The sequence below is a fragment of the Dipodomys merriami genome, unplaced genomic scaffold (assembly GCF_024711535.1).
Source record: "Dipodomys merriami isolate MVZ:Mamm:240054 unplaced genomic scaffold, mDipMer1.0.p SCAF_4, whole genome shotgun sequence".
Lineage (NCBI taxonomy): Eukaryota > Metazoa > Chordata > Mammalia > Rodentia > Heteromyidae > Dipodomys > Dipodomys merriami.
In genome coordinates this window covers 66187397-66424631 of record NW_027205603.1, presented here as the reverse complement: position 1 = coordinate 66424631, position 237235 = coordinate 66187397, and the positions used below count along the sequence as shown (strand labels likewise).

At 40.6% G+C, this 237235-nt stretch overlaps 2 protein-coding genes and 1 long non-coding RNA gene across 9 annotated transcripts; 2 read left to right on the top strand and 1 right to left on the bottom strand.

Moving 5' to 3' along the window:
• The first annotated feature begins 68879 nt into the window (after positions 1 to 68879).
• Positions 68880 to 193816, top strand: Ubr5 (ubiquitin protein ligase E3 component n-recognin 5). 4 transcript variants are annotated; one of them, XM_069991173.1, is made up of 59 exons: positions 68880 to 69028; positions 100676 to 100720; positions 101418 to 101499; positions 101918 to 101994; positions 103779 to 103898; positions 113384 to 113573; positions 114347 to 114506; positions 115155 to 115304; positions 118796 to 119007; positions 125716 to 125832; positions 125923 to 126033; positions 127587 to 127741; positions 128341 to 128458; positions 132191 to 132375; positions 135613 to 135722; positions 138723 to 138835; positions 140244 to 140387; positions 140480 to 140591; positions 140818 to 140972; positions 141472 to 141669; positions 144548 to 144758; positions 145741 to 145867; positions 149617 to 149768; positions 150183 to 150278; positions 152054 to 152177; positions 152458 to 152555; positions 154881 to 155029; positions 155522 to 155613; positions 156282 to 156428; positions 156520 to 156638; positions 156724 to 156850; positions 157182 to 157311; positions 158544 to 158704; positions 158820 to 159059; positions 163492 to 163615; positions 164899 to 165010; positions 166358 to 166489; positions 166978 to 167235; positions 167638 to 167906; positions 168062 to 168273; positions 170265 to 170495; positions 171184 to 171257; positions 172501 to 172673; positions 172762 to 172875; positions 173735 to 173955; positions 175534 to 175654; positions 175741 to 175845; positions 177510 to 177753; positions 179534 to 179645; positions 180201 to 180345; positions 181369 to 181499; positions 183123 to 183177; positions 184541 to 184716; positions 185422 to 185506; positions 186562 to 186717; positions 187415 to 187528; positions 188975 to 189119; positions 191719 to 191804; positions 193200 to 193816. In XM_069991173.1, exons 1-59 carry the CDS (start codon positions 68967 to 68969, stop codon positions 193410 to 193412), a joined length of 8397 nt encoding a protein of 2798 aa, XP_069847274.1. In that variant the 5' UTR covers positions 68880 to 68966; the 3' UTR covers positions 193413 to 193816. The 4 variants fall into 4 exon arrangements, with proteins under 4 accessions (XP_069847274.1, XP_069847275.1, XP_069847276.1 ...); XM_069991174.1 differs by having other exon boundaries at positions 68881 to 69028; positions 118814 to 119007; positions 183123 to 183183; XM_069991175.1 differs by having other exon boundaries at positions 68882 to 69028; positions 118814 to 119007; positions 175741 to 175839; positions 183123 to 183183.
• Positions 193817 to 199004: 5188 nt separating this feature from the next.
• Positions 199005 to 201321, bottom strand: LOC138805912 (uncharacterized). The gene is made up of 2 exons (XR_011365672.1): positions 201215 to 201321; positions 199005 to 200840 (listed from the first exon to the last, which is right to left on the bottom strand). It is a non-coding gene; the product is annotated as an uncharacterized lncRNA (long non-coding RNA).
• A 281-nt stretch (positions 201322 to 201602) lies between these two features.
• On the top strand, positions 201603 to 230651 carry Rrm2b (ribonucleotide reductase regulatory TP53 inducible subunit M2B). 4 transcript variants are annotated; one of them, XM_069991171.1, is made up of 9 exons: positions 201603 to 201657; positions 210190 to 210345; positions 217762 to 217878; positions 219066 to 219199; positions 219622 to 219716; positions 222003 to 222136; positions 225649 to 225753; positions 227485 to 227598; positions 230454 to 230651. In XM_069991171.1, exons 2-9 carry the CDS (start codon positions 210304 to 210306, stop codon positions 230604 to 230606), a joined length of 894 nt encoding a protein of 297 aa, XP_069847272.1. In that variant the 5' UTR covers positions 201603 to 201657; positions 210190 to 210303; the 3' UTR covers positions 230607 to 230651. The 4 variants fall into 4 exon arrangements, with proteins under 4 accessions (XP_069847272.1, XP_069847269.1, XP_069847271.1 ...); XM_069991168.1 differs by lacking the exon at positions 201603 to 201657 and adding an exon at positions 201834 to 202054; XM_069991170.1 differs by lacking the exons at positions 201603 to 201657; positions 210190 to 210345 and adding an exon at positions 201834 to 202054.
• Positions 230652 to 237235: the final 6584 nt, after the last annotated feature.

Below are 237235 nucleotides of genomic sequence, written 5' to 3'. Positions count from 1 at the left end.
CCGGGATCCTTAGATCTCAGCCTCCTGAGTAGCTAGGATTACAGGTGTTGGCAGCAGCCTACAAGTTTTAAAGGCCTCAGTTCCTTCAGTGGCAGCTTTTCAGTTGGGAGAACTAGAAAAAGAGAGAAACATTTCCTGTTCTCCACACAGGAAATGGGAATTAGATTCAAAATGGTGGCTCTGAAACCTGGATTTTTAGACCGCAGGTGCAAGTTCTAGGAGTCCCAAGTTAGGTCTGGCTGTTCACCCCCACATACCAAGTAGAGATGGGTGGAAGGGCTTCATTCAGCTCAAGGCGAGCGCTCTACCATTTGAGCCACAGCTCCACCTCCGGTTTTCTGGTGGTTAATTGGAGATAAGAGTCTCCTGGACTTTCTTGCCCAGGCTGGCTTTGAACCATGATCCTCAGATCTCAGCCTCCTGAGTAGCTAAGATTATAGGCTTGAGTCACTGGGCTGGGCTGGGTTGTTTTCTTTCTTTTTTTTTTTTTAATAATATTTTTGGGCTGTTTTCTTTAAGAAGATAAAGCATAGCCCATTGGAAAGGCAGTGAGTCTTTTCCTCTAGATGCTTATCACTGAATCTTCTCAATCCTGGATCTCAAGGTGATTGCAAAGGAACTTCAGCAGAGAAAAGCTCAGATCAAAGGCACCAATATGAAGTTGGGGAAATTTAATCTGCAGGGCCCAGCAAAGCATGTTTTAAAAGTTGCCTCTTACATCTCCAACCTGTATCTGTACTTTCTGAAGGCTGTTCATCAAGTTGTCTGTACTTTCTGAGGTCTGTTCATCAAGTTGTCTGACAACTCCTAATCCTTAGACGATGGTTTGGGGTGGGTGAGACAGGGAAGCCCCCTACCCCAACATACCAGTAACCTTCCTTCTTGCCAAACCCACTTTTTATTCTTTGTCACTTCCCATCTGCAGAGTTTGCAGCTTTTTACCCCAGAGACTTTCCCCCCCTCTGCAAAAAAAAAAAAAAAAAAAAAAAAAAAAAAAAAAAAAGGTTATGGTGGGAGGGGACTTTAAATGGTTTTTTTGATTTACTTTTTGGTTTGAACTCTGAGTCTGGCCCTTTGGGTATGTGTTTAATTTCCTGTCCCCTTATCTCCCTATCTACCTGCCTCACTTAAGTTTTGGGCACTTCCTGTTCTGCTCTTCTGCTTTGGTGAAACAGTTCCCTGTAGGGCTCTTATGGCTATTTTGCAAAACCCAAGTGCAAGACAGAGCCATTTCCTTGTTTTCTATAAATTCACACTGACACCTCTTTATGCGAACAGCAGATTTTATTTTTCACTAAGATTTCAGGAAGATAGAGGAATTTACACAACAGAAAATGAAGCAACTTAACAGCAATCATTAGTTGGGTGCTGGTAGCTCATACCTGTAACCTTGCTACTCAGGAGGCAGAGATCTGAGGATCACTGTTCAAAGCCAGCCCCAGTAAGGAAAGTCTGTGAGACTCTTATCTCGAATTAACCACCAGAAAACTGGAAGTAGTGCTGTGGCTTAAGTAGTAGAGTGCTCAGCCTTGAGCTGAACTGAGGGACAGTACCCAGGCCCAGAGTTCAAGCCCCATGACAAACAAAAGAAGAAGAGGAGGAGGAGGAGAAGGGGGGAGGGGAAGGGAAGGGGAAGAGGAAGGAGAAGGAGAAGGAGAAGAAGGAGAAGAGGAGAAGGAGAGGAAGAAGAGGAAATCAGTAGCTGTCCTGCTTGGGTCCTTTCCTGAAAAACATCCTGTAGCCATTTCTTCTGTCTTCTACAGCCTGTAGAATCTTCTCTAACCTTACTGCTTTTTTACTTCTTGGTCTTGAGACTTGAACTCAGGGCCTTATATTCTCACTTGGCTCCCCTGTCCCTTAAGGCTGTCCTCTTTATCACTTGAGCCACACCTCCACTTCTGGCTTTTGCTGGTTAATTGGAGTGATAAGCGTTTCATGGACTTTCTGCCTGGGCTGGCTTTGAACTGGGATTCTCAGATCTCAGCCTCTGAGTAGCCACTTGCACCAGCCACTTTTCTCTTTTTACTTCTTCCTTTTTCTCAGGAGGAAACAAAGTAATCACACACACACACACACACACACACACACACACACACACACACACACACTTATAATTCACTTGCAAATACAATTTCTTCCCATTTTTTTCCAAGGCCATTTTTTTTCAAGACCCATGCTAATTTTTTTTAAGTAAGTTTTTTATTGTGAAAATGCTGTACAGAGGAGGGGTTACAGTTACATGAGCCAGGTAATGAGTACATTTCTTATCAAGCATTGTTGTCTCTCCTTTGTTTTTCCCCTACTAACCCTTCCTTCCCATCTCTACAACTACACTCCCTCCCCCCCCCCCGCCCCCCGCGCCTAAATTTAAAGTTTGTTTTTCGATGTAGTGTCTCGTACATCTCATTATCTCATTGTTGCAATGCTCCACTTGTATCCCTGTTTAAACAATTTGTTTTTCCCCTTCCCTTCTCCAAATTATACCAACATCAAATACAGTGAAAACAGGGGTTATACCATGCGGGAGGGACATACAAAGCAACAACAACAACAACAACAACAAAAATCACATGGTACCTTATAAATACATTAGAAGTAATAGCAAGAAAGAAAAAAACCACTTGTGTCTTTATCTTGGAGTTCATTTCGCTTAACATCATCTTGTCTGAACTTTTCTGCTTGTTTCAGACTATATTACAAATAAGGGAAATTGTGGGACCTATGTTTCTTTGGGCCTGGCTTACTTCACTTAATATAACTTTTTCCAAGTCTTTCCATTTCCTAATAAATGGGGCAATGTTATTCTTTCTAATGGAGGCATAGAATTCCAATGTATATATATATATATATATATATACATATATATGTATATATATATACATTGTATATATATATTGTGTATATATATACATATATATGTATATATATACATACCACATTTTCTTGATCCATTCATCTACTGAGGGGCATCTGGGTTGGTTTCATATCTTAACTGTGGTAAATAATGCTGCAATAAACAATAGTTGCTGGTAGCTTTAGTTTGGTCTTGTTTGTGATCATTCGGGTAAATGCCTAAAAGTGGGATTGCTGGGTCATAGAGGAGCTTTATGGGGAGTCTTTTGAGGAACTTCCATACTACTTTCCAAAGTGGTTGGACAAGTTTACACTCCCACCAACAATGCAGTAGAGTTCCCTTCTGTCCACATCCCCTCCAGCATCTGTTGTTATTAGAGTTCTTGATTATAGCCATTCTAACTGGGATGAGGTGGTATCTCAATGTTGTTTTGATTTGCATTTCTTTTATTGCTAGAGAGGTTGAGCATTTCTTCATGTGTCTATTGGCCATCCTTCTTTCCTCTTCAGAGAATCTTCTCTTTAAATCTTTAGCACACTTATTTATTGGGCAGTTGTTTCTTTGAGGATTTGTTGTTGGGGGATTTAATTTTTTGAGTTCCAGGTATATTTTAGATGTGAGACCCTTGCCACACTAAATTTTTTTAAAGGACTATTCCTAAGAAATTCTCTTCTCCCTCCCTGGTCCTGGGGCTCAAACTTTGGGCTTAGACGCTGTCCCTGAGCTCCTTTTTGCTCAATGCTAGTGCTCTATCACTTGGGCCACGGCACCACTTCTGGCTGTTTCTGTGATTGACTGGAGATACGAGTCTCATGGACTTTCCTGCCCAGGCTGCCTTCCAATGGCGATCCTCAGATCTCAGCCTCCTGAGTAGCCTAGTATCCCCCTGAGCCACTGGAGCCCTTCCTAAGGGTTTCTAAGACAAACTAATCTCCATCCCTCCTCTTTGCCTACATGTTCATAGGGTCATTGGTAATGGCTTCGTTTTCTGGTTCCTAGCTTTCCTACCTGTAAAATATGAATAGCTGGGGGTGCCAGTGGCTCATGCCTGTAATCCTAGCTACTCAGGAGTTCTAAGGATTGTGGTTCAAAGCCAGCCCAGGCAGGAAGTCCACACGACTCTTACCTTCAATTAACCACCAGAAAACCAGAAGTGGCGCTGTGGTTCAAGTGGTAGAATGCTTGCCTTGAGCACCCAGGCCCAGAGTTCAAGCTCATGACTGACAAAAAAAATAAACAAAATAAAATGTGAATGTTCTTATCAACCAAGTTGATAAGAGAATAAATAAGTTGACACATGAAATCCTTAACACAGGGTTTGCACACACAGCACAGACTGAGGGTACCTGTTCTTGCTTGTTCACGCTTCTTGTCATTGTGTCCTGTTCAGACAATTCGGCACTGTCAAGTGCCACTGCCCACACGCAGCCCTGTGAGCTCTCCCAGCCAGAACTAATCACTCCCTCCAGAAATCCTTCTGGCCACAGTCACACTTCCCTTTTGGCAAAGAGGAATGTAAAGGTAAATAAGACAAACCCCTGAGCCAGTTAATAATCTGGGAGGACGGAGAGAGGTTGAAGGGAATAGACAAGAAGCCAAAGAGGCCCAAGGAAAGCAGAGCGAGGGGTCAGTGGCCGGCTTCATGGTCTTAAAGTTCAAAATTTGCCATGTAAATGTGGTCATCCCTCAATACCCTGAGGCTGCTCTTCAGTCATTTTCCATTAATTAAACATTTACCACCTTCAGATTTAGGGCTTCTCACCTTTGACGTCATGTGGATTATTCCGAAGTTCACTCACAGAGGCAGAAACACTGAGTTAAGGTCAAGGAATTTATTGTAGAAAATGGACCTTACACAATTTCGGGAGAAATAGAAGAAGTAAATGTCTGGGAACAAGAGTTAGAGTCTGGAAAAAAGTCATTCACTAGCCCCAGCTCGCAGGGAAATCTGGAACCCAGGCTTTCCAGGTCTCTGGTCTGAGAGTCCCTGGCTCTGCCTGACTTCGCCTCTGTGACTTGGTAGCCCAGCAACCAGGCAGTCCTGGGGCTGCTGTTACTGGCAGGGTAGAGCTGGCAGCCAGGAAGGGCAGCCAGACTACAAGGGGGAGGATGTGGGCCCATTGTAATAGCCTGGCATGTTCCTTCAGGACTGTCTTAACTCTCACCAACATCCTTGAGAGCACAGGCGCCTGCCTGCTTCATCTCTGCTCCTAAATCCTTCCCAACTCCACCCTGATCACACAGGAAAGGAAGTGCAGGAAATACAGGTCTCAGAGAACAATCTAGCACCATATTCCCTATGAATCTCAGTGTTACTGGCCAGCTGGGAACATGACTGAGCTTTGGTATACTGTGTGTGTGTGTGTGTGTGTGTGTGTGTGTGTGTGTGTGTGTGTGTGTGTGTGTGTGTGTGTGTGTGTGTGTGTGTGTGTGTGTGTTTGTGTGTGTGTGTGTGTTTTGTATCTTGGGGCTAGAACTCAGGTCCTAGGTCTAGGTGCTATCCCTGAGCTTTTTTTGTTCAAGGCTAGGATTTAACCATTTGAACCACATCCAACAACCACAACCAACACATTTGAACCGCTTTTCTGGTGGCTGATTGGAGATAAGAGCCTCGTGGATTTTCCTGCCTTAGCTGGCGTGGAGCTGTAATCCTTAGATCTCAGCCTTCTGAGTAGTTAGGATTATAAGTATGAACTGCTGGCACCTTGCTGATATCACCTTCATAGAACAAAGAATAAACAATATTAAGAGGCTAAGCTAGGACCTACATAAATAACAGCATTAGAATTTCAGAATCTAGCCAGGCGCCAGTGGCTCACACCTGTAATCCTAGCTACTCTGGAGGCTAAGATCTGAGGATCAAGGTTCAAAGTCAGCCCAGGAAAGAAAATCCCTGAGACTCTTATCTCCAGTTAACCACCAGAAAACCAGAAGTGGTGCTGTGGTTCAAGTGGTAGAGCACTTGCCTTGAGCTGAAGAGCTGAGGGACAACGCACGCAGGCCCAGAGTTTAAGACCCACGACCGACCAAAAAAAAGAAAAAAGAATTTCAGAATCGTGTTTATATGCTCACATGTGAACAGGTGTACTGTACTTAGGTGTTTGGCACAGCAGTGGGAAAGAGCAATATTTTCAAATAAATGAGGCTGAATCAACTGGATATCCAGGTAGAATAAACATTAGTCTTGACCTCTACCTCACAATGTATATGACATGGCCCTGAGGCATATTATAGATCTAAATGTGAAAGACTAAATGTGAGACCACCCTCATAACTTTGAGCCTGGGCACTGTCCTGTAGCTTTTTCACTCAAAAATGGCATTCAACCACTTGAGCTACAACTCCACTTTTGGTGCATGTACCTGGTGTGTGTGTGTGTGTGTGTGTGTGTGTGTGTGTGTGTGTGTGTGTGTGTGTGTGTGTGTGTGTGTGTGTGTGTGTGTGTGTGTGTGTGTGTGTGTGTGTGTGTGTGTGTGTGTGTGTGTGTGTGTGTGTGTTCAATCAGAAATGAGAGTCCCATAGAGTTTCCTGCCCTGGCTGGCTTCAAACCTCCTCCTCAAATCTCAGCCTCCTGAGTAGGAAGGATTACAGACATGAGAATAGAACACAACAAGCACTTGGGGGAAGATGTAGGGCAAGTTTAAAATACAATTATGGAGCCGGGCGCTGGTGGCTCACGCCTGTAATCCTAGCTACTCAGGAGGCTGAGATCTGAGGATCGAGGTTTAAAGCCAGCCCGGGGAGGAAAGACCGTGAGACTCCTATCTCCAATAAACTACCAGAAAACAGGAAGTGGAGCTGTAGTTCAAGTGGTAGAATGCTCGCCTTGAGCTGAAGAGCTGAGGGACAGCGCCCAGGCCCAGAGTTCAAGTCCCACGACCGACAAAAAAAAAAAAAAAAAAAGTTTGTGGCAGGAGCTGGGAAGGTAGAGCGCTTGCCTTGCATGCATGAGGCCCTGGGTTCAATTCCTCAGCACCACATAAGCAAAAAGAAAAAAGCTGGAAGTGGTGCTGTGGCTCAAGTGGTAGAGCTCTAGCCTTGAGCTGAAGAGCTGAGGGACAGTGCCCAGACCCAGAGTTCAGGCCCCACGACCGGACCCAAAACCAAAACAAAACAAAAAAAAAAATGTTTGTGGCAGCTGGGCGCCAGTGGCTCACACCTGTAATCCTAGCTACTCAGGAGGTTGAGATCTGAGCATCCCAGTTCAAAGCCAGCCCAGGCAGGAAAGTCCATGAGTCTCTTATCTCCAATAACCATCAAAAAACAGAAGTGGCACTGTGGCTCAAATGGTAGAGCACTCACCTTGAGCTGAAGAGCTCAAGAACAGTGCCCAGGACCAGAGTTCAAGCCCCATGACCAACGAAAAAAAGTTCATGGCAGGCTAGGTGCCTGTAATGCCTGTAATCTTACTCAGGAGGCTGAGATCTGAGGGTCATGATTCAAAGTCAGTTTGGGCAGGAAAGTCCATAGAACTATAATGGACTATTAGCCACCAAGAAGCCAGAAGCTGAGCTGTGACTCAAGTGGAAGAGTGCTAGACCCAGGGTCAGCACCCAGTCCCTGAGTTCAAGACCCAGGACCAGCACATACACAAGGAAAAAAATTTCATAGCATCTTTAAATATAGTCAAAACAATGAACAAATGTGGTATATTCGTACTATGGAATCCATACAGTGATAAAATGAATTACCACTTGCTATTTGCAGCATTAATTTCACATACATAATCTTGTAGAATGTTGTTATCATTAAGTAGTTGTCTGAGAGGTTTGATTCAACATGTCAGTTTATGAGAACAGCACATTTTGATCAGCGTCACCCCTTCTACCATTCTCCCCTCATCTATCCCAGCCGCACCCATCCCCTCAAGTTACTAGGTTTCCTTTTCACATTGAACATTGAGTAATATGACTATACACACCTATCCTTCCTCTCTCCATTTGTCAGTTACCCTCCCCAAGTCCCACAAGCCTAGTCTTGAGCCAAAGAAGCTACACACTAAGCAACACACTGCATGATTCCATAGAAAGTTCAAAATGGGTGACAACAAGCAATGATACCAGAAGTCAGTGGCTTTCTTGGGTAGCAGAGGCTTCAAATGTTATTTTCTCTGGCAGGTGATTGTGATATTTCATTAAGCTACACATGAATAATACACACTTCCAGAAATACATTTATGTTCATATTTTCAGTGGTACTGGGGTTTGAACTTGGGAACTTGCCCTTGCTAAGCAGGTGATCCATCATTTGAGATAAGCTCCTAGACCTCTATCTCCATGTTTAAAGTGTGTTCTAGAAAAGCATCAAAATGCTAAAGACTGTTTTCCTTCTATAATTCCTCTTGCAACTTAGACCCTTAACTTTATTACTCAACAGATGTTTCTTAAGTAGTTATTATATGCCAAGCACTGGGTCTATAATGGGATGGCAAATGAGCTGTCCCAGGACCTGTCCCCTGTGGAACTTTTATCTCCAAAGCAAAGAGGGTTCTAGATGTTCTTGAGTCATGGCTGACTCCCATTTCCTACAGTTGAAGTGGGCCTGGGCGCTGTCCCTCAGCTCTTCAGCTCAAGGCTAGCGCTCTACCACTTGAGCCACAGTGCCACGTCTGGCTTTTTTCTTTTTGCTTATGTGGTGCTGAGGAATTGAACCCAGGGCCTCAGGCTTGCAAGGCAAGCGCTCTACCGCTGAGCCACCTTCCCAGCCCTACCACCAACTTCTCAAAATGAACTATTGGTGCCTCTTTTTTTTTTTTTTTTTTGCCAGTCCTGGGGCTTGAACTCAGGGCCTGGGCACTGTCCCTGAGCTTCTTTTACTCAAGGCACTGAACCACTCTACCACTTGAGCCACAGCACCATGTCTGGTTTTTTCTGTTATGTGGTACTGAGGAATTGAACCCAGGGCTTCATGGATGCTAGGCAAGCACTCTACCACTAAGCCACATCCCCAGCCCTATTGGTGCCTCTTAAGGGGTCCATCGCTCCCCACATCCTCCTAGGTAAACCTGTAGCAGCATCTCGGACAACCTCTCCACCCCTCACTCAAAGGTCCACCCTCAAACTTCTACCATCAAATGTGCTCTCCCCTCCCCCCGCCCTGCCCCATACTCCCTATTGCCCCCAGTAGAGCACCAGCTTCTGTCCCTGTAGCTCCTCATCTTGAACTCATGTGCAGACAAGGCTGGTCATCCTCAGGAACTGTTGAAAAATCTGGTAAACATATTGGAAGTAAAGTTTCCAGAAGCAACGCCCAATTCCTGAAATCCTGTAATCCCAATTCTGCCGGATGCCCTTCTTTGCTGCTGCTGGCCCTGGTCACATTGCTCCCCACCGCCAACAACATCTGATGATTTGGCCTCACTGCTGAGCTGGCGTAGATTCCCAATACTTGTGAGTCCAGATCCTCTGTAATCAGACCCCAACTTCTCTCTCTTTTTTTCCTTTTTTAATTGTTAATATAAAGGTGATGTACAGAGGGGTTACAGTTACATAAGTCAGGTAAAGAGTACATTTCTTCAACAAATGCAGCAGTGAACTCACTAGACACTATGTTGAAAATGAACTATACAACTTGTGGGTGGGATGGGAGGGAAAAACTGCGAGAAAGGGATGGAAGGGGTGACATTACCTGACTCTTGTAACTGTAATCTCTCCGTACATTAGCTTTACAATAACACTTACAAAATGAAAAACCTTAAAAAAGTACATTTCTTTCTGGACAAGTTACCCCTTCCCTCACTCTCTCCCAGTTCCCAGTTTCTTTTCCTGGTGTATGTCTTGCCTATGATTTCTTCTACCATTCATCTTTCCCTAAGCTCAAGCAGTAGAGCCCTAGCCTTGAGCTGAAGAGCTGATGGACAGCGTACAGGCCCAGAGTTCAGGCTCCACACACACACATACACACACACACACACAAATAATCTGGAGATGGTTTGTTCAGGAAGATAAGCAAATACTGCCATTTTATACAAGAGACTTGAGCATCTGAGGACTTTGGTCTTCAGACAGGACCAATCCCTTAAGGTTATGATAGGATAGCTATAGTTAATAAGGATGTCGTGTTGAGAGATAAAAGAGATGTGGGCTGGAATCCTAGCTATGCCTGGACAAGTGAGTTCCTCGTAAGCATCCTCCATTTCCTGTTCTGTAAAATGAAGATAATAATAGTGCCTACCCCTCAGGCAGGTTGAAGAGCTGGTTGGAATAATCTACCACACCCTTGAAGGATGGCAACCGCAAGGAGTATTGTCTTATTTACCTTTGCACCCCCTCACCCAGGTGCTCAGTAAATACCTATGACATGAATGTGCAAGCCGAATCACATTGCAATATCGACCTCAGGTAACCCAAGGTCAAACCAGGTGATATTGTTTGCTACTCAACAGGCCTCTGGTGGGGTCAGCTTAGGATACAGGTATCAGCAAATAATTTCCACCTGTTTTACTAAGCCAGAAGAAAATAAAAAGCTAAAAGGCGTAATCGAACAGTATTCTGGGACACCACCCCACAGTGCACATTGTAGCAAGTTACCAATGTCCCATGAAGCAAAAATTGCATGAGAGCCTGGGACTGGTAGCTTGCTCACACGTATAATCCTAGCTACTCAGGAGGCTGAGATGAGGGGATCTCAAAAATCCCAAATTGATAATGAATAGGTATATGCAAAGGTATAGGTTTTTTTTTTGTTTTTTTTTTTTTGTTTTTGTTTTTTTTTTGCAGTTCTGGGGATAGAACCCAGAGCTTCCATATGCTTGGCAAGGATTCTACCACTGAGGTACATTTCCATCCCATAACTAGATTGGATATATTTCAGACATACAATCTGGAATAAGAAAACAAATTGCAGAATGATAGGGTATAATATAGAATTGCAGAATGATAGGGTATAATATAGAAGCAACATCATAAAGTCTGTGTGGCTACAAATATATGTAAAACTTAGACAATATGTTGAAGGATGATGTACTAAGTTAGTTAATGTGGTTATTTTGAAAAAAGAACTTCAACTGAGAACTAAGGATTTAATTCCTCTGGGTTGGGTGTGGTTGTAAATCCTTGCACTTGGAAAGTTGAGGTAGGAAGATTGAGTTTGAGACAGACTAAGCTATGTAAAGAGGCACTGTCTCAATTTTTTTCTTTGCAATAATGTCTTTCAGTTAATCCAATGATGAAAACTGAGTATAGCTCATGGCTATTCTCTTAGCTAGTCAGGAAGCAATTTGAGGATCACAGTTCAAAGCCAGCTCAGGCAGGAAAGGCTATGAGATTCTTAGTTCCAAAAAGCTAGAAGTGGAGCCCTGGCTTAAATGGTAAGAGTGCCAGCCCTTTTTGTTATTGTTGTTGGTTGTGAGACTTGAACTCTGGGCCTGGGCACTATCCCTCAGCTCTTCAGCTCAAGGTTAGCACTCTACCACTTGAGCCACAGTGGCCACTTCCAGCTTTTTCTCTTTATCTGTTTTTTTTTTTGGGGGGGGGGGTCAGCTTGGGGCTTGAACTCTGGGCCTGGGCACTGTCCTCTCTTTTGTAGGGTCCTCAGTTCACATCCTGCACTGCAATGTAAATAAGTCAGATGGCTCTGGGAAACATAAGACAGAAAGCCCAGCTTCTGCTAGTCTAAATGCCAGCATTTCACCCTCAAAGTTAGTCTCTCAGCCAGAGCAGGAAGTGTCGGAAGCCCATCAGTCATGCAGATGGACTTGCATGTGCTCTGCAGGGACCATGTGGCAGGCAGATGGTAGCCAAAGAGTACCGCTTGCTACTGCAGGGCCAGCCTCTGTCTCCCCTTGTGCTAAGGCTTTAAGGTTTCACCTGACATAGTGTGTGTGTGTGTGTGTGTGTGTGTGTGTGTGTGTGTGTGTGTGTTGCATGTGCACATTCATGTGTGTGTGCATTCATGTCACTGTCCCTTAGCTTTGTTGTTGTTGTATAGCTTGAACTCATGGCCTGGGCGCTGTCCCTGTGCTTTTTCACTCAAGTCTAGTGCTCTACCACTTTGAGCCACAGCTCTACTTGCAGTTTTTCTGGTGGCTAGTTGGAGATAAGAAGCTTACAGACTTTTCTGCTCTGGCTGGATTTGAATCAAGATCTTTGGATCTCAGCTTCCTGAGCAGCTAAGATGAAAGGTGTGAGCCACCAGCCCCCTAGCTCCCTTAGCTTTTCTGCTCAAGGCTGGCACTCTACCATTTGAGCCACAGCTCTACTTCCAATTTAATTTAATTTATTTATTTTTGTCGGTCGTGGGGCTTGACCTCTGGGCTTGGGCACTGTCCATGTGCTCTTCAGCTCAAGGCTAGTGCTCTACCACGTGAACCACAGAGCCACTTCTGGCTTTTTCTGCTTATGTGGTGCTGAGGAATTGAACCCAGGGCCTCACGCATGCAAGGCAAGCACTCTACCACTGAGCTACCCTCCCAGCCTGTAATTCCAGTTTTTTAGTGGTTAATTGAAGATAAAAGTCTCACAAGCTGGGCATCAGTGGCTCACGTCTGTAATCCTAGCTACTCGGAAGGCTGAGATCTGAGGATTGCCAGCCCAGTCAGGAAAGTCCATGAGACTCTTATCTCCTATTAGCACCAGAAAACCGGAGCTTTTCAGCTCAAGGACAGAACCAAGGCCCAGAGTTCAAGCCCTATGACCAACAACAACAAAAAAGAGTCTCACAGACTTTCCTGCCTGAGATGGTGATTCACAGATTTCAGTTGTCCTTAAGGGGGACAGAAAATTTCCATACAGGGCCCTTTGTCTCTGGACACCAAGCTAAGAGTATGGTGGCTTTTTTGGGGGGGGGTTGATTGTGGGGCTTGAACTCTGGGCCTGGGCTCTGTCCTTGAACTCTTCAGTTCAAGGCGACCACACTTGAGCCACAGTGCCACTTCTAGTTTTCCAGTGGTTAATTGGAGATAAGAATCTCGCTGGGACTTTCCTGGTCTGGCTGGCTTTGAACCAGATCCTCAGATCTCAGCCTCCTGAGTAGCTAGGATTACAGGCATGAGCCACCAACACCGGCTTTATGATGGCTTTTTATAGCAAATTGTGATTGTTTAAACTCATTTTTGTATTTGGAATTTTTGAAATTGATGTCTAGCAAAAGAAGAAAAATAGGAGAAATTTAGTTTAAAAATTCTGAAACTGGGCACCAGTGGCTCACACCTGTAATCCTAGCACTGGAGACAGATCTAAGAATTGCAGTTCGAAGCCAGCCTGGGCAGGAATGTCTATGAGACTTTTATTTCCAATTAACCACCAGAAAACTAGAAGTGGCACTGTGGCTCAAAGTAGTAGAATGCTAGTCTTGAGCAAAAAGAGCTCAGGGTTGGTAGTAGAATGCTAGTCTTGAGCAAAAAGAGCTCAGGGTCAGAGCTCGGGCCCTGAATTCAAGCCCCATGGCCACCAAAAAGAGAGAGAGAGAGGGAAAGAAAGAAAGAAAGAAGGAAGAGAGGGAGGGAGGGAGGGAGGGAGGAAAGAAGGAAGGAAGGAAGGAAGGAAGAAATCAAAGGAATTCTGAAAATTTATAGAGTTTCTCCTTTTCTAGTCTATGCCAAACTCCTTTGGGTTGAGTTGAGGTGACAATCTACCAATATCTCAGAGTGCCGACTGGCCCAACCTTGAGAATGCATTAGACATTAGAAGAAATTTAATTCCTTCTACTGACAGAAAGTCAGACATTATCATTAAATATTTTATACAAAAACATTTACCAAAAAATTGACTTGGCCATAAATCACAGGCTAGTATTCATTAAGGTCACTGGCTGACAGAGACAGCTGACATAATGGTCTGGCCCCAAATTATTTTCAAGCCATAGAAAAGACTATGGAGATATTTGTTTGTTTAGGGGTAAGCTATTCTACAACTGCCAGGAGAAAGTCTATGGAGACTGTAACCTTTAATGACAATCTGCACAACTCAGAAATGCAGAAAAGTCAAATGGGGGGCTGGGAAAGTGGTTCAGTGGTAGAGTGCTTGTCTTGCATGTATGAGGCCCTGGGTTCGATTCCTCAGCACCACATAAGCAGAAAAAGCTGGAAGTGGTGCTGTGGCTCAAGTGGTAGAGTGCTAGCCTTGAGCTGAAGAGCTGAGGGACAGCGGCAGGCTGAGTTCAGGCCCTACAACCGATCAAAAACAAAGTCAAATGGGGCAAGAGACGTGAGCAGCCCCTGCCCGACAGACCATAATAGCCCTCCTTATAATCCCCACCTCTAAAACCAGGTGCTGGTGGCTCGCACCCATAATCCAACCTACTCAGGAGGCTGAGATCTGAGAATCTCGGTTTGAAGCCAGCCCAAGCAGGGAAAGTTCAAGACACACTCATCATCAATTAAGCAGAATTTTCATTCTGTCTGATGAACAAGGCCCAGAGTCATATCTGTGGCAGTAGGCTGAAAGATATCCTTCTGTCATGCTAGTCTGGGTGCTACTTCCAAACCCAGGGACATGGCAGGAGGAGTGGTCCTGCCAGCACACAATAGTGGGGCACTGTGATGCTCATCCCCCTGGCAACACTGCCTTGCCACTCAAAGATGGGCTTAATGCTGGTAATCGCTACTCTGAGACAATTCCCTACCACTGGTTCCCATCCGTTTGTCATATGAGAAACACACAGGCACACGTACATACATACATGTGTGTGTGTATATATATATATATATATATATATATGTATATATATATATATATTTCCATTTTTGGCCAGGCTCATGACTATATTTCTAGCTACTCAGGAGGCTGATATCTGAGGATTTTGGTTTGAAGCCAGCCTAGTCAGGAAAGTCCAGGAGACTCTTGTCTCAAAATATCTACCAAAACCCTGGAAGTGGAGTTGTGACTCAAGTGATAGAGTACCAGTTTTAAGCAAAAAGATGCTCAGGGACAGCATTCAGGCCCTGAATTCAAGTCCTAGGACTGGCATATATATATATATATCATAATATATATATCATAATATATATATCATAATATATATATATATCATATATAATATATATGATATATATATAATATATGATATATATATTTCCCCCCCTGGGGCTAGAACTATAACTCAGTGGTAAGAGTACCTGCCTAGCATAAGCAACACCCTGGGTTCCATCTCCACCCCAAACAAGCAAACAAAACGACTACTACAAAAACCCACATTCTGAAAACATATGTAGTATACAAATTATATAGAAGACAAAGATTAGTATTTTCTTAATATATTAAGAGCTCTTACAAATCGAAGACTATTAGCTTGATCTAGTGGTATACACATAGCATCCTAGCATATAGGAGGTTGCAGCAGGAGGACCATGAGTTCCAGGCCAGCCTGGGTAATATAGAGAGATCTTAAGAAAAGAAAACATAGACATTCTCCTTCTCCTTCTGTGCTTTCTGGGCATCGTGATGTGAGCTGCCCTGCTTCTCAATACCTCCCACTGTGATACACTGAAACCTCTGAGCCAGGAGCCAAAATAAACCCTTCCCCCTTTTGAGTTATCTTTGTTGAGAACCATTGTGACTACCTAACCATGTATGTCAGAGGCCTTTGGAATTGTTTTGTGAGAGGTATTTGGGGCGTTTGGAGAGGTGGGCTACAGAAGTTGTAGAATGCTTAAAAATTTACAGCTTAATAGGCAATTCTGATGGGAGCTCAGAAGACCCAAATGCAGACAGTAAGACAATGACTTTTATACATTGTTGGAGACTCAGGCTGGGAAGGTGGCTCAGTGGTAGAGTGCTTGCTTTGCATTCATGAGGCCCTGGGTTTGTTTCCTCAGCACCACATAAGCAGAAAAAGTTGGAAGTGGCACTGTGACTCAAGTGGTAGAGTGCTAGCCTTGAGCTGAGGGACAGTGCCCAGGCCCAGAGTTCAAGCCTCATGACTGACCAAAAAAAAAAAAGTACATTTCTTTTTGAACAATGTCACTCCTTCCCTCACTGTCTCTAAGTTTTTCTGTTTCCACCCACAAGTTGTATAGTTCTTTTTTTTTTTTTTTCCTGTTTTTTGTCAGTTGTGGGGCTTGAGCTCTGGGCTTGGGCGCTGTCCCTCAGCTCTTCAGCTCAAGGCTAGCACTCTACCACATGAGCCACAGCAACACTTCTGGTTTTCTGTGGGTTAATTGGAGATAAGTCTCTCACAGACTTTCCTACCTGGGCTGGCTTTGAAACACAACCCTCAGATGTCAGCCTCTGAGTAGCTAGGATTACAGGTGTGAGCCACCGGCACCCAGCTATACTTCAATCTTCAACATAGTGTCTAGTGAGTATCACTGCTGCATTTGTTTATCCTTTGTTCCTCCATTTCTGTGCCCCCCATTCTCCCAAAGACAGATAAACAAAACAAAAAAGAAAACAACAAAATACCTTCTTGTTTCCACTTCTTGAAGTCTATTTCAATAAATATTTTGTTTGATCAGAGGCAATAGGCATTGCACCTTTGTTCTAGAGATAAACCTTGATCGTCAATTTGGTTAGATTGACAAGTACCTAAAGATCAGTAAAAGACACCCCTTGGTGTGTGTGTGAGGAGGTCTCTAGGAGGGTTAACTAAGGAGGAAGCCCTGTACTGAATGTGGGCAGCACCAGCCTATAGACGCAGGATGTGGATGAACTAACAGTGGAGAAAGGAGGAAACCAAGACCAGAGACGTTCTTTCACTGCTTCCTGGCTGCCACATGTGAGCTGCTCTGTTCTATCATGCCCCCTCAATATGAAGGTCTAAAAGCCTCTGACGTCATAAGATAAAATGAATCCTATAGGTTGTTTCTCTCAAGTGTATTTGTCTCAGTGATGAAAAACTGAGGAACACATAAACCATTGGAGACTTCTAATAAAGCAGAAAGTTGTTTTTTGTTTTTTTATCGGTCATGGAGCTTGAACTCAGGACCTGGGCACCATCTCTGAGCTCTTCAGCTCAAGGTTAGTGTTCTACCACTTTGAGCCACAGCACCACTCCTGGTTTTCTGGTAGTTAATTGGAGATAAGAGTCTTACAGACTTTCTTACCCAGGCTGACTCTGAACTTTGACACTCAGATCTCAGCCTCCTGAGTAGCTAGGATTACAGGTGTGAGCCACCAGCAACCAGCTAGAAAAAATAGTCTTTAAATGTCACAAGAAAGGAAAGAAGGAGGGAAGAAAGGAAGGAAGACTGGAAAGAAGGAAGACTATTAATCAAATAAAATGGCAAACAGCATAAATAGGCAATTCATAATACTAATTTATGCAAAAATTATGAAGACTTAAAAATATATAAAAATAGAATTATTGTTGGGGTATGATGCCATGCACCTGTAGTTCTAGCTACTCTGGAATTTCAGAGCAGACTCAACAGTATAATGAAAACTCAAGGGGATGAAGCCAAAACAGTTGTTAATTCAGATGTAACATGCATCTGTAATTCCAGCCCTTAGAAGGCTGAGGTCAGAGAATCCTAAGGTTGAGGCCACTTGATCCTGTCTCAAGAGAGAAAGGGGAAAAAAATATGGAAATGGTGCTATGGCTCAAGTGGTAGAGCGCTCGCCTTGAGCTGAAGAGCGCAGGGACAGCGCCCAAGCCCAGAGTTCAAGCCCTACGACCGACAAAAAAAAAAAAAAGAGGAAAAAATATAGTATTACTCATAATTAACATCATGGATACTGTAGTATTATTGTCATTTTTACCTGTAAGATTGGAAAAAATATAAAACACTTTAGCAATATTGGTGGAAGTATACATTTATATGTAACTTTTTTGGATGGCAGTTTTCAATGTCTAATGTAACAGACATATCCCTTTGACCCTTTGGTTTTAACTTAGCACAAGTTTATAGTAGTATTACTTACAATGGCAAAACCCAGAGACAAGGTAAATATTGTCAATAGTAGTAAGGGCTTGAGAAGTAAGTCAGTGGTAGAGTTCTCAGCCTCCTGAGTAGCTAGGATTATAGGCATGAGCCCCTGGCACCCAGCTCAGATTAAAAAACAAAACAAAACAAAAAACCCAGTGATTTAAATAAATTACACTAACTGGACATGGAGGCTTATACCTATAATTCCAGCACTTGGGAAACTGAGGCCACAGGAACATGAGTTCAAAGATAGCCTAGGCTACACAGTGAGACACTATCTCAAAAATAACAACAAAAGCAAAGGGCTAAGGCTATAGCCCAGTGGTAGAGATCCTACCTGGGTTTGAACCCTAGCACTGAATAAACATTACATCATGGCTGCCCTCTGAAGTTTTCTGCCAGTGCAGAAAAGGATGAAGTTGATCAGTGATCATGTAACAATATGCAAGATGTTAAGTGGAAACAAAAAGGTGAGCTAATAGTGTTGTGTGCGTTCATCTCCATAAAAATATAGGTGATACACACATATATACTTACAGACATATTCAGAGATCTAAGCATACACTGATATGTATATATAGAAGGAATCATGAGAAACTGGCAATAGATTACCTTTGGGCAGAAATCTGATGGGCGCTCTATTTATTTATTTATTTGGTGACAGTACTGAGGCTCAAACTCAGGGTCTCCCTCTCACTTGGCCTTTTTGGCTCAAGTATGTAGTTCTAACACTTGAGCCACATCTCCATTTCTGGCTTTTTGCTGCTGGTTAATTAGAGAGAAGAGTCTCATAGATTTTTCTGTCCCAGCTGGGTTTGACTGGTATCCTCGGGTCTCAGCCTCCTGAGTAGCTAGGATTACAAGGCCCAGCTGCCTCTTAATTTTAACACACACACACACACACACACACACACACACACACACACACACACACACACACACACACAAAACCACTAGTTTTGCACTGTTAGTTTATTTTATTTGACCATGGCTAAATGTTCTTTTCCTGTGCTGAGGACTGAACCCAAGGCCTTGTTTATGCTAGGAAAAGGCTCTACCATTTAGCTACCCACTCAGTCCTCTTCCGCAAAGGAGGGGGTAACATTGCTGGATAGGAAATATACTCATTACCTTACTCATGTAACTGTAACTTCTATACAGTATCTTTATAATAATTTTTTTAATTTAAAAGAATATCTACCTATCTATCTATCTACCTACCTACCTACCTACCTATCTATCTATCTATCTATCTATCTATCTATCTATCTATCTATCTATAGCTGGGCACTGTTGGCTCACGCCTATAATCCTAGCTGCTCAGGAGGCTGATAGCTGAGAATCACGGTTTGAAGCCAAGCTACACAGAACAGTACTTGTGAGACTCTTAATTGACTACTCAAAAACCAGAAGTACTGTTGTGGCTCAAAGTAGTAGAGGGCAAGCCTTGAGCAAAAAGAGCTTAGGGAGTTGGGAATGTGGCCTAGTGGTAGAGTGTTTGTCTAGCATGCACAATGCCCCAGGTTAAATTCCTTAGCACCACATAAACAGAAAAAGCTGAAAGTGGCACTGTGGCTTTCAAGTGGTAGTATACCAACCTTGAGCAAAAGAAGCTTGGGAACAAGTGCCCAAGCCCTGAATTCAAGCCCCAGGACTGGCAAAAAAAAAAAAAAAAAAAGAGAGAGAGAGAGCTTAGGGACAGCTCTCAGGCCCTGAGTTCAAGCCCCACAACCACCAACAACAAACAAAAATATATTCCTGGGTTTTTCCTTAGACAAATTGGTTCTGAGTCTAGGCTGGTTCAGGGGTAGGACAGAGAATGTATAAGATAAGCCTGGAACAAATTGCAGTGCCCAAAGTAATGAAATCCTAAAAACCAAAGCCATGTGGTATGACACAGGTCCACAGGAGCCAATCTGAAAGAATTTCAGATGGCCAAAGCTGGAAAAAGACTTGAGCAATAAAATAAATAACATAGTATTAGATTACAACCCAGAGTACAAAACAAATATCCATTAGCCTGTGTTGACAGAAATAAATGACTGGAGAAATAGAAAGACATGTGTTCTTTACTAAACAATTCCAAACATTCCAAATAAGTTACCCAGATGCCGCCTTCTTGACTTACAGCATTGGGGGAGGAGGGGAATGAATGACTTTGGTGGGGAAACCTGGAGACTAATGTGACTGTCCACAAAGAAAAGTCATGCTGAGAATGGAGACTTGGACATGATAGGGTAAGAATACCTAACCCCTGTGGCGTCCTTCCTCTATCCATAGAAACCGGCTAGCTATGGGGGGGGGGGGGGGGGAGGAGGAGGGAGAAAACACCAGATAAACCCATTCCATAAGAACACGGACTATTTAAAGCTGTCAAGGTCATGACAAAGAAGGAAATTGTAAGAAGCCATCACCAACCAGAGGAAAACAAAGAAAACAGGATGATTAAATGTCATGCAGCATTCTAGACAGGGATTCTGAAACAGGAAAAGGTTATTAGTGGGAGAACTAGAGAAATCCAAGCAAGCACAGAGTTCAGTTAATAATTATAAGCAGAACCAAAGCTCTACAGAGTTCTCATGCAGCCAGTGGCTCCGGCTGCCTCAAATCACTTTATTTTATTATTATTATTTTTTTGGGTCCAGTTGTGGGGCCTGAACTCTGGGCCTGGGCGCTGTCCCTCAGCTCTTCAGCTCAAGGCTAGAGCTCTACCACTTGAGCCACAGCGCCACTTCCGGCTTTTTTCATTTTGCTTATGTGGTGCTGAGGAATTGAACCCAGGGCCTCATGCATGCAAGGCAAGCGCTCTACCACTGAGCCATCTTCCCAGCCCCCCTCAAATCACTTTAAAATCACTTCAACAGCGGGGAAGGTCTCAAGGTTTGGGTGTGCTAGATTCCTCGGGATTCATTAGTTTTCTAGATTTCACTGTGGGATTTCTGATTAACCCATGGGGAGACTTAGGGATATGCTTTGTCTTCTTTTTTTCTTTTCCTTTTGTTTTTGGATTAGTGTCTGACTAGGGCTTGAACTCAGGGTCTCATACTTTCCCTTGGATTTTTCTGCTCAAGACTGGTGCTCTACAACTTGAGCCACATCTCTCCTGGCTTTTTGCTGGTGATTGGAGATCAGAAATTCATAGACTGGCTTGTAACTGTGATCCTCAGAGTTGACCTTAGAGCTAAAGCCCCCAGCATCCAGCCTTCAGCAACTCTCGTACAGTAGTGTTAATGTCCCAGACACCTGCCGAAGCAATGCTTTTCCCTTTGCTGTGGCTGTACATTCCAAAGGCAGCCCAGGCTCTATCCCTTTGTGACTGGGTGGGACCTACATTTTAAATAAGCATTCCTAGGGGTTCTGAAATGTCTCATTTTGAACAATGTTCCAGAAGCCAACATCTGATATTTGACTAATAATTATACAACCCATCAGGACAATTGGCATTTCACCAGAACACAGATCTTCTGAAGATAGAAAGATCATGATCTCCCATTTATTATATAACATCTCCTGTCTATTTGGGGCATTCAATGAGTGCCCTAATAGAATTCTTACCACCATTTGACATGTGATAAGTGTGAAATGAACAAATACTGAAAATAAAGAATTAATGGGATATCTGCTAATGCATCCATCCTATCATCCTAGGACTAGAAGGGTCTATTTCCTCTGGCACTTAGTTCACATTTAGGTCATATTCTTTTCTTTTTCAGTGTAATGAATTCATTTGTAGAATGAGAGCCATTTAGGGCAGCGGCATTCTTCTGTGTTCCTGTTCTTCAGAGTCTCCCTGATCACCTCTCTCCCTTGAATTCTTTTCACAAAATTTATGACATTCCCATGCCTCCCATCCCTCACCCCATAACTTTTATTTTGGGGGGGGGCGGTCGTAGGGCCTGAACTCTGGGCCTGGGTGCTGTCCCTCAGCTCTTCAGCTCAAAGCTAGCGCTCTACCACTTGAGCCACAGCGCCACTTCCGACTTTTTTTCTTTTTGCTTATGTGGTGCTGAGGAATCGAACCCAGGGCCTCATGCATGCAAGGCAAACACTCTACCACTGAGCCACCTTCCCAACCCCAGTCCCGCACTTTTAGTTAATTCTACTGGAGGCTTAATTTGAGGATCGGCTCTCTGGGTGTGGTTGGCAAGCACACATAATTCCCGCACTCAGGAGACTGAGGCAGGAGGATCATGAATTCAAGTCCATCCTGAGCTACATGAGCAAGGACCTGTCTTCATAAAGACAAAAGGAGAAAGAGGCACTTCTGGTGTGGTCTTTAGATTTCTTATACTCTTCCTCAGACCATACTGATAAAAACAAAAGCCCACATTTCTCAAGCTCCAAGCTTGAGAATCTAAATATCAGATTAGTTAAACAGGACTATAGGCATTCACATACAGTGAGACCAAAGCAGGATATTCTTAGGGGAGAAATACAAGGAGTCAATGGCTCTATGCTTCTGATCACATAAAATAATGTTGATCAGAGCCGGGCACCGGTGGCTCATGCCTATAATCCTAGCTACTCAGGAGGCTGAGATTTGAGGATCACGGTTCAAAGCCAGCCCGGGCAGGGAAGTCCGTGAGACTCTTATCTCTAATAAACCACTAGAAAACCGGAAGTGGCGCTGTGGCTCAGGCAGTAGAGCGCTCGCCCTGAGCTGAAGAGCACAGGGACAGTGCCCAAGCCCAGAGTTCAAGCCCCAGGACTGACCCCCCCCAAAAAAAATGTTGATCAAAATGAACTCAAAAAAAATTTTTTTAGTAAAATAAAGATTCCAGATGCCTTATTTCTAGTTGAACTGTATAGTTCCTTTGAAGTAGAATTTCTTCTTAGCCAAGGAAACATATCAGGCTCGGACAGGTTACTTTACCCATGATACATAGCTACCAAATAATTAAAGTTGGGTTTTGATCCACAAAAAATATTACTTGAGTCTATGCTTTTAACTATCATAGAAAACTACCTTCCAGCATCCAATAATTCATTGCCTCATTTGAGACTTACATTTTCTATTAAGTTGTATGATAATCTTCTGTAAGATTTCACATTCCTTGGTGTCATTTACCTGTGTCAACTGCAGTCCAAAAGCATTATTTGGAAAATTCCAGAAATAAACAATTCCTAAGTTTTGAATTGCATGCTATCTGAGAAGGGTATGGTCTGAGCTGTCCAACCTGAGGCTCAAGTCATACTTTGTCCAGCACATCTATGCTCAGATCACTCACTGTTACAGTGGTATCCAATTGTTGAAATATAGTAGGGGGAGCTGGTGTTCAAGTAACCCTTATTTTATTTTATAATGGCCCCCAAACACAGAGTCTAAGAGAGGGCACACGGTGCTTCCTAAATAAAAAGATGGAAAATTCTTTTCTTAATAAGAAAAAAATATATGCTGAGATTATTACAATCTACAGTACTAGATATTTTGAGAGATATCATAGCTACAAACTTTTGTTATAGGATATTTATATAATCGTTCTCATTGTTTTTATTATTTTACTATGCCTATTGTTTTGTCTTTGTGTTTTTTTCCTTTTGGTGATGGTATTAGGGCTTGAATTCAGGACCTTGTTCTTACTCATGCTATTCTACCACTCAAGCCACACCTCCAGTCCAGCATTTTGATGATTAATCCTAGATAAAGTTTAGTGGACTTCTCAGCCCATGCTGGCTTCTATGTTCATCCAGATCTTAGCCTCCTGAGTAGTTAGTATTAGAGGTATGAGTCACTGATGGCTGAAACTATGTATAATTTTTAAAATTCTACTCGACCATAGGTCTGTATGTACAGAAAATAACATTCCATGTACAGTTTGATAGCACTGTGATTTCAGGCATCCTCTGGGGGTCTTTGGACCCTGAATTGAGATTCAGGGTAAGGGAGACTACTTGATGCTTCCTCCTGCGTTCTTTCATTGACCAAGTATTCACGGAGCAGCTACTTTGTAGAAAGCCATGTGCTGGCCACTGAATCCCTTGTACATAAAAGATGACCTTACTCTTCAGGGAGTTAACAGAATGTAAGGCAAGACACATGTCAACAAATGCTCACACAGAGAGCAGTGGCTGTGAGGGTGTATGCACAAAGTAAAACAGAAATACTTTGGTAGGAGGACAGGAAAGGTCTGGGGAAATATCATGGAGGTGACCTTAGAGGTTGAGCATAATGAAAAGATGCCTTCTCATTGCACAACAGAGAAAGATCCTGCAGACAAATGGAAGGTTGTGGACACAGGGTCAGAAGCACACAACAACATGACAAAGAACAGCTCTCATAGCCCCTGTTGCCCCAGGAAGATGTTGAAAACTTACACGATGTTTCACATAAGGGCTTGGGGCATGGCTCAGGTGCTAGAGTTCCAGATTTCCCCTAAATACTTCAAATCATCTTTAGATTAGTTATGATAACTATTACAATATAAATATTGAGTAAATAGTTGTTTAGGCTATATTGTTCATAGCACTTGAGTGAGATAAACTGAATATGAAGCCAAATACTGAGTGATGAGACACTACATACATCTTCATTACCTTGGATCCAGTGTAGTGGTTGGAGTGCAAGTAATTCTCTAGGGTCTTTTTTTTTGGGGGGGGTCCAGTTGTGGGGCCTGAACTCTGGGCCTGGGCACTGTCCCTCATCTCTTCAGCTCAAGGCTAGCGCTCTACCATTTGAGCCACAGCGCCACTTCTGGCTTTTTTCTTTTTGCTTATGTGGTGCTGAGGAATCAAACCCAGGGCTTCAGGCATGCAAGGCAAATGCTCTACTACTGAGCCACCTTCCCAGCCCTTCTCTAGGTTCTTGATGGCCTGCTTGTATACTTGAGAAAACTTTCTAGATATGTGTATATGTGTGCATGTACTGTGTGTATGTATAGGTATGTATGCGGGCTGGGAAGGTGGCTCAGTGGTAGAGTGCTTGCCCCTCATGCATGAGGCTCTAGGTTCCATTCCTAGCACTACATAAACAGAAAAAGCTGGAAGTGTTACTGTGGTTCAAGTGGTAGAGCAATAGCTTTGAGCAAAAGCAGCTCAGGGATAGTGCCCAGGCCTGAGTTCAAGCCCCAGGACTGGCACAAAGAAAAAACAGAAATAGGTATGTATGTATTAATTGGGGATTTAACTCAGGGCCTTATACATAGTAGGCAGTCATAGTACCATTAAGCCACATCTTCAGCCTTAGATTTCTTTTTATATACATATGTTTATTATATATGCATTTAATATGTGTAATGTATGTATGTTACATATGCATAATGTATATATATGTAATTATGAAACATATACATATATGCAATGCATAGAATGCATGTATATAATATACATATGATGTATGCATATATTTATAAATATATTTATTTAAAAATATAAAAATATGTGTTTATATTCAGATGGTTGAATGTATTTCATAAGCTTAAGAAGAATTGCCTGCAGTTTAGTATGGCTAAAATATTGGATCTAAGTCAGGGAACATGCGAAAACAATTACCAGCTAAAGGCCTTAAGCAAAGAACTCCAACCTTCTATTCTTTGGATTCCTTATCTTCCTGTATAGTCACATGACTTTAGTAAAACTAGACAAGTGTAAACACCAATCGTCCAGGAACATGGCTGCTCCTGAGCAAGCATTCATGTTCTTCCTCCACAGTGCCTTGGAGATCCTGCTTTACATTTCATTGATTGATTGGTTTGTACACTGGTTGGATTTCTATCTTATCAGCACTGTCAAATAAGCACAGAGCCACACAGATGAATTTGTGTTGCAAAAAATGAGAAGCATTGTCTATTTTTTTTAAACATAGAGTTGTCCAAGAAGCTAGTTTCCTGTTGAATAGAGAGACAAAAGCAGAGCTAGAATGCAGGATATTACGTATGCTGGGGATGATAGCTCTGAGACTAAACAGAGCTGGCATCTACATGACAGGCACAGACTTTTGATTCCAGGGCCATGGCATTCTGGAATCAAGCCCTTCTAATGTCATTTATTCTAGAGAAGTAAGTAAATTAGACAGTAAAACAGGAGACTCAGCCTGTCTCACTGCCATCTTAGAATTAAATTTATAAATACAAATAAGAAACAAAAACATGCTTGGTTCTTCTGAGAGATTATTGACAAACGTGGGACTCAATTGACAGCTAATTTGAAATGCAATTTTTTTCATCTATTGTTCCCTAAGATCATGTCTGAATTCACATTTTAATATCTTTGTTTGTGGAATACTTTATTTCCCTCAAGAACAAAGGGATTCTTTGAGGAGAATTATCTGTGAAAATTAGCTGAGTGGTTTGCAACCATTTCTAATGGAAATTAATATGCAGTGACAGTAGTCTAAAATGTAACCTTTACTTTATATAATTCTCATTATTTAAGAGACAAAATCTTACCAGCAAGTAAAAGTTTCTTATGAGAAACTGAACATTACAATTGAGATTTGTTATCAGAGCAGAATCATATGATTATGGACAGAGTAAGGAAAAAGATTTGAGATTTAATCTTTGTGATTCATTGCAGCTATTTTCCTGGTATGGATTACTTTCACGGATATAGGTGAGGGATCATGTTCAAAGAAGAAAATGCTGGTAAACCATGTCTTAGTTATATATATCCTCCTTGGGAATTTTTTTGCCATTCCTGGGGCTTGAACTCAGGGCCTGGGCACTGTCCCTGAGCTGCTTTTTTTGCTCAAGGCTAGCAATGTACCACTTGAGCCACATTGCCACTTCTGTTTTTTCTGTGTATGTAGTACTGAGGAATGGAAACCAGGGCTTCATCCATGGTAGGCAAGCACTTTACCACTAAACCACATTTTCCCAGCTCTCCTTGGGAAATTTTTAAGGAAGAATGAGCATGTAAGAATGAAAGGAAAATGTAAAGAGACTATGGATGTGAGGAAGTTTGGTTTGGAGAGCTGCTCTAGATATTAACAATGGGGCACAGTGACAATCTAAACTGCCCAACACGACTGTCAGAAAAGATCCACTTATCTGTCCTGTCACTTGCCATTTCCACTTTCCCAACAGAAGAGTTTTCTTGTAGGTTGTCTTTTGACTATAGAAAAAATCTTTTCTGAATTATTAAGAGGAAATTGAATGACCCAACTAAGGATTTGAATAAGCTGCTTACAGAAATAGAAACACAAATGGCTTTTTTTTTGTTTTTATTGTTGCTGGGATTAGACTCGAACTCTGGACCTGGACACTATCCCTAAGCATTTTTGCTTAAGGCTAGCATCTTGTCCTGGACCCACAGTTCCACTTCTGGCTTTTGGTGGTTAATTGGTTTGGCTTCAAACCACAGTACTCAGATCTCAGCCTATGCAGTAGCTAGTATTACTGGTGCCCAACTTCATTTTTTTCAGGTGATAAACTTTTGTTGTTGTGGGTTTGGGTTTCTATGGGTTTTTTTTTTGCCAGTCCTGGGGCTTGAACTCAGGGCCTGAGCACCGTCCCTGAGATTCTTTTTGCTCAAGGCTAGCATTCTAACACTTGAGCCACAGTACCACTTCTAGTTTTTCTGTTTATGTGGTGCCAAGGAATTGAACCCAGAGTTTTGTGCATGCTAGTCAAGTACTCTACCACTAAGCCACATTTCTAGCCCTCAAGTGATAAATTTCTTTTCTTTTTTCTTTTTTTCTTTTGTCAGTCATAGTGCTTGAACTCTGGACCTTGTCCCTGTCCTTGAGCTCTTCAGCTCAAGGCCAGCACTCTAGCACTTGAGCCACAGGACCACTTCCGGTTTTCTAATGGTTTATTGGAGAGAAATGCACTCTGATCTGCAAGGAATATTGATGTAATATGAACTCTAAACATTACTAGCTCCTTGAACAAAATTGAATGATCCAGCTTCAGACCTCTCATTTCACTTTCTCATTCCCATGGATGAAATATCAGACCATGTCCACAGCTTTTCTTTTTTTTTTTCTTTTCTTTCTTTCTTTCTTTCTTTTTTTTTTCTTTTTGTCAGTCGTGGGGTCTGAACTCTGGGCCTAGGTGCTGTCCCTTAGCTCTTCAGCTGTGGACTAGCACTCTACTACTTGAGCCTCAGCCCCACTTCCCGCTTTTTCTGCTTATGTGGTGCTGAGGAATTGAACCTAGGGCCTCATGCATGCAAGGCAAGCATTCTACCACTGAGCTACCTTCCCAGCCCTGGAGAAACTCTTATCTCCAATTAACCACCAGAAAATGGAAGTGGTGCTGTGGCTTAAGTGGTAGAGCGTTAGCCTTGAGCTGAAGAGCTCAGAGACAGCACCCAGGCGCAGAGTTCAAGCCCCACAACTAGAAGAGAAAGAAAGAAAGAAAGAGAGAAAGAAAGAGAGAAAGAAAGAGAGAGAGAAAGAGAGAAAGAAAGAGAGAAAGGAAGAAAGAAAGGAAGGAAGGAAGGAAGGAAGGAAGGAAGGAAGGAAGGAAGGAAGGAAGGAAGGAAGGAAGGAAGGAAGGAAAGAAAGAAGGAAGGAAGGAGCTGGGAAGATGGCTTAGTGGTAGAGTGCTTGCTTTGCATGCATGAGGCCCTGGGTTCGATTCCTCAGCACCACATAAGCAGAAAAAGCTGGAAGTGGCACTGTGGCTCAAGTGGTAGAGCACTAGCCTTGAGCTGAAGAGCTGAGGGACAGTGCCCAGGCCTAGAGTTCAGGCACCATGACTGGCAAAGAAAGAAAGAAAGAAGGAAAGAAAGAAAGGAAGGAAGGAAGGAAGGAAAAGAAAGAGCTCTAGACTTATTCACCGGCTGAGGGAGACCTCTTGCAGTAAGAGGATACCCAAGGCTTGCCTCACAGCTACATTGCTATAATCAGGGTGTTTTAAATGTACTTACCTAGGACAATATTCCACACCTGTCTGGCCATTGATTTGTTCCCTCAGCTCCTGGCCCCTCTTTGTTGGGGTCACTTTTAACCTTTCTAGATAGTACTTGCTGGAACTTTTCTTCTTCTTATTTTTTTTTTTTTCAGTTGTGGGGCCTGAATGCTGTCCCTCAGCTCTTCAGCTCAAGGCTAGCACTCTACCACTTGAGCCACAGCACCATTTCCCACTTTTTCTGCTTATGTGGTGCTGAGGAATTGAACCCAGGGCCTCATACATGCAAGGCAAGCACTTTACCACTGAGCCACCTTCCCAGCCCCTCTTTGGAACTTTTTTTGTGTGTGTGTCCGGTTGTGGGGCCTGAACTCTGTGCCTGGGCACTGTCCCTCAGCTCTTCAGCTCAAGGCTAGCACTCTACCACTGGAGCTATAGCACCACTTCTGGGTTTTTTTTTTCTTTTTGCTTATGTGGTGCTGAGGAATCGAACCCAGGGCCTCAGGCATCAAGGCAAGCGCTCTACCACTGAGCCACCTTCCCAGCCCCCTCTTTAGAACTTTTAAATGCAACCTGTTAGCTAATTTCTTCTGAGATCCAATCTAATCCTCACAGAACCAAGCCCTTGCCACGTAGTAATGGGTGATAGATAGTAATCTTTGATTCCTATCCAAACCAGCCTCTTGTTCTGCTATCAGGCAGACTGCTACAGCAACCTCCTGGCCTTTGGACTCCCTCCCCAACCCTACCCCCAGGTGTGATTCTTATCCAACATTCAGGATCACTTTTTGGTTTCTGAAGAGTTTCTTGAAACTTCCTCAGTGGTGTGGAACGAGGGGAAGACTATCCCATCCAGTGAAGTACACGGGGGTGGGGAGAGAGCATATCATATATCTGATACCTCTCTCCAGTTCAATCTCCACTTGTGATCCCTTCAACCCCCAGTTAATTCCTGGCCTTCTCTTGTTATGCATTGGAGATAGTAAGTAGCCGAGCCTGGAAAAGTCACTTTGGGGCCATCTTATTTTCAATTCCTGTGTAGATTGTCTAGAAATTCTATTTAGAATGTGGAGGTTCTTTATACCTATTGTTCTCAGTTTTGGAGTCTAAATTGAAACTCAAAGACAAAAAAAATCTATTTTAGTTGTCCATTACATAACTAAAAATGGTTATATAATCATATTGTGAAGTCAGTGAGAGGAAAATGTGAATGTGTGTGGGGATGGGGGTGTCATAACTAGGAAGGATGCAAAAAGGAAGTGTCTAAAATCAATAAACTATGAAGAAGCCATAGAAGTCCATTGCTTAGAAATATGGGGGAATGCTTGGCGCCAGTGGCTCCATGCCTGTAATCTCAGCTACTCAGGAGGCTGAGATCTGAGGATCACGGTTCAAAGCCAGCCCAGGCAGGAAAGTCCTTGAGACTCTTATCTCCAATAAACCATTAGAAAACCGGAAGTGCTGCTGTGGCTCAAGTACCAGAAGTGCTGCTGTGGCTCAAGTGGTAGAGCGCTAGCCTTGGGCTGAAGAGCTGAGGGACAGTGCCCAGTCCAGAGTTCAAGCCCTATGACTGACAAAAAAAAAAAAAAAGCCATCTAGATTTTCTCAAGAAACTATGACTGTCTCAGTAATATTTTACTCACAGTCTTTCCTTCCTTCCCTCCTTCCCTCACTCCCTCCTTCCTTCCCTCCTTGCCTAAGTTTTCTCCTCATTCTTATAGCCCTAGGATTGCTCTTCTCAACAAAAGTGTTTTACCTGCGGTAATCACATTATAAAGAGAAAGGGAATATTTTGGCTCATAGTTTTGGACAATTCGATCTGTGCTTGGTAAGCCCTATTGCTTCTAGGCCTGTGACGAGGTAGCATATTAGAGTGAGAAGCAGGTACTCACCTCATGGAAGCTGGGAAGGAAGGAAAAAAGGAAGGGAGGAAGGAAGGAAGGAAGGGAGGGAGGAAGGAAGGAAGGAAGGAAGGGAGGAAGGAAGGAAGGAAGGAAGGAAGGAAGGAAGGAAAGGAGGGAGGAAAGGAGGGAGGGAGGGAGGAAAGGAGGGAGGGAGGGAAGGAGGGAGGGAGGGAGGGAGGGAGAGAGGGAAAGGAAAGGAAGGGAGGGGGAGGGAAAGGAAGGGAGGGGAGGGAAAGAGAAAGAAAGAAAGAAAGAAAGAAAGAAAGAAAGAAAGAAAGAAAAGAAAGAAAGAAAGAAAGAAAAAGAAAGAAAGAAAGAAAGAAAGAAAGAAAGGAAGAAAGAAAGGAAAGAAAGAAAGAAAGAAAGGAAAGAAAGAAAAGAAATGAAGGAAGGAAGGAAAGAAAAGAAGAAAGAAAGAAAGAAAGAAAGAAAGAAAGAAAGAAAAGAAAGAAAGAAAGAAAGAAAGGAAGGAAGGAAGGAAGAGAAGGAAGGAGGGAAGGAAGGAAGGAAGGAGGGAAGGAAGGAAGGAAAGAAGGAAAGAAAGAAGGAAAGAAGGAAAGAAAGAGACTGATAGCTCCAATTCTCCTTTGAGAGCATACCTCCAATGACTTAAAGTCCTCCCACTAGGCCCCACCTCTTAAAGGTTTCTACCACCTGCTGGTAATGCCAGCTGAGGACCAACTCTGTGATACACGGGTCTTTAGAGGAACATTCTACAAAGTATAGGCTACCCTAGAAAGAACCTCTTCAGGCCAAGACCAGGCTTCAACTATGCAAAGGTAACTAACTACACAATGAAGTCAGAGTCTCAGGCTGGGATGAGGTCCTGGAGGAGATGGCAGGCAGGTTTGAGTCAGAGGACCTATAGTCACAATTAGTACAGGCAGTGAGAGGTAGATGCTCAGATGATCCTGGCCACAGCCCATCAACTGAGCATTCTCCAGAATTTGATTGGCAATGTTAATGGCCTTGGTTCAATGTAATGCTTCTGTGCCTTTCTCTTTCTATGGCTTGGCTGCCTTTGTTTCCTGGCATTGGTACACTTGGGGGATGGTTTGGCTCAGTCACTTTTATCCTGAGGAAGACTATTACTGAAAACCTGTATTTGTCCCTACCAATATGTTTATTCCTGCCAATCCCCTTGCCAACCCATCACTATGTACTTAATATGTATTTTCGGTACACCAGGCAATTGTAATTCTTTGCCATATCCCATGAGGGAAAGATTGCTAGCTTATTCCACAGACCAGCAAGCTAAGGCTCGGGAAAGGTCAATGACTTACTGCAGATCTGCCATAGTTAAGTGATCCATCTTGGGTCTGAACTACCACACTCTACCTTTCCTTCCACAGGAATATCAAGAAGAGTTCCCTAGAAAAGAAACGATATTAGAAGCCATGAATGTCTCTGCCTCATTTCCTTGGAGGCAGTATAGAAAAAGAATAAACACATGTGTTCAAGGCTCTGTGCTGGGTGATAGTTTCTTCTCTGTCAATTCCTAGCTATCACTTTTTTTTTTTTTTGGTCGGTCATGGGGCTTGAACTCTGGACTTGGGCACTGTCCCTCAGCTCTTTAGCTCAAGGCAAGCGTTCTACCGCTTGAGCCACAGTGCCACTTCTGGTTTTGTAGTGGTTTATTGGAGATAAGTCTCAGGGACTTGCCTGGGCTGGCTTTGAACCGCGATCCTCAGATCTCAGCCCTCTGAGTAGCTAGGCTTACAGGTATGAGCCACCTGCGCCCGGCCTATCACCTTTGAACCAAATTTTCTGTGCTGGTCTTTGCTCATCTCTTAACTTGTAGGATGATGCTAACAACTCTCATAGGTCATGGCAAAACTCAAAAGCTCTGATACATGTCAAACATGTAGGTAAGTATGTCAGTGCTGGGCATACTAGAAGCTCTGTTGGTTGTCATCATTATTAGTATTATTCTCCTTCAACTTTGTACGTATGTAACTTTGTCCTTCAGGCCCAGACACAGCTAATCTACGGTGTGGCTGTCACCTACAAGCTAGTCATGCTGTGCTTTGCACAACTTGAGCGTGTCATCTACACAGACTATGATGTGAACAGGCTCTTTTAGTTAGGTGAGTAGGGGCAACACTTATCATAAAACTTAACTAAGTTGGGGCTGGGAAGGTGGCTCAGTGGTAGAGCGCTTGCCTTGCATGCCGGAGGCCCTGGGTTCAATTCCTCAGCACCACATAAGCAAAAAAAAATAAAAATAAAAAATAAAAAAAATAAAAAAAAAAAAACTTAACTAAGTTGGGGCTGGGAAGGTGGCTCAGTGGTAGAGTGCTTGCCTTGCATGCCTGAGGCCCTGGGTTCGATTCCTCAGCACCACATAAGCAAAAAGAAAAAAGCCTAAAGTGGCACTGTGGCTCAAGTGGTAGAGCGCTAGCATTGAACTAAGAGCCGAGGGACAGCACCCAGGCCCAGAGTTCAGGCCCTACAACCAGACCCCCCCCCCAAAAAAAAAAAAAATATATATATATATATATATATAAAAACTTAACTAAGTTCCTTAGGTTCTTCCTTAGGTTCCTTAGCTCATCACGTTTCTCTGTACTACTGAAATAACACACCCCAGGGACAGCTTAGCTTTACCAAAAAGTACATAGGCCTGCGTTTGTTGAGGTCCCTGGTACGCTGGCATATGATCTCACGCATCACAAACCAATTGTCAGCACAAATTTTCTAGAAGCTGGGGTCAGGCCCTCAGGTGAGAGTCATGGGCTGGCTACCCTTCCTGGCTTTCATCCTAGAAGGGATTTTGATGGTATTCCTAAGGAAGGCTACATTAGAATCACTGGTATAAAACCTGGTATGAAGAGTCCTTCAGGGAAACTGGAAACATTGATCTCAAGTCCAACCTTCCAATGGAGCTGGGAGTCTCCCCTCAACCTAAGAACCAGAGAGAGATATGTAGCATTTTGTAGTGTACAAAGGCTTATTGATGCCCAGGGCAAGTAATAGAGCAGAGAAAGTAGATTACAGAAAAGTATTGTGTGCTTGATTCCATTTATGTTATGATAATCACAAATAATACATTTCTAAACACATAAAGAGATGTCTGGAGGAAGTTTACTGAAATATTAGCACTGATTATCACTGTGTGGCAGAATTTAGTGCGTTCTTAATGAGCTTTCTTTTTGTTGGTTGTGGGGCTTGAACTCTGGGCCTGGGTGCTCTTCAGCTGAGCTCTTCAGCTCAAGGCAAGCACTCTACCACTTAAGTCACAGAGTCACTTCTGGTTTTCTAGTGGTTAAGTGGAGATAATTGTCTCACAGACTTTCCTGCCCAGGCTGGCTTTGAGCCATGATCCTCAGACCTCAGCCTCCTGAGTAGCTAGGATTATAGGCCTGAGCCACTGGCACATAGCATTAATTAGCTTTTTCATTGTAATTCTCAGTATTATAGAACTTCTTTTAACACTGTAAGCATGCATTGTTATAGTCTAAAAATAGAAATAAAAACTACTTTAAAGAACAATGCAGGGCTGGGAAGGTGGCTCAGTGATAGAGCGTTTGTCTTGGATGCATAAGGCCCTGGGTTCGATTCCTCAGCACCACATAAGCAGAAAAAAAAGCCAGAAGTGGCACTGTGGCTCAAGTGGTAGAGTGCTAAGCCTTGAGCTGAAGAGCTGAGGGACAGCGCCCAGGCCCAGAGTTCAGGCCCCACGACTAGACCCCCACCCCCCCCCAAAAAAACCCAATGCATGTATTTATTTATTTATGGCAGAGTACCGCTATGTAGCCCAGGCTGGTCTCAAACACATGATCCTCTTGCCCTAGTCTCCCAAGTGCTAAGATTTCAGACAGGCACCACTACACCTGGCTACACACTTCTCTTTTGCTATGTGTACAACCTTAGCTAACCTTAAGCTAGCGAATCTCTCTGTGTCTTACTTTCCTCCATTATAATGTAGAGATAATAGTTTATACTTCATAAAATTGTGAGGATTAAATATGTCAATATATGGGGCTGGGAATGTTGCTTAGTGGTAGAGCGCTTGCCTAGCATACATAAAGTCCTGGGTTTGATTTCTCAGTACCACATAAACAGAAAAAGCCACGGGGCTGGGAAGGTGGCTCAGTGGTAGAGCGCTTGCCTTGCATGCCTGAGGCCCTGAGTTCGATTCCTCAGCACCACATAAACAAAAAAGAAAAAAGCCAGAAGTGGCTCTGTGGCGCAAGTGGTAGAGCGCTAGCCTTGAGCTGAAGAGTTGAGCGACAGCGCCCAGGCCCAGAGTTCAGGCCCCACAACCAGACCCAAAAAACAAAAAACAAAAAAAACAGAAAAAGCCAGAAGTGGCACTGTGCTAGTAGAGTGCTAGCCTTGAGCAAATGAAGCTCAAGGACAGTGCTCCAGTCCAGAGTTCAAGCCCTAGGACTGACAAAAAATATATATAATAAAAATTTATGTGTGTGTGTGTGTGTGTGTGTGTGTGTGTGTGTAAAATATTTGGAATCATATCAAAATACTACAGTGTTTGATGCTATTTGTTTTAGAGTTATCCAAAGAAACCAAGCCAAAAGTTGTGTTTGTGTGTGTATATATATGAATATATATGTACATATATATATATATATATATATATATATATATATATATATATCAAGCAAAGAAATATATAAAGGAGAGAGGAAGTGGTAAAGAGAGAGTTTTGAAATTGGATCCCGTGGTTGTAGGAGCCAAGAAGTTCCAAAATCTGTGGTCTGGTAGATTGAACAGCAATAAAGTCTACCAAAAGGACTAAGACCCTGGAGGCCATTGTGAAAAGTACACACCTGAATCCAAAGACCCAAGAGCCCAGAGCAAGGTAGTCTCAGCTCACACACTGTGCATTTGCCCTTCCTCTGCCTTTTCCATTCTACCCAGGCCTTTGCTGAATTGGATAATAGATACTCACATTGTTGAGGGACATCCTCTTTACTCAGTGTTCAGTTCAGATGCTAATCTCTTCCAGACACAGTCTGAGACATTCCTATAAATCATATTCTACCAGTTATCTGGACACCCTTTAATGCAGTCCAGCTGCTACATAAAATTAACCATTATGCCATTGCTATTACAATGTAGGGTGGTTGATATTACTTTTTATTTTTTTTAGTGCCAGTCCTGGGGTTTGAACTCAGAGGCTGGGTGCTGTCGCTGCACTTTTTTGCTCTGCCACTTAAGACTCATCTTCGCTTTCAGATGGGAGATAAGAGTCTTAGGAGCTTTCCTCGTTGGGCTGGCTTTGAATCTACATCCTTAGTTCTCCATCTCCTGAGTAACTAGGATTATAGGCATCACTCTTCCTCCTCCCCCGTCCCTCTGGGCCTGGTGTATTTCTTTTTCTTTTTTCTTTTTTTTTGGGGGGGTCTGATCGTGGGGCCTGAACTCTGGGCCTGGGCGCTGTCCCTCAGCTCTTCAGCTCAAGGCAAGTGCTCTACCACTTGAGCCACGGTGCCACTTCCGGCTTTTATCTTTTTGCTTATGTGGTGCTGAGGAATCGAACCCAGGGCCTCAGGCATGCAAGGCAAGCACTCTACCACTGAGCCACCTTCCCAGCCCTGGGCCTGGTGTATTTCTGATTTAACTCATTATATGATGCATCATTATATGATGCAGGCATTACAGGAAATACCCAGAACCAAAACACCCAAATTGCTCTTTCAAGGTCATGAGACCGAGGAGTGGTAAGGGAAAAGCTAGTATATCTGTACGACAAGCTTCCACTGAGAACCAAGTGGTCTTACGTGCAGTACATCTGATGATTAGTTGGCTACTACAACTAAAAATGCTACAGGAGATAATTTTTCAGTTAGTAGTAGTTTTTTTCTTTTTTCTTTGTCAGTCCTGGGGCTTGAACTCTGGGCCTAGACACTGTCCCTCAGCTCTTCAGCTCAAAGCTAGTGTTCTACTACTTTGAGCTACAATACCACTTCCCATTTCCTCATGGGTAACGAGTTCAGTCTCACAGACTTTCTTACTGTGACTGGCTTTGAGCGGTGATCCTCAGATCTCAGCCTTCTAAGTAACTAATATTATAAGCATGAGCCCACCGACGCCTGGCTAAATGTAGTCATTTTTAAATTGATTAATTTCAAAGGTACATAGGAAGGTCATAAGAAGACAGAAAATACTCTATGAAATACCTTCAAAGTGTAACAACAGTCAGTGTGAGTCTGGGAGGGAAGAGGGGGGTGAGAACAGTGTTGCGTATTGTAAACTTTTTTTTTGGTGGCAAGCGTTTCCCTGTACACGCATATACAGTCAGGGTTTGAAACTCTCTACATGGTTGTCCCCTGAGAGAGACCCCCATTCAGAAAATACTTCCCTGAGATGCTGGAATGCCTCTGGTTATTGCCCTCTGGTGATAAGGGATCTAGACTTGAATCTGTCTGCTTCCTTTTTTTTTGCCAGTTCTGGAGCTTGAACTCAGGGCCTGGACACTCAGGGCCTCCACTTCTTCCATCTGGTAAAGAATGTAGCAGAGAGCTGGGAAGTGGCTTAGTGGCCAAGTGCTTGCCTAACATGCAAGAAGCCCTGGTGCTGTGGTTCAAGTGGTAGAGTACTACCTTTGAGCAAAAAAACCTAGGGACAGTGCTCAGGCCCTGAGTTCAAGCTCTAGGACTGGTACACCAAAAAAAATGTGGCAGGAAGCTGCACCTTGGGGGCTCATGCTTGTAATCCTAGCTACTCAAGAGGACAAGAGTCAAGGCTCAAAGCCAAACAAATCCTAGAGACCCTTATCTCCAATTAGTTAGCAAAACACTGGAAGTGGAGGTGTGGTTCAAGTACTAGAACATCACCCTTGAGCAAAAAAGTAAAGCCTGCCAGGGACTAGTGGCTCATGCCTGTAGTCCTAGTTTTTCTTGGTTCCAAGTCTGTGAGATAAAGTACTCTGATAAAGCTGTGGCTCAAGGTGGTAGAGCACTAGCCTTGAGCTGAAGAGCTGAGGGACAGCACCCAGGCCCAGAGTTCAGGCCCCACGACCGGACCCCCCAAAAAAAATATTCTTAGCTTCCCAAATTATTTTTATGTACATATATCAGTTCTTGTAAAACAAAGACTAAATAAATTTTTTGAAGTAACGTGTAGCTTATATACTACTGAGAATATGAATAATCACTTAGAACATGAGAGAGGCGGTGCTGAGAAGGTGGCTCAGTGGTAGAGCGCTAGCCTTGCATGCATAAGGCCCTGGGTTCGATTCCTCAATACCACATAAGCAGGAAAAGCCAGAAGTGGTGCTGTGGCTCAAGTGGTAGAGCACTAACCTTCAGCTGAAGAGCTGAGGGACAGCGCCTAAGCCCAGAGTTCAGGCCTATAACCGACAAAAATAAAGAAAAGAAAAGAAAATGAGAGAGTCTAGTTAGATACTGACCATGGGGGGGAAAGCTGAAAGCCCTCACTGTGACCTTGAAGGTTTTAGAGCTGTTACACTGATGGCCACCTGGGTCAATAGAAGAACCATCTTTATTGATTTCAGCCACACAGCTTTTTGGGATGGCTTCCAAGATAAATAACTTGCAAAATATTTGCTTGTCAGTATTTACAGACTACTGAGCAGCATCCCCAGAGCTGTGACTAAGATGGCCCTATGAGTGCTAAACTTTAAAACCAAAACAGAATAGCTTGAAGTACAAATATTCAAAATCACCTTAAAAGTGGGAGGGGAATTGGGCACTGGTGGCTCACACTTGTAACCCTAGCTACTCAGGAAGCTGAGATCTGAGGATCAAAAGCCAGCCCAGGCAGGAAGGTTTATCTCCAATAAACCCCCAGAAAACTGGAAGTGGTACTGTGGCTCAAGTGGTAGAATGCTTGCCTTGAGTTGAAGAGCTGAGAGACAGCGCCCAGGCCCAGAGTTCAAGCCCCACGACCGACCAAAAAGAAAGAAAGGTGTTGCAGGTGGGGGACAGGGAGAATATGCAAGCAGATCTTGGCTACCTTAGAAATGCATCGAAGGAAATATGAGTAATACCTAGCGAAACTCTGCCTTGGGGAGCAGAAATCTTAGCCAATATCTTTTGAACTTTTGCTTTTTTTTTGGCCTGGAACAGCCATTGCTAATGTGGACATAAAAGTGGGAGATTGCTACCAAGTGACTAAGGGCGCAGAGATGAGACTTTCCCTAGTGCGAGCTGGATGCATCACATTCTATTAAACATTCCATTAATCCAGCTCCTCTTCTCTCGTTCCATGTTAATAATCAGTCTTCTCATTACTCTAGCTTCCTATGCCAGAGAAATTTTGTGTACAGGGAATATGGTTGTCATGTATTCTCATCTTCATAACAATTATCTTTGGCATTGTAAGGGAACTTAATGTTTTGTTTTGTTTTGTTTTTGCCGGTCATGGGGCCTGAACTCTGGGCCTGGGTGCTGTCCCTCAGTGTTCAGCTCAAGGCTAGTGCTCTAGCACTTGAACCACAGCGCCACTTCCGACTTTTTCTGCTTATGTGGTGCTGAGGAATCAAACCCAGGGCCTCATGCTTGCAAGGCAAGCACTCTACCACTGAGCCACTTTCCTGGCCCGGGGAACTTAATGTTAATCAATTCGAGATTCGGCTTTGCACACAACTGTAACTACAGGGAGGAAATGGACTGCTTTGTATTTCAACGTACAGCAAGCCATTATTATTATTGTTATTGTTATTATTTTGCATCATACTAAGATTGAAATAAGGTGTGTCCCTTAGCTTTTCAATAAAGACTGGCAATGTACATCTTGAGCTACAGCTCTACTTTGGCTTTTTGCTGGTTAATTGAAAATAAGAGTTGCACAGACATTTCCTGCCTAGGCTGGCTTCAAACCATGATCCTCGGATTGTTGGATTGTTAAGTTTACAGATGTGAGCCACTGGTGCCTAGCAAGAATACAAGGCACTATGTTTTGATTTTCTAGTTTAATCTAAGTAGGCCCCCTTTTTTCCAAGAATATGTTCTGCAGAAACCAAAGCTGTTTGCATAGGCATTGTCTGTGCTCATATACCTATTTTACTCCTAATATTGAAAACTGTTGCTGTTTTCCTTGGCCAGTCTGGCTAAAGGCTTGTCCATGGTATTGATCTTTTCAGAAAAACTAGTCTTTGTTTCACTGATTTTTTTTATAACCATTGTTTTTCTGTTCTCAATTTGTTTGATATGTGCTCTTTTTTTCCTTTAGCTTTTTTATAGGTTAAATAGAGGTTTTCCTCTTTTCTTTTTTCTTCCTTTCTTTTTTTTTTTGGTCAGTCCTAGGGCTTGAACTCAGGGCCTGAGCACTGTCCCTGAGCTTCTTCTGGGCTAGCAGTCTAACACTTGAGCAACAGCACCACTTGCAAATTTTTCTGTGTATGTGGTACTGAGGAATCGAACCCAGGGCTTCATTCACACTAGGCAAGCACTCTACCACTAAGCCACATTCCCAGCCTAGTTTTCCTCTGTCTAATAGCTACATTTAGTGTTCTAGATTTCCTCTCAGCCAAGTGTTACTGTGCCCGACAAACTTTGGTAGGCTGTAATTTTGTTTTCATCTAGTTCAATATGTTTTAAACTCCCCTTGAGACTTGCTCTTTGATCCATAGATTATTTAAAGGTGTTAAGTGTTTGGAATTTGAAAGTGCTACCTTTCTCTTATTTGTTTCTATTTTTTTGGGGGGGGTCCAGTCGTGGGGCCTGAACTCTGGGCCTGGGTGCTGTCCCTCAGCTCTTCAGCTCAAGGGTAGTGCTCTACCACTTGAGCCACAGCGCCACTTCCGGCTTTTTTCTTTTTGCTTATGTGGTGCTGAGGAATCGAACCCAGGGCCTCATGCATGCAAGGCAAGCACTCTACCACTGAGCCACCTTCCCAGCCCATTTGTTTCTAATTTTGTCTTGTGGGAATAGTTTTGTCTGTTTTCAACTGTAGTCATGCTGAATAAAAATGTTTTCACCTACAATGGACTATTTATAGGATAGGTGTTCCATAAGCTTGTATGACCCACAATGGAGTCATTCATAATTAACGGTTCAGATTATGTCCCATTGTAAAGGGGTGCCTGAAATGTGAGGTTTGTTTCAGGAGACAGGATTTGTTGTATCTTGGCCTGTGTGCTGTGGTACTTGAAAGAATGTGTCTTTTGATGTGGCATGCTCTTAAAGTTTAAACGGATCATATTGGTTGGTAGTATTGCTAGAGCCACCTGGGTTTCCATCTAGTTGTTCTTGAAATTCTTTTTGGTTAGTTGTGAGGCCTGAACTCTGGGCCTGGGCGCTGTCCCTCAGCTCTTCAGCTCAAGGCTAGTGTTCTACCACTCGGGCCACGGCGCCACTTCCAGCTTTTTCTACTTATGTGGTACTGAGGAATCGAACCCAGGGCCTTATGCATGCAAGGCAAGCACACTACCACTGAGCTACCTTCCCAGCCTTATTCTTGAAATTCTTGAAAAATACGTTAAAACTTCAAATTCTAACCAGTAAATTTATTTTTCCTTTCAGTTCTATTAGGTTTATCTTAATATATTTTGCCACTCAGTTGTTTGGTACATATGCATTTAGGACTTTTATGTATTTTGGGATATTTTGGGTGAGGATAGGTAGTCTTGCTAAGTTACTCAAGATGGCCTCAAACTCCTGGGTTCAAACAATGTTCCTGCATCAGCCTTCCACATAGTTGCATCTATAGCATCCATACAACACCTGCCCCCATGCCTGGATTTTTCTATTTGTTTTTTCAAACTGGGATTTAAATTCAGAGTCTTGTGTTTCCTACATAAGTACGCTGCCACTTCACCCATATCACCAATCCTTTCTCTTTTTTTTGGTCAATCATGGGGCTTGAACTCTGGGCCTGGGCGCTGTTCCTGAGCTCTTCAGCTCAAGCACTCTACCATTTGAGCCACAGCGCTACTTCCAGTTTTCTGGTGGTTAATTGGAGATAAAAGTCTCACGGACTTTCCTGACCGGACTGGCTTTGAACCGTGATCCTCAGATCTCAGCCTCCTAAGTAGCTAGGATTACAGGTCTGAGCCACTGGTGCCCAGCTACCAACCCTTTTTTTTATTTAGTTATTTTCCAAATAGAGTCTCATTTATGCTTGAGTTGTTTTGGACCATGATCCTTCTATTTACACTTCACATGTAGCTGCGATGACAGTTATATACAACCACAACCAGCCTTTCATTGTTAAGAAGGGATCTTGCTAACTGCCCAGGCTGGCTTCAAGCTGCTATCTCTGCTCCTGAGTAGATTGCAGGCATGCACCATAAAGCCTGGGTTATTGTATAATCGTGCGTGTGTGTGTGTGTGTGTGTGTGTGTGTGTGTGTGTGTGTGTGTGTGTGTGTGTGTGTGTGTGTGTCATCACTGTCCCTGAACTTCTTTGGCTCAAGGCTCTATAATGAGCCACAGCGCCACTTCCCACTTTTTCTGAGTAGTTTTATTGCAGATAAGAGTCTTATGATGACTTTTCTCCCCAGATTGTCTTCAAACTACCATGCTCAGATCTCAGCCTCCTGAGTGGCTAGGATTACAGGCATGAGACACCAGTGTCTGGCTTATTGTATATTCTTGATAGATTAAATTTTTTATTGTTATCCTTTATTAATGTCCTTGACCTCTTGGAGTGGTCTTTGCTTTATAGTCTATTTGACCTAGTATCAAAGCAATCATTCTGCTTCCCTCTAATTGATCTTTTGAATGTATCTTTTCCCCTTTTTTATTCTTTCAACTTTGCTGTTGTTGTATATAAAGAGTTTCTTGTAGATAGCACATGGTTGGGTTATGTTTTAAAATCCATTTTATCTCTGTATTGGTGTGTGAGTACAACTTATATTTATGTTAGGACTTCAATCTGCAATTTTTTTTTTTTTGTCAGCTCTTCAGCTCAAGGTGAGTGTCCTACCCCTTGAGCCACAGCACCACTTCCAGTTTTCTAGTGATTTCCTGGAGATAAGAGTCTCACGGACTTTCCTGCCTGGGCTGGCTTTGATCCATGATCCTCAGATCTCAGCCTCCTAAGTAGCTAGGATTACAGGCGTGAGCCACCTGCACCTGGCTTCAATCTGCAACTTTATTCTTATGTTTTCTGGGACTGTTTTTTTCTATATTTTCTTTTTCCTTCCTTTCTGTGGATGACTTAAATGTTTCTCAGAATTCTATTTCTATTTTTGTACATTTATTTTCTGCCAGTCCTGGGGATTAAACTCAGGGCTTGAGTGATGAACCTTTTTGTTCAGGCTGCACATTACCACTCAGCCACAACTCCATTTCTAGCATTTTCTTTCTTTCTTTTTTTTTCTTTTGGGTCCGGTAGTGGGGCCTGAACTCTGGGCCTGGGCGCTGTCCCTCAGCTCTTCAGCTCAAGGCTAGCGCTCTACCACTTGAGCCACAGTGCCACCTCCGGTCTTTTTTGCTTATGTGGTGCTGAGGAATCGAACCCAGGGCCTCAGGCATGCAAGGCAAGCACTCTACCACTGAACCACCTTCCCAGCCCCTCTTTATTTTTTTTTAATTTTTACTTTTTTTATTGTGAAAATACTGTACAGAGGGGTTACAATTACATGGGCAAGATAATGAGTACATTTCTTATCAAGCATTGTAGCCTCCTCCTTTGTTTCCCCTTCCCATCCCTTCCCATCCTCCCCCCGCCACCCCCTCCCAATCCTCCATTTCTAGCATTTTCATGGTTAACTGGAGATAAGAGTCTCATGGACTTTTCTGTTCTATCTGGCTTTGAACTGTGATCCTCAGATCTTAGCCTCATGAGTAGTTAGGATTATAGGCATGAGCCATCAGTACCTGGTGTATATGTTTATTTGTTTGTTTGTTTGTTTTGCCAGTTGTGGGGCTTGAACTCAGGACCTGGACACTGTCCCTGAGCTTCTTTTGATCAAGGCTAACATGCTACCATTTGAGCCACAGAGCTACTTCCGGCTTTTTCTGTTTATGTGGTACTGAGGAATGGAACCCAGGGCTTCATGCATGTTAGGCAAGTACTCTACCACTAAGCCACATTCCCAGCCCTGTATAGGTATTTTTTTTACCTGTATACAAACCTATATATACAGTATTTACATATGAAATAATATATTATACATGATATATGCAGATAAATAATATATGTAGTAGTTATATGTAAAATATACATTATATATAACTATAACTTATACATACATAGATATAGATTTTCTTAGTGTTTTCTTTTGTTTGTGCTGGTCTCGGCAGGGCCTAGGCACTATCTCTGTGCTTCTTATTTTGCTCAAGGCTAGCACCCAAGGGCTGGGAAGGTGGCTCAGTGGTAGAGCGCTTGCCTTGCATGCATGAGGCCCTGGGTTCGACTCCTCAGCACCACATATGCAGAAATAAAGCTGGAAGTGGCGCTGTGGCTCAAGTGGTAGAGCACTAGCTTTAAGCTGAAGAGCTGAGGGACAGCGCACAGGCCCAGAGTTTAGGCTCCACGACCGGACCCCCCCCAAAAAAAAAAAAAAAAAAGCTAGCACCCTACCACTTGATCCACAGCTCCACTTTAGTCTTTTAGTGGTTAATTAGAGATGTCTCGCCAGGTTTCCTGACTCAGCAACCTAAGATCTCAACCGCCTGAGTAGCTAGGATTACAGGTCTGAGTGACTGGTGCTTGTCCTTCTCAGTGTTTGTGTTTTTACCAGTTTGAGTGAAGTGGAAGGCTAATTACTTCTGCCATCCCTTCCATGTCCTTGTATAGCACAGGTACCGTAACTGTTTCTTATAAATATACTCAGTGCCATGTCACTGTTGTAATTTCTGCTTCAATCATCAAACACAATCTAAAACAGCAAAGTCTACTCTATTCACCCATGACTTTACTCACCGTATACTCTCTCCCCTCTCAAGGTTCCAAGATTTCTTCCTTCATCATTTGCTTTCTTTTCCAATAAATTCCTTTAGCCATTCATTTAAAATTTTTCATTGATGGTAAATTCTTTTAGTTTTCCTCGAATCTCAGAATATGTCAGTTTCCTCTTCATTTCTGAAGCACAGATTCACTGTCTGTAGAATTCTATGTTGATACTTTTTTATGGTTTGAGGTATCATATGCAATTTCTTAATTTAAGTATAAGCTTCTGAAGTATTAAGTTATGAGACTTTGGACATTTGTTTTAAAAGACCCTTTTGTTTCAGCTGCTTTTCTTTGACATTATTCTGGTGGCGGGGGTGGGGGGGGGAGGATGCTTTCTTATTACTAATAAATAGAGGTAGAAATATAGATTTTCCACTTGGCTTGTGATACCAGAGAGGGCAGCCATACTCCTCACCATGGCTGTGGGGTGAGGGTATCAGCTTTCTACCAGGCCTGCGCTGGTACCTTGGGCTGAAAGGGGTACAGGGACTTGTTACAGGACTTGTTACTGGACCCTCAGGTGGCCTCCACTGACATCACAGGATAGGAGGTAGCCCTATCCCTTCTGGGTAGCAGGGCAAGTGTCAGACATGACTTCAGTGGGATGGAAGGGTGCTTCATTACTATGTGTGGGCGGTGGGGGGGAAGACTCCAGTTTCCCTTGTGTTGTTTCCATAGAGAGGTCATTGCAAGAAGAGGTCCATTCCTTCTTCCCTACTAGAGATGAAAATGCCAGCTCCTTTCCTCCTATCTTCTCTCATAGCACCCTGGCAATAGATTTTAAATTTCACACTCACAGTTTTCATCACAGCCTGATGAGGATGCGCATCTCAGCGCTCAGGCAGCCTTTGCTCACACTGGCGAGATGGGGACTACAGGTCCTTGAGGGTGTGTGTCTGCTACAGAGCAGCTTCCAACTAAAAGTCCTCTTTTCTTGCTTGGCTACCCCTTTTCACATCCCTTGGCAGCAGAAACATGGGTTTGTTGGGGCTTTTCTTCTTTTCTTAGCTTGTTGGCATTTCTAGGTTGCTGGCTTGTTTCACTCCAAATCTGAGATATATGAGGCAGAAGGAAATCCCAGGGAACTCACCCACCATGCTGTTCTTTGGGTTACAATGCACCTCACTGATCTGCCTACCTTCTACCTCTCAGAATGTCTTATGCTTTTGGGATTTTAGCATTTTTTTATTGCTATTGCTTATTTGGTACAGTTTTCTTTTTCCATGGTAGGGATCAATCTCAGGGTCTTTCCACATGCTAGATAAGTGTTCTGTTGTCTAGTTATTCCTAACCCCATTATGTTTGTTTCTATAGAATGTTTTCAGATTTTAGTTGTATTTAGTTAAAAAAAAAACAAAAACAAAAAAAAACTAAAGGGGAAAAGTGGCTATTCCTCTTCCCAGAATCAAAGATGGGGTTGTTGGATATTTTGAAAAATGGACAAAACCGGGCTGGGAAGGTGGCTCAGTGGTAGAGCGCTTGCCTTGCATGCCTGAGGCCCTGGGTTCGATTCCTCAGCACCACATAAGCAAAAAGAAAAAAGCCAGAAGTGGCGCTGTGGCTCAAGTGGTAGAGCGCTAGCCTTGAGCTGAAGAGCTGAGGGACAGCGCCCAGGCCCAGAGTTCAGGCCCCACAACTGGACCCAAAAAAATAAAAAATAAAAAATAAAATAAAATAAAACTAGAATATTTAAAATTAAAAAAAAAAAAAAAAGAAAAAGAAAAACGGACAAAACCCACATCAACCCAGAGAGAACTGCAGCCATGAGATTCATACTGGTGACTGAATTGCTGACCTGGTTGGTGATCCTTTGAACCAACTGCTGTGGATGGCCCTTCCAATAACATTAGGAATGAGGAAAGGCAAGAATATCCTAGAATCTCCTCCTATTTACTCAGCTTGAAATTGTTGATCAGCTACTGAAAGTGATATACAACAGCCAGTTTCCTGTCAGAGAAAGATCTAAGCAGTTGACCTTGTCTTGTATAATGTGAAGCACCCATGACTCAAGCAAGAAACTTGCCTTATGAAAGTTATATGTTGTTATTCATCAAACCTCCAAATCTACACTTATCATTGTCTCTGCAGCCAGCTTTCCAGTGGAAGTAACAATTCCTACTTTTTTATGGGTGGAAAATTTACAATAGACAACAAATTTGGTGATATTTTTTGTTTGTTTGTTTGTTTTTTGTCAGTCGTGGGCCTGAACTCTGGGCCTGGGCGCTGTCCCTCAGCTCTTCAGTTCAAGGCTAGTGCTCTACCACTTGAGCCACAGTGCCACTCACAGCTTTTTCTGCTTATGTGGTGCTGAGGAATCGAACCCAGGGCCTCAGGCATGCAAGGCAAGCACTCTACCACTGAGCCACCTTCCCAGCCCAAATTTGGTAATATTTTGACCGTATGTTTGTCCTCAATCCTTGTCAAGACAAGTTTTTGGAGAATGTCTATGAGGCTTGCCAGGACATTCTGCAAGTAGAAATGAAATTTGGTTACCAACAATTCATTACTTAGTGGTGAAAGAAGAAATTTTACCCTGAAAGGTAGAGTTTGAATGGATTTCAGTCAGTAATAGACCAATAACAGTGTTGAAAGGCTTGGTCTCACCTTTCCATCCCATTAGAGAGTTCTGCCAGGCACTCCTGGCTTATGCTTGTAATCCTAGCCACTCAGGAGGCTGAGATCTAAGAAGCAAAGTTCAAAGCCAGCCTAGACAGGAAAGTCTGTGAAACTCTTATCTCTAGTAAACTACTCAAAGAAGCTGGAAATTGAACTTATGACTCAAGTGGTAAAGCACTAGCCTTGAGCAAAAAAGCTCAGGGACAGTGCCCAGGCTCTGAGTTCAAGCCCCAGAACCAGCACAAATGAAGGAAGAAAAAAAAGGAAAGGGAAAGAAAAAGAAGGAAAGGAAGGGAAGCGAAGGAAGGAAAAGAAAGGAAAGAGAGAAAGAAGGAAGGGAAGAAAGGAAGAAAGAGAAAGAAAAGAAAGGAAGGAAAGGAATAAAGAGAATTTTGACTGTTCTAAAATATTAATTCTGGACTGGGAATGTGGCTTAGTGGTAGAGTGCTTGCCTAGCATACATTAAGCCTTAGTTTTGATTCCTCAGGACCACATAAACAGAAAAGGCTGGAAGTGGTACAGTGGTTCAAGTGGTAGAGTGCTAGCCTTGAACAAAAGCAACTCAGGGACAGTGCCCAGGTCCTGAGTTCAAGCCCCAGGACTGGCAATAAATAAATAAATAAATAAAATATGAATTCTAAGATGAGGAATTTGTTTTTAGAATTAGACTCAACCACAAGTGCTCGAAGGATCATCGCGACAGCAGCTTAAACAACATAATAATTTGTTTCTTTCATGCATAAAATCTAGGAGGGAAGCACAGAATTCTGTGGCAGTTCTGACTCAGCAGAGCCCGGGCACCTTCCAACTTCTTGTTCTTCCATCTTCAACAAATGGTTTTGTTTTGTGTTGTTTTGTTTTTCCAGTCCTGGGACTTGAACTCAGGGCCTGGGCATTGTACCTAAACTTCTTTTGCTCAAGGCTGGCACTCTACCACTGAGCCACATTCCCAGTCCAACAAATTTTTTATGTTAAGTATAACATATCCTTTCTATATGGTGATTATGGTGATACTTCTGAAACATTCATAGCACATTTTGGACTAAGTCACAAGTTACAGCTTGTTGGGCTGAAAAGGTGGCTCAGTGGTAGAGTGCTTGCCTTGCATGCATAAGGCCCTGGGTTCGATTCCTCAGCACTACATAAATAGAAAAAGCTAGAAGTGATGCTGTGGCTCAAGTAGTAGAGTGCTAGCCTTGAGCTGAAGAGCTGAGGGAAAGCACCCAGGCCCAGAGTTCAAGCCTCACAATTGTCAAAAAACAAAAAACAACAACAACAAAAACTAAATTACAGCTTGTTACTAGGAAGGTTAGGAAACACAGTGCTTCTCAGTGGCTGTGTCACAGGGTAACCATTAGCTCTATTGCTCAGGAAGAAAGGAAGAATGAAAGACTTTTATCTCAATGAACAGCATATGAATGGGAGTTAGATACCTAGGTTTAATACCCAGTACTAAAAAAAAAACAAAGTGTGGAGGGGGGGCAGGGAATAGAAATATTGAGACAGATAATAATTCTGTCACAGAAACTGACAATAAAAATTTATATGACTACCTATTAGTGACTACCACAACCCCTAATGACCTGCTTATGTGTTAAGAATCTTTTTGCTAGATTACTCCACCTGACTGGAAGAGTGGGGTTCATCAGGAAGTGTGCTCTTCTTTTGTAGCTCCAAATAGGTGTGATCACAACCACCAGCAGGTTTAATGTTCAGTTCAACTTCCAAGAATGATTAACTCTACTGTGGAGTCTATGAAATAAATACCAAATAAATACCACGGCAAAGACATCACAAGTCCAAGCAAATAGCATTCCTTCAGCAGGGAAAATATAAATGTTAGTGCAAATCACATCCATTTTGCCAAGGTGCCAGATCAAATCTGTAGGAAGCTCCAGACTAACTGAAGTTAGCAGAGGTTTGAGGGACCAGTCTGCTCTTCTTTTTTTTTTTTTAATTTTTTATTGTAAAGATACTATACAGAGGGTTACAGTTACATGAGCAAGGTAATGAGTACACTTCCTATTGAGCATTGTTACCCCCTCCATTGTTTTCCCCCTTGCTCTTCTTTTAATTTCTCCTCAAAAGATGGAGTTGTGATATGAGGAATATGTTAAAGTCTGGATTCATTGTTAATTGAAAAACCAACATGAAAAAGTTTAAGATTGGGCTGGGAATATGGCTTAGTGATAGAGTGCTTGCCTAGCATGCATGAACCCCCAGGTTCAATTCCTCAGTACCACATAAACAGAAAAAGCCAGAAGTGGCTCTGTGGCTCAAATGGCAGAGTGTTAGCCTTGAGCAAAAGAAGCTCAGGGACAGTGCCCAGGCCCTGAGTTCAAGCCCCAAGGACTGGCAAAAAATAAAATAAAATAATAATGAAGATTGGGCACCAGTAGCCCATGCCAGCAATCCTAGGTATTCAGGAGTATGACATTTGAGGATTGAAATTTGAAACCAGCCCAGGCAGGAAATTCTGTGAGACTATTACCTTTAATCAACAAAAAAGCCAGAAGTAGACCTGTGGCTCAAGTGGTAGAGCACTAGCCTTGAGCAAAAAAGCTCAGGGATAGCCCCCAGCCCTGAGTTCAAGCTTCAGGAACTGTAAACATGTTCACACACACACACACAGAGTTCATAATTTTAGAGTATTTACTTGCCTTGGCCCTTGGGGACTAGTAACTATGTTTGAAATGTAGTGAACACAAAACTGCCGAGACTTTGGTGCTTTAAACAGAAGTTTACCTATTTCTAACCTCTCGATTCTCAGGAGCTCAGAAATCTGAACCTCTCAAGAACATAGTTATGAAACAAAAATTAACTACATGTCTATGAGAAAATGTTTAGCACGTTCGAGGCCCTGGTTTAATCTGCAACTTTGCAAGCAAACAAAGAACTGAACAGAAATATTCTGTTATGTGATAAAAAAAAAAAACCCTCTTGAAAAGATGGTGACTTAGGGCCCTGACTGGGAAGAAGTGAGGACGCTCATAGCAGCGGGCTGTGGGCCCCAAGGCATGCTGGCAGACATGTGGAGATGGCTTTCCTCTAAAGGCAGTGCAGCCAAGTGGTTGCCAGGCTTCACAGAGTGCCTCCTAGGCCTGAGCTGGAAGTGTCCTTTGTTCCAAGTTTGCCTGCCAAAGATTGTTCAAGTTTTGTAGAAGTTACTGGATCTATACTCCCTCCCTCCCTCCTTCCCTCCCTCCCTCCCTTCCGTGTGTGTGTGCGCGCGCGCGCGCACGTGCGCTACCAGGGCTTGAACTCAAGGCCAGGGCACTGTCTCTTAGTTTTTTTACTCTAGGCTGATGTTGTGCAACCGAAGCCACAGCTCTATTTCCAGCTCTTTGGTAATTAATTGGAGATGAGAGTCTCACAAACCTGGAAACAGTGTCTCACGCCTGTAATCCTAGCTACTCAGGAGGCTGAGATCTGAGGATCTCAGCCAGGGCAGAATAAGCCACCAGAAAACTGGAAGTGGCACTGTAGCTCAAGTGGTAGAGTGCTACCCTTGAGCTGAAGAGCTGAGATGCAGCGCCCAGGCCCAGAGTTCAAGCCACACAACCAAAAAAAAAAAAAAAAAAAAAAGAGTCTCATAAACTTTCTTGCCTGGGCTGGTTTCAAACTGTCATTCTCAAATCTCAGTCTCCTGGGTTGCTACAGGCATGAGCCACCTGTACCCAGCTCAGATGAGCCCTAGTCCGGGCCTTAAAAATTCAGGGCTGTGCTGTCCCTAAGCTTTTATATCTCAATGCTAGCACTCTGCCACTTGAGTCATAGCTCCATTTCCAGCTGTGGGCTGGTTGATTGGAGATAAAAGTCTCACAGAATTTCCTGCCCAGGCTGGCTTTGAACCATGATCCTTAGATCTCTGCTGCCTGAATAGTTAGGACTACAGGCATGAGCTACTTACTCAGATAATGTTTTTTTCTTTTATTCCCCCTTCTCTTCTCTATCTCCCCGCCTCCCTTCTTTCCCATCTTCAGTGTTGGAGATAGGACCCAGTTCCTTAAACATGCTAGGCAGTGCCTTTACCTCTAAGCTACCTTCACTCCCAGAAAACATTTTAAGGTCTTGATCAATATGCAAACAATATATAAACACACCAGAATGTCACAGAAAAACATTTGTAGTTTCTTTTCCATGTCAAAGGGAAAGAGTATCCATTCCAATTAATTGAAAATCTGCTTCAAAATACAAGTCATCAAATACATCAACATCAAGACCCATGGGTTCACCAAGGCCTTTCCAATCACATGGAAACTGTGTGGCTTACCAGTGGGGTGAAAAATATTAATAAAAGGCCAGCCAGAAGTGGTGCTGTGGCTCATGTGGTAGAGTGCTAGCCCTGAGCTGAAGAGCTGAGGGACAGGGCCCAGGACCAAAGTTCAGGCCCCATGACTGGCAAAAAAAAAAAAAAAAAAAAAAAGGCTGAGTGCCAGTGGCTCATGCCTATAATCCCAGATACTCAGGAGGCTGAGATCTGAGGATTGAGGTTCAAAGCCAGCCTGGAAACTCTGTGAGACTCTTATCTCCAATTACCCACTAGAAAACCTGAAGTGATACTGTGGCTCAAGTAGTAGAGTGCTTGCCTTGAGCAGAAGAGCTGAGGCACCCAGGCCCAGAGTTCAAGCCCCATGACCAACAAAAACAACAGAAAGGTAGATATTTGTTTTCAAGTGCTCAAGTATATTCTATTTTATTCTCATCAGTGATGAGCTATTTTAGAAGTCTTAAAATGGCAACAGTGACAAGAACACATGAAGAAAGTCCTGGCATCTCTTCATTCCACATGACTCCAGCTCTGTCAACTTGAGCATTAGGAACATGGACATAATCTTGCATGCTGTCCTATTCATTGTGGTTTTCTGCAAATAATTCTATTAACCATGGAGAGTGTCTTGGCCCTGTCTTTATCATCAATAAAACTTTGATGGGCTGGAGATGTGGCCTCGTGGTAGAGTGCATGCTAGCATGCATGTATCTCTGGATTTAACGTCTAATATCAAATAAATAGAACAAAACATGGAAGTGGCTCAAGTGGTAGAGCGCTAGCCTTGAGCTGATGAGCTGAGGGGCAGTGCCCAGGCCCTGAGTTCAAGCCCCACGACCAACCAAAAAAAAAAGTTTATGAATAAATAAAACAAAGTCAAGTGAAGTGGCATGCATCTGTAGACCCAGGTACTTGGTAGGTTGTGGTGGGAGGGATCATTTGAATCTTGGTGTTTGAGACCAGCATGAACAACATAGTAAGATCCCTTTCTTAAAAAAAAAAAAAAAAAAAAAAAAAAAAAAAAAGCCAGGCTCACGCCTGTAATCTTAGCTACTCAGGAGGCTGAGATCTGAGGTTTGGTTCAAAGCCAGCCCTGGGCAGGAATGTCCTCGAAACTGTTATCTCCAATTAACTACCAGAAAACCAGAAATGGCTCTGTAGCTCAAGTGGTAGAGTGCTCGTCTTGAACTGATGAGCTGAAGGACAGCACCCAGGGCCCAGAGTTCAAGTCCCATGACAGACAAAAAAGAAGAAGGAGGAGGAGGAAGAGGAGGAAGCGGAGGAGCTGGGAAGGTGGCTCAGTGGTAGAGCACTTGCCTTGCATGCCTGAGGCCCTGGGATCGATTCCTCAGCACCACATAAGCAGAAAAAAATGGAAGTGGAGCTGTGGCTCAAGTGGTAGAGCACTAGCCTTGAGCTGAAGAGCTGAGGGACAGCGCCCAGGCCCAGAGTTCAGGCCCACGACTGACCAAAAAAAAAAAAAAAAAAGAGGAGGAGGAGGAGGAGGAGGAACAGCAACACAAAGAAAGCTTTGCAGCCGGGCACCCGTGCCTCACGTCTGTAATCTTAGCTACTCAAGAGGCTGAGATTTTGAGGATCGCAGTTCAAAGCCAATTTGAAGCCAGCCTTGGCAGGACAGTCCATGAGACTCTTATCTCCAATAAACTACTCAGAAAAAGCTGGAAGTGGTGTTATGGTTCAAGTGGTTGAGTCAGTGCTAGCCTTGAGCACAAAGAGGCTCAGGGACAGAGCCCAAGTCCTGAATTAGAGCTCCAGGATTGGCACCAAAAAAAAAAAAATCAAGCTTTGATGTTTCCTGTGGCCATTTTACATAAATCAATACTATTTTTTTCTTTGTGCTATCAGTCTTCTTGAAAAGTACTATTGAATAAGCTGAGGAAAATTATCTTGTTTATGACAGTCTATGACTCTTATGTCTGTATTATTCCAATGACTATGAATTTGTGTATTTATAGAATAAAGAAAGCTAAAGAGAACTCTAAAAAACCACTTTCATATACAAATGAAATAAACTCTTAAATGTAGAAGTTTTCTTAAAAAAAAAAAGATCCATTCACCTAATATCTCAGGGATATTTTACACTTTTTCAGTTGTCTTGAATAAATGACTCAATTTGCATTAGAACATTAGCATGAATGTACTTTGAATATTTAAATGTTAGCAGTTTTAGAGTAAGGTTTCATTTTGTTCTACAAAGCCTGCCAAACGCTGGCTGAAACAAAGCAAATAGGCCAGCAGTATAAAATTAGACACAGTAACATGGCTTCTTTCATGAAACCTATTATAAGTAGATAACTGTGAAAGAAAATTACTGTGTTGTAATGTTACAAGAACTTAAAATGAACTGACTATAACTCATCAAAACCAAAAGCCCAGAAACAGCCTTGCTTTATGGGTCAAGCAAACAATAACCTGAAAGTTAATTCTGTGATTACATTGTATTTTGGAATGTTATTGAAGTTACTGAAGGTTAAGAAAATTCAATTTTAGCTGGTGCTGGTGGCTCCTGCCTGTAATCCTAGCTACAAAGGAGGCTGAGATCTGAGGATCCTAGTTCAAAGACAGCCAGTTAGACAAATCTGAGAGATTATTATCTCCAACTAACTAGCAAACAGCTGGAAGTAGATGTGTGTCTCCAGTGGTAGAGCACCAGCCATGAGCAAAAAAGCCAAGTGAGAGTGAGAGGTCTGAGTTAAAGTCGTGGTACACACACACACACACACACACACACACACACACACACACACACACACACACACACACACACACACACACACACACACACACACACACACACACGGAGAGGGAGAGTAACTTCAGAGAGTATTTTGTGATGTTTTGTAATTTGAAATGTGTAACTTATAATTTGAAAGAGGATGTGATTAGGAGGTAATTTTTCACATTAGAAAAAAGATGCATCAGCCAGGCGCTGGTGGCTCACGCCTGTAATCCTAGCTACTCAGGAGGCTGAGATCTGAGGATCACGGTTCAAAGCCAGCCCAGGCAGGAGAGACCGTAAGACTCCTATCTCAAATAAACCACCAGAAAACCGGAAGTGGCGCTGTAGCTCAAGTGGTAGAGCGCTCGCCTTGAGCTGAAGACCTGAGGGACAGTGCCCAGGCCCAGAGTTCAAGCCCCATGACCGACCAAAAAAAAAAAAAAAAAGAAAAAAGATGCATCTACAAAGAAAACTTAGAATAATTACAAATCAATTACAATTTGTAAATTTCTTTTTTTTTTGTTTTTCTTTTTTGTCTGTCATGGGGTTTGAACTCTGGGCTTGGGCGCTGTCCCTGTGCTCTTCAGCTCAAGGCTAGCAATCCAACACTTGAGCCACAGTGCCACTTCAGGTTTTCTAGTGGTTTATTGGAGATAAGAGTCTCATGGACTTTCCTGCCCAAGGGCTGGCTTTGCACAGAGATCCTCAGATCTCAGCCTCCTGAGTAGCTAGGATTATAGGCATGAGCCACCAGCGCCCAACTACAATTTGTAAATTTCATGGGTTAATAATATTAAGGATAGACATTTGATAGTCTAGCCTGATAATTGGATGGAAATAAAATGGTGCACAGTAGAGGTCTGCAGTGACATTTTATTTTATTTATTTATTTTTTGCCACTCCTGGGTCTTGAACTTAGGGCCTGGGCACTGTCCCTGAGCTTCATTTGCTCAAGCTTAGCGGTCTACCGCTTGAGCCACAGCACCACTTCCTGCTTTTTCTGAGGAATTGAACCCAGGGCTTCATACATGCTAGGCAAGCACTCTACCACTAAGCCACATTCCCAGCCCCAGTTTGTGACATTTTATGACCTTTAGGTACTTGTACGAAAATATTTATAGCAGGTACTTAGAAACTACTATTGCTTTAAAAAAAAAAAAAAAAAAGAAGAAGAAGAAGAAGAAGAAGAGAAGAAGGAAAAAAAACAAACACTGACTTCCCCCTTGGGCCCACTTGGAGAAGAGCTTGACATCCCTACCTCCATTTTGCATCTGTCTCCTTTTAATCTATGTCTCCTGCAATCATTTTGGATTTAGCATCTTTGTGACATGGGATTGAGGCGGCCCCCAGGGAAAGGCCTTGTATGCAGGACAGACCAGTCCCCAAATGAGATCACCTGTAATGGTAAGGCTGAACTCTGGAGCAACAGTAACCATCTGATGGGAACCAGACTGTTTCCTCTTAGTGGCTACAGCCATACCCACATCTTCAGTACCCCTCACAGGCCCAGAACAGATCATGATCAACCAGGCTACACTTTGCCCAGGACTGCTTAATTATGCGGTATGCATAAGAATAAATGTTTCCAAAATTCAGATGACCTCTACTGAGGTTAAAGATGACCCAGATGGGGAGGCACTCTTTTTTTAAATTTAAACTGGAATCAAACCCAGAATGTTGCATTTGCTAAGCAAGCACTTTGCCGCTGAGCTACAACCCAGCCCAGGAAGGCACTCTCTTTTGGGGGCATATAAAATGAATTGCAGGGCCTAGTTCACAAAGCTGCCTTTGATACAACTGCTTTGACTTACTTCATACTTCCTTGGGTGAAAGTCACTTTTTCTTTTTTTCTGGCAGTACTAGAGACTGCTTAGCAGGCACTCTACTGCTGAGCTATGCCGTTAGCCCTTTCTGTGCTGGTTATTTTTAAGACGGGTCTTGCTTTCTGCCCATGCACACAGCGAGGCTGCTATCCACCTGTTTTAGGCTTCTGGTCATGACTATGTTTGTGCCACCTTGTCCAGCTCTAATGTACCTTTATCTTTCTAAAAAAATTTTTTGGTAGGTTACTGAGGTTTGAATTCATAGACTTGAGGTTGAGCTGGGACCCAAACACCAGCTGTTTGCTGAAATGAATATTTTAGTGGAACTCGGGGCCTAGGCACTATCTTTATCTTTTTCACTTAAGGCTGGCATTCTACCACTTGAGCCATACCTCCACTTCTGGCTTTTTGCTGGTGAATTAGAGATAGGAGTTTCACAGCCTTTTCTTCCCCAGGATGGCTTTGAAAGATGATCCTGAAATCTCAGCCTTCTATAGAGGTAGAGTTACAGGTGTGAAGCACCAGTGCCCACAGAAGATGGCTTTCTGATTGGTGAATCTCCTTTCTGTTTCCTGTAAGGTCAAAATGTCTAAGATTTACTGTTGTGATTTCCTCATTCTTTTGTCCTTGTATTTCCTCATTGTTTTGTAGCCCCTAGCTTCCATTTCATTGTCTGGTAAGTTTTGGTTTATGATCTTGTCCAGCTACCTTCAAGTTAAATAGGTTTATTTCCCTGCTTGGCTCCTTTTCTCCTAACTTATAAGTTGGCCATAGTTGTGGCCTTCAACTATGCTTGTGAAATGTTGATCCAGGAGAAAAGGACTTAGGGGTGAAAATCAGAACTCTGTCTCTCCCTTTGTTATTGAGTAGAAGCCAGAGTGGCAAGGGACTCTCATTGCCCATGGATGTAGTCCAAAGAGTCACCTTCTGAGGGCAATTGCCCTGTGGAGGGGGGAGTACAGTCCATCTGAAGAGGCTGAGTACCTATCCAATACAGGTGGGGGCCTGGGTTATGTGTTTGAGGGGATGTGGATTAATGGGGTACAGGGTAAATACACAAAACATCATCACTCTTTGACCTTTCCATTTGTCCCAGTCTTGCTTCAACATAGTACCTTAATGATTGTTTGGGAGACTGTCTTCAGAGGGTCTAAATGTTCTCTCTATTTCTCATACACTCATCCTGGATAAGCTTCTTATGGAAAAGTAACAAAAATCAAACCTATCTCATGGCAAGTTGTTGAATATCATCTTAGTGATCATCAGAGTGGCATTAAATAATAGCAATGCAAAGCCTTAGATTGTCCTCAAATGGGTTAAAAATCAGGGCAAATCTAGAACTCTTGGAACTATACCAGTACCCTAGGGAGTCTAGTCTTTCCCAGACCACCCCTGCCTGCTCTTCCCTCTCCAGTTTGGTCTCTTGGGTCTCCATTTAATCATTGATCTTTCCTAGAAGAAAGGAAATATAAAGAGAAGGAATCAAGTATAAGTGTGAAACCTTTTCCTCTTCCTTCAGTCGTTGAAATAACACTGTACTACACATGGGACCTTGAGAACTTGAACCCATTCAAAGGAGGGTACTCAAGCTGACCTTTAATCATTTGTTGATTCAATAGTCATGCCCTGTAATATTATTCTCAGCATTGTGAAGATGGCATTACTCATAATTATTGGTATCTTTTTGTGTGCACAGGGCTCACAGACAAGTGGAGGCTAATGCTCCCTTTTAGACAGCACATATAAAATCTATTTTCTAGTCTGTGGAAACAGCCATTCATTAAAGCATCTGGTGCCATTTATGAACCTGCCTTTTTCATCTGATGGTAGGTAATTTTCCACCTGTAAAACTTGTCACTCCATCTCTAATCGGAAAGTACCAAGGCTAGTCTATCTTCCCTTGTCATTTTTCAGCAAATCATAAATCTAATGCATTGATTCTTGTAACGGAACTAGCAGAATCCTGAATGCAGAAATCATGCGCTCTTATCGCAGCATAGGCAAGTCTTACCAACAAAAGCTCAAAAACATCTGTTGAATAAACAAGTATGTAGTCTAGGGAGCTATATTTACTACTCCAAGGTTAATGAGTAGAGTGAGAATATTCCTGGGAATAGAAAAGCAATTTTGGGCTAATTAATAGTAATATCACCTATAAGAGCTGTGGCAGATTAAATGAACTAATATATATGTGGAAGTGCCTGGTAACACATTACAGCATTATGTCATACTAATTATTACACACAGCTAGTGCAGACATCTGATCTTTTTGGAAAGCATACAGATTTGGAGTCAGAAGATAACTCATCTGCACTGCCTTACTGGGAAAGTTGCTTAGAATTGCTGAGACTTACTTTAATTTTCTTTCCTTCCTTTCTTCCTTCCTTCCTTCCTTCCTTCCTTCCTTCCTTCCTTCCTTCCTTTCTTTCTTTCCTTCCTTCCTTTTCTTTCTTTCTTTTTACTCTCTGCCCCTGTCTCCTCTCTCTCTCTCTCTCTCTCTCTCTCTCTCTCTCTCTCTCTCTCTCTCTCTCTCTCTCTCTCTCTCTCTCTCTCTGTCTCTTTCTCTGTCTCTCTCTCTCTCTCTCTGTCTCTCTCTCTCTCTCTCTCTCTCTCTGCCAGTACTGGGGGCTTAAACTCATGGCTTTGTGCTCTTACTTAGCTTTTCTGCTCAGAGCTGGCACTCTACCATCTCACTAGTACTTCCACTTTTTGATGGTGAATTGGAGATAGGAGTCTCACAGAATTTCCTGCTCAGGCTTGCTTTGAACTATGATCCTCACATCCTCCTGAATATATAGAAAGGCAGGATTGAGCCAGTGCACTTTGCTGAGATTAACTTTTCTCATCTGTAAAATGGGAATGTTAATACTGCTATCTTCTTTCACCGATTTTATTTATTTATTTATTGTCAATTGTGGGGCCTGAACTCTGGGCCTGGGTACTGTCCCTCAGCTCTTCAGCTCAAGGCTATTGCCCTACCACTTAAGTCACAGCACCACTTTCGGCTTTTTCTGCTTATGTGGTGCTGAGGAATCAAACTCAGGGCCTCATACACGTGAGACCAGCACCCTACCACTGAGCAAACTTCCCAGCCCAATACTGCTATCTTCTTTCTGTTGTAATGAAATGCTCTGAATGTTGTAAAACAAGACACAGATGGTTTTTGCTGGCTTGTTTGAGGGATTACTGCACAATAGCCTGCCCGCCCAATGGACAGCATGTCAATAGGATACATACTTCCATCCCAGGAGTTATAGTAGGGTTTTGTTTTGTTGTTGTTGTTTTTTAATGTACTGTGTGAAGTTATTTCTTTTCGTTTTTCCCCTTTTGGTTTATCCCCTGTTGTCATTGTTTTTAATTTTGGTACCCTGTGTCTTGTATATAGGCTTATCTGATTTGAGGAAGGCAAGGGGTAATGACAAAATTGTGAGACAAAGGACAAAGGGTGAACCAACACAACAGTGACACTCACAAGACACTATGTTGGAAATGAACTTTACAACTTGGGAGGAGTCGAGTGGGTGGGGAGGAAAAATGGGAGAAAATGAGGAAGGGGTAACAATGTTCAACAAGAAACGTACTCATTACCTTACTTATGTAACTATCACCCCTCTATACCTCACCTTTACAGTAAAATTAAATTAAATTAAAAAAAGAAAATATACACTTCCCAGAAAGAGTAACCATTTTGGGCCAAGAAAAATGTGGACCACTCAAGGGGTGGATGCCATAGCCCAGTTGCCAGGCTAGAATATTCTAGCCTTTGAGGTTGACAGAATTAAATTTGTCTGTAATTCTATATTGTAAGCAACAGGAAACCATACTCCCAAATAGCTCTTCAATGAGTAGCAAAATAGGGGAATATACATTCCCCAAGGGTTTAACAATAACTACCCCGGAGCTAGCTTCAAGGCTGGATTGTTGTACTTTGTGACTGTGTCATAGCAGATAAGTCACTTATCATCCCTTAGCTAGGAAAAGACAAAAATAAAAATCTCTTTGGCAAGTCAGGCCTTTTAGGAAGCTAAAATAAATTTGTATATGTAATGTCATTTTGTAGACTGCAAGGCACTAAAACAAATGTATTTAGTATTCTTTCCAGACATGGAGGGAGATTTTACTGAGTAGTAAAATTTCCTCACATATCAGCAAGAAGAAGAGAAAGGGAGAGGGAAGGGGGGAGAGGGGAGAGGAGTCTGGGTCATCTGCAAACTGGATTAACTAGCTCCTGAATCATACAGACATAGCCAGTCTGTGTCCACATCCAGCCCTCTCGGCACTTCGGTGGCTAGAAAATGGGGCTGTAAGGAGAGCCAAAGAGATTATTTGCTCCACAGAAAATGATGGATGAGAGGGAAAGTAATGCTTTCCAAGTCCACATAGGGTGGCTGTGGGGAATTTGGCAAATAGCTGTGTACCATTTTCACAGAGAACGACCTATAGGTGGACAGAGGGAGGGGTTAGGATCATAGGTCGGGAGATTTTTTTTTTTTAGCAACTTTATTTTTAATTGCCGAAGTTTTGCCAGATATAGTACTTTATGCCTGTAATCTCAACACTAGAGATGGCTGAGGCAGGAAAATTACAAGTTGGAGGTCGGGGGATTTCTGTACTCAAGAGACGTGGAGCAGAGCTATGTGATCCAGTTGGTTATATACTCAACCAGATGGCACCTTGTAAATGTTGCTTGGGGGGCGGGGGGTTGTATATAGGAAGATTAGTAACACTGAATAAACTTAGGGTGCCCCTTTGTGGGATGGAGCAAAAGGTACCCAGGGAACAGGGACCTTCCTTTGACAGGTAGCTTACCCCAGACCTAAAGTATACCTTAATCTCTAAATTAGTTATTTAGGACAATTGATTACTAAGAACAGCCTTAGCAAGACCTTAATACAGCCTAAAAATTTGAGAAAGACATCATTCATTCATTTTTTTAAATTAATCAAGCTGGCACACAGGATGATAAAACACTGGTAGAAAAGACAGGTGAACTTCCCTACCCCCACCACACCCCCTCCACCTTACGCCTGTGATCCTAGAGGATTATGGTTCTAAACCAGAAAGATAGCCTGAGTAGAATAGTCCAAGAGATTCTTATTTCTAATTAAACAACAAAAAGCTGGGAGGTGTGGCTCAAGTAGTAAAGCATCAGCCTTGAGGAGGTTATGGGGAGGAAGCTATGCAAGAGTTCTAGGCACTGAGTTCCAGCCTCAATTTTGGTGCCAAAACAACAACAACAACAACAACAGAAAAGAAAAACCAAGGTGAATGTAATTTAATTCTTACCTTTTTTTTTGGGTGCTGATCCTGGGGCTTAAACTCAGGGTCTGGGCCCTGTTTGTGAGCTTCTTTTTTTTGGGAGGGGGGTGGTTGTGGGGCCTGAACTCTGGGCCTGGGCGCTGTCCCTCAGCTCTTCAGCTCAAGGCTAGCGCTCTACCACTTGAGCCACAGCGCCACTTGCAGCTTCTTTCTTTTTGCTTATGTGGTGCTGAGGAATCGAACCCAGGGCCTCAGGCATGCAAGGCAAGCGCTCTACCACTGAACCACCTTTCCAGCCCCTGTGAGCTTCTTTTGCTTAAGGCTAGTGCTCTACCTCTTGAACCACAGCACCGCTTCTGTATTTTTCTGAGTAGTTGATTGGAGATAATAGTCTCATGGACTGTCCTGCCTAGGCTGGCTTTGAAACCTGATCCTCAGATCTCAGCCTCCTGAGTAGCTAAGATTACAGGCATGAGCCACCAGCACCTGGCAATACTTATCTGTTTATCAGTATTTATTAATTGTACAAAGTAAGAAGTTTCATTGTGATATTCTACATATTCATTTAATGGACTTTAAACATGTTCACACCTCTATATTACTTTCTTATCCCCCTTACAGTATTGCTTATTATATAGTAATCATGAAATAAATTATTTTTAGGTGAATTATAGAGACTTTTTAAAAATTGCAATGAGGAGCTAAGAGAGCAACTTAGTGGTAGAAAATGTGCTTAGCATGTCTGGTGACTAAGGTTCACTCCAACATCAAAAGTCAGTATAAGGCTGGGAATATATCTTAGTGGTAGAGTGCTTGCCTAGCATGCATGAAGCCCGGGGTTAGTATCATCTTAATAAAAAAAGCTGGAAGTGGTGCTGTGGTTCAAGTGGTAGAGTGCTAGCCTTGAGCAAAAGAAGCTCAGGGACAGCACCCAGGCCCTGAGTTCAAGCCCCACAACTGGCACACACACACAAAAAAGTTTAAACTTCTGGTTTTCCAGTGGTTTGTTGGAGATAAGAGTCTCAGGGACTTTCCTGCATGGGCTGGCTTTGAATCGAGATCCTCAGATCTCAGCCTCTTAAATAGCTAGGATTACATGGCATGAGCCACCAGTGCCTGGCTTCACTTCCGATTGTTTTTTCCATATGTGGTACTGAGGAATCAAACCCAGGGCTTCATACATGCTAAGCAAGCACTCTACCACTAAGCCACATTCCCAGCCCCTCTCTCATTTTTAATTTATATAATTTTGTTGGTATTGTACAATTAATATAATGACTACATTTGCTCACTCTTCCAACCTTCATTCCTGTCACCTTCCCATTGCCTTACTCCCCAACATGTTTCTGCTTCCTGGTATTCATTTTCTTATACAGTTCTTTTAACTGTTCATTTTATTAACAGTTTATTAAACAGTTTAATTTATATAACTTTTTATTCATATACATTTTTTTTGTCAGTCGTCAGTCTTGAACGGAGAGCTTGGGCACCTGAACATGTTTTTTTTTTTTTTTCCCTTTTTTTTGTCAGTCCTGGGGTTTGAACTCTGGGCTTGGGCACTGTCCCTCAGCTCTTCAGCTCAAGGAAGAGCCACAGCGCCACTTCCAGTTTTCTAGTGGTATATTGGAGGTAAGAGTCTCAGGGACTTTTCTGCCTGGGCTGGCTTTGAACCGTGATCCTCAGATCTCAGCCTCCTGAGTAGCTAGGATTACAGGTGTGAGCCACGGGCACCCGGCTTGAACACATGTTTTTGATCTAGCCTACAGCTCTACCATTTTAAGCCACAGCTCTACTTCCAGTTTCCTCGTGGTTAATTGGAGATAAGAGTCTTTAGGACTTTCCTGCTGGAGTTGACACTGACCCACAATCCTCAGATCTCAGCCTCCCGAGTAGCTAGGACTGGTGTGAGCCACTGGCACCAGGACTATTTTTTGTGAAATATATTCAGACTTTGCATGCAGCTATAATGAATTCAGAGTTTTGCATGTATGGTATTACATTGAATGATATGCCATGGTAATCCCATTTTTGATGGTTGTGATAGCTAATGTTAGGTGTCAACTTAACTCATAAAAGAATATACCTAGAAACCTGGTAGAGCATTATTTTGGGTGAATCTATGAGTATTTCCAGAAGAGATTAGCATGTGTGTCTGAGTGTGTTTGGTAGGGAAGATCTTCCTTCAAGTGAGGCCCATCCAATGTGGGTAAGGACGGATGATGTGGAATAAACAATTGCGGACATGATAGTCTCCTCTCTGAGAACTGTGTTATACTTTTCTAGTATATGGACACTGAAAATACAGACTTCCCAGGCACTGTGGTAGTTCAGGCCTGTAACCTAGTCAGGAGGCTGAGATCTGAGGGTCACTGTTCAAAACCAGCCCAGGCACCCAAAAAAGCTGCATGTAGGGCTATGGCTCAAGTGGTAGAGCTAGCCTTGAGCAAAGTAAGCTCAGGGGCAGCACCCAGGCCAAGTTCAAGCCCTAGTCTCTACACACATATACTTAAAAAATCCAAACTCTTCAGGAATTACACCTGTGACTGTGAGTTACACTGGTAGCTTCCTTCATTCTAAGGCCTTTGGATTTGGACTGAGCCCTGAATCCTAGAATTTGCAGCCTACAGATGGCCTGTCATGGGATTTCTCAGCTGCCATGATTTCATGAGCCAAGTCCTAAGCTCCCTCTCATCATATATTGGTTCTGCTCATCTGGAGAACCCTGACTAATACAATGGTTATCTGAATTCTTTCCAGGTTTGGACTTTTACAAATAGTGATGCTATGAATATTTTTTCCCTTGTCTCTTAGTCACCCATATATATTTGGTAAATACCTCATAGTAGAATTTTTGGAGTGGAGTATCTTCACTTTAATAGAAAATGACCAGATGCTTTTCAAAGTGATTATTTTAATTTATGTTTCATCAGCTGTGGAAGTTCTTGTTCCATATCCTCACTAAATTTTCATTGTGGTTTTAGTTTGCTTTTCTCTGCTGGAAAGAGATTAATCACCATTTCTTTTTATTTTTTTTTATTAATCACCTTTTCTAATGTTTGCATATTAGTTTGTGTTTTGATGGAGTACTTGTTACAGACATTTATCTACTGATTTTTTTTTTTTTTGGTAGGTCGTGGGACCTGAATTCTGGGCCTGGGTGCTGTCCCTCAGCAATTGAGCTCAAGGCTAGCATCTACTGCTTGAGCCACAGAGCCATTTCCAGCTTTTTCTGCTTATGTGGTGTATGTGGTGCTGAGGAATCAAACCCAGGGCCTCATGCATGCAAGAAAAGCATTCTACCACTGAGCCACCTTTCCAGCCCTACTGAAATTCTTTTAGTTTCCTTTTTCCTTATAATTTTTAGATACTAAAAAATATATAATCTGGGGACTGGGAAGGTGGCTCAGTGGTAGAACGCTTGCCTTGCATGCCTGAGGCCCTGGGTTCGATTCCTCAGCACCGCATAAGCAAAAAGAAAGAAGCCGGAAGTGGCACAGTGGCTCAAGTGGTAGAGCACTAGCCTTGAGCTGAAGAGCTGAGGGACAGTGAGCGCCCAGGCCCAGAGTTCAGGCCCCACGACTGGACCCCCCCCCCAAAAAAAAAAAAAATATATATATATATAAAATCTGGCCAGGCACTGATGGCTCATGTCTACAATCCTTGTTACTCAGTCTCAGATCTGAGGCTCATGGTTTGAAGCCAGCCAGTTGGGGCAGGAAAATCCATGTGACACTTACTTCCAATTAATTAAAAAAAAAAAAAAGCTAGAAGTGGAGCTGTGGCTCAAGTGATAGAGTGCTAGCCTTGAGCTAGAAATTTCAGAGCAATAATACCCAGTCCCTTAGTTCAAGCCCCATCACCACCATCACTACCTCCAAAAAAGAAAGGAAAAAAAAATAAAATCAATATGAGTCATTGGACAGAATTGCAAATACCTTCTATTCTGTGTCTTTTTTTTTTTTTTTTCCGGTTGTGGGGTCTGAACTCTGGGCCTGGGTGCTGTCCCTCAGCTCTTCAACTCAAGGCTAGCGCTCTACCACTTGAGCCACAGCACCAATTGTGGCTTTTTCTGCATATGTGGTGCTGAGGAATAGAACCCAGGGCCTCATGCATGCAAGGCAAGCACTCTGAGCCACCTTCCCAGCCCTCTGTGTCATATTTTTAAAATGTCTTAATATTTTTGTTTTTGTTGACTTTGGAGTTTTAACTTTTTTTTTTTTTTGGGTCCAGTCGTGGGCCCTGAACTCTGGGTCTGGGTGCTGTCCCTCAGCTCTTCAGCTCAAGGCTAGCGCTCTACCACTTGAGCCACCTTCCCAGCCCAACTTTGGAGTTTTAATACTCATGCCTCTACCTCCACTGTGCTGGCTCTTAATGTGATTTTTTTTTTTTTTTTGTACTAGGGTTTGAGTTTGAACTTAGGGCCTCATGCTTGCTAGGCAGGCATTCTAACACTTGAGCCATTCTCCTAGCCCTTAATGATGTGTTTCTGATCATTAGAAATTATTATTCATAGAACTTTCTTCCATTTAGGACATTTTTCATATGCTAAGGACCCCGCTTCTTAGAGATTTTATTATTTACCTCTTGGATCTACAATCCACCAGGATATTTTTATATATCATAGTTAAATGTTAAGATTAATCTTTCAGGACTGGGAGTGTGGCTTAGTGGTAGAATGTTTGCCTAACATGCATGAAGCTGGGGGTTCAATTCCTCAGTACCACATAAACAAAAAGCCAGAAGTGGCACTGTGGCTCAAGTAGTAGAGTGCTAGTCTTGAGCAAAAGAAGCTCAGGGACAATGTTCAGGCTCTGAGTTCAAGCCCCAGGACTGGCAAAAAAAAAAAAAGAAAAAGAAAAAGAAAAAAGATTACTCTTTTGCCAGGCAGTGGTGGCTCATGCCTATAATCCTAGCTACTCAGGACACCGAGATCTGAGGATCGTGGTTCAAAGCCAGCCCAGGCAGGAAAGTCTGGGTGAGACTCTTATCTCCAATTAACTGCCAGAAAACTGGAAATGACACTGTGGCTCAAGTGATAGAGCACTAGCCTTCAACTGAAGAGCTGAGGGACAGTGCGTAGGCCCAGAGTCGAAGCCCCACTACCAAAAAAAAAAAAAAAAAAAAAAAAAAAAAAGATTATTCAAGGCTTGGTGTAATCCAAGCAATTTGGGAGGCTGAGATTTTAGGACTGAGGTTTGAGGCTAGTCCAGACAGATTCTTATCTTCAGTTAAATCTGCAAAAGAACCAAAGTGGAGCTATGGCTTTAGTAGTAGAGTACCTGCCTTGAGGGGAAAGTCAAGCAAGAGTACAACACCTAAGTTCAAGCCCAAGTACAAGAAAAGAAAACAAAACAAAAATCCAAATTCTATCTTCCTCTTTCCCCTGTCTGTGTCATCTGGGACCAAGCAACAACAAAACATATATCAGTGACAAAATGGTCACCAGTTTATTACTACTGAGTTTGAATGGTCTGAGATCAACTTACAACCTGGAGAGAGCCCTTAGTTACAAGAAAGTAGGAGTGGGTAAATCAGATTGGAAGCAGAATGGAAGCTTGATGAAAAGATGAAGAAGGGCAGAATTAAAAGAAAGGATTGTGCCAAGGTAATGTCAAGGTGTTGTCTGTCTGGAGCAAATCTAAAAGAAAATAACCAGATATGTTATTTGCTTAGAACATTCTTGATATCTCAGCCTAAATGACTTCTTAATTCTCTTGGCTGGAACCACTTCCTCCTTTAACTTTTATAGCACTTATTGCATTTATCATATTTTTTCTATGGGTTTTGAATAGTTTGTTCCTCCTAAATTATTAAATACTTAGATGGTAACTGTGGTATGATCAGAAGAACAATGAAATCAGAGTCAAACCATAAAGGTTTTAGTCTTAGTTTCAGGTCTTCCCTAAGGTGTTTGAACCTCAGTATCCTTATTTGTATGATAGTGACCATTCTGTTTATCCCACAGTGTGATTTGATTGAGACATAAGGTATATAAAGTACCACAGATTGAGATCATGAATTAATTTTACATATTTGAAATACATATATATATGTTTTGTTTTGCTTGATGTACCATTTTATTTACATCTCACAAAAATCTTGTGTATACTATTATTCAACAACAACAAAAGATGGATGATAGTTCAAAGCCAACCGGGGCAGGAAACTCCGTGAGACTCTTCTCTCCAATAAACCACTAGAAAACCGGAAGTGGCACTGTGGCTCAAATGGTAGAGGCTTACCTTGAGCTGAAGAACTGAGGGACAGTGCCCAAGGCCAGAGTTCAAGCCCCATGACCGACCAAAAAAAAAGAAAAAAAGAAAAAAAAAAGATGCTATGTTTGGGTAATCAAGCACAGACAGTTAAGTAGCAGTAAGAAGGCCCAAATTCAGGTCCTTCTGGCTGTGAAACTAACAGTGTCCATAAGCTCACATTAACTTGAACTCACCTTTTTGTAGAAGCTAATCTGGGCCGGTGTTGGAGATGCTGACCTACTAAAGTGCCCCATTAACTGTCTCAAGGGGTACCTAGTTTATCCTGATTTATAAATAAATTTTCATATACTTTACTTAAAAGAACTTCCTAAGCCAAAGCGTTGGATTAACAAAGGAAAAATATTCTAATACAACCTCTGATTTATGACATCCAGATTGACATTACCAGTTTTTATTCTGAAAAAAAAAACAAAACCAAAAACTTGATTTTTTTTTTTTTAACACATTGCAGAAACCTTTAAGAAGAAAGGTAGGAACCAGTTCCAAAGGGGGGTAAACCCAGAAAGATTCAGTCATCTGCCATTATGAAAACTGGAAGAACCTCTTTATAGAACAGGTATATCATCTTTTATTTGGGTGTGATAAAAGAAATCACTTAAAATCAGAGAATTAGTGGAAATTTCCACATTTTGTCTTTGTGTAGGATCACGATGGTGGGGGTGGAAAACGGAGACTAGGGTGATTTAAGAAGTTCCTGCAAAGTCAATTACAGGATCCAACAGCCACTCTTTGATGAGGCCCTTACGTAAGTACCACACACAGCTCTGCAGGTCCTTCCCATTAATTGATTCTACAGTTCCACTTTAAACACAACTGCGGGTAAAGCAGGAGAAAAACAACAACAAATGCCCCCTAAGGATGCCCAAAATAATTAGGGTTGCCCCCAGGGAAATCAGACCTAGCGCGCTCGAGCCCCCTCCTCCCCGCCCCCCGCCCCTCCCGCCCCCTCCTCCCCGCCCCCCGCCCCTCCCGCTCCCTCCTCCGGGACGCTGGAAGCACACGCACGCCCTTCCGGATTCCCTAGCCGGTCCGCCCTCCCTCCCCACCCCTCCATCCCTCAGCCTCTTCCCTCCCTCCCCAGCACGTGCTCCCGAGAACACTCACTCCCAGGCGCCCCGCCCTTCGGGGGGGGCGGGCTCGAGGACCGAACGCGCCAATCGGCACGCGCCTTACAACGTCGTGGCTCGACAACGTTAAGCCGCCCAATCGCAAGGGCCTGGCCGCCCGTTTCCCGGAGCGCCGCCCCTCGCGGCCGTGCCCCCGCCCGCCGGTCTCCTCCCTCCGCCTTTCCCGTCCGCCCCTCCCCCGCCGCTCCGGCGCGGCGCCTGAGAGACGGAGAAACTGGGGCAGAAGTGAAGATGGCGGCGGCCGCGCTGGCGGTCGCTCCTCGCCAGTGACGCGCGGTGCGGGCTTCTCTTCCTCCCCAGCCACCCCTTCCGTCCGATCCCGTCCGCCGTCGGGACCACCCCCGACCGCAGCTCCCTCCCTCGCCGCCCCCATTCCCGACGACCGGCCGCCGCTGGCCGCGGCGCGCCCCCGTCCTGGCCCCGGCCTCGCGCCCCGGCGCGCTGCGGCCGGGCGAGCGGGTGGCGCGTTGATCCGCTCTCCTGCCTGCCCCGCCGGACCGCCGGGCCGCGGACACACGCCCGGCAGGGAGGCGGCGACGGCCCCTCGGCGTTCGCGTTCCTCCGTTTGGGGACCGGGAGGCGGTGGCCGTGGGCTTCGGGGAAGGGAAGGGACTCGGGGAGGGCCGCCGAGAGCGGGCGGGGGCCGTCCTCGGAGCGAGGGCGCGGAGGAAGCATCATGACGTCCATCCATTTCGTGGTTCACCCGCTGCCGGGGACCGAGGACCAGCTCAATGACAGGTAATGGGGCTGGCGGCGGGCGTGCCGCGGTGGGGGCGCGCTCCCCCCCGCCCGGCCGGCCGCGCCGCGCCGCGCAGCACCGCGCCGGTGTTTACGCGCCGGCCGGCCGGCCGGGTCGGGCTGTGGGCAGTCCTCCTGCCCCCTGCAGGCTCGGGGCAAACTTGTGGTCCGGGGGTCTGGGGCGGGGGGAGCGCGGGGCGGGCCGGAGACCCCGCTGCAACCCCCTCCCGCTCCCGCGGGGAGCGCGGCGGCGGTGGCGGCGGCGGCGGCGGCGGGGGGGGGCGCTGTAATTACCGCCCGGCCCCTGCCGGAGGAATCCATATTAGTCAAAGTTGAATTGAGACAGACAATGCGGATGGGGGATGGTGGAGGCTTAAAAAAAAGGAGGCCCGAGGAGAAGCGGGGCCGGGGCCTCCGGTTCGTTCGGCGGGGCCAGCCTTGGCCCCGGGTCCCCGCGAGCTCTGTCGGGTGGGGTGGTCCGGGAGGTGCCAGGCCTCGGGGGGGGGGGGCGACGGCGATTCCCGGCCGGGCGCGGGGGTGGGGGAGGGAGAGAGGGTGACAGCGCCATGATGATCGTTATTATTATTAAATTTCAGCCGTGCGGTGAGGTTTGCCGGCCCCGGGAGGTGGCGGGGGGGGGGGGTGGATTGCATTCCCTTTGCTCTCGTTCCTCTGAATGGTTCTGGCAGCTCTTGCTCCGGTCCCCGCGGTGCGATCATCTTCTCCTTTCTTTTCTTCTTTTTTTTTTTTTTTTTGTTGTTTCCTTTTTTATTCTAATGATAGTGTTTTCCCGAGTTGTAATTTGACAGCTGAAAACCGTGCGTACGGTGTCAAAGGAAAAAAAAAAACTCTGCGTTTGCAGTTCGCAATGCTGCTTTTCTTCACCCGCTGTACATTTCTGGGTTGGGCTTGCTATAGGCGGGGGAGGAATTTTGATTTATTTATTTATTTCTTGTCTTTCACGAGCTGTTTTGGTTTTGGATTTCTACCCTCCATCCAAGTACTCTTGCTTGTCCGTTTAGGATGTTGAGTTGCAGGGCCTCCTGCTCTCAGGCAACTGAGATAATGTAGGAAAAGTTCCTTCCCTGTTGCAAAACAGACAGGAGGTGGAGGAAGCCTCCATGAAAGCTTGCTTTAGAATCTAGGACTCAGATCTAATGATGGGCCAGATGTTTACAGGTCAGAGAGAGGGACATTTTAAACCTCCTCCCCAGTGCTTCCTTGCCCTCTGTATTTCTTTTGAGTATAGAAGGCCATCTAGTTTACATATTTAGAAATTAGGTGTCATTTTTGCTAAGTGACTGTGTGACTTAAATTGCATGACGCTCTGTTTGTCATGCGCTTCCTGTGGAGAGGAAGAGGCCTAAGTTGCTAAGACACTGGCCTTCGTTTTAGCTTGTCTAACTCCCTCAAGTAGAGCAGACAGTTCTTAAATCGAGAGCTAGCATTGTAGCTTTTGGCATTGAGTTTGGCTTTGCCTCATCTTTGCTGTGGCCATATTGTTTAATACATGCTTGTGAAACTTGGAATAGGTTTAGAAAATAATTTTTGGGTTGTCTTATAGCTCCATTAAAATACAGAAATAACTTTACCTTTTTTTTTTTTTTTTTGGTCGGTTGTGGGGCTTGAACTCTGGCCCTGGGTGCTGTCCCTCCGCTCTTCAGCTCAAGGCAAGCACTCTACCACTTGAGCCACAGCTGCACTTCAGGTTTTGAGTGGTTTATTGGAGATAAGAGTCTCATGGACTTTCCTGCAGGAGTTGTCTTTGAACCTTCATCCTCAGATCTCAGCCTCCTGAGTAGCTAGGATTACAGGTCTGAGCCACTGACTCCCAGCCGATAACTTTATCTTTAAGTTAACATTTCTTTTATTTGCTTTATTCCTTTATTTCATTAGAGCTCTTTCTAAAGACCTTAACATGTTTCTGTAAATTTTAGAACCAGGCTAGTAAGGATACCTCTACTGTCATTCATGAATGTAATGTCTGTTCTGTAACTTGTTTTGTATCTTAGAAAACTGCATCAAAGGGAGAAATGGGGCATGTTTTTTGTAATGATCCTAACTTTATGTCCCAAGAACCCTCACTAGCCTATGCATACTGGTTATGCATACCAAAACCTATTTTGCAATTGTTGAGAACATTTGGATTAACTTTTTTTTTTTTGTCGGTCCTGGGGCCTGAACTCTGGGCCTGGGCGCTGTCCCTCAGCTCTTCAGCTCAAGGCTAGTATTCTACCACTTCAGCCATAGCACTACTTCCCAGCTCTTTTCTGCTTATGTGGTACTGAGGAATCGAATCCAGGGTCTCATGTAGGCTCGGCAAGCACTCTGCCACAGACCCACCATTCCAGCCCCTTGATTCACTTTTTAAGTTTTCCTGTTGCTTTAAGTGTTTCAGAAAGTTACAGGTAAAGTAGTTTTTCAAGTACCTTAATTTTTTTGTTGTTGTTGTTTGGGTCATGGGCCTCAACTCTGGGCCTGGGCACTGTCCCTCAGCTCTTCAGCTCAAGGCTAGCCTCTACCATGTCAGCCACAGCGCCACTTCCGGCTTTTTTTTTCCTGCTTTTTTTTTCCTGCTTATGTGGTGCTGAGGAATCGAATCCAGGGCCTCAGGCATGCAAGGCAAGCGCTTTACCACTGAGCCACCTTCCTAGCCCCTCAAGTACCTTAATTTTTCTACTATAAATAATCAGTTTGATTCTTGTATCAGTGTATAATAGTAATTAGGATTTGTGAGACTTATGTTTCATAAGGATAAAGGCAACTGGATTACTATGTTTTGCATAAAAATAGCAGGTGAGAAAATAGAATGGTGCTTTAGGTAATAGTGATCCATAGTTATATCTAGTAAATGTGCCTCATCTGATGAAGCACCATTTGAGACAAGTCAAGGCACCCAAAGTTTTGAAGTTATTTGTGACAGAGGCTGTCTTATCCACTCTTTAGGAGGAAGATCTTTATTGTATAGCTACTGGCAAAGTGATAGGATCAACCTATTGCTTGAGATTTCCAAAGAACCTCTCCCAATGATACAGGGATTTGAACTCAAGGTCTCTTGCTTACTCAGCTTGCTGCTCAACTGGTACTCTACTACTTGAGTCATGGCTCCAGTCTGTTGTTGTGTTGTTGCTTAATTGGAGATGGAGTCTTACACCTTTTTTGCCTGGGCTGGGTTTGAACTGTAATCTGCCAGATCTCAGCCTTCTATATAGCTAGGATAGATAGAAGTGAGCCATTGACACCCAGTTTTTCTGCAACTTTTTTTTTTTTTTTTTTTTTTTTTTGCCAGTTCTGGGGCTTGAACTCAGGGTGTGGGCACTGTCCCTGAGCTGCTTTTTTGTTCAAGGCTAGCACTCTACCACTGAGGCACAGTGCCACTTCCAGCCATTTCTCTTTATATGGTACTGAGGAATCAAACCTAGGGCTTCGTGCATTCTAGGCAAGCACTCTACCATTAAGCCATATTCCCAGCCCCTTCTACAACTTTTTTTTTTGGTCAGTCTTGGGGCCTGAACTCTGGGTCTGGGTGCAGTCCCTCAGCCTTTCAGCTCAAGGGTAGTGCTCTACCACTTGAGCCACAGCGCCACTTCAGGTTTTCTGGTGGTTAATTGGAGATAAGAGTCTCATGGACTTTCCTGCCCTGGCTGGCTTTGAACAGCAATCCTTAGATCTCATTCTGTTGAGTAGCTAGGATTACAGGTGTGAGCCACTGGTGCCTGGCTTCAGCAACTTTCAAACTGACTGAAAAGAAAGCCTAGATTTTTTCTATTTTCAGATAGAAACTACCAAGTTTTAGTAAGTTTTGGAATTGGAAAAGAATGGCCTACTGTAGCTTCATTTTAATAAGGATAATGACAGCCTAGGAGAATAAATGAGCACACTTTATTCCTCACACTAAAAGCTCAAAGATTGGACAGTGTGATACTTCAAATAGTTGCTTGTGTATCCTGTATGGGGCCCCTGGGTTAGACCCCAGTCCTGTCAAAGGGGGATGGGTGAAGAAAGTTTGGGGCCTGAAAACATAAATATTTTCTTACGCAAATAAATTTTCTTATGTGAGGTTCCAGCTTTTTTTTTTCTTTTTTTTTTCCAGTAAATTTCTTCAATTAGTGCTCTGTTCCTGCTTAATGCTTTCTAAGAGAAACCGCAGAACCATACCAAGAACATAAAGCTAAATGTTAAAGGGAGTGCTGGAGTTGTCTCCTAATACCTGGAAAGTGGCTGAGAAGTTATATAGATGAATCTCCCCAATGAGCTAAAGAAACAAGACGCAGAGGTTTATGGAATTTAGAGCCAGCTGAGATTCTCGTGATACTCTTGTGATACTCTTGCTTCTCTCTCCTCAAATCTCCCACTTAAAATCTTTTTAAAGTCCAGGGCTCTTTGCAATATTCCCTAGGGCTTATAATATTCCAGAATATTTCTACTGTCTTGAGTAACCTAGTCATTAAAGCTGTCACCTGTCTTTAGAGTTTTGATTGCCCCTCCTGTAAACTGTGCCAGGGCTCTAGATGTGATTTTTGTGTTTTGTGGGGGGCTCACTCTGAACCCTTGCCCAATACTGGATCAGAGAGGTTGAACTCTTGCCCAGTACTAGATTGAGGTGTTGTGGGCCTGGCATGGTTTATCCCCAAATTACTCTTTAGGATTCAGGTTAGTTCCAATACAAATCAGTTCCCATTGTTTGTATATGGAATTTTCCTGTGATCTTTTGCCACTATAATATGTTATGCAATTAGAAGCAGTCTTGATTGCCATATCAAAAGGGTTTTTATTCACTAGTTAGCTCTTTTGGGTGCTATGTTAGAAGGCTACTATATAGTACCAGCATGCTGTTGGTAGGAAGATAGCTTAAATCTCTCCCTCCCAGGTGCTCCCTCCCACCTCAGTCTCTAAATTAGGCAAAGTACCCCCTCAAGGTCTGGGAATAACACTTGAAATATTAAATGGGGGGCTGGGAAGGTGGCTCAGTGGTAGAGTGCTTGCCTTGCATGCCTGAGGCCCTGGATTCGATTCCTCAGCACCACATAAGCAAAAAGAAAAAAAGCCAGAAGTGGCGCTGTGGCTCACCTGGTAGAGTGCTAGCCTTGAGCTGAAGAGCTGAGGGACAGCACCCAGGCCCAGAGTTCAGGTGCCACGACTGGACCCCCCCCCAAAAAAAAAAAAGAAATATTAAATGGGAAAACATATAATGTGAGTTCTGTGGAAAATATTATGAAGAGATGGTTACTTGTAACTGCTTTTATGTAGTGCCTGGTTTCCAAATAGAAAAGCAATAATTCAAAGAATGTTGTATAATATTCTTGGTATCAAGTGAAGTCTCCAGCCTTTTTTGGGGGGGGGGTCCGGTCGTGGGGGCTGAACTCTGGGCCTGGGCGCTGTCCCTCAGCTCTTCAGCTCAAGGCTAGCATTCTACCACTTGAGCCACAGCGCCACTTCCAGCCTTTTTTCTTTTTGCTTATGTGGTGCTGAGGAATGCAAACCCAGGGCCTCAGGCATGCAAGGCAAGTGCTCTACCACTGAACCACCTTCCCAGCCCCAGACTCCAGTCTCTTTAACACCAATATTTCTGATTTTTAACTGATAGTAAGTTTTCTTCTCCGTGTGTGTGTGTGTGTGTGTGTGTGTGTGTGTGTGTGTGTGTGTGTGTGTGTGTGTGTGTGTGTGTGTGTGTGTGTGTGTGTGTGTGTGTGTGTGTGTGTGTGTGTGTGTGTGTGTGTGTGTGTGTGTGTGTGTGTGTGTGTGTGTGTGTGTGTGTGTGTGTCTTAAACTCCTTGAGCCACATCTCCACTTCTGGCTTTTTGATGGCTAATTGGTGATAGACTTTCCCACTTGGACTGACTTTGAACTTAATCCTCAGAAATCAACCTCCTGAATAGCTGGGATTACAGGTGTGAGTAACTGGCACCTGGGTGCAGGTGGTATTTGGCAGTGTCCAGATGGGCCTCAGGACTTTAGACGTGTGAAGTAAACATGGTTAAGCATATGCTATGCCATTTGAGCTATTCCTGCAACCTGGGTGGGCCCTTTTTTGTTGTTTTGAAACACGGTCTTGCTATGTAGCTTAGACTGGCCTTGAGTTTGAGGTGCTCCTGCCTCAGCCTCAGTGCTGGGATTAGAGGCCATGTCCCTTAGAGCACAGTTTTTTTGGCTGTCACTCTGGGACCTTGCTACTAGCCTCTTAGTGGATAGAGGCCAGAGATGGTACCAGAAGTCTTGTAATGCACACGATATCCCCTCAAAACATATAATTAACTTGGCCAAAGTGTTGTACTGAGGTGGACAGTCCCTACATGATTCTTCAGTGCGTGTAGATATAAAAAAATGGAAATAACCTATGAAGAACAATTCAAGCAACACTAAATTTTTGTTCTCAATACATGATTGTTTTTATTTATTTATTTATTTATTTTTTTTTTTTTTTTGGGTCCCGTCATGGGGCCTGAACTCTGGGCCTGGGCGCTGTCCCTCAGCTCTTCAGCTCAAGGCTAGTGCTCTACCACTTGAACCACAGCGCCACTTCTGGCTTTTTTTTCCCTGCTTATGTGGTGCTGAGGAATAGAACCCAGGGCCTCATGCATGCAAGGCAAGCGCTATACCACTGAGCCATCTTCCCAGCCTGATGATTGTTTAAAGTTAATTACAATTACAAAAATATTTAAGTCAGTCCTTTGGTAACCAGGCATGCTTCAAGTACCTTGAGGCCACTTGTAGTTAGATGTTGATTATCTTATTGGACGTTCAGAGAACAGAAGGTGCTGTTGGAGAGTGTTGATAGAAAAAATAGGGTAGTGGCACTGTGGCTCAAGTAGTAGAGGGCTCACCTAGATCAAAAGAAGCTCAGTAACAGCACCCAGACCCACAGTTCAAGTCCCAGGACTGGCCAAAAAAAAAGGTATGAGAAAGTGTGACTTGGCACAGAGCAAGACATTTTTAGTAAATGCTTATTTTTCTTATCTTTCTTAGTTTAGAGTATAAGATAGATATATCCTTGCCCTTTCAGTAGGACCCAGAAAGTATGCCAGGGAATTTACACTGAGCTGAGCAAAAATTGTGAGTAGAGGTTATAAAATGAAAACTGTTTGGAATTTTATTGTGTTGTACTAAAACCAGTAAGAACACCAAACCTCCTAAAACCAAGTAAAACACAGAAGCAAACAAATAACCCCACCATGAAGAAAACTTAAATATTAGGCTGTGTGCCATAGAGCATCACATAATCAGTGGGAAATCTCATTGTCTTGACTGAGATTATTATCTGAAAACTGTGCTGGAAAAGTAGTCATGCTTAGTAAATGAAAGTGCTTAACGTGAAATTAAAAAATAATATAAAATAGCCAAACAAAAAAATTAAAAATCAAAACAACCAGACCAATTTTATAAATCAAGAAGTTAGTGATTAAATCATAGACCTAGAAGCACACAGACGACACTAGTGAAGGAAATTACAGGGTATACAGAGTGCAGTTAGGAATAATCAGATGGAATTGGGAAAGGATTTTTTCCCCCTTAGCTCAATTATTTAGAAAATGGCTTCTGAAGGCAAATTTAATAACTGAAGATTGTCACATTCCCCTTAAGTACATTTTCATAGGGTATATTGAAGGAAAACTACACAAAGATGTACCTAATATCTATTTCATGTATATCTGATTAAGAAGATTGCAGTTATACCTATATTTCTGTTATTTTTGGTGCCTTGACAGTCTGATCAAATAGACTTTTCTCCTAGCTTGCCATGATTATGAATTATTGATTTATTTTTGTTTTTCCATGAATATTTTTAAGCTTTTTACTATGGGTAATTGCAAACATATGCAAAAGTAGAATGGTATAATGAACATCCATATACCTGTCAGCCAGTCTTAGCAGTTATGAATTCCTGGTTAGTCTTCTTTCAGTCGTCGCTACATTTAGGCCTTTGTGCCAAATTTCAATATTTCAGATTTTCCTGTTGTCTATTGCTTTTTTTTTTTTGGGTCCGGTCATGGGGCCTGAACTCTGGGCTTGGGCACTGTCCCTCAGCTCTTCAGCTCAAGGCTAGCGCTCTACCACTTGAGCCACAGCACCACTTCCGGCTTTTTGCTTATGTGGTGCTGAGGAATCGAACCCAGGGCCTCATGCATGTAAGGCAAGCGCTCTACCACTGAGCGACCTTCCCAGCCCCTTGTCTACTGCTTTTAAATGGATAATTTTGGTAATAAAGTTGAGCACTAACATGTTATAAACTTGTTTGTATTTTAATCTTAAAAGAAAGTACAGAGCTGGGTGCCGGTGGCTCATGCCTATAATCCTAGCTACTCAGGAGGCTGAGATCTGAGGATTGCAGCCCAGGCAGGCAGGAATGTCCGCTAGACTTTTTTTTTTTTTTTTTTTGGTTGGTCGTGGAGCTTGAACTCTGGGCCTGAGCACTGACCCTCAGCTCTTCAGCTCAAGGCAAGGGCTTTACCACTTGAGCTACAGCACCACTTCCGGTTTTCTGGTGGTTTATTGGAGATAGGAGTCTCACAGTCTTTCCTGCCTGGGCTGGCTTTGGATTACGATCCTCAGATCTCAGCCTCCTGAGTAGCTAGGATTATAGATGTGAGCCACTGGCACCTGGCAAGGATTTCTTTGATTGATTGATTTTGCCAGTCCTGAGGCTTGTACTCAAGGCCTGGGCACTGTCCCTGAGCTGCTTTTGCTCAAGGATAGTACTCTACTACTTGAGCTACAGCACCACTGCTGGCTTTTTCTGTTTATGTGGTACTGAGGAATCAAATCCAGGACTTCATGCATGCCAGGTAAGCACTCTACCACTAAGCCACAGTCCTAGCCCCAAGTTTCTTTGATTTAAAGCAGTGCTTTTCATAGTGTCTGAATGGCCTTTGCTTATAGGGAGACCACTGTTTGAAGAACACCATTAAAAAGGCTCTTACCAGCTGGCCTCTAGTGGTTAATATCTGTGATCCTAATTAGTCATGAGGCTGAAATCAGAGGATCCTGGTATCGAAGCCAGTCTGGGCAGGAAGTCTGTGAGACTCTTTATTTCCAATTAACTACAAAAGAAGTGGAAGTGGAAGTATGGTTTAAGTGGTCGAGGGGAAAAGCTACAGGAGAGCTCAAGCCCCAGTAGCAGTGCAAAAAATGAAAAAGAAAAAAAGACTTTGTTTACCTATCCCCCTATTAAAGGAGTTAGCTCTGGCTAGGAAGGTGGCTTAGTGGTAAAATGTTTGCCTAGCATGCACGGAGCCCTGGGTTTGATTCCTCATATCACATAAACAGAAAAGGCCTGAAGTGGTGCTGTGTGTGGCTCAAGTGGTAAAGTGCTAGTCTTAAGCAAAAGAAGCTCAGGGACAGTTCCCAGGCCCTAGGTTCAAGTCCCAGGATTAGTAAAAAAAAAAAAAAAAAAAGTTAGCTGATGGTGGTGGAGGCATTTCTCAAATGATAGAGCGTTGACTAACTTCACAAAGACAGCAGGCAGGATCAAAACTGCCAGTTCTGGGGCTGGGAAGGTGGCTCAGTGGTAGAGCGCTTACCTTGCATGCCTGAGGCCCTGGGTTCGATTCCCCAGCAACACATAAGCAAAAAGAAAAAAAAGCCGGAAGTGGCGCTGTGGCTCAAGTGGTAGAGCGCTAGCCTTGAGCTGAAGAGCTGAGGGACAGTGCCCAGGCCCAGAGTTCAGGCCCCACGACCGGACCCAAAAACAAAAACAAAACAAAAAAACCTGCCAGTTCTTTACTGCTCTTCGCTTTTTCTTTTCCTCCTTACATTAGAGCCTCTTAGCTGTTTTGAGGATGACATTTTCCTGTTGTCCTTGAGTTTGTTTAATTTGTGTGTATAGATGTGCAACTAAAACCAGAATGTGAGGAAAGTATTTGTAGTAATTCATCTTTGTCAAATTTTTGTTACTATCTTGAAATGAAGAAAAATTGATACCAGCCCCTCCCTGGAACTGTAACATGCTCAAAGGGCAGCTCTAAAAAACCTGTGTTGTGTTCTGAAGCTTTCAGTCTAGTCGCAGTAGAGAAGCTGGTCCACAGACCAGTAGCACATTATGAAAGACTGGTAAATGAGGTACTTTAGCCTGTGCAAATATTTGCTATGCTATTGCCTGAACAGACTTTGAGAACGGCATAGATTAGTTTTCCTTTTTCAGCGGATGCTGTGTACTCTCTCATGTGCAAACATGCTCTGCCACGGGGTGGTTGCTGTGTTTCATTTGTTCCTGGAACTTTGGATTGAGGAGTGTTTGAAACTTGTAAAGGAATGTTTGAGAAACTTCAGAAAAGAGTAAGACTGGTGTATTCAGTGAGTGGCTATAGGTGGTTATGTCTTGTATTGTTTTTCTTGAGTGACTTTTGAAGCAATTACAGATGGTTGAGATGTTGTAAAAATAGTTCCACTTATCTATTATTCTAATATTCTAATATTTTAGTATGCCAGATTCTTCTGACAACCTAGTCACATCACTAAATGTACATTTTCCCCAGTATTATCCTTTTCTTTTTTTTTTGAGAATTATTTCTCCTGAGATAATATAGATAAGAAGAAATATAGGGGTATTTCTAGAGAGTGATTTAAATTGATAACATGTACATTATACAGTGATTTTTGTTTTTCTGTTCTTGTACTGGGGCTTGAACTTGGATATGGGCACTGTCCCGTAGCTTTTTTACTTAAGACTGCGCTCTGCCACTGAGGCCACACCTTCACTTTTCATCTTTTTGGTGGTTAATTGGAGATAAACAGTTTCATTGATTTTAATTTTTTTTTTTTTTTGTCAGTTGTGGGGCCTGAACTCTAGGCCTGAGTGCTGCCCCTCAGCTCTTTAGCTCAAGGCTAGCGCTCTACCACTTGAGCCACTTCTGGCTTTTTCTGCTTATGTGGTGCTGAGGAATCGAACCCAGGACCTCATGCATGCAAGGCCAGCACTCTACCACTGAGCCACCTTCCCAGCCTCTAATTTTTGGTTTTGATTTTTACTTTTTGTCCATTGTAGTGCTTGAACTCAGCCTAGGTGCTGTCTTTGAGCTTTTGTTGTTGTTGTTGGTAGTGGGGCTTAAACTCTGGGCCTAGGTGCTGTCCCTCAGCTCTGAGCTTCAGCCACCACTTGAGCCTTAGCACTACTTCCAGTTTTCTGGTGCTTTCCTGGGGATAAGAGTCTCACAGACTTTCCTGCCCTGGCTGGCCTTGAACCGTGATCCTCAGATCTCAGCCTCCTGAGTAGGATTACAGGTGTGAGCTACCAGTGCCTGTCTCCTTAAGCTTTTTTAACCAAGGCTAGCACTCTGCCACTTTGAGTCACAGCTTCACTTCCAGATTTCTGGTGGTTAATAGAAATAAGCTGGGCACCGGTGGCTCAGACCTGTAATCCTAGCCACTAAGGAGGCTGAGATGATCTGAGGATCACAGTTCAAAGCCAGCCAGGGCAGGAAAGTCTGAGACTCTTATCTCCAATTAACCACCAGAAAATCAGAAGTGGCACTGGCTCAAGTGGTAGAGCACTCCCTTTGGGCTGAAGAGCTGAGGGACAACGCCCAGGCCCAGAGTTCAAACCCCATGACCAACCAAAAAAACGTGAGGGAATGTGTGTGTGTGTGAGAGAGAGAGAGACAGAGACAGAGACAGACAGAGAGAAATAAGAGTCCAAGGAACTTTCTAGCCCAGGCTGGCTTTTAACCGTGATCCTAAGATCTCAACCTCCTGAGTAGCCAGGATTATAGATGTGAACCACCAGTGCTTGGCTCTTACTGATGTTTTGCTGTAAGCCCTGCCTGAGTTGGTTTTCAACTGGGATCCTCAGATTTCAGTTTGCTGAGTAGCAAGGATTACAAGTGTGAGTTACTAGCACCTGGCTGATAATCAGTTTTAATTTCAGTCCAAAATTCGTAATTTTACACACACACACACACACACACACACACACACACACACACACACACACACACACACACACACACACACACACACACACACACACACACACACACACACACACACACACACACACACACACACACACACACACAAAAATATGATATGTACAAGACCACCCTGTGAAAACAGTTTGGTTCATTAAGTGCCTCGACTTTATGGTAGAAGAGTATACTTTGAGGGTTGGCAAGGAGGGGAGAGGGAATTATTGAGCTTCTACACCTATGTTTCTTTCTGGTCTCTTGTTTATTGTGCCCAGGACAATTGACCTGGTGGCTTTCTTAAGTGCTGCTAGAAAGTGGTGACATAGCATAGAGATAATTATTGGACTCTTTCATTGTTGATTGTTTGAAATACTTAAGTCTTACTTAGTTATTTCAAGATTATACTTGGTGGGATTTTGTTTTGCTAGTCCTGGGGCTTGAACTCAGGGCCTGGACGCACCATCCCTGAGCTTCTTTTGCTCAAGGATAGCACTCTACCATTGAGCCATAGAGCCACTTCGGCTTTTTCTGTGTATGTGGTACTGAGGAATGGAACCCAAGGCTTTATGCATGCTAGGCAAGCACTTGACCACTAAGCACATTCCTAGTCCTGTAACTTGGTTTTTGAAGACCTCAAAGTGAGATGAAATAATAAAAAATATTCATGGACTTTATCTGTCCAAGTTGGCTTTGAATTGTGATCCTCAGATCTTAGCCTTGTGAGTAGTTAGGATTACAGGTATAAGCCATTGGTGCCTAGCAAGTTTCTTTCTTTCTTTCTTTTTTTGTTGTTGGATGTGGGGCTTGAAGTCTGGGTCTGGGCTCTGTCCCTGAGCTCTTCAGCTCAAGGCTAGCGCTCTACTGCTTGAGCCACAGTGCCACTTTTGGTTTTCCGGTGGTTAATTGAAAAGTCTCAGACATTTCTGCCTGCCTGGGTTGGCTTTGAGTCGCTATCCTCTGATCCCAGCCTCCTGAGTAGATAGGATCACAGGTGAGAACCACTGGTGCCCAGCTGATTCTTATTTTTAAAAAGTTTATCCAGGAAGGTATAGTAGTGCCTGTAATCCCAGCACTTGGGAGGCTGAACCAGGAAGATTTTGAGTTTGAGGCAAGCCTGTGCTACATAGTAAAACCCTGTGGCCACTCACTCTCCACACCCCAAAAGCTTTTCAACAATATTCTGCTGTAAACATTTTGAAAGAAGCAATAAAACTGAAAAATGAACAGGGAATTCTCTGGTTGTCTTCTTTCTGGATTAATAAATAGCATTTGCTATGTTTTCCAAGCATGCATGTATATATAACTTGGTTGAGTTATTTGAAATCTTCAGCCATTGGGAAACTTAACCTTTATGAATACATATCTTTTTTTTATGAATACATATCTTGATCAGTATGTGTCTCAAATATTGTTCTTTTCTGTACAACTGATGTACCATTGTTATAACTTAAATTCCCTGTATCATTCATTAACCAGTATATGTTCACTTTTCTCCACCTTTTCAAAAAACTATGTAATAGTGGCTTTTCCAAGCAGAATTTGGTTTCATTGAATTTTATCATGGTATCTTTTTCTGTGTGTGCTGTTCCTGGGGCTTGAACTCAGGACCTGGGTGCTGTCCCTGAGCTTTTTTGCTGAAGGCTTACAGGCTACCACTTAAGCCACAGCTCCACTTCTGTCTTCTTTTGGTAGTTAATTGGAAGTAAGAGTCTCACAGACTTCTCTGCCTTCATTGGCTTTAAATTGAGATCCTTAGATGTCAGGTTCTTGACTGGCTAGTATTACAAGCATGAACCACTGGTGCTTGGTGATGGTATCGTGTTACTAAAACATTTGCAGCTTTTCCTTGTGCCACATATAATTTGATATATAAATCATTCTTGGACTCTTGAGTTCATGTTTTTCTGCCCCTCAACCTCCCTAGTGCTTGCATAGCATGACAGTTGCTTCATTAACTTAACCTATATAGAATATTGTTTTATTGTCAGTGATGTGTGTATTTTGATGAATTTCCAATATTTCTGTGGACCTCATATAACCTTATACTCTTTGCATGATTTAAGTTCATTTTGTAAATGCTTTGTTTTGAACAACATTATATTGTCAGATAACATCCTATAATAAGTGATCAGTATGATAGGGCAGGTTATGCACTTGTTAGTCTTACAGGAATGTTTGGAGACTTTTTTTTTGCCAGTCCTGACGAGGCTTGAACTCAGCACTGTTCCTGAGCTTCTTTTGCTCAAGTTTAGCACTCTACCACTTGAGCCACAGTGCCACTTCTGGATTTTTCTGTGTATGTGGTACTGAGGAATTGAGCCCAGTGCTTTATGCATTCTAGGCAAGCACTTGACGGACCACTAAGCCACATTCCCAGCCCTAGAGACCATTTTTCCAAGAGATTATTGGTTGGTGAGGCTTTGGCCTTGTCAGCTTTTTTTTCCCTTATGCAGTCTCTTTGTTGTGAGAATGAAGAAATGAGAACATTGTTAGTACATGTTAACGCTGTGTGATGTTGAGTTTGCCTATCAGTTTTGTGTTTTACTTAGAGTATATAAAAGTGTGGCTTTTTTGTTTATAGATAAGGATTGAATTTTATTTTATTTTTTAATTAAAAAGAATTTTTGTTGGTTGTGGGGCTTGAACTCTGGGCTTGGGTGCTCTTCAACTCACTTGAGCCACAGTACCACTTCCGGTTTTCTAGTGCTTTATTGGAGATAAGAGTCTCTCAGACTTTCCTGCCTGGGCTGTCTTTGAACTGAGATACTCAGATCTCAGCCTCCTGAGTAGCTAGGATTACAGGCGTGAGCCACTGGTGCCTAGCTTGGATTTTATTTTAAGCAGCATTTTACTATTCAGAAGTGCAGCTTGTAAATAAGTTATTTGAAATAGATGTAAAGTTTAAAGGTGTAGATAATAGAGTTTGCTTTTTTGTGGTGCTGAGGGTTTAACCCAGGCCTTCTGCATGCTAAGCAAGTCCTCTACCACTGACTGAGTTGCACTTCAGTTGTGTAGCATAACTAAAGGATGTTAGTAAGGAAGATATCAAAGGAACAAAATTACTGAGTCTTTGATCAACATGAAAGGAAATGCTGTGATACTCTATAATCATCCTGATTTTTTTTTTATTGTTGGGTAATAAACCACACATCAACAATAGGTAAAACAATTTATATTTATATTCTGGGGATTTATAGTGCTCATTTAGATTATATTTTGAAATTGCAACTATAGTATAGTTGGAGTGAAGTAGAAAACTGATGTCTGGAATTGCTGAGGTTCCTCAGGCACTTATGTTTGTCTCTGGTCTCTTGAGAATGGAGACATCAAGGTATCTAGGCTTGTCATGTGACAGCTTAGAGTTTCAAAGGTCCAAGAAAGAGGATGGCTGGTTTGCTTTGGAGTGACGTGACATCATTCTTGCTTCTGGCTCCTTTTGAGAAGCAGGTCCTAAGTCTAGTGTAAATTTCAGTGGAGAGCAATTACAGTCTACCTCTTGATGAGAGAGAATACTTTTGCAGTTTATTTATTGAAATTGTAGTAACCATTGTGTGACTGAAAAGACCTTACAGTCGCATGTACATTGACCTTTGTTGTATTGGTATACCATCCCCTCTACTCTTCTCCCTTTCCCCTCCCTCTCACCCTCCTCCTACCTTTCCCCCCCTTTCTTTCCATGATACCAGGATTTGAACTAAGGTCCTTGGCACTCACTTGGCTTGCTTGCTTAGCTGACATTGTATCACTTGAGCCATGCCTCCAACCTGGCCTTTTGTATCTCATGGACTTTTTGGCCCAGACTGACTTTGAACCTGATCCTCTGGATCTCAGCCTGTTCAGTAGGTAGGCTTATAGGTGTGAACCACTGGTATTTGGCTGTTTGTTACTCGAGACCATTCTTAAAGTAGTCTTACTGTTGGCATTTGTAAGATCAGAATGCAGGACTACATAGTTTTCCTGGAGCCTAACATAGTTTTCCTGGAGCCTAACTAGGTACAACTTTCAAAGGAGAAAGAATAGTCAGAAGTCCTAGATAAGAGACAAGAAATGTACTCATTACCTTACTTATGTAACTGTAACCCCTCTGTACTTTACAATTAAAAAAAAAAAAGAAACTTTCAGCAAAATGCCAAATTCTTCAGAATCAGTTTTTAGACTTTTTAGAAGCCAAAATAAACATGGACTAAAAAATTACAATGCTAATTATGTAAATGAGAGCCTTTTAATCCTGGGCTGAACAGATTTTTAGTTAATATTATTTACATTAGAGATAATAAACTCATTGGACCATATCTTTTTTTTTTGTTGTTGGTTGTAAGACCTGAACTCTGGGCCTGGACACTGTCCCTCAGCTCTTCGGCTCAAGGCTAGCACTCCACCACTTGCCACAGCGCCACTTCTGGCTCTTTTTGCTTTTGTGGTACTGAGTAATCGAACCCAAGGCCTCATGCATGCAAGGCAAGCACTCTACCACTGAGCCACCTTCCCAGCCCCTGGACCATAACTTTTATAATTGATATAATTTTCCTTATGTGACTTTATTTAACACTGGTCAAAACTAAATTATTATGTCACTCTTTTATGGAAGTCACTCTGGGGAATGAAGATTATTTTCTAGGCTAGAATTAGTGTTTAGAGGTTGATCAGTCAAGTTTTCAGGTTTGCTCATAGGTAAGCATTATATTTAGTATTGTTATTCTTGTTATGTATGAAGCACTGTATTTTCCAAATAGCATCTCATGTAAGCCCCGAAGCACTGTTGGGGAGCAAATTTGAATGAGGCCAAAGAAGTGTGGTTCCATTTCTTTCTTACTGTGTAACTGGAATTATAAAGCTTAAAATAAAGGTGGCTAGTCATTAAGTTACAGGCCCTGCTGCTGAAATGTATGGTCTTTTTTTTTTTTTGGAACTTGAACTCAGGGCCTAGGTACTATCCCTGAGCTTATTTGTTAAAGGCTAGCACTCTCCCATTTGAGCTACAGTTCTACTTCAGACTTTTGTGGTGGTTAATTGGAGAGGGAGTCTTGCAGACTTTACTGCCTGGGCTGTCTTTGAACTGTGATCCTTAGATCTCAGCCTCCTGAATAGTTAGGGTTACAGGCATGAGCCACTGGGATCCGCCCGGCTCAGGGTCAATTTTTTGTGACTAAAGTTCGAGAAACACTTGGAAACAAAAAAGCAAAATAGTCTGGTGAAAGAGTCTGTTCTATCCTTTAACTGTTGCCATGTATCAACATGAATACATCTTTAAAATTGCTTTAAAACTTAGATCTGTTTTCAGAGGACAGGATCCTGAGCATGTATCATGAAGCTTGATAGAGAAGGGGGGGGGGGGCTATGTGTAGAGTGACAGTCTTCTACTCAGTTTATTGAAACTCCTAATCTGCTCAGTTGGTAATTGAAACTAGTATGAAACCGAATTGCAAAGCTCTTCTTTACATATTATTTGTTAAGTTGTAGATTCTGGACAGAGTGGAATCATTATAGTGACATTGAATTATTTCTATTTTTATGTATTTAGAGAGAATTTTTATGTATTTATGTATTTTATGTGTTTATGAGAAAGATAGCGAACAGTTCCTCTCTGGTTTTATGTAAAATATAGCATCATTAGTCATTCTGTTAGGGCTTACTATGCAGAATACCCATCAGTCAAAAGTTTTGTGATAGGCCTTATTTTATAATTGAACTTACTGTACACTTTGGAAAATAAGACTGAAATGTAAAAGATAGAATTGGAATAGCAGACATAACATTTCATTTATATTTTTGTGTATATGCCCGTCCTGGGGCTTGAACTCAGAGGCTGGGCACTCACCCTGAGCTTGTATACTTCAGGCTGGTGCTCTACCACCTTACCTAGCCCCACTTGCTACCCCACTTCTGGCTTTTAGGTAGTTAATTGGAGGTAAGAGTCTCATGGATTTTCCTTTCTGGGCTGGCTTTGAACCATAATCCTTGGATTTCAGTCTCCTGAGTAGCTAGGATTACAGGTGTGAGCCACTGCACCTGGTCAGAAAATGATCAATCACAGAATTGAATAGAATTGTTGAGACATGGAGCAGGTCAGAAGAGAAATTTGTCACTGAACTGTAATAATATGTCCTACTGAAATTAAAATACTGGGCTGAGAAGGTGGCTCAGTGGTAGAGCGCTTGCCTTGCATGCATGAGGCCCTGGGTTCGATTCCTCAACACCACATAAGCAGAAAAAAAAAGCTGGAAGTGGCACTGTGGCTCAAGTGGTAGAGAGCTAGCCTTGAGCGGAAGGGCTGAGGGACAGCACCCAGGCCCAGAGCTCAGGCCCCATAATCGGACCAAAAAAAAAAAAAAAGAAATTAAAATACTTTTTGTAGCTACAGTATTTGGTAGTAACTTGGGTAGGTTTAATTCCTGTAATTCACAGAAGTTGAAATTGGTAGGATTTTGATAGGTGCTATGGAGTTAAATAATAATGATAATAATTATTATTTCCAGTTCTGGGGCTTGAACTCAGGACCTGGGCAGTGACCCTGAGCTTCTTTTGCTCAAGGCTAACACTCTAACACTTGAGCCACAGGGCCACTTCTGGCTTTTTCTGTATATGCAGTACTGAGTTCATATTATGCATGAACCTTAAGCCACATCCCCAGCACTTACTGTTTTTAAAGCGATTGTGAACTAAAGTATTTATTCATGAACTTAAGTTATGGCTTACTTGTAGTATATGTTGATTTGAGATAGATGTCAGAAGTCTCATTGCTTATTTTGAATGGTCTATAGTGATAGGTATTGGCTTCATGCTTTGCTATCTTCGTCCATAGTGCTACTGCCTATCAATGATAGCAGTTCTGTGTCCCCACTTTCCTTTATTTTCCAGCCAGCTCCCATTTCCTTTTCTTTCATTCATTCAGAAGTGGTACCATAGAAATAGCAAGAGCAGCTAACATTGTGTACCCAACACTGTACTAAACATATTTTATATTATAATATCCTATTAGTTGAAATGTCTGGTAAAATTTGCTATAATAGAAATGAACTTAAGTCCTAAATTACTTCTCAGTATGTGTTAAGGGACTCAATTACTCCATCTCTGATATTTTAAATCAAAACTTGATATTTAATTTGAAGGTTAGGCTTCTAAGTCCTAATCCTTAAAGTTAGGCTGTTGTTGTTGTTGATGTTTTTGTTGGTTGTGGGGCTTGAACTCTGGGCCTGGGCTCTGTCACTCAGCTCTTCAGCTCAAGGCTAGTGCTCTACCACTTGAGCCACAGTGCCACTTCCGGTTTTCTGGTAACTTATTGGAGATAAGAGTCTCACAGACCTTCCTGTCCCGGCTGGCTTTGAACTGAGATTCTCCAGATCTCAGCCTCCTGAGATCTAGGGTTATAGGCTTGAGCCATGGGTGCCTGGCTAGGTTTTTGGCTTTTCAGCTTTATATAGACTAGCCAAACCAATCATTTGAGTAATAGAGTTTATAAGGTCAAGGCCTTTTAATTAATTTACTTTTTTATTTATTTTTGCCAGTCCTGGGCTGTAGCTCCTTTGCAAGCTCAAGAGAACTTTTCCTTTAGGTTTTTTTTTTTTTTTTTTTTTTTTTTTGGGTCCAGTCGTGGGGCCTGAACTCTGGGCCTGGGCGCTGTCCCTCAGCTCTTCAGCTCAAGGCTAGCACTCTACCACTTGAGCCACAGCGCCACTTCCGGCATTTTTTCTGCTTATGTGGTGCGGAGGAATCGAACCCAGGGCCTCAGGCGTACAAGGCAGGCACTCTACCACTGAGCCACCTTCCCAGCCCTTCCTTTAGGTTTTAAGAGAGGCTGTTGGATAAGGGAGAAAAGGGTGAGAAAGGGAGAGAAATAATTGATATGTGTGTGTATATGTATATATATCCTGGGATTGAACTCAGGACCTGGGCACTGTCCCTGAGCTGCTTTTGCTCAAGGCTAGCATTCCACCACTTGGGCTACAGCATCACTTATGGCTTTTTTTGTGTATGTGGTACTACGAAATTGAATCCAGGGCTTCATGCATGCTCGGTCGGCAAGCACTCTTCCACTAAGCCACATTCCCAGGTCCCTTGTTGCTTAATTTAGATGAAGTCAAATTTATTTTTTGTGCAGTACTTCCTGGCTAGATATGTAATTTCTAGTTGGAAATAAGTTTTTCCTCAAAATTAAGACATTATGTGAGATTATCTCATAGCTTTTTAGTATTTCTTTTGAGGAGTTCTGTGCCATTTTGACTCCCGATCCTTTTTTCTGGACACTGGCCTGAAGTTTTGGGTCCTTCTTTTGATGCTTGGTTCTGAGAAATTCCACACTTACCTACCTTGATAGACTGTATTGACACTTTTTTGTAATGTGACCCCAACATTCTTGGAAGCTCATGTCACTTAGTTTTAGGAAATTTTCTCTTTATTTCTTCAGTGTTTTTTATACTACATTTTTTGTTGGATGTACCTATATAGTAGGGTAGTATAAACCAGCCTTAGTCCCTATAAGTCAACCCCACAAACCAATATACTCCCTTTTCTCCAAAGAAAATGTTATATAGCAAGGACTCATAATTAGTTTAAGGAGAGGTAGTTTTGTTTTCCTGAGTTCACACGAGAGTTAACTAATTCTCTCTTGGTACCAGTTTCTAAGAATGTTTCAGATTCTTTTTGATGGATCCTTGAAGCCCAAAATGAGGGTGCCAAGACCTAATTGTGGTAGCTGTTTTACCACATGGAAAAATACTTCTCTGCGTTTGTAATCCATAGTAATGAAACAAAGGGATCTAATAGAGGTCTTACATTTGAGTATGGTGGCTTTATAATCTTGTGATACTTGGCTCTTGTGGTGTAGATATATGAATTCTTAAAAGAAGATTATTTGCATTAGGATGAATTAAGAATCCTGGTAAATGAAGATTTTGAGCCATTAGACACAGTTTTCAGACCCATTTTGAGTATATAGATCTGCTTGTGTTTAGTAAGAAAGGGTTATCATGTAGTTTTGAGTGTATAGCTTTCTTGATTAGTCTGGCCTAGTAGGAATAAAGATGTGCAACTAGTTTTGCTTATACTAGAGGAGGAGAACCATGCTGAAATCAATTCCTCTCTTTAACGTAAGTGATTTTTATTTATACATTTATTGTTTTTGTTGGTTGTGAGGTTTGAACTCAGTCAGGGCCTGGGCACTGTCCCTCAGTTCTTCAGCTCAAGGCTAGCACTCTACCGCTTGAGCCACAGCGCCACATCTGGCTGTTTATGTGGTGCTAAGGAATCGTACCCAGGGCCTCATGCATGGTAGGCAAGCACTCTACCACTGAGCCACCTTCCCAGCCCGTGATTTTGACTTATAAAGATCTTTTAACACTTAAAAAGAGGGTTGGCTTGTAATAAACACTAGGTATACAGGAAGTAGAGATTGATGTTAATGAGATCTTCATCCCAACAACAACAACAAAGTGTGGTGGTATGATGCCTGTCAACCTAGCTGTGTAGGAAGTATTAGTAGGAGAATTATAACTCACATTAGCCCAAGGCAAAACACACTAGACTTTTCTAGAAAACAACTAACTTAAAGCAAAAAAGGGCTGGGGATGTGGCTTGAGTGGTGGAGCATCTATCTAGCAAGTGTGAGGCCTGGAGTTCAAACTCTAGCACCACCAAAAAAGAGAAAAAAATAAAATGCTTATTACCATATTATTTGAGTTTAAAAATGATTTTCTATAGATAGTTTGAAGATGGGCCTTTTAAATAGGATTATTTTACACCATTTACTTAAAAAATTTTTTTTAGTTAAAAAAAATAAGATGGGTATTCTAGTTAAGGAGGACATAGAAGAAAGGCAGTTTGTTAGTGTTGGTTCTCTTTTGGAGGGGGTTTCTATTATCTAGCTCTATTACAGATTGAGAGATAAACAAGACTTGGTCTCTATCTCAGGGAGACCTCAAAGCAGTATTTCATGGCTCCCTAAGATCTTACTGGAAAAATATTTTGTAATGTTTTTGTTATTTCTCTCTTATCATTCTCTTTTCTCTCTTCTCTTTCTCTTTTTCTCTTTCTCTCTCTTTCTGTTAGTGTTTCTTTTCCTCTTGTACTGGGGCTTGAACTCAGAGTTTCATGCTCTGGCTTAGCTTTTTCTATACAAGACTGGTGCTCTACCGCTTGAGCCATAACTCCACTTCTGGCTTTTTAGTAGTTAATTGGAGTTCAGAGTCTCATACGTGGGCAGTTTTGCCTACTGACCTAGCCTCATGTGGTCATAGATCTCAATCTCCTGAGTAGCTAGAATTATAAATGTGAGCCTCTGGTGCTCAGCAAAGAATGTAAGGCTTCAGTTTGGAAAACAGGAACTTGAGCAGACTTACTACTTATTAAAAGTTTGTGAATTTCTGAGAGGTACAAACTTGAAATTATATGCTTGTATAATACCACTCTTCAGTGGACTATTGAATATTATAAATATTTCAGATGATCCTACTGTAATGATGGTATTTTATAGTAGTTGGTCCCAGACTGTAGTAGTAGCTTCTAGCCCTTACTAGTGGATCATCAGAATAACTTAGAATGCTTAGGACAAAAATTTTTTTGAGGGAGGGGGGTCGGTCATGGGGCTTGAATTCAGGGTCTGGGCACTGTCCTTCAGCTCTTCAGCTCAAGGCGCTCTACTACTTGAGCCACAGCACCACTTCTGGCTTTTCTGCTTATGTGGTGCTGAGGAACCGAACCCAGGGCCTCATGCATGCAAGGCAAGCGCTCCACCACTGAGCTACCTTCCCAGCCCAGAAAAAAAATTTTAAAAATTAACTTTAGTATTGTACTACATTCTTGTGGTTTGAAATTTATAATATAAATTGCTGTAAAGTCTTTCTTTCTGCTCTATTCTTTGCTTTCAACATCCTTCCTCATAACTAAATAAGATGATTCTTTCTGGAGATATTTCATTATGTAGTAATATTTATTCAGCCAAGACACAAATTATTGATACCCCAGCACTTAACATTTCTCATTTAGTAGGTTTGTATGGGGCCTCTGAATATGTCTTTTAAACATGTTCAAAACTTTTATGATCGAGTAGAACAGTGGAATTTTTACATTATGTTTACAACATTTACAACATTTCTTAAAAGTTTCATTAAACATGATAATCATTTGGGGGTACAGATGGAAACTTCCTGGGCTGCTTTTAGATATCTAGGTAGAGGCAAGGTGGCAGTAGTTTTTCCTTTGAGTTATAATGCTGATGATGATTGGGCAAAACAAACCAACAGAATTTGTATGTATATTTTATATTATACTTAGTTTGGTTTAGCATTAGCTGTTAAATTTTTTTTGGTCTGGTCGTGGGGCCTGGGTGCTGTCCCTCAGCTCTTCAGCTCAAGGCTAGCTCTCTACCACTTGAGCCACAGCACCACTTCTGGCTTTTTTCTTTTTGCTTATGTGGTGCTGAGGAATGGAACCCAGGGCCTCATGCATGCAAGGCAAGCGCTCTACCACTGAGCCACCTTCCCCGCCCCTGTTAAAATATTTTATTGCATTATTTGCCAATAAAAATTGTCTAACAAGTGGACTTTGTATAGTTTGTGGGTCAGTTGGACTCCCAATGTAAGGCATGTATATAGGCTGGTTGCACATAAATAAGCTTGCTTTTTTTTTTTGTACAGTCTTGAGGGTTGAACACAGAGCGGGGGCACTGTCCCTGAGCTGCTTTTTTTGCTGCCTTTTTTTTTTTTTTAAGCACTTGAGCCACAATGCTACTTCTAGCTTTTTCTGTGTATGTGGTACTGAGAAATCAAACCCAGGGCTTCATGCATGCAAAACAAGCACTCTATCACTAAGCCACACTCCTAGCCCATAAATAAGCTTTAATCTATATATTTCCTTTTCCCTTTGCTTCTGCCTTCTTGGTCCTTTATCACATTTCTCTCAACATTAACCCAGATTAAACCACAGGACAGAAAGAGCAGACTGGGAGAATATCTCACAACTATAAAGTGTTGAGTGATTTTCCTATCTGTTTGGTCAATTCTTTCTGGTGTTATCAGAAAGCTTCAAAAATTCCTCAAAAGAGCTGGTCACAGTGGCTCACTCCTGTAACCTAAACTATTTGGGAGTATTACCATTTGAAGCCAGCCTAGGCAAAAAGTTGGTAAGACGTCATCTCATCCAATAAAAGAAAGCTAGGTGTGATTGTGTGCACCTGTCATCTCACAAATGAGAGATGTAAAAAGGATCACGGCCCAGGTCCACTCACGCAAAAAGTGGGGCCTTATTTCTAAAATAACTAGAGCAGAAAGGGCTGGAGCTGTGGCTCCAGCGGTGCGTGCCTAGCAAGTAGCAAGTACTGTGCCCTGCCCTCTTCTCCCCTCCCAATTCTTCATAGGATTGCAGCACCAGTTGAATTTGGATAGAGCTTCTAGGGGAATCTTCTTACAATAGTGGTCACATAGCGGAACATTTAAAATTCTTCTTTAAATGAGTATCAAAAGACAAAACTGACCAGTATTTTGAGGCCAGTGTAGGGTTTTAGGGCTAAGACATGAATATCCAACACTAGTTTATAGTTATGATGCATTTGCTATGTGATAAGATTTATTATTTTAATTTTTTATTGTTAGAAAGGTGACGTACAGAGAGTTTACAGTTATGAGTACATTTCTTTTTGGACAGTGTGCATGCAGCAGGATTTAGAAGTTAACAAAACAGGCTGGGAAGTTGGCTCAGTGGTAGAGTGCTTGCCTTGCATGACTGAGGCCCTGGGTTCGAATCCTCAGCACCACATAAGCAAAAAGAAAAAAGCCGGAAGTGTGCTGTGGCTCAAGTGGTAGAGTGCTAGCCTTGAGCTGAAGAGCTGAGGGACAGCACCCAGGCCCAGGCCCCACAACCGGACCTAAAAAAAAAAAGTTAACAAAACATGGTTCTTGCCTTCACAGAGTTTGTTGGGCATTGAAGGAGACAAATATTTAATTGGACAAATAATAGCAGTTTAAGAAATGCTGTGGAGGAAGGTAGGTCCTAGGTATAATAGAATTCAGAAGACTGCTTAATTTAGTCTGGAATGAGTTAAGGTTTCCTAGTAGCTGGATATGTGGAAAGCTGTGGCAGTGTAGTTATGATAGCCTGGGGAATAGGTATGTGGAAAAAAAAATATGGGAGAGTAGTTTGCTAGGACAACTTAGTTAAGGAATTGTGATAGGATAGAGATCTTTGGAGTATAGGTTGTTTATTGAAGAAAGATGAGATTAAAGATACATTATAAGGACAAGAAGAGAAAAATCTCTTTGTGAGACATAAACTAATACACAAGAACAAAGAGTTACAGTACATTTACAGATTTCTATTTCTAAAGAATTCCCAAGCCGGGCGCTGGTGGCTCACGCCTGTAATTCTAGCTACTCAGGAGGCTGAGATCTGAGGATCGCGGTTCAAAGCCAGCCCGGGCAGGAGAGACCGTGAGACTCCTATCTCCAATAAACCACCAGAAAACCGGAAGTGGCGCTGTAGCTCAAGTGGTAGAGCGCTCGCCTTGAGCTGAAGAGCGGAGGGACAGCGCCCAGGCCCAGAGTTTAGGCCCCACGACCGACAAAAAAAAAAAAAAAAGAATTCCCAGACTTAGCAGTCATTCCTTGGATCCTCAGATTCTTGCCATCACAGGATTCAAATTGGGCTTTATTTAGTTGGGCTGTCAGACTTGGCAGATCTGAAGGTTGAAGTATATCATGCTATAAAAAATAAGAGTTTAGGAATATTGATAATAGCTGTAATTTAGCCTGTATTTAAGTGATTGGTTCTTTCTAAGGCACATGACAAAGTTACCTTTTTGGGGGAGGAGGTGCTGGTCCTGGGGCTTGCACTCAGGGCCTAGGTCCTGTCCCTTAGCTTCTTTTGCTCAAAGCTAGTGAGTGCTCTACCACTTGAGCTACAGTTCCACCTCTTGCTTTTTTGGTGGTCAATTGGAGATAAAGAGTCTCATGGACATTTCCTCCCCAAGCTGACTTGAATCCTGATTCTCAGATCTCCTAAGAGCCACCTACACCTGGCCTACAAACTTACCTTAATCCTTGTTTATGCAACAGAACCTTGAGAAGCACAGATTGGTAGTTCTGTTTCCATTTAACAGTTTGAGAAACTTAAGTCCAACCAAAGTTGGCAGAACCAGATAACAGTAGGGAGGGGCCTTTTGCTTGTTTTGTTTGACACTATTGTGCACTCTCAGTTCACTGTAATACCCCTTACAAGAGTGTAGGTATAGCGGCTCTGGATCTATGTAGCAAACATCTGCCATTTTCATCCTTGTTAATAAAAGGTCAACAAAAAGCTGTCTTAATAGGTCTTATTCAAAGAAATTCTTCAGAACCTAGCGACATCAAGATCTGTGGTCAGGCAGATAACCTTTTATAGAAAACTAGATTTCATTATAGGTATTTTATTTCACTGTATAGTTCTCTATCAAAAGATCAAAGTGTGCAGTTATCTCTTGAGACATTTTGTGTATAGAGCTAAAAGTAGGTTTGTAATGATTTTGAATACATTATCTGCATTTGGCAGATGCTTTAACATGAATGAAGTTGAAGGTATTCAGAGTGGATTTGGCATAAAGGTGAAGAAATGCCAAATGTTTTCTCTTGAAATTTTGGCTGGTGCTGTCCTTTTTTAGTGATGAGAGCTCTAAAGACATCTTCTTACTCAGTTAGCACAGTTCCATTCATGCGTGCGTGTATAGTTTTCCGGTTAAAATGAAGCTAGACAAGACAGGAAGGCTTAGGAAGTTAACAAGAATTATGCATAAAAGACGGTGCCTTTTATCTTTTCCTACCAAATTTCTTCTTGTCCATTTGGCATGTGTATTTTCCTTTTCCTGTTTTGAATGAAAACAACATGGTTGATTTTGCTTCAAAGGAAAATGGCTTTTTATAAAATTCAGTACTTCTTAGTTCCAAGAGATGTTTTTTGCAAATGGCATAATAGTTTGGGATTTGGTCTCCTTTCACTTTATTATGAAAAATCTCATTCATGATACTGCATAGGAATTTACAGATTAGGGGATGAATTATTTGTAGGCATAATACAATTTTTCTTGTACTTCGCAGAGTTTTCTCTATAACTTGGATTTTGCCATTTTTAATACAAATCTTTTGAAGTTTCAACTGAAAATCATTTTAGTAGGAGTAGTTTAAAGGGTTCAGATTTAGAAGATACCTATCATTTTATAAATTTATAATAATTTATGTAGAATTTAAGTTTTGGTCATAAGTCCATCTTGGAGGTAAATGTTCTATGTCATTTAGGGTAAAGTAAAAGTTAATGTAAGTGATTACCTGCCATCTTTATAAGTAAAGTCCTATGTATGTAAAGTGCTGACAGATGAATTTTTTTTTCTGTACAAAAGCCATTATGTGTATGGCTTGTAGTCATAAAGTTAGATGTTTGCTACTAAGCACAGTTTTCTTTCATTAGGAAACAAATCAGTAGAATTTATGTGGCTAATGTAGCCAAAAGGAAAGAAAGAAAATGTGGTTAAGCTGGCGACTGAGCAAAGATTCTTTAGAAATGAAACTACATGCTGAAATCTAAGTTATAGGACTGATCTGATTACTGTTTAGTAAGGAAATATTCTTTCTCAGTGGGTGGAGAAGTAATCCTTTATTAGCTGTCCCTAAACCATAAGCATCTAAGAGTCTCCACTAGGGTATGATATAAGTTTAGTTGCTAAATATCTACCAGATTATTTACAAAATCTCCCATTTTTAAGTGTTGGCCAAGAATCTTAAAAACATTTGAAATAGGATATGGCTCTATTAAAGTGTATCTGTAAACTGGCAATTTGTGACTTCTGTTTAATGCCATCTTTCTCTGTCTTAGCTTGCTCCTCCCTCCCTTCATTTCTTCGTTTCTTCCTTTTTTTTCTCTCTTCCCTTTCTTTCCTTTTTCTTTTTCTTTTTTTGTGGGGGTGGGGGAGGAGGTGAGGTAACTAGCATTTAAACTTGGGGTCTTGTACTTCATTTTCCTAGGCTGGTGCTCTGCCTGAGCCATGCCGCCAACCCTAAGCCTCTTAAGCAGGTTTGTTTGCATTCTTCTTGTTCCTACTGCCTGCCTCACTTACATTGAAAAATATTGGTTGTTAGTATAACTGTTGTAAAATTTCTTTTTTGGGTAAACTCTTGCTTAGCCTTTTGTCTCAAAGCTGGCACTCATCACTTGAGCCACACTTCTACTTCTGGTATTTTTTTATTTTTTTATTTTTTTTTTCCTGGTTAACTGGACATATGAGTCTCTTATTTGTTGAGGCTAGCTTTGAACTGTGATTATCAAGCTTCTTTTTTTTTCTGGTTGTGGGGCTTAAATTCTGGGCCTGGGTGCTGTCCCTCAGCTCTTCAGCTCAAGGTCAGCACTCTACCACTTGAGCCGCAGCACCACTTCTGGATTTCTGGTGGTTAATTGGAAATAAAAGTGTCACGAACTTTTCCTGCCCAGGCTGGCTTTGAACCAGGGTCCTCAGATCTCAGCCTCCTGAGTAGCTAGGATTACAGGCATGAGCCACAGTCGCCCAGTAACAGTCACTTCATGAAAACAACTGATGGTACTTGAGCTTGTAAGCAGATATATTTCAAGGTTTTCAAAAACTTTTGAGAAACCTGTGTTCACGGTGAGTTTAGCATTTTAGGTTGATCATATTGGCAAATAAAATCTTGAATTTCATTTGCGGAAGTTAGAAAACTGGTATTTTCCAATGTATGCTCTTACAATAGATTGATGTGTGAGTAAAAGATTTATTCAGAATTCATTGAGAAATTATTAGTTACTGAGTTTTGATGTTTAGGCAGAAACACAGATGGCTAGAATATAAAGTTGAAGTCAAGGTCTGATAGTGCTGATTGTAAGTGCTAATTCTGTATAAACATACACAATACACACACATATCCATCCTCTTCAGATCCAGTTGCTTTTTATATATTGTAAGAATTTTGGGCCTGTGAAGCGCCAGAGATAATTCATACTGATGAGAATTAGTGTTATGTAATGTAATGTAATTCTGGAGTAGATTAGCTAGAAGAAAACCCTAGATAACTCACTGGGTATTGTTTCTGTTAAACTGGTATACTTTTCAGATGTGATTTAGGGCAGTATGGGTTTTTGGGTTAGAAAATTCATTATTAACAAGAACCATTTTTATTATGGAATTAGTAGCCTGGAATTTGCTCTTGAGTTCCTATTTGCTAGTTTATTTTAGTTTTGTAGATAATAATAAACTGAAATGATATTTGGAGCCCAGGAATAAAAATTTAATTGTTAGTCTCATTATTACTTAATTTTGCTTAAAAAAAAAAAGCATTGATGGCTCACACCTGTAACTCAGGAGGCTGAGATCTGAGGATCACAGTTCAAAGCCAGCCCGGGCAGGAAAGTCGGTGAGAGTCATCTCCAGTAAACCACCAGAAAACTGGAAGTGGTGCTGTGGCTCAAGTGGCTAGCCTTGAGCTGAAGAGCTGAGCGCCCAGGCCCAGAGTTCAAGCCCCATGACTGACCCCCCCCCCAAAAAAAAGGAAAAGCTGTATATTTCCTCAGTCTGTCATTTTGTGAAAACTCTAGAGATAACTTCAGACTAGTAAAAAAGAATTGGGTTAGTTGTGTTCTAGTGAGTGACGAGATACTTTCCGATGTGTCACTATTACGGCTTTTGGCAATTAAAACCTTTCTCTATACTCCATCTACACTTCCTGAAAAGTTTTGTAAATTACTCATAGTAAATGTGTCACTGAAGTGGGTGTTTTCTGCCTCAAGGCTACTGTTAGTCTTTGAACAGAGGGTCCAGTTTGTCTTTGTTTTTTAGTCAGCTTTCTCCCACAGCTGATGTTCCACAGTGCATTACTCTTATCGTGACTTGAAATATAGAAGTGTACTTTGTAAATAAACAAACTAGAATTTAGTAAGAAGACCATAACCTGTCAGGACCAATAAAACATGTTTTGTTACTGAAAGTAACACTGGACTACAAAAATAAAAATGCATTATTTTATTATGGACTATAAATAACACATGATCAGATGTTCTTTGGGAGTGAGGATAAAGTTAACCAGTGAGTATCTGTACTTACCAAAGAAATTAAATAGACCATCATTTGAAAGTTCTTGTAGCCATTGAATGCAGTTTGGTGCCAGACAGTTAAAATTCAAGTTTTTAAACAGTACTCAGGAATTGAATGGAGGATAGAGCTTACAGGGTAAGGTAAAAGGACAATGATTCATATTTAGTGCTTCTTGAAGTAAACAGTTATTTACCAAGAATGTATGACTTGGGGCAGCTTTTAAATCTTAAATTTTTGTACAAATGATTAAAATTTGATTTCCTTCTCTCCCTCTCCCCCCCCCCTTTTTTTTTTGTCGGTCGTGGGGCCTGAACTCTGGGCCTTGGCGCTGTTCCTCAGCTCTTCAGCTCAAGGCAGGCGCTCTACCGCTTGAGCCACAGCGCCACTTCCGATTTTCAAGTGGTTTATTGGAGATAAGAGTCTCACGGACTTTCCTGCCTAGGCTGGCTTTGAAATGCTATGCTTAGATCTCAGCCTCCTGAGTAGCTAGGATTACAGACGTGAGCCACTGGCGTCTGGTGCTTTCCATTATTTTTGATGTGAATGGGGCCTTGGGTTCGATTCCTCAGCACCACATAAGCAGAAAAGGCTGGAAGTGGTGCTGTGGCTCAAGTGTAGATGCTAGCCTTGAGCTGAAGAGCTGAGGGACAGTGCCTAGGCCCAGAGTTCAGGCCCACGACTGACCAAAACAAAACAAAACAAAAAATGTTGCCTCCTGTCTGTGGTTCACACCTATAATCCTGGCTACTCAGGAGGCTGAGATCTGAGAATTGTGGTTTGAAGCTAACCCATGTAGGAGTTTGTGAGAGTCCAATTAACTGCCAAGAAAGCCAGAAGTGGAGCTGTGGCTCAACTATTAATAGAATGCTAATCTTGAGCAAAAAAAGACCAGGAACAGTGCCCAAACTCTTGAGTTCTAGCCCTGGGCTGGCACATGCATACTCACAGAAAATGTATATATTTGAATTACTTTCTTAGGTTAATTTAGGTTTAGATTAACTTCCTTAGGTTAATTGAGCTGAGTATCACAGTGTTTAATATTCAATACTGTTTCCTTGAAGGAAACAGCAAAATCATATCTGGTAATATGAATTAATATCTCTTTGTTACATGGTCCTTTGAGATTTTCTAACTATGTTCAATACTTCTAGAAATGGAGCTCTTATCCTTAATTTTTAGTCAGGACAGCGAGACTATTCAGTATTGAGTTATAAGGCCCTTCAGGAAGTTGAGACTATGGTTGATTAGGATTTTGGTATTTTCCCCCCATTATATTAAAATTCTTAACTCTCAAGATTTTTATTCTATGATATCCATATATATTCAAGAATTTCTTTTGGCATAGATAGCAGGGGTTTTTTTTGTTTGTTTGTTTTTGTTTTCATCTGTCCTTTGAATCATTTGGTATTGATTCAAGTGCCAAGCTCTACTGACACTGGTAGAAACTCTAGAAACTTAATTTCTTCAAATATACAGTGGTACTAACAATTATTGTTAATGAAGTTGCTAGTGGTGAAAAGGAAGTGAAAGTTTGCTCGGGATCTTTTTGGAACAAAAGCAAAAATATATAAATATCTTGCCATAGCAATGGTTTTTATGTGCTACTATTGGAAATCAGCCAAAATGCTACAATGTTTGTTAGAAAAGAATTTGCTTACAAAGGATTTGCACATGTGTTTTATTAATTTTTTTAAGGTTACGAGAAGTTTCAGAGAAACTGAACAAATATAATTTAAACAGGTAAGAATATTAAGATACTTTATTATTATTTTTTTATATAAGATAGCTTAAATGTAGACTTTCTTTTCAGTGCTGTTGATTGAACCCAGGCCCTTGTGCATGTTAGGTAAGTGTAAATATTTACTGAATTTATATTCTTAACCCATGATATTTTTATTCTGATTTAAAAAATGAGTTTTGTAGAAAACTACTCATTTAGCCAGTAGTCTAATATATCTGAGTATGACTAATTACTAATTTCACTATCAACTTTCTACAAGTTGGGTTCAGTTTGAATTATAGTTTCTATTCATACTGGATTTTAAACCATCTAGCATACCGTGGAGCTGTAGTAATTATGGGGGTATCATAACTATGTTTTTAATTATTGCTTTACAGTATTAGATTCTTTTAAAAAACAGACTTTGCCAACTTTTTTCTTTTGCTAGTGGAATTTAAGAAACGACTAAAATGTGTTTACCATTTAGGAAGTAATTTTAGCGGGGTGCTGGTGGCTCACACCTGTAATCCTAACTTCAGGAGGCTGAGATTTGAGGCTTGTGTTTTAAAGCTAGACTGCTCAGTAAAGTTTGTGATACTCTGTCTCCAAATAACCACCAAAAAGGTGGAAGTAGAGGTGTGGTTGAAGTGGTACAAGCTCCTGCATACACCAAAAAGATTTTACTTATATACATTTTTTTTCTTTTCTGTTCCCTAGCCATCCCCCTTTGAATGTATTGGAGCAGGCTACTATTAAACAGTGTGTGGTGGGACCAAATCATGCTGCTTTTCTTCTTGAGGTAAACTACTTATTCAGAGTAGAGAAATAAAAACCAAACAGTTAAAATATATAAATGTGCATCATTCTTTTAACTATGGAAAATAATAGTTACTTTAGGAGAGTTTTTCAAAAATCATTTCTTTCCTTCTTATATAAATTCTCTGGCCTACAGTAGGTGTAAATGATTTATTTGAGCTTGAAGTAGTTAATAATAGATGGGGAAGATACTGAAATCCAGTTAATTCTTTACTCTGGATTCTGTCAAATTGAGATGCTTTGAACTTTTTTCTTGGCGATACCTGTATATTTTAATTCCCCAACTCAGATTTCAGCACATTTTGTTGTCTTCTCAGTTCACATAGATAGGTAAAGCCTATGCTTATTTTGTACATTCAAATTTTAATACATACTGGGAAATTTCTTCTGTTTGCTTTTAGGATGGTAGAGTTTGCAGGATTGGTTTTTCAGTACAGCCAGATAGATTGGAATTGGGTAAACCTGATAATAATGATGGGTAAGACATTGTTTTTTTGTGTGCTTGCTTCATTGTGTGTGTGTGTGTGTGTGTGTGTGTGTGTGTGTGTGTGTGTACGTGTGCTTGTGTACGTGTGTACACAGTATATCACTTCGTGTTTATTAGCTTATATGAGTTACATAGGGATAGATTTCATTGTTATCTTTCCACATGTATTTACAATTATCCCAATCGATTTAAGCCCCATCACCTTGTCCCTTCCCCAAACAATTTCAACAGGTTTTTATTGTTACAGTTTTATAGTTACAGTTACCAGTTTTAGTTTGTATTCAACTGCCTTCATCCCCTTTGTTAGCCCAATCCCCTCTTGCTAGTACCTACCCAAAAATTTGTTTCTCCCCCTACTTCTCCCATTCCTCTATTGACCAATAACTTTCTTGAGATTTTTTAAATGCTTTTTCAAATAAACTTGTATTGCATTACAGAATTATTTAGTTTGTCTTTATCAAAGTTACTTATTTTCAGAATAATTCACTTTCCTCATCTCCGTTTTCAAAGTATTACCTTAGTTTGATTCATGTTCTTTGTTTATCCATATAATTATATATATGATATATATGTATGTATATGTTTATGAAAGTATTATATAAACCTCTTTTAATCCTGGTAACACTCAAAATTAAAAAATACTGCAAAAAGTTGGATGTTTAAAAATAATAGTGTAATAGTTAGTTTGCATTTTAATTATTAAGCAAGCAGTAGGTTATAGCCAAAAGGTTAGCTTAAAAGTAGAGGGGTTAAGCTGGGTGCCGGTGGCTCACACCTATAATCTTAGCTACTCAGAAGGCTGAGATGTTCAAAGCCAGCCTGGGGAGGCAACTCTGTGTGACTCATATCTCCAATAAACCACTAGAAAACAGGAAATGGTGCTGTGGCACAAGTGGTAGAGCGCTTACCTTGAGCTGAAGAGCACAGGGACAGTGCCCAGGCCCAGAGTTCAAGCCCCACGACCGACCCAAAAAAAAAAAAAAGTAGAGGGGTTAATTATCACTTGACTGGAATATGCTATCTAAAGAAAGATAGTACATATTTTGTTGATACTAAATAAGACCTACTTTCGTATAGAAAAAAAAAATTAAGAGAGGGGTCTTCCTATGATGTTCAGCCTGGTCTTGAACCTCATGGGTTTTAGGGATTCTCCCAACCTTAGCTTCCCAAATAGCTAGGAATGTAAGCATGTACCAGCATGTCTAACTGACTGATAATGATTTTCTACATGATGTTCTTCCTTTTAATATTTCCAAGTTGAAGAACTCAATTTGGAAGCATAGTTACATTTTTTTAAACCATATTTTGTTTTTTAAAAATTATAGCATGTAGGGCTGGGAATGTGGCTTTGTGGCAGAGTGCTTGTCTAGTGTGCATGAAACCTTGCACACTGTGGCTCGAGTTGGTAGAGTTCTGTCTAGCCTTGAGCCAAAGATGCTTAGGGACAGTGACCAGGCCCTAATTTCAAGTCCCAGGAGTGCCCCCTCCCCCCCAAAAAAATTATGGCATGTAAAATAGATGCGAGGTGAGGTATGAAGAGTGTGACTGGATTGCTTCTAAGGAAAACATTAATTTCAAAAATCTAAGGAACAACTTACTCTATTTACTTATAGTTGAATTGTGAAAATAGTTGAACAAGAAGAATGTTAAAGGAATATTTTGAAGGTTACGAAGTTGATGAATATATTCTAGAGCAGCAAGACCTGGAATTCCAGGTTTGATCCTCAGCAGTTTAGAACAGTTCTGTGATTATTCTTTCTCTTGGTCTTTCCTAGGTCAAAGTTGAACAGCAACTCGGGGGCAGGGAGGACTTCAAGGCCTGGTAGGACAAGTGACTCTCCATGGTTTCTCTCAGGGTCTGAGACCCTGGGCAGGCTAGCAGGCAACACCTTGGGGTAAGTTTGTGTTGCATTGAAGACACCAACTGTTCTATACTCTTTTTCTGTCTGCCCTCCTCCCTGCCCTCCTCCCTGCCTCCCTCCCTGCCTCCCTCCCTCTCTCCCTCCCTTCGTTCCTCTGTCCCTGAGTCTCTTTGTGCTTAGGGCTAGCATTCTACAACTTGAGCCACAGTGCCACTTCCAGTTTTGGAGTGGCTAATTGGAGATAAGAGTCTCATGGGGACTTTTCTGCCAGGGCTGGCTTTGAACTGCAATCCTCAGTTCTCATTCTCCTGAGTAGCTAGGATTACAGGCATGAGCCACTGGTTCCTGACATCTTCAATGTTTTCTGGCAATGGAGAGAAGTCTTTCCAAACTTTAGTGTGGGTTCATAGTGTCCCCTCATCAGAAAATAGCTATATAGGTTAATTATAGTTAGCCTATGTTCTTAACCTTTTATAATGTTTACAATTTTGCTTATTTGCTTATGCTATTTAAAGATTAATGGTGTTTTCCCTCCCCTTTCCTCATGGGGTTTGAACTCTGGGCCTTTGTGCTGTCCCGCAGCTCTTTAACTCAAGGCAAGTGCTCTGCCACTTGAGCCACAGCCCCACTTCTGGTTCTCTCTGGTGGTTAATTGGAGAGAAGAGTCTCATGGACTTTTCTGCCAGGGCTGGATTTGAACCGCAATCCTCAGATCTCAGCCTCCTGAGTAGCAAAGATTATTGGTGTGGGCTTCTGGTGCCTGGCTCAAATGATTTTTGTTTTTTGTGATTTATTGGGTAAAAAAAGTCTTAACATTTCTTTCTGGTTCAGAGTCTGATAGTTGTTTCTGATTTTTAAATTAGAAAGTGAGTTCCTCTACCATTTTTTATCTAAAGTTTCTGTATTGTCAAATTAATATACAAATTTGTTGTTGTTGTTTTTGTTAGTTGTGGGGCCTGAACTCTGGGCCTGGGCACTGTCCCTCAGCTCTTCAGCTCAAGGCTAGCACTCTACCACAGTGAGCCACAGTGCCACTTCCAGCTTTTTCTGCTTATGTGGTGCTGAGGAATCGAACCCAGGGCCTCATGCATGCAAGGCAAGCACTCTACCACTGAGACACTTTCCCAGCCCTTAATATACAAATTCTAAGTCAGTTTCTTTTACTTACGTAAAATGGGCATATTTTCTAAGAATACCTTGTTAATGATTACTTAATTGCTAATTTAGTAAAATCATGTATGTTCAAAGACTGACAGATAATGAGCAGCAATTTAAATTATTTTTACATATAATTGAAAGGAAGAAGAAAAGTAATTGTAATGTGCATTAGTAGATAAAGAATAGGACTTACAGATACCCTAAAATTCATCCTCTCTCCCTTTTTTACCTTCCTTCCCTTTTTCCTTCCTTTTTTCCTCCCTCCCTCCTTCCTTCCTTCCCTCCTTTTTTTTTTGAGGGGGGCGGCTGGTCCTGGGCTTGAACTCTGGGCCTAGGTTCTGTCCCTTAGTTGCTTTTGTTCAAGGGGAGAGTGCTCTACCAGTTGAGCCACAGTGCCACTTTCAGCTTTTTTGAGTAGTTTATTGGAGATACGAGTTTCCTGACTGGACTGGTTTTGAACTGCAATCTTCAGATCTCAGCCTCCTGAGTAGCTAGGATTACGGCTACTAGCACCTCCCTATGCTGAACATCATTCAGTTAAATACAATTCTTTAGGTTATTTTTTGCATGCATCAGTTCATTAGCAGGAAATAGCAGTCCTGATCTTTATTTTAAAAATGTTAGGTATCTATCTCTTTTTATCTCATTTATGCAGAGCTAGAGAACAAACCTAAGGCCTTGTTTATGTGAGGTAAGTGCTCTGCTGAGTTATATTCCTAGCTCCTAAATTCTTTCTTCATGCACACAGTTTATGATGAATTCTGAAAACAACATGTGCTAACAAATGACACTTACTTAAGGGAGTAATAGTTATCTATTGTACTTTGTCAAATAATACTTTCTTTAAAGATAAGCAATTCTTGGCCAGGTGCTATGGCTCATGCTTAAAATCCTAGCTACTCCAGATGCTGAGATCTGAGAATTGTGGTTTTAAGCCAGTTCACTTAGGAAATCCCTGAGACTCTTCCCTTAAATAACTACCAACAAGCTGGAAGTGGTGATGTAGCTCAAGAAGTAGAGTGGCAGCCCTGAGCAGAAAACGCTGAGAGTTCCCAGGTTCTGAATTCAGATCCTAGTACTGCCACACACATAGAGAGAAGATAAGCATTTCTTTGTTTATTTCAGTGGTCAGCAAAGTGCAGATTGCAGGCCAACCCCAGCACTACCACTCTGTGTTTACTTAACCACATATAGCTGCTACTTTTGTGTAGTAACAGCTGAGATGAATAATTATGACAAAATGATTTTGGTTAGCTCTCAAAGCCTAGCCAGTTAGTTATCTTTCAGACATTTACAGGAAATAAAATTTTACTGATCAGTGGTTTAGCATATCAGTGTATGTAGTAGCATTTTCCCCCTAGTTGTGTGTTCTTTATGTTTATTTAAGTTCATCTTTTAATTTCAAAATAATCTTACTCTAAGAAAGATTGTAGTTTTAGTATTGGGAGGCTGAGTCACGATGATACAAAGTTTAAAGCCAGCCTGTATATAGGGCCAGAGTCTATCTTAGAACAAACAAACCTACACAAGAACAGCCGAGCAAATTAATAAAAGTTTCTAAAAAGCTACAAAGAGGTCTGAGAATGTGGCTTAGTGGTAGAGTGCATGGCTAGCATGCATGAAGCCCCCTGAGTTTAATTCCTCAGTACCACATACACAGAAAAAGCTGGAGGTGGCATTGTGTCTCAGTGGTAGAGTGCTAGCATTGAGCAAAAAGCAGCTCAAGACAGTGCCCAAGCCCTGTGTTCAAGCCCTGTGTCCCCGCCCCTCATAAAGAAAAAGCTACAAAGGATGCTTTTATATACCTTACTCTAATTTCTCCCAAGATTAGCATCTTATATAGGCATATTATTAAAACCAAGATACTAACATTGATCATTGTTAGATCCACAGAACTTACTCAGATATTTTGCCAGCTGGGCCACTAATACCTTTTACCTATTTTTAGGATTCAATACAGAATTCCTTATTGAATTTAGCTGCAAAGCATCTTTAGTCTCTTCTAATGTCTGTAAACCATCCTGGGTTTTGCGCAGAACCCGATTAATTTGTAAAGCTGATGGTTATACTGTACAGTGTTTAGGTTTGTCTGTTGGTTTCCCATGATTAAATATATGTGATTTTTTTTTTTTAAAGCAGGAATATGGCAGAAGCAGTGATTAGCCTTTCTTTTAGGGTATTAGGTGTCACATGATAATGTCTCTTACTATTGGGGAACAAATTACTTCTGATTATTTGGTTATGGTAGTATTTGTCAGGTTTCCCTACTCTAAGTTGCTATTTTTCCTGTTGTGATTAAAATAAGTTTTTTGTTTGTTTTTTTTGGGCCAGTCCTGGAGCTTGAACTCAGGGCCTTAGGCACTGTCCCTGAGCCTCTCTGCGTTCAAGGCTTGCACTCTACCACTTGAGCCACAGTGCCACTTCCAGCCTTTTCTGTTTATGTGATACTGAGGAATTGAACCCAGGGCTTCATGCATGTTAGCCACAGAGTCTACCACCAAGCCACATTCCCAGCCCATTAAAATGTATTTTATTGGGAGATAACTGAAATTTTATGAATATGCTTTTTATACTTTTCACAGATTTTAATATCTTGATTTTTTTTTCTTGGTCTCAATAAGTTACTATAGTACAGTTGGCCAATTGATTTTTTGTTATTATTAAGGAGTTGTATAAAGGGGTTACAATTCTACACAATAAGTACAGTGCTTCTTGGACAGTGTCATTCTTTCCTTGCTTTCCCGTATTTTCCCCCACTTGTTTTTATCCATAAGCTGCATAAAAACACAGAATTTTTTGAGCCAGGTGTGGGTAGCTCACGTCTGTAATTCTGACTACTCAGGAAGCTAAGATCTAAAAATTGTGACTTGAAGCCAATTTATGTAGAAAAGTCTTTGAGACTCTTTCTCCAATTAACTATGAGAAAGCCAGAAGTGGAGTTGTGCCTCAAGTGGTTAGAATGCTAGCTTTGAGTTAAAAGGCTAAAGGGAAAGCAGAGTGTTGAAGTCCCAGTACTAGCATCTCTCCATCCCCCCAACCCCCCCAGAAAAAAATCATTTCTTGTTAATTGCAACTTGTTCTTTCCTACTTTTCTTTTTGTTTGTTATAGGGTTTGAACTCTGGGCCTGGGTGCTGTCCCTGAGCTCTTCAGCTCAAGGCAAGCGCTCTACCACTTGAGCCACAGTGCTACTTCTGGTTTTCTGGTGGTTAATTGGCGATAAGAGTCTCACGGCTTGCTCCGGCTGGCTTTGAACCGTGATCCTCAGATCTCAGCCTTCTGAGTAGCTAGGATTATAGGCATGAGCCACCACCTCCCTGTTCTTACATATTTTTTTTTCTGTTCAATTATTATTGTGGCCTCATGGATGTTTATTTTATTCCATGAATTATAACTCACTACTGATACTATAACACTTAGCCTCCCAATTTATTTTGTATTTATTTTTTGCCAGTCCTACATTTGGAACTCAGGGCCTAGACACTCTCTGAGCCTCTTTTGCTCAAGGCTGGCACTCTACTACTTGAGCCACAGTGCCACTTCTGTCCTTTTTTGTGTATGTGGTAGTAAGGAATGGAACTCAAGGGTTTCATGCATTCTAGACAAACACTCTACCACTAAGCCACATTCCCAGCCTAGCTTCCCAATTTAAATCTGCTGTCTTAGTAAACTTTAAATAAAACCCAGCCACAAATGTGTGACAGAGTGAGTGAAAAAGTAGTAGAATTTTGAGCTTATCAATAAGATATGCAATAGATAAAATATAAGCAAGCTTGTGGGGCTGGGAAGGTGGCTCAGTGGTAGAGTGCTTGCCTTGCATGCATGACCCTGGGTTTGATTCCTCAGCACCACATAAGCAAAAAGAAAAAAGCCAGAAGTGGCACTGTGGCTCAAGTGGTAGAGCGCTAGCCTTGAGCTGAAGAGCCGAGGGACAGTACCCAGGCCCAGAGTTCAGGCCCCATGACCAGACCCCCCCCCCCCAAAAAAAATATATATATATATAGCTATATAGCAAGCTTGAATAGAAACTTTTCAGATTACACTAGAAAGAAAATTAGAGCAAACTTTAACTTCAAGATTTATAGTTACTGGTTTTTTGAGCCCTACTCCCTATGTTTTACTGTATTCCTCCTCAGCCTCTGCTGCTCACCTTCACACACCACATGCACAGATTCTGTAAGGGTTTCTTAGCATTGACACTATGAATTACAGTATTGAAAGGTGTCATAGTGCTCATTAGCTAACTCAGCAGTCATTTATTGATTTTGGAATTTGTAAATATCTGTCTTAAGTATAAACACTTAAAGGGTGTTTGTTTCTCTTGGGCTTCATGAAAATTCTTGGTGAAATTATGTTCAAATTGAGTTCATTTGTGATAAGTTTAAAGTTAAGGAGCTGCTGTTAAAAGCCTTTTATTTGTTATTACTGGACAGTAGCTAGCTAGCTAGATGGATGATAGGTATAAATTGTGTTGAATAATCTAGCTTCTGGTTGTTGGGATGTCATGTAGGAATAAAGACACCAACTTGAACTCCTTGGCATGGTAGAGTCATTACTGCAGAAGGGTAAGGCATTAGCCAGAAATTTGGCAAACAAGCACACATAGCAGGCAGTTTGCTCCTTTATCCCTAATGTAGCATGCCCTGCCCCTCTGTTCGGATTGGCTGAGGATAGGCTCACAATCTGCAAGAGGATGTGGCTTAGTTAACAGTATGTTACTAGAATTCATTGAGCTTGTAACAGGATGTATTAATTAAGGTGTAGCAAGAAAAGGATGTAACTAAAATATAATCAACAAGGGCCAAGTCAAAGCAGGACTTTTTTAGAAAACCACTTGTCACAAGGTTGACACTTGGATAGAAAACAGCTGTTTTTCACTGAAATAAACTAACAGTCTTTAGGATTTAGTTTCAACTAATTGGTTTATTTGAAAGGTAGAAGTCAAACAAGACCTTAGAAATTTACAAATTGGTGAAGCTGTTTTTCACTGAAATAAACTAACAGTCTTTAGGATTTAGTTTCAACTAATTGGTTTATTTGAAAGGTAGAAGTCAAACAAGACCTTAGAAATTACAAATTGGTGAAGCTGAACAGGTGGGTAAGATAGCAGATAATAGGTTTTTGACATTAAATATTCATTTATTGCCACAGGATAATATGAGGCCATTGTGCCCAACTTCAAACCTTCATGCTCCTTTTCCTGTTGTCTTCCCTCTCTCCCCTCCTCTCACTGAAGAAACGTTCAAATTGATTTACATGAAATCTCTTGACATAAATGTTGTAGAAGTAAGCTATGGAAAAAATATAGGCATAGTCATACATTGATCATACATATACCATATGTCTGTGTATGCAAATGTGTACATATATGCACACATACACGTACTCTACTTGAGTCACAGCACAACTTCTGTTTTTTTTTTTGGGTCCGGTTGTGAGGCCTGAACTCTGGGCCTAGGCGCTGTCCCTCAGCTCTTCAGCTCAAGGCTAGCGTTCTACCACTTGAGCCACAGCGCCACTTCTGGCTTTTTTCTTTTTGCTTATGTGGTGCTGAGGAATCAAACCCAGGGCCTCAGGCATGCAAGGCAAGGGCTCTACCACTGAGCCACCTTCCCAGCCCCACAACTTCCATTTTTTTTTCTGTTTAGGTGGTACTAAGGAATTGAACCCAAGGCTTCATGCATGCTAGACAAACACTGTACCACTAAGCCACATTCCCAAACCCCATATTACTTTTTAGCTGACTACCAAGATGGCTAGAGGAATGTTTAGGAGCAGTTGAGGTATTGGGATAGGTATTTTGGTTTGAATTCTTATAGGAGAAACATTGCATAGTAACTTTTTTTTGAGGGGGGGGGTCCGGTTGTGGGGCCTGAACTCTGGGCCTGGGCGCTGTCCCTCAAGGCTAGCGCTCTACCACTTGAGCCACAGTGCCACTTCCGGCTTTTTTCTTTTTGCTTATGTGGTGCTGGGGAATCGAACTCAGGGCCTCATGCATGCAAGGCAAGTGCTCTACCACTGAGCCACCTTCCCAGCCCCGCATAGTAACTTAAGAGTGGAAAAACCTAGTATCTTCCAGAAAAACCTAGAATAAGCTAGAGACACCTTGCCAGTTATCTTTCCACTAAACTCAGGGGCTTGTGTAGCAAAGATTGCACACTAGCAGCTGCTGGTGGTCTAATGGCAGAAGTAAGCAGGACTTAAAGATCTGAATATTTTTAGATTTTCAGATATTCTGTACTCTAGTTATCTTTAATTTGTATTAGTTGTCTACCTCTTGGAGATTTTAGTCTGCTCATGACCAAGCTACATACTGAACTGATTAGGTTTCTCTTTTTTTTTTTTTTTTTGTCGGTCTTGGAGCCTGAACTCTGGGCCTGGGCGCTGTCCCTCAGCTCTTCAGCTCAAGGCGAGCGCTCTACCACTTGAGCTACAGCGCCACTTCCGGTTTTCTGGTGGTTTATTGGAGATAGGAGTCTCACAGTCTCTCCTGCCCGGGCTGGCTTTGAACCGCGATCCTCAGATCTCAGCCTCCTGAGTAGCTAGGATTACAGGCGTGAGCCACCAGCGCCCGGCTGAACTGATTAGGTTTCTAATATTATTAACTTGGAAAATAATGGTGTGCCTTACTTGGTAGAAATATCAAGCTATCCCTTTGGTGTCCACTGGCCATATAATGTATTGTCCAAACTAGAACTTATTTTTTTTGGTGGGGGAGGAGGGAGTCAATCAGGAGGCTTGAGCCCTGGGCGTGGGTGCTCTCCCTGAGCTCTTTAGCTCAAGGCAAGCGCTCTACCACTTGAGCCACAGTGCCACTTCTGCTTTTCTGTGGTTAATTGGAGATAAGAGTCTCAAGGACTTTTCTGCTGGCTTTTGAACCATGATCTTCAGATCTCAGCCTCCTGAGTAGCTAGGATTACAGGCCTGAACCCTGCTCAACTGGAACATTTTTGAGTAGGCCCAGATAGCAGGCTTAAATGGTAGAGTATAAAGTCACAGATTGTATCTTTTTAAGACTCTTAGATGTGGTTCTCCTTCCTTTCAAGTTGGACTTAGGGCCTAGGCACTGTTCTTTAGCTCTGCTGCACAATGCTGGCACTCAACCACTTGAGCCACAGTTCCACTTCTGGCTGTTTGGTGGTTAATCAGAGTTAAGAGTCTCATAGATTTTCCTGTATGAGCTGGCTTGATCTTAGCTTCTTGAGTAGCTGGGCCTATAGGCTTGAACTACTGGCTCTCTGCTTAACATTCTTTCTTGAGTTCTCAACTACGTTTTACTTTTTGTGCAACATTGGTAATCTTATGGCTCTTTTCTCCCCTCTCCCCTCTCCCCTCTCCCCTCTCCTCTCTCCTCTCTCTTCTCTCTTCTCTCTTTTTTCCCCTCTTTCCTCTCCCCTCTCTCCTCTCCCCTCTTTCCTCTCCCCTCTCTCCTCTCCCCTCTCTCCTCTCCCCTTCTTCCTCTCCTCTCTCCCCACTCCTCTCCCCTCTCCTTTCTCCCTTCTCCTCTTTGTTTTTTCTGACAGGATCTCACTATGTTCACACTGTCTTTGAGCTCTCTATGTAGCCCAGGTTGGCTCAAACTCAACCTTTCTGCCTATGTATCCTGAGTATTGAAATTACAGGCCTTTTCTACTCTGCCTGGTCCTGAATGTACACCTTTTAAGATTTTTCTTTTTCTTTTTCTTTTTTTTTGGGGGGGGGGTCCGGTCGTGGGGCCTGAACTCTGGGCCTGGGCGCTGTCCCTCAGCTCTTCAGCTCAAGGCTAGCACTCTACCACTTGAGCCACACAGCCCCACTTCCGGCTTTTTTCCCCCTGCTTATGTGGTGCTGAGGAATCGAACCCAGGGCCTCATGCATTCGAGGCAAGTGCTCTACCACCAACCACCTTCCCAGCCTTCAGATTATTTTTTATATTCTTTTTTTTTTTGTACTGACCCTAGGGCTTGAACTTGGGACCTGGGTGCTATCATTGAGATTTTTTGCTTAAGGCTAGTGCTCTACCACCTGAGTCACAGCTCCACTTCCCTTTTTTTGGTGGTTAATTATAGATAGTAGTCTCAAACTTTCCTGCCTAGGCTGTCTTTGAATTGTGATCTTCAGATTTTAGCCTCCTGAGTAGCTAGGATTATAGGTGTGTGAGCCACTAGTACTGGATTAAAAAATAATATTTTAAAAAATGAAAAAAATTATATTTAAGCATTAAACATTCAGTTGTAAAGCTGACTCAGTTTTATTTTGCCCAAACTACTATAGTAAACATCGTAACCAATCTTGACTGAAAAGAATTTAAAAAGACCTTAAGTGACCTTTTTAAAGAATGGTTTGTTTAAAAAGCTAATTTTATAAATTCCCCAATACTTAGAAGCCGTTGGAGTTCAGGAGTTGGTGGAAGTGGAGGAGGATCCTCTGGTAGGTCATCAGCTGGAGCTCGAGATTCCCGGCGGCAGACTCGAGTCATTCGAACTGGACGTGATAGAGGATCTGGACTTTTAGGCAGTCAGCCCCAGCCAGTGATTCCAGCATCCGTTATTCCAGAGGAGCTGATCTCACAGGTATGGCACATTAATGCAAGACAATATAACCACTTGAAACTATACTGTTTGAGGTGGGTTACACTCATGACTTGTGGAAAAAAAATTTTTTTTTCTGTATTGATTCTAGAAAGCTGATTCTGATAAAGATTTTTAAAATTAAAGTTAGCATACTACTCTCTTTTCTTTTGATTGGTTGATTGGTTGATTGTGGGGCATAAACTTAGGGTATTGTACCTGACCTCTTTTTGCCCAAGGCTAGTGTTCTACTACTTTGAGCCACCAGTGCCACTTCTGGTTTTCTGGTGGTTAATTGGAGGTGAGAATGATGGACTTTCCTGCTTGGGCTGTCTTCAAACTGTGATCCTCAGATCTCACACTCTTAAGTAGCTAGGATTATAAGCCTGAGCCATCAGCACCTGGCAATTTACTGTTTTTTTTGTGCTGGTACTGGGGTTTGAACTCAGGGCCTGGGTGCTATCCCTTACCTTTTTTTGCTCAAGGCTAAGTCCCTACTACTTTAAACCACATACCTACTAGCATTTTGGTGGTTAATTTGGGATAAGAACCTCACAGATTTTTCTTTATTGAGCTGGTTTTGAGCCATGATTCTCAGATCTCAGCCTCTGAGTAACTAGGATTATGTGCTAGGCTCAGTATAATCTATTTATCTATTTCTGTTTTCTTTTTTCTTCTTTTGTAGTACCGGGGCTTGAACTCAGGTCATTGAACTTTTTGCCTAGGCTTCTGCAAACCACTTAAGCATGTCTCCACTTCATTTATTTTTCTTTCAGGCCCAAGTTGTTTTACAAGGCAAATCCAGAAGTGTAATTATTCGAGAATTACAACGAACAAATCTTGATGTAAACCTTGCTGTAAATAATTTACTTAGCCGGGATGATGAAGATGGAGATGATGGAGATGATACAGCCAGTGAATCTTATTTACCTGGAGGTTGGTACATCCATGTCATGTTAAGAGCTTTCTCATTTCTCCATTCCTTATTTGAGGAATGAAGTGTTTATCCCTAGCTGACAGGTGATTCTGTAATGTTGTATTTTGATATTACTGAAAATAGATAGCAACTGGACTGCATTTAGATTTTGACGATGTTGTCTTTGTTTATAAATATTATCTTAAAAAGTAGTCTTTGCCAGGCACTGGTGGCTCATGCCTGTAATCCTAGCTACTCCAGAGGCTGAGCTCTGAGGATCGCAGTTCAAAGCCATCCTGGGAAGGAAAGTTTGTGAGACTTTTACCTCCAATTAACCTCCAGAAAACCAGAAGTGGCGCTATGGCTCCTGTGGTACAGCACTCGCCATGAGCTGAAGAGCTGAGGGACAGTGCCTAGTGACCAGAGTTCAAGGACCACAACTGACCCAAAAAAAAAAAAAAAGTGATCGGTGGTAATTTAGTAAAAGTTGAGCATGTAGCAGTTAGGTATTTGCTGATCCTCAAAATCTGTGTTAATATTCATTTTATTTTTGGGATTTTGTGTTTTGCTTAGGTAGCATAAGTCCTTTATGTTAATATAGCTTAATTTTAGAGATCTTTCAGTGATGTATAGTCTATAACTGTTATTGTTTATATCTTTGCTTGTAGAGGATCTTATGTCGCTTCTTGATGCTGATATTCATTCTGCTCATCCAAGTGTCATTATTGATGCGGATGCCATGTTTTCTGAGGACATTAGCTATTTTGGTTACCCTTCTTTTCGTCGTTCATCACTTTCCAGGCTAGGCTCATCTCGAGGTAATTTTGTACTTAATTTATTTTACTGTGGACTGCCTGTTGAAGGATAGTGATGACCTCATTATATTAAAGTAGATAATCTCTCATGTTTCGTAGTGCTTTGACTTAAAAGCTATTTTTATTTTGAGTAGCTACAATAATATTTCACACTGTGTAATGCATAATCTAGGGTTATGATAATAAGGTTTACCTAACTGTATTTTAAATTAGGAATATGGATTCTGAACTAAAAGTTCAGAATGACATGCAGCATTCAGAAAACAAGTCTGTTTGATTAAAATAACTGAATGGTTATGTTTAAGTCCTGTTTAGATTAAAGAATGAACTATGAAAAACTTAGTAGAATGGGATTCTCCAATATTAAATATTACATGCAAATGTTGGGCTTACTAAACTATATTTGTGGGCTGGGAAGGTGGTGCAGTGGTAGAGTACTTGCCTCACATGTATGAAGCCCTGAGTTCAATTCCTTAGCACCCTATAAATAGGAAAAGCCAGAAATGGCGCTGTGGCTCAAGTGGTAGAGTGCTAGCTTGAGCTGAAGAGCTGAGGGACAGCATCCAGGCCCAGAATGTATGTATATTGCTGTAAGCTTTGGTATCTAATTACAGTCAATATTTTTACTTTCTAGAATTAAATTTAAAACTGCTTGGTCAAATTAGTAAACAAAAATAAATTATTGCCGGGCAATGGTGGCTCATACCTGTAATCCTAGCTGCTCAGGCTGAGATCTGAGGATATGGTTCAAAGCCAGCCCAGGCAGGAAAGTCCAAGAGACTCTTATCTCCAATGAACCACTAGAAAACTGGAAGTGGTGCTGTGGCTCAAGTGGTAGAGGGCTAGCCTTGAGCTGAAGAATGCAGGGACAGTTCCCAGGCCCAGAGTTCAAGCCCCACAACCAAAAAACAAAACAAAACCAAAAAAACTATTTACCCAATCATTAATAAATTGGAAAAAATGGCTTACTGTATTAAGACTTTGATGCAAATATCTAGCCCTTAAACGTAATACTTTAAAAATAACATATCTGGGGCTGGGAAAGTGGCTCAGTGGTAGAGCGCTTGCCTTGCATGCATGAGGCCCTGGGTTCGATTCCTCAGCACCACATAAGCAAAAAGAAAAAAGCTGGAAGTGGGGCTGTGGCTCCAGTGGTAGAGTGCTAGCCTTGAGCTGAAGAGCTGAGGGATAGCGCCCAGGCCCAGAGTTCAGGCCCCACAACTGGACCCCCCCAAAAAAAGACCAAAAACACCCAACATATCTATGGGATGATCTACTGAACATATTAAATGGTAGCTATAAAACTAAAAAAATGTATACTTGACAGCCTAAATATCAAGTATTGAATTTTCAGTTATTTAGTATTGGACATCAATAACTTGTAAACATATCTTTTTTCCAAACTTAACATTACTTTTTGGCTGGCTCCGGCTCACACCTGTAATCCTAGCTACTCAGGAGGCTGAGATCTGAGGATAACAGTTCAAAGTCAGCTGAGGCAGGAAAGTCCGTGAGAGTCCAGTAAACCACTAAAAAACTGGAAGTGGTGAGTGGTGCTGTGGCTCAGGCGGTAGAGCGCTGGCCTTGAGCTGAAGAGCTTAGGGACAGTACCCAGGCTTAGAGTTCAAGCCCCACAACCAACCAAAAATAAATAAGCACTACTTTTTGTTGAGCCATATAAACAAGCCACACTCTTGGAAAATGATACTGTGTGTGTGTGTCTCTGTCTGTCTGTCTGTCTGTCTATGGTGTCTGTCAATGGTGTCTGTCGGTCTGTCAATGAGTTGATTGGTTGGTCCTGGGGCTTGGCTTTGGGAGCTCTTCTTAATCACTTTACCACTTAAGCTACAGCTCCATTTCTGGCTTTTTGATGGTTAATTGGAGATAAAGAGTCTCATGGACTTTTCTGCCTGGGCTGCCTTTGAGCTGTGATCTTCAGATCTCAATCTCCTAAGAAATTAGTTATAGGATTATAGGCATGAGCCATCAGTGCTCAACTTCATTTAATTTTCAAATACAATTTTTTTTTTTTTTTTGGTCAGTTGTAGGGTCTGAACTCTGGGCCTGGGTGCTGTCCCTCAGCTCTTCAGCTCAAGGCTAGTGCTCTACCACTTGAGCCACAGTGTCATTTCCTGCTTTTTCTGCTTATGTGGTGCTGAGGAATGGAACCTAGGGCCTCATGCATGCAAGGCAAGCACTCTACCACTGAGCCACCTTCCCAGACCCTCAAATACAAGTTTTATCTACAAAAATCACTCCTATAAAAATTGTCAAATTAAGCTGGGTGCCGGTGGCTCAAGCCTGTAATCCTAGCTACTCAAGAGGCTGAGATCTGAGGATCCTGGAAAGTCCAAGAGACTCTTATCTCCTATTAAACCACCAAAATACTGGAAGTGGTTCTGTGGCTCAAGTTGTAGAGTTTTAACCTTGAGTTGAAGAGCTTAGGGACAGCGCCCAGGCCCAGACCATCCCCCCCCACCCTCCCTCCAAAAAAAGTCAAATTATAATTTATCCTATTAAAGTTTTTTATATCTTAATTAAAAAGAAAACTAGTTGAAGTCTAACTTTTTTGGTCGGTCATGGGGTTTGAACTCTGAGTTTGGGTGCTCTCTTTGCCTCTTCAACTCAAGGCGCTTCAACTCAAGGCAAGCGCTCTACTGCTTGAGCCACAGCACCACTTTTGGTTTTCGGAGTCGTTTATTAGAGATAAAGAGTTTCACAGACTTTCCTGCCCAGGCTGGCTTTGAGCCTGGCTTTGAACTGCGATCCTCAGATCTCAGCCTCCTAAGTAGCTAGGATTATAGGCGTGGGCCACCAGCGCCCAGCTCTACCATGCTTTTTTGGTTTGCTGGTAGCTAATGTGTTGAACTTTGAATTTATGCATCTTCTGATTCATAAATAAAGTTTATACAGAGTGTTTCTAAGTGAAATCAAGCATTTTAAAGTTAAAAACGCAAATGGCTGGGAGCTTGGGGCTCACACCTGTAATCCTAGCTGCTCAGGAGCCTGAGATCTGAGGATCGCGGTTCAGCGTCAGCCCAGGCAGGAATGTCTGTGAGATTCTATTTCTAATTAACCACCAGAAAACCAGAAGTGGGGCAATGGCTCAAGTGGTAGAGCACTTGCCTTGAGCTGAAGAGCTGAGCAACAGAGCCCAGGTCCAGAGTTCAAGCCCCACTACCAACTCCTCCCCCCCAAAAAAAGAAAAAAATAAAACCAAAAATGTACCTTTAAAATCACTTTCATTTCAGAAACATGTAGTTAAAATAATGGAGCAATCAGTCATTGCATAGTTTATAAAAATATTAGCTTATAATTTTTATCCACTCATTTGCAAAGGGTTGGTGTTTTGAATGTTGCATGTCAGCCTTGCTAAATTATACATTTATATAAATTGTTGTGAGTAGATAAACTGCTGTTAGTTGCATCCTGAAGGGTCTTTACTAGAGAGTGGCTTACTTTTATCCCACTGGTGTGACCCAATTGCATACCAGTTCTCCTTCTTCCCTTAGAGAGAGACTCTGAGCTGTTGCGTGAACGTGAATCCGTTTTACGTTTACGTGAGCGAAGGTGGCTTGATGGAGCCTCATTTGATAATGAGAGGGGCTCTACCAGCAAGGAAGGAGAGCCAAACTTGGATAAGAAGAACACACCAGTTCAAAGTCCAGTATCTCTAGCAGAAGACTTACAGTGGTGGCCAGATAAGGTATTCCATAAAAACAATTTCTACCTTTTCCATTTATAAATTGATTTCATGTTCCTTTTGTCCTCCCTTGGAAAGGTTATTAAAGTTTATTTAGAGCTTTGTTAGACTGTTTGAAAGAAAAAAAAGACACAGTGGTATTTTTATTTTGTTTTAAAAGGATAAGCATTTTTATTTGGTATTGCATGAGGTATTTCAGTTACGTTCAGTGCTGCTATCCTTACATGATGAAGGAATTCTGAAGTTGGGATGGTAATTTCTTTTTTTCTATTCTGTAGTAACGTAGGTTCCCATTATTTGTTTTGCCAATTTGGTCATTGATGTAACATGTGGGTCAGGTAAAGATCAATAATGTATATTTCCTTGATTGATCAGACAGTGAGTTGGGACAGACATTTTGTTCTGAATGTTCTGGGACATAGAATAGACTGAATAGGACTGGACTGAGTGAGCTCTACTCAGCATCCTGAGAAATAATACAATGGGTCAATTTCAGAAGGTACCTACAAGTTGTTAATTTGAGCCTTTAAGAAATCATTATTGCCACAAATGAAGTGGAGATCCAAGTAGCCTGTCAATGATGTGTGTGTTTCATTGTCCTTCTGTAGTTGATAATTCATCTTCATATGTGCTGATAGGAAAACATATGTTTTTACTTGTTTATTAAAGTGTGCATATTGTTTCTTTGACAGACAGCTGGGTAGGACATTTTCTTTAGCATACGTAAACGTAAAGGATGAGAACTTTGAGCTTACTATCCAGCAAATATGAAGAATCTGGGTTTCTTTTCTTTCTTTGAAGTTTGGCTCAAATTGGGGAAAACAGTCCAACTTTCCAAATTTATTTTTAAAGCTATTGTGAGTCTGGATGTTTTTAGTTATTTGGCATACATTCATTCATGTGAAAATTTTTGTAATATAGGACATGATTTTTAATCAGTCTGTTTGGAAGTAAAAGGGTTTATTCTGTTTTTCTTTGGTAGCCAAACTTTCACCGAATTGTGTTCTCTTTTCATAAATCATGAAACATTCTAACTTTTAACTTTTTTAAAGAAAAAAAATACCATGGTAGAATTAATCCCAAGAGGCTTTGGGGAAGCACAGGAGTTCATCTCTATACAGTGACCATGAAGGTTGGGCTCTCGAGCTTGAGTGCTATCTGTTACTTGCTGTGTTACTTTGGTCAAGTTCTTTAATTTCTCTAGGACTTAATTTTCCTCATTTGTAAGCCATATAATGATTTTTTTCCTTACTAGACTCATGAGAAATGTGTTACACTATGCATTAGTATTCTCCAAATAGGTAAAGTATAAAGAACAAGAAGTCTAGTTTTGTTTTTGGAAGAGAAAACAAGCAGATGCTGAAGGTCATTGGGGAGTGGGTAATAAAGACCAGTGGGCCAGAGGTGTACTGCTGAGTAGGTGCATTTAGCAGTCTGTTTTGTGTTCCAAGTCTAATATTCATAGTGAATTTACCATAAACTGAAAAAATGTAGAATTTGACTCTTGTCTGCCTGAAAAAAATGCAAGAGAACATCTTATTATAGTTGTAATACAGCACAATTGAGGAAATTAACAGGCCTTTACCAAATGGAGGAAGTACCTAAGTAAGTATGCTCTTAATTAAGTCCAAGTTTTTTTTTTTTTTTTTTTTTTTGGTCTGGTCGTGGGGCCTGAACTCTGGGTCTGGGCGCTGTCCCTCAGCTCTTCAGCTCAAGGCTAGCGCTCTACCACTTGAGCCACAGAGCCACTTCCAGCTTTTTTCTTTTTGCTTATGTGGTGCTGAGGAATCGAACCCAGGGCTTTATGCATGCAAGGCAAGCGCTCTACCACTGAGCCACCTTCCCAGCCCCAAGTCCAAGTTTTTGTTGGTTTCTGAAGAGTTTTACCTTGAGAACATCAACTTTTTCTTCTTTCTCTCTTGTATCCTACCTTCCTCTTTCTTCTCCCACCTCTTTTCTTTCCTCCTTTTCTTCCTTCACCAATTGGTCATTAATATCCACTTTTCTGCCTTTCTCATCCATTCAACCATCAAACCATCTATATCCATTTAACTAACTTACTTTCTTTTCCCTGTCTATTCAATCATCAAATTAAATCTATCTAATGTGACTTACTTTTTCTGGCTCCTTGACTGTTCATTATACTTCGTAGTTTTGATAATCTGATGAGACGAGGTTTAGCTATGTAGTTATCTGTCTCCCTCCCTTTCCCCCCCCCCTTTTTTTTTTTTGTTGGTTGTGGGGCTTAAACTCTGGGCATGGGCACTGTCCAGAAAAGCTAGTGTTCTACCATGTGAGCCACAGTGCCACCTCCAGTTTTCTGAGTAGTTTATTGGAGATAAGAGTCTCATGGGTTTTCCTGCCTAGGCTGGCTTTGAACTGCCATCCTCAGATCTCAGCCTCCTAAGTAGCTAGGATTATAGGCGTGAGCCACTGGCACACGGATTGTTTTGTTTTGTTTTGGGGTCCAGTCGTGGGGCCTGGGCCTGGGTCCTGGGTGCTGTCCCTCAGCTCTTCAGCTCAAGGCTATCGCTCTACCACTTGAGCCACAGCACTACTTCCGGCTTTTTTCTTTTTGCTTATGTGGTGCTGAGGAATCAAACCCAGGACCTCAGGCATGCAAGGCAAGCATTCTACCACTGAGCCACCTTCCCAGTCCTGTTTTTTGCTTTTTTAATTTGTCCTAGTTTTTTGTTTTTGTTTTTGTTTTTTTGTTTTTTGTTGTTTTGTTTTTTTGTATTGGGGCTTGAACTGGACCTCACAAGTTTGCAAGGTGTGTTTTAATAATGTGATATGCACATTAATAGGATGAAAGATAAAATCACCAAGAGCTTTTAATCCTATCTACCCAGGAGGTTGAGATCTGAGAATCATAATTCAAAGCCAGTCCTGGAAGAAGTTTGTGAGACTCTTATCTCCAATTAACCATCAAAGGGCTGAAATTGGAGGAGTTGTGGCACATGTAGTAAATTGCTAGCCTTGAGCACAAAAGCTCAAGTGGTAATACAACATAGTTAAGGACATAAACAGGCTTTCTGTCTGTACCAAAGTGAAGAATGGAGGGAATGCCTAATTGTGCTAAAGTAGTATGTTCTAATCAGGGACAGCAAAGGCCTTGAATTCAAGTCCCAGGACTGGCACAAAAACCAGCAACAACAAACAACTCCCCCCCCACCACACACACACAATCCAGCCACTGGTGGTGGATACCTGTAATCCTAGCTACTCAAGAGTCCAAGACCTGGAATACTTTGATTCAAAGCCAGCCTTGGTAGAAAGTCTTCTCCATCTCTAACCATCAATACCAGGCTGTTGTTCAAGTAGAGAGTGCCAGCTGTGAACAAGTAAGCTAAGCCAGCATCCTTCCTTCCTTCCTTCCTTCCTTCCTTCCTTCCTTCCTTCCTTCCTTCCTTCCTTCCTTCCTTCCTTCCTTCCTTCCTTCCTTCCTTCCTTCCTTCCTTCCTTCTTTCTTTCTTTCTTTCTTTCTTTCTTTCTTTCTTTCTTTCTTTCTTTCTTTCTTTCTTTCTTTCTTTCTTTCTTTCTCTGATTGTGGGGCCTGAGCTCTAGGCCTGGGCGCTGTCCCTCAGCTCCTCAGCTCAAGGCTAGCACTCTACCACTTGAGCCACAGCACCGCTTCTGGCTTTTTTCTGCTTATGTGGTGCTGAGAAATCAAACCCAGTGCCTCATGTATATAAGGCAAGCACTCTACCACTAAGCCACCTTCCCAGCCTGCTGCGTCATTTCTTAATTAAAATCTCTTTATAATTTAGACCTACAGGGAAAGTTTCTCAATATTAGTCACTTATGAAATTCCCACAGCCAATGTCATAATCAGTGGGGAACACCTGATTTTTCTCTTAAGATCTAATATAAAGCACTGATGCCCATTTTTACTGCATTACAAAAAAAAGCACTAGAAGCACTAGAAAGAGCTGCTAACAGTGTGGGCAGTGAATATCATTCATGAGGATGGAGACTGAGGGTAAGGAACAGCTTTTTAAGAGATGATGAATTCATTTAGGAGATGTTATGGTGCTTTGTTGTTGTTGCTGCTGCTGTTGTTTGTTTTTGGTGCCATTCCTGGGGCTTGAACTCAGTACCTAGACATTATCCCTGAGCTTTTGTGCTCCAGGCTAGAGCTCTTATCATGAAAGCCAGAGGTCCACTTCCAGATTTTGGGTAGTTAATTTTAAGAGTCTCATGGACCTTGCTGCCTGGGATTGCTTTGAACCGTGATCCTCAGCTCTCAGCTTCCTAAGTAGATAGGATTATAAGTATTGGCCTCCTGTGATTGGCTTATGATGCCTTTTAAGGCATCCAGATAGAAAGCTCTTGCAGTTAAATCTGGAAGCTAGAAGATTTACATATTTTAAAACCTGCTGATCTATTGGATGTAATCACTGAGAGTAGAGCATAATTTGAAGAAAGGGACCAGGACAGAATTTGTGGTAGGGAATATATTATACTGTGAGGAGTTGGAGAAAATGGTCATGAAGGTAGCAAAAAGGCTGTTGGAGATTAGTACTCTTGTGTACTATGGTTCCAGAACTTATGATAAACAAGGGCAAGTAATTTGAATAGTTTTAGAGAAGACAAGGTAAATTAAATTCAAGGGGTACTGATTTATTTGGCAGATATAAGTGTGATTATAGCTATTAAAGTTCTTGGGGGTACTGATTTGGCAGTATAATTATAGCTGTTAGTGAAAGGTAGGTAGAAAGGTAAAATAGAGGCCAGGTAAGACTTCACTTTATCTTGAGGAGGTCTGATGGTGGGTTGTTGGAGGATATGAGAAAGGGTTGCATTCAGAGAGAGAGAATGTGTGATCTTTAAGGACTTAAGATGGGGAATGGTAAAGAAGTAAGAATGAAGTAAATACAGAGATTCCTGTTATTAGAAACCTGTTTCTAAAATCAACCATTTCCTTGATGAATAGGAGATGAAGGTGAGTGAACAGTGTGGTCATAGTTGAATTGATTTGAGCTCATGATATGATGGATGGCAGAGACATAAAGTAAAGTTTACTAATTACCCGTTCTTCCCTGTTTCACTACAAGTACCTGAAACCTACTGTCAGCTCTATCTGTGTTGTATACTTCATATGTTAATTCATCCCCCCAGGTGTGTAGTACAATGCCTATTTTAGAGGTAAGAATGGGTTTGGAGAAATTATGTAATATACTTGAAGTCATTTAATTAGTGATGGACTCCACTTGTTCTGATCCCATTGTCTTTAATTCTGATCAAGAGATTGAGAAGAGAAAATTAGGTAGAAAAGGTTAATGTTTGATGCAGCTACCTTGGGAAAAAATAATCATTTTTCAAATAGAGAAGAGAGGAATTTATGACATCGCCAATTTCACTTTGGGACTCTATGCCAATTACCACCCCACCCCCACCTGAAAGTGACTTGAAAATAGGGCTGATTGGTAGAAATAGAAGATTAGAATTAGTGTTCTTTCTGTATAAGCTTTGAGACATAACCTGTTGTTTATAAGTCTTGGTAGAGTTCACAGGCATGAGGTGAGCACTGTGTAACCCTCTAAGATTCTGTCACTGGCAAATTGTGCTGTGAGATTTCTGGGTATCTTCATGGCTCTAGCAGTTTTTTTGTTTTGTTTTGTTTTGTTTTGGGTCTGGTAGTGGGGCCTGAACTCTGGGCCTGGGCGCTGTCCCTCAGCTCTTCAGCTCAAGGCTAGCGCTCTACCACTTGAGCCACAGTGCCACTTCCAGCTTTTTTTTTTTTTTTGCTTATGTGGTGCTGAGGCATCGAACCCAGGGCCTCATGCATGCAAGGCAAGCACTCTACCACTGAGCCACCTTCCCAGCCTCTCTAGCAGTTTTATCTTAGTTAAAATTTTATTTATATTCATTAAGCTTTCTGATTTAATTGCATCTCAACTTTTATTGCATATATTTCACTTTCAAAGTTAAATTTTCACTCTAAAAAGCAAAATAAAGTACGTTGGAAGATCCTATAAGGAAAATTTTGTGTCATCTGACATTTTAGTTTTCCCTGCTTTAATTAATTTCTTTGTTGTCATTACTACTGTTAGTATTACTGTGGTGAGTTTTTTTGGTTTGCTTGTTTTTGTTTGTTTTTTCCTGTCCTTGAGGCTTGAACTCAGGTCCTGGACATTGTTGCTGAGCTGCTTTTGCTCAAGGCTAGTGCTCTACTACTGAGTCAGAGTGCCACTTCCACTCTTTTCTTCCACATTCGGCAAACACCGCATGTATTTGTTTGTGTTTTAAGACTCGTTCAGTAGTTTTATTGAGTACCTGTGAGCTCTTCTGTGAGCACAGTGGCAAATAGAACTTATATTTATGTGACATAAACATGTAAATACAAAAATTGAATTACTGTGATCTAGATTTTGAGAATGGTGATTATGTAGATAGTATCAGAGAAGTCTATTGGAGCAAACTTGATTTAGAAGAAGAAATGAGTTATCTGAGCAAAAGTAACACAGGCAGAGGGGACAGATCAATGGTGAGATGGTGGACGCAATCAGGAGCACTAAGTCAGCATGATTGAAGGAAGTTGAGTTCATGGAGGCGTCCAGAGCCTTCTGATGACCCTGTAGTCTGTGTTGAAGCTGTTGGGTAGCTGTGGTGTATGTGTTACCATAATTCAAACAATCTTTTCTATAGTGACTAAATTGACAAAGACTTTGGTAGTTTTTGTATTTTTATAGTATTTTTACTTTGCAGGATGGAACAAAATTTATGTGTATTGGGGCTCTGTATTCTGAGCTTCTGGCTGTTAGCAGTAAAGGAGAACTGCATCAGTGGAAGTGGAGTGAGTCTGAGCCTTACAGAAATGCCCAGGTATTTCATTTATATTAAATCTTATATTGAAGAATGAACTCTACATGTCAACATAAAATAGTAATCATTTTTTTTTTGATGCTTTTAAAGAATCCTTCATTACATCATCCAAGAGCAACATTTTTGGGGTTAACCAATGAAAAGATAGTCCTCCTGTCTGCAAATAGTATAAGAGCAACTGTAGCTACAGAAAATAACAAGGTAGGACTCATTTTGTGCTTATAAACATTTCATGCTTACACTCATGGTTTTCTTTCTCTCCCAGCTCCTTTTCATCTTTTCATTTTCTATCTTTTTGTCTAATTAGGTCCATAAGTACATGTTTTTGAAGCCTTATGAGCGTGATGCAGTGCCTGGAGGGTGGGGGTGGAGGGAATGCCAGTTTAGTACTTTAAAAGTAGCATTCTGCTTTAAGAAAAAGAAAAGAGCCGGGCGCTGGTGGCTCACACCTGTAATCTTAGCTACTCAGGAGGCTGAGATCTGAGGATCGCGGTTCAAAGCCAGCCCGGGCAGGAGAGACCGTGAAACTCCTATCTCCAATGAACCACCAGAAAACCGGAAGTGGCGCTGTAGCTCAAGTGGTAGAGCACTTGCCTTGAGCTGAAGAGCTGAGGGACAGTGCCCAGGCCCAGAGTTCAAGCCCTACGGCCAACAAAAAAAAAAAAAAAAAAGAAAAAGAAAAGAATGAGAAAAGTGAAAAGCAATGTGTTTTCTTTTGAGAGAGGAGATGTTGAAGCTATAAAAGCAGATTGAAAGTATGGATCTTAAACCTCAAATGCTCAGTTTAGCTTTAAGCTACTACTATTAAGACTTGTTGCCAGGGCTGGGAAGGTGGCTCTGGTAGAGTGCGTGCCTTGCATGCATGAGGCCCTGGGTTCGGTTCCCCAGCACCACATAAGCAAAAAGAAAAAAGCCGGAAGTGGTGCTGTGGCTCAAGTGGTAGGGCACTAGCCTTGACTCAGCTAAAGAGCTGAGGGACAACACCTAGGCCCAGATTCAGCCCTGTGACCGACTAAAAACAAAACAAAAAAACAGTTGCAGGGGCTGGGAAGGTGGCTCAGTGGTAGAGCACTTCTTGCATGTATGAGGCCCTGCGTTCGATTCCTCAGCACCACATAAGAAAAAAGCCGGAAGTGGTGCTGTGGCTCAAGTGGTAGAACGCTAGCTGAAGAGCTGAGGGACGTGCCCAGACCCAGAGTTCAGGCCCCACGACTGGACCCAAAAAAAAAAAAAAGAAACTACTGGTCATAAATACTATAAATGTTTTAAAAACAAACAAACAAACAAAACTGTTGCAGCAAGCCAGTCCTAGTGGTTTATCCTTGTAATCCCAGCACTTGCAGAAGAATTAAAGACCAGCCTGGATGCTACTCCTTTATCCCCCAGGACGTTTCCCCCTGCCCCCATCCCCCACAGCCTTGTTCTCTATTGCAGAGCCATATCTGCCTCCTGATTTTTTCACTGATTAGTTTGAAACAGTGTTAGGTGTGTGCCTGGGCCATTGATGGGATGAAGGCATCTAGCTTCCCTCTGTTGAGCTGGAATGCCAAAGACTTCTGTTTGGGATGGCTTGGAGTCTTGATCCTCCTAATCTCAGTTTCCCACATAGGAACATTTTAGAATACCACTCCAAGAATCGTTATGCCCTTCCCTCAGTTTGATCATAGTTCTTTTAGAAAGATTGCTCAGGCTATCCTTGAGCTCTGGAAATAACTACTTACTTTTGTTTAAACCTTTACTATTTGGTTCTTTAGGTTGCTACCTGGGTGGATGAAACGTTAAGTTCTGTGGCTTCCAAATTAGAGCACACTGCACAGACTTACTCAGAACTTCAAGGAGAACGCATAGTTTCTTTACATTGCTGTGCTCTTTATACCTGCGCCCAGCTGGAGAACAATTTATATTGGTGGTGAGTCTGTAGGGAGGAAGAATTTCAGTGAATTCTTTCATGTGCATAGAGGGCTGTTTTTGAGGAGTAAAATATTAACTTGAGAAGGCCAATCCTACGTAGAGAAGGAAATTCTACTTTAAAGTTACATTACAAGAAACTAAAACATAAATTTATGAAAATAATAATACTGTATTGAATTTTATGAAAGAGCTGTTTACATTTGGGGATATTTTTAATTCTTGCCTCTTTAATACATTTGAACTTTGCTTTTATACAATTAGAAATACAAGATATATGGTATTTTTAGTTTCCTTGCTGAGTTTTCTTTAACTGTAAGTTCTCTGTTAGGGTCCACATTTTTTCTTGTATTTAAGGAGATATCAGTAATTTTTATTGGCAAAAACTATATTTAGGTAAGATTTACAATAAAGTATACTTAACTGTAACAGAAATATCCTAAAGGTTTATTAAACTTATGAACAAGTTGCAGTTGAGAGTAATTGCACATTAGTATTCTGAAATAAAAATACTAGAGAAGGAATATATGAGCTATCCTTTGAATTTTGTAATTTTTTTTTTTTGTTACTTATTTGACCAGTTGATTGTTTCCTTTTCAGGGGGGTAGTCCCTTTTAGTCAAAGGAAGAAAATGCTAGAGAAAGCTAGAGCAAAAAACAAAAAGCCCAAATCCAGTGCTGGTATTTCCTCCATGCCAAATATCACTGTTGGTACCCAGGTAAGTGTTTAGAATTAAGCCTCTCTTATGAGACAATATTTCTCTTACCAAATTACTTTCTTCCTCTGTAAGTTAAACCTAAGTAAGCACTGTTTTAGATGAATGTCATTTGAAGCATCAGATTCTAATGTCATGTATGTGTTACATCATTATTATTCATTCAGTGTTAGTAGCATTTTATAGATTCTGGATGAGTGCCAGTAGGCTTACTTATGGTATGGAGTTCCTACATTACTTGAAGATCATTTGGTACTTTGTAGCAAAACCTTCACCAAAAATATTGTTTACTTTACCCTGGTTATATGGCCAGACCTCATTATGTTTGACAGCTCTGGTTATTACTAAGTTGTTGAAGATGTTGCTCAATGGCGATCAGTGTCTATAGGAGGCTTGGTCAGATCTCTGCATTTCTACCAATTTCTGTTTTTTTACAGATGGTTTTAGGCAAAGCCATTTGTTTCCTGATCCTGTGTCTGTGTGAAGGCCAGTTGCTTCCCTTTGCTTAAAAACAGCTTCACAGCTGGTTGAATGCAGAAGCAGACATGAGAAATAAGCTGTCTTATTAAATCTGACATTAAGATATTTGTAAAACTGCAATGAATGCCATTTCTCTGACTAACACTTTTGAACATATAGTTACAAAATTGTATTACTACGAGGTTTTGTTACCTAAAAATTTTCAGATTTTGTTAGTAATACATTTAATTATTGTAGGTGTGACCTACATGAACGGAAAAGTTTTGGGGGGACATAGTAGTACTGGAAAAGGGTTCTGAGATGATAAGGGTCCTATTAACTGCAGTAAATGTTCCATTACTTCACAAGTCTTAAAACTTAGAGAAAAGCTGAATTATATTACATAATATGGCACTTCCTTATGAAGCATTTTCTGTGTATGCGGTTCTGAGGAATTGAACCCAGGACTTCATGCATGCTAGGCAAGCACTCTACCACTGAGCCACATTCTCAGCCCTTTTGTGAAGCATTTTCATTTCAGGTTTTGTTCTCATCACCAAAAGGTACTGGTACTACCATCTATATTCCCTAAGACTTAAAAAGTAGTTTGTTACAACTGGAATTGTTTATTCCAAACCCACTTAAATGTGCTGAATTCTTTTTGTTTGTGAATCTGATTTTGTTTTTTGTTTTTTTTCTTTCTCTTTCTTTTTTTGTTCTTACAGTTGTCTTGTTCTGACCCTTGTTGGCTTTCCAAATAGAAATTTCTCACTGATTACCCGCTGTTCTAAACATTATTGCTCCTTTTTATTATTTATGATTTGGTGGGCTGTCTGCCACAGGAGCCTCTTTCTATTTTGTTAAGTCTGTTTCTTCTATACTCAAAATCCCTTGTCAGTTGGTCTCATAAATAGTAAGATGTGGCCGCTGCCTCTTTAGCATGTGGGATGACATTACTGTAGGCTGGGAGGGGAAGAATACTGGAGAAAGGAAAGCTTTAAAACAATAGTGTATTAAAATGCTTTGGTATACAATTGAGGTTTTCTTTCAAAGCTTTGGAAAACCTGAGATTAGCTACTATTGTAACATGCCACATTTCTCCTTTAAGGTCTTTCTTGTTGAACACTCTTTCAGTCTTTAAACTTTAACCAGTCTTTTTTGAAAAATTCTTATGAAACTTCCTGTAAATGGAAATGAAGCAGGGTAGAAGAACTTAATAAAGATGCCTCCTTTTATGAACTGTTTGTCTTGTAACTGTACTTTGGGATGCCTATTTTTTGGTACATTTGTAATTCTAAGCCAATAGTTTCACTTCCCATATGTCTCAAGTATACCACCAACCATCTTTTTTTTTTTTTTTTGGGCCAGTCTTGGGGCCTGTGTTCTGTCCCTAAGTCTCTCTGTGCTCAAGGATAGTGCTCTACCACTTGAGCCTCAGCACCACTTTTTCTGTTTATGTGGTACTGAAGAATCAAACGCAGGGTTTCATGTATGCTAGGCAAACATTGTACCATTAAGCCTCATTCCCAGCCCACCAAACTTCTTCTTCTTCTTCTTCTTTTTTGGGGGGGGGGTGTGTTCATGGGGCCTGAACTCTGATCCTGGGCGCTGTCCCTTAGCTCTTCAGCTCAAGGCTATCGCTCTACCACTTGAGCCATAGCGCTACTTCCGGCTTTTTTCTTTTTGCTTATGTGGTGTTTGGGAATCGAACCCAGGGCCTCATGCATGCAAGGCAAGCTCTCTACCACTGAACCACCTTCCCAGCCCCAACCATCTTCTTATGTCTCATTTAGCTATAAGCCATCAACATGATCTTCATGAATGCCAATAGGTTTTTTGTTTTGTTTTGTTGTTTGGGGCCGGGGGTCTGGTCGTGGGGCCTGAACTCTGGGCCTGGGTGCTGTCCCTCAGCTCTTTAGTTCAAGCCTAGCGCTCTACCACTTGAGCCACAGCACTACTTCCAGCTTTTTTTTTTTTTTTTTTTCTTCTGCTTATGTGGTGCTGAGGAATCCCAGGGCCTCATGCATGCAAGGCAAGCACTCTATACCACTGAGCCACCTTCCCAGCCGACCAATAGTTTTGTATAACACAATCTTTTAATTATTTTAATTGTTGGAGATCTGAACAGGAGGTCAGTATAGTTAAGCTGTTAAGAGACATCAGATGAAATCTCGAGATATGCTTCTGTTTCAGATGGAACTATTGGTGATATTTGACAGTGCCATTTTATAGGTTTTCAGGGTATAGATTGAGGAGGTAGACGTTGTAGGTGAGAATTTCACAGATTATTTGCTCCTAAATTCAGTTAAACTTTTGACAGTAGTGTTTTTAATTTAAAGGAGAATTACAGTATCCACCAAAGTATCTGGGTAGTATAAAACATCAGTCTTTAGCCGGGCGCTGGTGGCTCACGCCTATAATCCTAGCTACTCAGGAGGCTGAGATCTGAGGATCGTGGTTCAAAGCCAGCCCGGGCAGGAGAGACTGTGAGACTCCTATCTACAATAAACCACCAGAAAACCGGAAGTGGCGCAGTAGCTCAAGTGGCAGAGCACCCACCTTGAGCTAAAGAGCTGAGGGACAGTGCTCAGGCCCAGAGTTCAAGCCCCACGACCGACCAAAAAAAAAAAAAAAAAAAAAATCAGTCTTCCTGAGGAAACATCCATAGCAATCAACTTATAGAGCCTTTGTAGCATTGTAAATTAAAGGCGAAAATTTAAATTACAGAAAATGCAATTTGTCTTCACATTTATTGTTTAAATGATAAACATTCTTAGTCTCTCTGTTTTCCTTTGGGCAGAGTGATTAATATTTACTGCATACTTTTTTTTTTTTTTTTTTTTTTTTTTTTTTTTGGTCAGTCGTGGGGCTTGAACTCTGGGCCTGGGCGAGCGCTCTATCACTTGAGCTACAGCGCCACTTCCGGTTTTCTGGTGGTTTATTGGAGATAGGAGTCTCACAGTCTCTCCTGTCTGGGCTGGCTTTGAACCACGATCCTCAGATCTCAGCCTCCTGAGTAGCTAGGATTACAGGCGTGAGCCACCAGCACCCGGCTACTGCATACATTTTTAAAGTTAATGCTAACTATTGAGCAAAAGTTACTCTGGCTTATTAGTTTTAGGAACAAAATTTTTGATAGATACCTTTAGTGCTACTTTAGCCATATTATGTAAGAAAGATTGTACTGGAAAACCTAGGATATAATACTGTTACATACTACATTTCATAATTTGTTCTAAAGTTATGTCACCTTGGTGGTTTTCTTTTGTTTCCTAGGTATGTTTAAGAAATAATCCTCTTTATCATGCTGGAGCAGTTGCATTTTCAATTAGTGCTGGGATTCCGAAAGTTGGTGTCTTAATGGAGTCAGTTTGGAATATGAATGACAGCTGTAGATTTCAACTTAGATCCCCTGAGAGCCTGAAAAGCATGGAAAAAGCTAACAAAACTACTGAAGCTAAGTATGTATTATGGTTTTATATTACTTCCTACTTGCTGTTTTTATGAATCTGTACTATAAAATGAGATATAGAGCTATCAGGAATCAATAAATTTTGCTGATTGCAACTAATGTAATAATTTGTTCTGGCTGGTGGCCAAAATGGCAGTGCAGCGTTGGCTTTTCTGGTTCTTTCCCTCCCCTCCCAACATCATTAACTTGCCTTTTTGAAGTTGTTACATAGCTGTAATGTGTTGTTTTGTTTTGTTTTTGGTTGGTCTTGGGGCTTGAACTCAGGGCCTGGGTGCTGTCTCTGAGCTTTTTTCGGCTCAGTACCACTTCTGGCTTTCTGGCATTTAGTTGGGAAATTAGAGTCTCGGGGCCTTTCCTGTCCTGGCTGACTTTGGGCTGCAGTTTTAAGATCTCAGCCTCCCGAGTAGCTATGATTATGGGCATGAGCCAGGCTGTAATAATGTTTTTAACCTTACTATTATGCTGACATTTTTTTTTCCTCTGTAATTGTCTTAATTTATTTTTTCGCTTTTTTCTTCATGTGTTTGTACTTTTTTCCCCCCTATTCCTGAGGCTTCAACTCAGGGCCTGGGCAGTCCTTGAGCTTCTTTATGCTCAAGGCTAGTGCTCTACCACTTGCCAGAAAGCTATTTTTAGCTTTTTCTGCATAGTTTATTGGAGAAGAGAGTCACATAGACTTAGTGAAACCCAGGCTGTCTTCAAACCGTTATCCTCAGATCTCAGGCTCTTGAGGAGCTAGTATTACATTTGTGAGCCATTGGCGCCTGGCTTGTCTTTTTATTTTTATTTATTTTTTGTTGGTCATGGGGCCTGAACTCTGGGCCTGGGCACTGTCCTTCATCTCTTCAGCTCAAGGCCAGCACTCTACCACTTGAACCACAGCAACACTTTTGGCTTTTTTTTTTTTTTTTTTTTTTGGCTTATGTAGTACTGAGGAATCAAACCCAGGGCCTCATGCATTCCAGACAAGCACTCTACCACTGAGCCATCTTCCCAGCCCTTGTCTTTTAATTTTGAGATGGGCTTGTTACTGTAGCACAGGCTGGCATTGCACTCATGATCCTCTTGTCTTTGCCTCATAACCTCTGGGATTACAGCTATGTACCACCATACCTATCTTAATTTCTAAAATCTTGCTTATATCTTGATCATAGGAGGGGTTTTACAGATTAATGTGTTTAGTTAAGATGGAAATAATAAAGGATTTGTAAACTTTGGGTTGAGATGGGAGATTTAAGGGAAATGTGAATAGAAATGTAATTGAATTTTAAATTGTTATGAAGACAAGACCAGCATCTTAATATTAATGCTCCAGAAATACTTCATTAATCATTAAAAAATACATAATTTGGCTTAGTAGTTTTCCTCCCTCTGGTTTCTAGTAAAACTTTTCTTTTTGAAAACATATTTGTTTTATGGGTCTTGTCTCATCCTTTCACTTTTAATCTTGTTACAGATATGTGATCCTTACTGCACCATGCGAGAATATATTCCATAAATAACATTTAAAACATTTTGGGTTTTTTTCCCAAGTACTTTGAGGCATTGAAAAATGGTTATGATTACATTGTATGTATAAGTTTGTTTGTTTTTGGGTCCAGTCATGGGGCCTGAACTCTGGGCCTGGGCGCTGTCCCTCAGGTCTTCAGTTCAAGGCTAGCACTCTACTACTTGAGCCACAGCACCACTTCCAGCTTTTTTCTTTTTGCTTATGTGGTGCTGAGGAATCGAACCCAGGGCCTCAGGCATGCAAGGCAAGTGCTCTACCACTGAGCCACCTTCCCAGCCCCTGTATGTATAAATTTTTAAAGATCCTAGTTTGGGGATGGGAACGTGGCTTAGTGGTAGAGTGCATGCCTAGCAGTGCCACATAAACAGAAAAAAAAGCAGAAGTGGCTCTGTAACTCAAGTGGTAAAAAGTGCTAGCCTTGAGCAAAAGAAGCTCAAGGACAATGCCCAGGCCCTGAGTTCAAGCTCCAGGACTGGCACACACACACTCAAAAGGATCCTAGTTTGCTTTACATTTATGCTTATATGTGATGACAATATATGTTTGGTTCTGGTATTGGCATTTCTCCTAATATTTAAAATGAAAACCGAAAAGCCAGGCACTAGTATCTCCCACTTGTAATTCTAGCTATTCAGGAGGCTGATATCTGAGGATAGTAGTTGAAAGCCAGCCCAGGCATGAAGATCCCTGAGAATCCAGTTAACCACAAAAAAGTAGAAGTGGAACTGTGCCTCAAGTGGTTAGAATGCTAATCTTGAGCACAAAGGCCCAGGCCATGAGTTCAAGACCCCAAATTGCCACCAAAAAAACAAAACAAAAAAAAACCCTGAACAAAATAAAAAAACACGAGCCAGGTACTACTGGCTCACGACTGTAATCCTAGCTACTGAGCAGGCTGAGACCAGAAGGATTGTGGTTTGAAGCCAGCCTGAGTAGAAAATTCCGAGAGACTTCATCTCCAATTAGCTATCAAAAAGCCAGGTAGAGGCCTAGTTCAAGTAGTAGAACACCAGTAGATCTAGAAGGCCAAATAAGAGCAAAGCCCCAAGTTCAAATCCTAATACTATCAAAAAACAAAAACAACAAAAAAAATTCTTTTTGGAGCAAAATTGAACAATATGTATGAGAACACTTTAAATGCATGCTGCGTGAAGAAATGTTTAGCCTAGCCAGCACAAGGTCCTGAGTGCAAGTTTTAGTACTGGCCAAAAACAAAACAAAAAACCCTAGCCAGAAACATGAGGATAGTTATTACAAAAGTTGAAAATATAATTTATTTCCCCTCCCCCTCCCTCCCTCCCTCCTCCCTCCCTTTCTCGCTACCTCCCTCCTTCCCCCCTCTCTCTCCTTCATTCCTTCCTTCTCTCTCTCTCCATTCCTTCCCCCCCCCCCCCTTAATTTAGTTCATTTGCTCTATTTCAGTCAGTGTTTAATGTTGCTGTGTGAACCTTGATTGCTCAGGAGGCATATACTAGGTTGATATTTATGTTTCCTGGATGCAGCTTATATAAACTTACATAAGCTTAATTGTCTAACTTGTTGGTACCTTTTATTTTCTTTCTTATGTTAAGATATTGAAATTATATATTAACATTTTCAGGACAGGAGTTATGTTTCATATTTTACTCCTTTATAAATATAAACTTGTCTTTTTACATTATTTGAAAAGTCCTTTAATTTTCTTAAATGTAATACAAGCATCATTTCTTATCTTAGGCCTGAAAGTAAGCAGGAACCAGTGAAAACAGAAATGGGTCCTCCACCATCTCCAGCATCTACATGCAGTGATGCCTCCTCAATTGCAAGCAGTGCGTCAATGCCATACAGTAAGTTTTCTTTTCTTTTCTTTTTCTTTTTCTTTTTCTTTTTTTTTTTTTAATTGGTCATGGGGCTTGAACTCTGGGCCTGGGAGCTGTCCCTCAGGTCTTCAGCTAGTGCTCTACCACTTGAGCCACAATGCCACTTCCTGTTTTCTGAGTGGTTTATTGCAGATAGTCTCCCTGGCTGGCTTTGAATTGTGATCCTCAGATCTCAGCCTCCTGAGTAGCTAGTATTACAGGCTTGAGCCACCACCCCCGCTGGCAGTAAGTTTTATATAGGGTGCTTAGGTCAAAATAAGGGCCTAGAGAGACAGCTGTAGGTGTATTATTTCTGATTAGACTCAAGTCATGCATATCACCTTAAAAGTACTTTTATGTTTTAGTTATGTTTTAACTAGCTGAAGTATGCTTTACAAAAAAAGAAAAAAAGGTAAAATTGCCCGGCTCCAGTGCCTCATGCTTATACTCCAAGCTACTCAGGAGGCTTAGATTTAAAAGCACAGTTTGAAACCCTCCCAGGCAGGATAGTTTGTGAGACTAATGTCCAGTGAACCCGCAAAGGCCAGAAGTAGAATTGTGGCTCAAGTGGTAGAGTGCAGAGTATTAGCTTTGAGCAAAAAAGTTCAGGGACAGCACCTAAGTCTTGCCACAAGGTCAAGTCACAAGACTGACATACATGTACATGACAGTATTCATTGTGGTACTAGAAAGAAACCACTTGCCACTAGGTAGAATGTCCATCTTTTTAAACAGTTTTTTTTTTTTTTTTTTTTTTTTTTTGCCAGTCCTGAGGCTAGAACTCAGGGCCTGGGCACTGTTCCTGAGCTGCTTTTGCTCAAGGCTAGTGCTCTAATACTTGAGTCACAGAGCCACTTCTGCTTTTTTTCTGTTTTATGTAGTACCACTAGGCATGTACTCTACCACTAAGCCACATTCCCAGCCCAAACTCTTTTTTTTTTTTTTTTTGTCAGTCGTGGGGCTTGAACTCTGGGCCTGGGCGCTGTCCCTCAGCTCTTCAGCTCAAGGCGAGCGCTCTACCACTTGAGCTACAGCGCCACTTCCAGCCCAAACTCTTAATTTTGTAACCTCATTGTAGCTTGGTCTCAACTTTTGCTTGTGATTGGTATAATTTGCATACTGGATTTATAATTCACTGGATTTAAGGAATTTTTAAAAATTGCTTCAAAATTTATGTGACAGTTTCAGATGCTTCCCTCTCTCTCCTCCCTCTCCTCCCCAATTCCCCCCCTTCCCTCCTCTTCTTTCTTTATTTATTTATTTATTTTATTGTGAAAATACTGTACAGAGGGGTTACAACTACATGGGCAAGATAATGAGTACATTTCTTATCAAGCATTGTAGCCTCCTCCTTTGTTTCCCCTTCCCACCCCTTCCCAGCCTCCCCCCCCACCCCCCCTTCCCTCCTCTTCCCTTCCTCTTCTCCCCTTCTCCCCCTCTTCCACTTATAAAAAAGTACCTCAAAATTTATGTGATAGTTTCTGAAATGTGTTACCCAGCAGATAATCTCCCTTCCTCCCTCTCCCCTCCTTCCAGACTTCCCCTGCCTCCCCATCTTGGGGCTTGAACTCAGGGTTTGGGTGCTGTCCCTGTGCTTTTTCACTCAAGGCTTGTGACATCCCTCCACCACTTGCGTCTTTTTTGGTAGTTAACTGGAGATTAAAGTCCCACAGACTTCCTGCCTAGGCTGGCTTCAAAGTGTGATCCATAGATCTCAGGCTTCTGAGGAGCTAGAATTATAGGTGTGAGTTACCACTACCCAGCACGGCATTGTTTAATTACTTGTTTTTGTTCAGATACTGGGCTTCATGCTTTTGTGGTTTTTTTTTTTTTAACTGAGAGTTGGTACTCTACTACTTGGGCTACATCCCTACTAGATTTTTTTTTTTCATTTTAATAATAAAAAAATACTGTCTTTCATTGTCCAGGCTGACCTAAAAACTTGGCATCCTTTTCCCACAGCCTCCCCCAGTGCTAGGATTGCTAGTTTGTGCCACTAAACCTGGAAGGTGGTCATTGTTGTCTTCCTCCTCTTCCTCCTCTTCTTGTTCCTCCTCCTCCTCCTCTTCCTCTTCCTCTTCCTCTTTCCTCCTTTTTCTTCCTTCTTCCTTCTTCCTTCTTCTTTTTCCTCCTTCCCCTCCTCCTCCTCCTCCTCCTCTTCTTTTTTTTTTTTTTTTTTGTCGGTCGTGGGGCTTGAACTCTGGGCTTGGGCGCTGTCCCTCAGCTCTTCAGCTCAAGGCGAGCGCTCTACCACTTGAGCTATAGCGCCACTTCTGGTTTTCTGGTGGTTTATTGGAGATAGGAGTCTCACGGTCTCTCCTGCCCGGGCTGGCTTTGAACCGCGATCCTCAGATCTCAGCCTCCTGAGTAGCTAGGATTACAGGCGTGAGCCACCAGCGCCCGGCATTCTTTTTTTTTTTGGTTGTTGTAAATTGGTTCTTTTTGAGATACGGTTTCTCTTTATGATCTAGACAGTTCAGGATCTTGTGTTTTCCTGTGGCATTGGAGTTGACAGGCCTATGCCCTTTCCCTTAGTTAGCATAACAAGAGCTCAGTAAAATTCCTAGCCCTTGGTTGAGATGGAGTCTCATGAAGGCTGGCCTTGAACTATGATTCTTTTATCTCTGTCTTTCAAGTAGCTAGGATTATAAGCTTGAACCATTGTGCTCAGCCCTGGTCTTTTTAAGCCTTGGTCAAATAACCTTAATTTTGAACGTCCAAACTATGTAATTTTCTTTTTCCTTTATCATTGTAGACAATAATGCTAGTATAATTAGATATTAACAGTTACAGCTATTCTTCCCTCTATTTGAAATAGAAGTTGGTCATAAAACTATGATTTAGAAAGGGATAAGTCATGAAATTTTAGCTAAAAAACTACAGTTATAGATCCCTTTAAAATTGGCTATTGTTCATATATTTAGATGAAATCTATAAAGTCTCTTTTACATTTTCTTTTTGGTACTTACCATTTTGTTGTTGTCTAAGAACGACGTCGGTCAACCCCTGCTCCAAAAGAAGAGGAAAAAGTGAATGAAGAGCAGTGGTCTCTTCGGGAAGTCGTTTTTGTGGAAGATGTTAAGAATGTTCCTGTTGGCAAGGTTTGTTCAAATTGCTAAAAATTAGGTGCTAACAGTACTATAGTGGTAATGGTTATTATGTTTATTATATGTAAGGCTGCCTTTAAATCATCACTTCAGTGTTTTTCCTTTAGTTCCATCCAGGAATCTCATGCAGGTTGGTCTCCTATTCAACAGATTAAAAAAAAGGATCCCTCACTTTGAGAATTTATCATGATGTATTGGCTTAAAACATAAACACCCTGGGCTGGGAAGGTGGCTCAGTGGTAGAGCGCTTGCCTTGCATGCATAAGGCCCTGGGTTCGATTCCCCAGCACCACATAAGCAAAAAGAAAAAAGCCGGAAGTGGTGCTGTGGCTCAAGTGGTAGAGTGCTAGCCTTGAGCTGAAGAGCTGAGGGACAGCACCCAGGCCCAGAGTTCAGGCCCCATGACCGGACCAAAAAAAAAATAAAAACATAAACACCCAAACAAAGATTGTACAGTTATATTTATTTTTGTGTGTGTGTCTTGGGGGAGGGTTCTGGGAATGAACCCCAAAACCTTGCATATGTTGGGCAAGCACACCACCAAGTTACATCTCTAGTCCTTGTTGATACAGTTCATTCAGTGGGACTGTCAGACTATGCAAAATGAGATTATCTTCAGCTATTTAGGAGGCTTAGATCTGAGGATCACACTTCCTAGCCAACTCAGGCTAGTGTGAGACCTTTAATCTCCAATTAACTGCTAAAAAGCTGGAAGTGCAGGTATGGCTCAAATAGTAGAAGGTCAGCTTTGTTCAAGAGCTCCAGACCCTAAGGTCAACCTTCAGTAGTAACAGCACAAAATAGTAGCAACAACTAAAATAGAATTAATATAACCGAAAAGCAGTTATTAAAAGTGTTGCTTCTCGGTTATATTAATTCTATTTTAGTACTTAATACCTGCTTTAAGGTTATTGCACAGCATTGATGTTGAACTTTACCATCATCCATAAAGTTGTCAATCTTTTTAACTCCTAAAGAGGAAAGATAAGATGATTTCAGAGATTATACTTAGTCTTTTTCAGTTTATTACTAAACGCACTGATTGTAAGCAAAGTGTTAGTGATTTTTGTGTAAGTTAATTTTCTCTCTGTGATTATTGAAGAAACATAAAAATGAGCAGTTAAAATGTATTCCAGGGGCTGGGAAGGTGGCTCAGTGGTAGAGTGCTTGCCTTGCATGCATGAGGCCCTGGGTTTGATTCCTCAGCACCACATCAGCAAAAAAAGCCGAAAGTAGCGCTATGGCTCCAATGGTAGAGTGCTAGCCTTGAGCTGAAGAGCCCCACAACTGGGCGCCCCCCCCCCCCCAGATATATATATTCCATATGAATATATTTAAATGGATAGAATTTGTGTGGTGATTTCATATAAGTTGTCAATATTCAGTTTGTGTCTGTTTCTAGGTGCTAAAAGTGGATGGTGCCTATGTTGCTGTAAAGTTTCCAGGAACATCCAGTAATACAAACTGTCAGAGCAGCTCTGGTCCAGATGCTGACCCTTCCTCTCTCCTTCAGGATTGTAGGTTACTTAGGATCGATGAACTTCAGGTAAGTATAACAAAGTCCTTTACCAGGTAAATATTGGAAAACTTAAGTTCTTCAGTATGAGTTTGACAGCAAAATTTCGTATTGTCATGCAGGTTGTCAAAACTGGTGGAACTCCCAAAGTGCCCGACTGTTTTCAGAGGACACCTAAAAAGCTTTGTATACCTGAAAAAACAGAAATATTAGCAGTGAATGTAGATTCCAAAGGTAAAGATGACTATTTCAGTAGCAAACTCTATCACAGGAAGAGTATAATGTAGTTTGAATTATTTACAATGCTTGCTTCATGTGTAACATAAAATGACTTACAGCTGAACTGATTCACAATTGTGTCCAGAGAGGTAAAAATTTGGTTGCTACACATTGGAAATTACCAAAAATGTATTTATAGTTTTTTTTTTTTTTTTTTTTTGTAAATTTATGTGCTCTGAAGGTGTACATGCTGTTTTGAAGACTGGAAACTGGGTACGGTACTGTATCTTTGATCTTGCGACAGGAAAAGCTGAACAAGAAAATAATTTCCCTACAAGCAGCATTGCCTTTCTTGGTCAGAATGAGAGGAATGTAGCCATTTTCACTGCTGGACAGGTCAGAGGTTCTTTTTTCTTTCCAAAAGTGTGACAGTAATACTAACATGTTGCTTAGATGTTGTCTTTGGTTTGTGTTTAGTAAGCTATCAATTTATTTAGAATATTCAGCACACTCTGAGATTTATAAAACAAAATTAAGTTTATTATTATTGTTTTTAGTGGTGGTACTCCAGCTTAAACATCTAAATTTAAAACATACATTTTGGCTGGGCACTGGTGGCTCATGCCTGTAATCCCAGCTACTCAGGAGGCAGAGCTGAGGATTGTAGTTCAAAGCCAGCCCAGACAGAAAAGTCCATGAGATTCTTACCTCAAGTTAAATCGCTAGAAAATTTGAAGTAGAGCTGTGGCTCAAAGTAGTAGAGCACTAGCCTTGAGCAGAAAAGCTCAGGGATATAACCCAGGCCCTGAGTTCAAGCCCTATGACTGACAAAATAAACCTTTCGTAAAATCCATTTATCATTGAGAACCAAACTTCTGTTTTCCCTCTGTTATAGGAATCTCCCATTATTCTTCGAGATGGAAATGGTACTATCTATCCAATGGCCAAAGATTGCATGGGAGGAATAAGGGATCCTGATTGGCTGGATCTTCCACCTATTAGTAGTCTTGGAATGGGTGTGCATTCTTTAGTAAACCTTCCTGCTAATTCAACAATCAAAAAGAAAGCGGCTATTATCATCATGGCTGTAGAGGTAATTTGACTTTTGAAACTAGTTGGCCTGTAATCTACAAGGCATTGCTAGAGTCTAGAGAAAAGGTTTGAATAGATCTTTTATTACTCCTTCTTTCCCTACACTATGAACCAATAATGTGTTAAAATAGAAATAATGTGTTAAAACAGAAAAAGAAATGAGTGACTATGGTATGTTATTGGTTAATGAATCGGGGTGCTGAGATGCACAAACCAACAGGCTGAAAATCCAACTGACCATACAGAATGTTTCTTTGAGGAGAAGGGGACACTTGTGCAGATTGTTAAATGATCAGATAGGGGGTGGTGGTGGCAAGAGTTAGTTGCCAGCTCGATATTTTTATATTATCAATGAAGAAAATGTGATGTTGATTAAGGAGAAATACAGAAAAAACAAAGGGAGTGAAGGTAAAGGGTGTACATGTACTTGTGGGTATTTGTTAGATGTGTATGTGGAAGCAGTCACTAGAAACTGCTGGTTCAGGTTTAATACAGACAGACATAGATTTAAAAGGATCATTATTTATGTGCTTAGGGTACTTGTGGGTTAAGTGGAAGTAAGAGGTATGTTTGGAAGGTATTGAAAAAACCCAGGTTACATATGATAGTGACTGAAACACAGTTATTTATGGAAGATGATTAGATTTGCTTTTAAGATAGTATCAGAAGGATTTGTTTCTAGTAAGGGCCAAATGGAAGCAATGAGAGCAGAGGGTTTTAGAAGAATGAAGCTGTTGTTTATTAATATGAAAATTATGTAAGTGATAAAGGTAACAAGAGTTCACAAATAAATGTGTGAAGTTGAGATTGCCTATCAGATATCCATGAGGAGATAGTGATTAAAAGGTAGATAAATCTGAAAATCAGGAGGGAAGGAACCATGCTGAAAAAAGATATATGGAGTTCCTTAAAAGAATTATGCTGAATGGGGTCCTCGAGATTATAGGGGAAAAGGCTTGGGCCTGAGCCCTGTTATTCTAGCTTTCAATGCTAGAGCAATAAAAGAGAAAGTAAGGGGCATAAGCAATGGATGAACAGTGTATTGGAGACAGCTGAAGAACATGTGTTAGATAGGATTTTAGGAATCGGCTGTATGTATGTAGGTCAGGCAGTGTCAGAACTGAATATTGACTGCTGGATTTTGCTCCATATAGGTCATGGTTGAGAGTAAAGGTAAGTTATGCCTGATAAGAGATAGCTAAGGAGAAAATAAGGATTGAGGAACTGGAGATAAATATAAATAAGGGGACTTTCTTTCTTTCTTTCTTTCTTTCTTTCTTTCTTTCTTTCTTTCTTTCTTTCTTTCTTTCTTTCTTTCTTTCTTTCTTTCTTTCTTTCTTTCTTTCTTTCTTTCTTTCTTTCTTTCTTTTCTTTCTTTTCTTTCTTTTCTTTCTTTCGTCGTGGGGCCTGAACTCTGGGCCTGGGCGCTATCCCTCAGTTCTTCAGCTCAAGGCTAGCGCTCTACCACTTGAACCACAGCGCCACTTCCAGCTTTTTTTTTCTGCTTATGTGGTGCTGAAGAATTGAACCTAAGGTCTCATGCATGCAAGGCAAGCACTCTTACCACTGAGCCACCTTCCCAGCCATAAATAAGGGGATTTTCTATAGAAGATGTTGATGATTATCGTGTAGGATGTTCAGTATTTAGATTAGTCATTAGTTTATAGGTGATAAGTGAATTTTTTAGAATTGAATCCAAATAGACTGAGTCCAGATACTCCTGATAGAGAGCTACTTAAAACCTTTGGTTTAGAGACACAGACTGATAATCTTAAGTTAGTTTTAGTTTAGTAGTTCGAAAATATAAGGAGTACAGATCAGGAAGAGGTTTTTTGATTTGAATTTGATACCTGTAAATATGCTTTTAATTCTTAAGTTTGACAACAATCAAAAGTTACAGGCTTAGCCAGGCGCCTGTGGCTCATACCTGTAATCCTAGCTACTCAGGAGGCTGAGATCTGAGGATCATGGTTCAAAGCCAGCCCAGGCAGGAAAGTTCGTGAGCCTCTTATTTCCAATAAACCACTAGAAAACTGGAAGTGGTGCTGTGGCTCAAGCGGTAGAGCGCTCACCTTGACCTGAAGAGCACAAGGACAGCCCGGAGTTCAAGCCCCACGACTGACCAAAAAAAAAAAAAAAAGTTAATATTGAAAAAATCAGATTTTTTTTCAGTTGCTCTTAGATTAAGTGATTTGGTAAAATGCTGTGTAAAGGGGTTATAGTTACCTAAGTCAGGAAGAGTACATTTGTTTTTGGACAGTGTTACTCCTTCGCTATTGGAGGTCTTTTATCATTTGTTAACATGATGGGACAGAGCTGTATGCATCTTGCCTTTGGCCATCTGCCTGTGTTGATCATTTTGTATGGCCCAAGAATGATATTACAAATACCCAAATAGCTCTTGGCAAAAAGCAAAAAAAAGGGTTCCTCCATCACTGATAGAACCTGATGGTGGTCTTTTCTACTTTTTTTGTGGTCCTATGACCTGTTGTTGAATCCAAATGTCAGTTGCCTTTTATTGTAGCACCAATATTATCTTTTATTTTTAATTAATATATATTAATAGTACTGGTGCTATCACAGTTTTTCAGCTGTGTCTATTTGCATTTGAATATGGCTGCTTTTCTACTATAGTTAGTTGTGAAAGTTGAAATTCCAGCTTTACAGAAAGCTTTCATTCTCTTTTCTACTCCTGACAATTGAGTTCTGTGCTTAGAGTGCCCATACATTTCAACTTCTTTTGTCAGATTATCTGCAGTTGTCTTTAATTAAAAGAAAAAGGGTGTTTTTTTTTTTGTTGGCCACAAGGCATTTTGACATATGTAATATGCTATGTAACCTCATTGAAGTTTTCCTCCCTAATTTTATTTTGAGTACAGAAACAAACCTTAATGCAACACATTCTACGCTGTGATTATGAGGCTTGTCGGCAGTATCTTATGAATCTTGAGCAAGCTGTTGTTTTAGAGCAGAATTTACAGATGCTACAGACGTTCATTAGTCACAGATGTGATGGAAATCGGAATATCTTACATGCTTGTGTATCAGTTTGCTTTCCAACCAGTAATAAGGAAACTAAAGAAGAAGAGGGTAAGATTAAAAACTGCACAATAAGTAAGATCTTCAAAATTTTTGGCAACCTCAAAATACACTGTCACAAAGCAAATCACTATAAAGAATTTTTCCTTTTACTTTGTTGTGTAAAATTGGTCAGCTTTAACTTTCTCAAAAGCTAAAAATGCCTTTCATTATGTAATTAAAAATCTTGTATCTGTTTTTATTGCTTTTGATTCTTTTCACTGTCACTATCTAGTATAACACTGAGTGTGTTTTACTGAATTTTGTAATTGCAAATAACATTACTTTTATTATAAATTTGGCAATTTAATTAAACCAAGTTAAACTGACACAGCTTTTATTCCAGTGTTTAGAATTGGAGGTGGAGATTAAGTTAGTAAGTTGTTAAGATATTTCTGAAAAAAACATAAGTTGGTTTTTGTTTTTTTCCAGGGAGATTTTAATTGGCTAAGTGTAGGTAGAAACTGAAAACCCAGAGTGCAGTGTGTGTAATTTAAAATGCTTTTCCTAAGTCCAGTGATAATCTTGAGCACATGAGAGTAGAGGTTGGGTTACACAGTGACTCTGTCTTCCCCTGCCCCATCTTTAAAAAAGAAAAAAAAAAAGCAGAAAGAAAGGAAAGGTACTTAAAAATATTTCTGCTGTCAATATTCTGGTAGTAGCTACATTTTCAAGCAGTATTTTGTATACTTCTGACCTTCGTGTCATTGTCACTGATATCACTAGAGAAATGAAAACAGATGTTGGTTAGAAGCTCTTTCTCTTAAAGATAAACTTCAGTCTGTTCTGACCTTACTTTTGACCTTTGTGAGTAGAAAGGCAAAGCAAAATAAGAAAATAGAGTATTCCTTTCCAGGGAAAAAAGTGAGTCATCAGTGTGTACTATGTAAACTGACATGTATATACTGTAACAGTATGTACATGTATTTGTGAAGTATTGTATATGTAATTTTGAAGCTTCAGTTGATCTTCATCTTTCCCCCTTATGTTTCAGAAGCAGAACGCTCTGAAAGAAATACATTTGCAGAAAGGCTTTCTGCTGTAGAGGCTATTGCAAATGCAATATCCGTTGTTTCCAGTAATGGCCCAGGTAATCGGGCTGGATCTTCAAGTAGTCGAAGGTAATGTGATTTTTACAAGGAAACATTCCTTTACAAGAAAAACATGCCAAGTACAGAAAGCATTGTATCTCTTACGTATATCGTATGCCTAAGTTGGTGGATCCTATTTTTATTTTTTTATTCCTTTCAATAACGGCATGACAAAATTACCTGATAACCAATTAGAGTTTAAGTGTAGAACAATAGGATTTCTTAATAATTAGTAAATTTGAGGCAATTTTAAACATTCAGATTTCCTTTTTGGAAGTGTTCTGAATTCATCATTCTTATTTCCTAGGAAGTTCATTTGGAGAACAAGTAGTATAAACAGTAATTGAAATCTTAATCTTTTAATTTTCAGATTGTTTAGGTCAGTTTCTGAAATGATTTAGTGAACTGAGAAGAAATGAAAAGCCACATGAATGGTGTTTACATTTTCAGGTTTTATTAGACAATACGGATGTTGGATATAGTTTTCTCTCTAGGGGAAAAAAATCATCCTAGATATGAGAGCGCTAAAATTCTTGGTTACTGACTGATGATAAATGGAAGCACTGCTCATGCATGGTAATACAATAGGTGGTCTGTTTTCTGCTTCATAATCATCTTTCCCTTTGATAAATGGTTATTCTTTAATTGGCACCAGGAAAGCTACCAAGTTGATAGCTTCCCTGGTTCAAGAACATCTGGAAGGGAGATATATTAAAATCTGTTTGTGAATGATCCAATTATAATTTTAAACAGTACAAAAATATATAGACTACACAGAATGGAAATTAACCAGCTTACCTAGGATTGCATTAGGTAGACAAAGTGCTGGGTCTAAAATGGGAAGCAACTTAATTCTTCATGAAGAAATTAGTGTCTGAATTATTTTCAGGTATTTTATTTCCTCAGGGAAGTTACAGGTGCAAATCAAGTTGGACTCTGATATGGTTGGTCCAATGCCAGTTCTGCCATCTTTTTTTTTTGTTGTTGTTCATGTAAGGAATATTTTGAAGGCAAAGACTAAAAGGAGCTTCAAGAGTGGGTGATGTGTTGCTCACAGAATAATTTGCAGAGTAAGCTCCTTTGAGGAATTTGCCGAAGATTTCACTGCAGTGCTCTTAACCAGTTCAAACTCAGGGCTGCCGGTTGAACAGATGAAAGCACAGGAATCTTATTATCCACGCCGGGCAGTAGGAAGTCCACAGACTGCTTCATTGAAGTGAAACCCTCCTCTAGCCTACAATGGATTTTCTAGGCGATGCCCCTTGATGAGTATGCAGGCTGGGATTCATGAGCTGTAAGCTCAAAACTGATGCAGTTTCACTATTGAATGGAGTACTGTTAAATGCCTTCAGATGATGATTTGACTCAGAAGTTTTGTTATGTGACTCAATAGTTCCTGAGTACAAAGGGCAGATTTAGTGGAAAGCTTGATTGATGCAACTGATTGTACTCTAGAGATTATTAATCTGGAAGACACATGACCTTCGCTTTTTTGTCACAGTGTTATGTTTGAACATGACTGGATTCTAAGGCTTCTGTAGCATGGATATAACGTGCTTACAATGAGGAAATTACATCATCCTTGAATTCTTCCATATTGTCAGAAAATACGATGACTCCAGGCAAGCATATATGAAGAAATGTCAAAACTCTGAATCTTAGCAGCCAAGGTGGTATCTCCTCAGTATTGTCCTCAGCCACTGAGGATCCAGGTGAATCTTCATGAATTGTGTACAACATCTTGAAGAATAATTTCCTTTTTTTGTTTTTTGTTTTTTTGTTTTTTATTTTTTAAGAATCTATATGAGGAGCTGGGCAATACACTTAAAATGTTCCCAAGACCTAATGAAGAAAAAGTGGTTAAGGACAATCTAAAAAATGACAAGGAATGACCCCCTCATTTAATATTGAATTGACTACAGTACATCACAGCAACAGAGTTGGGAGTTTGCAAGTTCAAGATGAGACTCTGGTCTCAGTTTTTATCTTCATTCTTAATCTACACTAAGCTAGACATTGGAGAATAGCCCACTTTATGTTTTTGTTTGGCTTGTGCAGTGTTAAATTTTTTCCCTTAATTTGAATACCTTTAGAAGAGCATGTATGCCTCTATTTTGCCATTCCTCCTTATTTCTTACACTTGACATCCTTCATTTATTTTACATTTCTGGCCCACTAGGTGTTTTGTTTGCAACCCTGGTGTAAACTCCTTTATAAGCCCAAAGCATTTATTTTCAGGTTATTGACAGTACCTCCCAATTACTGCTGATTTTTTTTCTTCTGTGCTTTGAGTACAGCACATTAGGATACCCAGTGTCTTATGAAGTGTAATTTAAATTGTAAAGGAGCATCACAATGTGAAAAATCACTATGATGTGTGATGTGACGGGTAAGGATCCTGCCCTTGATGATGACTTTGGACAGGGAAGTGACCTTGAATGAAATCATCACTGTACCCTGATCCCTTCTGTATTATAAAAACTCTTAAATTCTTAATTGGGAAGAAGATAAGTGATAAAAAGACCATATTATGTGATTTTTAGTAATAAATATAATAGCTAATGTATAATGAGACAGTAAATTTTACTTTTTGCTGGATCTTCCAAAATGTTTTTCTGTTTCAAAAAAATATATCATAAATAAGCCTTAAAAATACACGTGTTCATGAAAGTAACCTTTAATAGAAATTCTTCTGAATGCCTTTAAAAAACTTTTTCCTTATAAAATGAAAATATGTTTATGGAAAACCAAATATATCCACAGATGAACTAATTTTTACTATTAGAGATGATTCAAACATTACATTAAATAAACTTTCAAAATTACTTATTCATATATTGTAGCATGCTTACCTTAGTATGGTGTTAGGTCTTTAAGATCAGAAGTATCATGTCTGGGTAAGTCCACATGGGAGGGAGAGTGTTGTCTTGCCCTTAAAATTGACCTTTTCCTTTATTTAGAAGCTTTAAAATTGTGGCTTAGTGGAAGGAATTTGTGCTCTTAATCGCTGTTAGTCCTAAATATGTTAATTTTATAGCCTTTGTAAGATTTTATTAAGAGGTAAAGTACAGACTACCTCTGTAGAGGTAGTTTCTAGTTCCCCTAATAAGGTCTGTGTTTATGGTTCTTTGTCTTTCTAGTGATGGAAGCAACTGTAAATTATTTTTTTTAATAGATGGAGAAATAAATCATGCCCAGACAGTCTGATAACACATTTTATAAGTTCTAGTTTTATTTATTCTTTGGGATTCAAGTTGTACTGCCAAAATGTTTTTTTGTCTTAAAAAAAAAAGCGAAATTGCTCTTTGCTTTAAAACTGCCTATGATATAGGTATTAGTTTAATTGCTTTTGAGAGCACAGAAAAAGGTAGGCCAACTAGGTTTTGTGTTGATTAGTATGTTTGCTGGTATCTATTAATAAGTTTTACTGCCTGTAGACAGAACAGAAAAACTTGGTTTTAATATGTAGCTGTTTATCCTAACTGTATGAAAGATATTTCTAATTTTACTTCACTACAGTTTTGTTCCCTGTGCTTAAGTTTGTATGGGAGCTTACTATAATGGCTTTAGTTTTTAACTGAGTACTAGAACTCCCTAGTTGAATTTATCACTCACTGATTTATTCTGTGATTTCCAGAATTAGCATTGTGTTTCATTGCTCTTGCCTTCACTTCCTTTGCTTGTAGAACATAATTGAGCTTCTCAGATGAGAACTTCTGTGCACTCTTGGTTATAGTTGGACATCATAGTGAGCTCTGATTTTATCCCTGTTCTTCCAGTTTGAGATTACGAGAAATGATGAGACGTTCATTGAGAGCAGCTGGTTTGGGTAGACATGAGGCTGGAGCTTCATCCAGTGACCACCAGGATCCTGTATCACCCCCCATAGCTCCCCCTAGTTGGGTTCCTGACCCTCCTGCAATGGATCCTGGTAAGAACTCTTACAGTTTTTTAGTGTTAACAAAATGGCAAGGTCATGAATGAAAAAAAAAAAATGAACATTTTATGGAATAGTTAGAAATTGGAAAGCAGCATAATGGATAACATGTCTTATTTAGTTACCAAAACTTGCTTTAAAAAGGTATGTATTTTACAATTTTCTTATACTGATAGACTTACTTCTTTGTTGGTAAGAAGGTAGATAGTCCCATAATTAGTAACAATTCAAGTTGGTAATTTACCTAGCATGTTCCTTCTTTCATAGTTTGCAAAGGAAGTTTTCACTTAAACTTCTCACAGATTTGACCTATGGCTTACAGAGAAAAGCCTTAAGGCCAGTTAAGAGGACATGTTAGGGATGTGTTGCCTATAATGATGTACATCCTGCTGTTCTGTTTACTGAAAGATGGTGACATTGATTTTATCCTGGCCCCCGCTGTGGGATCTCTTACCACAGCAGCAACTGGCAGTGGTCAAGGACCAAGCACCTCCACCATTCCAGGTAAGAATCTGTACTATTTGTCTGCCTAGGCTTTTGGAAGAAAAAAGGACACACTTTGGATATAGGTTTCTACAGATTCAAACTACAAGATTGTTTGAAACAGCATGTTAGGTTCTTGTACAACTTCAGTAAGTCCAGAAAGCCAAAACTATAAGGGAGCCTGAAGGACTGGATTTTTAACTCTTCAACCTTTTCAAACAGTATGGAAAGAAAGTTGTTTCACAGTCAGTGACTGCCACACACCTTGATCACACTGAACTTCTGAATGGCAATGGCGACCAGATCGTGGCAACACAGGCAGGAATACATTTGCTCTCAGTATACAAGACCATGTGCCTTATGCTCAACCTATCTAAAAAGACTAGTTATACCTGCCAGATCCACTCTCAAGACTCGGCTCTATTTGTCTGGGTTAACCCAGTGTTTGTGGAGACAGCAGACTGAATCAATTCAATGCTTATTAATAGAGGATGGTAAATGTGGGTAAACTGTGATAAAATGCTTTGGTAATGCTTGGAGCAGTGGCTGAAGCCTACAATCATACTTGGGAAGTGGAGATTGGGGATCACTGTTCAAGGCCAGCCCAGGCCAAAAAGAAAAGAAAAAAAAACAACTTTGAGAAACTTCTGTCAATTAATGACTGGGTGCAATGGTGGGTGCCAGCGATCCCCAGCAGTTTAGGGAAGCACAAGTTGGATCACAACCCAACCCAGCAGGAGCACAGAGTGAGCCCCTGCCTCAAAAGTAGCTAATGCAAAAAAGAGGCTGGAGGCCCAGCTAAAGAGGTAGAGTGCTGCCTAGCAATTATGAGGCCATCGGGTCTTCACTGCTGTCAAAAAGGAAAACAAAACTTATGTTCAAAAGGCACAATAAAATGGAGCTAGGTATGATAAGGTTCAGAACCACTGTGGAGTTTTCAGCACTGACTTGAATACTAAGATTATGTGAGAAGTTACAAAATAAAAATTAAAAACTATAAGCACACCACACTGAATAATGGGTTTCATCACCTCCTAGGGTGAGGTTGCTTTCTGATTTTGAAGTTTTTCTTACTGATTTTCTCAGCTGAGGCTGCCACCACAAATGACCACAGAGGAGCAGACTGAGCCACAGAACTTACTTCTGTAACTATCGTGCTGGGATCAGGATTTTAACATTTTGAGCAATGCAGATCGTGGGTCTGTAGCTCTGATTGTGAAGCCCAGTGTAAACTGCGCAACTGTCTGCTTTTCTGCCAAAGCTGGGACAGACATACACATAATACTTTTTTTATGTGTAGCCTTCTCGAGTGGATTCATCAGAGAGGAAACTGATTTTTTACTGGTTGCTGTCCTATGCCTCTCAACTTGTTCTTGTTTGGTTATTATAGGTATTTGTTACATTTACTATAAAAACAAATTTAAGAAAAAAGATCTGGTGGCTTATACCTGTAATCTTAGCTACTCAGGAGGCTGAGATCTGAGGATTATGGATTGAAGCCAGCTGGGGCAGGAAAATACATGACCCTCTGATGTCCAGTTAACCAAAAAGCTGGAAGTGGAACTGTGGCTCAAAAGCTCAGGCACAGTGCCCAGGCCCTGAGTTCACAGGCCTCAGGACTGGCACCAAAAAAGTAATCTTAGTTCTTCTTTGTCAGTAGAAATTTATAAAATTCTTTGTACTATATTTCTAGTACTAGAATATTAATCTGGTGATTTATTTAATATATGCTTGATAGAACATTCTTTCACTTTGTCTTACTTACTTTTGGTATCCAATGATCTGCTTACTTATAGGTCCTTCCACAGAACCTTCTGTAGTGGAATCCAAAGATCGAAAGGCAAATGCACATTTTATACTAAAATTGTTATGTGACAGTGTGGTTCTGCAACCCTACTTACGAGAACTCCTTTCTGCCAAGTAAGAAGATTGAGTAAAGTTCTCATAAAAAGATTTTTGCCCAGTAACTTTTATTATTGTTGTTTTTTTGTTGATAGTTTATCTTCAGTGAATGTTAGTTTATCAGAATCTAGTATTTTCTCTGCTAAGCTCTCTTTAAGCGTTTTCTTGCCATAATTTGGTATACCAACTTTTATGTTAATTTGGTCATTTATTTCTAAGTTCTTAAAATTTAGTGCTGTGTTTGATTACACTTTCTTTACAGTCAAAAATATTTTTATCTCAAATATTCTCATTTTAGAGATGCAAGAGGAATGACTCCATTTATGTCAGCTGTAAGTGGCCGAGCTTACCCTGCTGCTATTACCATCTTAGAAACAGCTCAGAAAATTGCAAAAGGTAATTAATAAATTTCAGGTCCTATGTGTTGGTTATTTTCAGTTTGAATAGATTTTCTTCTGTGTATATAACATTAAAATAATCCACACACGGAAGTGGCGCTGTAGCTCAAGTGGTAGAGCGCTCGCCTTGAGCTGAAGAGCTGAGGGACAGCTCCCAGGCCCAGAGTTCAAGCCCCACGACCGACAAAAAAAAAAAAGAAAAAAAGAAAAGAAAATAATCCACATACTTGTTTATTTATTTATTTGCTGATACTGGGCCTTGAACTGAAGCTGTTTTTCCCAAGATAAGTGCTCTACCACAACTCCATTTCTGGCTGCGTGCGTGCATGCATGCGTGCGTGTGTGTGTTAATTGAATAGTTGAAGATAGAGTCTCACAGACTTTCCTGCCCTGGCTGGCTTTGACCTGGAATCCTCAAATCTCAACTTTCTGAGTAGCTAGGATTAACAGGTGTGAGCTACCTGCACCCAGCTCAAACCATATTTTCTTATACAAAAGTAATACAACTTAGCCAGGTGCTAGTGGCTGACACCTGTAATCTTAGCTACTCAGGGGGTTGAGACCTGAGGATCGCAGTTCGAAGCCAGCCTTGGTACTTGTACAAAGGAGTCTCAATTCCACAAGTCAGAGTAAGAGTAAATGTGTTTTGATCAATGTGTCAACCCTTCCATTTTTCTCCCTCATTTTCCCCTAGATTGGAATTTTTTTTTAAATTAGATTAGAATTTTTTGAGTTACATAGTATTATGAAACCATATGCAGGTAACTCAAGCCTATAATTCTACCTGATCTGAGGGTCCCAGTTCAAAGTCAGACCAGACAGGAAAGTCTGTGAGACTCTTATTTCTAATAAACCACTGGAAAATCAGTAATGGAGCTGTGGCTCACAATTGCTCAGGGACAGTGCCTAGGCCCTGGGTTCAATTCCCATGACAGACTAAAAAAAACCAGAATTCTTAATTAATGGACAGTTATATCTCCTTTAAGAAATAAAGGTAGGGCTGGGCACTGCTGGCTCATGCCTGTAATCCTAGCTACTTAGGAGGGTGAGATGTTCAAAGCCAGCCTGGGCAGGAAAGTCTGTGAGAATCTTATCTCCAGTTAACCACCAGAAAACAGGAAGTGGTGGTTTAGCTCAAGTGGTAGAGTGCTGGCCTTGAGCTGAAGAGCTGAGGGACAGCTCCCAGGCCCAGAGTTCAAGCCCCACAACAGATCCCCCCACCCCCCCACCCCCCCCCCCAAAAAAAAAAAAGAATGGTAGAAGCAGGGCATCCCTGGCACATGCCTATAATCCTAGCTTCTCAGGAGTCTGAGATCTGAGGATTGCAGTTCAAAGCCAGCCCAGGAAGGAAAGTCCATGAGATTCTCTCTCTCTCTTTTATTTTTGGATCTGGTCGTGGGGCCTGAACTCTGGGCCTGGGCGCTGTCCCTCAGCTCTTCAGCTCAAGGCTAGCACTCTACCACTTGAGCCATAGCACCACTTGCGCCTTTTTTTCCCCTGCTTATGTGGTGCTGAGTAATCGAACCCGGGGCCTCATGCATGCAAGGCAAGCGCTCTACCACTAAGCCACCTTCCCAGCCCCCACCGTGAGATTCTTTATTTCCAGTTAACCACCAGAAAACCAGAAGTGATCCTGTGGTTCAGGTAGTAGAGTACTTGCCTTGAGCTGAAGAGCTCAGGGATAGCATCCAGGCCCAGAGTTCAAGCCCCAGGACTGACAAAAAAGAAAGAAATAAAGGTAGATTACTGATAGAACCTGTTAGTGCTTAATGGACAGTTGTGATGGACACTTAGAAAACTAATAAGTGAATATCTTACTGTAGCTCTTTCTGATGTCATTCCAGTTTAATACAAAGCATTAATGGGAATATTAGTTTCTGGTAGTTAAGCCTTTAAAGCACTGGTGATTGGAACTAGATGCATAGTATTAGGACACTAGCCAGAGTAGAAAAGGCTAAGTGAAAGCTGCCTTGAGTTCAAGCGTTAGGACCCATCCTTTCCAACCCCACATCAGATTTGAGCAGAAAACACTGACGATCAACAATATTATGAGAAGTCCTATACCTTACTATATAGAGCTGCAACTTGTTTATACAGTGCTAAGAATTTAGAGGGCTAAATTGTGTCATCACAGGCAGTTAATATTATCATGCTTTCCTTTGCTATTGAGCAAATCTCTTCATACATTGACTTCGAGTTTTTTTCTTTTATTAATACAGTATGGTTTCTAATGTGATATGTTAAGGCTTTTCCATTTGAAGAAAATAGTAGATTGCTGTGATCAAGTTCTTTCCTGATAAGTTAGTGTTCTTAATTGTTTTAGCTGAAGTATCCTCAAGTGAAAAAGAAGAAGATGTATTTATGGGAATGGTTTGCCCATCGGGTACCAATCCTGATGACTCTCCTCTATATGTCTTATGTTGTAATGACACCTGCAGCTTTACATGGACTGGAGCAGAGCACATAAACCAAGTAAGTTATCTTACATTTCTCTGTATTTATACTCTCTTCAGATTTTCCTTTTAGTGTCACTAGAATTACAATATTTAGCTTGCAATTAACATTTACATTTGGTATATCCTTCTTTTGTGTTACCAGTTTTTTTTTCCATAAAAGCTAATTTTTATTTAATTTCTAAATAAATGAGACAAGTTGATTGCTAAATTAATGTGGTACAATATGAAAATTGAAAGTCTTCATTAGTGTACTGTAATCTACGACTCTTGGTACTGATTTGTAATTATAATTCCTTGAGTTCATACAAATTATTTTTCTAATAGTAATAATATTTGATTTTCATATGTATAGTATAGTATTCTAAAATGACTATATCCTCCTATGACTACTTTTTAGAACACCTTAATTTTACTGTTATATCATTGTAATCACATTCTTTTAGGACAACCTGAAATTATGAGTTATACATGTAATTACTCTTTTAAAAGTACACTTCTTTAATTATAGGATATTTTTGAATGTCGAACTTGTGGTTTGCTGGAGTCACTTTGTTGTTGTACAGAATGTGCAAGGGTTTGTCATAAAGGTCATGATTGCAAGTAAGTACAGTTTTATTTAGATTTGTATTGCTGTATAAAGTATAATCTATGCTAAATTGTGTTTTTACTATACTTTAGAACACATGTGGTTTTCTGCAGTTTTCTGTCAGGCGGTATAAAAATGTTGTTTTTCATTGGGTACCAGTTACTCATGCCTTTAGTCCTAGCGACTCAAGAGGCTGATATCTAAGGATTATAGTTCAAAGCTAGCCTGGGCAGGAAAGCTCTATGAGACTCTTACTTCCTATTAACCACCAAAAAGTAGAGCTGTACTTCAAAGTGGTAGAGTGCTAGCCTTGAGCAAAAAAGCTTAAGGCCAGCACCTTAAATTCAAGCCTTGTACTGGTATCAGGAAAGAAAAACAATAGTTATTCGAGGCACCTCTTTACTTCTGGCTCTGTGTCTATGTCTGTCTGTTGAAGCCAGTCCAAGCAGACTCTTATGTCATATTAAGCACACCAAAAGCTAAAGTGGAGCTGTGGCTCAAGTTGTAAAGAACAAAAGCTTAGAGATATCACCCAAGTCTTGAGTTCAAGTCCTAGGACACAATACACATACACATCAAAAAAGTTCTATCTGATTTCTTTATGTCAATATATATTTCTGTGTATTAAAAATGTATATATATATATATATATATATTGTGTGTGTGTGTGTATTCTTTTTAGACTCAAACGAACGTCACCAACAGCCTATTGTGATTGTTGGGAAAAATGTAAATGTAAAACTCTAATTGCTGGACAGAAATCTGCTCGTCTTGATCTACTTTATCGTCTGCTCACTGCTACTAATCTGGTCACTCTGCCAAATAGTAGGCAAGTAGATTTTTTTAATGCACAATAAAAATTGAGCATAGTATATGTTAGTAGCCTTTCTCCATTCTCACAGCACAGTTTTGTTTTGTAGGGGAGAGCATCTCCTGCTATTTCTGGTGCAGACGGTGGCCAGGCAGACAGTAGAGCATTGTCAGTATAGGCCGCCTCGAATCAGGGAAGATCGGAACCGAAAAACAGCTAGTCCTGAAGGTGAGTCAAGTGAACATTTCTGTCTTTATGAAGATTAGTAGGTTTTATTTTTAGCTTACTCTTTATTCTTTCTTTTTCTTTTTAGATTCAGATATGCCTGATCATGATTTAGAGCCTCCAAGGTTTGCCCAGCTTGCTTTAGAGCGTGTTCTACAGGACTGGAATGCCTTGAAATCTATGATCATGTTTGGGTCACAGGAGAATAAAGACCCGTATGTATTAGTTAAAAGTATTTTTTGAGAGGGCTGGGAATGTGGCTTAGTGGTAGAGTGCTTGCGTAGCATGTATGAAGTTCTGAGTTCTATTCCTTAGTACCACATAAACAGAAAAGGCCAGAATTGGCACTGTGGCTCAAGTGATAGTGTTCTAACCTTGAGCAAAAGAAGCTCAGGGACAGTGCTCAGGCCCTGAGTTCAAGCCCCAGAATTGGCACCCCCCTCCAAAAAAAGGAGACAGACAGAGAGGGACAGAGAGAGGGAGGGGAGGGCTTTCCTGTATTTGTGTAGGTTTTGCAATTCATTCTATCTTTTTGTCTCCCTCCAGTTTGAGTGCCAGTAGTAGGATAGGACATCTTTTGCCCGAAGAGCAAGTATACCTAAATCAGCAAAGTGGCACTATTCGGCTGGACTGTTTCACTCATTGCCTTATCGTCAAGTGCACAGCAGATATTTTGGTAAGTTCTTTGAATGTTTGTTACAAGTATGTGAAGAGAACATTTTTGTTTACTTAGCATCCCATGATTTTGTAGTTTAGACTGATAAATACTTGGAAGTTCATTAAAGGGAATGAAATTTTAGAGGTGATATAATAATGTTTCAATTAACAGAAGAAGCTCCTGTCCTTCTAAGTAAAAAATGCTAAAATATGTTAGTGTTTAAAATGGCAGTATATTAGGAATTTAAGCCATAAGACCCAATGTTGGTGAGGTTATGGTAAACAGAACTTACTTAGGCACTGAAATGATACCATTATGTATGACCTCTTTTGGGAAAACAACTTGTTAGTGACAAATGTCATAAAAGTATCCACACTTAAAGGAATAATTGATAAGAAAGATAAAATTGTAGATGAATGCCTAATAAGAAACAGAAATGATAAAATACTTTATGGCTGTGTATTGTGGACTATTGAAGCTAATTAGAGTCCAAACATTTGCTGAAATCAAGTATGGCAATTGAAAGATAAAGGTTATTGCAAGAAATACTTAGAAAAGAGAAAGCAGAACAAGAAATTTGAGTTGTGTCTGTAATAGCTTGTGATAACCTGCATGGAAAAGAGACTAGAATCCAGGTGCTGGCGGCTTTGAGAGGTGAGAACTGTAATTATTTCTTGCCCAAGCAAGAAAATCCACAAGGCTCTTTCTTCAAGTTAACCACCAAAAATGCTGAAAGTGCAGGTGTTGTTCAAGTGGTAGCGCAGTAGTCTTGAGCGAAAGAGCTCTGGGACACCATTTAGGACTTGCACTAAAAAAACTGGGGGTCTGGGGAAAAGGAGAGACTAGATAGTAATCAGTGGTTCATTGATAGAGATAGGCTTAAGAATTTTTTTACATATATTTGAATCAATCAGTGGTTCATTGATAGAGATAGGCTTAAGAATTTTTTTACATATATTTGAATCATACATTTGGTTCAGTACTCTAAATGAGTAAAATAAATCCTGATTTGATACATCTTGTTATGGGACAAAAAACAGGAGGTTATACTTTTGGGACTACCCTTTATGTCAGACACAGTGTTGTTTGTTATATACATTAATCCTTGACCTTGTAAATGTTTTGTTGAACTGGTATCAGGATAGCAATATAAAATGTTAACACTGAGAAGTATTTACTCTATGAATATGTGAATAACTGCCTGTGAAATACCTTACCATTAATAGAATGAATACATTTTTTTTTTAAAGCTTTTAGATACTCTACTAGGTACATTAGTGAAAGAACTCCAAAACAAATACACACCTGGGCGCCGAGAAGAAGCTATCACTGTGACAATGAGGTTTCTACGTTCTGTAGCAAGAGTGTTTGTCATTCTTAGTGTAGAAATGGCTTCATCCAAAAAGAAAAAGTAAGATGCCCTTTTTATTTTGGCTTTTATATCATTTTACACAATTTTTTTTATAGTAATAGTATCGTATATATGAAAATACTGATAAAGACTCCTGTCGCCCTTTTTATTCTAGCAACTTTATTCCACAGCCCATTGGAAAATGTAAGCGTGTTTTCCAAGCACTGCTACCTTATGCTGTAGAAGAATTGTGCAATGTAGCTGAATCATTGATTGTTCCTGTCAGAATGGGGATCGCCCGCCCAACTGCACCATTTACTTTGGCCAGTACTAGCATAGATGCCATGCAAGGCAGTGAAGAACTGTTTTCAGTAGAACCACTACCTCCACGACCATCATCAGATCAGTCTAGCAGGTAAATTTCTTCAAAAACAAATTCTTTTTTATTGTGAAAATACCGTACAGAGGGGTTACAATTACATGGGCAAGGTAATGAGTACATTTCTTTTTTTGGGGGTCGTGGGGCCTGAACTCTGGGCCTGGGCGCTGTCCCTCAGCTCTTCAGCTCAAGGCTAGCACTCTACCACTTGAGCCACAGCGCCACTTCTGGCTTTTTTCTTTTTTCTTATGTGGTGCTGAGGAATCGAACCCAGGGCCTTGAGCATGCAAGGCAAGCGCTCTACCACTGAGCCACCTTCCCAGCCCAGAGTACATTTCTTATCAAGCATTGTTGCCTCCTCCTTTGTTTCCCCTTCCTATCCCTTCCCATTTCTTCCCCCGCCCCTGCCCCCACCCCCCCCCAGCAGGTAAATTTCTATCAGTAAGAGATCCTGATTAATTTGTTCTATGTAAAGTCATATTTGATTCATGAAATCTTGAATAAAACACTTAGTGATGAACATGATTATTGAGGCTTAACTCCTTTCAGCTAGGCCTACCTCTCAGTTTCCTCAATTTCCCAAGATAGTGACACTATCTGGAGACCAGATGTTCAAAACTTGAGTGTAAATTTAATGGGACATTTCCTATTCACAAACCATAACCATTCTTGTGATGGTGTGGATCTCAGTAACTAACTCTCTTGAGACAACCATCAATTTCTTTTCTTTTCTTTCTTTTTTTTTTAACCATCAATTTCTTATGTGCTACTGCTTTGTGAATCCTTAGTTCTCTTCTTGATTATTGTTCTAGAACATAGTTTGGTTTCTGTAGAATAGATTTAGGTATCATCGCAACTTTAATACTGTCCATGCACCTCTTCTTATTAGGTTTTAAAGTTTCTTTGTGTCATTTTGTTTTATTCCTTACTCTCATTATTAAAATATTAATGTTTCAGTACTTTAAAGAATTAAGAGGGGAAGAAGTACTGAGCTTTACTTCAGAACCTTGAGGTTACTAGGTAGGTGTTCTAACATTAAGTCTCACCTCTCTACCCATTTTTGCTCATCTGATTTTTTTTTTTTTTTAAATGGCTGTGGGGTTCGAATTCTGGGCCTGGACACTGTCCCTCAGCTCTTCAGCTCAAGGCTAGCACTCTACCATTTGAGCCACAGTGCCACTTCTGGTTTTCTGAGTGATTTATTGGAGATAACAGTCTCATGGACTTTCCTGCCCAGGCTGACTGACCCTGATCCTCAGATCTCAGCCTCCCAAGTAGCCAGGATTAAAGGCATGAGCCAAGAGGGCACCCAGCTTAATCTGATTATTTTTAAGATTGAGTCTGCCGAACTTTTTTCTTCCAAGGCTTGCCTTAAAGTTTGATCCTCCTCCTTTTAGCCTTTGAAGTAGCTAGGATTACATATATGAGCCACCAGTGCACAGCTAAAGTAATACATATTCTTGGGCTCATGTCATTATTCTCTTACTTGATTATGCCCTTTTGGGTCCAATGTGTCATCTGATCATTGAAAAAGTACTGTTTTCTGCAACTATTGTTATAGGGTGTCTTTTGACATGCATGCCATATGTAAAATGCACATACTTGATCAGTCTTTGGGATTTCCACCTTACTGCATATAAGGTCTTACAGGCAGTAGTTTTCCTTTCCTTTGCTTCCCTTCACCTGTTTTGAAACTGTTATGTTCTTATTAATGTTTGTAAAATACCTCATGTTTCTCACATAATAAGTTTCTGGAATTCTAGTAGGTATTGGGAACTTTCTTGAGGATTATAAATACATACTCTAATTTCCTTATTAACTCACAAATACTATCATCCTAATTTTTAAATGGGGTTCGTGTCCATTGTTAATGCAGCTATTTAAAGTGTACAAATTAGTTTTTAATCTACACAAATGTCTGTTTTTCCTCTACTTATTAATGGTGAATTTCAGAGTAGAAACTGCTGCTAGGTGTTTGGTAATTTTATTGAGTCATTAGTTTGAACATCACAAAATTGTCTTACTTTGTAGCATATGTTTCAGTCTTAGAGATCTTGAGTGCAGACTTAAAAGTTCCTGAAGAGGGCTGGGAAGGTGGCTCAGTGGTAGACCGCTTGCCTTGCATGCCTGATGCCCTGAGTTCGATTCCTCAGCACCACATAAGCAGAAAAAAAAAGCCGGAAGTGGCACTGTGGCTCACAAGTGGTAGAGTGCTAGCCTTGAGCTGAAGAGCTGAGGGACAGCGCCCAGGCCCAGAGTTCAGGCCTCATGACCGGACCCTCCCCCCCCCCCCCAAAAAAAAAAAAAAAAAGTTCCTGAAGAGAACTTCATTGTGCCCATAACCAGCCATGGTTGAAATGAGCAAGTCTCTCTATTTTCCTTTCATTTTACTGCTTGATAGTGTTCTTCAGCATTTATATGTGGTTTTATATGTGAGTCTGGACAAAGCAAAAAATTGCAGCTGACTTCTTCCTTTGCCTAGATCCGAGGTTGTTTACTAGGAAATTTGTGCTTCCTTGAAAACCTTTTTGCTCAAGAGACACTCATTGATCCCTTTGGGTAAATTAGTGCTTTCTTTCTAAGCTTATCAGAATGATTTTTTTCTTCCCTTTTATGCCAACATAGCTGTGCTCTTTTCTCTTAGCATGGTTGTTTTAGCATATATGTGTCCATACCAAGAGCTTCCCTATACCAAGGGCTTCCCCTGGGCCTTAAACCTTAGGGCTTTAGTGTTCTCCCTTAGCTTTTCTCTTCTTAAGTTCCTTGTCCTATCTCCAAACTGCAGTTCACATCACAGCCTCCTGAGTAGCTAGTTACAGACATGAGCCATGGGTACTTGGTCCTTAAAGTATTTTGACAGGACTGTAATTCTGCTAGATATTTATCCCATGATTGATGTTTATTGTAAAAAGGAGATACTACTTACTATTTTCCATAGCTATTTTTTATTTCTAATATTGTAATAGTTGGAAATACCCCTTTCATCTATACAGATTTTTTAATAGGTTCTCCTGTTCCTTTGTAATTTGCAGTCTTCATTTTTTACCAGTTCCTAGAAGTCTTAGTCACATGGTGGTGTGTGTACTTATTTGTTTATCCAAAGACATAGTTGTCTCAGGTGTATCTCACGTGTAACTGATTTGATTTCATTTCTTAGAAAAATTGCAGCCACTTAAAATCTGAATTTGAATCTCCTTTGGCTTCCTAATATCTAAATAAAGCTAGGTTATTTAGCAGTAGTCACAAAATTTTTGGTCTATGTTTAATGCTGCATCCTCTGGCTCCCTCCCTCCCACCCCACCCCCCTTTTATTTTTTTATTTTTTATTTTTTTTGGTTGGTCATGGGGCTTGAACTCTGGTCCTGGGCGCTATTCCTCAGCTCTTTAATTCAAGGCAAGTACTCCACCACTTGAGCCACAGCACCACTTCCCGTTTTCTGAGGGGTTTATTGGAGATGAGTCTCCAATAAACCGAGGCTGGCTTTGAACCACGATCCTCAGATCTCAGCCTCCTGAGTAGCTAGGATTACAGGCGTGAGCCACCGGTGCTGGGCTTTCTCCCCTGTTTTATGAAGGCATATTTCTTTTCTTTTTTTTGGGGGGGGGGTCCGTTCTGGGCCTGGGCGCTGTCCCTCAGCTCTTCAGCTCAAGGCTAGCGCTCTACCACTTGAGCCACAGAGCCACTTCTGGCTTTTTTTTTCTTTTTTGCTTGTGTGGTGCTGAGGAATTGAACCCAGGGCCTCAGGCATGCAAGGCAAGCAGTCTACCACTGAGCCACCTTCCCAGCCCAATGAAGGCATATTTCTGAGTAAAGTTTTGAGAGGCATGAAACTTGTACTGCCCCAACTTTGGTCACTATTCTGTTTTAAAATCCTACCTTGTAAGCTGATACTTCCCTTCTATGTGTTAGCAAGTCTGTGATTAACAAGCTAGTGCAAAAAGATCATCATGCCTTTTTATTATTAACTGGTAAATGTTGCCATCTGAGCCTTCAGAACTGAGGACTGCTGGTGGGAAAGGAAACAGATATGAGATGTATAAGTTAAATCTGTATGGTATTTGAGTTCATATTTTCTTTTTTTTTTTTTGGTCCGGTCATGGGTGAACTCTGGGCCTGGGCGCTGTCCCTCAGCTCTTCAGCTCAAGGCTAGCGCTCTACCACTTGAGCCACAGCGCCACTTCCGGCTTTTTTCTTTTTGCTTCTATGGTGCTGAGGAATCGAACCCAGGGCCTCAGGCATGCAAGGCAAGCGCTCTACCACTGAGCCACCTTCCCAGCCCGAGTTCATATTTTCTGATATGACAAATTGTTGGTTTCTTGTTGGTTTCCAAGGAAGTCAGGCTAAAAATAGCATCCTGGCAAGTGTGTATATAATTCTGAGCTAAATGCTCTCTGAGAGAAGCATAAAAGTGTGCTGCATGGTTGAGATGTGGAAGTATTGTACTCATCATTTCCTCATTCCTTACAGCTCCAGTCAGGCTCAGTCATCCTACATCATCCGCAATCCTCAGCAGAGGCGCATCAGCCAGTCCCAGCCTGTTAGAGGTAGAGATGAAGAACAGGATGACATTGTTTCAGCAGATGTGGAAGAGGTGATTTAAAAAATACATTATTATTACTATTTTGTGCCAGTCATGGGGCTTGAATTCAAGGCCTAAATGCTGTTTCTGAGCTTTATTACTCAAGACTAGCTATATAACACTTGTGCCAGCTGCACTATTTGTTTTTTAGTGGTTAATTAGAGATAAGAGTCTCACAGGCTGTCCTGCTTGGGCTGGCTTTGAACTGCAATCCTCAGATCTCAGCCTCAAGTAAGGAGGATTATAAACATGAGCCACCTGTGACTGACTGAATTGTTTTAATTGTGGTAGATTCAAAACTTGTATTTGGTGGAGGAATAGTCACTGGAAGTTACATTAATAGTAACTTAAGACATTTAATGGAACATTTGTGTCCAGCTTTGTAGACTGGTTATATAATGCAGTCTTTTGTTGTTGTTGTTGGTCGTGGGGCTTGACCTCTGGGCCTGGGTACTGTCTCTGAGCTTTTCAGCACAAGGCTAGTGCTTTACCACTTTGAGCCATAACGCCACTTCTAGTTTTTGAGTAGCTAAAATTAGAAATGAGTCTCCCATGGAGTTTTCTGCCCAGGCTGGCTTTGAATTGTAATCCTCAGATCTCAGCCTCCTGAGTAGCTAGGATTATAGGCATGAGCCACCTGCCATGTTATGTATAAACATATTTATGTATATTAACATGATTTTAGTAACCATTGACTTACTGGATATTTGACACTATTTTTAACCTAAAGCAAGGGTTGGCAGTATTCAGCCTTGTAGGTCATATGAAGCCCATGAAGCCATCTGGTATGTGACAGGACAGATGAGTGCTTCTCATTGGCTGCCATCAGATATCTGCTTGTATTGATAATTTTGTGTGGCTTGCAGTGATGTTGTAAATATCCAAATGGCTCTTTGCAGAAAAACAGTTCCTGGCCCCTTCCCTAAAGATTGAGAATGAAGTATTCCCAGTGTTTATAAAAAACAACAAACATCACTCGGTAGCTTCATGCAATGTATTTGTAAGTGAAGATGTTAAAGTGCAATGTTAAAATGGTTGAAGTGCTCAAAAATCTTACCACTCTTCCCTCTTCTCCAGAAAAGTTTTAAATCTTTTAACTGTAGGATTCTATGCACAACTAATCATAAACTTTAGGATATGTTGATAAGACTTGATAAAAGGTAGTAACAAATGATTTTTTAAAGCTGTTCAATGGTATACGTGATTAGGGGTCTTTGTATTTTAGTTTACTGGTTGCAATGGAAGAACACCTGATAGAAATAGGGGTTTGTCTATAATTGAAATCCTACATTTAGGTGGAGGTGGTGGAAGGTGTGGCTGGAGAAGAAGATCATCATGATGAGCAGGAAGAGCATGGAGAAGAGAATGCTGAAGCCGAAGGACAGCATGATGAGCATGACGAAGATGGTACACTTCTTATTTGAGAATTACTCAGTATGAATACATCAGATCTCTATGAAAGAGAGATAAGCCCATTTTATGTATAAATCTTAAACTTATTTTCTGCTAATGGTCTCTAGCAATTGTTTATTTTTTATTTATTTTTAAAATTTTTGGTTGATCATGGGTCTTGAATCCTGGCCTGGGTGCTCTCTCTCAGCTCTTCAGCTCAAGGCGAGCACTCTACTACTTCAGCCACAGCTCCACTTCTGGTTTTATGGTGGTTAATTGGAGATAAGAGTCTCATGGACTTTCCTTCCCAGGCTGGCTTTGAACCGAGATCCTCAGATCTCAGCCTCCTGAGTACCTAGGATTATAGGCGTGAGCCACCAGTGCCCAGCTAAAAAAAATTTTATGAATGTACTTATGTACATACATAATGCAACTTACTCTTTTTTTCCCTTTTGGTTTAAGGAACTTTGTCTTTTTAAAAGATAATTAAAAACAAAATAATTCAGGGAGAGATGGAGTCTTGGTAACTTTTATGTAGGCCAAGATCCTTCCATCTCTGCTTCCTAAGTAATGGGGATTAAGAATTAATGTTTTTGTTTTTGTTGGCTGTGGATCTTGAACTCCGGGCCTGTGCGCTGTCCCTGAGCCTCTTTTTGCTCAAAGGTAGCACTCTACCATATGAGCCACAGTGCCACTTCCAGTTTTTGAGAGGTTAATTGGAAATACGAGTCTCACAGGGACTCTCTGCCTGGACTGGTTTAAAACCATGATCTTCAAATCTCAACCTCCTAACTAGCTAAGATTACAGGCATAAGCCACTGGTGCCCAGCAAGATTTAATGTTTTTGATGAAAGTAAAACAGATAAAAATGGAGCATGGACCTAGTGGCTGATGTCTCTAACACTTTCTGCATGTACCTATGGCTCTACAGGAGAGATTTTTTGTTTTTGTTTTGTTTTGTTTTGTTTTGTTGGCTGTGGGGCTTGAACTCTGGGCTTGGGCGCTGTCCCTCAGCTCTTCAGCTCAAAGCTAGCGCTCTACCACTTGAGCCACAGCGCCACTTCTGGCTTTTTCTGTTTATGTGGTGCTGAGGAATCGAACCCAGGGCCTCATGCATGAGAGGCAAACACTCTACCACTGAGCCACCTTCCCAGCCCAGGAGAGATTTTTTAATGGCGTATATAATCAGTCATTGACTACCATGATATACTAGTAATTAATTCTTCAGATGCTGAATTTCTATCTTTGTATTTTTTGGTCTTAATACTATACTTCCTTAGATGCTAATTTTTGGCTTCCCAGATCTTAACCCATGGTTTGTTTTCAATTTTTATATTAATACCATTTAAATATATTTCCTAGGTAGTGACATGGAGCTGGATTTGTTAGCTGCTGCTGAGACAGAAAGTGACAGTGAAAGTAACCATAGCAACCAAGATAATGCTAGTGGGCGCAGAAGTGTTGTCACTGCAGCAACTGCTGGCTCTGAAGCAGGTGTGTTGCCTCATCTGAAGTTCTTGCTGAAGCTTAGGCTGTGTATTTAACATGAATTAGTATGATGTGTATAAGGGGAAAGTCTTTATCACTTCATTTCTAGATGTTATTGAACCAGATTTTATTTTAAAGACATGTTCTCCACTTTCTGGATTTTAGATAATGGAAGTTTTGAAGTTTGTTAAAAGTTACTTTCTAATTTAACCATTTTGTGTGTGCGCATGTGCATGTGCATTTATTTTTGTTGGTCTGGGGCTTGAACTCACGGCCTGGCGCTGTCCCTGAGCTTTTTTGCTCAAGGCTAGCACTCTATACCTCTTTGAACCACAAAGCCACTTCCAAATTTAACTATTTTAATCATGGGCTTTGTAGACTATTTATTTCATGTAACTTGCCATTGTACTTAATATATATGTTTTTTCTGAATGAGAGTATATTTTAGTCTAAATTGTCAAGAAACTTACGTTGTTTTGGTTTTAAACATTTAGGAGCAAGCAGTGTTCCTGCCTTTTTTTCTGAAGATGATTCTCAGTCAAATGACTCAAGTGATTCTGATAGCAGCAGTAGTCAGAGTGACGACATAGAACAGGAGACTTTTATGCTTGATGAACCTTTAGAAAGAACCACAAATAGCTCCCATGCCAGTGGTGCTGCCCAAGCTCCCCGTTCCATGCAGTGGGCTGTTCGCAACACCCAGCATCAGCGAGCTGCCAGCACAGCCCCTTCCAGCACATCCACGCCAACAGGCAAGTCTGAAAAAGCATCTATGTTTGGGCTTCTTAAGTTGTTTATTAAAATTTGGATAATGGTTTTACAATAATAGTTCATTATTATTTTGTTGAGTCTCAAGTACAGATTCTTTTTGTATGGGGACTTGTGTATTAGAGGTTGTTAGCCAACATCAAAATTTTACCCACTTCGCCTTTCCTCGACACTTCCCCACTGTGACCACTAAAAATTTTTGTAGCTGTCACCAATCCCTCTTTTATCAGTGGTGGGAGGAATACAAATTAAGAATATTAATTTTTGTTCCCTTTAACTCTACTAGATTTTGCTAACTTAAATATTATCAACTGGCCATTTAGATTTACATAAATGACATTTTACAACTGACATTAGCTCATTGTGATTGTCCTTTTTCCTTATAGCTAGTTCTGCCGGTTTGATTTATATTGATCCTTCAAATTTACGCCGGAGTGGTACCATCAGTACAAGTGCTGCAGCTGCAGCAGCTGCTTTGGAAGCTAGCAATGCCAGCAGCTACTTAACATCTGCAAGCAGTTTAGCCAGGGCTTACAGCATTGTCATCAGACAAATCTCGGACTTGATGGGCCTCATTCCTAAGTATAATCATCTAGTATACTCTCAGATTCCAGCAGCTGTGAAATTGACTTATCAAGATGCAGTAAACTTACAGGTATGATACCACTAAAAAGTTACATATTCAAATATATTTTTGGCCTTTTATTATGAGAATTCCAGTATAATGGGCATTTAAAATTATAAGTGTTAAAACATACTAAATTTAGCTCTCTTTGGATAGTTTTAACTATTTTAGTTTGATCTTCATAGAACTACGTAGAAGAAAAGCTTATTCCTACATGGAACTGGATGGTCAGTATTATGGATTCTACTGAAGCTCAATTACGTTACGGTTCTGCATTAGCATCTGCTGGTGACCCCGGACATCCAAACCATCCTCTTCATGCTTCTCAGAATTCAGCCCGAAGAGAGAGAATGACTGCACGCGAAGAGGCTAGCTTACGAACCCTTGAAGGAAGACGGTATGCAATTCTTTAGATGTACTGTGTCGAGGAGAGTATCCTAGAAAGTTCCAGCATTTTAGTTGCTATTAACATTTGATCTCATCTCCTTGTAAAGAACGAAGTGAGGGGCTGGGAAGGTGGCTCAGTGGTAGAGTGCTTGCCTTGCATGCATGAGGCCCTGGGTTTGATTCCTCAGCACCACATAAGCAAAAAGAAAAAAGCAGGAAGTGGCGCTGTGGCTTAAGTGGTAGAACTCTGTGCCTGGGCGCGGTGTCCCTCAGCCCTTCAGTTCAAGGCAAACATTCTACACTTGAGCCACAGCAGCTTTTCTGAGTGGTTTATTGGAGATAAGTCTCATGAACTTCCCTGCCCAAGGCTGGCTTTGAACCATGATCCTCAGCTCTCTGTCTCCTGAGTAGCTAGGATTATAGGCATTAGCCACCAGTGCCCGGCTAAGATGTTGTTTGTTTTGTTTTAATTTTAGGTGTTTGGTCCCAGGGCTTGAATTCTCCACTTGGGGACTGTCCCTGAGCTCTTTTTTTGTTCAAAGCACTCTAACATTTGAGCCACAGTTGCATTTTTGGCTTTTTTGTAGTTAATTAGAGATAGACTGTCATGCTCAGCTGGCTTCAAGCTCTGATCATCAGATCTCAGCCTCCTGAGTAACTAGGATTACAGCCATGAGCCACCTGTGACTGGCAATCCAAAACATGCTTAAATAATCCATTCATATTATTTGCTATTACAGTTATTAGCGTTGTCTCCTTATACATCATTCTTCCCTGTTCCTTCCCCACCTGTATTAGGCATGTAGTAATCATGGAAAGATTTATTTTGACTGTAATTTTATTTTGTACTCAGGAAGGGAAAAAATATGTGTGATTACCAAAGCTATTTGTTTTCTCAATTTACATTTTTCCTACTTTCCCTTTTCCTGTTGAATGATAGTTAAAATATTTATCTTTATTATTTTTGTTCTTTCTACATAATTACAAGTAAGCAGGACCAGGGATTACCCAAACATTAGTAACTCCATTATTTCTGATTACTTCATTGTATGGATTACTATGATTTGTTCATTCATCAATTGATGTACCTGTAGATTATGTCTACCTTTTCACTATTGTTTATAATGTTCTGATGTGCATTTGTATTACAGGTTTTTGTATGGATACACATTTTTAGTCCTTTCGGGTAAATTGCCCACTTGTGGAACTGATAGTTGGTTATATGTTGAATTGCATGAGTTCTCTATATTTTGAATACAAAACTCTAATCAAGTGTATGATTTTTAAAATTATCATCTCATTCTGTGGGTTATCTTTTCCTTTTCTTGGTAGTGGTAGGGTTTTTGATTATGATAAACTCCAGCTTGTGTATCTCTGTTGTTTGTGTTTTCATTGTCAAATATGACACTGGTTCTCAAATGTAGTCCCTAGAACAGCATCAGTCTTACATAATAATAACTTATTAGAAATGCCAATTCTTTGTTGTTGCTTACACACCTGCAAATACTTTATTTTTTTATTACTTTTTTTTTTTTTGTTGGTCGTGGGGCCTGAACTCTGGGCCTGAGTGCTGTCCCTCAGCTCTTCAGCTCAAGGCTAGTGCTCTACCACTTGAGCCACAGCGCCACTTCCAGCCTTTTCTGCTTATGTGGTGCTGAGGAATCGAACCCAGGGCCTCATGCGTGCAAGGCAAGCACTCTACCACTGAGCCAACTTCCCAGCCCCTCAAATACTTTAAATAGGCTCTCCAGGTGATTTTAATAGACCTTGAAGTTTGAGAATCACTCTTAAGGGCTAAAGTTCTTTCTGCTACTGCAGAAGATCCTAGAATTTTATGCCTAGACAAAAGCATGGGGCTGTAAACCATAGACAGTGCTTACATTTCTAAGTAGGACCACATGCTCAATGAATACTCTCAGTTCTAAATATTTCATTTATGATAGTGATATACTTCATAATGTGTTTCTTAATAAACATCTTTATTTCTTTTTGCTTCTGTAGACGTGCCACATTGCTTAGTGCCCGTCAAGGAATGATGTCTGCTCGAGGAGACTTCCTTAATTATGCTCTTTCTTTAATGCGGTCTCATAATGACGAGCATTCTGATGTTCTTCCAGTTTTGGATGTTTGCTCATTGAAGCATGTGGCATATGTTTTTCAAGCCCTTATATATTGGATTAAAGCAATGAATCAGCAAACAACATTGGATACTCCTCAGCTAGAACGCAAAAGGTATTTTCATTCTTGGCATGAAATTGTTTTAAGAAGTACTTGATTGGTGTGGTCTCTAAGTAAATGGTCAGATTTGGGAGTAAGGAATTCACACTGCAGGAAAGATACACTACAGGAACATTTCACGTGGGGGAAGTAGGCCTAGTTTGTCCCACGTTTCTGTGTCACAATTCACTGAAATTTAAGAATCCAGTTTGGCCTTATACTTAAAATACTTTGACTTTTAAGTATCACATTTTCTGTAAGAGTTTGTGTAGACACTATTTCTTTTCTTTTTTTTAGTCAGTCGTGGGACCTAAACTCTGTCCCTCAGCTCTTCATCTCAAGGCTAGCGCTCTAACACTTGAGCCACAGTGCCACTTCTGGCTTTTTCTGCTTATGTGGTGCTGAGAAATCAAACCCAGGGCCTCATGCATGCAAGGCAAGCACTCTACCACTGAGCCACTTTCTCAGCCCCTGGACACTATTTCTTGTTTGATTTTTATTTCTGTTCAGCCTATTAGTGAAATGCATTAGGCAGATCAGTCCTCCATTTATTAGTACCTGAACATAATCAGTGTTAGATACTTCCTAGATACTAAAGTGACTTCAGTGTTTTTTGTTTTTTTTTTTTTATTACCTACCATTCACCTAACTTTTTGACCAGATTTAATACTTGATTTAAAGTGACTCATTTGTCTTTTCAAAGGACACGGGAACTTTTGGAACTGGGTATTGATAATGAAGATTCAGAACATGAAAACGATGATGACACCAATCAAAGTTAGTGCACAGAAAATCTGCTAACCTACTTCAAGAACTGGCTGCCTCAGTATTTCCCCTTCAAGCTTTTTAACTTCATTAGTTTCTGTCTGGGTGGGAATTTCTCTTTTCTTCTCTATGTCCCATTTCTTACCTTTCTATTTTTGCTTAAATACCTTTGTAATATACATCTCATAATGAAGGATGAGTTAATGTTAAAAAAAAAAGTCTCAAAAGTCTTGTTTTTCTCCTTTGCATTTCTCTTAGTTTTATACTTTGATTTCTTAAGTATTATTTGGGCACTAAATTTATAGTATTAGAAAAAGCATTTGTTAATGTCAGTGACTATAAGAACTCATTAATAGTTAATGCATAATGCATAATCTCATACGGGTTTTTTTTATGTGTATATGTACAGCTGAAGTGCTGTCCTTGAGCTTTTTGCTCAAGGCTAGTACTCTGACACTTGAGCCACAGCTCTACTTCCTCATCCACGTAACGACAGTTGATCTAATAACCCTTTTGAAAAGTTGGCCATAGCTTATTATTTTTACAGCACACTAAGCCATACCAAAGTTCTCTTTCATAAAGAAGAGTTGATGCTGGTGTGTTGACTGCTATTAGGATACATGAGTTAATGTGGAAAGTAAATGATTAGAGTTAAGCTTCTGGTGGTTATCTTCTCTTGGACTAGTCAGTGATAGGGTACTGAATATGCCCTGTTATTCTGCTTCAACTCTAGATAACATGAAGGAAGGATATGGCACGTGCCAATATAGGGAGGAGTCATATTTGATTTTACTTTTGTTGTTGTTTTGATATAGCATAAAATTTAACACTGTAACAATATTAAGCCGCCATATTTGGAATTATCACTTAAAAATATCAGTATTGTGGCTGGGATTGTGGTTTAATGGTAGAGTGCTTGCCTAGCATGCATGAAGTCCTGGGTTTGATTCCTTAGTATCACATACACAGAAAATGCCAGAAGTAGCGCTGTGGCTTAAGTGGTAGAGTGCTAGCCTTGAGCAAAAAGAAGCTCAGGGACAGTGCCCAGGCCCTGAGTTCAAGCACCAGGACTGGCCCCCCCCCCAAAAAAAAAAAAAAGCCAGCAAACCCCCCTGCACCTCCAGAAAATAGTATTTTGGATTATTGGTCTTGAGTACATTGACATTTTTGAAAGACACCAGGAGTTCTGGATTTGACAGTTAATAATACTCTTCGCTAATAAAATTTCTTAAACATTCTATCTTTCTATGTTTAGGTGCTACTTTGAATGATAAGGATGATGACTCTGTTCCTGCAGAAACTGGCCAGAACCATCCATTTTTCCGACGTTCAGACTCTATGACGTTCCTTGGGTGTATACCTCCAAATCCATTTGAAGTGCCTTTGGCTGAAGCCATCCCGTTGGCTGATCAACCACACCTGCTACAGGTGAACGGAACTATTTTTAAGACTTTTTTTTCTGACATTCTTTATAGAGTCTTCAATGTAACTAGAATATCTCTTGTTACACTTCCAGCCAAATGCTAGAAAGGAGGACCTTTTTGGCCGTCCAAGTCAGGGTCTTTATTCCTCATCTGCCAGTAGTGGGAAGTGCTTAATGGAGGTTACAATGGACAGAAATTGCCTTGAGGTAAGATAATACCTCAGTTTAATATTTATTAATGAGAATTGGTCCCAACATTTAGATTTGTAGAAATTATTAACAAAAAATATTTTATTTGTCCATCGCTATCATTAACTTGCTCCATAAAAGCAGCTTTATTATGTACTTTGGTTCACAAAGTTAATTATTTTATGATGCTGAAAATTCAGATGTTCATATGTATGTATATGCTTTTTTTTATACATATGAGCATACATAATTTTAGCTTAAAATTTGTTTGACTTTTGCTAAATGAATCAGTGATAGGGGTGGATAAGCATCAATGGTATTCAACAGTTCCTGGTGACACTGTGTCCTGAATACTGTCTTTATCTTTCTAGCCATGTTGAGTAGAAAATATAATTATCCTAGTTTTATGAGTGAGAAATTGAGGCTTTGAAGGGATAAATTTTACACTGGCATGTCTTTTGCCATACAGCCAAGTTCGGTGATAGGATCTAGAGATACACGTGTTACTTGAGAGCCTCAAATTAAACTCTTAAACTTTTTTTAAAGATAATACTTTAAAAAAGCAGGGGCAGAAGAAACGTAAGTGAATAAATTTTTTAATATTAAGCAGTAAGAGGGAATCCAATATTAAAAACACTAGAAATATATTAGGGACTTAAATTAAGGCCCATGTATGTTTTAGATTCCTTAAGACTGCTGTGGTGAGTGCACTGGAATGGGTGGCTTGCCAGGGGATTTGCTGGCTCTATAGCAAAAACTTCCAAAAGGGGGAGTAAATTATTTAACGTGATTTCTGTGGAGACTTGGCCTATACTGAGTTGAAAACAAAATCTTAGTGATTTTTTTGGTTTGTAACTTTTAAACATAAAATTGATAGGTTCTTCCAACTAAAATGTCTTATGCTGCCAATCTGAAAAATGTAATGAACATGCAAAATCGCCAAAAAAAGGAAGGAGAAGAACAGAACATGCAGGCAGAAGAAGCTGAGAATTCAAAACCAGGCCCATCGGCTCATGATCTTGCTGCACAACTGAAAAGTAGTTTACTGGCAGAAATAGGTCTTACTGAAAGTGAAGGACCACCTCTCACATCTTTCAGGTACTCACTAAATGAAAGTACTGTTCCTCCTTTATTGCTTACTGCTATTGTGCTTCTTTTAGGAAGTTGTATTTAGAAAACCCTTATGTAGAAACTATAAATTTTGTGGACTTAGATTTTATGACAGTTTTGTAGTTGAATAACATTTCTAAAACTTTTGTTGAAAAGTTCTAAAACTTTTTAATGTTTAATATACTGTCTTAAAATATAACAACATGGAGCTGGGAATGTGGCTTAGTGGTAGAGTGCTTGTCTAGCATGCATTCCTCAGTATTACATAAACAGCACAAAGAGGCTCCGGGACAGAGTCCAGGATTGGCAAAATACACACACACACATACACACACATACACACACACACACACACACACACACACACACACACACGTACAGATGTATACATGTATACACACATGTATATATACGTATATACATGTATGTGTATGTGTATATATAAATATGTGTGTATACGTGTATGTGTGTACATGTATATGTATATATACCCACACCAAAATGCCAGACTATACACCTGTTCTGGTCATTCAGCTAAAACAGACTAGTATTTTCTAAATATAAATTCATATTTAGGTTCCTTTGTCTTGTATACAAATGGTAATTTTCTTAGTAAAGTTGAATTTTGCTACTAAATGAGAATTTACACATATTATGTCTTAATATTGGTAATGGTCATACTTTTTACCCTAATGACCATGCTTTAAAATGTTTCTTCTTTATATGTTTTGGTGACATGGTATCTGCAAGTGAATGAGCTAATTAGTGGGGGAAAAAATACTTGTTTAGAAGGTGTAAAAAAGCTAACAGAAATAAGATACACTGTGTGTACGTTGTCTAACAAACATAAGGCAGGAGATAGTTTCTGTATTCTGGGGCAGTATGTTTTGAGCTAAATTGGCTCTTAATGTGTGGGAACAAATTGCAGAGAAGAATTAAAGGTAGGAAGACCAATTGGAAAGCTGTTACTTATTCTAGTTAGTGACAAAAATGGAGTTGAAGATAGGGATGGAAAGGAAATAACAAAGGAAGAGAAAGTCAACATGGGCTTTTATCGCTCTAGACAAGGGGGAAGAAAAAGTGCTTCACATCTGTTGTAGGGAAATAAATGGTACTAATAGAAAAGAAAAATCAAGAGGAATTGACATTGTCTTTAGGCCATGTGGAATTTAAGCTGAACATCATTGATGGAGATATATTTAGGAAATGGAAATTCTGGCAAGGAATGTCATAAAGGGGATTCAAGAATTGTCTAAAAAAAAAAGGGCTGGGAGGGTGCTCAGTGGTAGAGTGCTTGCCTTAAGATGAAGAGCTGAGTGACAGTGCCCAGGTCCAGAGTTCAGGCCCCACAACTGACTCCCCCTCCCCCCCCAAAAAAAATTGTCTAAGTAAAGCTGGAAATGGGACATTTAGAAGAGGATATAAGATGAAATTTGAACATAGGCAACATGCTGAGGTTATAGGAATAAGTGGCTATAGAAATGTTTATTAGAAACATAATGTTATTGGTATTAAAGGTGTTGTACAGAGGGGTTAACATTTCATAGACTGACATTATTTTTACAGACCGCAGTGTAGCTTCATGGGAATGGTTATTTCCCATGATATGTTGCTAGGACGTTGGCGTCTTTCTTTGGAATTGTTTGGTAGAGTATTCATGGAAGATGTTGGAGCGGAACCAGGATCAGTAAGTACTATGCACTTTAAAATTTTATCTGATAGAACCATTTTTCAGACAATAATTTATTTGGTTGGGCTTTTTTTTTTTTTAAGATCCTAACTGAATTGGGTGGTTTTGAAGTAAAAGAATCAAAATTCCGTAGAGAAATGGAAAAACTGAGAAACCAGCAGTCAAGAGACTTATCACTAGAGGTAAAGGTATTTAGATTTTCTTATGTAATACTTATAGGATGCCATTTTAAGTGTGAAAGTTTGCAGAATAACAATAAATCTATTTTAGAGATGGTCATAATTTTAATTTTCAAATTTTTCAAAAATGGATTTTTATTTTTGTTTTTTGTTTTGTTTTTGGGGTCCGGTCGTGGGGCCTGAACTCTGGGCCTGGGCGCTGTCCCTCAGCTCTTCAGCTCAAGGCAAGCACTCTACCACTTGAGCCACAGCGCCACTTCGGCTTTTTTCTTTTTGCTTATGTGGTGCTGAGGAATCGAACCCAGGGCCTCAGGAATGCAAGGCAAGCGCTCTACCACTGAGCCACCTTCCCAGCCCTGGATTTTTATTTTTGATGTTAGTACTGGAGCTTGAATTCAGGGCTTGTACACGTACTTGGCTTTTTTTTCACTCAAGGCTAGTGCTCTGCCAGCTTACTTAAGCCTCACCTCTACTTCTGGCTTTTTGATCTTAGAGATAAGAGTCTCATGAATATTTCTGCCTGGGCTGGCTTTGAACCATGATCCTCAGATCTCAGCCTTCTGAGTAACTAGGATTGTAGGTGTGAAGCACCTACAAGAAAGGATAATCATCAGATTTAGATTAAAAGGAGTAACAAGTTAGACAAGAAATGCATGTATTACCTTACTTATATAACTAATCCCTTTGTACATCACCTTGACAATAAAAAGAAAAATTTAGATTAAGATATGGCTGTTAGTTGTACATTGCTGCTCTGTTTGTATTTGTTTCTAGACTTTTTGTTTTAATTGGAGAGTTAGAGAATACGTCTATATATCTTAATTATTTTACAATGTTTTTACAGCACATGCCTGTATTTATAGCTACTCAAGAGGCTGAGACATGGAGGATTATAGTTCAAAGCCAGCCCCAGCTCAAAAGTCTTGGGACTCTCCAATTAATCTGTAAAATACTGGACTGGAGACATAACTCAAGAGATAGGGTGCTTATATTTTTCAAATTATAATCCTTTTATCTCTATGTCCTGCATAGCAGGGATTATACAAATGCACTATCATATACAGCTTTTTTCCCTACAAAGTTTTGGTTTTGTTTTTGGTTGACTCTAAGGTTTGAACTCAGCTTTGTCCTTGTTAGTCATGGACATTACAACTTGAGCCACACCCTAGCACTTTTAATTTTAGGATAAGGTCACACATCTATTCCTGAGCTGGCCAATGCTACTCTCCTCTCCTATTTATACTTCCCACATAGCTAGGTGATAGGTATATGCCACTGTGCCCTGCTTTTATTGATTGAAGGAGTCTCACAAACCAGGTTGGTGTTGACCCGTGATCATCATAATTCCCTAATAGTTGACGAAATGCATTGTCTTTTCTTGGGGGGGAGACAGTATGGTGCTGGAGTTTGAATTTATGGCCTAGAGCTTGCTAAACAGAGGCTCTTATGGGCCACACCTCATCTACCCGCTTGAATTTTGAGATGAGTCTTGCTAAATTTATTATCTTGGCTAGCCTTGAGCCTTGATACTGGCCCTTCTACCTGGGATTTCCTCATCTATACCTAGAATTATAGGTGTATATCACTGTGCCTAGCCCCTTTATTTGTAGATATTTCACAAAAATTTATGGTTTCTAGCACTGAATTTACTACCTTTTGGCATGTTTTAATAGGTTGATCGAGATCGAGATCTTCTCATTCAGCAGACTATGAGGCAGCTTAATAATCATTTTGGTCGAAGATGTGCCACTACACCAATGGCTGTCCACAGAGTAAAAGTCACATTTAAGGATGAACCAGGAGAGGGCAGTGGTGTAGCACGAAGTTTTTATACAGCCATTGCACAAGCATTTTTGTCCAATGAAAAATTGCCAAATCTAGATTGTATTCAAAATGCCAACAAAGGTACCCACACAAGTAAGTATATCAAAACGTTGATTAAAATTTTTTTAATAATAAAAGCAACAATAAACATTAGTATATGCCTGCAGTGGAAAAATTTTATATACATTTATAGTTCTTATATAATTTTGTTCTAGATTGATTTAATAAATGTTTGTAATTGAACTAGTTTTCATCTCAGTTTCTTATTTGTGGGTGGCAGGTTGTTATAGATAAATGGGGTAGGATAAAAATTCCATGAGAATATTACAGTGTTCACTCTACCTCTGCATTTGAGAATAGAATAAGGTCTCAAGATAGGTTATCATAAATAAGGTTTACAAACTTTGTACCAGCCCCAGTGAGATAAGAAAGTTACAGTTCGGGGGCTGGGAAGGTGGCTCAGTGGTAGAGCGCATACCTTGCATGCCAGAGGCCCTGGGTTCGATTCCTCAGCACCATATAAACAAAAAGAAAAAAGCTGGAAGTGGCACTGTGGCTCAAGTGGTAGAGTGCTAGCCTTGAGCTGAAAAGCTGAGGGACAGCGCCCAGGCCCAGAGTTCAGGCCCCATGACCGGACCCCCCCCCCCCCCCAAAAAAAAAAAAAAAGAAAAAAAAGAAAAAAAAGAAAGTTACAATTCGTTGTAAAAACCAGTTACCAATGCTGGAGAGTACAAACTTATGAACTTACTAGAACCAGCCCTTTGTGATTATAATATATTATAGTTAATAATTTCCAAATTACAGTTAGCACATTTAATAGTTTGTAGAAATTATAAGTTTTAGGAGATAATTGATTTATATCAAGTAGAGTCAGAAGATTGTCAGCCTTATAATTAGAAGACAAGAATTTTATAGACATTAAAATCACCCTGAATGTTACCTAGGTTATCCTATATCTCACTGGGATCTATAAACCATTGTATGAATGCTAAAGAGGTTATAAAAAGGATAAAGGGTAAAATGCCTTTTAGCATCATTTTCACCATTTGACTAAGTTTTATAGTAAAAGTAGATTCACAGATTTGGGTGAGAAAACATGGACAGTCATACAGATTTCAGACTTTTAGGAAATTATACTCTGCCTTGAGTTTAGTCATTTAAATAGGCTGGGCACTGATGGCTCCAGCCTATAATCTTAGCTACTCAGGAGGATTATGCATAATTGCTAACAATCTTGGTAGCTCATGATATAATGCCAAAAACAAGGACTAGAGAAGATATTTATTGTTTGGCAGTACTGGTGTTCTGAACGTCAGGGCCTTAGACTAGACTCTGTTGGTACTCTTAACCACTTAAGCCATTCTCCAGTCCCTTGTGCTTTATTTATTCAAATAATGTTTCTGGGTCTCATAGCGTTTACAGGTATGAAGAATCATCATACTATAATCACTGGTTGAGATACCATCTTTTTTTCTTTGAGCTGTTTTCAAACTTCCATCCTCCAGTGTTGACTTCCCGAATAGCAGCGATTATAGGTGTTCATCACAGTTTCCAGCCCCAGAATGGAGAAGATAGTTAAATGATTAACCACATAAGAAATCTTAGTGTTATTTATAGTGAAAGTAAAACAACCTGTAAGCTATATAGTTCATAGCCTTGACATAAGGGAAAATTACATTTAACAAATCACTGAAGTGAACCTATGATGTATGTGCCAGATACATTCTCAAAAGTCACTTGCAATTTTCCAAACAGAAAACAAATAGAGAATGGGATGAAGACAATGGTAACAACAGATTGTCTAGGAAAATGATTTTGAGGGTCATGCATAGTTATATTTGAATATATTTAAATGATATTTTATCTTTTCTAGGTTTAATGCAGAGATTAAGGAACAGAGGAGAGAGAGATCGGGAACGGGAAAGAGAAAGGGAAATGAGGAGGAGTAGTGGCTTGCGAGCAGGTTCTCGAAGAGACCGGGATAGGTACGGTAATTTTCTGTTCTATTGAATATGAACATTTTGGTCAGTTGGACATAGTCTTGTTAAAAATTACAAAGTCATAATTATGGACTGTTCTGTAGACAGTGAAAGTTTTAATATTAGGACATAGGTATAGTAACTTAGTATAGTCTAACTAGTTGTTACTAATAAGTCAGAACCACTTGAAATCATGTTGCCATTTTATTTACCCACTGACATTCCAAGTTGTTGACATTTTTACTGCCTTTGTATTACTCTTTTGTTTATATAATTGTGGCAAATTGTTATTTAAACCTTCTGATTTTTTGTTGGCCAACATTTCCAGGAATTATGGGTATTCTCTTCACTGCCGGTACTACTATTACCAGAATCAAATCATAGTACACATTTATAGATTTAAGTGACAAAATTGAACTAATTTTTATTTTCCAAACATCTCTTTGATGTCATACCATCTTGGTACTAAACTGCAACAATCTGTATGCTCCATTTTCTACTTTTGTTCTAATTGTGCTGTTCAAAGGAAACAAAATCAATAAAGCTTTCTTTCTCTTACAGAGACTTTAGAAGACAGCTTTCCATTGATACCCGGCCCTTCCGACCTGCCTCTGAAGGGAATCCTAGCGATGATCCCGATCCTCTACCCGCACATCGGCAGGCACTTGGAGAGAGGCTTTATCCCCGTGTGCAAGCAATGCAGCCTGTATGCACTGTACACTTAGCTACCTCTTACTTGGGAAAATAAACTTTGAGCTGCTCATAGTCATATTGTTTAGCTTTGCAATAACAAGCATGTTTAGGAAGGAATGTTTCATTTACTGCAGGATAACAGCATAGAGATAGGATTTTTCCTTCATCTACGTTTGGCTGGGTCATTGTCTCCATTCTGCCTAGTGAATTTCCTTTTGTATAAAAGTGGTACTGTGCTTTGTTTATTTTGCCAGTCCTTGGGCTCGAACTCAGGGCTTTTGGACAGTGTTCCTTAGCTTCTTTTGCCCAAGGCTAGTGAGCCACTGTGCCACTTCTGCTTTTTCTGAGTAGTTTATTGTAGGTAAGAGTCTGATGGACTTTTCTGCCTGGGCTAGCTTTGAATAGATTCTCAGATCTCAACCTGAGTAGCTAGGATTACAAGCATGTAGGAAGATTTTTATTTTGAGTGCTCTGTAAGATCCCCCCATACCCGGCCGTGGGGTTTGAACTCTGGGCTTGGGCACTGTCCCTGCGCTCTTCAGCTCAAGGCGAGTGCTCTATCCCTTGAGCCACAGTGGCACTTCCAGTTTTCTAGTGGTTTATTGGAGATAAGAGTCTCACAGACTTTTCTGCTTTGATCTCAGCCTCCTGAGTAGCTAGGATTACAGGTGTGAGCTAATTGCACCCAGCTTCTTCCTTTATTTTTATACTCTAAATGAAAAAGATGTTTCTCGCTGTCTTGTGAAGAGAAAAAAGGTGGAAATTGAGTGTGTGTGTATATTTACTCATGTGATTAAAACACCCTAACAAGACTTGTCACAACAGACACAATAACTGGCTCATATAAGACTGGAAGTGCATGAACTATGCATTGCATAAGTTCTCTGTAATGAAGTTTATATTTCATAAAATATCTTCTTAGTTCAAGAAAAAAAAACATTGTTTTTGTATTTGAGCTTTTTACATTCCTCCCTGATTCTAGGTTTTGACTAGCAATTTCTGAGTAGAGAGAGTAACATTTGCTTAACATTTACAGGCATTTGCAAGTAAAATCACTGGCATGTTGTTGGAATTATCCCCAGCTCAGCTGCTACTCCTTCTAGCAAGTGAAGATTCTCTGAGAGCAAGAGTAGACGAGGCCATGGAACTCATCATTGCGCATGGACGGTAATGTGTGCAATTGGGACACCAGCTAATTTTAGGTTGTGTGTGCCATCATATCCTAAATTTTATGTCATAAAGTATACTTCTTTTTTGTTTTTAAACTGGTGACTTAAGATATGTAAATTAGCAAATTTGTTCTAGAGTGATAGTCTTAGCACTTAAAGACTCTTAAAAAGATATGACATTTAGGAATGGCTTGAAATGTGAGCATCTCAAATTCTCTACCAGAATACCCTAGTAACTAAGAGTCCATATTTTATACTCAAAGTATCTTGGGCTATAATCCCTTTAATTCTTGGCTGTAGTATGAACTTTCTTTTAGGCCTTCAGACTTACCTTGAAAGTATTCAGGTTTTGGTTTGCTTTAAATGTAAAGTCTGAAAGTATCTAACAATTAAATTATCTACCCTTTTTTCCCCAAGATAATAGGAAGGTGTGCAATACTTCCTTATGGCTTCTGTCCTGGATTTGCTTTACTCTTTTAGTTTGTAGCTGCAAAATGTTGATTTTTTTTTAGATGGATATATTTGTAGTACGTGGGAGTTGAACCTAGGGCCTTATACGTGGTAGACAAGCATTCTATTGTTATTCCTAGATGAAAATTTCTATAGGGAATGAGATTAGATGGACTCCTAGAGGTACACAAATGAGGCTAAAATTGGAATAGCCACTTTGAAAACCTTTGAATGGTTCAAACTAAAGACTTTTTGTCCATTGATAGAATCTTATTTTATTCATTCTTGCTACTTTTTTTTCCCCTGGACTTTTTATGCATGTGTATTTGTTTCTCTCAAGCTATTATTTCCTCTCTTGAGCTGAGAGTTTGGTCCATTGCAGAAAAAGCTTAGAAGAACATGTTGTTTGTACTTGTTTTGAGATGATGTTTGCTAAACTAGCCCAGGTTGACTTAGAACTTTGTATAGTCTAGGCTGGCCCAGAACTTTTGAGATTGTAGGAATGTGCCAGCACAGTAATGAGAAAGTGGCTTTTCAATAAAAACATATTTGTAAATATATGCATGTATTTCTGGTTTAGCATTACTTTGTTATACATATATACACATTATACATATATATTTTACATTACATTATAACTCATAAAATGGACTGCTATCATGTGTATTATGAAGTATTCTAGAATTATTAAGTACTAGAATTATTAAGTATTCTAGAATTCTAATGTGCTAGAATTATTAGAGAATTTGATTCTTGTTGTGATTGCTTCTTGAACATTTTTCTGCTGAGTTTTGTATTGTCAAGTAGCCTTTTAGTTCATTACCTTGAATCAGACATAACATCTGATAGTATTTTAAGTAAGTTTGGTTTATTTTTGAGATAGCCATGCTGTGTAGGGCAGGCTGGCCTTAAACTCACACTCACTATGTAATCTAGGCTCTGTAGTGCTGGGAGCTTGTGGGCTTTTAAAGTATGTATTAAAAACCTCAGCTTACAAGTTTTAAAAATATGTATTATTGAAAGAATTCCAGTGTTATACAAATACTTGACCCTAGATGTTTGCTAACTTCAAGACTTAAATGCATTTATAAATTGTCACAAATTCCTATTAATGTGTTTTCTGTATAAAATTGTAGGCATATTTGGAATTTAAAGGGGCTTTGTTTTTTAGGGAAAATGGTGCTGATAGTATCTTGGATCTTGGATTATTAGACTCCTCAGAAAAGGTACAGGTAAGATGTTTTGTGCTTTATACATGTGTTAATAAGGACTTAGAAGAACTTAGAGTCAGGAAATTCAAAAAAGATTGAGGGGAGGAAAACAGCATTTAGGTAGTAATTATGCCTTTGTAAATAAAATTCATGATTATAGTATCAAAAAAGAATCAAAGAAGCATATGATAATTATATACACCTGGGGCTTCAACTCAGCCTGGGCACTATCCCTGGGCTTCTTTTTTGTTTTTTTTGTTTTGATTTTTTTGTCAGTTTGTCAGTCTGGGCCTGAACTCTGGGCCTGGGCGCTGTGCCTCAGCTCTTCAGCTCAAGGCTAGTGCTCTACCACTTGAGCCACAGCGCCACTCCGGCTTTTTCTGCTTATGTGGTGCTGAGGAATCGAACCCAGGGCCTCATGCATGCAAGGCAAGCACTCTACCACTGAGCCACCTTCCCAGCCCTCCCTGGGCTTCTTTTGCTCAAGGCTAGCACTCTACCACTTGAGCCACAATGCCACTTTCTGCTTTTTCTATGTATGTGGTATTGAGGAATCAAACCCAGGGCTTCATGCATGCTAGTCAAGTACTCTACCACTAAGCCATATTCCCAGCCTAAGGGAGCTATTTTAGGGCATATAGCTCATGCACTAATTTTTTAAAATTTATTTTCTTTATTTTTTCATCAGTCATGGGGCTTGAACTCTGGGCCTGCTTGCTGTCTTTGAGCTCTTTAGCTCAAGGCTAATGCTCTACCACTTTGAGCCAGAGTACCACTTCTGGTTTTCTGGTGATTAATTGGAGATAAAAGTCTCAGGACTTTATTGCCTGGGCTGGTGTTAAACCGCTGTCCTCAGATCTCAGCCTCCTGAGTAACTACGCACCTGGCTTCATGCCTTAATTATTAAGGTACTGGAGAACCTTCTATGCCAGCCAAGAGAAGCAAACCCAACTAATTGAACCCTCTTTCATTGATTACAACTAAAATTCTAATCTGAAAAATAGATGCAAAGGGATTGCCTGTGAATTCTGAAAAGTAAATGGTAGTATATGGAGATAGATAAGGTAGGTAGTCAGAACTTGAAAAATGGTGTACTGACATGACATCTTTGCAAGCAGCAAGGTAAATCTAATTCTTTGTTACTTTATCTCATTTGGAAGACAGCCAGAACTTGGAAGCTAAACTTCTTATGTTGTAGAACATAGTTTTAAAGTTTGTGTATAGTTTTGAAACAGTAAAAGCTTATCTTTAGTATACATATACATATGTTTAAGTAATGAGTGTTTCTTTGCCTTTGAATAATTTTGAGAGCCAGTACATGTAATTTAATTTAAGGGAAAAAAAAAGAATCTTGGAATCTCTGATATTTTGTTATTAGGAAAACCGAAAGCGTCATGGCTCTAGTCGAAGTGTAGTAGATATGGATTTAGATGATACAGATGATGGTGATGACAATGCCCCTTTGTTTTACCAACCTGGAAAAAGAGGATTTTATACTCCGAGGCCTGGCAAAAACACAGAAGCAAGGTTGAACTGTTTTAGGAACATTGGCAGGTAAAATAACTAATCTTAATGTTTATATTTGTGGGGGGTGAGTTGGTTTAGAGACTGGACATAGGACTTTGTCTACCTACCACTCCCCTAGCCACCTGCTGCTCTTCTAGCTCCTAAATTTTAAAACAAAACAACAAAAAAAAACAGTTGAATGAGACTTTTCTAAAATATCTTGTTTTATTTTTAGTGTGTGGGTGTTTTTGTTGGTGGTCGTGGTAGGTTTGTTTGTTTTTGTTGTCCTTTTTTTTTTTCCCCCCCGCATGTAAACATGTCTGTCAGTCCTGAGGGTTCCTCCTCCCCCCTCCCCGCCAAGTTTCTTTGCTCAAGGCTAGTATACTACCACTTGAGCCTCATTTCCATTTCTGGCCTTTTGATGGTTTAATTGCAGGTAAGAGTTTTACAGGATTCCCTGCCTGGGCTGACTTCCAACCATGGTCTTTAGATCTCAGCCTCCTGAAAAATTAGGATTAAGCTGTGTATCACCTGTGCTTGCCTTTGTTGTTGTTGTTGGTTTTTTTTTTTTTTTTTTTTTTTTTTGAGACTGTCTTGTAGCCTAGGCACTAACCTCTTACGATCCTCCTGCCTCAACTCCCCAGTGCTGTGTTACAGGCATGTGCTACCACGCCTGACAAAAATATATTCATGTTTTTATATGTATTCTACTATTATCTTTGAATTTAAGTCTTATTCTTATTTTACTTTTAGGATTCTTGGACTATGTCTGCTGCAAAATGAACTTTGTCCTATTACATTAAATAGACATGTAATTAAAGTATTGCTTGGAAGAAAAGTAAGTTACTTTAATAAGCACAATTGGATAATTATAAATTTTTTCTTTTATAAATAATACTGTATAGTTTTACGAATTAGAGTCATTATTCATAAAATAGTTTTCCTCCATTTAATGATGTAGGTAAAGTATCGGTGAAGATTATCAGTGAAGACTAGCTGGGTTGGTTTTACATTTCTGTTAATATAGAGTACTATCCTTGAGCAAAAAAACCAAAAAACAAAAAACCCAAAAACTTAAGATAGTTCCCAGACCCTGAATTCAAGCCTCAGGACTGGCATACACATACACTTACCTGTTATGCTTTTATAATATATGCTTGTTGGTAGGCCTGAAATTGTTGATCCTCTTTCTTAAGTTTGCTGAATGTACAATGGAATTATAGGTAGGTACTATTGTGCATACCCATAAGAAAACTTCTTTTTGCAGTACTGTCACTCCAGTGAGATCTTTAGCCTGGCTTTATGCTAGACAATTGGAGGTTGAGTCTCGCAGACTTCTGTTCAGGCTAGCCTTGAACTTCTGTCTTCCCCAATAGCTAGTCTTACTTGGTGAGCCATTGGCCCAGCTTAAAAATTCCCCCAGCCCCAATCCTGAGGCTTGGGTGCGACCCTGAACTTCTTTTTGCTCAAGGTTAGAGCTCTTTCTGAGTGGTTTATTGGAGGTAAGAGTCTCAAGGACTCTCATCTAAAGCCTGACAGAGCTGGCCTCAAACCACAGTCCTCACATCTTAGCTTCTTAAGTAGCTAGGATTACAGGTGTGACCCACCAGCATCCGGGCAAAAAAAATACTATTTTATACTTTGGTTCTAAAAATGTATTTAAGATTTATTAAATTCTACCCCTTTATAGCAGTTTTTATATAGTGTGAAATTCTTTCTTCTTTTTTTAATTTTATTGCCAGGCCAGGGTTTGAACAGAACCTTGTTCCTTGCTCAGCTATCTTGTTCTGCTGGCATTCTACCACTTGAGTCACATTTCCAATTCTATAGCAAGAAATTTTGAGTGAGCATTTTTCTCTTTTATAATTAAATTTCATATGCTTACTTTTCTAGGTCAACTGGCATGATTTTGCTTTTTTTGACCCTGTGATGTATGAGAGTTTGCGACAGCTAATCCTTGCTTCTCAGAGCTCAGATGCTGATGCTGTTTTCTCAGCCATGGATTTGGCATTTGCAATTGACCTGTGTAAAGAAGAGGGTGGAGGACAGGTATGGAGTTTCTGATTCTGGATTAATCTGCTAAGCTAGTTTTACATAGAAAGTCTAGTTATACACTTAAGAGTGAGTGTGTTAAGATGAATAAATAGAAAGCCAGGCACTGGTGGCTCACGCCTGTAATCCCAGCTACTCAGGAGGCTGAGATCTGAGGATAATGGTTCGAAGCCAAGCCCAGGCAGGAATGTCCATGAGAAAACCAGAAGTGGTGTTGTGGCTCAAGTGGTAGAGCACTTGCCTTCGGCTGAAGAGCTGAGGGACAGCACCCAGGCCCAGAGTTCAAGACCTACAACCAGGCGCCCCCTCCCCCCCAAAAAAAAAATAGAGTGAGATAAACTGAGAAAAAGAAAGGGATATTTTACTTAAGCCTAAGATGTTTATATGTCTAATACTTGCCTTTAAATATTAAAATTCAAAGAAGTAGAGTTTTTGTTTTTTTTTTTTTATTGTTTGTTTTGTTTTGGTTGGTCGTGGGGCTTGAACTCTGGGCCTGGGCGCTGTCCCTCAGCTCTTCAGCTCAAGGGTAACCACTCTGAGCCACAGCACCACTTCTGACTTTTTCTGCTTATGTGGTGCTGAGGAATTGAACCCAGGGCCTCTGTATGCAAGGCAAGCACACCACTGAGCCACCTTCCCAGCCCTAGAAATAGCTTTGATAAAATTGCTTTAAATGTCACTGAATTTTTCACAGGTCGAACTCATTCCTAACGGTGTGAATATCCCAGTTACTCCTCAGAATGTGTATGAATATGTGAGGAAATATGCCGAGCACAGGATGTTGGTAGTAGCAGAACAGCCATTGCATGTAAGTGTTTATTCTTGGGAGAGACATTAACCAAGAATCAGTCATGTAGTCTAAAATGCAACATCAGGCCTGCTGTGTTAGCTTTTGAAGTATTTCTGATTCTTCTTTTCTTTTCTTTTCTTTTTTTTTTTTTCCTTTCCATTTTACAGGTAAGGTCTTATGGTGTTGTGGTCCCTTCCTCTGCGCACACACACACACACACACACACACACACGCACACACGCATACACGCACACACGCATACACGCACACACGCCCAGCCTAGACTGGAATAAAGGTGCAGAACACCACACTCCATTTTTTTGTTTGAGATGGTATCTTTCCCTGGAATGGCCTTTGCTAGTTTGTTTGTTTTTTCTTCTTCTTTCTTCTTGTTTTTTTATTTTTCTTCTTCTGTTTTTCTTCTTCCCATCATGGGGCCTGAACTCTGGGCCTGGGAGCTGTCCCTCAGCTCTTCAGCTCAAGGCTAGTGATCTACCACTTGATCCCACAGCACCACTTCTGGATTTTTCTGCTTATGTGGGTTGTTTTGTTTTGTTTTGTTTTTTGGGGGGGGGGTCGGTTGCGGGGCTTGAACTCTGGGCTTGTACGCTGTCCCCTCAGCTCTTCAGCTCTACCACTTGAGCCACAACGTCACTTCCGTTTATGTGGTTCTGAGGAATCGAACCAGAGCATCATGCATACAAGGCAAACACTCTACCACTGAGCCACCTTCTCAGCCCTGTATTTCTGATTCCTATGCTGGATTAATTATTGTAGTCCTGGGGTCACAGTCATTGTTCTGCCCTCTTTCTATATATGATGTTAGCTAATTACTTTGGGCCTGGTTCACTCCTCTTCAAGATCAGTATAAGATTAAATGAATTAATGCATGCAACTTACATGGAATAATTTCTGGCACATGATATTTAATTTCTCTCTAGAGTTTGAGTCTGAGAGGATTATTGTCATTATCATACTTTGACTTCCATGATAGGACTTTCGACAAATTAAAGCTTAATCACTACCATGTTTCTTATTAACATAATTTTTAAATAATTTCAGTTAACTGCTAGTATATACTACTATGCATTATTATTTATTTTTTGCCAAGTTCCGGGGGCTTGAACTCAGAGCCTAGGCACTGTCCCTGAGCTTCTTTTGCTCAAGGCTAGCACTCTACCACTTGAGCCACAGCGCCACTTCTGACTTTTTCTGTTTATGTGGCATGAAGGAATCAAACTCAGGGCTCCATGCAAACACTCTACCACTGAGCCACATTCCCAGCCCCTGCATTATTTTCTTTACTGTCTTCCTCCTTTCTCTCTAAAATCTGTTAATAGGAAATTCAGAATACAAAGTTGACTTCTCTCAGATTAATATGAGAAGTAAAATTAAATGTTGGTTTTCAAATAATGTAATATGTGGACTCACTGTAATAAAAGGGGAAATTTTGAAATTCTTTAGGCAATGAGGAAAGGTCTACTAGATGTGCTTCCAAAAAATTCATTAGAAGATTTAACAGCAGAAGATTTTAGGCTTCTGGTAAATGGCTGTGGTGAAGTTAATGTACAAATGCTGATCAGCTTTACATCTTTCAATGATGAATCAGGTAGGAAACTTTTTAATGTTTACCTAAGAAATAATGAGAGTATAGTGGGTATTTTTTGCATTTCTAGTTCTTAGATCTATTTATAAGGCTTTGGAAATATACTCTGTTACTCAGAGATTTGAAGGAATTACATTATTTTAAAATTATGATTGAACTAATATTTTGCTTAGCATGATGTTATTAAATCTTTGCTTGCTTAATTTTTTTTTTGGGTGGGGGAGGGTCCGGTCGTGTTGCCTGAACTCTGGTCCTGGACGCTGTCCCTCAGCTCTTCAGCTCAAGGCTAGCACTCTACCACTTGAGTCACAGTGCCACTTCCAGCTTTTTTTTTTTTTTTTTTTTCTTTTTGCTTATGTGGTGCTAAGGAATTGAACCCAGAGCCTCATGCATGTAAGGCAAGCGCTCTACCACTGAGCCACCTTCCCAGCCCTGCTTGCTTAATTTTTTTTCTAGTTTTCAAGTTTAGCCAGGTGTTGTCATGTGTTCTTGGAATCATACCACTGGGGAGGCTGAGGCAATCAGTCTTGTCTAAATATTAGCAGAAACTTACCTCCAAAGAAAAGTTCCCTAAACACACTCTCAAAAACATAAAAAGCCATATGGGCTGGGCACTGGTGGCTCACACCCATCATCCTAGCTACTCAGGAGGCAGAGATCTGAGGATAGTGGTTTAAAGCCAGCCTGGGCAGGAAAGTCCATGGGATTTTTATCTCCAGTTAACCACCAGAAAACTGGAAGTGGCACTGTGGCTCAAGTGGTAGAGTACTCAACTTGAGCTGAAGAGTTAAGGGACAGTGCCCAGGTACAGAGTTGAAGCCGACTGAAAGAAAAAAAATGATAATGGTTTTGAAAAAATATACTAAACATTTTGTGTGTGCTTGTGCAGTGAGCAAATGGTTTATCTACACAGGTTTTGTAAAGGCTAAAGGATTTGATATCATTTTTGCTTTGTAGAGCTAGACTCAGATCACACATTTGTAAAGATATTAATAGCATTTACACATGGAAATCTAGAAAAAAAGAGAAGCATTAGTAATTTCTTAGAAAAAGCCTATTCCCCCTCCCCCCTATCTTTTTTTTTTTTTTTCTGGCAGTAGTGTTTGAACTGATGGCCTTGGGCTTGCTAGGCTGGCACTCTGTGTCTGTGCCATGCCTCCATCTCAAAAGCTTTATGGGAAGTGGTGCTGTGGGCTAAAGTGGCAGAGCGCTACCCTTAAGCTGAAGAGCTGAGGAACAGTACCTAGGCCCAGAGTTGAAGCATGCACGCACTCACGCACTCTTTCATTTGCTAGTCATTCATTCCTCCAACTCTATGACTATACAGTAAAGCATTTGTATCTCCAAAAAGTTCACTATCACATACTATATGCAAGATATATACTACAGTCCAGGATGACACAAAGGTACTATATTTTACCTGTTTGTTTGTTTGTTTACAATCAACTTCAGCCAAATTATAGAAAGTTAAATTTGGGTACGTTTTCTCAATTTTTCTTTTGTGTTTGACCATGTTTAGATTGTTCTGTAGTAGTTTCTTTTTTGTGCCAGTACTAAGGGTTTCAACTCCGGCTTCCCATTCTTAGATTTTTCACTGGAGGCTAGTGCTCTCCTGTTTGAGCCACACATCTACATTTGGCTTTTTGCTGGTTAACTGAAGATGAGAGTCTCATAGACTTTTCTGCCTGGGCTAGCTACAAACTTCAGTCCTCAGAGATCTCAGCCTTCTGAGTAGCTAGGATTACAGGCATGAGCCACCAGTGTCACTTCCAGCTTTTTCTGCTTATGTGGTGCTGAGGAATCGAACCCAGGGCCTCATGCATGCAAGGCAAGCACTCTACCACTGAGCCACCTTCCCAGTCTGGTAGTAGTTTTTTTTTTTTTTTACTACTTTTTTTTTTTTTTTTTTTTAATTTGCCAGTCCTGGAGCTTGAACTCAGGGCTTGGCCACTGTTCCTGAGGGTTTTTTTTTGCTCAAGTCTAGCACTCTATTACTTGAGCCACAGCACCACTTCTCCTGGCCTTTTCTGTGTATGTGGTACTGAGGAATCAAACTGAGGGCTTCATGCATGTTATTCAAGCACTCTCCCATTAAGCCACATTTCCAGCCCTGAACTACTTTGTAATGTAATATTTAGTTCTCATGAAAATTACCTCATTTACAAAAATTCTAAGAAGCTGCCTCTAAAGCTTAGATCAGCAGCATAGGCATCTGGAAGCTTTTTTTCTGGAAACCTTTTCAAAATGTAGAATCTATTTCTCTCAACTCTAGTGAAAGAAGGAGGAGAGTCTGCATTTTTTTCAAAAAAAAATTCCATTTTATTTATAAACTTAATTTGAGCACTGGCATAAGGTCATGACTCACTAATGATTTTAAAGTCATGTGATCATAAATTTTAAAGATGATTTGCTTCTTGTTTTGGTCATCTTGGGTAGATTGTCAAATACTCTTTAGTTTTCAAATGCTTTGATTTCCTTTGTTAGGAACAAGACTCCTCGAATTTGCAATAACTAATTTTGTGTCTTTTCCTATTTTTATTATGTTTGAAGATGCAACAACTAATAAGTATAATGCACTGAATGTCTTACTATTCTTTCTTAGGAGAAAATGCTGAGAAGCTCTTACAGTTCAAGCGTTGGTTCTGGTCTATAGTAGAGAAGATGAGCATGACAGAACGACAAGATCTTGTAAGTTAGGTTTCACAAAGTTTGTGAAAGGAGGAGATACAGGGTGTGTGTTGCTGGGGGTGGGGGGTTGGGTTGGTAAGTATATCCTGTACCACTGGGTATCATCCCCAGCCCAGAATATTAAAATACGGTGTAGGATAGGATTTTGTTTTGAAATATTTGTCATTTTACTTTGGGGTAGGTAAAAGGGCAAAAATAAAACACCTTGTTTATTTTCCTACTGTATTGCAACATACAGAACTTTTACTCTTTTTTCTTTTGCACATGAAAAGTATTTTACAGCTTCTGTTTCGTGTATCTGAATTGCCAGCCTTCTATTCTTGCACTTTTGAGCCATTAAATAACAGTTATTTGAAGTTATTTGAACAGTTTATTTGGCAATTAACCTGATAACTGAGATGGCCACTATGTAAATACTAATACATTGGATATCTTAGATAAAGGGATCATTTGTGTTCTTTTTTTTTTTTTTTAATAATTTGTGTTCTTAATCTGCGTAGTTTATGAATAAGGTTTACATATTCCTCATTACTTGTTTTTGGTTTGTGTGTTTGGCCCTTGTTTTGTTTTTGGTGGGACCAAGGTTCGAACTCTGGACTTTGAGTGGTATTCTTAATGTTTTTTAACTAATGGTAAGCCTTTGCAAAATTTCTCAATACTACTTCGTTGTCTGTTCAGTCTGCTGTTTCTGTCCTACTTAGTATTAACACCCCCAAGATCCTTACAAATTAGAAAACAAACTTCAATTGCAGTAGAATATTTACTTTTTTTTGGGGGGGAGGTCCGGTTGTGGGGCCTGAACTCTGGGCCTGGGCGCTGTCCCTCAGCTCTTCAGCTCAAGGCTAGCGCTCTACCACTTGAGCCACAGCGCCACTTCCGGCTTTTTTCTTTTTGCTTATGTGGTGCTGAGGAGACGAACTCAGGGCCTCAGGCATACAAGGCAAGCGCTCTACCACTGAGCTACCTTCCCAGCCCTTTACTAGTCAGTAAAAAACCTATCTATCCTCAAACACATTCACAACTATGTCAACTCATTTATTAATCTTGAAAAACAGTCTGTTCCAGACTTTCTTATACAATAATTTATAGGTTGTTTTTTTTTTTTTTTTTTTGCCAGTCTTGGGGCTTGAACTCAGGTCCTGAGCACTGTCCCTGAGCTTCTTTTGTTCAAGGCTAACAGTCTACCACTTGAGCCACAGTACCACTTCCAGCTTCTTCTATTTATGTGGTATTGAGCAATCAAACCCAGGGTTTCTTGCATGCTAGGCAAGCACTTGACCGCTAAGCCACATTCCCAGCCCTGGAAACTATTTTTCCTTGTGCAACCTCTTTGTTGTGAGAACGAGGAAATACTAAATACTAAGCCAAAATTGTAATTGCTGTATTTCTATTTAGGTTTACTTTTGGACATCAAGCCCTTCATTACCAGCCAGTGAAGAAGGATTTCAACCTATGCCCTCAATCACAATAAGACCACCAGATGACCAACATCTTCCCACTGCAAATACTTGTATTTCTCGCCTTTATGTCCCACTCTACTCCTCTAAACAGATTCTCAAACAGAAATTGCTACTTGCCATTAAAACCAAGAATTTTGGTTTTGTGTAGCCTATAAAAAGTGTGTATTGCTGTGTAATATTCCTAGCTAATTTTGTAGATTTTTTTCCATTTGTCTATAAAGTTTATGGAAGTTAATGCTGTCATATCCCCTGGGTGGTACTTCAATAGAGATTAATTGCAAACATTCCTTGCTTAAAGGCCTGAGAAGCACTAGCAACATTTGGCTATAATTGTTTGCTAGTCAACAACTTCTAGGTCTAACCCCAGCCAAAGATGACAGCAGAAAAACATAATTTACACTGTGATTTATCTTTTTGCTGAGGGGGTGGGAAATGTAAAATGTTCTGAAAATTAACTGCTACCTTTGTGGAAAGTTTCAGCAAAGGTTCTTGTATAGTGGGAATAGGGAATTTCAAAATAAAAAATTAAGTATGTTCTGTGTTTTCATTTAACTTTTTTATGGTGTTTAATTTGTGGTTGGCTGCAATCGTGTATTATGTATGTGGAACTTTTAAAAAGTTCTTAACATTCAGATCTTACAGATGAAATCACTTTTACCTATAAAACCCACTTTTATTGCGGCTTACTTTCAGTGCATTGAGTTCTAGAATATTAAGTAATATCACTAATTTTTTGCATGTAATGTGTTCATTTAAGGGCACTTTTGTACATCTGGGGCCAATGCACAATAGTCACAATCACCTTTTTTTCCCCTTTGTATCCCTATTTCAATGCAGTTAGTCAGGTTACTGCACTTCAGTTCTAACTAGACATTTGTACTAAGCTATTTTCAGTTATGTATACTCAGCCTGGGCACTTTCTGATAACTGTAAAATGTTTTATAAAACCATGATTATTGAAAATACATTTTGGAAAGTTTTAAATGTTCGTGAGCAGCTTAACTACTTTTGTATCTAGCCTTTTTTAAGTACCTTGTTACATTTACTTTTTTAAATAAAGAAATTATAGAAGAAATGTCAAGTAACACTGAGGAAACAATAGTTTTTATTTATATAGTTGTACATTTTTTAAATTAAGGGCAATATACTGATATGGTTATGTGCATACACATTTTGATTTAAAAACACAGTTTATATATACATGGACTATACTAAACAGAAGAAAAGCAGTCCACATTTTACAGTTAGCAGAGAATCTTGAAGGGTACCTGGCCAGGCCTGGTTTTTTTTTTCTCCCATAAATGGGAGAAGTGAAGTAAGACTGTTACTTGGCATAGAAAAGTTAACTGAAAATGAAATGACAGGTTCTTTTTTGATAATCCACTGCTTATGTCTAGTCCTAGGACTAGGATATCTTGTGGGTTTTTAGCAGCTTTCTTCAGTGACATAGTAAGAAACACTTTTTCACTGTTATCACTAAGACTTAGACACTTCACATATAAAAAAATGGGCAAAATTCTCTGGACTGTCCTTGAGTTCCTGTATAAAATCATGTTAGGTACTGTTTTCATGTTCAAAGACATTATGCTTTTATTATATGACTTCCTTTAAAAGACTGACTCTCATGTTATTCTCAACATTGTTGACACTAAAAATACTAAACAGAATAGTACTAGTGAAGTTCACTATATTACTTAAAACTTATTCAAGAACACATTGTATTAGATCTGTGTAACTTAGTCAAAGTGAGACATTGATTTGTAGTCTAAATGCTATTTCTAAATAAATGAAATAGTAATTAGATTAAGAACTGAATAGCATCTTGAAAGTTTGAAAGACATAGAACTTAAAATATCACTATAGTGTTTGTATGCACATCTTAAAATTGATATTAAATAAAAACTAGATATGACTAGGACACTTGAAACCCTAATTGTGAAATTATTTTCAGTAGTTATTGAAAGAATGAAAATATTTAACACAATGTGTAAAGTCTTCCTAAAATCAAGATTTTGGTTAAAATGCTTTTAGTAGCAATTTGAAAAAAGCAGACTGAGTCTTTTTTAAGTAAAGAATAAATCAGGTCCTAAATGTAAAATAAAGATCATATAAAATAAAGTTCTCTTTTGGTCTTGTTTAGTGATTTATTAAATCTAATGTAATTGGAAATTAATTTTAAGATAAGACCAAGAATGAACTTTACTGTGGGCTTTCAAAGTTTTATAGCATCTTCTTTTCCCTATAAATCATCTGAGTATCCCCTACCACTATAATGGCCTTACTGTTACTGACTTAACTGTTCTTTCAAAAGAATTTCATTGTTCAGTAATTGCCCCCAAATATTAAAGATACAGTTTTTTGTGTGTTTAAAATTAACCAGCCACTTCTCTGCTTAAACTCAAATTGAGATCTTTCGAGACTGTAGTTCTTACTTAAGCTTTTATATATGACTCACCTACATATTTTTTTGATTTAGAAAGCCTTTGGTAGAGGCATGACATCTTCAAAATGTTTTCAATGGCATTTGAATTTAGGGAGCACTTGCTTTTGGTAGTTATGCCATCCAGATAACACTTCTACCTTTATTCAGGGTCTTGTAGGCTCTTTTATTATTTTTGTTTTGTCTGGACCAGCCTCTACCTGGGTCCCATTTATGCTGGAATCCTCCTTGGCTTCCCATGTCACCTGGTTGGGGGACCCATGTGAGCCACTATACTCAACTTTTGTTGTTGTTGATATAGGCATTGCTGACTTTGCTGTCCTTGAACCTTAATTCTTCTAATCTCTGCCACGTGAATCACTATGATTATAGGCAGCATCCTAGGTGACTGAAACTTTTTACTCATGAACATAAATCTTCCTGTTGGAAGCTTCCTTAAAGTCATGCAATTCCTACTCAAAATCTGTGGAAAGATATTTTTGGTCATGCAGTTGTGGCAGAAGTGCTTCAGTGGTGATAAAGTATTTTCATCAAAATAAGTAGGCATGAGCACAAATTCCTCAAATATTCCAACTGATTAGTGTACAGATTATATTTAAAATATGATATGAAAAGCTCATAATTCAAAACTATTGCTTACCACAAGATAAAGTTGCTCATTACTTAAACAACATTTCATATTTGCTAGGCATTTTGTCAAGGTTTTTTTTTTGTTTGTTTTAATCTTATCACTGTCCTCAAACACAGATTAGGTAATTGGCTCAAATTATACAGCAGCAGACGATAAATTGTTTATCTGTAGGCATTCTGGAGTCTGCTTTCCTAGACATTGGGCTATATTCTTTGGTGGAATGTATGATTACATCTAAGTGTGTTGATAGAATAATAAAATTAATATTGAGAGTCTGAGTGCATTATTTTGGAAAGTACAATTTTCTAAAGTCAGCCATGTCACCCACCTTAGTCCAAAGGTCTTAAAATGAAAAGCATATAATGGATATCTGACATTTTTCTTACCTCATAGGTATGAAGGGCTGCTGTAAGATGAGATGTCTTAAGGATAAAACAACTCAATTTCCTGAATCTTTTGTAAACTGCTGCTTTGATTGCTTCTAGATTCTGGAACCTTTAATTGGTAGCTCTGATACAAGTTACATCTCTTCAGAAAAAGCATCAAGTTAATGCATTTGTATTTGAAATGCTTCCTTCAATGCTGAAAATGAAATTTGGCAATTACACTGTTAGTCTAGCAAGCTTTTGGAATAGTTAATGAGCTTTGAGAGTTATGAGTTTGCCTTTAATACATTTTTAAGTGCCTTATGCTCCTTCCTATGTAGCATGGGAGTTGAAGTTTTTCTAATGGACTTGCACTGTATGGCTTACAGAAGTGATGAGTACCTTTATATTGGTTTAGTACCTTTAGGGAACACATACCTGTATTTGTATCATGTTTCCTTAAAAGTTCTGCCCATGAGAAAATAAATCCTCTGAACTTCCAAGAAATTGATTAGGGTCAAGAAGAGTGGAAATAAATCAGCCATAACATTTTTTCTCACTATAGGCACCAAAATCCAAGCATAATTAAAGGAGAGGTTTTGATTCCTAGAAGGCTTCATCAGGTCCTTTCTTCAGACACTAGAAAGCAAAATTCCCATCAAGGAAGGCAGCAAACATCCAAAATCAATAGGATGGAGCCATTTAATGTACAAAAATGATTATAGGAAGTCTAAAAATTTGTAAGAAATGAATGAGTTTAACTACCAGGAGCCTTAATCTAAAAGCACCCAAGGCTGACCTTTACTTCATTTCATGATACTCTTAAGTCAGGACACATGCACTTTAAGAGATGCATATTCAGGGGCTGAGAAGTATAACACCACATGCAAAGTCTCCAGAGTTGATAAGCCTAAGGATGTTAAAACTAGTCTGAAAGCATTTAAAAGTATACACAAAGGTGAATGAGTTTATTTCAAGGTATCAAATACCTAGTACTAATATAAGTCAAGGGGAAAATTACAGAAAGACTGATTCTTGATTAGTGTTAGGTAATGTTAGTTTTGATAAAGTCTTTGGAGTATCTTAAAGATTATAAAATTTAGGGCTGGGAAGGTGGCTCAGTGGTAGAGCACTTGCCTTGCATGTTCGAGGCCCTGGGTTCAATTCCTCAGCACCACATAAGAAAAAAGCTGGAAGTGGTGCTATGGCTCAAGTGGTAGAGTGCTAGCCTTGAGCTGAAGAACTGAGGGACAGCGCCCAGGCCCAGAGTTCAGGCCCCACGACCGGACCCAAAAAAAAAAAAAAAAGATTATAAAATTTACTTGAAAAATAAAACAAGCAGCTGGGCGCTGGTGGCTCACACCTGTAACCCTAGCTACTCAGGAGGCTGTGATCTGAGGATCATGGTTCAAAGCCAGCCTGGGCGAGAAAGTCCATGAGACTCCTCTCCAATAAAACACCAGAAAACCAGAAGTGGCGTTGTGGCTCAAATGGTAGAGTGCTAACCCTTGAGCTGAAGAGTTCAGGGACGGCACCCAGTTCAAGCCCCACAACCAAGAAAAAAATAGTAATAATTAAAATAATAAAACAAGCAGGATTATCTTGGAATGTACAAACAAGGAAGACAGAAACTTGCCAGTATTTTGTGTGTTTGTATTGGGGCTTGAATTTGGGGGATTCTTGCTGTCACTTTGCTGCTCATGGACGGTGTTCTACCACTTAGGCCATGCCTCCAGTCAGGTATTTTGCTTGTTAATTGAAGATGGGATCTTATGGACTTTTCTGCCCAGCCTGGCTTTGAACCACAATCCTTGTCTCAGCCTATTAACTAGGATTACAGAAATGAGACACACTGGCATCAATACTGGCTCAAGGCGAGCACTCTACCTATTACTTGAGCCACAGTGCCACTTCCGGTTTCCTGGTGGTTTATTGGAGACAAGAGTATCACAGACTTTTCTCCCCTGGCTGGCTTTGAACCTTGATCCTTGATCTCAGCCTCCTGAGTAACTGGATTACAGGTGTGAGCCACTGGTGCCTGGCTCAATACTATCTTAAAGTACAGCATTTTAAGGTTTAAGTGAAGAAAGAAGAGAAGTAGGGCTTTTTTTTTTTTTTTTTTTTTTTGTCATTTTCTACTTTTCCTGTGGCCCCCAGAAGAGGTGAATTAACAAGTTCCCTGCCCTCCTATAGCTGTGACTACAAGTATCCCTTAAACAGCGCCCCCACTTTGGCCATTGCTTGTTTACAATATGACTTATCCAAATGTTCATCCAATACTCAAATTAACCATAAGGCCCCATAGTTGGTAAATTCATGTCTTGGATTTTTAATATTTTTATTATTATTTAAGTAGTTGTGCAAAGAAGTTCCCATTCTACAACACAGTATATGAATACTAGGTGTCTGACAACATTGTCACCCATCGCTGCTAACCCATCCCTTCTCTCACATAAGGCCCTATAGTTGGTTCATTCTTATATTGGATTTTTTTGCACTGTTAGGTCTTATGCTCTTATTTGGCTAGTTTTACTTTGCAAGCAGCTTCAGTCAAATTAGAGAAAGCTAAATTTGGGGAACATTTTCCTTTGTGCTTTACAATGTATAGATGTTACATGTCTTTGCTTTTATTTTTCTTTAGTGCTGGTACTGTAGTTTGAACTCAGGGCCTCCACTCTTGCTGAGACTTTTTTCAGGCTGGCACTTTGCCACTTGAGCCACAGTTCCACTTTTGGCTTTTTGGAGATGAGTCTTAGGATTTTTTCTTGGCTGCCTTCAAATTACAATCCTCAGATCTCAGTCTCCTGAGTAGCTAGGATTATAGGTGGGAGCCACCAACACCAGGCCCTAGTAGTTTCTTTATGAAAGGTTAACTTGGCTGGGTGCTGGTAGCTTATGCCTATAATTGTAGGTATTCAGGAGACTGAGATCCAAGAATTGTGGTTTGGAGCAGACTGGGCAGAAAAGTCTTGTTTCCAATTAACTAGCAAAAGTGTAGGAAATGGAGCTGTGGCTCAAATGGTACAGTGCCAGCCCTGAGCACAAAAGCTCAAGGATTATGCGCAGGCCCTGAGTTCAAGCTCCAGTACTCACTCTCTCTCTCCCTTCCCCCCCCTCTCATACACACACACTTACACAAAGAGGCTCCCTTCTCCTTTTTAGGTTAGATTTTAGAATGAGCCAACAGCCATTTTCAAAGCTTAGAAATAAAATTTCACACTTCAGACAGCAATCCATAAAATAAGTGTAAGTTGTTGAAGTTATGAAAAAGTTCCCTTCATATTTCAGCTTCACTCTACTTAAATCTTGAATCTTTTATTTGTGTTGGTACTAGGGCTTGAACTTATGGCTTGTGCACCAGTCTCTTAGCTCTTTCTGTTCAAGGATAGCTGTAGTACTTGAGCTCCATTTCCAGCATTATTTGCTGGTTAATTAGAGAAAGTCTCATGGACTTCCCTGCCTAGACTAGCTTCAAATCCAAATCCTCAGATCTCAGCCTCCTGAGTCACTAGGATCACAGGCATGAGCCACCTGTCCCTTATTTATTTACTTACTCATTTTCTTTCTATTGTAGCTAGCATACTGTGAGAGCATGGTATTGGAAATTTGGTGGGATTATTTTTTGTGATGCCTTCAGCTGCAATAGCAAAAGAGATGGTTTATTGTACATGTGTGACATCTGGTCACGACTATGAACAGCACTAGTCCAGAATGTCACAGGTCCAGGGCACACAACCATCAGGGGCTACTTGGTTATGAGCAAGGTAGGTGTCTCTCAGAGACGGTCTTGGCAAGGGAAGTTCTAGATCCACTGGGAAATTGTAGACAACGACAAGCAGTCCAACAACTCATATTGGTGTCTTGGCCTTTGGCATTCCGTATTCCTGTTCCTCTGGCCTCAACTGGTGCACACGCCGGTTTACTCGGACCTCTGCCTCCTCTTCCTCCTCTTCCTCCTTTTGAACTTGAGCCTGCGCATTTGCTTCTTCCTCCATTTGGCGCTCATAGTGCTGTGGTTTCTAGGAAGATGGTGCTAAGGCCGAGCGTCAATGGAGTTACACAGGACTGTCGCCACTGTCCCACAGTCACCGCTGGCCTTGAACACTAGCAAGAAGACCGGAGACGATTTCTTTTATTAAGCTGGATAAACATGAAATGAGACACAGCAGTGTCAATCACACAAATAAGTCCTGAAGACCCAACAGTTCGTTCACACAACGTGCGCGTTATTGGCGCAGTGCCGGACACTGTGAAAGCTCAATACGTGCGGCAGCAGCACTTACGACGATTCCAACGAGCGCACACCACTTCCGAAGCGCTCCCTCCCGCTCCCGCCCGGCTGCGCGCACACCTGCCCGCGCCCGCTTCCTCCGCGCCTGGCTGGACACGGGACGCAAGCCCGGCTTTTTCCTCCGTGGTCTTTTCCTGCTGGCTCCCCGCCCCACCCCGTCACCCAGTGGGCCGCCCCGCAACCACTAGCCATCTCTCAGGACGCGAGAACTAGCGCAGCCTACCGTGTTCCCGGGCCGCCCGCTGGGAAGCCCCGACCCCGCAGGCCCACACCTGCCGTGGTTAAGTGAGCAGAGCGCGAGGTGCAGCCACGTCCTCCCAGCTGACCTCCACACCGGAGGCGTGGGCGGAGCGACCGAGGAGGGGGCGGGGTCTGCAGGAGGGTGGGCGTGGCCCATCCCGCCCATCAAAAAATACCCCCTCGTGAGTGGGTGGAAGGCGGAGCCAGGGAAGTGAGGTGTGACGTAGACAGGAGGCGGGGCCCCGGCAGAGAGGTGGGCGGGGTGCTACGGAGCTTTTCGGTGGGCAGGAAGGAAGCAGCACCTGCAAGAGAGTGGTGTGATGGAGAATTCCTCAGGCTGCAGGTGGGGAGGGTGGACTAGTTCAGTGGAGTGGAACGGGGCCGGAAGAGGTCGGTGGGAGCCCGAGGCGGGGCCGGACGAAGTAGGTGGGTCCCTGTGGCTTGGGTAGGGCCTACTGGAGTGGGCGGACCTCTGTATTGGGGGCGGGACCGGGCGGATAGGGCGGTCCTTGAGGCGAGGGCGGGGAGAACGGACTGGTCGGGTCCCTGCGGCGGGGGCGGGGCGCGCCGGGGTGGGCGTGTTCTTGAGACAGAGGGTGGGGCGTGCCGGGCCGCTGAAGAGAGGCTCCCTCAATGGGCAAGCGAGAAAACGGGGCCTGGCCGCCGGGCGGGTCGCGCTCCGTGGACCCCTTAGCCACCTAGGCTCGGTCCCAGGTGGAGAAAGCCTGTGGCGCTTCGTTCTCTTTGCTCTGGTAGCTCTGGCGGAGTCTGCGCGATGGGCGACCCGGAAAGGCCGGAAGCGGCCAGACCCGAGCCGGATGAGGTAAATGTTCCCGCGGCTTCATCCTTCGCCCCAGGTCACGCCGGGCCTGTAGATGGCCCGCGGCGGCGGGGACCCGCCCGTCGCTGGACTTCCGTTGGATGAGGTGTTCGTCGCGGACACAGACCGGGCGCAGGCCTGCAGCGCCGTGGCGGCACCCGGGCGTCGGGGTGGCTGCCCCGGCGGGCCGCTCGGGGAGGGCCGCGGCACGAGCGGCCTGCCGCCCCCAGAAGCCGCCCCACGCGCCCCGGAAACCGTGGGGAGACTGAGGCAAGCAGAGAGGACCGTGACAGAGCTAGGGGAGAAAAGCATTGACACGGGTGGGTGGGTGGCGCTGACAGGTGGAAGGAAGTTAGGAGCCAGGGTTGCTCACCCAGGCTACTTAGCTGAGCCTTTATTGAACTCGGCGGAAGTGATACCTCCCTCTGGAGAAGTCAGGTGCTTTATGCAAAGTACCACCTACGTGGTAGTGCTCTTTTTTTCTCTCTCTCCTCTGTGCTAACAAAAGTAATGGTAAATGATCTGTAGGGTTACCTGGTGGTTTAAATTGTTGCGCCAAGATTTTCACACTCTTGTTACTTTGCAAACCATTTTTTTGGGGGGGGGTCCTGTCGTGGGGCCTGAACTCTGGGCCTGGGTGCTGTCCCTCAGCTCTTCAGCTCAAGGCTAGCGCTCTACCACTTGAGTCACAGTGCCACTTCCAGCTTTTTTCTTTTTCCTTATGTGGTGCTGAGGAATCGAACCCAGGGCCTCAGGCATGCAAGGCAAGCGCTCTACCACTGAGCCACCTTCCCAGCCCCCCTCCATTTCTTTATAGAGTTGTAGATTACAGATATATTTTAGTTTATTTTGATTTTGAAAACATAAACTGATAAATAGTAATCAGTCAAGCGTAAATATCCCTCAAACTTTTCTTCCTCTTGAAACATACATTTAGTACCAGTTTCCCCATAAGGGAAAATTCAGACTTTTCTGTTTTGCTAATGGCACTGGAAGCTAACTTTTTAATTGTTCCAGTCTCAAAGCTAAGACACAAAGGCAGGTGCACAATTTTAGATCTAGGATGCATTTTAATGAACATCTATCTTAGTTCAGAAGTTCTGAATGTAAGGATGCCTTAACCCTCTTGTTTTTGTGGATTTGATGGTACAGCTTGGGCCATCTGCATGGGAACCATCTGGACTACTTTGTAAACGAAAAAAAGTAAAATACTAGCCCATACCCCAGACCTAATGAATCAGATTCTTGGGATAGATCTGAAACTACACCTAAGCACGAAGAAGCATTACCTTCAAGAAAAGGGCTCTTAAAGGGCTTGAAGGGAGCTTATGAATCTCCCAAGGCTATATGTTGGTTTTGTATGCCCAGGTAGGAATATATGGTATAAAGGGTCTGTAGTTTCTCAAGGTTGGAAGTGCTGCTGTGGCTCAAGTGGTAGAGCGCTAGCCTTGAAGAGCTGAGGGACAGTGGCCAGGCCCAGGGTTCAAGTCCCACGACTGACAAAAAAAAAAAAAAAGAAAGGAAAGGTTTTCAGGGTGAGAAAGTTCAGGCCAGAAACCACTAAATGACATGCCCAAGCCTCAGTGGTAGGTCTAGATGTAAAGTCACATTCTTGGGTATTCCATCTGCTTTGTCAGAGTTGGTGGGAGTTGGAAGAATGAAAAATGATACCCATCAATAGTCTACAAATATGACAGCATGTATATGTTCTAGAAGATAAATTGATGAGGCAAACACTTGGAAGTATTAGGTGGAATTAGAGTATGGTTGGGAAGAAGAGACACGTAGAATGTCACTCTAAATCAGGGTACTCTGTTTACTTGAGCCTTTTGACCTAGATTTTTGTCCTGGCATGCCTGGACACCACTTCAGACTAAATGACCAGGAACTAAGGGGATAAAAAATAGAAGCACTGGGCTGGGAAGGTGGCTCAGTGGTAGAGTGCTTGCCTTGCATGCATGAGGCCCTGGGTTCGATTCCTCAGCACCACATAAGCAAAAAGAAAAAAAAGCCAGAAGTGGCGCTGTGGCTCAAGTGGTAGAGTGCTAGCCTTGAGCTGAAGAGCTGAGGAACAGCATCTAGGCCCAGAGTTCAGGCCCCACGACTGGACCCAAAAAAAAAAATTGAAGCACTACTTTGGAAAAGACAGTGGAATATTGGTTAGTAGAGTGCCTACTACTCAGCTGTGTGTCTGATTCTCATCATTTTACACTTGTGTAAGGACAATTTAGCTGTTGTTATAACTCCCATTTTACATATTGCATAATCCTATTTACCACTGCCAAATCAATCTTCCATTAAATTGGTGCTTTAGTGTCATTTCCCCCCAATAAAACTCCCCAAAAGGTTTCAATTTTCACCAAAAGTGGCCAACTCTACAGATTGGAAATCTTGTTGAAACTTTTTTAATGCTAATTTCCACATCTTAATTCATGTTTTCATTTCCATTTCTGAAACAAAAATGTAGTTTTTCTCATTTATCCTATACATGGATATTTTATTTTCTAATGCTATCTCTATTCATGTTAATTCCTACCCAGAAACCCTCCATAATTATCTATAGGAATAATTTGCAAAATGTATCCCAAAATGAATGCCAGAATCAGGAGGTTGAGAAAGTCGAGAGAGTTGGAGCCTCTAGGACTCCCAACCGTTTGAATCCCTTGGCTCCACAAAATTAACTCCCCGCCTCTTAGCCTGATTGACATACACAATCTGCATCTTTTATGGATTTTTGTCTATCTCCTGATTGAATTAGGATATTAATAGTAGCTTTAAAAAAACCCACCCTTGGGCTGGGAAGGTGGCTCAGTGGTAGAGCGCTTGCCTTGCATGCTCGAGGCCCTGGGTTCGATTCCTCAGCACCACATAAGCAAAAAGAAAAAAGCTGGAAGTGGCGCTGTGGCTCAAGTGGTAGAGCGCTAGCCTTGAGCTGAAGAGCTGAGGGACAGCGCCCAGGCCCAGAGTTCAGGCTCCACGACCGGACCCAAAAAAAAAAAACAAAAAAAAAAACCCACCCTCCTGATGTAAGAAATAATTATTGGTACAATTAGTTTATTTAAAAAATTTCAAACTCTGGCACTGGGTGACTATCTAAAATAAGAGGTAGGTAGAAGGTACTTCAGAGCATAATTGAGCAAACCAGGCAAAAACATTTGTTTCTCACATTTAATGTGTAACAGAACTTGACTGCTACTCCCATTAGCCATTAAGCAAGTTCAAAGTCTTTATAAAGTCAACTCAGTCGATAAAAATGATAATGAAGCCAGGCATTCGTGGCTTGTTCCCACCTGTATTCCTAGCTACTCAGGAGGCTGAGGTCTGAGGATCACTGTTTGAAGCCATCCTGGGCAAGAAAGTTCATGAAACTCCTATCTCCATTTAACCACCAAAAAAGTACTAGCTTTGAAAAAAAAAAAAAGCTCAAGGACAGAACTTACGCCCAGGACTTGTATGTGCGCACATGCGCGCGCGCGCGCGCGCGCACACACACACACACACACACACACACACACACACACACAGAGATAATGATCCTTGATTATACCTGTAATCCTACCTACTCAGGAGGCTTAATATCAAAGCCATCCTGTGCAGAAAAGTCTGTGTGAGACTCTTACCTCCAGTTAACCACCAAAAAGAAATGGAAGTGTGGCTTAATTGATAGCTCAAACTTGAGCAAAAAAGGCAAGCAAGAGTTCAAGGCCCTTGTACTGGTAGATACACATAAAAAGAAGGGATTTAGTTTTCAGATGCCAAATCGACTGCTGAAAATATAATACATTGCATAGTGGTGATGGAGATCCTATTAGTGGCTGCTAAGGAATAGATGTGATCATCTAGAAGAACCTATACAATATGTAAGACAGCTGAGAATGCAGCTGACAATTCAGGAAAGAAGGGGAGCCAAATGGGATGAAAACAGACTGACATGGATTCAGGACAAACAAAAGCAAGAGCAGAAGTGATCTGATTTGGTGAAATGATGTGATCCTTGCACTCTAGAGGCTGAGGCAGAAGAATAGCGAGTTCGGGGGCTGGGAAGGTGGCTCAGTGGTAGAGTGCTTGCCTCACATGCATGAGGTCCTGGGTTCGATTCCTCAGCACCACATAAATAGAAAAAGCTGCAAGTGACGCTGTGGCAGAAGTGGTAGAGTACTGCCTTGAGCTGAAGAGCTTGAGGGACAGTGCCTAGACCTAGGGTTCAAGCCCCACAACAGACCAAAAAAAAAAAAAGTGAGTTCAGGGCCAGCCTGGGCTATAAATCAAGATCCTATCTCAAAGAACAACAACAAGAAGCATACGATCTTGTAAAGTATGGATTCTTTTTATTTTTTAGTTAAATTATAAGTATACATTAGTTGTACCAGAGGGCTTGACATAGTGACATTTTCATTCATACATATGATGTATCTGGATCCAAATTATCCCCTTCTATTATTTTCTCTTATCCCATTCCTCCTTAAAACAATTTGGGCAGGTTTTATTATCCTATCTTATTTCATGCAAATAAACTACCTATTGTCATTCATCTTCATTAATGCAAAGTCTTTATAAAGTCAACTCTATTACTAAAAATAATGAATTCAGTTTTGTGATGCTCAATATGCAGCTGAAAATATAACACTATGGCACAGGAGTGATGGAGATGCCATTAGTGATTGTTGAGAGATGGATGTGATTATCCCCAAAACAAGCCTGTTTTATAAGCTACAGGTAATCTTAGGGGGAACCTGGAGAGCCCTGCATTTACCTCCTCAAATTATATTAAAATAAACATCATGAAGTAAGTGCTACATCAGCTCTAGCTTGGTTCAAAGGTTTGTGTTGATTAACCTCCTGTTCCCTAGTTTCTTTTCTCAATTCATATTTTATCAAGATATAAGAAGAATGTATAGGGCTGGGAAGGTGGCTCAGTGGTAGAGCACTTGCCTTGCATGCCTGAGGCCCTGGGTTCGATTCCCCAGCACCACATAAGCAAAAAGGAAAAAAAAGCCGGAAGTGGCGCTGTGGCTCAAGTGGTAGAGCGCTAGCCTTGAGCTGAAGAGCTGAGGGACAGCGCCCAGGCCCAGAGTTCAGGCCCACGACCAGACCCCCCCCCCCCAAAAAAAAGAAGAATGTATATACAAAATGTGACTTTCACCCCAGCCTGAAGGCACTATTCAGCAGTTTTATAGGTCCTGACACATACTTACCAGCTGACTTGTTGCCACTGGATTACTGCTTATGTTTTCCTTCTTCACTTTCCTTCCCCAGTATGCTCCATATAGCAAATAAGGTGTGGTAGAGATTTCTAGCCCTGAAATACATACCTGTGCACTGGCTATTTAATACAAACTTAAAAAAAACAATGAAGGGTAGTATCAAAATGCTATGAAAGCATGATCTAGAGGGGTTAAAAGAAGAGCATTGTGGGAGCTGGGAAGGTGGCTCAGTGGTAGAATGCTTGCCTTGCATGCATGAGGCCCTGGGTTCGATTCCTCAGCACCACATAAACAGAAAAAGCTCGAAGTGGAGTTTAGGCCCCACAACCAAAAAAAAAAAAAAAAAAAAAGAAGAGCATTGTGGATCAAGGAATGTTTGAAATATTTGTTGACCATAGACCTCTACCCTTTCACCCTTTCAATTAGATTCCAGTTTTCTAATCTATGCACACACTTTTTTTTCTTTTTTCTTTTGTTAGTCATGGGGCTTGAACTCTGGGCCTGGATGCTGTCCCTCAGCTTTTCAGCTCAACGCAAACGCTCTACCACTTGAGCCGCAGCACTTCTTCCTGGTTTATTGGAGATAAGAGTCTCACAGACTTTCCTGCCCAGGCTGGCTTTGAACGTCATCCTCAGATCTCAGCCTCCTGAGCAGCTAGGATTATAGGCATGAGCCACCGGCACACAGTTACACACACATTTTTAAAATTTCATTCTTTTTTTTTTTTTTTTTGGTTGGTTGTGGGGCTTGAACTCTAGGCCTGGGTGCTTGTCCCTGAGCTCTTCAGCTCAAGGCTAGCGCTCTACCACTTTGAGCCACAGCACCACTTCCACATACATTTTTTTAAAAGACAGTACTTTGCTTATATAGCAAAAATTAGCCTAAGGTTAGCCCAAGCTAACCTTGAACTCACAATCTTCTGCCTCCTGCTTCTCAATTGCTGGAATTATGGGCATGAACTCCCATACTTGGCTGAATATCTAATCTTTAAAATCTTTCCAACTCTTCTCTCAGTATTTTTTTTCTCATTATTTCAAGATACTTTATTTTCAAAACAAGTCCCAACACTAATCTCTCAGTATTTAATGAGTGAATGATCCTTCAGGTTCCTTTAGGGAAGTTACGGAAGATCATGGTTGCTCAAATAATGGCTAAAATAATTCTTTGGATAGAGGAACGGCCTTTAAAAAGACAACCTGAAACATCTAATAGTCAATAATTTAAAAGAATTTAGCATCTAAGAATGTTCAAAGTACTTTTACTTATATTAGTTCCTCTGATCTTTGTAGCTGTCATTTGAAATAAATACAGTATTAATTTGGCTGGGAACATGACTATATGCCCCTATAAGTAAAAATAATTTATGCTATACAGAACAAACATACACACACACACACACACACACACAGTTAAGTTGAACAAAGGTGATAAATTGTTAAGTTTTCAGATAAGTTTTAAGATGAAACCATTTAGAAACTAGCTTTTAACAGTGTCATATCAATATTTTATATTAAGTGTACTTGAAGGGATATTTTATCCACAAACCTAGAAATGTATCCACAATGACTTTTATGTCTTTAGCTTTGTACTTAGATTCTCAGAAGCAACAATAAGTATAATAATTTTTGCATTTTTGCCATCAGGTAAGTTATTAGTGTTTGTATGTATATGTGTGTATACTGGTCCTAGGGCTTGAAGTCAGAGCCTGGGCATTGTCCCTGAGTGTTTGTGCTCAAGGCTAGTACTTTACCACTTGAGCCACAACCCCACTTTTGACTTTTTGGTGGTTAGCTGGAGATAAAAATATCACAGACTGGGGGTAGGGAGGATGGAGGAGTGGCAGGGAGGTGTGGGGGTGGGGGGTGGAGAGGGGAAGGGATGGTATGGGGAAACAAAGGAGGAGGCAACAATGCTTGATAAGAAATGTACTATCAGGGCTGGGAAGGTGGCTCAGTGGTAGAGTGCTTGCCTTGCATGCATGAGGCCCTGGGTTTGATTCCCCAGCACCACATAAACAGAAAAAGCCGGAAGTGGCGCTGTGGCTCAAGCAGTAGAGCGCTAGCCTTGAGCTGAAGAGCTGAGGGACAGCACCTAGGCCCAGAGTTCAGGTCCACGACCGGCAAAAAGAAAAAAAAAGAAAAAGAAAAAAAATATACTCACTGGGGCTGGGAAGGTGGCTCAGTGGTAGAGCGCTTGCCTTGCATGCATGAGGCCCTGGGTTCGATTCCTCAGCACCACGTAAGCAAAAAGAAAAAAAAAATATACTCACTATCTTGCCCATGTAATTGTAACCCCTCTGGTATTTTCACAATAATCCAAATATATATATATATATATATATATATATATATATATATATATATATATATATATATATATAATAGATTTTTCCTGAGCAGGCCAGAATGGTGATCCTCAGATCTCAGCTTCTTTTTTTTTTTTTTTTTTTTTGGGTCCGGTCATGGGGCCTGAACTCTGGGCCTGGGCGCTGTCCCTCAGCTCTTCAGCTCAAGGCTAGCGCTCTACCACTTGAGCCACAGCGCCACTTCCGGCTTTTTTCTTTTTGCTTATGTGGTGCTGAGGAATCGAACCCAGGGCCTCTGGCATGCAAGGCATGCGCTCTACCACTGAGCCACCTTCCCAGCCCAGATCTCAGCTTCTTAAGTAGGTAAGAGTACAGGCATGAGCCATTGGTGCCCAGCTTGAGGTAGGTATTATTTTGCAGTTGCAGAAATTGAGTGAGGCTCAGAGAAATTAACCAGTTTCCCACAGTCATGCAGCTGACCAAGCACTGTTAACCAGCTACCAGATACCTGGAAGGATTCTCCACAGGCACCTTATGCTAGCTTCCTAACTGCAGCAGATGTATATTTACATATGAATGCAAAAGAAATACCTGCATGAAAGTGATATTTGTACTTTTTTTTTAAAAGAGGTTATCTTCAGATACCAATGAAAGTGCGGTGAAGTCAAATGAAGAACCACTTCTAAGAAAGAGTTCCCGCCGGTTTGTCATTTTTCCAATCCAGTACCCTGATATTTGGAAAATGTATAAACAAGCTCAGGCATCCTTCTGGACAGCAGAAGAGGTATGTACTGGCATGGTTTTCCACCAGTGCTCATGTTCTGTGGTGCAGTGTTCACTTCTTGCATCACACAAACTTGAAATATTTTGACTTGTAAAATGCATAGAATAATGCTGGGTACAAGTGACTCACGCTTGTAATCTTAGCTACTTAGTAGCTGAGATCTGGTGGAGTGAAGCTAGCCTGGACATATATAACTTGAGACACTTTTACCTCCAATTAACCAGCAAAAAGGTAGAAGTAAAGGTGTAGTGGAGTGCTAGCCTTGAGCAAAAAAGCTAAGCAAGGTTTAAGCCCTAGTAGCAACACAACACACAAAAGATAAATTGAATAAGGTAAGTAGTGTAAGATAAGGTTTGAAATGATTGAGACTACAGAGATTTCCATTGTTTTGGCTGGGTCTGTTGTCTGTAAACAAGTATCTCACTTTTTTAAAATGGCAACTTATTTTGCTCCCTTTTTATTTATTTGTTTGTTTTAATTATTTTTGGGGGGAGGGGGGTCTGTTGTGGGGCTTGAACTCTGGGCCTGGGAGCTATACCTCAGCTCTTCAGCTCAAGGTAAGCACTCTAGCACTCTAGCCACAGCACCACTTTTTGTTTTCTGGTGGTTAATTGAAGATAAGAATCTCATGGAGTTTCTTGCGTGGGCTGGTTTGGAACTGTGATACTCGGATCTCAACCTCCTAAGTAGGTAGGATTACAGGAGTGAGCCACTGTGACTGGCTTATGTATTTTTTTCTTTCATATATATGTTTTATTTTATTTATTTATTTATTTTTTGGGTCCGGTCATGGGGCCTGAACTCTGGGCCTGGACGCTGTCCCTCAGCTCTTCAGCTCAAGGCTAGCGCTCTACCACTTGAGCCACAGCGCCACTTCGAGCTTTTTTCTTTTTGCTTATGTGGTGCTGAGGAATCGAACCCAGGGCCTCAGGCATGCAAGGGAAGCGCTCTACCACTGAGCCACCTTCCCAGCCCCTCATATATATGTTTTAATGTAAAAATACTGTACAGAGGGATTACAGTTACATGAGTAGGGTAATGAGTACATTTCCCATCGAGCATTGTTACTGTTAGGTTTTTAAAAAGAGGTAGCCGTGTAAGATCAGCACCACACATGTGGTATTCAGGTAAGGGGTAGTTTTATTCATCGTTCAGGCTGGCACCAGGCCATCTTGGTCCTCCACACGGGGAAAGGCCTGGGAAAGAGAGAGTTGGGAAAGAGAGAGAGCTGGGGGAAAGAGCTAAGAGAGAGCTAGAAAAGAGAGAAAATAGCTAGAAAAGAGAAGAGCTAGAGAAGAGCTAGAAAAGAGCAGAGAGAGGGCATCTGGGCCTGGGCTAGGCCTTATCTAGGGTATGGGCGGAGAAAGGTGTGGCCACATCAAATTCAGATGTGACCTCAGCGGATGCAAATGTGACCTCTTCCAGGTGTCCCAGTTGCCTAGGTAACGCAGGTACTGGGTGGAGACTTTGCTGTGAGGAGGGTGGAGTCTGCTAGCCATCCAGAAGCGGACCTTACAGTTACCTCCTGTTTTTCCCCTAACATCCCTTCCCTCCTTCCCTCCCCAACTCCTCCTTCCCCAACCCCTCCCACCCAAAATTGTAAAGTTTGTTTTCAACTTAGTGTCTTGTACATCTCATTGTTACAATGGGTCAACTTGTATCCTTTTTCTTTTTTTTTTTTTTTTTTTTTGGGTCTGGTCGTGGGGCCTGAACTCTGGGCCTGGGCACTGTCCCTCAGCTCTTCAGCTCAAGGCTAGTGCTCTACCACTTGAGCCACAAGCGCCACTTCCGGCTTTTTTCTTTTTGCTTATGTGGTGCTGGGAATCGAACCCAGGGCCTCAGGCATGCAAGGCAAGCGCTCTACCACTGAGCCAACTTCCCAGCCCCTCAACCTGTATCCTTATTTAAGCATTTTATTATATTTCTTTGCCTCCCCAAATTATAAAAATGTATATACAAGATGCAGGACACCAGAATCAGATACAGTGAAAATGGGTTATACTGTGGGGGAAGAACATACAAAAGAAACAAAAGAATCACATAGTGCATTATAAGTACATTAAAAACAATAGAAGGAAGAAAAAAAAAACCACTTATGTCCCTGTCTTGGGGTTCATTTCACTTAACATCATCTTATATGGTCATATGTACATAGCTTTTGACCTTTTCTGCTTGTCCTAGACATGTACTAGTTATTACAAATCAGGAAAACCATGGGACCTATGTTTCTTTGGGCCTGGCTTACTTCACTTAGTATAATTTTTTCCAAGTCTTTCCATTTCCTAACAAATGGGGCGATGTTGTTCTTTCTGATGGAGGCATAGAATTTATATATATATATATAAAACATTTTCTTTTCTTTTTATTTTTTTTGCTGGTTGTGGGGCCTGAACTCTGGGCCAGGGCGCTGTCCCTCAGCTCTTCAGCTCAAGGCTAGCGCTCTACCATTTGAGGCAAGCACTGCTGCTGGATTTTTCTGTTTATGTGGTGCCGAGGAATCGAACCCAGGGCCTCATGCATGCAAGACAAGCACTCTACCACTGAGCTACCTTCCCAGCCCCAAACCACATTTTCTTGATCCATTCATCTACTGAGGGGCATCTGGGTTGGTTCCATATCTTAGCTATGGTGAATAATGCTGTGATAAACATAGTTGTGCCAGTAGCTTTAGTATGGCCTTGTTTGTGATCATTTGGGTAAATGCCCAAAAGTAGGATTGCTGGGTCATAGGGGAGCTCTCTGTATAGCCTTTTGAGGAACCTCCATACTTATTTCCAAAGTGTTTGAACAAGTTTACACTCCCACCAGCAATGCAGTAGGGTTCCCTTTTGGCCACATCCCGGTTTATGTATTTTTTGAGTGCCAGTCTCCAGGCCTGAATTCAGGGCCTATTATCTCGCTTAGCTTTTATGCTCATGGTTGGTGCTCTACTACATGAGCCATAGTTTCAGCTTTTGGCTGGTTAAATGGAGATAAAGTTCTCTCAGATTTAGATTTATCTGTCAAGGCTGATGGCCAAGCCCTTTTTTTTTTTTTTTTTTTTGGTGCCATTCCTGGGGCTTGAACTCAGTGCCTGAGTGCTATCCCTCAGCTTCTTTTGCTCAAGGCTAGGGCTCTACGACTTTGAGATCTACTTCTGGCTTTTTTTTGTAATTTAATAGAGAATTTCACGGACTTTCCTACCCAAGCTGGTTTTGAACTGCGATCCTCAGATCTCAGCCTCCTGAGGCATGAGCTACCAGTGCCTGGTTAGCCAATCTTAATTGCTGTTGTTACTACGGATATCTCCAACTTGTTTTTTTTTTTTTGGGGGGGGGGGCGGTTGTGAGACCTGAACTCTGGGCCTGGGCGCTGTCCCTCAGCTCTTCAGCTCAAGGCTAGCGTTCTACCACTTGAGCCACAGCGCCACTTCCGGCTTTTTTCTTTTTGCTTATGTGGTGCTGAGGAATCGAACCCAGGGCCTCATGCATGCAAGGCAAGCACTCTACCACTGAGCCACCTTCCCAGCCCCCCCCTTTTTTTTGTCAGTCGTGGGGCCTGAACTGTGGGCCTGGGCACTGTCCCTCAGCTCTTCAGCCCAAGGCTAGCATACTACCATTTGAGCCACAGCACCACTTCCAGCTTTTTCTGCTTCAGCTCCACTTCCAGCTTTTTCTGCTTATGTGGTACTGAGGAATCGAACCCAGGGCCTCATGCATGCAAGGCAAGAGCTCTACCACTGAGCCACCTTCCCAGCCCCCCAGCTTGTTTGTTTTTGAGACAGGTTCTCTCTGTGTAGCTCAGGCAGGATAACCTTGTATTCTTGATCCTCCTGCCTCAGCATCCTAAGTAGTCATTCTGTCAGATTTTGCTTGTGAAATATTTCCATTTTGAATAGACTTTTGGTTTGTTGTGGCTAAATAGGACTACTCTTTGCTTACAAGCAATAGAATTTAAGAAGTCACAATAAAAATGAAAGTGTAAAAGTTTTAGAGACCTTGCTTTCACATGAGTGCACAAAAGGCAGTGTCATGTGAACACACTGACATCCAGGCAATGCACTCATTCTTGAGCCTGTCTGGCTGACTTCACATCCTAACAAGTGCTGCCTTCAGCTGCATGGACAGTGGAACAGCTGCTCTGACACAAAGCTGTCAAATGCTTTCTGTTACTGTGAGTTTTTTCCACCTTGGAAATAAGTTTTGAACACAACAAATAATATGTACAGGTTTGTTTAGTACAGTTGGTCATGCAGTTGACTGCTCTGTAGTCTGAACACAGGAAGAGTTAGTTATTGCCTTTAAATATGTTAGATGGCATTTGCATAACAACTTACACAGTTGTGCTGTGTTTGTATACAAAACTGTCTATCTGTATGGCTAAATATATCTGGATAGATATATTTGGTTCTACCTAAAGATCTGTCTGTCAGGAGATTGATTGTGTATATGGAAATACACCCTTGAAAAATGCAAGCTTTGGAGTCAGGCTGCCTAGGTATGATGCTGGGCATGATGGTAATTAGTTACTCAGGAGGCAGAGGTTCAGAGGACTTTGATTCAAGTCCAGCTAGAGCAAAACTTAGCAGGATTGCATGTCAACAAAATAGGTATGATGGGTCAAGTCTGGAGTCCCAGCTATACAATAGGCATAGATAGGAGGATCATGGTCTGAGGCCATCCCCAGGCAAAAAACATAAGACCCTATCCAAAAAGTAACTAAAGTAAAAAATGTCTGACTCAAGTGGTAGGTACCTGCCTAGCAAGTTTGAGGCCTTGAGTTCAACCCCTTTTCTCACCAAAAAATACATACATGTACACACACACACACACACACACACACACACACACACACACACACACACACACACACACACATACAGCGCCTGTTCTCACCAAAAAATACATACATGTACACACACACACACACACACACACACACACACACACACACACACACACACACACACACACACACACACACACACACACACACACACACACAGCGCCTGTTCTGACACTTAGCTGTTGAAGTAGGAAAGTTTTTTAACCTCTGTCAATAAATAATGGTAGCAGTAACTGGCCCATTGGGTTAGTATGAGAATTAATGGGATATTTAGAATGGTACTTGACAGTATGCAATAAATAAATGTAAGCTATCATTTTGTATATAGATTGAGTTCATCTTAACCTAGAATTCAGAAAGGCATCAATGTCTGAAGCTTCTCTTATTCTAGTTTTGCATCTGTATCCATGTTTGCTATGTTGTCAACATCTTTGTTATGTGGCAGTTAGTATATAGAGCACAGAGACAGACAAAAATGAACACCTGCTATTTTTACACTGGGTCAAAATGCTTGGCACACCTGACTCTTAACCGTCTGTGGTTTTTAGAAAGCTTTTATGGTTTGGAGAATAAGTAGAGTACATGGGTGTTTTTCATTTGTCCACCACCTCCACGTACCACCACATGCTACCAACCAAGCTTTTAGTAATGGGAACAGCCATGTATTAAATAGAACAATAGCAGCTAGTTTGTACCAAATATTTAGAATAGATTATGAGATTGAGAATTTGCTGAAATGAGATGAAGTTTGTGTGTCTGGTAGGAATATGACCAATGTAATATAAATAAAATTCATAAGACATTTTGAATACCAGACACGGGTGGCTCATGCCTTGAGTAAAAAAGCTAAGCAAGAGCTCAAGGCCTTGAGTTCAAGTCACAGTACCAGCACCAAAACAAAACAAAAGAAAAAAAGACATTTGAAGTTGAAGGCATATAATACATAAGAATGAAGAAGCTATCCCTCAGTTAAACCTAAGTTTAACTCTTAATAAAATGAATATAGATTTTTAGCATATATATATTACAAGGTAAAATCCCAGCATACATAGAACAATTTCAAGTTCAAGGCCAGGCTGGATCATATAACAAGATACTGTCTTTAAATCAAAGACTTAAATATTTGTTTTCTTCCCAGCCCATGATATTCTCCATAACTTAGTATAATGTCATGTGTCATATGCTCACCAAACATTTAAAAAATAATAGGAATAAGTTTTGCAAAGGACCATATTCCATAAAAGTCTGGGTGCCAGTGGCTTATACTTTTATTTCTTACTTCTCTGGAGATCATCATTTGAGGCCAGCCTGGGCAGAAAAGTTTAGTAGATTTCCTATTTCTAAAATAACCAGGCTTGGGCTGGGAAGGTGGTTCAGTGGTAAAGCGCTTGCCTTGCATGCCTGAGGCCCTGGGTTCAATTCCTCAGTACCCCATAAGCAAAAAGAAAAAAGCCAGCAGTGGCGCTGTGGCTCAAGTGGTAGAGCACTAGCCTTGAGCTGAAGAGCTGAGGGGCAGCGCCCAGGCCCAGAGTTCAGGCCCCACGACCGCACCCCCCCACAAATAAAATAAAATAACCAGGAAAAACCAGGGCTCAAAAAGCATGGCTCAAGTGGCAGAGGGTCAGCCCAGCTGTCTCCAGGCCCTGAATTTAAATCCTAGTACGGAAAAAAAATTGTTTGTGGGGGAATAGAATATTAGTTTTTTTTTCTTTTTTTGAGAATCAAAGATATTAGAATTTAGAATAAATGAAGGAGAAAGTACATTATATATTTTTTTCTTTTCTTTTTTTTCTGGTCATGGAGCTTGAACTCTAGGCCTGTGCACTGTCCCTGAGCTCTTCAGCTCAAGGCTAAAACTTGAGCCACAGCACCACTGTTAATTGGAGATAAGAGTTTCACAGACTTTTCTGCCCAGGCTGGCTTTGGACTGTGATCCTCAGATCTCAGCCTCCTGAGTAGCTAAAATTACAGGTGTGAGCCAAGAACACCCGATATGAGCTTTTTTTCCCCTCAAGGTTGATATTCTACCACTTGAGCCATAGCTCTACTTCTCGATTTTTGGTGATTGACTGGAGATAGAGTCTCACAGACTTTCCTGCTAGGGATAGCTTTGAACCCTAATCCTCAGATCTCAGCTTCCTGAATAACTAAGATTACAAGTGTGAGCCACCTGTGCCCAGCCACAATCACATATAAAGGACAGTTATATATTTTAAATGTTTATGAGGTTATTATGAAGCGTATGAGATTTTTCTAAGATGATATGTTGAACAGCAGTGGACTAAATATTTTATCCTGCTTCCCAAATTCATATATTGAGTCCCCAGTAGCTTTCTTCCTTCGCTGTAACAAATGTAGCTATAATCCATCCAAGTAGCAAATACAGTATGCTATTATTATGAATACAGCATTACTGTTTTTTAACATAATGTTTTGTGTTAGTTTGTTTCTTTGTGATGTTTATGTTGTCTTCTTTCCTTTTTCACCAGTTTACTAGTAATCGGATACCACTTCTTAATTTTGGGGTGGAAATTAGCTTTCCAAAAACTTTAACTCCAAGTTTAAAAGAAATCAAAAATCTTTTTATTCTAGGTTGACCTATCAAAGGATCTTCCTCACTGGAACAAACTTAAATCCGATGAGAAGTATTTCATCTCTCATATCTTAGCCTTTTTTGCAGCTAGTGATGGAATTGTAAATGAAAATTTGGTAAGATTCTTTATTTTATTATACTTTTGTCCCTATTCAGCAGTTAAATGCTAATAATGTTAGTAAGACTCTTTAGGTTGATTCTGAGAAAGAAAATCTAAGGAATGGGCTAAATAAAGCTTAATTCTTAAAATTACTTTTCTGATAAAGTGTCAGAGGAAGGGATAACTTATCTGTCTTATATATCATTTGACCTATTAAATGCCATAAAATCAAGCATAATCTGTACCAATAAAAACTACATACAATATAGAACAAGGAATGTGGGTCAGTGGTAAGTGCTTACCTAGAATCTAACCCTGTAAAGCAACAGCAGAAGTGGCACAATGCACAAACTTGATTTTTATTCTCGTATATAAAAACCTAGTAGAGAACTTGCAACTGATAATGGCTTCAGGCTCTGTATATATCACTAGGTTCTGGATTCTCATTTTATTTAAAAATGTGCTATGGTTCTTGATTAGAATGTACAGTTTGTTGTTAAGGAACATGCATAGAAGATACAAATTTCCATTGTAGATTAGAAGAGGCTTCAGTGGATCTGTCTGCTAGCAAAAATCCAAAATTCTTCAAAGCCAAATTTCTATTTTTAATAGACACTCTAAAATCTATTTGTTTCTATGGGCTTTATGTGGAGTGGGGGGGGTGTAGTTCAATGGTAGAGCAACTGAAAAGAGAAAAAAGAAGACAAGGGGAAAGAACATCAAACCAAAACCGTACAGCAAAATTTTGGGCATCTTAAGTGGATAAATACTACTGCTTAAGGTTCTTTTTTTTTTTTTTTTTTTTTTTTTCGGCCGTGGGGCTTGAACTCTGGGCCTGAGCACTGTCCCTCAGCTCTGCAGCTCAAGGCGAGTGCTCTACCACTTGAGCTACTGCGCCACTTCCGGTTTTCTGGTTGTTTATTGGAGATAGGAGTCTCACGGTCACTCCTGCCCGAGCTGGCTTTGAACCGCGATCCTCAGATCTCAGCCTCCTGAGTAGCTAGGATTACAGGTGTGAGCCACCAGCGCCCGGCTTAAGGTTCTTGTTAAAATGATTTATAAAGTGTTTTTGGCTTGCTTGTTGTGTGACTGGCAGTTTTTAAGTGATGATTCTGATGTTCAAATGTGGTTGCACAGTGTTTTAATCTTGTGTTCCATGACATCTCATAGCAGTGAATCTATCTTTTCCCTTCATTTTCTTAGGTGGAGCGCTTTAGTCAGGAGGTACAGGTTCCAGAGGCTCGCTGTTTCTATGGCTTTCAAATTCTAATCGAGAATGTTCACTCTGAGATGTACAGTTTGCTAATAGACACTTATATCAGAGATCCCAAGAAAAGGTATTACTGCTGAAATTTTATTTAGAAAGTTTCTACTATTGTTTAAGAGAAGAATTTATTCTGAAAACTAAATGTTAATGAATGGTTATTCAGATATCAAGTGATGATTTTGAGTATGGTATTTTTTGTTTTCTGTTGCTTAGTAATATTTGTTTGACTTAACACAAACCTTATAAGGCCCAGTTAATCTTTGGATACTGTATACTAACTTAAAAAACTGTTTATTAGCACATTCTGTTTATGAATTAAACCATCATGTTTTGTTATTTTTATATCAAGCCAGATCATTCTGTATTTTATGAGCATGCAAAAATGTAGGAAATGCAACTACCATAGGTTTACAATTAGTGTCTATGATTAAACTATTGAAATTTAAGAAAAATAAGTGAGTAACTTTTCCATGAATTCTTTTGTTTCTACAGGGAATTTTTATTTAATGCAATTGAAACAATGCCATTTGTTAAGAAAAAAGCAGATTGGGCCCTGCGGTGGATAGCAGATAGAAAATCGACTTTTGGTATCTAGCTCTAATTTATGTATAATTAAATTTGCCTTAGGTGATATGGTTCTATTTCTTGTGGTAGTAATCAAATTCATAGTGTGGAAAAGAACTACAGGCTTTTGTTATTATCACGATTCCTAATGATTAATTGGAAATCAGCCATAAAATAAAGCTGTTACCTATTTTATTTAATAACTTAGAACTGGAAAAGTTGAGATGTTGGTGCATAATGACAGGTAAATAAGAGTTACATATATTCTACTAAGTATTACAGCACCTACTTTTAGAAATGCTTGTTAGGCTTGGGTGCCAAGCTCATGCCTATAATCCTTGCTACTTTAGGAGACTGAGGATGGGAGAATCATGGTTCAAGCATATGATAATTAATATTAAATTGTAGCATTTACAGATTTGTCTTTGCTATAATTCCTTTGACAAAGTAGTAAGCACTTATTTAATTTATACTTCTGGATTTTTTTTTCCAAAAATGGATTTTAAAATTGTGCTACAGAAGTAAAAGTCTTTCATGTTTTAGTTTAATATAGATAATTTGGATGAATTTATTTGATATAATTGATGTATTGATTTAAGATAGTCAGGGAAGAGAATAAGGAAAAACCAGAGTATTCTTTGACTTTTTTTTTTTTTTTTGCCAGTCCTGGGGCTTGAACTCAAGGCCTGGGCACTGTCCCTGAGCTTCTTTTGCTCAAGGGTAGCACTCTATCACTTAAGCCATGGCACCACTTCTGGCCTTTCTGTTTATGAGGAATGGAACCCAGGGCTTTATGCATGTGAGACAAGCACTCTACCATTTTTTAACTTAGTCATTGTTTTGAAAATTAGATAAATATTAATTTTCTTCATCGAATGCTTGTAATTTAAAAATAAATTTTAATGTTTCTTATCCCCTACCATTTCTATAATTTCCACTGAATTCTGGTTGTATTAAATAAGTAGGGGCTGTGTGTTTGGTTCTGCAATAAGTACTGAGATGTAAACCAGAATGGTTTCCTAAAGCACTTAACTGCCTTTGTCTCGTAGAAGACTATGAGACTATGTCATTATGCACCAAAGACAATGAGCCTGTACTTCATAAGTATTTCTCTTAAGCATATACAGTATTGTGACATAGTAACTTACAAATATCTTTTGGATTATACTTTCCCTAGAGAGGTTATCAGAACTAATGATACCAGTAGAGACATTTTAGGGTTTTTTTTTTTTTTTTTGGTCCGGGCGTGGGGCCTGAACTCAGGACCTGGACGCTGTCCCTCAGCTCTTCAGCTCAAGGCTACCGCTCTACTACTTGAGCCACAGCACCACTTCTGGCTTTTTTCTTTTTGCTTATGTGGTGCTGAGGAATCGAACCCAGGGCCTCAGGCATGCAAGGCAAGCGCTCTACCACTGAGCCACCTTCCCAGGTCAAGGATTATTATTATTTTTTTTTAAACAAAGCCCTTACCTAATAGTGAGTAACGTCTTAAGTTGGCCCATATATGTTTAGCAGAAAATAGTATTTTTACTTATAGGATATTTTGCCCAAAAGATAGTTATTATTTTCAGCTTGGTTTATCTACATTTTTTAAAATTGCACATGTTTGGCAATATTTTTTCATAGTATGTCAAGAACCATAGGTTTTGAAAAATATAAACCTCAGCAACCTCTTCGCTCAGAGAGGAAGACATTTGTCATAAAATCTGCATTCTGTTTCTTACTCTAATTCCATACACACACATACATAAACATATATACAAATTATACTCATTAATGTGTTTGAGTCATATGTGGCTTATAGACAAATCACCTTTTATTTGTGCCACTCTTGGGGTTTGAACTCAGGTGATGTCCCTGAGGTTTTTGTTCAAGGCTATCACTGTACCACTTGAACCACAGCTCTAGTTCTAGCTTTTGGGTGGTTAATTGAAGGTAGAGTCTCACATCCTTTCCTGCCTGGGCTGGCTTTGAACTAAATCCTCAGATCTTAGCTTCGTAGGGAGGTAGGATTTCAAGTGTGAACCACTGGTGTCTGGTGCAAATCACCTTTTTGTTGATATGGAAGGCTGTCTTTTGTTCATATACCAAGGCCTGGACAAGACACAGGATTTAAAGTAGACTTATCTTTCTGTTTTAGCAGGTAGAGGTAGAAAATTTCTTTCTTTGAGGACTCGTGGCTATAGCAGTAATGGTCATTTTATTTCTTGGCAAAATATTTATGGTATTGTAAAAAAGAATTTGTATGTCCATAAATTTTTGTCTACAGTGCATGCTTTTTCAGGAAGTGAAACTCTTCTGTCTCCCAGGGGAAAGAGTGGTGGCCTTTGCTGCAGTAGAAGGAGTTTTCTTCTCTGGATCTTTTGCTGCTATATTCTGGCTAAAGAAGAGAGGCCTCATGCCTGGACTCACTTTTTCCAATGAACTCATCAGCAGAGATGAAGTAAGGAATGAACTGTTCTTCTAGTTTATATTTGTATTCAGGTGTGGTATTCATTTAGTTTCCTTTCTCTTAGGAAAAGCTTCTACCAATATAAATATTCTGGTAATTAAAAGAAAATAGGAAGTCACATGTTCCTTGGCTTGGAAGACACTGCATTTTCCCTCCTGGGTGTCTTATCATTTTTCTGCTCATCCTTAAATATTCATGTCACCTTCTGGTTGGTCATGTTCACATGCAGTCAGCTACGATCTAAACGCTCTTAACTCCCTACATTGTATCTTTTATCTTAGTCTTTCTTGAGCTCCAAACCCTTATATTCAAATGCATATTAGTGTTTTTCTTGTTTTCCTTTGCTGGAAGACTTCACAAGTATCAACAACCTGCTATTTTAGAAATCAATAATCTGTCTTCTAAAACTTGTTCTTCCTTCTGTTTTCCCTTCTGCAGTGAGTGTTTGCTATCATCTCTCCCTCTGCCTGAAATATCTTTCCCATTTTCCCTACCTTGTTTGTTTTTGTTGTTGTTGTTAGTTGTGGGGCTTGAACTCTGGGCTTGGGCGCTGTCCCTGCACTCTTCAGCTGAAAGCGAGTGCTCTACTGCATGAGCCACAGCACCACTTCCAGTTTTCTGGTGGTTAATTGGAGATAAGAGTCTCATGGGAAGTGGCGCTGTAGCTCAAGTGGTAGAGCGCTCACCTTGAGCTGAAGAGCTTAGGGGCAGGGCTCAGGCCCAGAATTTGAGCCCCAAGACCACCACCACCAACAACAACAACAAAAAAGAGTCTCATAGACTTTCCTGCCTGGGCTGGCTTTGAACTGTGATACTCAGATCTCAGCCTCCTGAGTAGCTAGGATTACAGGTGTGAGCCACCATGCTGGCCCTACCCTGGTTTTTTTCTACTTGTTGACCACTTCTCAAAAAAGTAAAGTCAAAACTTTACTGATCCAATTAGGTAAAATAAGCCACTCTTTTGTTTATGTTTTCCTTTGAAAGCTAAATCTTTCCCTTTCTTTTTTTTTTGGGGGGGGTCTGGTTGTGGGGCCTGAACTCGGCCTGGGCACTGTCCCTCAGCTCTTCAGCTCAAGGCTAACGCTCCACAATGCCACTTCCGACTTTTTTCCTTTTGCTTACGTGGTGCTGAGGAATCGAACCCAGGGCCTCAGGCATGCAAGGCAAGTGCCCTACCACTGAGCCACCTTCCCAGCCCAATCTTTCCCTTTCTTAAATCCATACATTGCACTTACCTCTTGACTCTGCTAGACTCTTAAGTTCTGTAACATGGAGACCTGGTCCTAGTTTGTCTCCTATTCTCAGTGTTCACATGTGAGCTGCCAGCTTGTAATATTTTCCTTATGAGTGCCTAGACTATTTTAAGGTTATTTATTTTTTTATTTTTAGGTTATTTATTTATGTATTTACTTATTTATTGCTGGTACTAGTGCTTAAACTAATTCCCTAGTGCTCAGACTTGGCTCTTTTGCTCAAGGCTGATGCTCTGCCACTTGAGCCACTTGGCTTTTTGCTGGTCCATTAGAGATAAAGAATCTCACAGATCTGTTTGCCTGGAGTGGCTTCATACTGCAATCCTCTGACCCCTGCCCCCCACTAGTTCTTGGCTTAAGGTTATTTTTATGTTAGTCTATAATATTTAAAGAGAAAGTTTACACTTGCCTTATTCATTGTTCTATTCTAGATAGGATGAGAGTTTTTATTAAGTATTTTATGAATTGTTTCATTTTTAATATTTATTGCAAAACATATAACAAAATAACTTTATTATGTTTATATAACCTATAAACTCTTACATTAAAAATTTTTCATTAGCATGTATTAGTTGTGCAGGGAAGTTTCATTCTGACATTTTTACTCATGTAAGCAGTGTACCCTAATCTAACTCATCCCTCTCTTCCTAATTCCCATTTCTTAAAAACTTTTCATTGTTCTATTTTCATGCATATATAAAGTATATAAAGTACTTTGAGCATATTTACTCTCATTTACTTCCTCTTTTTAGTCCTCCCGGTTCCTTGGTACTTGGCCTCCCAACATAGCCTAAAAAAATCTTAAATTTTATGTGCTATACACTTCCAGAGATAAGTTAAATGCTCACATATATTTCATTCTTTGCTTGTTAACATTTAACTTTCTAATGCAGTTGGAATTTATTTAATGGAATTATTTATAGAATGGAATCTAAATATACTCAGTTGAGTGTAATAAAATGTAAATAAAATTTAACTTAACTTTAATTCAAATACTTGGGGAATTTTTCCAATTTCTTCTCTATTGACCTGTCCTATTTATTACATATTATTTCATTATGATAAAATCCGTGTCAAGGTTATTTTCCCAACCTCATTGAAACTAATGAAACTAATTTCATTCATTAATTGATATAACAATTATGAGTGCCTACCTTTAATTTACTGGTCTCTGCAGTAAATAACAAGCTGTCAGTTCTAATTAGCACTTTCTTTAACATCTCTCTGTAATTTAGTTGACACAGTCTTTGGTAATTTACTGCAGTAAATTTCCTAAGATTAGTTGTTCAAGGAGATTGGTTTGAGAGTTTCTTCTGGGAATGACAATTAGGTTAATAATCCTTGGAATGCAGTGTTTGTTTTGAGGGGTTTACCTTGTAGTTGTTTGAGTTTTTGTTAATTCATTTGAAACACCCAAGGAACTCTGATTTATAATCCATTAAAGCATACATCCCATCCTCCTCCTACCTTCCTTGTTGCTTATAAAATTATTACTGCCTATGTGTAGTTTAGAAATGTTTATTGATAGCTGGAGGCAGAAGGATCATAAGTTCCTGATCCAGAAATGCTTTCCAAAATGCTTTAGTTGCAGTCTTTTGTGAATTTCTCTCTCTTTCTTTTTTCCTCCCTCCCTCCCTCCCTCCTTCCCCCCTCCCTTCCTCCTCCCCTTTCCTTCCCCCCTCCCTTCCTCTCTTTCCTCTCTTTCTTCTCTCTCTTTCCCTTTCTCTTTCTCTCTCCCTCTCTTGCTCCTCCTCACAAAGGGAGTTCATGGTTTGACTGCTACAAGTCAGATTTTGAGTACAACACATCCTGAAAATAATTGTTTAATGTTAATATTTGCTGCCATTTAACGTTACTGAATTGGTATTCAATGAGATTTGAAGGGAAGTTCCTGGCCATCTTACCATCTCTTTCATCTGGCACTCTTGGGACCTACTTGGTAAGATGCTGGAAACATCATGGGGTGCACATAGCTGATTAAAAGTTCTTCTACCACTTGTAATCCTAGCTACTCAGGAGGCTGAGCTCAGAGGATCATGGTTTGATGCCAGCCCAGGCAGGAAAGACCAAGAGACTCATCTCCAATTAATCACAGAAAATAGGAAGTGGTGCTGTGGCTTAAAGTGGTAGAGTGAAAAACCTTGAGTGAAAAAACTCGGAGATAGCACCTAGGCCCTGAGTTCAAACTCCATGACTGACACCCCCCCCCCCCTCGAAATTCTTCCACTATGATATTTGTTTTCTCTTTAGGGACTTCACTGTGACTTTGCTTGCCTGATGTTTCAATACTTAGTAAACAAGCCTTCAGAAGAAAGGGTCAGAGAAATCATTGTTGATGCTGTCAGAATTGAGCAGGTAGGCGAGTTCATGTAGTCAGCACACCTGCCTTTTTCTGTTGTCTGTACCATTCTCATATTTTATTTTATTTTAACTTTTTGAGATGGCTAATCACTACATTGCACTTCTGGGCCAATACAGTCTTCCCACTTCACCCTCCTGAGTAGGTGGGACTACAGGCAAGTACCACTGTGTTCAGCTATACCAGTATTGGGCTGTCATGTTATTGTGTAGGTCAAAACAATTATCAGCAAGTTTATATAGTCAGTTTAACAGTACTAGTACATGGTATATTGTAATTATTGCATGCTTATGATTTGGTTTGTAAGATTATTATATATTAAAGATATTTAGGTTTTCTTTGTAAATAAACTAGTTGCAGAACTTTTTTTTCTGTTCCATTGATTTATCTGTCAAATTTCTTACCATAACTGTTATAATTATTGTAGCTCTATATATTTTTAGCTACTGGAGGGCAAAGATAGTTTTTTGTTGGTTTTATAGTCTCAATAATGTAGCAGGTTACCCAGCTTGCCACATACCAAATATTCATATGTCATAAATCAATAAGTAAATTAATTATTGAGTATTAAAACTTAAATTTATGGCATATAAAGATTTTTGGCTAGGAAAAAACTAGATGTTCCACTTAGGGTATACTTTTATTGTTGTAGCGAACTAACAAAAATAAAATTTCAGTTTTTTGTTTTTTTTTTAATCAGTTCTGGGACTTGAATTTAGAGCCTGGGTGCTGTCCTTGAGCTCTTTCTCTTAAGCTAGCGCACCACCACTTTGAGCCACAGCTTCACTTCTGGTTTTCTGGTGGTTAATTGGAGATAAGAGTCTCATGGACTTTCCTGACTGGGCTGGCTTTGAACCACGATCCTCCAGATCTCAGCCTCCTGAGTAGCTAGGATTACAGGCATGAGCCACCAGTGCCTGACAAATTTTAGGATTTTTAAATACTGCATAATTTAATAGGTATGGTTTTTATGTTGAGAGGGGAGAAAGCATATGATTTTTAATGGTTTTGCAGTTTTCATTTTAAATGGTTAGTATGACTTCATTTTCTTCTCTGTTAACACTTTTTTAACATTGTTTTTAATATTCCAATCTCAAAATCCATTTCTATTTTTTTCTCATAGTCTTTCTTTTGTTTGTTTTTGTGCTGGTACTGGGGCTTGAACTTAGGGTCTCACACTCTTGTTTGGCTTTTTGGTAATGGCTAGTCTCTACTACCTGAATCATTCTTTCACTTCCAGCTTTTTGTTGCTTAATTGGAGATTAGAGTCACTTAGATTTTTCTGCTCAGTCTGGCTTCCAACTGTGACCCTTGGATGGTAGCCTCCTGTTTAATTGGGCTATGGATGTGAGCTACTAGCACTGGACTCTTGTCTTTATTGAATTTTCTCTTTCCCGCTTGCCTTTGATAATTATACACTCTCTGACAATTATCTTTGGTGAATCCTTTTCTAGCATTTCAGAACAAAGCATCTTTTTCTATTGAGAAAAATATGTGAATTTGATAGAAGTTTCTTTATTTGGCCCTTCTGGAAAGTGAAATAATATAACTAGAAATTCCCCAAACATTTGTAATCAAATGACTATCACTTGCCACATTAATTTATCCTACAGTCCTTAAATAAAATGAATCTTAGAATAGTATTAAAACTGACACTCTGTTTATTCAGAAAATGCATATTTATTATGTTGTCATTGTACCTTATTCTGGTTTTATTTATATGCCAGGAGTTTTTGACGGAAGCTTTGCCAGTTGGCCTCATTGGAATGAACTGTGTTTTGATGAAACAGTATATTGAGTTCGTAGCTGACAGACTACTTGTAGAACTTGGATTCTCAAAGGTAAAATGTTTTTATAAGTGTTACTAGTAGTCAAAGTACTCATGTAAAGTCCCCCAAATATTTTCTCACTAAAATCATTTGTAGTATACTATTCTACTTTCAAAATGTTCATGATAGTGACAGCGACACATTAAAAAAAAAAGTTGGTTTTGCAAAATTGAAACCTCTTGTTTCCGTATCACGAAGATCATTTTGATTGATACCACTTTATGTAGTCATATGTACATAGCTATTGGGCTATAGTGAATCTCTGCTAGGACTATACTAGGCATATACTAATTATTGCAAATGAGGGAAAACATAGAGCCTGTGTTTCTTTGGGTCTGACTTACTTCACTTAATAAGATTTTTTGCAAAGTCTTTCTATTTCCTTGTGAATGGGACGATGTCATTCTTTCTGATGGAAGCATAGAGTTCCATTGTGTGTGTGTGTGCATATGTGTGTTTGTGTGTGTGTGTGTGTGTGTGTGTGTGTGTATATATATATATATATATATTTTATATCATGTTTTCTTGATCCATTCATCTACTGAGGGGCATCTGGGTTGATTCCATATCTTGGCTATGGTAAATAATGTTGCAGTGAACATAGTTCTGCTTTAGTGGGACCTTGTTTGTGGTCATTTGGGTAAATGCCCAGGAGTGGGATTGGAGGGTCATAGGGGAGCTCTATGTTTAGTCTTTTGAGGAAGCTCTATACTATTTTCCAGAGTGGCTGAACCAGTTTACATTCCCACCAACAGTGTAGTAGCATTCCCTTTTGGTCACATCCCGGCCAGCATTTGTTATTTGTTTTCTTCTTCTTCTTTTTTATTTTTTTTTGTCAGTTGTGGGGCTTGAACTCTGGGCTTGGGTGCTGTCCCTGAGCTCTTCAGCTCAAGGCGAGTGCTCTACCGCTTGAGCCACAGCACCACTTCCTGTTATTTGTTTTCTTATAATGGCCATTCTAATTGGGATGAGGTAGAATCCCAATGTTGTTTTAATTTGCATTTCTTTTATGACCAGAGATATTGACCATTTCTTCATGTGTCTCTTGGCCATTCTTATTTCCTTTACAGAGAAGTCTCTTTTTAATTCTGTAGTTCACTTATTAATGGGGTGGTTTTTTTCTTTGAGGATTTGTTTTTGGGGGGTTTAATTTTTTGAGCTCTAAATATATTTTTGATATGAAGCCCCTTGTGTGTTGTATAGCTAGTGAAAATCTTCTCCCAATCTGTGGGCTTTCTATTTATCTTGCTAGCTATGTCCTTTGCCCTGCAGAAGCTCTGCAGTTTATGCAATCCCATATATCAAGCCTTTGTTTGATTTGTTGTTTCTGGATCTTAGGAAGTTTCAACCTGTGCCAAGGAGCCCTAGTGCTTCCCCTAACCCTTTCTGTTATATTTTCAGGATATCTGCTCTTACCTTGAGGTCTTTGATCCATTTGGAGTTGATTCTGGTACAGGGTATTTAATATATAATGATCTAACTTCTGTGTTTTGCACATGTATAACCAATTCTGCCAGCACCATTTGTTGAAGAGGCTGTCATTCTCCCATCCTGTGTTTTTGGCTCCCTTATCAAGTATTACGTGGCTATAGGTCTGTGGGTTCATTTCTGAGTCTTCTATTCCATTGGTCCTCAGGCCTGTTCATGTGCCAGTACTAAGCTGTTTTTTTTTTTTTTTTTTAATAACTATGGCTTTACAATAGAGTCTGAAGTTTGGTATTGATATTCCTCCAGCACCGCTCTTCCTGCTAAGGATTGTTTATGCTATTTGGGGTCTTCTATTATTCCATGTGAATTCTTGGATTGCTTCTTCTATGTCATTAAATAATGTTGTTGGGATATTGATGGATATTCATGTAATTCATTTAAAATGAACAACTCAGTGATTTTTAACTGTATTCAGACTTGTGCAACCATCATAGCAATATACTTTAAAATATTTCTATCACTCCAAGGAGAAAATCTATTCCAATGAGCCATCAGTCATTCCCCTGCTCCCCTGCCTCACAACTATGGTCCTGGCAACCACTAATCTAATTTCTTTCTTTATAGATTTGCCTGTTCTGTATAGTCCATTTGTTATAAATGGAATTGGCTTTTTGGTACTCTTCTTTCCTTTGTATGATGGTTTCATGATTTATTCATAATCTTTTCATCTTTTCATGTGCTTGTTTGCCTTTTGTATATCTTCTTTAAAGAAACACCTATGTGTATTAAGATCTGCTCACTTTTAAAGTTAGGTTATTTGAATATATTCTTAGCTGTGACATTGAACATTGCTGCTCTGATTCTCCTAAAATGAGAACTCTTATTCTTTTGGGCCTTGTGAATCCATGAACTACCTCTAGTTTCTATAAAGTGTTTCCAACTATGTTTCTTGAATTCAGAAGGAGTAAAGAAACAATATGCATGTCACATTTATTTATTTTATCTTTCCTCATCATGGTTCCTCATTGTCAATTTGTTGGTTATTACTTTATGAACTAAGAAATGTATTTAGAACTACAGGACACTACAGCAGTTTGTAGATCATGTGTAGTGACAAACTACTAGTAACTAACACCTGTGAAAACTGGCTGGAGTCTCTAGGGTATATTGGGTTACTCGAGCTGTGAAAACATTTTCCTCCAGTCAATATTAAATATTGTATTTCCTGAAATAATACTTTAAGGTATAATAATTTTTAAGGGATAGCAGTATAGTTTCTTTGAGAGCTTAGTAAGTAACGAGAATTTGTCAGGGTAACCCTATCAGTGACTAGGCAGATGTCAGGACATGCAAGCTCAGTATTTTGGGTCAGTTTTGCTTTTCTGTGTGATATAACTTGACTTCTTCAGAATAACTAATGACACTTCTTTTGTTTTCAGGTTTTTCATGCAGAAAATCCCTTTGATTTTATGGAAAACATTTCTTTAGAAGGGAAAACAAACTTCTTTGAGAAACGAGTTTCAGAGTACCAGCGTTTTGCAGTTATGGCAGAAACCACAGATAATGTGTTCACTTTGGATGCAGATTTTTAAAACCCCTCCCCTATTTAAAAACACTATAAACCCTATTCTGGTAAACAGCAGTCTATATTTCTGGTTTTTTGTTTTTTGTTGTTTTTTTTTTTGGAACTCAGGGCCTGGTTGCTGTCTCTGAGCTCTTTTGCTTAAGGCTAGTGCTTTACCACTTTAAGCCACAGCTCTACTTCCTGCTTTTTTTTTTTAATAGGAATTTTTTCCTTTAAGGGAATGGAAGTTTGACTAGAAGGAAATCTGAAACCAAATTCTAATCAAGCTAAATTTATACAAACACACTGTCATTTTCCTTTATAACAACAAGAATGTGACCTAACTTTTTGTCACTAGAATACAAGGTAGGATTGAAAATATGGGTTGAAGGGCCGGATAAGAGTTTGAAGTAGCCGGGCGCTGGTGGCTCACTCCTGTAATCCTAGGTACTCAGGAGGCTGAGATCTGAGGATCACAGTTCAAAACCAGCCCAGGCAGGAAAGTCTGTGAGACTCTTATCTCCAGTTAACCACCAGAAAACTGGAAGTGGCGCTATGGCTCAAGCAGTAGAGCTCTTGCCTTGAGCTGAAGAGCACAGGGACAGCGCCCAAGCCTAGAGTTCAAGCCCCAGGACCAACAAAAAGAAGAGAGAGTTTGAAGATTTGCACTTACTTATTTGTATGACCCTGGGTGAATCAGGTAATCTCTGTAAACATCAGTGTACTTATCTTTGAAATGGGTACAATAGTATCTATCTATCTATCTATCTATCTATCTATCTATTTTTTTTTGTCAGTCATGGATCTTGAACTCTGGGCCTGGGTGCTATCCCTCAGCTCTTCAGCTCAAGGCGAGTGCTCTACCACTTGAGCCACAGTGCCACTTCTGGTTTTCTGAGAGGTTTATTGCAGTCTCACAGAGTTTCCTGCCCGGGCTGGCTTTGAACTGCGATCCTCAGATCTCAGCCTCCTGAGTAGCTAGGATTATAGGCCTAAGCCCCTGACACCTGGCTAGTATATTCTTCAATTCTTAGTGGTATGAAGGTTAATAGGCCAAAATAAGTGCTTACCCAGTAATTCCACCTCTGAGCCACTAGTACTACCAATTCTTATTAATGAGATTAATTGCCATGGTACTGTGATTCATGCTGTCTTCTCCTCAAAGTAATTATAATTCTAGGGCTTAAGATGTTGATTCATAAATTTTTAAGGTTTAGAGGCAGAATATAAGGTTTCCTTAGAAAAATCAGAGTCTCATCAACTTGAAAATGACTTCATTGCTCAGTGTTTATTTCCTTGGGGATGCATGCTTAATGGAGTGGAAGCTAGGAAGTTGACCTTGTAAGTAAAATGATTCTTCAGGAATTAAAAAGGTAACTGTTACCAGATTTAACCCTGGAATGTTTAGAACCAGGACTAGAAGAGTCAGTACTCCCAAGTATATTCTCATCCGTTTCACCCTCTAGAATCTAGTGATAGAATACCCTGGGGCCAGGGGCCTGTGTCTTATGCCAGTTAATTCTAGTTAGTCAGGATGCTGAGATCTTGAGGTTTGCAATTTTTATTCAGTTCAGGCAAGGAAGTTTGACCCTTACATCTAATTAAGTACCAAAAAAAGCTGGAAGTGGATTTATGGTTCAAGTGGAGGAGAACCATCCTTGAGCAAAAAAGTTCAAGGACAACACCCAGAATCTGAGTTTAAGCCCCAGGACCAGCACACACACAAATGCATTGAGGAATGTTGTACAGTCCTTCCTTAGAATGTATAGTCAGCGTATCAAAGACACAGTCTGCAGTACCACAACTCATCTTCTCCCAGACCCCACATCTGTTCAGCACACACCTGGTTTCTTGTTCACATCTCCCATAGCTGTGTTCCTCATAACATAGATTAGACCTGAGATGGACTTCAGCTCTGTTTCTTCATCCTGTGCTGTTATAAGAAAGCATTCTTTAAGGAACCATGTATAACCATCATGGTGATAGATAGGGAGGAGGTGCAGGTGGAGGTATCTCTAGGGGAGATACAACAAAAGCCAGGAACCAGGATATCTGTGCAGCCTGCACACTCTTCATTTTTTAGGAAGTGTCAAGAGGTACCCTGAGCCCATCAAGCAGTGATTTCCTACTCAAATCAAATTCTAGAAGCTAAAATTGAGAAATTTTTTGGTTTTGTTCCATTTATACTACAACTGGCTAATTGGCCCAAACTGGGAAATCTCAAGTGAATGCAAAAGGACCAGGTCATTACTTTAATATTAGAGATGGCATATTTTGACTTATGGGAATATTGCTTATTTGTTCCATGTTTTGCAGTGTGCTAAATGTTTTCTCGTTTGATCTCACAAAGTCCTTCTGAGCTTGACAGCAGCTCAGTCATGAGATGGAGCTTGTGACTTAGCTAAAATCCCATATATATAATTTAAGGATTTCTCATCTTTTAAATTTAGTTCTTTCTCATCCATTTCAAGTTGACTTTGCCTGCTTATTTGTTCATTAAAGTGTCACATACGACAACGTTAATGTATATGATTCAGTGACATAGGGAAACATTTGAATTATATTTGTAATATGTTCAAAGATATTTACTACCATATGAAAACATTTAAAACTGATAATATCTGTAATAATAAAAAAGTTTTACAGTATTTATTCCCTTAATTTTTTCTCATGCATAATGACAGATGCCTTAATGTGAAGTTTATTTATAATAGCAGTAAGCATAACTTTTTGGAGGAAGAGGTCTTACTAATGAAAATACTGGATTTTTAATACACTGGTTTATTATATTCAGTAGTCTATACTTTTCCATGCCTCCAGGTTGTACATTTGTTATTATGCTTAGTACTTTTGTTCTTGATCTTAAAGAATCAAAAAGTTGTGGAATCCCTTTGTACTATTTCACAAATAAAATATAAAGTATGTTTACAATTGATTTCTCTTTTTTACAGTACATGTATTTAAATTATTGCTATGGTATTTAATGCTGAATTTATGATTTAAGAATATAGAACCTTGTAGTTCTATGACAAACTGCGTTTATTATAAACATTTTATTGCAGCATGTAGAATCATGGCTAGAACTTGGGAAAAAAGTTTGAGTCAGTTTTTTCAAACAGGAGTGGTTTTGCTGTAAAATTACATATAATATACAATAGTAAGCAATTGGCTCCAGCCATATTGTGTTATATGGAATTTTTATGGTTGTATGATTTTGCATTTTGCAAATTATTCTGCTTCTTTTGTCACTTTTTTTTGTCAGTTGTGGGGCTTGAACTCTGGGCCTGGGCACTGTCCCTCAGCTCTTCAGCTCAAGGCTATAGCTCTACCACTTGAGCCACAGCATCACTTCCAGTTTTTTGGTAGTTTATTGGAGATAAGAGTTTCACAACCTTTCCTGCTTGGGCTGGCTTTGAACTGCGATCCTCAGATCTCAGCATGAGCCACTGGCACCGGTGCTACTTTATTTTTAATTTAATCCATTTTTCTTTTTTTGAGACAGGCTCTTACTATGTAGCCCAGGCTGGCTTTGAACTTGGAGTCCTTCTGCCTCAGCTCCGTGAGGGCTGGGATTACAAGTTTGTAAATTTGTTTTCACTTGTTTATTCACATCCATATTTAAAATAAAAATTTCAAGTGATATTCCTCCCATATTTAGCTTGAGAACATGGCTGAGGTGATTTATGCCAACTCCAGTTAATTCTAATTCCAGCTGACTGAGTGGGATCTTATTGTTTGCCTGAGTTAGGCTTGAATTCTTGGGCTCAAGTGAGCCTCCTGTCTCAGCCTCCTAAGTACAGCAGTTATGGGGGTGTGCCACCACTCTGGATTGCCACTTTACTTTTCAGTTGTACATAGATAAAATGTAGCAGTATGCATATTAAAAATTAATATTCACAAATTTTCATTTTGTTTTTAAGTGTCCTAATGTTCCAAATTTCTTTAGTACAGTTTAAGTACAGTTAAGGACTAAATATTAGATAAGAATTCTCCATGATAAAAGAAGTTGCTAATGGGTTACATAAAAACCAAATTAGTCCTCAAATTAGATATCATGTATTTGGCCCAAGATGAGTGAATTGGAGCCAACTCCAGATCCTTCTCCCTGAAGAGCCTGTTCCTCTCCACTTCCATGGTCTGTTCTGTTGAGACAGTTGTAGGTTTGAAGGAGAGCCTGCTATTCCTAAAGTCTTGAGGAGGAAAAGTTTAATTCTTCAAATTTGGGGCTTAATTCTGTCAAAGAAAATCTTTTTATAAAAAAATTTAATTTTTTTTTGTGAACATACTGTACAGAGGGGTTACAATTACATGGGCAGGATAATGCGTACATTTCTTATCAAGCATTGCAGCCTCCTCCTTTGTTTACCCTTCACATCCCTTCCCAGCCTCCGCCCCCCACCCAACCCTCCCCCCCCCAAGAAAATCTTTGTTTAAAGGGAAGACTGTAAAATGATCTTTAGTATAGATAACTGACAATATTCTTATGTACTTTGATTTATAATTTTGTTGTTTTTTCTGAATTTTGGTCATTTTGCAAAATTATTTTGTATTTATTGTGTATGTTATAGAAAGCTCTATTACACCTGGCATACTGAAATATATTTTGATAAAATGCATTATGGTCAACCAAGCCAATTTTGCACATAAAGAATTCATATTTTTTCCAAAAAAGTATAATTATTTTTGATTTAGTATGTTGAAATAAACTAGATCATAGCTAAATCCTTTTGCGCATAGTTTTGTGGTTTTTTGTTGTTTTGATTTTTTTTTTTGGAGTAAGACTTATAAGACCAGATGCTTCCCTAATCAATGAATATATATATATATATATATATATATATACACACACACACATATGTACGTATATAGATTCTCTATTTGTGTACAAATACCAGTGCATATTTGTAGTTTTGTTCAACTTTTCTCCCACCACATTACTTATACCGAATCAGTGCTCTCGCTTGCATCCTTTCTCCCAACTCATGAGCCTCTGCATTCATCTGAGATCCTACAACCAATCATATGAGTAGTAACCCTCTCATTATGTCCTGAATTCTGTTCTTCTGCATTTTATTGTACATTGAAAAGTCCCCAAATGCACTGGCCAAGTTTTTACAAGTTTGCATCTATTTCTTCTGCTAAAAAGAAATGTCATACCACAAGGCAAATTGGCCTCTATAAAATCAGTTACCTTGTTATTGTCACTCTCTGGCTGTCCTACTAAAGTTCCTGGTAAACTTGGTCTCTATTCTCCTACATTGCTTTTTCACACCTCCTCTTGTTTATCTGTACCCCGACTCTGCAAACAGGCAACCTTCCCATTTTTTTCTTTGTGGAGTTTGGACACAGAGATACTCAGGATAAATAGGAGCCCTAAGTCTGGACTCTAAGAAGTTGGCAGTAGAATTCAAGATGTGAAGTTCTGGCTGTGTGTGTGGAATGGGGAAGGATGGCTCAGTGATAGAGTGCTTGCCTAGCAGGTGTGAGTTCCTGTATGCAATCCTCAGCAGTGCGTGTGTGTGTGTGTGTGCGCGCGCGCACACACACACACACACACACACACACACAGTGTTGAGTGAGGGAATTGCCCCAGAGGAGAGGTGCATGAAGATAAACTTCACAATAGGTAACCTTCAGTTTGGGAGGCAGCAACCCAAGACAATGTTGCTGAGAAAGAGCTAGGGAATAAATACCATCACCTCTTCCTGCCTATCTCCATCCAGGATCACCATTATCCCAAACCAACCAGGATCCAGAGAGTGAGACAGCCTATTAATGTCATCCCTACAGTCTAGATCCTGGAGGTGGGGGGGGGGGGAATACAGATGGTACTTGTCAAAGTACTTGTCACAAAGTATGTTAGAAATGATTGGCACTTCTGCAAAAAACTATAAAAAAGAGGAGCTCAGGAAAGATTTGGCTTGGTTATAAGAAAAACCAAAAGGGAATTGAGAGATTATAGAAATACAGAATGGGAAGGATATGGTACAACAGGTTGATTTTAAGCTCAATCAAAATAGGAACTGGAATTGAGAAAATTAGACTTAGTATAGTCTTAGCAAAGATCAGAATAGGAGTGTTTGTCAGTGATTTAATCTTCCTGAGAAGATGACAAGGCCAGAAGTCTAGGCGGAGGGCTGGCCCTGAGGGCCATGGATACTTTCCTGATATGGTGATTCCAATGTGGTTCTAGGAGTCTAGAGAAGGTAGGTAGATGGTGATGTGAATATCTATAGGTCAGCAGTGACATTGTAAACCTAACTTTTCTATGAAATAGATGAACTAATATTCTTGGAGGTCAGGGACAGGGGTAGAGGAGAGAGGTATGAGAAAGAAATTATGGAGGATGGAATAATAGATCTGGTTTGTCTTATTGAATGTGTACTTATTCTAACATCATCTAGCTACTAGGTACAAATATTGGAAAACTATTACATTGGGGATTTCCGGATTTCTCTTATTAGAATAGTACAAAGTAATTGTACAAGTTTGTAGTAATTATTTTTGATGGTTACATATATATATATTATGTACTTGCATCAATTTCACCCTGCCTATATTACTCTTAGGATTTTTTTGTGGACTGTAAAATGCAGAGAAGGAACAGTGTCCGAAATATTAAGAAAGAATGCTTCTAGTGGTAATGTGATGTGCAAG

Coding starts and splice junctions, on each gene's coding strand:
- Ubr5 (XM_069991173.1), top strand. CDS start 68,967: ATGACGTCCATCCATTTCGTGGTTCACCCGCTGCCGGGGACCGAGGAC. Junction 156,429..156,519: donor GTCACTCTGCCAAATAGTAG/GCAAGTAGATTT, acceptor TTTGTTTTGTAG/GGGAGAGCATCTCCTGCTAT. Junction 184,717..185,421: donor TGTTTTAGGAACATTGGCAG/GTAAAATAACTA, acceptor TTTTACTTTTAG/GATTCTTGGACTATGTCTGC.
- Rrm2b (XM_069991168.1), top strand. CDS start 202,007: ATGGGCGACCCGGAAAGGCCGGAAGCGGCCAGACCCGAGCCGGATGAG. Junction 219,717..222,002: donor AGATAGAAAATCGACTTTTG/GTATCTAGCTCT, acceptor TCTGTCTCCCAG/GGGAAAGAGTGGTGGCCTTT. Junction 227,599..230,453: donor TAGAACTTGGATTCTCAAAG/GTAAAATGTTTT, acceptor TTTTGTTTTCAG/GTTTTTCATGCAGAAAATCC.